This window comes from Lissotriton helveticus, chromosome 1_1, assembly GCF_964261635.1.
Source record: "Lissotriton helveticus chromosome 1_1, aLisHel1.1, whole genome shotgun sequence".
NCBI classification, from domain to species: Eukaryota; Metazoa; Chordata; class Amphibia; order Caudata; family Salamandridae; genus Lissotriton; species Lissotriton helveticus.
Window position 1 is genome coordinate 1,314,140,218 of NC_136057.1, and position 288,358 is coordinate 1,314,428,575.

General features: G+C 45.6%; 1 protein-coding gene and 1 non-coding gene across 2 annotated transcripts; both read right to left on the reverse strand.

Moving 5' to 3' along the window:
- Positions 1–14,851: 14,851 nt before the first annotated feature.
- NOTCH3 (notch receptor 3) lies at positions 14,852–224,163 on the reverse strand. Its single transcript, XM_078681656.1, has 34 exons — positions 223,951–224,163; positions 185,634–185,715; positions 126,701–126,843; positions 123,308–123,643; positions 117,146–117,268; positions 116,195–116,428; positions 115,907–116,062; positions 113,245–113,430; positions 103,607–103,720; positions 97,777–97,890; positions 89,057–89,290; positions 88,564–88,674; positions 87,382–87,574; positions 83,129–83,274; positions 81,621–81,734; positions 70,186–70,305; positions 68,237–68,389; positions 67,584–67,812; positions 63,701–63,902; positions 62,379–62,532; positions 61,632–61,816; positions 56,837–56,969; positions 52,481–52,726; positions 50,454–50,566; positions 39,519–40,075; positions 38,121–38,444; positions 36,905–37,053; positions 36,505–36,721; positions 34,355–34,439; positions 33,454–33,619; positions 32,263–32,567; positions 24,550–24,697; positions 23,920–24,017; positions 14,852–21,238 (listed from the first exon to the last, which is right to left on the reverse strand). Exons 1-34 carry the CDS (start codon positions 224,018–224,020, stop codon positions 19,823–19,825), a joined length of 7,356 nt encoding a protein of 2,451 aa, XP_078537782.1. The 5' UTR covers positions 224,021–224,163; the 3' UTR covers positions 14,852–19,822.
- LOC144781069 (small Cajal body-specific RNA 14) lies at positions 159,004–159,141 on the reverse strand. The gene has a single exon (XR_013600867.1).
- Positions 224,164–288,358: the final 64,195 nt, after the last annotated feature.

The window sequence follows — 288,358 nt, forward strand, 5'->3', positions numbered from 1 at the left end:
GACACTGCGACGGTTCAGCAGCAGCTGACCGAGCTCCCACATGGTGCAGTGCAGCCAGTGTGTGTGGCCCCTCTGTGACACTGAAGTCTGAAACAAGAGTTCCTGAAGCGACAAAGTCAGACGGGCTGCTTTATAGTACCCTGCTGCAACTTTCAGTTCTCTTCCCAAGAAAGGCAAACAATGCAATAAGGTAGTAATCTGCAGAGGGCACGCTATTGGCCTCTGAAAGTGAATGTGGATGTTCCGCAGACACCGCCCCCCTGAACTTGCTTCCTTTCAGATTTGCATGTATTTTCACGAGTGTAGACCGTTGCGTGTTTCCATAAGAATGCAACAGGCATGTGACATTTGGCTGCTTCTGTCAAATATTTACAAACAGGGGTGCACTTTGCTTCCATCACGGCAGACTTACTTATAATTCCCCCGAGAGCCAACGTGAGAGAGGGGACTGAGATCTGAAAGGGTCTGCTGGGTTAAAGAATGCACTGCACAGACCTCACATTTTTTTGTGAAATGAATTTAACTGTGGGTGATGAGACATTCTTATTTGTTTTTAGGAATGTGGCCATGCAGGGTGTTAAGAAAGGGGCACTCTGCTGCTACTGCCACAACAGAGGGCGACTTCACCCCCAATAAGTGCCGTTTTGTTAAGTTGTTTTTGCATAGCGCATTGGTCGCCATGCCCTTGGCCGTGGGCACTGGGGCTGGAACACGTTAGCCTGGGAACGCCCTGTCTCCCACTTTGTGCTGGCTTGAAACGTTGACAACACGTTTTGGATTCAATACCCTATGTTATAAATTGGAACTTTTTGAGAAAAATGCTGTTGTTGAATTACACAAGAGGACGTACTTACAATATCAACCATATGCAAATATCGCTTCCTATCACCATTTGTTTGATTTGATAACAGTCATCAAAAAGTGCTTTCATGTGTTCTCAATTTTTTTTATATCGAAGGAAACTCAGGAGCATTTAAGTTTCTGCAAAGCAGGCTCTCTCCCTCTCAGACAGAAATAAGTGCTCTTCAAGTACTTTGCTGTCGGAGGAGTGGGATCTGACTGTCTCGGGGACTTCACAGAGAGGGACAGAGCGAGGGGACGACTTGGCCTGAAGTGAGTGAGTGAATGGGAGAGGGAAGGAGTTTTGTCTATGAGTAAACCTATGATTAGGGAAGGGGAGGTCCAGCCCATATTCTGACAGGCTGCTTTCAGTATGCACACTTTTCCTAAAACACATCTATCATATCATTATTTTTACTGTCCTCACACAGACTCATTCTCTCTCACCCCACCCCTTCCCGCGTCCCTTTTAACCCCTCGCTCCTTCCCTCCTAATAATTTACTAAGCACTTTGTTTCTAGCTCATACTCACTGGCGCCTTGTCTGTCTGCTTGCCCTGTGCGTGTGCTCACTAATTCTACTTTAGCAACCGATTAAAACAATTATTCACGTTACATCTCTGTACAAGGGACGCTTCTGCACTTAGAGTTGCATACTGCTATCAGTTTATTTTTATTCTTAAATTATAATGAAACCTCTCCACTTTTACTTATACACGTTCTGTTTTTTTTCCTTTCTCTTTTGCATCACTTTACATGTCTTTCTCCCCATTCCCTCTCTCTTTGGTTTCTCATTCCTCCTCCCGTTCACCCTTTTTATGCCTTTTTTTTGCTGACACATTCTCCCTTACTCTCTCCATCTCTTTTTCACTTCATCTCACTGACTTCCTTTACCCCATCGCCTCCCTACCCCCATCCTATCCACTCCAACTAGTTTCTGTGCCCTTCCCTCTGTCTTCCACTCTCCTTTAGTCTCGCTCTGTTTAACTTTTTCTCTTCCTCTTCTTTTATTACTCTCTATTTTCTCTAGACCTTTCACTTACTCCTTTGCTCAAAATTCCCTCTAGTTCCTTTGCCTCTCCACGATGCTCTCCCCTTCTCCCTTTCCCTCTGCCAACTGTCTGCACATCTCTATAAGCGTTCCTCTCTCTCTCAGCCCACACCTCCCTCTGTATTTTACACTCTCCTTTTCCTTCTTTTGGTCTCTTTCTTTCGAACCTAAATCCACCTGAGAAAAGTCCTTCTTTCGCCTCCACCATCTCTCTCCCATCCCAATATTATTCATGATCTTGTGAACTCTCATCTCTCAGTCCTTCTCCATGTATTCCTTCCTCCCTTAGTCCCCACTTCTTCTACTCCCTCCTCCTCCACTCTTTACCCGTTTCTCATTCCCTTTGCTTTCTTTCACTCTTTTTCTTCCACTCACCTCCAGGTTTCCTATTTCTATATCCCTCCCCACTGATCTTTTTCTCCTACTACTTCCATATCTCCTTATTCCTCCCTAGCGGAAACCTCTCTCCAAGCTCTACATTCCTACCACATACTTTTCTCTTACTTCCCTCATTTGATCTCTCCCCTTCTACCTCTCCCACCTCACTATCCCTTCCTCTCTATCCAACTCCCTATTTTTATCTGTCTTCTCCACTATCGCTTTGGTTCACTTTCTTGCACTCTTGGTCTCTCTCACAGCATTATCTCGTCAATATTTTCCCACCTCTGCCTTACATTGTTTCATCTCGCTGTTCCTCCCCTCCATCTTTCTCTCTTTACCCCGCTGTTTTCCTTTCTCTCCCTCCTTCTCTCCTAATTCCCAAATTCCATCTTTATATTTTTGTTTGTCATTCATTCTGTATCGCTCCCTCGGTCTTTCTCTCCCGCTCACTAATTTGCTTACTCCCAATTTCTGTCTCTCTCATTTCAATATTTATTGGGATACTTTCCACACAAACTCTTAAACCGGAATCAGTAGTGTCATTTGGTGCACATACTCTATGCTGTCTAACTTGAACTGCCCTGGTTGCCCCCATACAATGCAGGCTTTCCTTGGGTTTCAGAAGTTTATGTTCTGTTTCGGCATAGAATGAATAGCCATACGTGTGATGAGTGTATAGTGGGGGGTTTAGCTTCCCTTGGCATAGCCAATAGATCTCGCCTTTGGGACCTTATAAGTGTTTTGTTATCCAGCACAATATCCTTGGTGCAACAACATCAATTGTTGCATGGCTAAACACTGATAAGATCCCAAAGGAGAGATGTTTTGGCTATGCCACTGCTTGTTCTATTTCCTGTTGGTTGATCTCCCTTTCGTGGGATGCTGACGTCTGCTTCCACATTGTCCTTCCCTGGGAGATGTATTGCAAGTAGGTCTATTCTTAGTGGAATGGCCCATGTCCATATTTCCTGTGCTAGCCCTGATAGTGCTACTGATTGTGTTCCTCCTTGTTTGTTGATGTAGAACATGGTGGTTGTGTTGTCCTTTTGGATCAACACCCTGTTTCCGTACAGCTTCTTCTGAGAGGCTTTTAAGGCTAGGAACACAGTTTCTAGTTCTAGGTAGTTGATTTGTTTGACTGCATCTTGCTGCAACCATAACCCCCTCACCTGGACTTTGTTCATGTGCGCGCCCCAACCCAGCTGGGAGGCGTCTGTTGTGATGGTCTTTGTTGGAATTGGCTGTGTGAATGGTTTCCCCTGTGATATGTTTTCCTTGTCCCACCACGCTATTTCCTGATGCACTGCATGTGTGACAACCACAAGATCTTCCCAGCTTCATGTAGCCTGTGACCATTACTGCTGAATCCATTCCTGGAATGGTCTCATGTGGAGTCGAATATTTGGGACCAGGTGGATGCATGACGCCATCATTCCCATTAGTTTGCACACCGTCCTCACAGTCAGAACTTGCCCCTTGCGGTAAAGAGAGGTTTCCTTCAGTATTGCCAAAGTTCTCTTTGTCCTGGGGAACACCTTGCCTTGTATGGTGTTGATCTCTGCCCCTAAGAATATCTTCACCTGTTCCGGCTCTATTGATGACTTTTCCCAATGGATTGAGAAACCCAACTGGATTAGCGTTTGCATGACCTGCTTGATGTGTTGTTTTCATTGGCTGTAAGAGCTTGCCTTTATCAGCCAGTCATCGAAGTAGGGGTATACGTGTATCTCTTGCCTTCCTAGGTGCGCTGCAACCGCTGCAAGGCATTTTGTAAACACCCTTGGTGCGGATTCGAGTCCGAATGCCAGTACTGTGATCTAGTAGTGAGTTTGGTTGATAACAAACCTTAGTAGGCGTTTGTGTTTTTTGTTGATGGGGATGTGCAAGTGCGCGTCCTTTAAGTCTATAGTTGCCATGTAATCCACTTGTATTTGTGGTATTACTTCTTGTAGAGATGTCATTTTGAATCTGTGTCCTTATGAACTTCTTTAAGAACCTTAGATCTAGAATAGGTCTTAGCGTTTCATCTACTTTTGGTACAAGGAAGTATGTGGAATAAACCCCCTTGTTCCTCTTCTTGTACGGCACTATCTCTATTGCCTCCTTGCTGAGCAGTTCCTGTACTTCTAGTAGCAAGAGCAAAAGTTCCTTCGCTGAGTGCACCTTGTTGTTTGGTCTCTTGTTTGGAGGTTGTTTTTCTAGCTCTATACAGTAGCCGTATTGTATGATGTTTAGTATCCATTTGTCTGTTGTGACCTTCTTCCACTCCTGGAGGAAGTCCCTTATTCTGCCTCCTATTGGTGTTGTGTGCGAGGAACTGTTTGTTTTGTAAAATCAGGTTTTGGTTTTGTCTTCGGTCTTGATGCCCCCCTAGAGGTGTTGAAAGCGTGGACTTTTGCCTTACAGCAAAGTCACTTGGAGGTGGGTTGTTGCCCTCCTCTCCATGCCTGTCCTCGTCCGTTTGAGCGCCCTCAAAAGGAATGGCCTCATGTCTGGTACTGCCAGTTCTGTTGCTGCTGTCCCTGCTGCACCTGGCTGTTTCCTTGATAACCTTGTTGGAAGGTTTGGTGTGATGTACTAGGTAGGTTGACTCCTCTACCATTTGGCCCTCAAGGGTGTACCCCTTCTAATCCCTCTGAAATGCAGTGCTCCCATGAACCTTGCTGTCTCGTAGTCCTTTTTGAGCTGAGTTGACTTGTCCTCAACTGGCATTCCAAAAAGTTGCTCTCTGTTGAAGAGTGTGTTCAGTATGTTGTTCTGTACCTCAGACTTGAAGCCTGAAATCCTAAGCCATGCATGTCTTCTGTCACCCCAATCATCATTTGCCTGCTTGACGTCTCCGTACCATCCAAGGAAGACTTCGAACATGCGTTATCCATGTTTTTCCCCTTCCTCTACCAGGTGGACTGCCCTTTGCTAGTACTGTTCTGGTAGATGTTTTAGGAGTTGCCCCACTTCCTCCCAGTGCTGGTATGCGTGCCTGTTGATTAGGGCGTTTGATTTGGCGATGCGCCATTGAATCGCTGCACTACGATCTACTTTCCTCCCCATGGGGGTCCATCCTTCTACTCTTTGTCTGGAGGTGGTCCGGCATTTGTGGGTACATTGGCCCTTTTCCTAGCCGTCGCTGTTATGATTGAATCAGCTGGTACTGATCCCTGAATGTATGCAGGGTCCTTTGAGTGCTTGTACTTCTTTTCTGTCCTCTGGGTCATTGATTTACATACAGCTGGCTCCCTGAAAGCCTCCCTGCCCTGGTCCAGCACACTAGGGAGCACTGGCAGGACCGGACTCCTTGTTTGTTAAGGTAACAGAGTTTCCAGGAGAAAACATGCCTTGGGATTGTCCTCCTCCAATTTCACTCCATATGTCTCTGCAGCCTTTTTACACCACCATATTAAAGACCCTTATATCGTCTGGCGGTGAAGGCCTCTAAGGGTATGCGTCTACTCCTTCTGGTAATTTGGCATCGAGGTCATTTCACTCCAAGTCTTGCGCCTCCGAGGACGTAGAGTCTTGGTAGGTTTGCTGATCCTCCTCGCCCTCGAAGTAATACAGAGCCTCTTCCTCCTGTTCCTCGACCGGTTGAGGAGTTTTCGGCAGCTCAGGGTCTTAGTCGCCCCTTTCGACTTCGAGCGTCAGCGGGATGGTGTACTGGCTCATCTTTTCGTTGAAGTCCTTTTTTCGCTGCAGAATGCTCGCCATTTCGGCCTCGAGCCTCCTTTTCTTCCTCTCCATATCGGCAGCTTGTTCGGCGTCAAGAGTTTGAACGCTTCACTTCGAGGTCGTCAACGTCTAAGTCATTGTTGACCCTTATTTTCTCTGCGTCGAGGTGTCCTTTTCGAGGGCATCCTTCGACGACCTAGATTTTTCGTGGGTTTTCGCTGTCTGGGAGTCCTTTTCGAAGGATCCGCTGGGCTGCTTCTCCTTGGGTGCTGTTGCTTTCGCAGAGTGTTTCGACGGTAATGTTCCCTTCGAGGATTTTGCTTCACTCTTATGAGTGTCGCTCAAGTGTCTGGGGGTCGGCGACTCTTACCTCCTTCGACGTTTTCTTTTGGTCTTCGATGACAGTGCAGTCCTCCAGCGAGGTTGTCCTCCTCTCCACTGGAGAGTCCCAAGTCATGGAGCGATCGAGGTGGTGTCAGGAAACACATGATTGCCTCAGTCCTGCAACCGCAGTTACGCACTTCTCAGAATAGAAATCGTGTGATTATCAAACCTAGTTTGGTGAATCTTTGGTATGACATTATATAGACAATCGCCCATTACAAGATGGCCACTGCATTTGATGTAATTATTCACTCCTTAAAAAATGCCCGTGCAGTCTAGTTGTGAAAGGAAGTGCGCGCGATTCTAGCTGCACACTTCAACTGAGTTCTGCCACCATTAGCATCTAGAAACCGTTTCTCCGTGTTTAGTGAAGAACGAGAGTAACGGTTACATTCATAGAGTTTCAGTAGTGGAGGAGTTTATCTTCCGCTTATACAAACCTCAATTCTGAGTTTTTAGAGGTTTCGAGGAGAATTGTTTTGAGAGGATTCTCACATTGTCACTCGACTGAGCTTCAGCAAACGTAAGGTAGTTATCGAGGGATACATCAGAGAGGTTAGCGCCAGCTCGCAGCTTCAGCAGACTTGGGGCCATCTTCGAGGGAATCCTCAGAGCTGTAGCGCTAGCCTGCAGACTTTCTTCAGACCAGAGTATCAGTGCAACAAACTTAGAAACTGCGACTAAACCAAAGTAAGACTATTCCAGAATACTACAACCATCTTTCATGCCAGTATAAGCTTTGCAGTTCGGTAACGAATAGTTTTCTTACCTGTCGGTGTAGTTTTGCAGCTTGAAGATCTTTCTGGATTCACTATGCTGTGCATTATTCCGCGGTCTTGTGGTTGGGTCCGGATTCGTAGTCTTTTCTTTGTTTTTTTTTTTTTTTTTCTCTTTGCCCAGGTGGGCGTCGGCGTCACACCCCCTTTGGGTGTATTTCCGGTGACGTCGGCATGCTTCCTGCGGAAGCTCCCACTCTTGGGCGCCATCTTCGGGTTCTTTTTTTCCGTGTTTCTTTCGTTTCCGAAGTAATGGCAATGTTCTTCTTAGTTTGTATTTACCGCTTTGTATTTTCAAAGTCTATTCTTTAGTTAACCACCTCTTCTCTCTCCAGCCTCATCTTTCTGGCGGAGGTGGGTGGGTTCGCTAGTGAATCCAGAAAGATCTTCAAGCTGCAAAACTACACCGACAGGTAAGAAAACTATTCGTTTTGCAGCGTGAATCTTTCTGGATTCACTATGCTGTGCATAGATTTTGTAGCGGTTTCTCATCTCTGTGGCGGCTGGGTGGAAGATGAGCGTTGGGTGTTGAATATGTGCTGTAGCACCTTCTGTCCCACTTGAGCTTCCTTGTTCATTTGTATGTCCACACAGTAGTGCTTCGTGAACGTGTGCACCGAAGCCCATGTTGCCGCCAGGCATATGTCCTCTATGGGTGTGTTAGCCAGGAAGGCTATTGTAGCGCCCTTCTTCCTGGTGGAGTGGGCACGTGTCCCCTCGGCCAGTTCCTGTCCTGCCCGTTTGTGGCAGAGTTGGATTGTTTGTGCGATCCATCGTGCAATGGTCCTTTTGGTTACTGCTTTGCCCATGAAGCTGTTTGCGAAGGACACAAAAAACTGTTTCGTTTTCCTGTGCCCCTTTGTCCTTTCAATGTAGTGCATGACTGCCCTTCTGGCGTCCAGGGTGTGCAGAGCTCTCTCTGCGCTGGTTGTGGGTTTTTGGAAAAAACTCGGTATCTGTATAGACTGGTTCATGTGAAAATTGGATACCACCTTCGGCATGAAGTGTGGGTCAGTCCTCATCACAACTCTATCGTTGTGTATTTGTATGTATGGTTCTTGTAGCGTCAGCGCTTGAAGCTCGCTTACTCTGCGTAAGGACGTTATCGCAACCAGGAAGGCTGTTTTCATAGTTAGCATCTTTAGGGAGGCCTTGTGAAGTGGTTCAAAGGGCTCTTTCATGAGTTCCGTTAGGACTGTGTTCAAGTTCCATGCAGGTGGCGGCACCCGCTTGGGTGGTGCGATCCTTTTCGCTCCTTCTAGGAATCTCTTCACCACCTGTGATGTGAAGAAGCTCCTGCACGTTTCTCCCCTTGTGTAGGCTACTATCGCTGCCAAGTGAACTCTTAACGAGGATGAGCTAAGGTTCTTCTCCAGTAAGTGCGTCAGGTACCTTAGCACTGTGGAGTCCCTCTTCATCTTATTGTGGAGTCTTTCCTGTCTGCACCATATTGTGAATCTTTTCCATTTCGCAACGTAGCACTTTCGAGTGCTGGGCCTTCGTGCCTCCCGAAGTACCCTCAGGGTGCTTTCTGGTAGTCTCAAATGTGCGAACTCTATGTCCTCAGGAGCCACGCTACTAGGCTCATGCTCTCTGGCTCTGGATGCAGTACCTCTCCGTTCTGCATGGACAGTAGATCTTTCCTCCTGCTGAATCTGTGGGGTGCACACTGTGTCATCTCCATGATCTGCGAGTACCAGGTCTGCCTCGCCCACTGCGGTGCGACCAGTATCAGTGTCATGTTGCTCGCTCTGCACTTGCTCAGTACTCTGTGCATCAGTGGTATCGGGGGAAAGGCGTAGGCAAATGTCCTTGACCAATCTATCCATAGGGCATTCCCCAGTGTCCCCTCCTCGGGCTGCCTGGATGCGAAGTTTTGGCATTTTGCATTCTGGCGTGTGGCAAACAGGTCCACCGATGGTGTCCCCCACCTGTCGAACAGGTATCTTGTCTCCTGAGCATTGAGCTCCCACTCGTGGGATGCCGATGTCTGCCTGCTGAGCCAATCGGCTTGTATGTTGTCCTTCCCTGGTAGGTGTATGGCTAGCAGGTCTATCTTGAGAGGGATGGCCCATCTCCATATCTCCTGCGCCAGCGTTGAAAGCGGTGCGGACTGTGTGCCCCCCTGCTTGTTGATGTAGAACATCGCAGTGGTGTTGTCTGTTTGTATCAATACCCTGTGCTTGTACAGTCTTGTTTGAAAGGCCTTCAGTGCAAGGAAGATTGTCTTCAATTCTAAGTAATTGATGTGCTTTGTGGCATCCGTCGGTGTCCACAGTCCCCTCACCTTGAGCTCCTCCATGTGAGCGCCCCATCCCTTCAGGGATGCGTCTGTGGTGATGGTCACTGTTGGCGTTGGGGGCGTTAGAGGCTTTCCCCTTGCTATGTTCTCCATGGTCCACCATGTCATCTCCTTCTGCACTGCGTGCGTTACAACCACTAGATCCTCCCAACTGCCTGTAGCTTGTGACCATTGCTCCTGTAGCCATTCTTGAATGGGTCTCATGTGGAGTCGTACATTCGGTACCAGGTGGATGCATGATGCCATCATCCCCATGATCTTGCTCGCCGTCCTCACTGTCCGAGCTTGTCCCTTCCGGTAGAGGCGAGTTTCCTTCACCAGCGCCCTCGCCCTCTTCTCGCTGGGGAACACCTTGCCCTGTAAGGTGTTGATCTGTGCTCCCAGGAAGATCTTCACTTGTTCCGGCTCCATTGATGATTTCTTCCAATGGATGGAGAACCCCAGGTTTATGAGCGTGCTGGTCACTGTATGTGCGTGCAGCTTGCATTTCTGGTATGAGTTTGCTTTCACCAGCCAGTCGTCCAGGTAAGGGTATACATGTATTCCCTGCCTTCTTAGGTGCGCTGCGACTGCTGCGAGGCACTTTGTGAAAACTCTTGGTGCCGATTTTAGACCGAAGGCCAGTGTCGTGAACTGGTAGTGGCTTTCTCCGACGGTGAACCTGAGCATGTGCTTGTGCTTCCTGTTCATTGGGATGTGCAGGTATGCGTCTTTGAGGTCTATAGTGACCATGAAGTCCCCGGTCTGCAACTGTGGGAGCACCTCTTGCAGGGAGGTCATTTTGAATTTTTGCGTTCTTATGAATTTGTTCACGAACCGTAAATCGAGAATGGGCCTCATTGTCTCGTCTACTTTTGGTACCAGGAAGTATGTTGAGTATACTCCTGTGTTTCTTTCCTTGAAGGGTACCCTTTCTATGGCCTGCTTCTGCAGGAGTTCTTTTGCTTCTTCCTGAAGGCACTGCAGCTGCTTGCTTGCTAGCGGCTTTCTTCTTGGTTTTCTGTTTGTTGGCCTCGCCTCCAACTCTATGCAGTATCCGAATTGGATAATGTTGAGGATCCATTTGTCTGATGTGATTCCTCTCCACTCCTGGAGGTGGAATCTTAATCTTCCTCCCACTGGTGTCCTGTGGTCGTAGGTGTCTAGTTTGTCTTGACCCATCTGTACGTGCTGCCCCCTGGGATCTTTTTTGTGGGTGGGCACACGGATTTTTTTGAAGTCACTTGGAGGTGGGCTGCTGGCCCCCTCTTCTATTTTGTCCCCGTCCATTTCTCCCTCGAAAGGACTGGCCTCTTTGTTGGTACTGCCAGGGCTGTTTCTGATGGCCCTGCTGACCCTGCGAGTCTGCCTGGTGCGTTTGCTGGAAAGCCTGGTGTGATGTACCTGGCTGGTTTCCGCCTCTTCCGCCGGGCCTCCGTGACGGGGTGCCCCTCTTGTTCCCTCTGAACTGCAATGCTCCCATGGATCTTGCTGTTTCGTTATCCTTCTTAAGTTGGCTGAGTTGCTCATCAACTGTTTGTCCGAAAAGCGTACTGCCGTTGAATGGTGTGTTCAGGATGCTGTGTTGCACCTCCGGTTTGAAACCGGATATCCTGAGCCAGGCGTGTCTCCTTTCCGTGACGCCCATCATCATGAGCCTGCTGGCGGTGTCTGCCCCATCCAGGGCCGTCTTAAGGCAAGAATTTGCAGCATTCTTCCCCTCTTCAATTAGCTTTTCGGCTTTCTGCTTGGCATCCTGGGGCAAGTCCTTCACCAACTGCCCCAGTCCCTCCATGATTTGGTACATGTGTCTGTTTACCAGGGCGTTGGAATTAGCCATGCGCCAGTGGGTCGCGGCATTCCGTTCGATCCTTCTGCCCACCAGATCCATCCTTTTGCTCTCTTTATCCGGTGGCGGGCCCGAGGTAGTGGGTACGTTAGCCCTCCTCCTTGCTGTGGCCGTGATAATGGAGTCTGCGGAGACCGTGCCCTGAATGTAGGCCGGGTCCTTTGCGGCATGCTTGTACTTCTTCTCAGTTCTGGGAGTTACTGCCTTGCATGTTGCGGGCTCCCTGAAAGCTTCCTTCCCCTGAGCCAAGACGCTCTCGAGCATCGGGAGGAACTGGCTCCTCGTTTGTGTTGGGAGCAATGTTTCCAGAAGGAAGTCTGCTTTCTGCTTCTCTTCGTCGAGCTTGAGCTTGAAAGCTGCTGCGGCAGATTGTATCACCGCGTTGTAGGCCCCGATGTCGTCCGGCGGCGAGGGCCTCGAGGGGTAGGTGTCGACCACCTCCTCCGGGCTGTCGGTGTCGACATCGATGTAATCTACCTCCTGAAGGTCATAGGGCGCCGACTCTGTGTCTGTCCTGCCCTCATCTTCCTCCCCATAGCTGTAGCTCTCGTGGGGATTCTCGTACTCCTCCTGGTCGTCGAACACCTCGACGTCCTGGTCTTGCTCGGTGACTTCGGCGACCTCTTCTTCTTCCTCCTCGACCGCCTCCAGCACTGGTGGCTTGGTCTTGTGAGGGATCGTGAAGGCCTTCATCCTTGCGTCGAAATCTTTTTTCCGCTGCATGAAGTTCTCCATTTCTGCCTCGAGGCGCCTTCTTTTCTTTTCCATCTCGGCCGCGTGTTCCGCGTCGGATGGTTCCGCCGCTCTCTTCGACGGATGGCTCGTCGCCGTGCCTCTCGGAGTCGAAGTTTTCGACGTCGAACCGGATATCGGGTCTCTGGTCGTCGTCGACAGTTTCGGGTCTTTCTCCCTCGTCGATCGATCCTTTTCGGGGACGATTTTCGACGTCTTCTGCTGATCAGCAGCTCTCGGCGCCGGGGACTCCTTCTCTGAGGATCCGCTGGGCCTGGGAGTAGTCGCGGACGCCGCCTTTTTTGGCGTCGGCGCTTTCGGGGTCTTGCCCTCGATTTTTCGAGACTCAGAGTCTCTCGGGTTCTTGGGGGCCGAAGAGTCTCCTACCTTGTCAGAAGTCTTCGTGTAATCGGTCTCTACGACCGTGTAGCTGTCGTCTTCGGCGGCAGCGTTGTCTTCTTCCTCGGAGGACATCCCCAGCTCGTAGAGCGACGGGGTCGGGGCCTTCCCCTGCAGGGCGGCGTGTGCTACCCTCTGCCTCTCTCTCACACGAAGGGTCTTCGGGGTGAAGGCGGAACAGGCGTTGCAGTCTCCGCTTTCGTGGTCCACCGGTAGGCAAAGGTTGCATACCGGGTGCTGGTCCTTCTGCGCGTACTTGTGGTGGCAGTTACGGCAGAACTTGAACGGCGTGTTGTCCATCCTCGAGCGTCCAGGGCCTCTCTGGTCGCGTGTTCGTCGACGGTCGTCGAAGATCTGGATGGAAAACGCCTTATCTTTGCTTGTCTTTCGTCGGTGAAGTCCCCTGGAGTCTTCAGATGACTTCTCCTCGTCTTTTCTGTATTTTTCTTTCTTCTTTCTCCAAAAATGTCTGGAGCCCAAACGGGAACGATCCAGACCCGACCGCGGAAAAAAAGAATCTGAAGATGGCGCCCAAGAGTGGGAGCTTCCGCAGGAAGCATGCCGACGTCACCGGAAATACACCCAAAGGGGGTGTGACGCCGACGCCCACCTGGGCAAAGAGAAAAAAAAAAAAAAAAACAAAGAAAAGACTACGAATCCGGACCCAACCACAAGACCGCGGAATAATGCACAGCATAGTGAATCCAGAAAGATTCACGCTGCAAAATTGCAATTTCCCTCTTAGCGCTTTACCTGTTCCTTTCCTTCCCTTCTATTCCTTGCCTGTCCCTTTTTGCGCGCATCAGTAAGAGGACTTAAAGCTGGCAAGAGACTAACTCATCGTTGAAAAGACTAACTCATGTTCAGAGAACGAATTGAAGGATTAGATTCAATGTGGTATTAATGGAGAAGAAGGTACACATAGGGCAGTCACACACTAAATCGAGAGTAGTTAAAATCCCCTTCTAACCTTGTTGTTTCATTTGCAGATAGAAAATCTACTCCAAACACGATACCAGCATACTCACACACAATAGAAGAGAGGCTAAAAATGTTTTGACTACTGGTAGGAAGAAAACCAATTGTAGAGTTAAAAGGTATTCAAACTGCATAGTAGGCTGTTGTGTTTATGTGTTTCCCATTTGTGCCTTAGGCACCCACTGCGCAACCAGGAGCGATAATACAGAAGAATCCTGCAGAACAGTGAGGGGGGTAGCTGTTGAAGGAGTCTCTTCTTTCTCTCCCATTCCCCTTTTCCCCCCTATTGGTGACGTTGCTTAATTCAGTAGAGCAGCGGTACCGGTGGGCGGGCATAGGAAACCTCATCTATTCTGCTTCTGCAAAGACTGAAGGGTTCCTGACAGGTGGCCCCTGCCCCTGCATGGTGTAGTTCGCCCTTCTCTGCCTCTTCCTTACCTTACTCTGAGGGTCTTGGGTGTGAACCCAGAGTACATGTTGCAGTGTTGTGGTTGAGCGGCAGGCAGAGGTTGCAGACTGGATGCTGGTCCTTCTGGGCGTATTTGTGGTGGCAATTGGGGCAAAACTTGAAAGGTGTTTTGTCCATCCCTGGGCTCAGGGAGCCCCCTGTGCGCGCATTTTCCGTTGAACGTCGAGATCTCGGGTGAAAACCCTCTCTTTTGTCGTCGCGGTTACCTGACTTGTAGTCGGGTGTGTCGATATCTGTGAATTTCGTTTATTTTCTGCTATTTCTGTTGATTCGCTCTCCGAATCTCTGGAACTCTTCAGTAACGATTCAGACTCAAATGGCGGAAAAAAAAAAAATCGGAAGATGGCGACCAAAGGTGGGAGCTTCCAGAGGAAGCGAGCCGACATCACGAAGGACACCAAATGGTGGTATGTCGACGCCCACCTGGGCCCCGAAAAAAAAACCAAAAAAAAAACCTACAATTCCGGACCAAACCACTAGATGGCAGAATAATACACAGCATAGTGAATCCAGAAAGATTCACTCTGCAAAACCTGGGGAGTGTAATTGAGGGGCTATTGAGTCAAAGTAGGATTCTGGGCCTACAAAAGGGCAGAAGAGGACTGCAAGGCATGGGTGCCTTGGAGCATTACTGGTGACTACAGCATAAAACATGATAGGGGCAGGGAGATTGCTGTAACCTGGTGTTATGTGTGTGAATCATGAGTGACAGTGAGTGTTGATGGGTGACCAACCATGAGTAACTGAGGGGGATTAGTATGGATGGTTCTCATATTCTTTTCCATACTAGTGGATAAGGAGAAAGACTGAATATGGTGCAAGCTGAACATTTCCCTCTTTAGATAGTTTTAGGGTTTGATTCTGAAGTGGTACTTATCCTGCTCAACAGGTACAGACCAACAGGAGACCTATGCTTTTCTGCCTTGTTGGGAAATTAACAGTAAAAACTCAAAATTGAAAAATCAACTAAAGGGATATAACTAGAAACTCAACAAAAGCAAGGAACAGACAACTTCAGAAATGAACATGCAAACAAGGTCTTAAAATCTTTGTTAACTAAAACTTTATTTAGTGGCAACATAGTTACATTTTATATGTTGCATTAAGAAAAGACTTGGAGAACTTTCTGTACAAAATTTAAAGCTACATGTATTAAACTTGTATTAAAAAAATAAACTATTAAAAAAGTAAAGAAGCATCTACATTGTCTATTAAGAACAGCCGACGCAAAGGCAGGTCTCATCTCATGTGAGTAAAAAAACACAAATAACAGAAATAAAACAGGATAGAAGGAGTAAAATTTCAAAAGGAGCTGCCAGCTGGGCAAATGGTTGTCTGCAGCGTAGCTATGTAGAAAGCTAGACAGAACATCAGGAGGATTGCAGGGATATAATCAGAGAACAGTCAATGGCACTAAAAATACTTCTGGGTTTTGGCAGTTCTGTTCTTAACCTAAAAAAAACTACAGGAAGGTTGTTTTGGATGATTTAAATGTAGTTTACTTTTCATGGTGGTCAGTGGATGATGTGACCTCCATTTAAAAGACACCCACCCCTACCATGCCGGTTGCTGTAAGTTCCATGGCTAATGGGCGTCTGATGGGAGATCTGTTTGCTATACAAGAAGTTGCCTCAACATGCTTAGAATATCTCAGCTATGGAACAAAACACTTTAAAAATGTAATTCTCCAGTATGATGTCTTTTCAAACAGTCAATGCTAACAGATTCCCTAGTACCCATTCCATGGAAATCAACATGGGCTCCTTCTTGAATGCCAGGACGCTTTCATAGCTACTTCAGACATTAATTTATGGGGTGGGGGTGCAAAAAAGGATCGAGTGAGGGGTTTGGAGGCTAGGTGTAGTAAGAACTGAGTGCAGGGTGACCAGAATGTGGAACTACAGTGAATTCACATTCAGAACTACTGCTGTATTGGAACACTTTTTTCTCTAGCACACGATTTATATAGATTCATAGCCAGGAAGTAGCTACAAATTTCCAAAGAGAGACAACTACAATCGGATGATATATATTTAAACATGTTCAACCACATTGGGCATCGTTCTAAGGGACTGAATTATACAAGCAGCTATAATACTAAATTCGGACCATCATTTATGAAGTTAATGTGTGCTTTGGCAAGAAAAAAATATAATAATTGAGTTGCACTAATTGCAGTAGATCGGAGTTCTCTCTAGTACAAAAACAGTGCAAGAGACTTTAGCAAACTGATGTTCAATTTCCAGTGTAAACATGGAAATGAGTTTCCTTTACTCTTTCAGTGCGTCCTCTTGAAATGGCGATTTGGCACTTCATAAGAATTCAGGTGTTTAGAATATTTTGCATCCGAGATGTATGGCAGAGGGATGGATTTTAAACACATAGGTGGGTTACGAATATTAAAGAGTTTTTGAGGTTTCTCCTCATGGGCTGAGATATTCATAGCATGTTTGTTGGTAGATTTCTTGCTGGTGAAGCAGTCTGTGGAATACTGCCCAATGCAAAATAAAGACATACCTTTTAAGAAAAGTACCAAGTGTTGTTTCTGTTTCAGCCATAAAACCTAGAACTAAAGCACTCTCTCTCTCTCCCCCAAGCTAGCCTGTTCCATCCTGTGTGCTAGGAATGGAGGGCGTGGGAAGTATTGCACACATCCTGCCTCAAATCGTCTGGCAAGGTCTTAATGTAATGACCAAGTAGGCCAAGTCCATTAAAATGTAGGGGCTAAGGTAGCGACAAATTGTATAGAATATATTGCTTTGTATACATTAAGGCACAGAAACAGCTACTAAACTTTTTTACAGATGGCAACATAAGGCAATAAGATTCTATTCCAGGGGCTCTTAGGAGTTCCATGGGTGCAGCCTCATTAACACAATGGGAGTATTTTGCTCCTCTAGAGATAGTTCGAGGGCACCGCTCAAAGACGCCCTCAGTCAAAGTACCATCTGGATGCATTATCAAGCTGGCTGGTTAAGACTAAAACATGGGGTGTCAAACATAGGTCCAGATGGGCTGAACCCTGGATGGCTACAAAACTGTGTAACTTAATGCCATTTAAATTCATTGTGGACACATTTATTGTATAGTTACCCTACAAATCTGATTCTTGTGGACCTACATTGGACAGCCAAACCCAGCAACCCAAATTAAACCTTCCCTGAAACCCATTGTCAGGTTAGTGAGACCCTTTATTACAAAGAAAATGGAATGTGCTAACATAATTCCTGACATCATCGTAAAAAATATCATAAAATTACAAAACAAATTGACACCACCGGCAGACATCCATGTTTGTTCCTGAACACCATACTTTCACATAAGCAACCTCTGGTCAGAGCAGCGAGCGGCAGTGCTTGTAAAGGTAGGACTATACCAATCATGTACCCAGGGGGAAAAGACACAAAGTAGTGTAATTTAAAAAGTGTTCAAGAGAATAAGTTAACCTGGAATGCAGTGAAGTGCCAAGAGATGAGGGTGGGCTCGGCCTTTATATCATATATTTTTTAATATTCTTAAGAAATAGATATATTTTCTTTTATAAAAACGGGTATCATAATTCTGGCTACAAGTACCACAATTCTACAATTTATAAAGCAGTTTATTAAAGATAAAAAATGTCAAAATAACAAAAATATAGTATTAGATGATAAAAAGGCAATAACCGTGTCCTGCTCACTTTTTCAATGTGGGAAATGCAGGAATGTTCCAAAGCCAATCCTGTAACCAGCAACTGAGTGCTATTTTACTCAGTGGGACCTCTGCAGTGTTGCACCATGGCACCACCTAACCACCAGAGTCTCCGCAGAAAGATTTTGATTGTCCACAGTTTCAGATGCATGACATGTGGCCAGCCACGCTCATCCTCTGGCTACAACGGTACTCCAAAAGGTGATGCGCCGTCTACCACAAAGCAAACAGCATCAGTGACACTACAAGCCTTAACAAGAACGTATACCTAGTACACAATTATAAACAAGGGCGATAGCCACTTAGACATTTCCAATCTTCACCAACATGGTTTGACCAATCAAATCCCATGAAACCAAGGGGTTAGCAGGAACAACTGCGCTTAGTTATCGTTCTACACAGAAATACATTTAAAACGAAGAAAGTTTCGACTGTACAGGTCACACTCACAAATACATACACTCTCACAGGCATTCATTAACATCTGTAAGCCTCACTTAAACAGGGCTGGAGCAGAGAGCACGGGAAAGTGCCATTTGCTACTTTGAAAGAGCGGCTGGGGATGCCCTGAAATTGAGGGAACCAACTTACGGTGCAGTTTGTTACCACTTCCCAAGACATTCAGTGAAGCATCCTTCCATATTATTATTGCAAAGGAAAACAGCACAGAATCCTCACAATAACCTTTTGGAAAAAATCCAAATTGGAATAAAACTGTCCCAGGGAAGTTGGGAGACCTTTGGTCCCTTCACTCAAAGTGCTCGGGCGTCTAGAAACAGGACTAGTTAAATCTGATTTTATCAGAAGGTCTGCTGTTGTGATACCATTTACTGGCAAACACTGTTTTTTGTTTTTGGCAGCCTCAAAGGATTGGTCATGGGATGCACTCCACAGGCATATTGTGGAACATGGCAGTCAGGGCTGAAATACTCATGGATTTTGGCAGTGATTTATCAAAAATGCACACTATCTTCAAATGGCATGTATACTGCTGTATGCTGGTGGCAGGTACGACTCTTAAAGATAATATTTAGAAGCTCATCAAGTACTGTAGACCTCTGAGCAGGCCGCGGTAGCTACTTGGATGCTTTGAGTAACTAGGCATCTGCTCTATCCTCTTCTCTTTTACTGGTAGCTGTGCCCTGCACCCTTCAACACAGACAAAACCAAAAATAACCATAAGACCCACAGAGTCCAAGAATGCTCGATCGCTGATCGAATAATACTTAATATTGGTTGTGGTTGTTCAGAAGGCAGCATGAACGTTTAGCAGTGACATAACTGCAAAGCTTTTCCCCCGCCTTTTCCAGAGGTCTGGTAAAACTGTTTAATACAGTTACAGGTGGGCGAGCTTCACTGGCGCACAACATGGCGCCTATGGCTGCTCGGCTATTGGGCTGGCTAACCAGCTTTCAGATTTACTTTAAACCATTCAAAGATTGAACCTAGTCAAATTCTACATACCAGTAATGGCGGTAACTGTCGATCCATTCATGAAAAACTTCTAGAAACTGATCCTGAAACTGACCAGAATTGAGTCTACCCTCACCTTTCATTGGTAAGGAACTCAGCCACTCACATTGGAGTGTAATCTTTGACTCCCTCCCCCAAGGGACAGCATCAGAAGGTGGTAATCGGTTTACTGCAACACTGCACTAAACTGTCTAAGGAGTTCTTGTTCAGTGCTTCCTACATTATTCAGGGCGACAGAAAAATGCTTCATTCTGAAATAATCTCCCTCTCTGGACTTTGCCACAGAAATAACTATTTCAACCCTGTTTACGTGAGGCTTCACATGGAACATACTTTTTTCTTTTTAATATTTGTTAAAAAAAGTTCAAAGGAATTCTGTACGTACTATACAAAAAGGATTAAAAATGCAAAGGACTCCTTTGCTTTGATGTAGGTGCAAGTACAGTCTTGTCGCCACGTCAAATAGACACTTGCAGTGTTTTGTCCTGCTAGAAGGCACAAGTTCGTGCTGGTCACTCGGGCAGTGATAAAAGCAAGAAAGTGGCTAGCTTGGGCAATTTTCTCCAGCTTACACCTCATTTTTTTTTCAGTCTTTCTATCCATTTCGAAACTTTTGCGCACAAAGGATAAAAGAGAAAAAAGTGTCCGTCTTCGGAAGACGAAAGACTTCATTTTCAGAGCTGGCTACGATATCAAAGATCCTTAGGATTCTGGTTTACTTCATCAAACACCTTCCTGGAGGCAACGCGGAGGGTTTCACAGGAAACCTTTCCAACTGACAAGGCCCCAAAGAGTCATCTTCACTCCCTTGAAAACAAGGGAGGAAAAAACAGGGGTAATTCTTCACTGGGTCTTCATGCAAACACCTGTATTTTTGTGGCCTGTTCAGGCAGGTGGGAGATTTGAGTCTGAGAGGGCCCAACAATAGCTGGGCTAGGGGTAGAATCTGACCAGTCTGACATAGAGTGAGGAGAGGGGCTGGACCACTGCTCCGGCGACTCTGGTGATGGGGTTAGATACGGATGCTCGCTGGGCATGTGCAGGTAGTGTTTGGGGCTTGCCTCCTGCCCAGGGTTGTAGCTGTGCTGTGAAGGAGGAGTGGGGTAATCCTCCATGGTCTGACCACTGTTGGTGTTGCTCTGCTGTTTGAAATACTGTGGCCGGTTCCCTTGTGGCTCCTTTGGTGAGATGGGCTGGTTCAGCCTCTCTTGCATGTGCACCATGCTTTGCTGCATAGGGTGACCATTACTGTTAGCTTGCAGCTGCGGAGGATGCATCTGCTGGCCTGGGCCAGCTTGGGCCAGGGGCGAAGGCTGCCGCTGTTCAGCTGTTGGCTGCATTTTCACTGGACTCTGCTGAGCAAGGACTTGAGAAGCATGGACCATTGATAGGTGGTTCTGGAGCATCAGGCTCTGCTGGAAGCCTTGGCTATGTTGGTGAAGGTTAGGGTGGGAGCCTGCTGGGTGCACCACGTTGATGACCTGGCTGCACTGGGACGAGGGGATCCTGTTGTGCCAGTCAAATGGTACACTGACTGGACTCACCATGCCCAGGCTGAGCCCAAGACCATTGGCATTCACAATGCAGTTGGGCTGACGGGCCATGGATTGCATGTTTACCCGATTTTGCATGTTGTTCATAGAGAGCATGGCAGCATTCTGCGCAGAGGTCACTTCCCCGATGTCGCTTAACCTGGCCAGCGAGACTGCAAATGGAGCATCCATCATGCCATGGACTATTGGTGTGGATGGCATGGACATCGAAGCGGATGCCGGGTGGAAGACACCTGGCGATGGCATGATCGGGGATGTGGGGTTGGCAACATAGGTACGTGGAGAATCCAGTGAGTCAACAGGCGATAAGGTAACTGAGCTCTCCATGAGTGATCCTTGGCAGTCGAGGGTCAGCTTCTTGTTCCTACTCTTGTTTTCTTTGCCATCGCGGGCCAAGTTGGCATTGCTGCCTGCGGCGTTCTTTGCACTGGGCCTCCTGGTTTTCTTTCCCTGTGGGGTTTGCTTCAGACTAGACATGTAACCATTGGGAGGGCACATTAGTGGCGACATGGTGTGGTTGCCCATAGATCCGGGACTACGCACAGTGTTGTACTCATCTAGCAATTGCACAATGTCATGGTGCATGCGCTCTTGCGCAATGTCACGAGGGAGCCGGTCCATGTGGTCTGTGATCTCACGGTTGGCAAAATGATCCAGGAGGATTTTGGCAGCTTCATAACTTCCTTCGCGAGCAGCTAGGAAAAGTGGAGTCTCCTCCTAAAATCAAACAACAAAAATATGTCAGACACTCAATTTTATCCTCCTATTTCAAATTCACTCACATTTACAGACTGTTTTAAAATGTTCAATTTTACTTCTTTATTTCTCTAACCTTTATTAATCTGCTACGATCATCTTATTTTATAAGCACTCGCTGACCCCCAAAGTAGGCTTTGCAGACCACCAAGGTTCCCCAGATCCGCAGGTTAAGAACCAATGCCTGACATCCTTCCCCACTATCCCGTTCAGTGGTGTTTTCGGGCATGGAGAATCCCATTGGCACAGTTCCATTTGGATTCATTAAATGTCTCAGAACATTGGCGCAGACTGAAAAAATAGCGCCTTTGATACCAGAATATTCAACTCTGTGATTCAGTGCTTATGGAATTATAGTCATCTAAGAAAATCAGTCATCCAACAGAAGACGCTTGATGACTGAGGATACTTAGACAGTTGAACCATTGGCTTCTTACCTGCCAACTCAATGGGAGATCCTTTTAAGAGTTGGAATGGAGAGAATTTAAAATGAACTCCATATGATATTCCTTTTTCTATTGCAGAATCTACACCAGATAATGGTAAACTATCATTTGTAGATCCAATGAGTGACAGTCAACGAGTTGGACATTCTAGTTCAACAGGCCAAGCAAATAAAAGGTTTCTTTTTATGAGATTTGAACTACATTATGGTCCAATAAAGTCAATACGACCTACACAGGCTGCATCAAGGGAAAACTGAGGTCTTGACACAACCACCCAGAACAAGCATTGGCAAAGCCAACAGGTTTTGCCTACACACAATCTATTGGCGTTGTCAATGTTTTTGACATGCTGTGCAACATTGCTTGGCTTAAAGAAAAAAAAATAAAGCACTAGAATGTGGTCAGTACGAACCTCATCTTAGCGATTTTTTCTACTTTAAGCCATGTTACACAGCAGCCTGTGCTGCAGTGCAAAATGGTTTTTTTTTTTTTTAAACAGTGCGGCGGTTGGGACACAATGTAGAGGAGTGGGAAACGCAATAGAGAGCAGGAGAGGGGAGGTGGGAAAAACCAGGGGTGGGTTAGAAATAGCAGCAAAGCGGGTCGGGGCAGGTAGGTTTAGAAACAAAGGAAAGCAGGAGGATGCCAAATGGAAAGGGCTTTAACATCAACTTTGCAGTGTCTGCGTTATATAAACCTTTATAATAGATATTAAATAAAAAGCAAATGCCTTATATCAGTGTTAACAACGGTTTGTCCTCCCAGTTGGCTTCATTCACCGTCTACACAAAAAGATTACAGTGTGTCTTATCAGTGGTAGTTTTCATAGTAACTATCTGTATTCTGGTATCTTCCCCATTGAGGGGACGTTTTTATATCTTCGTTTAGTTCCTACTGAAAGAGGTAGACATTTACTGCCCCGTACCTATAGAATCTCCCATCATGCTTCCATGCAACAAACACTTGTAAAGTAGCTTAACAACCTGCCTCCTTACACTGTCCAATATGTATATTTGGCTCCCTCGAAACACTAAAAGAGGCATTGTGTCCTACTACCATGACTTACTATTACACTATTAACGTAACCGGCAAAGGATCTGCATTTTGCATCTCACACATCCTCATTACAAGCACCTGTCTGACTGGATGAGAGAAGATTCCGAAGATACTCTACTTGGAAAGGGCAGGTCTTTCATGCAGCACTAGCTATAGTCATCATTTAACTACAATTGCATACCAGACACCTACTCAAATAATTTTTGAAGATCCTTGTCCACAATTTTCTCAAATAATTGAAGAATGCTTGTGACCAATTCAGGCCTCTCTCTTTCATGAGAACTGACACCTTTAAAAGTGAAGCACTGCTGTGAAGTCTCTTCAAAGTTATTAATATGTCAGCGGACTACCCTTTGCTGGAGAAGTTAATTACCTTTAAAAATGATGCTACTGCAGGGGTATTCTACCCTGCTTCATGAACACCTCCTCGTTGGATGTTGGCAGCACATGTAGCAATGGTAAAAACAGATATTAAAATGGCTTCCAGATAAAGTAAACTCCACTCACCTTTCAAATAACATTTAAAGAGTCCGTTTTATTTTCCAGTTTTAAAAAGTGGTTTTCAGAGGTGTAACTGAAAAAATTATTTCTAGAAATGGTGGAATTTTAATCCCAAGAATGTATTCCAAAATTAAGAACCCATGGCAGAAAGCTGCATAATCACTCTCATGAAGTTATGACTCAAGATAGACAACTAAGTTACAGGTATGTGACTCCTCTTTACTATTGTCCTAGCATTGGTTGTAAAAGGACCTTGTTGTGCCACATTGTGCCGTGTGGAAGTTTGTGGATTCCAATACTACAGTGGTCACTCGGTGACTTTCCTTGCCACACAGACCAAATACTCCAAGTCTGCTTTGAGTGCCTGAGGCAAAGGAATCTCTGCCACAAAGCCTCTATAGATTTTTGCTTTCTTACTTTTATTCGCTCAAGTGCCTGCACCAACTACTTGGCCAAACTACTGTGTGTCAAATTAAAAGGTTCCCATCACGGTTTTGGTATCTTTCTCAAACCGACAGCCTTTGAACATTTTCAACAGGAGAATAAATACTTTGAAACATGTGAATCTATGAAAGATCACACACTCGAAACTGGTAATACATATAAACAGACACAATATAGCACATTTGAGTCACCCACCTTGAGATCCTGCATGTCTTTATTCGCACCATTCTTCAGAAGAGCCAGAGCAGCCTCCAAGTTGTTCACTGCTGCTGCCCAGTGAAGGGCAGATTTGCCTGCAAGAAAAAGGCAGATAATGTCAGTGGTAGAGTCTCCCTCAAGAAAAAGCCAAGCAGTTTGAGGCATGTCACTGCAAGAGGATTAAATCAGACAAGACAAAAAGCAAAATATGCTTTAGGAAGAAGTACACTACTGTAAAGCAACAATTAATACACAGTGCTCAACATTTCTGACAAATGCATAACCATGTCAGAACAAACATTCTGGCAGATAGCGCTTGATAAAACAAAGGATTGTCAAGAAAGGCTGTAGGTCATCAGAAGTGTACACATTTATATCTCTCTTAGAGAAAAAACCCAGCAATGTTGTCAGAGGATTAAAGGAGATTTTAGTAGCAAAGCACTGTGATACACTAAGAAGAGGCACGGCTCTGTGAGGCAGATGTGTCATTTAGCCTAAAAAGAGCGAGAATTTGTAGATGTTTTCCAGAATTCCAGAAGGCGAAGCTTGCTGAATCAATCATGCAGTTACCATGCTGGACCTCAACCCCATCGTGTTGTAAAGTGAAGTCCAGGGCCTCTAACTTACCCAGCTCATCCACAGCATTCACATCCGCATGGCAGGCAATGAGTTCTTCCACCATCCCCTCCACTGCAAGCCGGGCAGCCAGTATCAGAGCTGTTGAGCCATCTACCATCCTAGAGTCCAGGTCTGTGGAGCGGTTCCGGATCAGGATCTGAAAGTAGGAAACAAATGGAGGCTATGTCACTGTAGGGATACACTATACGTCTTTCTAGAGCCAAGCAAACATTTCTATAGAAGGACCTCATGCAGTCATTCATCATTCTCAATCTGCAGTTACCATACTATCCACTTCAACGAAACGGTGACGGGGGTTAGAGAGGTTGGGTTGTCAAAGACCAACTGTCCTCCCACCTTCAGCTGGTGTTAACACTTGACTTTACAGAGTTAAAAGAAATTACTATGTTGATGGCGCCACCGTTTACCTTTGCAAGCTAAACAAACTAGGGTGATCAAAACAATGACCCTGCAATTTAGCAATAAATATCTAGTGTAAAGTGTAAACCTGTAGCACGAGTTCGATCATCAGAAGGTATGCCGAGCTCAGTTGCAAGACATTACCAAGCAGTGCTAAAATCCTTGGTTAAGAGTGAGGAACAGAAAGTGGGTGACGTATGAAATATGACATGAAGTCTTGTATTGCTAACACATACAGACCACTTGTTAGGTCTTCCCATTTCAAGGGCTTAGTGGGTCGGTGGATGCACAATGAAACCTGATACAGATAGTTTTTGAATGTTTGATCTTGTGGTTTTAGGAGTAACCGGATATCAATAGCACTAACACTCACGACAGCACAAGGTTGGATATCCTACTTGGGAAATCGAATGGCACTGGCAGCCAGTGGCATCCTGGACACCTTTCGCTGGACCATCACAGTGGCAGAGAGCCCCTACTGACATTATTAGAATTATCTCATGCTTTCATTAATTGGAGTTGCTTTGTAACAGCATTTATAGAGTGCTTTAAACACCTGAAAACAGATCAAAGCACAATGGTGGCTGCTACACTGTGGGCCAAAGTCAGGAAGGAAGAGCGCTGCATTACTGTGTGGCCTATGTGGTAGCATTTTGATGTGTGCTTGACTGATGAGTGTTACACTCAGCCTGGCTTAGGTCACTGCGCCTATGGAACAAGTTACTTACCTTCGGTAACGATATATCTGTAAGAAACAGTAGTTAGTATTAGATTCCTTACCTTAGAATATCCCCAGGCGTCAGTCTGGATCCGGAAACTTTTGCGTAGCAGTACCCCTGCGCGTCGGTAGGCGTCGTCTGCAGGCGTCCCCTGCGGCTCCGCGTCGTCGGCGTCGTGCGCCGTGATGACGTCGCTGGAGTATATAGACGCCGCCTCCGCGCGCTGACGTCAGTTCTTTGCACACAGCTTTTCCGCGCCAGAACACGCAGAGCCATGTGAGAACCAACACTGGTGCCATTTGAAAACTAGGGCCCTGAAAGGGATGTCCTTAACCCTAGGTATCAGTTCGCAGAACGGGGAGGATGGGAGGGGCGGTAAGGAATCTAATACTAACTACTGTTTCTTACAGATATATCGTTACCGAAGGTAAGTAACTTGTTCATCTGAAAGAAACAGGTTAGTATTAGATTCCTTACCTTAGAATAGATACCCCAGCAATACCAACCCCGGTGGTGGGTCTGCGAACCAATACAACCTACACCAGAAAGTCCTGGAGGACCGAACGGCCAAAGAAGCCATCCCTCCGGACTTGACTGTCCAGGCAGTAGTGCCTCGCAAAGGTGTGCAGCGAGGCCCACGTGGCCGCCTGGCAAATGTCCTGCAAAGGGACTCCCCGGCCCAGGGCAGTAGTAGCCGCCGTGGCCCGAGTGGAATGGGCCCTCAGCCCAACAGGAGGCTCCTTCCGAGCCAAAGAGTAGCATGCTTTGATGCACAGGACGACCCACCGAGAGATGGTCCGTTTCTGTACCGCCCTTCCCTTCTTCTCACCCACGTAGCCAACAAACAGTTGGTCATCCACCCGGAACTGGCGTGTGCGATCCATATAGAACGAAAGCGCACGTTTTGGGTCCAGACGATGGAGCCGCTCTTCATCCTTTGAAGGATGCGGAGGCGGGAAGAAGGAGGGCAAGGTGATGGACTGCCCAATGTGAAAAGCAGAGACTACCTTGGGCAGGAAAGAAGGCCTAGTCCGAAGAACCACCTTATCAGGATGAACAGACAAGAAAGGAGGTTGAATAGAAAGAGCCTGGAGCTCACTCACTCTCCTGGCAGAGGTGATGGCTACCAGGAAGGCCGTCTTTAAGGTGAGAAGACGGAGAGGACAGGAATGAAGGGGCTCAAAAGGAGCGCACATCAGGAAAGTCAAAACCAGGTTCAAGTCCCACTGAGGCATCACGAACGGAGTTGGAGGATACATGTGCGTGATGCCCTTCAAGAATCTTAACACAATAGGGGACTTGAACAAAGATGGCTGATCAGGTAGCCTCAAGAAGGCGGAAAGGGCAGAAAGATAGCCCTTGATAGTGCCCAGAGCAGAGCCCTGCTGGGCAAGGGAAAGGAGGAAGAGGAGAACCTCAGACAGAGGGGCAGAAAGGGGATCCACAGCCTTTGCTGTGCACCATGCCACAAATCTGTTCCACCGGCAGGCGTATACCGACTTTGTGGAGGGACGCCTGGCTGCCAGAATGACATCACAGACTTCAGGAGGCAAGTCAAATGGCCTCAACTGTCGCCGCTCAATCTCCACGCATGGAGGTGGAGACTGGACAGGTTCGGGTGGAGGACCGTCCCCTGCTGCTGCGACAGAAGGTCCTCCTGAAGGGGCAGGCGGATCGAGGGACCGACTGTCATGCTGAGTAGCTCGGGATACCAGTACCTTCGAGCCCAGTCCGGTGCCATAAGGATAACTTGGGCCCGGTCGCGCCTGATCTTCTTCAGCACTCTGGGCAGAAGTGGTATAGGCGGAAAGGCGTACAACAGACCGCAACTCCACTCGCGCCGAAAGGCGTCGCCGAGCGAGTGCCGTCTTGGAAACTCCAACGCGCAGAACTGATGACATTGCGCGTTCTCTTCTGTGGCAAATAGATCTAACCAAGGCTCTCCCCATTGCTGAAAGAGGCCTCTCGCCACATCCGAGTTCAGACGCCATTCGTGATCCACCGAGCACCGACGGCTGAGTTCGTCCGCCCTGGCGTTCAGAGAACCTGCCAGGTGTTGAACCGTCAGAGTCACGCCCTGACGTTCCAGCCATTGCCAGAGGCGCAGAGCCTCCTGGCAAAGGGTCCACGACCCCACACCGCCCTGTTTGTTGCAGTACCACATGGCGGTGGTGTTGTCCGTGAACACCTGCACCACACTCCCGTTGACAAAGGGGAGGAATGCCTTCAGTGCTAGGCGAATCGCCCGCAGCTCCAACATGTTGATATGGAGCCGGGATTCCGCCGGAGACCAGAGGCCTCTGATCTCCGCCTCTCCCAAGTGGCCACCCCAGCCTTGGAGGGACGCGTCCGTCACAACCACGTGCTCCGGTTGGGGAAGGGAGAGGGATCTGCCCCTGACCCAATCGCGGTCCGTAAGCCACCACTGCAACTGTCTCGCAGTGCCCTCCGAGATCAGGACATGGTCGGATAGGTTGCCCTGATGCTGGGCCCACTGAAACTTCAGGTCCCACTGCAGAGCCCGCATCCGCCACCTGGCGTGATGCACCAGAAGGATGCAGGAGGCCATCAGCCCCAGAAGCCGCAGCGTCAACCTGACCGAAACCCGGGATAACGGCTGAAAGATGGGAATCAGAGCCTGAATATCCCGGACCCGCCGTTCCGGAGGATAAACCCGAAACTGCGCCGAGTCGAGAACCGCTCCGATGAAAAGGAGCTTTTGAGAGGGACACAGGTGTGATTTCGGCACATTGATGGAAAACCCCAGCTCGTGCAGGAGGTCTGCCGTCATCTGAAGGTGGTGGACGACTGTCTGGGGCGAGCCCGCCTTCAACAGCCAGTCGTCGAGGTAGGGGAAGACTGAAACCCCTAACCGGCGCAGATGAGCTGCGACCACCGCCATCACTTTCGTGAACACCCGTGGGGCTCTGGTAAGGCCGAATGGGAGCACGATAAACTGAAAGTGCTCGTGGCCTACCGTGAACCGCAGGTAACGCCGGTGGGCCGGCAGGACGGGGATGTGAAAATACGCATCCTGCAAGTCCAACGCTACCATCCAGTCTTGTGGGTCTAGAGCAGCCAAGACCTGAGCCAAAGTCAACATCTTGAACTTCTCCTTCCGGAGGAAGCCGTTGACGTTCCGTAGATCCAAGATAGGACGCAGGCCTCCCTTGTCCTTCTTGGGCACCAGAAAGTAGTGGGAGTAGCAACCACACCCTACTTCCGGCCCAGGAACGCGCTCGATGGCCCCCTTGGCCAAGAGGGCCGTAACTTCCTCCTGCAGAAGCGTCAAGTGGTCCCCCGACACACGGTGGTTCTGCGGTGGCATGGCTGGAGGAGTGGACTCGAAGGGGAGGGCATAGCCCCTTCGGACAAGCTGCAGCACCCACCTGTCCGATGTTATCGCGCGCCAGCGGGAGTGGTGATGGCGAACCCTGCCACCCACTGGCGTCACGTGAGCCCGAAAGCTCGGACTAGGAAGGCTTGGATGCAGCAGCGGAGGGAGGCGTGGACTGACCACGCCGCTGGCCTCTACCGCCACCACGGCGGAAACCACGGCCGCCACCGCGCTGGGGAGCGTTCTGCGTCGCGTGGCTGGCAGCACGTGTGGGACCACCCCTCCCTTGGCCACGAAAGGGCCGAAACGAACCCGTCTGCTGGCGCTGGGTCGAAAGACCCAAGGACTTGGCCGTGACCCTGGAGTCCTTGAAGCGCTCCAGCGCGTGGTCCGCTTTGTCACCAAACAGGCGACTGCCATCAAATGGCATGTCCATGAGTGAATTTTGGACGTCTGGCGAGAAGTTGGCAGATCTCAGCCAAGCATGGCGACGAATCGCCACCATTGTGGACATCGCCCGTCCCAGCGAGTCGGTCGTGTCGAGACCACAACGGATCGAGTACCGCGCCGCATCCCGGCCTTCAACTAAGGCCCGTGTGAGCTTGTCCCGCACCTCCTGGGGACATTGCGGCAGACACTCCTCGACCGTATCCCACAGGGAGTGGGTGTAGCGGCCCAAGAGGCACGCGGTATTACAAGACCGCAGTCCAGCGCTCAAAGAGGAAAAGACCTTTTTACCAAACTGGTCATACCGTTTTGATTCCCTATCGGGCGGAGCCGACGGAAATGCGGACTGCGAAGTGGAGGCCTGGATCACCAGACTCTCCGGGGAGGGATGGGTGGATAAAAAGGCAGGGTCGTCCGAGCATGGACGGTGACGCCTCGCGACATTCCGGTCAACCGGCGCACCAGAAGCGGGCCTGGACCAGGTGCCCAAAAGGACATCCGACAGGGCCTCATTAAACGGCAGCAGAGGCTCCTGGGGGCATGACTGCGGTTTAAACACTTCGGTCAGAATGTTCGGCTTGACCTTCGCGACGGGGAGCTCAAGGTGCAAGGCCTTGGCAGCCCTCATCAGGACCACCGAATAGGCAGCACCTGCCTCAGACGCCACAGGGGACGGAGAGACAAACCCAGGGTTGGGCGACTCGTCCAGGCCACTGGCATCACCCAGATCACCTACCCAGTCCACATCATACTGGCAGGCACGGGATAGAGGGTCCTCAGACCCCTCCCAACCCTCTCCATACTCATCGTCATCATACCCATATTCTGGGTCAACGATATAGACGTCGGGGTCAACGGGCCCCATCGGCGTCGAATCCGGCGTCGGCCGACGCCGGTCCGACTCCGCGTCCGGAGTCGGGGAGGAAAGGGGGGTGGCGCCGCGCGGCGTCGGTGCCCCGACGCCGGCCGGAGCCGACGGCGGAGTCGCTGCACCACGCGGGGGCGGTACCACGGGTTGGCCCACAGTAACCGACGCCGGAGAGGCCGGGAGACCAGCCGGCGACGAACCAGAGGGAGCCAGCGGCGCCGGGGCCGGAGCCGCCGGCGGCGCCGGAGCAGGAGCACCCGAACCGCTCGGGCCCCCAGACGGGACCGACGGGCCCGCAGGCGCCGAAGGCCCCGCCGGAGAAGACCTCGCCCTCATAGCAATGAGGAAGGCCTCGATCTCCTCACGCGACGCGCCTTCCCCAGGGACCGACGGGTATGGGGTAGACGGCGTCGGCGACCCACGCGGGGCCGCGGGGGTGGGGTCACCCGAGCCCCCGGCCGCATTACGCGGGCGTCGGGGGGAGTCGGGGGTGCGATGGCGACGCCCCGACTTCTTGTGCTTACCTGACGAGCCGGAGGAATGGTGGCGACTCCCGGAGCGCCCATGGCGGCTCCGCGATCGTTCCCTCGACCGCTCCCTCGACCTCCGACCGGACCGGGACCGCTCTCGACGCGGGGCCGACACCCGGAGCTCGAGAAGCTTGCGGGACCGCTCCCGCCTAGCTTTTCCAGTCAAGGCCCGACAGTCGACGCAGGACTCCACGTCGTGGTCCGCGCCCAGACACCGGAGGCAGAGTCGATGGTGGTCGGTGACCGACATCATGCGGTCGCACTCGTCGCAGCTCTTAAACCCAGGCATCCTACCGGCACCGTAGAAAGATTAAATTTTACAAACACTTGGTCAAAAGACCGGAGTACTGCTCTTCGGATCTGCGCTAACTGGCGCGGAAAAAAGAAGAACTGACGTCAGCGCGCGGAGGCGGCGTCTATATACTCCAGCGACGTCATCACGGCGCACGACGCCGAGGAGCCGCAGGGGACGCCTGCAGACGACGCCTACCGACGCGCAGGGGTACTGCTATGCAAAAGTTTCCGGATCCAGACTGACGCCTGGGGATATTCTAAGGTAAGGAATCGAATACTAACCTGTTTCTTTCAGATAGTGTAGTTACATGAAGAGGGCTATAACATGTACCTTATATTAATTTATAGCTGAGTTAGGTTAGGTTGAAATGGTGTGGAATGCGAGTGTGGCCTAAGCAGGATCACAGCAGCCACCACAAGCAATGGTAGTAACCGCAAGGGGTCAATGATGGTTGGGCTCTCATCACCTGATTGGGAGTAGGGAGAGGGGGGATGATCACAATGTTACAGTTAAAAGTCAAAAGAAATGCAGTCAGTTAAGTCTGTCCTTCAAAGCAATGATTTGAAAACAAACACTGAAAAAAACATTATCAAAAGACACTGCACATTATGTGTCAAATTCATCTTCACACAAGCGCATCCCATATACTCAGTTTAACAGTCTGCCCACTCAGTGTACATTTAGTTATTGTAGGAGACCAGATGATGAGGCTTGCACATATTTTGCAGAAGGCAGTAGAGAAGAAATTCTAAGAATGGAAGGCAGAACACATCAAACTAACAGTAAAGCGGGGATTGCAGTGACCCTTATCAGTGAATTTGCATAACGCACACAGTGTTTTCATTGTAACCTAACACAAACTCCATTTTTGATAGGTACATGGTTTGTTTCTCTGCTCCTAGCGACAGGTCAAGCTTGGTAGGAATATTTTATTTGTGGTAAGCCCTCAGGTCACTGTACATTCAGACAAATTAAAACATATCGGTAGATAGACTGGCTCCTGCAACTGCAGTGAGGAAGAAAGCCTCCTTACAGAGTGGACCATCAGATGGGTCAGTTTCAGACCACTTTTCAGGCGACTCAAATTTGGTTTCTTTAATGCTCACCTGAAACACTCCTTGTGCGTCTGCTGCCACAGCAGCATGAAGTGGACTGCGGCCAGTGTTGTCTTGGGCATTAGTATCTGCACCGGCATCTAGTAGACGTTTGGCTGCATCCGCACGGGCATAGCGGGCTGCAAGGTGGAGAGCACTTTCCCCTGTGCGATCGGTCTGCGCTCCAAGATTGGCACCTTGACAGATGAGATCCGAGATGATGTTGGCGGATGAATCCTCTGCTTCTTCTTCCTCATTGACATCCACCTCCATCCCACCACCACAGAAAGAGGCGAGCATCAGTGGTGTGAACCCATCTGCACACAAAGATCAGTGTGAGTAAAAACAACATACCTTATGAACACACTAGTCACTAGCCCATGGGACAACCTTAAATTTACTAAAGCAAAACTCACATTAGGTAATGCTGCCCCTTGAATTATCTCCTCTCCTCCAATGCCCAGGAATATGAAGCAGTTATACATCCAAACCAAGATGGTTGCAGATAACATGCTCTACCTTGAGATCAATTAACTGTGCCTTTTATTGTACACAAAGTCTCCAGATAGCCTCCATGCTTTACCTAGCCTAGGAAGGGACTTGACTGGAATTAAAGTACAGTCGCAGTGTGATAGTGAGGGCAGAGTCAAGTGAACTGCAGCACTGTGAGGTGGACTGGGTCAAGGCCATTCAAAAATTGCAATTTGAGGGCAAATCTGAACATTCCAAATCAATGTGCATCAGCTTACAGACATAAAAATACCACCTCTGCATCTGAAACATGTATAATAGATAGCCTTTGCCACATCTGGTAAGAGCAGTGGCATTTTTGATCAGTCACTGGGGAATCAGCCTTGTCTGAACCCAGTTATCCCACTGGATAAGCAGCTCTGGTGAATGCCATCCCCATAGGGATCCAGAAATGTCATCAATGCACCACAAAACTGTTCAGCAAAAGTAGATCAATGTGCACAATGGCTTTTTTTAAACAATAATGGGGGAGGGCGGGGTTATGGCAAATTTTATGCTTGAGAAGGGGGTTATCCTAAATGAACATTCCTAGGACTAGATAGGTAGATTGGAGTAGACTTGAACAGCTCTGACATTACATATATAAAGGAATCTAAAATAAGTACGATGGAATGATTGCTACTGAAAAAAATAGATTAAATCAAGACTCTGAAATTAAATAAGTCCACTCACCGGGACCTCGGACATTCACATCCATGCAACCTGAATCAAATTCACCCTGAGGTGGGGTCAGGGCCATGGATGGTGTCATCCGGATGTCAGCTGCAGCCAGATGATGCGGTGTCCACTGCCGGCAATCCACAGGATCCTCTGCTTCGGACAAAAGAGCATCCTCAATCTGGAATCAGAAGCCAGAAACCCATCAGTTAGCGGCCTGAGATGACATCAGTTTCGATGCCTTTAGCAGTACATGGTGAAGCATAGCACATGCTCCAAGATAGCTACATCATGGATTTTAATATCTACTTTTCCAGCATAAGTAATGGTAGATTTTTCTTCGACCATCTAGAGATTGGAGGACGGTGGAAGTTGTGGATAGAGAGAGCTCTCAACAGACTAGTGACAAGGCACAACTCAGAGGGGCTTCTATTACATAACCAGTAAAAAGTAATTAAGCATCTTTGTTTAGTAGAATGCTTCAGAAGAGTAATAAGAACAAGGAAAATATTTGTACAATCCAGTCCAATTACAAATAGAGTTATACAAATAAGCGCGTCATGAAGCGGAAGTTACGAAGGAATTTATTTCGAAAAGGTCTGGCCTGTGGAACAGTGTGGAACTGTTCAGTTTCCTGGTATAATATAAATAGGTTACTGAGTGATGAGAGAGCCCACTGGTACTTCTGCTCTGGGATGGGAGTACTGAAAAACAGGCAGTACTTGCACACTAAATTGCAACAATGTGTTGCAGTGAAAAAGGTAAAGTGACAAAGTAGAGAGGGGGAATGCAGACTTAGGGGCAAGTATGACTGGATAAAAAGTTAGCAGCATGCAGTCAAATTGAGGCAAAGGAAAGTAGTGTAAGGAAAGCAGTATTCAAATGACCATAGGTTGACAATATGTTTACATCATACCTTGAGTCTCTTTGCTTCAGGGCAATCTGTGTCGAGCCATTCATCTGAGTGATCACCAATCAGGCTCTCGCCCTTGCAGAGGTCGCTAAAAAGACATTGGGGTTGAAAGTCAGAAATAATCCTGTATCAATTGCACTGTTTTCCTATTCAAGATGAGCAAGATAGTAGCAAGTGCTATCAGATAGCAACCTTGTTACCTTCCAATGTTTTTATAAGGTAACATTAGTAAAATATTCTAGTTATGTGTAATTCTTATTCCTTGAAGGATCAACCACAGAATGAACCAGGTAACAGTCCGTTATGCAGCAGTAGTAGATTACTATAAAAAATTATTTTATTAAGCTGCACATTTTTAAAAGATATATACAGGCTACTGTTCTTTTCCATCACAGGAGTTCCTCTGATGTTCATAAAATGTCTCCATCGGAGTTTGGGATCCCAAAGAGATTAAATAGTTAAAATTTCACTTTTGGAAATAAATCAAAAACATACTGAAAGAAAGCAACATGTTTACACAAAGACTATGAGAATTAAACTCAGCCACAATTAAATAGATTAGACAGAACACAGTTCAACTTCGTATTTTCTATGGTGATAAAGAATCCCTCCATGCAATCTGCCCGTTTAAGTGCATTTCTCGCTAAAACAAAAAAATAATTTCTCTAGGCCTTCTTTGCCTTTTCTTTTCCCATTTTTTGAAACCAAAAAGACCATTTCCCATCCCTCCAACTGCTACGCCAGCTCTTTTCGATCAATGTCCATCTTATTGTGGAAATAATTATTGGGGCACACACTTTGTGTTGTCCGTCTCACAGATTCTCACATCCTTGAGGAGCGTTAGAGCTCATGAGCTGACCCATTGTGGATGAAAGCCAGTAGGAGTTTCTCAGGGCTATGTAGGGCCTTTTGGGGAAGAGAAAGATGCAGACTTAATTTGGCTTCAACTCTATATAATTGGAAAACAAGAGAATATTTCTCTATTTCAGCACTCAGTTCGGACTCCTGTCCTCCCTCCCTCCCAATAATGGTGCTATGCCTTTATGCGTATTGCTATGAATGCCCTGACCAATTTCAAGTGTAACATTTGTCATAAAAAGGCAGTTTGATATTGTATGATGTGGCAGACTGTCACAACTTCAAAGTCCGCAATGTTGAAATCCACAGAGAGAGAAAAAGAGGTAGGGGAATGCCCCTGTCTAGTGTTCAGGATGGGCCTTCCACAAAGGATGTCCAGCCTCTGCTTCCTAAAGAGGATGATTTTGTTATGATCTCAACACCCTCAGCCCCTGCCACACCACAACTGCATCCAGCATACAACCACCTGGTTGTGGAATATCCTCAACATTTCTCCAGGGAGAAAGATCCTATAGGAAGGTCTCTCTTAAATGCAGGTCCACACAATGGAACATTACATCACATCAAAGAGGAGGAGAAGATACAGTTATTGCAACCAGGATAGAAAAGGAATCTATATAATAAATAAACTACCCTCTTTCTCAAGAGTACATCCCATCAAGGATATCACCAGCGGATCTTATAATGACATCCCATAATGACCTACTGGAATATGAATACAGACACTTCACTTGCAGCAATGTATTAATTGGTTTCCATTAGATCTTTCAGCCAATTTACCACACAGGACCAATAGTTCATCTTGTTCCGCAGCCATTTGGAACTTACAACATGGATTTTTTCTAATGTAGTCCTATCTAAGGGTTACCAAAGTGTGTTGCCATAAAAACAAATATTCTGATCAGAACGATCTTAAGGAGATAAAGCAGCACTACAATGGATGTTTGGGCCATAAAGCAACCTGACCCAAACATAGAAAGACTTGATCCGATTCTTCCACACCAGCAACTACTGTCTTCTTGTCGTACGCATATTAGGAAAATACTAAATCACAATGTAATGCTTCCTGAACTTAAGGTTACCTTGCAGCACTCTGAGGTGGACCAGACCTCTGGAACTTTAACTTACATGAAGTTCTTGTAAGTTATATTCTCTTGTGTAGAGGGGGAGAATCTATCAGAGAAAGTTTCACTTTTTTCTAGTGAGACAGAGCATTTTGAATAGGATATACTGAGTGTCTTAAAATTAATTGCTATCTTCCCTGTATAAAAGGAGGACTGCAAAGTTGTTCTTACTTCAAGCCAAGGGCGTCTTGTCCCACAGGTTCACGTCTGTTTTTGTTGCTACTTTCCTTCTTCGGGATGAAGCCTTCTGGAAACCAGAGTGTGCTGTGCTCGCGTTTCCGACGTGCCACCAGCACTCCGAGCAGCAGGATCAGCAGCAGAATCACAGCAGCCACCACAAGCAATGGTAGTAACCGCAAGGGGTCAACGATGGTTGGGCTCTCATCACCTGTTGGGAGAGGGGGAATGATCACAATGTTACCGTAAAAAAGTCAAAAGAAATGTAGTCAGTTAAGTCAGTCCTTCAAAGCAATGATTTGAAAACAAACACACTGAATAGTACACAATATCAAAAGACACTGCACATCATGTGTCCAATTCATCTTCACACAAGTGCATCCCATATACTCACCCCAGACAGCCTTGATGGGGTAGGGGACATTCAGCCTCTCAACCGCTGACAGGGCTGCTAGGTAATCAGCAGCACTCTTCGCATCAGGGAAGCATTTATCAGATTCTTGGAAGCACAGGCGATTGTCAATCTCCAGACTCACTTTGGACCTATGAGGAGAAAAAAAAAAAAAAGAGTACATGATAAATCAGTAAAATCAGAGCTCCAAAACAACGGTAACAAGCAGGTATAACCAACTAGGCATGGAGAGCCAGGAGAGTTAATGACTTGCAAATATCAGTCGTGGATTCAGTGTACTGTGGATCAGTGTCTAAGAACAGATAGCAGTAGTGCTAATTTACCTCCAAGGTGTGTGGCCAATCATTGTTGTTTTGAGGCTCAAACCACCTAATACTATTTGCAATCTAGACTAATCTTGCATCTGGCACATCCTCCAGCACTCAGTTCTAGGTTATCCCATCATAACAAGTCCTATAAAGGGCCCGAACACCCTTTAAGGTCGGGAAACATTAATAAATCTGACAAGTCCAAATACCATTTTTTTTTTATAATTGCAAAAATAGAGGTCCATAGAACATTTCAATGCCCAGATCACTTCTTGTGGAACATAAACATGACCCAAGTTTTCTGCACCAATTACTGGTCATTTGTAAGGTTCATATATTTTGCCACCAGTTTGTTACTGGGCTACAATGAGTCACCCTCCACATTAGCTCTGTTATCATTACAGAAACTCTTTCTTGTAACAAGTCCCACTGATAATAGGGATGAAAAATGTAACCGAACCACCAAGTGTGCCATAAGCCAACATATAAACATACTGCCCAGGTTTGGTCTTCTACAATGCGCTTGGTTTTTGGAGAGTTCTTTTCTGGAATATTCTATCATGTGGATTCTAATCACATCTGCTTGTGTAGGGTGCCAACAGCACAGTTCTAGATCACTCATGATCACCAAAAATTGACTTTTTGGTGCTTGGAAACTTCAACAAAACAAATAACAAGCATATCTAAGGCTGAGACTTTGTGGCAGGTGTAGCATAGAAATGGTCATTTATCGGATTTTTAATCATAAACACTTCTTTCATCAAATCAATCAATTAGCCATCAAGAGGAGTCTAAAGCCAAGCTATTTAACAGATCAACTATGTATTGAGAGGACTATTTAAGGATGCCAATAGAGAGACCTGAGAGGAGACTCAGAACCGCACACTTACCCTATGACTTCTTTTTCCAGCTCCCTCTTTTGAAGACGGGAATCACTGCGATAGTAAGGATAGATCATGTAATCGCCATTCTTGTCAACGCGAAAACGGAGAGAGGTGTGCAAGACAGCGCCGAGCTTCTGCAAAAAGGCATTGCTGGTACGTAGAATCTCCTCTGGTGGAAGCAACACAACAATAACTAGGATACCATCGGCCAGACGCTCTGGGACCTTTGCAGCACAGTCCAGCCCATCCCAGCCACACTCCTCAGTGTTACAGCCCTGGTCGCAGTGTCCATCTTTGAAGTGGTTGATGCAGTATTGTTCATATATGGGGCTATCAAAAGGAAAACGGAGAGAGCAGTAAATAAAAGGTACGCAAAAAAAGGTAGTGTGAAAAATCAGGGGACAACAAAGAACAGGTTTGTCAAAGATGCTGACAAGAGGAGCACGGACAATAGACAGTCTAGCATACTGGGAAAACATTTCATAATTATTTTTTTTTTTAAAAAGTCTTCTAGCTCTAATCGAAGTCTGTTTTCAAAGCCTGTGCAAGAGACTGGCCTATGTTTTACTTTATATGTAACACACTGCTTGTGTTACACCATACTTAATTAGATCACAAGCTACACAATTTAAGTACATGTGCATTAATTCAGTGCTTATAAATGGTATCCCACCTCTGCAATGTCTACCCACAATTTGCTAATGAGCTAATTACATGTAGAATGTGGTACACTTATAAGCAATATATATTTAGGGACTGGTGTAAACCAGAAGATTTAACGTTGCCCTCACTTCTCCATTAACTGCTATAGTTATTATGTTTAGACTTTTATATGAAGACCCTGCCCTCTAACTTTACCACCACCTGTTTTACAATGCTCCATGTGAGATGCCCTCCACTTGTTGGAGACCGGAGAGCTACTACATGGCAACTACGGCTGTACCTATTGCTAAATCATCCTGAAGGTACCATATGCCCACTACTGCCAATGTTACTGGCGTAGCCTGGTGGTGCTTATTTGTTACTTCAACCAGAAGCACATTCAGCTCTACAACATTGCCAGCATCACTGTGGAAATTGGAGACCCATGCTGAAAGTTTCCACGTGCCAACTAAGACTACCCAGCTCAGGCATCCTAAGGGTTGCCCATGCTCATTACTGCCTATCTAGTGACCACATTTCTGACTGTGGCACCAAGATACTATTTCGGGTGTCTGCATCTGATCAAGGTGATGCAAGTTGCCATTATAAAACCCAAGTACACTTAAGCTTAGCATGTCACATACACAATGACCACTGTGGTGCCACATGCTCACTACCCCACCTGTCTCTAAGGCAGCAGCCTATTGTGCTGCTGGACTGAGACACATGTTATTGTGTGATGGTGTACAGGTTGAGCCTTACGTGCAACTCTTCTCTTGGCTCCTGCAGTCGAAGTTGTCATACAAACATTCCGGAGTGTTGCACAGCTCGTCACACTGGCTATTGTTAAACAAGCGCCAACACTGACGAGCCTCACAATTCTTCCATGGGTCATCCACAGATAGGGAACAGTCACCACCATCCCACTGGCAGGACTGCACGTTGCACTCTTTGTCACAATAAGAGTCTCCAGCCTTGGCCCGACAGTCCTCTCGTGGACACCGCTGCTCATGGACTGGTGGCTCAGTTTGTCTTGGGATGGATACACGTGTTCTCTTTTCGCACCTCATGCCTGTGAAGTCCTGTAGGCACAAGCAGTGGAAATATGGGAAGCGAGGCATCTCCTTACAGGTGCCACCATTGTGACAGGGTACACTGGCACAACTGCTGTTGCCACGGATGTGGCAGCTAGAGCCGGTGAATCCAGGCGGGCAACTGCACCGGGCACCCAGGGAGGTCTGCAAACAAGTGCCTCCATTGAAGCAAGTAAGTTCATGGCAGCTCAGTAGATTTCTCTCACAGTTGGGTCCGGAATAGTTCTGAAAAGGAAAAACAGGATTTAAAATGATTGAAAAAGGCTAAAAGCTTGTTAATAACTATTGGCAAATTAGATAAGCATGCATACTGGAAAAAGCTCTACTATCAAAGTCAAACATCATGCCTCTAAGGCAACCCCACATGAGGGACCCCACCCTTCCCCAGTGTCAGTGATGTGCACCAAAAAGGATAATGTTATTTACCCAGTAAGCATCTGTTCTTGGCATGTGGAGCTGTAGATTCACATGCTTTTCATACTCCTGCCATCTAGTGTTGGGTCCGGATGTTTGCACTTTCTTTTTCTTTGAAGAAGTATTTTCCAGTCATGAGGTAGGGGACTCCTTTTGGTGATAGTGCGCATGGGCATTGACTCCATTTAGGCTGTTTTCCCATAGACGGTGAGAATGGAGCGGTGGTAAAGAATAGAGATGTCCATGCGTATGCATGTAAACTGAAGCGAGAACTGCAGCAGCTACAGGTACCCGGGGAGGGGGAGGTGGGTGTGTGCATGTGAATCTACAGTTCTACATGCCAAGAACAGATGCTTACTGGGTAAGTAACATTTTCCGTCCGAGTCATGTGAGCTTTAGATCACATGCTTTGCATAGACTACATAGCAGTATCCTCCCAAAGCGGTGGCTATCCTGTATGTGTTGGAGTGGCCTGAAACAGTGTTTTAAGCACTGCTTGACCACATTGGCTTGTAGTCTCGCTAACACAGCTACACAATAGTATTAGGTGAGTATGTGCAGTGTAGACCGTGTTGCAGCAAATGTTAATTATGGGGTGAGAAAGCCCCTAGCTTGCGAGTAGAATGCACTCTAGAGGGTACAGTTGGAGTCCTCTTTGCTTTTGCATAGCAAGTTTGAATGCACTTAACAATCCACCTTGCAATACCAGATTTGGAGATAGGATCACCCTTGTGTGGTGGTGCAAAAGTAACAAAGAGTTGTTTAGTTTTACAAAATTATTTTGTTCTTCTGATGTAGTACAAGAGTGCTCTTCCGACATCGAAGGTGTGTAGAGCTCGTTCTGCAACAGAATCAGGTTGAGGAAGGAATACAGGTAATTCTAACGACTGATTTATGTGAAATGCAGATACTATCTTAGGTAAAAATTTGGGGTTGGTACGAAGAACCACTTTGTCTCTGTGTAGTTGGAAAAAAGGTTCTTCTATGGTTAGTGCCTGTAGTTCTCCGACTCTCCTCTATGAAGTGATTGCAATGAGGAAAAACGGATTTCCAAGAGAGGAACTGTGGTTCGCATTTGTGCATGGGTTCAAAAGGTGGGCCTATTACTCTTGTGAGGACTATGTTAAGATTCCACACTGGGGCAGGTGAGTCTCTTGGTGGTATGACTCTTTAGTCCTTCCATGAAAGCTTTTATTACTGGTACTCTGCAGAACGACAGATGCTGCCTATTTTCTAGATACGCAGATACTGCAGCGAGGTATTGTCTGATGGAGGTGTAAGCCAATGCGGACTGCTGCAAGTGTAACAGATAGCAGATGATGTTTTATATGGAAGCATCAAGAGGGTTGATGGAATATGCTACTTACCAGTATGCATCTGTTCTTGGCATAGAGGGCTCCAGAGTGGTACATTTATGAATAGATCGCCATCTGGTGTTGGGCTCGGATGATTGCACTTGTTTTTCTCTTGGAGAAGTCTTTTGTCGTCACAAGATCGATGACTCCTCCTTTGGGTGCTAGTGCGCATGGGCATCGGCTCCATCCTTAGATTGTTTTGCCATAGTAGGGTTAGATGGAATAGTATAATAGAATACAGAAAGATGCCCATGTAAGTGTATCTAAATAAGATGGTGTTGGAACAGACACAGGTTTCCGGGGAGGCAGGGAGGGCATGTACCACTCTGCAGCCCTCTATGCCAAGAACAGATGCATACTGGTAAGTAGCATATTCCGTTCGAGGCATATGGGCTGCAGATGGTACATTTATGAATAGATTATACAGCAGTTACCTCCCTAGCGGTGGTCACCAGTGTCTGTAGCAACAGTTTGAAATAAAGTTTTTAATACAGCTTGGCCCACCCTGGCTTGTTGTGTTGCCTGCACATCAACACAGTAGTGTTTTGTGAAGGTATGTGGTGTAGACCAAGTTGCTGCTTTGCATATGTCATCTAGGGGAATGTTTCCTAAGAATGCCATAGATGCCCCTAGTTTACGTGTAGAATGAGCTCTAGGAGGAACAGTTAATGTTCTCTTTGCTTTTATGTAACATATTTGTATACATTTTACAATCCACCTGGCAATGCCTGCTTTAGAGATAGGATTGCCCTTATGTGTTGGGGAAAACGCTACAAATAGTTGTTTGGTTTTCCTGAATGTTTGTGTTCTTTCTATGTAATACAATATTGCCCTTTTGACATCTAATGTATGTAGGGCCCTCTCTGCTACCGTCTGTGGTTTTGGGAAAAAGACTGGTAGTTCCACTGGCTGATTGATGTGGAATGCTGAAATTACTTTAGGCAAGAATTTTGGGTTTGTTCTAAGAACCACCTTATTCTGGTGTAACTGTAGGAATGGTTCTTGTATTGTCAATGCCTGTAACTCACTCACTCACTCACTCTCCTGAGTGAGGTAATGGCTATAAGGAAGGCCACCTTCCATGTAAGGAATTGTATTTCACACCTATGCATAGGTTCGAAAGGTGGTCCCATTAGTCTGGTGAGTACTATGTTGAGATTCCAGACCGGGGAAGGTGGTAATCTTAGTGGAATGACTCTTTTGAGGCCTTCCATGAAGGCTTTAATTGCTGGCACTCTAAATAGGGATAGATGTTGCCTGTTTTGCAGGTATGCTGCTATAGCTGCAAGATGTACTCTAACGGAGGTGTAAGCAAGGTTACATTGCTGTAAGTGTAGTAAGTAGCAAATAATATTTTTTGTTGATGCGTCCAGAGGGTTGATGTTGTTACTGTTACAGTATACAGCAAACCTTTTCCACTTTGCCGCATAGCATGCTCTGGTGGTGAGACGTCTCGCTTGCTTAATGATTTCCATGCAGTTTGGAGGTAAATCTAAGTATCCAAATTCTAGGACCTCAGGAGCCAGATCGCCAGGTTCAGTTGTTTGGGATCTGGGTGCATTATTTCTCCATGGTTCTGTGTAAGGTGCATGGGTAAAATTCTTAATTTTTGATGTGGCACCTGTGAGAGTTGCAGGAGCGTGGTGAACCACAGCTGTCGTGCCCACGTGGGTGCTACTAGTATCATGGTCATTGAAAGTTGTTGCAGTTTTCGAACCACTAATGGAATTAGTGGGAGAGGGGGAAAAGCGTATGCAAATTTGTTGGACCAATTTATCCATAATGCATTGCCCTGCGACAGGTGGTGTGGGTACCTGGATGCGAAGCTTTGGCATTTTGCGTTCTGATGAGTGGCAAAGAGATCTATCTCTGGTTGTCCCCATCTTTGGAAGAATAGCTGCAGTATTTGTTCGTGCAGTTCCCATTCGTGTATTTGTTCTGCTATCTGATTTTGAACTCCTGGTAGGTGTTCGGCTAACAGATAGATGTTTTGAGGAATGGCCATCTCCAAATTTCCTGCGCTTGTCTGGATAGTTGGAGAGAGTGCGTCCCCCCTGTTTTTGAATATAATACATTGCTGTCATGTTGTCTGTTCTGGTCAGGACTGCTTTGTTGAGAATGGGCATTTGAAAGGCTTTTAATGCTAGAAACACTGCTAGTAGTTCTAGATGATTGATGTGCAGTTTTTTCTCCTGCACACTCCATCTTCCCTGTACTGTATATTTCTCCATATGCGCTCCCCATCCGGTGAGCGATGCATCCGCTATTAGTATCACTTGTGGAATTGGTTCTAGGAACGACCGCCCCTTGGAAATGTTTGTTGTGTTCCACCACTTCAGAGAGCGGTGTGTGCGGTCGTCTACCAACACCAGATCTGTAATCTGACCTTGAGCCTGATTCCACTGTGTTGCTAAACATTCTTGCAGCGGACGCATTTGTAGTCTGGCATATGGTATTAGCAGTATGCAAGATGACATCATCCCTAATAGTTGCATGAACTCTCGTGCTGTTAGTGAGTGTTGTGGTTGAAATCTTTGAATCAATGAGATCATTGTTTGAATCCTGACTGGATTGGGGTATACTTTGGCTTTGTTTGTGTCTATAGTAGCCCCTAGATATTGTTGAACCTTGTTTGGTTGCAGGTGGGATTTTGTGTAGTTCACCGTAAACCCTAGCTGGTGCAGCAACTGAATTGTCTTTTGTGTGTTTTGAAGACACATTCTTCTTGTGACTTGGCCTTTATTAGCCAGTCGTCCAAGTAAGGGAAGACATGTATTTGTTGTCTTCTTAGGTGAGCTGCAACCACTGCTAGGCATTTTGTGAACACCCTTGGTGCTGTTGTTACCCCAAACGGAAGGACTTTGAATTGATAATGTTGTCCTTCTACAACAAACCTGAGGTATTTCCTGTGGGCTTTGTGAATTGGGATATGAAAGTAAGAGTCTTTTAGATCCAGTGTAGAAAGAAAGTCCCCTTTCTTCAGTAAAGGAAGTACTTGTTGGAGCGTGACCATGTGGAAATGTTCCGAATTTATGTATGCATTGAGAGGTCTGAGGTCTAGTATTGGCCTTAGAGACCCGTCTTTTTTGGGAATTAGGAAGTATAGAGAGTATACCCCTGTTCCCTGTTGATGTTGTGGAACCCTCTCTATGGCATGCTTTTTTAGTAGTGATAGTACTTCCTGTTTTAACAGTGTTAGATGATCTTGACTCATTGGACGCTGTTTGGGGGGGGATGTTTGGTGGGGTAGCTGTGAGTTCTAGGCAATAACCATGTTGGATAATTTGTCTCACCCACCTGTCTGATGTGATGTTTTCCCAGACAAGTAGGAACTGTGATAGGCGTCCCCCGACCGGTGTTATATGGTCTGGGGGGAGCTGTATGAAGTCACTGTTTTGGGGTAGGAGAGTTGCGGTTGTTATTTCCGCGGCCTCTACCTTTGTTGTTGATACCTCTGTAACTGCCTCTAGAATTACCTTTGGGTGATGTTGGTGTAAAAGAGGTTGATTGCTGGCTGTATTCTTTGATCCGCCTCTATAGGTGGACCTACGAAAGGAACCCCTTTGAGTTGGCTGTTGCAATGCTCCCATTGACTTAGCCGTTTCTGTATCTTTCTTCATCTTTTCTAACGCCTCATCTGTGCCGGAGTCGAAAAGTGTTTTCCCATCAAAAGGCTGGTTCAATAAGGATGTTTGTACCTCTTGTTTGAACCCTGAGACTGAGCCATGCATGTCTTCTTAACATGATACTGGTGTTTATGGATCTTGCTGCAGTGTCTGCTGCGTCTAAGGCGCACTAAATGGAAGTGTTAGTTATTATCTTCCCTTCTTGTATGAGTTGATCTGCCTTTTTTTGATGTTCTTTAGGGAGATGTGTCATGAGTTTTTCTAACTCATCATAATGAGCTCTATCATAATGTGCAAGTAGCGCTTGTGTATTAGCTATGTGCCAGCTGTTTGCCGCTTGGGATGCTACTCTTTTGCCAGAGGCATCTATTAACTTTGACTCCTTGTCAGGAGGAGGAGCTTCTCCTGTAGTGAACTAGTTTGCTCTTTTACGAGCGTTTGTGACTACTAGCGAGTCTAGAGGCATTTGTCCCTTGATAAATATTGGGTCCTTTGGGGCTGCCTTATATTTTTTATCAATTCTTGGGTTTAGTACTCTAGCCCTCACAGGGTCTTTGAATATCTCTGATGTGTGATTGAGGAGACCCTTAAGCATTGGTAGTGACCTGATGTTCTTTGTGCAGCAGGTAGTGTTTCCAAAAGGAAATCCTCTATTTGAGGTTCCGCATGTAAATCTACATTGTGATATTTTGCTGCCCTATTAATTAACTGTGCAAAACCTGTATTATCATCATCAGGTGGTGAAGGTTTTGAGGGATACAGTTCAGGGTCGTTGTCATTATCTGACACTACATTATAATCTTCCCATGGGTCTGCGTCTTCAGGGACAGTGTCGTCATCATCCCTAGGAAGTTCCCCTTCCCCTGTGTCACTTTCTACATCTGTTTGAGGTTTAGATGGGCGTGATGTAAAAGGAATAGCTGGCAGAGTGTGAGGAAGAGGAGAAAATGATGTATCTCTAGGTTGTGGAGAGAGGGGAGGAGTTGTATTCGTCCCCATTGTTCTCTTCTTAGGAGGAGGAGCTTTGTCTTCCAACTGTTCATTCTTCCTCTTCTTAGGTAGTTTTGTCACCACCTTGCCAGTTTGCGGATCAATAAACAAAGTCTTTTGTTTTGGATCTGTTTGATGCTCCTGTGTCGGTACCGAAGTGTTTGGTTCCGAAAGGTGCTTTTGCTTCTGACTGTCAATTTGTGTTTTCGGCACCGAAAGTTTGTTAGAGTCTGATATTTTCGGTGTCGAAGGAGTCTTCGACGTCGAAGCCTGTTTCGGTTTCGACATGGAATGCTTCGACTTCGAGCTTTCCTTGGTATGGAGCTTCGGTGTCGATGTCGAGGTGGACCGCTTCTCGGATCCAACATGGTGGGAGGCAGAGTGTTTCGGTTTTGTTGCCGAGCCCGAAGGCGGGGCGTCGGAAACTTTTTTCAGTTGTCTGACCGGGCTCGAAGGCGGGGTCGACACCAAGCGGGGTCGGTTTTTTGGTAAAGGGACGTCGTCACTCACGGTTTGATGAACGTCGATTTCTTCGACGTCAGACTCGTCCGCTTCGATCCGTCCTCCTCTTCTTCCTCTTCGGGGTGCTGGGCCTCGAACAGCTCCGGGATTGCCTCTGACTGCATCCTCGACGCCTCGTGTCTTCGGGCTCGACGGTTTCTAATCGTCGACTTGGAGGAGAATGCCACGCAGGCTTCACAGTCCCTGGATTCATGTTCAGGTGATAAACAGAGGTTGCACACCTCGTGTAGGTCCTTGTGTGGGAATTTAGCACCACACGTTGGAAATTTTTTGAATGGAGTCCTTTCCATGGACTCAGGGCTGGACTACGTCGAGATAGGCCTCCAGGTCTCGTCGACGTAGAAGTTGGAAATTTTGTTGTTGACGTCGAAGCGCGTCGAAATGGAAATGTACTCGCGCTCGATAACAATACCGTCGAATTGGAAAGGGAATACGCGCCGAAATATAACTCTTTTCTCGAAGTCGATCCGGAGCGCTTCGATCCTCATCCGAACCCGATGGCGGAAAAAAAACAATCTAAGGATGGAGCCGATGCCCATGCGCACTAGCACCCAAAGGAGGAGTCATCGGTCTCGTGACGACAAAAGACTTCTCCAAGAGAAAAACAAGTGCAATCATCCGAGCCCAACACCACATGGCGATCTATTCATAAATGTACCATCTGCAGCCCATATGCCTCGAACATGATTGTTATTGGAATAAACAACAAAACATTCCACTTAGCTGCGTAACAGGCCCTTGTGGTAGGTCTTCTGGCCTCCCTAATGATAGTCATACAGTCTGGTGGAAGGTTTAAATAACCAAACTCTGACTTCAGGAGCCAGATCGGGAGGTTCAGTTGCTTGGGATCTGGGTGTCAGATTTCTCTATGGCTCTGTGTGAGGAGACTGGAGGTTAAATGCAGCTTTGGATGAGGGACCAGAGACCGCTCCAACAGGGTTGTGAACAAACGTTGACATGCCAATGTGGGAGCTACTAGGATTAGTGTGAGAAGTGTTTGCCTGAGCTTCTGAACCACTAATGGAATGAGTGGGAGAAGTGGAAAAGCATAGGCAAATATCCCTGACCAGTTCATCCATAGTGCATTGCCTTTGGATTGCGGATGTGGATACCTGGAGGCGAAGCTTTGCCATTTTGGTGTGGGGCAAACAGATCAATATGAGGCACTCCCCAAGCATGGAAGTATGCGACGAGAACTTGAGAGTGAAGCTCCCATTTATGTTTGCCTCTGCCTGCTGAGGAGGTCTGCAATCTGGTTGTTCACTCCTGGGAGATGTTCCGCTAGGAGATAAAGTTTGCGGTGAAAGGCCCACCTCCAGATGTCTAGGGCTAGGGCTAGGTGGGACAGTTGGAGAGAGTGTGCCCCCCTTGTTTTTGTATGTAATACATAGCTGTCAAGTTGTCGGTACGAACCAAGACAGCTTTGCCCTCCAGGTGAGTCTAAAACGCCTTGAGAGTTAGAAAGATTGCAAGCAATTCTAAATGATTGATGTGAAGCAACTTTTGCTGTTGGCTCCACAGGCCTTGCACTGTGTGTTGAAGATGAGCTCCCCAGCTAGTGAGGGACGCGTCCGCTGTTAGTACTGTCTGTGGAACCGGGTCAATGAAGGGCCGTCCTTTTGATACATTTTGTGTGTTCCACCACTTCAGAGAGCGACGAGTATGGCTGCTTACCAACACTAGATTGGTTAATAGACCCTGTGACTGGTTCCACTGACTGGCTAAGCATTCTTGAAGTGGACGCATGTGAAGCCTGGCATGGGGTAGGTGTCAGCGCCGGTGTCTTAGGCGTTGGGTTCGGCGTTGGGTTCTTCGGGATCCGAAGTGTGGGTCGGTGCTGAATGGTGTGGGTCAGAGCCGGACTTGTATCCATGAGAGGTTTTAGATTACCGATGCATAGCATTTCTAACCCATTGTGGGATCATTCATAAATTTTATTCACAAGCAATCCATACATTAATACATTCATCTGTAACCAAGGTAGGGGAAAACTTGTCTTAGTCAAGGCAGTAGAGCCCTCTTAAAGTATGGACAAACCTTGAGATGACTGGTCTGTGAACCTTTAAAAAAAAAATTTAAGATTACCTGGAACTGCCTTCAGTGTGCGGGAATGTTGTGAAAATAGTATGCAAGTCTTCATATCTGGCAGAAATTTAAATGCATGGCACTCTCATAACTGTTTAAAAGCCAAATTCTATGCAATATCTTCATAGTTTACAAAGATGATGAAACTGCGTGGCCGGTGCCGGTCATGTGGGAGTCATTTTGTGTAATGTGTTTGTAGGTGCGTGCATCAGGTGTATTGGCTGTTGTGTGCGCGGTGTAGTGAATGCATAGGTGGGAATCGAGTTGCCGTGTGTGTGTGTGTATGTGTGAGTGGCTAGTGCACTAAGATGCGACAGGAAAGTCTGGTATTTGACCTGTAAATATTGTTCGTGGTACGTGAAATGTTGTCTGATGTCCTCTTGCCTTTAAGATGTAACTGTTTATGTGTGGGACTGTCTGTGCTATGTTTGGTGTATTTGAGATGCTCTTGTGTCTGGTGAAGGTGTGTTGCGTCTATAAGAAGCAAGTACTGTAGGAATAACTGGGCTACCAAACAGCATGGCGTATGTGCTGTGCTGAATATACTTGTGTGTAAACTTTGCATTACTAAGATGAGATTATAAGAAGCATGGAGGGACACCTGTTAACACCTTATCAGATTTCTCAAATGTGGAAAGGGTAGATGAAACAAGAACCGAGGAGCAAACGCCCAAGGACACACAATGGCTGCAACTGTACTGAAGCACAGCATGCCCATGGCATCAGTTCAGAGATTTCGGTCCTCAAGACAAATGCTTGATGGTGACGGATTCTTCAGTACCAAATGGGCTTAAAATCAGCCCCTACTTTCACATTTAGCTCAGTTACTCCAGCGCAGGGGGCATTTTAGCAGTGTACTTGATACTGGACTATTACTTCCTGGTGCTATTCCAGGATGTAACCCTGGAGCCTCAAGATACTTAGACCATCTCTTTGTTTGCTAGCCACTCAAGGTATTTTTTGAAAGCTACGTTCTCATCCACTGTCTGACTGCAATGCAGGCAAATTATGCAAAGTGGTCGCTTTGTCTGGGCCGGTGTACTTATCAGAGTGCTGCCATGCTGACTAGGAAAACAGCAGAGAAAAAGCAATTGTGGGAAAGAAGTTAAAAGCAATTTCGCTTTTCAAAAAGGTCAAAAAATGTGAGGAAGCTATATGCTCCAAAAACGGATGCTTAATACTGAAACAGATAAGAAAGCAAGGCATACGGTTCAGATAATCTTCACAGACTGGAAAAACTAACAGGGGCAATCGGAGATGGAATTACAGTTGGACTCTGGGGCAGCTTGGCTTCCTTAAAGTGTCAATCTAATGCCTCAATAACGTGGACAAACAACAATGGATAAACCATGGATAACTAAACGATCAAGACTTTTAGTTTCCAGCATTTTCTTTGTTGTTTCCTTTTAAAGTGGGTTCATTGCAACAAAATAAAACTAAAAAAAGGAGTTGTGCTTGCAAGTTGTATTTTTGTTGAAATGGGCTATTTAAAAAAAAAAAAAGCGTGTATGATACAGAGGTGCGCAAACACCCAACCAGTGTTATGGATAAAGCACTTTTCAGTGGAAGCACCCTTGTATGCCATTGCCCCATTCACAATATTTCACGTACCGGTGGGCATCGACAGGTGTAACCTAGTGGCATGTTCACCGTCACTTGGCAGATGCCTCCATTCTGGCAGGGTTGAGATTCACACGTGTTCACAGCACTCTGGCATCGCCGACCTGTAGAACGGGAAACAAGAACAGATGGACTTCAGTATCTAGAAAGCAGGTTATTCCTACTGTTTCATGGTTTTCCCTCTGGACAAGTCCTTTAAGGGGCTCCCTTATAAAATCTTCACCATTTCTTTTGCTCCTGCCTCACCCACTCCAAAAGTTTCCTTTATTAATAGGACACTGCAAGCAGGGAAGCTGTGCTGAGACTAGGTTTGGTGTAGGTATGGGACCTTTGACGAAAGTGCGACTACAAGGCCTCCCTCTCATGCCCCCTTGGGAGCTGGTGCCCCCTTTGAAATTAGGTAATTCCCGAATAATGCTGAGGCTAATTTTCTGACATGCAAATTGCATGCCACGTCAATCACGTCTTCGGGGGAGTGACTTTTTCGCTACCCACCCTGACGAAAGCCCAGGACCTTGCACAGGGAGATAGGACAGGGCTGAAACATGTTGGTGATTTAGGGTCATAAGAACATTACATCATTTTAGCCCTTTATACATTTTTAAACTTCCCTCCCACCCCACTACTAAAGGAAACTTTTGGAGTGGGTGAGGAATTTTATCTTTAAAGCTACGCCCCATAAACCCAATCTTCATAAGTGCTCCCTGGATTATGGTTAAGCCCACCCGACCTTTAGGAGTTGGTGTGACCTTGATGAAGCATTAGAGCGAGTGAGGGTTGTATACAGAAAAGGGTTTCTTTCCCTTCCCACCCACATTTTGGGTGTGCTGCCATCTTGCGACAGACGATTCCCCATCTTTCGCTGTTCCAAAGGAGCCATATTGGTTCCAGAGGGGATACTTTTGTGTCTTTGAAGTAGAAGAATCTGCATAAGAACTTAAGAGGAAAAAAAACATAGGCCTGGGAACTAAGGTTACTGGCATCTATGCCCCACGATTGTATTATTGGGAGGGGGCAGGATGAGTTCAGAGTCATTAAAAAGGATTATGTAAAGCATGTGAATCTATAACAGATTCATTCTTATCATTAATACCAGTGCCTTATAGTTGTATGGTAGAACATCCCAGCCATTAAATGCCACCAGACAAGGGCTTTTAAAAGAAAGCAGCTTTACAAAATATGAACAAGTGTGTCTTTGAAGTGGGTGTGTGTTGGGGGGGGGGGGGGTGAATGAGAAGATATCCGCAGGAAAGTTCCTAACATTTAAAGGAATAAAGGTTTTGGTTAATTAAGTGCTTGAATAAATTCTGGAGCACTTGGAAATAAAAGTGTATGTTCGGTTTACCGTAACAAAATCTCTATAAAGTGTAGGTGCCCCCATTCTGATCTGTTCTTAGGAGTCCCCCTGCACGTTGCCACAGCAAAAGAGTGAAACCTGAATAACTAGATGTTCATTATCATCAGGCAGAGAAAGATACACAGGAGGAAGGCACGGCTACCTATGGGTTTGGATTTCTGCTATAGTTGTGGCAAAGTCTTTCTGGCTGTTCTCCTGAGGGCAAGAATGTTGCAAGGGCATAAAAGCATCTGGGGCTTTAACACGATTCGCCTAAACACACGTAGGAGCAAGGGTGCGAGAGCATTTAGGCAGTTAATCCCAAACTGAAACAGGTTAACCTTTTGTCCTTCTCTCATCAAAGGAACACCCACACTTTTCAACTATCTGTATGTTCCTAAACTCTCAATTCCTACGCCTGTAAGCCCTCTACATCTTTGCATCAACTTGTGTACCTTCCATATAGATGTCCAAAACCATCAACATGAATTCAAACACCATAATCAGCTTTTCAATTTCACAACACAAACTCCCTTCCCTCTCCATAAAGAGATCCTTGTGTCTCAATGCACAACTGTCATTCAGAAATCACTTCACCACAGAAGTATCAGCTTCAAAATCTGCCCCTTTTGACCTTGCACATAAGACACTGGAAACCCGGATGTAGTTTTGTGTTGCTCACCTGCATATCCCTGCTTGCAAACACACTGATAGTCATTGGAGAGTTGAATGCAATCCAACATATTCTGGGGATGGCAGGGGTTTGACAGACACTCGTTGATGTCCCCTTCGCACCGCTCGCCAGTGTATCCGGGTGGACAATTGCAACGGTAACCACCAACCTTGTCCACACAGGTGCCATTGTTGAGGCATTTTGGGGTGCGGCTGGTGGGGGCGCAGTCATCTTCATTGATTTCACAGAGGACTCCTGCAGCAAGATAGAAAAACATTTTAGGCACAAGTGGGTGTTCTGAACTCTCTTTGAGGTGCCTGCATATTACGTGCACAGCTGAAAGTGAATGGTGAATGTTTTTTTTATTAACAGCAGCTGCAGCAATCACATCAGAATACAAACCATGGTGAATCACAAGCAAACAAGTCCGAGTATGTTCATAGTCTCAATACCCTGAAGAGGCCTTCCATTGCCACTTGCAAAAGTGAAACTCCAAATCAAATTTATTTCGGGCTCTGGCCTCATTATATAATCGTACAAAAAAATACATCTTATACTTACAAGCACAATGTTCACATACCACTTGAAGGAGGAGTGGTGCAAGAAGAAATTCATACTGCCAAATACATTCTTAGATAATAGTCCAAACCAACACATTTATTTCATCGCAATACCTTTTTAAAAGTGCATGATACCCTTGCTCGAAATACAGAAGACATATCACACAGCTACTTGCTCCAGTTTTCAATTACTCATGTACTGTTCCCTAAAAGTAGCTTTTCAAAAACGTCCTTCATAAACTTATGAGGAGTGAAGATGATCAGTCACCACTTCCAAAACACTTTTGTGAAAGCCCTTGGAGTGGCGGTGATTCCAACACAATGCAAATGCTGTCCACTTACCACAAATCAAAGGTATTTGTGAGGAGCAGGGTTGAAGGAGGTGTGGGAGTAAGATTCAATGAGATGAATTCCCCCCTGTCAAATAAATGGGAGGACATACTGTAGAGACTTCTTATTGAAACAGAATGTATTAATCAATTGGTCTCAAATCTAGTATTGGGCGAAGCGAGTCCTTCTCTGGAATGAAGAGGTTTAGTTAGAAGACTCCTTCTCCTTGCTTATGTATGGGTACTGGTTGCACAGCTGCGACCTCTAATTGCAAGAGGGGTTAGATGGTATGATGGAGGTAGTGGCATCAAGGTAGTATGCTGGGTGAGATGGTATGAAACTCAAGGCAGTACCTCTTCTGGGCAGCACCGATCTGATGTGGTTTCCATCCAGCGGTGGTGGAAATTAAATTTCAACCCACATATAGGTGTCACATGATCTGGGAGAGTCAGAATTTGGGGGCAAGGGCTCTTTTGACGGAGCCACCTCTTCCTCTGTCTTTACCATTGTTCCCCCTATATCCTCTCCTTGAGTAACCCTGGTTTGTATGTAGGAATGTGGAAAGCCTGCTCCTGTCATTAGAACAAATATGCCAGGGCTGGTGGTGCTGACTGAATGCCCCCTCTTGCCTGGTGCCTACAAAAGCATCCCTTTGAAGCAGACCATGTGCTCATGGTCTTAGCAATCTTGGTGTCTTTTGAACTTCTCTAATAGCTCATCCCATCAAGGGGACGTCAAGAAGATGTTGCTGCACCGTTGATGTAAAACCTGAAATGTGAAGCCACGCAAACCAGTGCAGGAGGACAATAGCTTTGACACTACGGAATGCAGTCTAAGGTGCAACCAGAGTGCACCTGATGGTTGCAATAGAGATAGTTTTCCCCTCTGCAACCAGTTCTTCACCGCTCTTTCTATAGGCCTCTGGAAGGTGCTGTATGAAGGCCTCAATTTATTCTTAGTTATACCAGTCATAGTTTGATAGCAAGTCTATGGAGTGGGCTATTCACCACCGAGTAGTTGCCCCTACCACAACCCTCTTCTCCGCAGCACCAAAACTCTTACTTTGATCATCCAGAAAGGCTAGGGCGCTCGACCTCGGAATCTGGGTTCGAGTCTCGGTAATGACGCCAAAAATCTCCTGTGATTCTGGGCAAATCACTTAATCTCCCCGTGCCTAAAATGAAAGTGTGTCCTCATGTAATGTAACTGGAAATATGTAAAGCGCTCTGATACCTGATTCGGGTCTAGTTCGCGCTATATAAAACTCTGCAAAAAAAAAAACAAGAAAAAAAAAAACATTCCCAGTTGCCTGGGTGGAAGCCCACTTCCTAATGTACAGAGAGGGGCAATGGGAGACAACTTGAATTTCCTCTCTACCGTAGATGTAACTACTTTTGCCCTAACTGGGTCCTTTAAATTGTCAGGAACTGTTTTGAACATCCATTTGAGCACTGGTAGAAACTGGACTTTGGTCTCAATCTGAAAGGATTTCCACTACGAAGTCACCCTTTTGTTGTATAGTGTACATTTCCACCTTATGGCGACAAGCAGCCCCCTGCATCACTGCAGGATACGTTGTGATTTCATCATGGGGTGGTGGGGACGGGAGTGTGCGTAAGGGCTTGATGGGCTAAGGATCAAGGTCTTGAACATCTGGTTACCGGACAGTCTTTCCATGGGTCATCACCCTCCACTCCTGCCACCACAGGATTGTCGTATAGGTCTCCCTCCTCATTATGGCTGCAGGTATCAGAATAAGAGTGAAATTATCTTTCTAGCGTTGTAAAGGATGTTGTGGAGGGGAGTGCCTAGGTGAAGGTAGCAATTTCTTCCCCGAAAAGGAGGATTCAGTTTTTGGGTATCAGCAGCAATGTGCTGGAGATTTCCCCTGAGGGTTTGTGAAAATCTTCCTAATGTCACGACTTATGAAAATTATCTCTGGTATTACATCCAGTTCCTCCAATAGCCTTTTGAGAATGGGTGCCTTGGAAAGTCTGATCTCTGCATCAAAGGTCTAGTCATTGGCCTCTACTTTTTTTGGCAACAACTTCGGCCCGAGTACGGATCCTAACTGCTTTCATAGGTGAGGAGGCATGGTGGTGGTTCTCTCTCTTCCTCTGTGGTCTGCTCGGCTCCGAGGCTGGTGTTATCCAGAGCCAGAGGGCAACGGTGCACCATACGTGGAGGGTTTGGACCAGTTAGGGCTGAATGCCAGACTCCCTTCGGAGCAGTGCTCTGCCTTAGCACTAAAGCGTTTTGGTGTGGTACTTCAGGAACGCGCAGAGTGCCGGGGTAGTGCTGACTGCCGCCCTGGGAGTGGGCTTCGTTTACAACTCCATCAGCATCTACAGCAAAGGCACTCCTATCTCCTCCCCTTTGGGGGCACTGGAAGACATCTACAGCAAAGGCACTCCTATCTCCTCCCCTTTGGGGGCACTGGAAGACATTTTGTGGCCTTGGTGTCAGGAATCCCAAGGACCCTCCATCCTTTGCCTCGGTGTCGAGGGAGTATTGTTCTATGAATACATCTGAAGAGGACTCACACACGGTAGGAGAAGTAAAGGTTGCATATGTCATAAAGATCAGTCCAAGGATAGTGTTGCACTGTGGGCAAAAATAGAATGGCATGCGATCCATGAAGCTGTATTCGCCCACATTTTTAAAGTTGTGACGTCCGAAGGAAGGACGACTTGGAGGCATCGATTCAGAGATTCTTCTCTGGTAGATTTCAATCATTCTCTGTTTATGACAAGACTAGAAAGATTATCCTCCTACCTCGGGTGTAGAGGATTGCGTCCAGGTATGCCTGAGAAAGGCCCTGAGAAACATTACAGAACACTTCTGAAACAGGTGGAAAAAAAGCAATCCAAGGGTGGAGTCGGTGTCCATGCACATTGTAAAAGTAAGGGAGGAGTCACAATCTCATGACTTGAAGCTTTTTCGAAGAAAAGCAACTAAAACTAGGTGGCAGGACTATGCAAAGCATGCTAGTTTACAGCCATACATGCTATGAGCAAAAAGGTTCTGAGAGCCACAAAGATATTGGAGGCAAGCTTAATCTATAAGAGGCGGTTATGCCTGATAATTTTATTGGTGAAAACAGTTTCACATCAATCTCCCATCTCACTTAGGTAAACCTCCCTTCTTCCAGTTCAAACGATATAGAATGCCATGCTCACCGAGTAAAATGTGAGAACACATCATGTATATACTTGCTACTTCATTTCACCATTCATGCAAATAGGCTCTTTGCCATTTTTTCAGTATAGTTAGCCACCCAGTTTGAAATGTAAATTCATTCTTAGGAGCAAGTGGCTTGTTCCACTTACAAAAAAAGACAGTGGCCACGCTGGGCACAAGAATGAGCTGCAGACTTGCAAATCACGACAATAAAACATGGTAAAAGAAAAGGCATATGTATTTTGTCATGTGGCTTTAACAAAACATTATTGCTGTCAGAGAAGCGTAATCTTACCCAGAGTTCCTGGTGGGCAGGAACACATATAACGCCCAATCAAGTCAACACAGGTGCCTCCATTCTGGCAAGGATGGGACTGGCATTCATCAATGTCATATTCACAGTTCTTGCCCTCAAACCCTGGTGGGCACTGGTAAAACAAGGAAGTATATGTGAACATTTTAGTCTGAAGAAGAAAAAATAGTCCCAACCTCAGTCAACACCCACACCAAATCTAGAAATAAGGACAATGCCAAGCCATCTAGTTCAGCCAAGGACCCAGGCAGTAACAATTCAATTAAGGACACCAGCATAATCCTAATTCCCAAAATGGCAGAGATTCTTATAGAACAACTTACCAAAGTCTACTTACTATATGTTAAATAAACAAAATAAAGTTACCTTGTTGCCGACCAGTTTATAAACACAGAGAAAACGAATCTACATGTAGCAGTGACTGGAGTTGGCTCCCACAATTAAAGTTGCAAGCTCTGAATGTCTACAATAGTGATGTATCCTGTTGCCAATGGTCCACTAATCAATCAATCAGCATTGTAAAGCACAGCACTTTCACCTTTGGGGGTATCTGGGTGCGGGGTCTCAGTTGAAAAGCCTGGTCTTGAGGAAATGGCGGGAAAAGGGACAAAGCGAGCAGCAAAGGCACAACAGAGGACAGAAAAATGAGCAGAAAAGGCGAAGAAGAACAGGAGGGGGCAAAACAGAGCAGGAAAACAAGCAGAAAAAGCAAAACAGAGCAAGAAATGAGCAGAGGAGGCACAAAGAGAGGGCAGCAGGTAGACATGCGCTACCAAAGGGGATGATGGACGGATGAGCGTTTGAGCAAATCAAACACTCACCCCCAGTCATCATTCTTTAGCTCACTCCACCACCCCAGTTCAGACATGGTCATATGAAAATCAGTCTGACCTGGACCTGGACCCTGGACCGGAAACAAGCATCCTGGGACCGGTTTCGGTCCAGGGAAGACATGGCGTGGCAGTTTGGGCTGGACTGTTCCCATGAGGCACAGCGTCAGACTGATTTGCATACGGCTATATCTGAACTTGGGTGGTGGAGTGAGCTAAAGAATGATGATGGACTAAACCCAGATCAGTTGACTGGGGGTGAGTGTTTGATTTGCTGAAACGCTCCATCCATCACCCCCTTTGGTATGGCTTTGTTTGCCCTAAGTTGGCAGGGTATGCCCAAATGTGGGTCCCTTGCTCACTGGATTCAAGGTAGCCTGGCTGATGACGGCTGATTAGCCAGAAACCGGTCCCAGGATGCTTCTTTCCGGTCCAGGGAAGACATGGCTTGGCAGTTCGAGCTGGACTGTTCCCAGGAGGCACGGGGTTAGACTGATTTGCATATGGCTATGTCTGAACTTGGGTGGTGGGGTGAGCTAAAGAATGATGATGGACTAACCCATATCAGTTGACTGGGGGTGAGTGTTTTGATTTGCTCAAATGCTCCATCCATCATCCCCTTTGGTACAGCAGGTAGACATGCAGCAGAGGTTAGCAGACTGTGGGCAAGCTGGACCGGAGAACTGTTGCAGGGGGAGCCGGAATGAGGACCTGCTTAATGGGGTGTACTGCGGCCACCATTAAGTAGGTCTTGTGGGAGGGTGGGGCACTGGGTGGTGGGAGGAGGAAAACAGTAGGAGGAAGGAAACGGCAGGAAGGGGGAAGAAACAAGTAGAAAAAGCCAAAACAGAGGGCAGAAAAACCAGCGAAAAAGGCAAAACAGGACAAAACATTAGAGGAAAAAGGCAGAGCAGACAAGCATTGGCGTAGCCAATCGGTCTCACTTTTGGGACCTTATAAGTATTTAGTTATGCAGCACAATATCATTTGTGTAACAATATCAACCGTTGCATGGCCAAAAACACTTATAAGGTCCCAAAGGCGAGACCTATTGGCAATGCCAATGCTTGTTCCATTTAAAGCACTGCAGACCAGGAATCTTTTGCCTCCATCTTATGGAGTACAAGTAAAGTTTTCCTTGACACAGTTATATTCCAAGAATTCTGGAGGCAAGCCCTGATTAAACAAATACTGAAAAAGCCCACAAAGAATACTACAGTCCTGAACAGACTCCTAACAAAAAGCGAGAAAAAAAGCTATGCCAATGCTGGTTTTTCTCTGGCGATTGGCGAATCTCTTATATGTGGATTTGTGATGTAGCACATGTCACGATCCAGCAGGTGATGCTGTCGCGCTGCAGGTCAGCTATCTAGTCAGATCAGAGAAGATTTGACGCTCACGTGAACCTAAAGTACAGCTAAGCATTACGTTCCGCGTGGTGAAGTAAAGATGGAACGCGTCACAGCTTTGTGCGTCCTCCCACACTGACTGCATCTTTAACCCTATTTACATTTACCCCTTTGTTTAACCTATAGTAGACACATTTTGCCTCATCTGTGGTTACTGCGGCGTCAGAACATATCCATGAGCAAGAGAAAGGCACCTGAGCAGAGTCCCCAAAGATTTCATCACAGACTTTGACTGTTGAGATGATTTGGAGCAACTAAAAAGGGGGTAGGACGAATCTCCGAGAGTACATCTCAAATCATTACGACTCCTAATGTTTCACTGAGGACATCATGGCATTGCGCACCATTAAGGGAACAAATGGGGAAAAGTGATAGTAAAAATGCACTGGTGGCGGCGAAGGGATTGAAACCAACAAGGTGGGCAGAAGCAGATGCGGCGTAACACGCTTTGTGGTGGGGGAGGGGCTGAGCGAGGCGCTTGCCAGATGGCGCCTGATTGGGTGCTGAAAGCTGGTGGCTGCGTGTGTGCACGCGCGCGTAACCGCAAGCGCTAGGCTAGCAAAAATGTGTGGTAGCACTTTTGAAAGCCACTTACTAAATGTCTCGCAGAGCAGCACATGCGCTGGCTCAGGCGAGGCCTAACAAAGAGCAGAATTGGCAAAACTGAGTGCAGAAAAAGGAGTAGAAAAAGGAGTAGAAAAAGGCAAAATAGAGGGAAAACAAGCAGAAAATGGAAAAACTGAGCAAGAAACTAGCAGAGGAGGCACAGATGGCAGCAGGTAGACAGGAAGAAGAGGGTGGTGGACTGCAGGCAAGCTGGACAGGAGAACTGTCGCAGAGGGAGCTCACACGAGGACCTGCTGTACATCAGAACACAATGAAGCCTAGTGCCTTCAATGTGCTTACATCTTGATGGGTTCCTTGATTTTAAGCATGGAGGGTGAAGAGGGTAACAGTTGATAACATGGTGTATGTAACAGAAATAGTTGTGGCGCATTCAGCTGATACCTTTCACTGATTCTTTATGTACGGTACAATGGTGTCTTCAGTTTTCAGAAGCGGCAGATGAGTATTTATCTTTTTGATTAGAAAAAGCAATAATGATTTAAATAATCAGCCAGACTATTGTATGGAAGGATGACCAATTATATTATGAAAATGATTGCCCCTGCATGTGACAGTACAGGGCGTCCTCGTATTAATGCAGTGCACCATTATACATTGAGTATTCAGAGATAGTTTTATGCAGGGTATAGCATCACTCTTCAGCCCTGAGAAACCACTCAAAGAGCTGGAGAAAAATAAATAGCCTCTGAAGATGTCCCATTATTGGACCTCTGTTGCACAATGTGAAAATTAAAGGAAATTGTAAGGTGAAATAAAAAAGCAGCTATTATTTTTCACAAAATCAGCCATCAGGTAAAATAACCCCTAAAAGATCAGCATACTGCTGTTCAAAGAACCAGTGAAAAACCACGCAGTCTAATAAATTAAATTGCAGCTAGAAATGAAGTGGCAGTAAAAAAAAGTGAAGGGAAAAGGTAATATGGCAGTCAGGCTTGCACTGAGTTTTGCCTGAGGGGATAATTAAAGTTTCAAGGAGCAGGCATTTCACAAAAAACACTGCAGAAAGGTTAAACTAGTTTAACTCAAACTGCAGGTGTACAGAAAAGGCGGTCTTCAGCCAAAAATTGACAATGTGATTGATGGTGCCAGAGTTGGGACTCAATAGCCCAGAATCACAGCACACACCTGAAGAAAAATAGGAGACAGGCCAAAGCTTTACAAATACACTACTAAATACAGATGTCTTTTTGGATTGAAATCCTATTTGTTAAACAGTAATTATGTAATAATGCATGGCATGTAAAATCTTACATTTTGAACCCCCCAGCAGTCAGACAGGAGTTCTTGAGTGAACCCAAGATCATGAATACTAAGAATAAACATGCACAGGTCAACAAAAAGTGTATAGTATCCGAACCCAGCTGCTGTACTGCATTCTGGGATGCCCCCTCTGGGAAGAGAGCACATCATTTTAAATATGCCGCTGTCCTCTTTCTAAAGGAGGGTAAGTTTAAAAAAAAAAAGTTCATCCGGCCTATAGAAAAGTGTTCATCTGTGGGGTAGGAAAAGAATTCAAGGAACAAGAAGCATAAAATGCTCTCTGCTGGAACAAGTCTGGCCTTTTTGGTAGCCACACAAGAGAGCTTGGAAAGCAGTACATTAAGGCAAAAGAATAAAAAGCACACCCTTGTACTAAGGAGCCAAAGCTGGGTTTAAAATATAACATTTTGTTGCAAATGTAGAAAAGTTCCAGATGTGATTGGAGTTATAATAATTGCATGTCGTCTGTTTAACATTGATACTTCCTTTCATTTAGGGGATGTCAGTGTGTGTTCTAGCTCCATCAAAGGAACTGGTTTCTAAATCAACTCGAACAGCACTCTATAAATGTAAACAAAGCATGCTTTTTCTGTGTGTGTTAGCAATTTACAATGATCTGAGTTAGCTCTTGGACTAGACTGTCCATCTCACCTCACATACGTAGCCTCCTACATAGCTGTGACATTTGGCTCCATTATGACACTGATTCGGCTGGCACTGGTCCACCTCGGTCTCGCAGTAGCTGCCCGTGTAACCTCCCATGCAGATGCACTGGTGCGTGCTCCCAGCATTGATGCACGAGCCTCCGTGTTCACACAGATTGTCCATGCTCACCCCTACAGCACAGGGAGAAGGATATTAGGAGCAACAATCAAAGTACTGAGCACCAAACAATCACACTAACTTCTGAGACGGCTTCTCCACCATCCAAACCAAAACCAAAATTACACAGGAGCCATCAGGACTTTTGAAACTAACCACAGCACTCATCATTAGACTTGGTGCTTCAAAAGAGTCAGTATTTTAAATGAAAACATGTCAACTATCGGAGGACAAAACAAGCAATAAACCCTCATGCTGTGTGGTCTGCGGAATTCCAGTTAATATGAATTATGTATTTTCCATTAATGGCCAATAACCAACTGTGAGCTAGGTTTCAATCAGAGTAGACATACCAGGTCCTTCGCTCTAATCCAGCGACAATGTCTCTGAGAGACCCCTCCACCTTATTCAATTCCTTTAGAAGTGTTCTTCTCCAGCTCCCCCCATCCACACAACACCCTCTCATTATTCCTTCTGTAAACAGTTGTGGTTCAAAGTTCTTGTTATTTAGTGCTATTTCATTCAGTTTATTTCACGTGTGCAAATGCACAGGTCAAGCCACTTTTAATCCCTCACCTCTCCTGCTAGCTGCCACCATGCAGGAAACACTGGGAATGTCGCAGTATGGACCGGTCCATCCCCCAGGACATTCACACTTGAAGGAAGCCCCAGTTTGCCTGCAGCGACCCCCGTTTTGACAGGGAGATCTGCTGCACCAGTCCAAGTAGTTCTGGAAGTAGGAGGAGAAAATAGGTTACATGTAATCAGGAGCATCTGCTCAGAACCAGCAATATTTACCAAAGACTCACAAAATCAATGTGATCTATTCCACTGCAATGCCACCCACATACTATGCACACAAGCAAAAATGATACTCTACGCTCAAGAGCAATCCGCATTCTTTTCTGACCATGTAGGTATTAACGTGGTGAGGAAGATCTGAAGATACTACAGTATGGCAGTATGGCAGCAATGAGGGACAATCAGAATTGATTGGTTTATCAGATGTCTACACATCACCTTATTCCATTTCAGTCTTTGCTTCTGCAAACCATTGTAATCTGTATATGGAGTCCAATTGAGTCAACCAAGGTGAATGGAAGCAGCATATTCAGAATGCACTGAATGGTTAATGAGTTCAGGACTGCAAAACGGGGTCCCTAATTGCATACAACCACTTGTTCAGCTCGGAAGGCTGAGGTAAAACAATGTGGTCTCACGACTCTTAGTCGTGACAAACAATTGTCAAGAAGGGAACGCCTTGCATCACGTGGTACAGATGTAAAGTCGAGGCATAATGGGGGGCAATGGGGTGTGGAGGTGTTGATGCTAAGGCTGGAACAGAAATTGACCTGGAGAGAGAGACCTGGAATAGAAGTGATCTCAGCTTGGAGGTTTAATAGAGCAGGTAGTAACAGCACCTTTCAGGTCGAAGGTGGGGTAGAAAGTTGGAGCGAGAGTGAATGCAAGGCCTCCCAACTTAAGGGTTGCAGGAACGGATAGGAAAGCATTGCCCTATCTGAAGGCAGGGTAGTAGAAGTGAAATTGGAGGTTAAGATGTGCCCCGCAGCAGGGAGGTAGAATAGAAGAGAAGGTCTTAATTCCTGGCAGGGTCATAGAATAGGAAAGATAACCTCATATCTCAACAGTCTAATCAAAGCGGAATGATGAGTGATGCTGTGCCTCTCAAAAGGGGGCGTGGGGGCAGTATATGAAGTGATGTCTTTCCTGCCAGCATGATGCTATAAATCAATGGGACATGCCATATTTAAAGCAGGTTTTCCTGTACCTTCCAAACAACTTTTCTGATGTGATCCACTTACCCATCAAAACAGAACCGGTTTCTTTAACAAGTTAAATGGCGCCTTTAAAAGAAAGCGGTTTAAGTGGTGCAATACCTGGCACTGGCTGCCTGTATAACCCTCTTGGCAGGTACAACGGAATGACTCCACTCCGTCTATGCACACCCCTCCGTGCAGACAAGGCTGTGACTCGCACTCGTCAATCTCGTGCTGACAGTTTAAGCCTGTGAAGCCTGGGCGGCAGGTGCAGATGTAGGCGTTGACGCTGTCTGTGCAAGTTCCACCATTGAAGCACGAGCTGCAGGGCGGAAATAGAAGTGTTGGAACAAGCATGCTACAGTCTTTCCCTTTCTGTTTGCAATCACAAGGCTAAGGAGCACCTCATCCCCATTATGCCCATTTTCTCATTCCATCTCGGATGTGCAGGGCCATAACGTTGGTTGACACCAGAGAAACAAAGTCAGTAACCAGAAAGAAAGCAAGCAAACAATGAAGTTGATGCCCATGCGCATTACCACCAAGAGGAGGAGTCACCTTACCTCGTGACTCAAAAGACTTCTTCGAAGAAAAACAACTTGCACATATCTGGACCCAACACTAGATGGCAGGAGTATGCAAAGCATGTGCATCTACAGCCACACATGCCTTGAACCAATGGTTATCTACAAGTAGTAGCTTCAACAGGAAGGCCTCCCGGTCTGAGTTACTTAGTAGCTTCACAAGATAACCCGGACAGGAAACCGTGAATTAACAGTACCAATACTTCTGAAGCTTCCAAGATTTTAATTTCTTAAGTGGTCCAAAATCTGCTATCTAGTAGTTAAACATGTTTCAGGTTAATGGAGTCAACCCAGGAGTGGCTGAACAGCCTATAAAATATCAACACCACCACATCTATCTTTAGATCTTGTTTTCACCTGTAATTGTTGCGAGTAGAAGGCCAGGTTGACCATCTCCCTCCATATGATGGGCACTGTTTCATTTCATTTTCATTTTGGGCATTTGTAAAGCGCCTGGAAGTACGCCCACCGGCGTGTCCCCGCGCTGTGATAAGTGAGAGCTGTGTGTTCAGTTCTGGTCTTTTAACCTATAAATCATTGCCATGAGCTGTGCAAGTCAAACTAGTTCACTGGAGGCTTGGACAGCAACAGCCAGAGTGCATTAGGCTGCCACATGAAAAGCAAGGACTGGAAAACAGTGCTTATGAGTGAGGTGACCAACATACGTTTGATGTGAGGGTGGGAACCGGGATAAGGCCTGCTTGCCTTACTTGTTAACGTCTCCTCATGTCAGCACTTACAAAGTGGTGCTTACTGAGTTTATGGGTAGAATTTCAAATTGGCATGATAAACATGCTGAAGGGAAACTTACCTCTTGAGAGCTTTAGTTGCTCATCAAGCAGTTATAGAACCTGTTTTCTTGTCATTAATGCTTTCCCTGCTTATGAGCAAAATGAATGTATGCAATGAAGAATATGATTTCCTTTCTAAAATATCTGTCTTCTACAATTAGTACATTAGTGCTTAAACTCCTCTCCAAATTAGTCTGCAGACTAAGTAAATCTTCAGGTCTTTGATTTACAAAGAAAGGTAAATGTTTCCTACCTGTAACAATCTGTTTGCATCCGGACACTGGGACATTCATACCCACCAAGAAGCCCAAGTCTGGCAAACTGCCCTTAAAAACTCTGTTCCTAGCGTTTCCACTGCAGCACAAAGGCCACACCTCTTTAGGCAGAAGGAAACTGCTCTTTAGTCTATGCGAAGTATGTGATCTAGAGGAGCACAACTGCAAACAGAAAACATTACTTACCTACAACAATCAGTTTGCAGTTTGGAGTGCTGTAAAATCATACCTAACCTTGCCGGATGCAAATAGGAGCTATGACATTTCAACGTAAATTACCTTTTAAATATAGTTTTATGTTATTCTAGTATGCACAGTATATACTGACTGCCCTGTTTCTGATTACTGCACTTAACTTACTCCCACTTGTATGGGAAAACACAAATGTGAGATTGAGTCGGTTGTGGTGCATTGTGGGTTTCGGGGAAGGGAGCACAAGTCCCCATGAAACGGAGGCATCTACTTCAAAGAAAACCACTGTGTAACATCCGCTCCCAACAGTACCTGGCAGGGGAGTGCAAAGCATGTGAATGTACAGCACTACAAGCTGCAAACTGACATGCAATATTTTCCTTCGCCTATGTTCATATCAGCACACTTATTGTTGATTATTTCCCACTGTCCGCATGATTCTCAATACATGCAAATCTATAAAAAGGTTTGAATGCGGGAGATGTAAAGTTACAGATAATTAACTTGGTTGCGTATATCAACTATTGGCCAAAGAACCCTTCACGTCTTGAATATATCCATTTGGTTAGGTCTAGGTGGAATTCTTGGTACGGTAACAGAGTTGGACTGGCCTGTAGGGCAATCAGGCAGTGCCCGATTGGCTGGTCTGATGGGTCAGTATGAGGGCCGGTCTTTTAGTAGTTGTGGGCCTGTTTTTTCGCCAGGTGGACCGGTATTTACTGTTGAGTTCACTGATATTAGCGAAAGTATGGCCAGCAGCAAGCACAAATGCATGCAGTCTCCCATACCGTGCAAAATACACATACAGAGTGTCTTTAAAAGTTTAAAACTAGGCTGATTTGCAAACTTGGGACACTTTTTGGGCTATCTAGTTTGCCAATTGGCCACTTTTAGTTTGGTTATCCAGGGCAATTTTGTTTCCCACAGTCCAACCCTGTATGGTGAAGACACTGAGCTAGGGAAAAAAGATTTTGGGGAGGGGAGGTTGCGGGGGCATAGACTTCGAGAACCTTTAGTGCAGGCATGTCCAGCGTTGGTCATTTAAGCCCACTCCATCCACACAAAAAAGTAGTGTAGAGACTTAATTTAAATTGAACTCAGCAACTGATATTGATTCAAAGAATTAAACTTGATATCCCTGCTAAATAATGTAGTGCGGGGAAAGTCAAGGGCCAGAAACACAAACAAGTGTTTATGGATCATACTTGTGAAGAGTATAAAAAGGACCAGTATCTGCCTTTAAAGGAAGCTATTTTGGAGCACCAGGTGCTGAGAAGTCCCCAGTACTGTCAGAATGAGGGAACCCAAACAAAGTGATAGAATGATATCCCTAAGCGAGGGACTCTGGGGAACCCTTAGTGTGGCACTTCATTCTATTATTTTTAGGTGTTTTGCATCTCTCCAAACAAGTTAACACCACTGACAGTATGAAAATGAGCCATACCATAAAAGAAGCATGCGGACAGGCCTCCAGCGTTTTGCTCACAAAGTACTGTTCAACACAAAAGAAACCTGAAAGGCATGGTTTACAGCACTAGCACCCCAGTGCCAAAAATGGAGTTGTGCTCATGTGTACAGAGTGTGCTTATGAGTCTTATAAGACGTAAAATAGTATATGTACTGGCAAACCAAGTTCTTCTTCCCCTTCCCCCAAGACTTAGCCTGGTCAGCTCTTATAATTAGGAACAAGAGGATATAGAAAGTCCTGGACAGACTGGGCGAGTATGAAGCACAATATCTGCAAACCCGGGTTTTGCAGATCCCTTTCAGCTAAAACCAGTGCAGAATTTGCAAAAGCTTATGCATCCTTGGGGCTGATTATGGCCATGCTTACACTTGTTTCTGCAATTCAATACTGAACGGACACTGGTGTACAGATCTGGTAAATCAGAGGGTTAACACAATCCTTGGGTGACATTGGAGAATATGTGAATAGTCTATTTTAACAGAGCATATCCATATTTACTCAAACTGCTTCACTACAATGATCCCATGAGAAAATACACGAGTTTGGCAAGTCTGTTCATGAGCTCTTTCAAAATAGGGGGAGGGGATCGAGCCAGCTGTTAATTCACCTGGTAATCACATCTATATAGCAAGCAATTAATCACCCACTTAAGGTTCTTCTTAAACTGCGTGCCAGCCCAAAATTCCACCTCACCTGGCTGTGCAGTCCTGGATGTTCTTTTCACAGTGAATGCCGGCATAGCCTGGCAGGCACGTGCAGGTGTAGCTGTTGACATAGTCCGTGCAGGAGCCTCCGTTGCGGCATGGGCTGCTCAGGCACTCGTTGATCTCTGTGGCACAGCGCGGGCCGGTGAAGCCAGGCATGCAGGTGCAAGAGAAGGTACTAATGCTGTCTTGGCATGTTCCCCCATTCAAACACGGATCTGTAGAAGGAGAAAAAGAAAATTAACAGAGCACCAAGAAGTACACTGAAGCATGGTGAGCAGCAATGAAAAATAAGTCATCAGTTAGTCGAGGAGTGCTCCAAATCTGCAAGGGTGAGCCTGTGACTTATAGGTCATTTATTCAACAATGTATCTGCCACCTCCACAGATTGCAATTGTATTTATATCACACTTACTACGCCTCACGAGTAGTTGAAACACGCTACTCCTGAACCGGAGGTTAGTGGCTAATCAAGTTGCTTTTGTTGGTACTAGCAATTAGTCATGTGCTCTCAAGAAAAGAAGACAAAAACGATGCAGATATATGGAGCTTTTTAAGGACTGGTGAGCACTATATACACACATCTCAAATGAAATAAAGGCTTAAGCAGCACAGATGTGCCTTTCACACCACAGTACTCACTAGGTGCACAATCATTGATGTCAGTCTCGCAGTCAGTGCCACTAAAGCCCGGGCGGCATGCACAGGTGTAGCTTCCACGAAGATTGGTGCATGTACCCCTGTTCTTGCACGGGCTCCTGTCACATTCATTAATATCCACGTTGCACTTCTGACCTGAGAAAATAAATTGAAAAATGAAAGGTTGGGTCCTGAAACCATAAAACATGAATAAAATGTCCTTAACATCAGCATGTGTATATTTATATATAGATCATAGTAAAAACAAATGTATGCACTCAGTCTTGGTTATAACCACTTCACTTGCTTGAAAATGGACCCACCAGCTGCTAAACATCATTATTACATCCTCTGGCAGGACTCTACCCTTCTCCATGGGCTACATCATCTCCAAAGTCGCATTCAAATTGCCCTAGTGCCAAGGACTGGCTGCAGAGGTCTGCGCACCGCCTCAACATTTGTCTGAGCGCCTGCATATTCTACATGGAAGAGTACATGGTTATATTCAGGGACATTGGAATTATGAGATTCTTTGGACATGGCTTTCTACTTAGAATTATGGATTTGCCACATAATCCATCATCTGCTGCATAATATGCAGATTTCAACAATTTAAAAATCAGTTTCTACCTCGAGTAGACCAAAAGATACTAAAAACGTGGCAACGTGTGTCAGTGTAAAGTAGAAGGCTCTTCGCAAAGGTTGAATGATCGCCATTCAGTTGCTTATTTCTGTATTTAGTTGTTAAACTGGTATTTTTTAGGTGAAATATTTGGCAAGACAATATTACCATGTGAAAAATTAAATAATAAATTAATACTACCAAACAATGTGCTGCATTGTGCAGCATCATGTTGCTTTTCGTGCTATATAATTTAGTCAACCCTGCTGCATAATTTTGTGCTCCGCTGCTACATAATACATGTGGCCACCGATATATTCCACCACCACCAGTATTAAATTGAGCAGATAAGAGCTCTTGAGCAGATTGCAGACTGAAAGAAATGTGGCGGTCAAACTAGGATTCTAACTGGTCCAACTTGCCTGGCTAAAATGGAACACTGAATGGAAGATTTCAAAACTACCTTCCTTAATAGAAGCAAGGATTGCTTCAATTATAAACCCAAAAGAAATGCTACATTTGTCAATGGACAAACGGCACGGTCTCTTAAAACAGATCGCTTCGGAAGATGGAGCCTCCAATATAGCTCAGTGACCTTCATGCCATCTTGAAGGTCACACATTCAAGTATGTTCGGTCTACAAGTCAGTAAAATCCTACAGGGCGGTTAAATCATTTGAGAACACCTGATCTGAGCATCGATTTGGGATTCAGTGTGTGCTACCTAACTTATCACTATTAGAGTTGTTTTTTTAATTCATATTTACCTCTTGTATCATGGCTAATCATTTAATGGAACTGGAGGTAAATTTAATTTGTGACATTTTCATAACTATGGTAATTATTCCCTAGACGCTAATACATCTGCACTACTTTTGAGGGAATACTTGTAGCCAGTTATGGACAAAAGTAATTCTGCTTTGTGTAATATTAACATTTTCGTACAGCACCAAGCCTATTAAAGAAGGCTTACCAGCACTTCATAACGGACAGCCTTCCACCCTACCTCCCCCTCCCCATCTCAGGTGCAGGGTCCTCAACAGACAAACTGCATTCAAAGTATTATACCCAGTCAGAACTAAAAAGTAAGATTTGTCAAAGCTTCTTCCAAAATGACTTTCATTCATAAATTTCAGGCCACTGCACAACCCCTTTACTCTAGGGCCCAATGGAAGGACCCCTAGCAAAATCCACGCCATACACGGATCCACTGGAACTGGGAGTTCAACAATTATATTAATCTCTCTGAACACCTCATCCAAACTGAAAAGCCTGAAACCAAATAGTTAGCATTAGTAATAGGTCTGCATGCAAGGCCCAAGGACCCTTACCTTGCCAGCCAGGGGCACAGCTGCATAAGAATCCTTCGTAGTCTGGTGTGTGGTCACAGACACCGCCATTTTCACAAGGGTTGGAGGAGCAAGGAGCTAGGACATTCTCGCAGTTACGCCCTGTCAAGAAGAAATTGTAATAAACTGGTATGGTCATCAGATTTTATTATTACAGTACCAGAAAAGTACATCCGCTCAGACATGGACGCTCCTGACATACAATAAATTAAATAAGCCAGAGTTTCGCTCCACCCTTCTATGACCATGCACAATAAATGGTGAAGCTACCTGCTCGACCCCTAGGAAGCACACTAGCGCCTCGACAAGTGGTAGAAAAGTGCTACAGAAATGCTACAATCAATTAGTGGTTTTGAGGGCTTAAAGTGTTGATTCTACAAAGACTCTGGATACTAAGTACCACAAACCAGCTCCAAACACCATCAGAAAGCTGCAGTGGACATATGTATGGAAGAGTTGCAGAAGGCATGGGCCTCTCAAAAATGCTCCTAGAAGATGGGGAGGCTTAGCAGAGCACTACGGAGTGCGGAGGGTTCTTGGTGTTACCTTGGAATCCATCACAAACTTCAAGTAGTGACTCGCCAGCTAAAGGCAAGAGCCCTGAATCCAGCAAGCAATCAGCAGGGGATGCCAATATTAAACCTCCCCGACTTTGCTTCACCAATGGGACAGTAAACTATTCCAATTGCAATTTACTCCATTCGGAATCATGAACGCAGAGATAAGCAAGAACTACTCAAGCCAAGAGAGGAGTCAGAGCACAGAACGGAAACCTGCATGCAAGGTAGAGGTCCGATGTTATAAGGCTGGTGATCACACGGTAGCTTTGGAAGTTTCAGGCATAGCAAGCTCTCTCAAAAAGAAAAAGAGCAAACGTTACCGCTTTTCTAGGCATTGAACCTGGATGAATCAGTGAGACTTATGTCTGTTTACAGGCCAATACTCTGCACAACTCGACAATGCTGCACAGTGCCAGTCTGTACAATGCCACATCATCTAAACGGAAACAACCTTAAAGGATGAACTTGGGGGGGGGACAGGCGCTGAAATACTCCATCCTTACATTAAGTGATAAATGTAGAGTTGCAATGACAGATGGAAATGTGCAATCACCTATTTCATGAAGATCTCTGCCACACGCCGGGGAATAAATCGAATATGTTGCGAATATGGTCTGTGTGACAAGAAAGCACTGGCGAGGAAATTAGGGATGCATGAGGTGCTGCAGCACCCCCACGAAACTTGAGAGTTTAGAAGGAGAGTGCACAATAGTCACAATCCAAATGTTTTTTCTTGTGACCACTTTTGTTGCATTTTCAAAACAGACTCTCACATTCACTACACTTTTAGTGAGGTGAGCTTATTGGCAAGCGTCCCAACTATAAAAAAAATTAGACCAGCACCGCGGCCTCAGATAAAATAAAGGTGAATACAGAAATGTGACCCTGCAGTTGAATAACTTAAAGCTAGCTATCTCAATTTAAAATGGAAAACTTGCCTCCAGTAAAATCGGAAGCCCCATCTGTACAAAAGAAATGGCTTTCCATTCCAAGTGTATGCCTGTAATACACCCATGATGGCTCAGGGTGGTGCTGTTACTCCATACATTCAAGATCCTAGAAATGGTTTAGGTTACAAGAAAGCCACAACAAGTAAACGGCAAGTAACCACGTAACCGCCAATGGCATGTCGTTTTCCTACAGAGATGACATTAGAACTCGGCAACACGTCGATAAAGGCAAAGCGGCCTGATGTCACACGCTAAAACCCTGTAGTTGAAGACAGACGACAGTGATTCAAAGAGTTGGTGGCAGAATGGAATATGCTACTTACCAGTATGCATCTGTTCTTGGCATAGAGGGCTGCAGAGTGGTACATTTATGAATAGATCGCCATCTGGTGTTGGGCTCGGATGATTGCACTTTGTTTTTCTTCTGGAGAAGTCTTTGTCGTCATAGGTGACTCCTCCTCTCGGTGTTAGTGCGCATGGGCATCGGCTCCATCCTTAGATTGTTTTGCCATAGTAGGGTTAGATGGAGTAGTGTAGTGTAGTACATAAAGATATGCCCATGTAAATGTATCTAAATAAGATAATGTTGGGACAGACACAGGTTTCCGGGGAGGCAGGGAGGGCATGTACCACTCTGCAGCCCTCTATGCCAAGAACAGATGCATACTGGTAAGTAGCATATTCCGTTCGAGGCATATGGGCTGCAGATGGTACATTTATGAATAGATTGTACAGCAGTTACCTCCCTAGCGGTGGTCACCAGTGTCTGTCGCAACTGTCTGAAATAGAGTTTTTAATACAGCTTGGCCCACTCTGGCTTGTTGTGCAGCCTGTACATCAACACAGTAGTGCTTTGTGAATGTATGTGGTGTAGACCAAGTTGCTGCTCTACATATGTCATCTAGGGGAATGTTCCCTAAGAATGCCATAGATGCTCCTAGTTTTCTTGTGGAATGAGCTCTAGGAGGAACAGTTAATGTTCTCTTTGCTTTAATGTAACATATTTGTATACATCTTACAATCCATCTTGCGATGCCTGCTTTAGAGATAGGATTGCCCTTATGTGTTGGGGAAAATGCTACAAATAGTTGTTTAGTTTTCCTGAAGTCTTGTGTTCTTTCTATGTAGTACAAAATGGCTCTTTTAACATCTAGTGTATGTAGAGCCCTTTCTGCCACCGTCTGTGGCTTTGGAAAGAAGACTGGTAATTCCACTGGCTGATTGATGTGGAATGCTGAAATTACTTTAGGCAAGAACTTTGGGTTTGTTCTAAGAACCACTTTATTCTGGTGTATCTGTAGGAATGGTTCTTGTATTGTTAATGCCTGTAACTCGCTTACTCTTCTGAGTGAGGTAATGGCTATAAGGAATGCCACCTTCCATGTAAGGAATTGTATTTCGCACCTATGCATAGGTTCGAAGGGTGGTCCCATTAGTCTGGTGAGTACTACGTTGAGGTTCCAGACTGGGGAAGGTGGTAATCTTGGTGGAATGACTCTTTTAAGACCTTCCATGAATGCTTTTATCGCTGGTACTCTGAACAGTGATATGCGCTGCCTGTTTTGTAGGTATGCTGCTATAGCTGCTAGATGTACTCTGATAGATGTGTACGCTAGATTACATTGCTGTAAGTGTAACAAGTAGCAAATAATCTCCCTTGTTGATACGTCTAGAGGGTTGATATTGTTATTAGTACAGTGTATAGCAAACCTCTTCCACTTAGCTGCATAGCATGCTCTGGTGGTTGGACGTCTCGCTTGTTTAATTATTTCCATGCAATTTGGGGGGAGATCTAAGTACCCAAATTCTAGGATTTCAGGAGCCAGATCGCTAAGTTCAATTGAGTTGGATCTGGGTGCATTATTTCTCCATGGTTCTGTGTAAGGTGCATGGGTAGAATTCGTAGCTTTTGATGTGGCACTTGTGAGAGTTGCAGGAGCGTGGTGAACCACGGCTGTCTTGCCCACGTGGGTGCTACTAGTATCATGGTCATTGAATGTTGTTGCAGTTTCCTGACCACTAATGGGATTAGTGGGAGAGGGGGAAAAGCGTATGCAAATTTGTTGGACCAATTTATCCATAACGCATTGCCCTGCGACAGGTGATGTGGGTACCTGGACGCGAAGCTTTGGCATTTTGCGTTCTGATGAGTGGCAAATAGGTCTATCTCTGGTTGTCCCCATCTTTGGAAGAATGGCTACAGTATTTGTTGGTGCAGTTCCCATTCGTGTATTTGTTCCGACTGTCTGCTTAAGATGTCTGCTATCTGGTTTTGAACTCCTGGTAGGTGTTCGGCTAACAGATAGATGTTTTGAGGAATGGCCCATCTCCAAATTTCCTGTGCTAGTCTGGATAATTGGAGAGAGTGCGTCCCCCCCTGTTTTTGAATATAATACATTGCTGTCATGTTGTCTGTTCTGATCAGGACTGCTTTGTGGATAACATGTATCTGGAAGGCTTTCAATGCTAGAAACACTGCCAGTAGTTCTAGATAGTTGATGTGCAGTGTTCTTTCCTGCACACTCCACCTTCCTTGTACTGTGTATTTGTCCATATGTGCTCCCCATCCGGTGAGCGATGCGTCTGCTGTTATTGTCACCTGTGGAATTGGCTCTAGGAACGACCGCCCCTTGGTAATGTTTGTTCTGTTCCACCACTTCAGAGAGCGGTGTGTGCGGTCGTCTACCAACACCAGATCCGTAATCTGTCCTTGAGCCTGATTCCACTGTGTCGCTAAGCATTCTTGTAGCGGACGCATTTGTAGTTTTGCATATGGTATTAGCAGTATGCAGGATGACATCATGCCTAATAGCTGCATGAACACTCTTGCTGTTAGTGAGTGTTGTGGCTGAAATCTCTGAATGATTGTAAGCATTGCTTGGACTCTGATTGGGTTGGGGTACACTTTGGCTTTTTCTGTGTCTATGGTAGCCCCCAGATATTGTTGAACTTGGTTTGGTTGTAGGTGTGACTTTGTGTAGTTCACCGTGAACCCTAGCTGGTGTAGTAGCTGAATTGTCTTTTGTGTGTGTTGCAGACACTCCTCTTGCGACCTGGCTTTTATTAGCCAGTCGTCCAAGTATGGGAAGACATGAATTTGTTGTCTTCTTAGGTGAGCTGCTACCACTGCCAGGCATTTTGTGAACACCCTTGGTGCCGTCGTGACACCAAATGGGAGGACTTTGAACTGATAATGTTGTCCTTCTACCACAAACCTGAGGTATTTCCTGTGGGCTTTGTGAATAGGGATATGAAAGTAAGCGTCTTTTAGATCCAGTGTAGAAAGAAAGTCCCCTTTCTTCAGTAAAGGAAGTACTTGTTGGAGCGTGACCATGTGGAAATGTTCCGAATTTATGTATGCGTTGAGAGGTCTTAGGTCCAGTATTGGCCTTAGAGACCCGTCCTTTTTGGGGATTAGGAAGTATAGGGAGTATACTCCTGTTCCCTGTTGGTGCTGTGGAACCTTCTCTATGGCATGCTTTTCTAGCAGTGATATTACTTCCTGTTTTAACAGTGTCAGGTGATCTTGTTTCATTGGACGCTGTTTGGGGGGGATGTTTGGTGGGGTAGCTGTGAGTTCTAGGCAATAACCATGTTGGATAATTTGTCTTACCCACTTGTCTGATGTGATGTTTTCCCAGACAGGTAGGAACTGTGATAGGCGTCCCCCTACCGGTGTTATATGGTCTGGGGGAAGCTCTATGAAGTCACTGTTTTGGGGTTGGAGAGTTGCGGTTGTTGTTGTTTCCGCGACCTCTACCCTTGTTGTTGTTACCCCTGTATCCACCTCTAGAATTACCTCTGGGTGATGTAGGTGTAAAAGAGGTTTGCTGTTGGTTTGTACCTGTACTTTTGGATCCTCCTCTATAGGTGGATCTACGAAAGGAACCTCTTTGTGTCGGCTGTTGCAATGCTCCCATTGATTTAGCCGTTTCGGTATCCTTTTTCATTTTTTCTAGGGCCTCATCTGTCCCTGTGCCAAAAAGTGTTTTCCCATCAAAAGGTTGGTTAAGTAACGAGGTTTGTACCTCTTGTTTGAATCCTGACACTCTGAGCCATGCATGTCTCCTTAACATGATGCTTGTATTTGTCGACCTTGCCGCAGTTTCTGCCGCGTCTAGGGCGCACTTTATTGAAGTGTTAGTAATTAACTTCCCTTCTTGTATAAGTTGATCAGCTCTCTTTTGATGTTCTTTAGGGAGATGTTTGATGAGTGTTTCTAACTCATCATAATGCGCTCTGTCATACCTTGCAAGTAGTGCTTGCGTATTAGCTATGCGCCAACTGTTTGCCGCTTGAGATGCTACTCTCTTGCCAGAGGCATCTATTAGTTTAGACTCTTTGTCAGGAGGTGGCGCTTCTCCTGTAGATAAAGAGTTTGCTCTCTTGCGAGCGTTTGTGACCACTAGTGAGTCTAGAGGAATTTGTCCCTTAATGTATATTGGGTCTTTTGGAGCTGCCCTATATTTTTTATCAATTCTTGGGTTCAATACCCTAGCCCTCACTGGGTCTTTGAATATCTCTGATGTATGACTGAGAAGGCCTTTTAGCATTGGTAGTGTTCCTGATGTTTTTTGTGCAGTAGGTAGTGTCTCTAATAAGAAGTCCTGTACTAGAGGTTCTGTATGTAGGTCTACCTTATGAAATGTTGCTGCTCTAGTAATGAGTTGTGCAAACCCAGTATTGTCATCAGGAGGTGAAGGTTTTGAGGGATATGACTCAAGGTCGGTATCATTACCTGATCCCACATTATACTCCTCCCATGGGTCTGCCTCCTCTGGGATTGTGTCCTCATCATCCCCAGGGTGTCCCCCCTCCCCTGTGTCACTCTCTCCATCTGTTGTAGGTGTAGATGGACGTGTGGGAGGAATATCTGGCCTATTGTGAGGAAGAGGCGAAGATGGTGTGTGAGGTTTGGGAGAAGGGGGAGGAGTTGTATTCGTCCCCATTGTTCTCTTCTTTGGATGAGCCTTGTCGTCCAAATATTCATGTTTCCTCTTTTTAGGTAGTTCTGTGACTACCTTGCCAGTCTTTGGGTCAATAAACAAAGTCTTTTGTTTAGGATCCGTTCCGTGTTCCTGTGTCGGTACCGCAGTTTTCGGTTCCGAAAGGTGTTTTTTCTTTGAAATGTCCATTTGTATTTTCGGTGCCGAAGTTTTGTTCGGATCCGACTTCTTCGGTATCGAAGATGTCCCCGGTGTCGAGGGTGTTTTCGGCGCCGAAGCGTGCTTCGGTGTCGACATGGACTGCTTCGACTTCGAGCTTTCCTTGACCTGGTGCTTCGGTGTCGATGTGGTCGGTTTATCGGAACCGGAACCACTATGATGGGGGACCGAGTGTTTCGGTTTCTGTTTCGTTGCCGGGCTCGAAGGCGGGGCGTTGGAAACTTTTTTCGGTTGTCTGACCGGGCTCGAGGGCGGGGTCGACACCGTGCGGGGTCTGTTTTTCGGTAAAGGGACGTCGTCACTCACGGTTTGTTGGACGTCGATTTCCTCGACGTCGGACTCGTCCGCTTCTGACCCCGCCTCGTCGGCCTCTTCTTCCTCCTCTTCTGGGTGCTGGTCCTCGAACAGCTCTGGGATTGCTTGTGACTGCATTCTCGATACCTCGTGTCTTCGGGCTCGACGGTTTCTAATCGTCGACTTTGACGAGAACGCTGCACAGGCCTCACAGTCCCTGGATTCGTGTTCAGGGGACAAGCAGAGGTTGCACACTTCGTGTAGGTCCTTGTGTGGGAACTTAGCACCACACGTTGGACATTTTTTGAATGGAGTCCTTTCCATGGACCCCGGGCTGGACTACGTCGAGTTTCTCGTAGTCGTCGTCCTTCGAATCGCGTCGGTATGGAGTGAAGTCGCGTTCGATAACGATACCGTCGATTTGGAAAGGAATACGCGCCGGTTATAACCTTCTTTGTTGAAGTCGGTCCGGAGCGCTTCGATCCTCATCCGAACCCGATGGCGGAAAAAAACAATCTAAGGATGGAGCCGATGCCCATGCGCACTAACACCGAGAGGAGGAGTCACCTATGACGACAAAGACTTCTCCAGAAGAAAAACAAAGTGCAATCATCCGAGCCCAACACCAGATCTATTCATAAATGTACCATCTGCAGCCCATATGCCTCGAACCCATGGTTACAGTTTAGATTTGTTTTGTTAAGAAGGAAGAAACACACCCCTATGGATTAATGCAAGTCCTGCAAACTGGTTCGACTTCAAATACATTTTTAAGTCTATAAAACCTCAAAGGGGTCAATACAGGGTGGATCTGTAATCAAAATCTTCGGGAGGAGCAATGGACTCCAAGAATCCCCTCCTGGTATAAGGTGTATCGTTTCGCTGCACGGTAAAACGCCTTTGACAAGGAAGGTAAGGTTGAAAAAAAAAAAACGTTTTAAAAAACACGCCAATGTGGGGCCCGTCTGGATATTTTTTTTTTTTTGCAGTCTATCTGGAGAAGCACAGCGGACTTTTTTTTCTCCCGAAGAGGTAAAATTAGTCAAAGATAGAAACCTAAAGAGCAGATAAATCAGGCTTGCCTGCCCATTCTGAAGCCTGTGAGAGATCACCCAGGTTCAAAGGGGTCCCGCGGCGCATTCTCCAGCGCGGAGATAGGACGAGCTGACGGCCAGCGGGGCAGGCCCTCTGTGCAACCCCGGCCTCAACGGGGGCCGGGCGGTGTGCACCGGAGCCAGGGGGGACGGAACCCCTCCCTGTTCCGACCAGACAATCGCAGGACTAAAGCACTTTAGGGTGGAACTGATGTAAAGGCTGATAAGGTATGGGAAGTGTTCTGATGTGCTTAGATGTAGTTTCCATTCATTCTCACCCCCTCCGGGCACTAACAATTACTCAGACAGATCTCCAATAAGGGCCCCGTCCACCAAGCAATTCATCTGCTGTTAGTAACAGCACAGGTGTGAAGATTTCAGTGCTCAGACTCCAGTGGTTGTCTAACTCAGTGGTTCGTAAACTATCTTGTCTGCGACCAGAAAAAAAAGGTACATTTTCAACGAAACATTTATTTTATTCAAAGTTTTGTATAGCGCGAACAAGATCCTTACAGATATCAGAGCGCTTCACAGAGACAGGGGTAGGGGCAGCAGGAAAGAACAGGAATAATGGGAGCAGTATACTAGTCACTAACATAGTAGGATAATAATAACGTACAAAGAACATATCAATATACAATCAGGTAGACAAGTAATATAAGACGGCACAAGTCATTAATCTCACTACAGAAGTGTTCAGGTAAACCCTGGATGTGTGGGTGGCTTATACCAAATTCTTAGGCTAGAGAGAACACTGAATGGGGCATCGGGAGGGTGATTCAGTGAACCAAAGTGTATCATATATAGGTCGGTAGTAAGAGGGTAGCGTAGTAGTGTCACCATCAAGTATAAGTATAGTGCCAATGGACAAGGTGAACAGTGATACAAAGCGATGCAGAGTCTCTGATCCAGTACCTATAAAGTTCAGGAGATCTTGGCCAGAAGGATGGTTTTCACCTCTTTCTTGAAGAGTGCAGTGGAGGAGATAAGCCTGGTTTCAGGAGGGAGCGCATTCCAGATCCTGGGTGCCATTCCTGAGAAGGAGCGCTTGTATGTTTTCTCTTTCCGAAATCTACGAGGTTTCAGGAGTAGATTTTTTGTACTTCTATTGGATCTCGAACCTCCTGATATAGACAACTTTTGAGCGAGGTAGTTGGGTGCATTGTGGTGCACGGCCGCGTGTGTCATAACTGCAATTTTTAGCTGTATTCTGGCTTCAAAAGGCAGCCATTTTAGAGACTTTAAGTCTGGGGATATATGCGAGTGTTTTCTTGAGCCAGTAATGAGTCTCGCGGCAGCGTTCAGGGAGGCTCTTAGGGGTGCCGTTGTGGATAGCGGGAGTCCGCTGAGGGCCACAATTCCGTAGTCTATTCGAGGGATGACTAAAGCTTGTACAGCAGTTTGGAAGTCTTCGGCAGGGAGGAAGGGTTTAATTTTCCTCAGTGTGTTGATTTGGAAGTTAGCTCCTTTTGTGGTTTTGCTAACGTGCTGCTGCATGTTGAGCTTGGCGTCGAGTGTGATGCCTAGGGATTTCGCCGAATCCACGATGGTAGGTTGGACATTGAGTGCTGTTAGGTTATTGAGCCAGGTTTGGGTGGTGGAAATTTTCGCCGGGGGTGAGATGAGTAGGAACTCAGTTTTCAGAGCATTTAGTTTGAGGTGATTATCGGCCAGCCAAGATTGAGTGTTAATAAGTGTGGAATTCAGATGTTTGATATCTTCCGGGGATTGTAGCTTTAGGTAAAGTTGTGTGTCGTCGGCGTACATATGGAATTGGACATTGGAAGCTTGGAGCAAGGTGGCGAGCGGTTCCATGACGAGGTTGAACAGTGTGGGGGCGAGGGAGGATCCTTGTGGAACACCTAGATCTGCAGGCACAGATTTTTCCTTATGTTTCTTCTGTAACTCGTATCACGGTTGTGTACAATAAAGGTTTACGTTTTTCCCCGAACTGTCTTCATGTCCCAATTTTAAACTTCCTCAATTTCGCATAAAGCACAGCTAAGAAACAGGAAACCGAGTTTGTGCCTCACTAGTTTTGAACGCGGGTCTCTGCATAATAAATGTGCCCTTTTGGAAATGTCTCTGGCTCTATTGAGCCCCCTACTTGGTATCGATCAACTGGTTATTCCATTGTTGGTGGTCACTAATCTACTGTGGATCGTTTTTTTACGTTTGAACATCTTTGGGGCTCTCAGTAAGAGTAGGACTGGGCGAAATGCACGTAATTTCCTTTACAGAAGTTATGCGAAGTGCTCAAAAAGTTGTGAGAAATTGTACATTATTATGTAAAACACTGGCTTCGTATTTTGCGCTATTCTTCAGCACAAAATGTGCCTTTGCATCCATTTTTGGTGTGAAGGTGCATTTCACACACAGAAAAAGCACTGAATTGCGCAAGGCATGAGCATCAGCTGCTTATGTTTGGTTCATTCATGTTTTTTCACAAAGGATTTTTGCTTAAAGTCTCAACTATGTAATGTGGCATCATATCATGCATTTTGTGAAACAATCGTAATGCACAATGCTGAATATCATGCAAGTTTACACTTCCGTAAATTGCATTTCGCCCTGGCACAGACTGGCCCCTAACTGTCCCCTGTGGTCTTCAGGGGGGGGGGGGGTTTGGAGAGAGAAAACACTATCAATCCATGCCACAGAGGGCATCCCCACCCTCTTTGCCAATTACCACCTCCTTAATGCAGCATAAAAGGATTTGATTATAGGGCCTGAAAGGAGGCATTTCATCGGAAAGGACCCGGCATTTCTTTCTCTGCGTGTTATTTGTGGGTGAACTAACCGAAAAAGTTACTTACCTGTAACATTCATTTGCAGCTTGTAGTTTAGAGCTTCAATTTCAGATACTTTGCACACTGTGGCCATCTAGTGCTGGGCGTAGAAAGGTGCAAGTTGTTTTTGTTCGAAGCTGAGTTTTTGGTTTCGAAGTGACTCGATACTTCCACTCCCTCCGACCACTAGAGGGCAGGCCTGTGCAAAGTAGGGTATCTACAGCAGAACATGCTGCAGGCTAGGGAGTTTTCAGCTCCCTGGTATCCATGGACCAGATAAAGAACAACTCGTAATAAGTTCCAAGATGTGCTAACTCGGAGTTCTTCATACACCGTGTATTGTGTATTATGACACCATCCTCTCCGCTGGTAAGTCACCGTCGGCGCTTGTGCAGTACGGGTTTCACGCCACTGCTGGCCCTGCCCTGAAGGCGGCAATCTGAATGTGTTATGAAACAGAAATGCCGACTGTGGAAGCAGCGCGGTTTTTCCCATGTCATTGTTTTAGGCTCATCTCAGCCCATGGTTTCCACATCACTCACCCAAGGCAGTTGCCAGGACGTACCTGTATAGGGAAGGTCACAGAGACAGCTGTAGCTTGCAATCCCATCCACACAGGTCCCCCGGTTCAGGCACGGGCTGGACGCACAGTCGTTCACGTTGGTTTGACAGTAGGTACCTGTGGGACGAAGAAACACTTGTGATGCACGGTCCAAGCTGCAACAAGAGGCATGAGAAATGCACCACGGGGCATTCTGAAGAGATGCTTGGTTTAAACTCCAAAGTTTGATGAATCATTGTGACAAGAAGCATGCGACAGAGCAGCCTAAAACAATTTGTAGAACAAGTAGTAAGTCTAGCCCTCTACCTGCCTTTTAACCAAATTCTAAAGAAACCCAAACGATAGGCTGCTTTTCTTAGTTTAGCATCAATCTCCTCAGGCACAGCAGCTGCCAAGTTCTAGACTCTTAGCAAAGCATTCACTCGCCACAAACCACAACTCCCAAGCAATGCTGCTCATCCCGAGGCAAGATGGCTCCACTTCTAGACTGAGTGACCTCACAGGACAGCCAATTTACCAGCCCAGTCCTCATTCAGGTCTGTACGACTGACGGCTGGGAGTAACTGAAACACTGAAAGCTGTTATAGCTCAGTGACTGGCTGAGCACAGCAGTGTGGCAACTTTACGTGCGAGTTGACCACGTTGACCATTGCTCACCGCATATAAAGCAAGTTAGACCCATCCCGAGTAACCAAGGGGAAGTGCCCTCTACAATACACCTGGAATACCTACACAACACTCACCGCAGCCACCGAGGAGACAAGCTAGTCCAAACTATACCTGCACAAGACCTTGGACTTCACAGAATTCAGAAGTGAGCACTGGACCGTACGCCGCTTAGGTGTCCACTTTTACAATGAACCAGATAGCTTTGGCAGTAAACACTGGATGCAGCTAAAGCATAGATGACAGCATCTACTCAACAAAGACTAGTAAGCAGCGCTCATTAGAAAGCAATTTAATTAACAAGGATGCTAATGGGTTAGGAATTTGCATTTAATTACCTGACCCTCAGTGCCTCTCAGTGTGTGTTTTCTATGTCGGTGAACACTGGCAATTAAGTCATTGTGTATCCTTCGACTGAAGCAAAATGGTAGTCCTACGTTCTGGTTATGACTTTTCAACATCTGGCCTCCCTATCTTAGAATCATTAATCTACCTTCCTCAAAAAAGTCCAAACCAAGCATGCACGTCAGACAACGATTGCATAGAACACAATAGCGCAGACCTTGGATCGCTGCACTGACTCCCTCAGCACTCATTAAGATAGTCAACAAGACCCACCAAGTGTTGCATGAGAAGTTTCGGCATTGAGTGCCACCTAAAAACTTGTGATCAGCCTCTGTTTTACTGAGAAAAATGCAGAAGGTGTAGTAAGCAGGGAGCAGTGGTTAATCCTGCAGTGCCCTTGCCCCCAAGCTGTGGTGTCAGGACATACTAAAGCTAGCACCAGCCAGTCCACAGCCAGGGAAGTCCAATACAAAGAAGTCAAGAAGAGCGGATTAACACACCTTGGAAGCCCTCCTTGCACTTGCATCGATAGCCGTTCACGTAGTCCGTGCAGGTGCCTCCATTCTGGCACGGGTTGGAATCGCACTCGTTTTTGTTGAGGTCACAGTTGGTCCCCGCCCAGCCTGGCTCACACTCACATTTATACCTGTGAAAAAAGAAAAGCTTAGTCTATGAATGGCTCTTTCCACACCGCCCACCACATCCTACAGGAGGTCAGACCACACCAAGGGGGCAGGAGCACCTGGAGCCACACGTCTCATCACCCTCAGAATGTGTGGTCTCCAGGTTAAGGGATGAGGCAGGATAATGGAAAGCAGATGGCATGCTGGAAAGGCTGCTTCAGAAGTGGTGGGTAACTTGCTTGGCATGGCAGGCATTGCGGCTCGTGAGATGGTCCATAGATAAAGTGCACACAATGTTGTTGGCAACCAGTCTCAGGAGAGTGCCAAGGTTTGAGAGGTCGGCTCCTGGCAGGCTGCAAATCCTGGCTGGAGAGGTAGAGCTCAGGCAGAGTGGGAGTCCAGCTGCTAAAGGGAGGCAGGAACCCATGTGGGAGGCAGGAACGGAGAGGTATGGTAACTTTAGAGAGTGAATTTACCGAAGCTTCTTGGCGTTAGCTATCAAGTGGTAGTGTACTGCATAAGAAGTCAGTGTGTGCTAAACAGATGAGATTTTACCGGTTTTGTAACTTGAAGCAAGTCTGCTTGAGAGCATAGATAGGAAATGAATTTCAGGTCTTTACTGTGGGGGGGACACTCTGTAAATAACACTGGAGTTTTGGGGCATTTAGCAAACAAAAATAGAGCAAATAGCTCAGGCAAGAGTGTACCAAGCACATTTCAAACCCTATAAATCAAGCAAATTACTGTGTATGGCCTTGTCGACGATCACCATCGCTTTACACGTCACTCGGCTTTTCACCAGCAGTCAGTGAGGCTGTTTTAACCCTTTTGAAATTTGTGCATGTTTGAGTTGTTCGCAATCAGCCTGGCCACTGCATTTTAGACCAGTTTTAGCTGACCTAACGAAGAATGGGGAGTAGCAAGATAGATCACATTGCTGTAGAAAGGTTCAAGAAATGCAGACGCAATTGTATCATTTAAGGTGCCAGAAACATGTGTCACCTTTACTTTTTCAGTCTCAAGAGAGAAATCCGAGTCAATAAAACATTTCCAGAATGGAATAGCAGGGGAGGGGCGGGGGACCATAATATTGAGTCACCCAAGGATTTAGTGGACAGGATATCAAGGGAGGTAAGCAAAAGCTGGGTCTTAAAAGGATTAAGGTTTTATTAAACACCCACTAATTGATGATGATGAGACAGTCTGATATGGGCTCGTTCCTGATGAAGTAATACAGCCAATGGAAGCATATAGATGTTAAACAGGAGGGGCGACAAGATGTAGCCCTTAAGGACACCAGGAATTAACATTTTAGGCCCAGACCGAAATGGAGGAAGAGCACACAGGGATGATGAGCCCTTTACGAACAGCATCCTAGATACTTGCATCGATTAGCCTAGAGATCAAAGTGTGCTGGTCGCTTGGGATGAAGTCCACGGGCAGATCGAGAAGGATAAGGGCCCCGATAGTACAGTCATCAGGTATTCTGCAGAGATTGTCAAGTACAGAACCAACAATAACATCCGCGTTTCTGAATGTGATCTGGCATGCCATAAGCTTAGCCAAACTCATGAATTTGATTGAAAAAATTGTTTTGGGAATTTCACCCCGAAACTGGTTCAAGGAAATGAGTCTAAAATTGCTCAGGTCATGGGGGTCTGAAGAAGGATTTTTTTAAATGGGTTTGACTACTGCTGATTTCCACAGAAATGTCACTAGGCCTGTATTAACTGTGAATTACAGATTGTAAAAAATATATGATGGGTGGCAAAGAGGAGCTTTTATCCATGTATCAGGTTTGGGATCCCCTAGAGATGCCAAAGGATGCACGGAATCAATTCATAAAAAAAGCTGCTGTTACTAAATTTGATTAAAAGGAAGCAGGAGTGGTGGGGACATTATATAGCTGCACAGGTGCAGGTTTTGAAATGGGTTTGCATGCCATCTCTACCCATATTTTTACAATTTTGCCTCAAAACAGCATAGAAAGATCCGATCAAAATTTAGGGGAAAGAATGATACAAGATCCTTCCAAGTGAGGTTTAAGCTCATAATTCTGAAGAGTTTTTAGGAGCATTCACAAATCGATCTAAAAATAAGCTATTTTAGCCACCTTGATCGTCAATGTACATCCTATGCTTTGTGTACAGAATTTCTAATGCAGGATCTTATGACCATCAACACCTGCATTCCAGTGGGCATAAGAGGACTTTTAACTTACTTCGCTCCGCAGTGAAGCAGTAATTAGGTCTGGTACAGGCTATGGCCGTAGAGGTTACCCTAGGAATATTATTATCCAGGGTTTGATTCAGCATTCATTAAAACAATTATGGCCTCAGAATCGGGGCTGGGCATCTTTCCATAACTGGCACTAGAAGAGGCCATCTCAGAAGACACTCCTTCAAGGGTGCAAGCCTTGCATCTTCTGCCAGTACGAACTGGACTTGATGTTGTATAATTCTACTCAATCCGGAAGGTAAAGGGACATGGAACTTAACAGAAAAGTCTATTGGGCAGCAGACGGACTCACTGCGACTCAAAGTGTTAGAGACACTGGGTCAATGAGATTATCCGCTGTGAGTTGGGTGGGAAGTCTGGTAATGAGAGGTGAGGGGGGGGGACGATGACGACGAATTCATCAAACAAGGGGTTGTGTTGCTTTGAAAGCCATCAGTGCGTCATAGAAAATGTGACAGCTCGCGTTGATGAAAAGTCTGAAATCTGATGGTAATAGGGCATTGTAGACTTCACATTACACAGCATGAGTTTTATTTGAGGCCGAAAGTTTTCTTATGTGTTCAGGGACCAAAGCCAGTGTATTCACATGGACATGGTTACGCACTGAAAGTAAAAGGCAAGGGAATTTCTCTATCAAATTATGATAATTTTTTTTCCTTTTTTTAAAATTTTTTTTTTTTAGAGTATTCGTAATGGTTCTAGTAGGCTTCTAGTCTGTGGGCAAAAAAAAACCAAGCAAGACATGATACGAGTAAGTTATAGTGTAAACACATAGGACATGCCAAGGGGGTCCATTGGAGCAGTGACTGTGGCCGCAAGATGCAGCCAGGCTTACCTTTGGGAGGGGCCCACAAGTTGGCCTACTGTAAATAGCACTCTGTCAGTAGGGACTTGAAAGACTGGGCCACTGATAGGGGCTTAAACCCTAAATGTCCACCAAAAATTAAAAGAAAAAAACACAGACTATAGGAAGGCCAGAGGAGCACATAAAACGAATTCGACATCGGAGTATAAACCAAAATGAGATTGCAATCAAAGTTTCTCAAACAATTAATACTTAGTTTAGAACACTACTTTAAAGATACGCAAAGAGATAAAAACTATAACACACTGGTAAGTGGAATTGTGCAAAGCATGGGCATCTAGAAGAGATTATTTCATACTGTAAAACAGTGCACATGGTGAATTACAAACGTGATGGGCTACACTACAAAATCCTCACACACAGAGGTTACTAGCAGCTTAAAATGTCAGAGTCGCGGTAAGCTGCACAGGCGCATGTTGGCCTGCTTTAGTCAGTACGTACATGAATGACTAAACCGCTGACAGTGAAATAAACCCAAAAGGCTTTGGTAGTGTGGGAGGCAGATAATGGGAGGGGCAGCCCAACAAGCAAAATGGTGGACACAAAGTTTGGTGACTTAACTTGGAAAAGAAACGGGGCATGGATGTTTTGGCTGGCACCCTTGCATACATCCTTGCATACACAATCAAGTGTTAATTAAAGCGTTGACAACATGCTTTCATACAAGATGGTGGGACCATAAACACATTTTAGTATCTTTCAGAATGCAGGCCAAGGGCCAACCTCCACTACTGCCGTACAGACACAGGTATAGATCTATCACGTGATAATTATCATATCATGAGGCAAGTCAACAAAGCTTGCCGTAGACCGCGCCCTCAACTTCGTGGCGCATACTCTTGCTCACGTCAGCCAGAAACGCAGTCCCGGTGTCTGACGCCTGTCTCTGGGGTACACCAATTAAGCTCCAACACATGAGCTTCGAAAGACCCAGCACTCATGAAACTTCGATGCAATGCCCAGGATTCCCTAGAAATGGATCTGGCCAACCCTGCTACTGCCCAACAACCAAGCTGAGGGCCCTTACCCATTGATGTCGTCTTTGCAGGTACCGTGGGCGCATGGGCTGCTGCTGCATTCATCCACCTCCGAGTAACAGTGGGGGTCGTGGAAGCCTTGTGGGCACAGGCAGCTGAAGCCGTTCTCTCCGTCCACACACGTCCCCCCATTCTTGCAGGGGTTTGAGGCGCACTCGTTGATCTCCACATTGCAGAGGGGCCCTGGATCAGAGGAGAGAGGCCAACAGGTTACAGGACATGCGGTGTGCTCTTCAGGTGCGTACCACAGGCCGCGGGCCAGCTGGCATCGTAGTGCATGAAGAGACGCCGCTCTAGCTTCAATGCTGCCTAAGAGACTCCTATCTAGCTTCAATGCCGCTTAAAGGCCCTGGACTAAAAGTGCAGGTCACCTGCTGTCCTCAAAGACTAGCCATTAAGCCGCAGAGGAAAATCAGCAATAAACATAGTATAAGGGGCCAAAAGCAATGAGCACTGAAGGAGGTACGTCAGATGTTTACTGCCCACAACAGAAAGCAATGCATGCTTCAGAATGACAACAGATGCTCATGGTAATCCGGGATACAGCAGACAGCATGCATTCAGTGGAAGCAAAGCCAGCAAACTTGTATGTGAAAATGCACTGGCTAATCTTTGACAGCCAGCAGCACAGCCTGCTGTACTGCCCACTCACCAGACGGAAGCAGAGAACCCTCCGATAACACCGCAGGCAGCACCACAAACTACATCTTGGTCACCTTGCCCGCTCAGAGTCTAGCTGTAAATGCTCCTCTCTCTGCAGCAGCTAAAGTCAGACCAGGCCATCTCCTGCAGCAAATGGCGCCACTGCTATCCCTGAAGCAGCCATCAGGACATGCATCTCCCCAGAAGCACCTGAGGACTGGGATTTCAATGCAACAACACGCAGCGACACCCTTGCAGCACGTAAAGGGGTGGGAATCCCTACACAGCCTGCAGTACAAGGCCCCTCAGACTGCAGACACTGCCCCTTTTCTTGCAGCGACCGAGAACACTAGTTGCCCCTACAGCGCTTGCTGAAAAAGTCTTGTCCTGCATCAGGAACTGGCTGCAAAGACCACAGCAAAAATGCAGAGTCCCCTAGACTCCATCTCCATCTGCCCCAGTTACCCCCACCTGGGAGAATCAATCAACACAGGCAACTAACTGCCAATACCACAGCTGGCAGCACTCACCTGTGAAACCGGGCTTACAGATGCAGTCATAGCGGTTGATGCCATCCCGACAGACTCCGTAATCGCAGGGGTTGCTGGCACAGTCGTCGTAGTTTATCTCACAGTTGGGGCCTGTACGGAGCGACAGCAAGCAGGGTGAGCATTGCACCATTTCAAGATGCTCACGACAACTCGAAAAAGAAGCCGGTGGAAGAGGCAGCATAGACGTGAGGAAACCCAAAGACAGAGAAAAGGCAAAGGTCTTGGATGTAAGAGAAGAGAGAAATCAGACAGTGAGTGAAGAGTAGCCGAGAGGGAGGGAGCACAAAAACAAGAGCAGTGAGGCACCACAAAGGTAGGACGATAGCACACAGAAGAGTCAAGAAAAAGAATAAAGTGGGAAACGAGAAGCTAAAAATGTCCAGCCAAACAGAACTATTCACAGCAAGCTAATATCTTATATGTGGTCTCGACGCACTTATATGTATGCGCAGGCACCGGAAGTCAACTTTACCTGAAGTGCCAGACTGGCAGTTGCAAATGTATTTGTTGACCAGGTCAATGCACTTTCCCCCATGTTGGCACGGGTTGCTTTGGCATTCATTGATGGGGTTCTCACAGCGGTACCCCGTATACCCAGATAGGCATGAGCAGGAGAAGCTGGCAATGCCATCCACACATGTGCCATGGTGGCACGGGTCCGGAGAGCACTCATCAATGTTCTTGTCACAAAGAACACCCTCAAAACCTAGAAGACAAAAGATTTTATGAGTTTGCTATAAAAAAAAAACAAAAAGTGCATGTTTGGGTTTGTTATAACAGATTTTGAACAAGCAGCCAGCTTCCAGACCTTGAAACTCATCCACCCAAAGCAGGGTTAGAGGCAGCGAAGCCAACATCTATTCTTACTACTGGGCAGATGAATAATTAGCATTTGCTCTCAAAAATACATTTAGTCGTACAACTTGGAGCATATGCTGCTACACAACTGATATCAGGCGGACAGCTTTCACTGAGTCACTATGGTCCTTGTGTTTCATTGGCTCCTTTCTGAAGCCGATGCGTGATAAAAGCGGTCATCCTCACTCATGGTCTGCAGTTTACCAATATTTGGCTATCACCACCCTCTTTAAAAGAGAAAAATGTACAGAGCAAACACACTTAGCTTGGACATCTCTCTTCAAGAAGCAGCACTCTTGGTCATTCTCTGAAAAAGCCTGGCGACTATGGCATTTCTTTGCAACTGCACTGTGCTTCTTCCCTCCTACAGGAAAGAGCGGATTTGGCTTCTTTCAGGTGTTTAAAGGAGACACTTGAACACCTTTCTTCCCAAACCCACCTAGGAAGTTGACACAGAATCTGGACACTTGTTCTCTTCTGCAATTGATATAGACCAGGAACTCTTCATAGATCATATCCTAGGAAAAATCCATGGAGTAGGAATACCTAAATTCCTTCTATTTAGTCATTTACATCTTTACATTTTAATGCGAAATCTGTGCCATTCATCCAGCTCAGCGGCTGCTATTTGTCCCACCCATACAAAACATCCCCTCCTTGCCTTAAATGCCCCTTTCCTGAACCTCTGTCTAGTTTACTGTGGAGGCTCTTTGCAAGCTAGGTGCTCTTCCGTAACCTCCGCCATGCCCGACACTCCGCATTAACCACCGCTTGAGCTTCCACCAACCCTCCAGACACCTGTGTTCTGCCTCCCTCTCGCACACCCCATGCACCCGCCGAAGCAACAGTGGAGGACGCTCCTTCGTCTACCTCGCTGCAAAGTCCTGAAGCTGCATGGTCCTGAAGCTGCATGGTCCTCCCACCAGAAGCTGTAAGGATCTCAGCGCCTGGATGCCTGCCTTGGGCACCAGCAGTGCTTTATAAATCCTGACTGATTGAGGGTTCTGCCCGACTCACTTCACTTCTGTTGCGCCTTCTTTGCTACTTTCCTAGCTACTCGACCTTGCAGACTAAGACTCCCTCCCTACCTTTAGGTGCTTTTTATTGCCTTTTGCTATCTGTGGACAGATAGCTGGGATTCTTCGGATATTCAAGTACTCCACGGTGGTTTGTTCAAGTATTTTGTTTTCTTGCTCTCTAGCCAAACATTTGTTGGGTTTCTTGTTTTTGAGATACCAGAATGTTAGTGCAGTCCTTGTCAAGGTTTATTGACAAATGTTCTTGGTCTGTTCTTCTAAATCAATGTATGGAGTTCTGGCACTGCTGGGTTCTAGTTCAGGATTTTTAATACTACAATAATAAATAATTAAGACAAAGAAGGCTGGACAGACTCGAAGGTTAAGCGTCTAAAAAGGAGTTACAAATAAAATAAAAAACACCATAGAACCATAGAACCACAAATAATTAAAAAAATAAACTCGGCTCCAATGCTCATTAAAGTGACATCTTACTCCCATCGGAATATTCTCCCGCAGCTGCCACTCCTTCACCCCTCACCAATCCCCTAAGAAAACTGCACAAAGTTCCCACATTCTGCCTGAAAGCCCCTTTGACGTGGACTGGGGCCTCCGCTCCGAGTGGGAGGGGGGCCGGGAACAAGGGCCATTCACAGGCCTCCTTTGTTCAGGGGTGAACACTGGCTCTGGGGCAGACACAATAGTGGTCATACCTCAAAAGGCTCTCCTGCAGTCCCTGCTTGTAGCCTCCTGAATGCTAAGCAGCCTGCCCTGCACAATGGCAGGCTCTGAGAGGAGGGGGGGGGGGCAGCAAGGACCCTCCAGGCCTTATTGTGAGAATCCATCAGGGATGGGCACGAGTGCTCTCTGTCCCGCCTGTCTCTGAGGGGCACAACTCCACAGGCGGTAACAACGTTTAACTTTCCAATCCTTTTAAAGTAGATTGTCTAGACCGCTCCATTTACAAAAGTTGTAACTCATGCCTAAGGAGAACGCGAGAGACCTAAAGCCCTGCGGAGTGAGGTAAGAGGGTACGACACTTAGGATAAGGCTGGGTATCACCTCTTCCTGTATGAAGATGAAATCATGTCTCACCCTCCCCCCTTGAATCATGTCTCACCCTCCCCCCTTGAATCATGTCTCACCCTCCCCCCTTGAATCATGTCTCACCCCCCACCTTGAATCATGTCTCACCCCCCACCTTGAATCATGTCTCACCCCCCACCTTGAATCATGTCTCACCCCCCCTTGAATCATGTCTCACCCCCCATGAATCAGGTCTCACTCTCCCCCCTTGAATCATGACTCAGCCCTCCCCTTTGAATCACGTCTCACCCCCCACCCACCTTGAATCATGTCTCACCCCCCTTGAATCATCTCTTACCCTCGCCCCTTGAATCATGTCTCACCCTCCCCCCTTGAATCATGTCTCACCCTCCCTCCTTGAATCATGTCTCACCCTCCCCCCTAGAATCATGTCTCACCCCCCATGAATGAGGTCTCACCCTCCCCCCTTGAATCATGACTCAGCCCTCCCCTTTGAATCACATCTCACCCCCCACCCACCTTGAATCATGTCTCACCCCCCTTGAATCATCTCTTACCCTCGCCCCTTGAATCATGTCTCACCCTCCCTCCTTGAATCATGTCTCACCCTCCCCCCTTGAATCATGTCTCACCCCCCATGAATGAGGTCTCACCCTCCCCCCTTGAATCATGACTCAGCCCTCCCCTTTGAATCACGTCTCACCCCCCACCCACATTGAATCATGTCTCACCCCCTTGAATCATCTCTTACCCTCGCCCCTTGAATCATGTCTCACCCTCCCCCCTTGAATCATGTTTTACCCTCCCTCCTTGAATCATGTCTCACCCTCCCCCCTTGAATCATGTCTCACCCCCCATGAATGAGGTCTCACCCTCCCCCCTTGAATCATGACTCAGCCCTCCCCTTTGAATCACGTCTCACCCCCCACCCACCTTGAATCATGTCTCACCCCCCTTGAATCATCTCTTACCCTCGCCCCTTGAATCATGTCTCAACCCCCCATGAATCATGTCTCACCCCCCACCTTGAATCATGTCTCACCCCCCCTTGAATCATGTCTCACCCCCCATGAATCAGGTCTCACCCTCCCCCCTTGAATCATGACTCAGCCCTCCCCTTTGAATCACGTCTCACCCCCCACCCACCTTGAATCATGTCTCAACCCCCTTGAATCATCTCTTACCCTCGCCCCTTGAATCATGTCTCAACCCTCCTTGAATCATGTCTCACCCCCCTTGAATCATGTCTCACCCTCCCCCCTTGAATCATGTCTCACCCTCCCCCCCCCTTGAATCATGTCTCACCCCCCATGAAGGGGGGGAGGAGTGTGGCTCAATGGTTAGAGCGGCAGACCCTGATGCAGAGTTCTGGCCAGGGACCAGGGTTCGATTCCCGCCTCAGCGGGGTCTCTGGCTCAATTTCCTCGGACCTGTTAATTCTCGCCTCGGTGCCTATTCTAATCACGGGCCCCACGCTGCAACTCTGGGCAATAGCTTGCTTAGCCTCCATACCGGCCCCAACAGCGCTAAGGACGCCTGGTTTCACCTTGGGGGTGCCCAGGAGTGGACACTTCACAGGGAAAGCCAGGAGGGGTTCCACAGCGGTATGAGTTTCAGCGCCAGGAAACCGCATAGGCGACACCGCAAGGTGACCGTCTGGTGACAGTGCGCTCTATAAGTACCATGACATTTACATGAATCATGTCTCACCCCCCACCTTGAATCATGTCTCACCCCCCTTGAATCATGTCTCACCCCCCATGAATCACGTCTCACCCCCCACCCACCTTGAATCATGTCTCACCCTCCCCCCTTGAATCATCTCCCACCCTCCCCCCTTGAATCATGTCTCACCCTCCCCCCCTTGAATCATGTCTCACCCTCCCCCTTGAATCATCTTACCCTCCCCCCTTGAATCATGTCTCACCCTCCCCCCCCTTAATCATGTCTCACCCTCCCCCCTTGAATCATGTCTCACCCTCCCCCCTTGAATCATGTCTCACCCCCCTTGAATCACGTCTCATCCCACCCAATCCCCCTTGAATCCTGACTCACCACCCTTGAATGATAACTCACTTACTCCCTGACTAATATCATGGAATGGCTCCTCAATCAATGCCCCTCACTTGTCCCCAAATAAAGACGGGAGTCTCACAAATGAGCCATCACAGATCCATACACTGTGTTAGATGCTTACTTGTGCTGATTCATACAAGGTGGGGATTGAGCAGTTTGTAGCACAGAGAGTCCTCTGCCAGGACCCAGGTGCACACAGTGCCTTGATGTAGACGGAAGCGACCCTGCAGGAGGGTGAATCTAGCGCTCATATTTCCAAGCAGATTTCAGTGAGCACAACAATTCTGTTTTCGAGCATAAGTGACATGGGGTTCCCTATATACTCGTGCCCCCCAACCAAGCTCAATAACAAAATACAGAAAACTGACAAAAATCTGTCTGAATGTGCAGAACTTCAAGTTATTTTCTAACAAATGAATAGGAAGTCAGTATAACTTTGGCAGTAAATGCACACCCCAATATAAACTGCATTATCGGTTTTGCTCTATGATTCTGCTAGTGTACATCTTGCTATCTTGCTACCGACATCAGCAAATTGGCCAATCCTTGAAGAGCAGGCATAGTCTTTGCACAGAGGTTTAAGGACAATACCTTGTAAATGTGTCACTCATCTATCGTTTTACACTGCAGGTTAATAATTAGCCTCCAATTTTCTAGAGAGAAAACAGACACTCGCACCAGTGTCCCCAAGACAGTCAACAGAAGGTCCAAGAGAGTAATCAATGTATGAGAGAAACGAATCTGCAGTCTCAGGTCGCCTACCCATCCCCCATTCAAGTTGTCTGAAGGACTTTGAGGGACCCCAGCATCAAAGTGAATACATCAGCAGCACATAACCAGACTCTGACAATGCAATATGTGGAGACTTTGACAGATGACCAAGTATTGTACCAGGGCTAGGCTTCATACTACTTTCAAATGTAGTGCTTGACCTCTTACTCAAGACCTGCAAAATGAGAAAAAACACGGTCTGCTGTGTCCAATGGGCCAGTCGTGGCCAACCCTAAAACTGTTCAGTATAAGTTGGCATCCAGATCTTTATCAGTTGTGGGGAGTCCTCAGAACTACAATGAAACAGCTAAAACTCTAGACTAATGCTATCTTACACAGACCTGGGTGAAGATCATCAAGGTGGCAAGAGACCCAATTTTGCGGTCCAGTTTAGGCACCTGAAAAAACCCAAGCTGGTATTAGACCAGAGGCAACACATTCTCTCAAGATTAGCATCTTCCTACTCCTGCTCCAGTGAGTTTCTCAAAAAAGACTAAGAAATCTCTGGTCATAAGCACCCTTTCAGAATGCTTAGGAGGGGCACATGAGGAACTGAGGGGCGTTGGGTCATCTGCAGGACCAGAATCAAAAATACAGTGCATTTCTGAAAACCACGCACATGGTGCATGCACTGAAACTGCCCAAGCTCATCAATGGAAAAAAGAGAAACATGGGTTCTGGAAGTTGTGTGTTCTGCAGAGGGCACAGTGACTGAAAGAGGAAACCAATTAGCATTACAGCTGCTTCAGGGTGCTTGTTGGAGAGTGCAACCACAACAAGGTCCCACATGGGAACCAAAATAGAGGGACTGCATTTCAGAACGGATTACAGCTGCGGGCAATATTTTGGGTTGATGGGAGCATCAAAAGAACCAGGGACACCATTTAAATCTACAGACTCAAGTAGAAACCTCTGGGAGCTGGTATTTATGGTTTGTGAATAAGCACTACCGTAAATATTAATATACCTGGAACAGCTAGAGCTAAGAAGATCAAAGCAACAGTTTCAGAATCTGGTAATCAGACCGCAAACTGGACACGCCAATACTTGGTGTAGAAAAAAAAAACAGTTCCTCATGGGATGAATATGGGCTTATATAAGAGTTTCTGGAGTATCTGGGAAAGTGTGAACAGTGCAGACATGACACCCTTACACTTTGGTAATGTGCTGCACCAGCTCCTAGATCCAGTGGTTGAAGTCATACCCTCGGTAATTCCAGCCAAACTGTATCAATCCCTTGAAACATCTGCCACCAGGATTCAGTCAGCTGGGCCTCAATTTATGTCCTCTTGACTAAAAGTGTGCTTCTCTTCCATTACTGAGCAGTTCAGGTTTCTGTTCTTCCAAATCAGGTTCTGCGCCATTGGTCTCTTCCGAGTCTAGGCCTCGTCCTGGCACAGCAAATGAAGGAATGGATGGGCATTTATAAAGCGCTCTGTTACTCCAAGTAGTGTCCTGGTGCTTTCCACCTCGGACCACAAACTTTCTGCAGGTGTACGCAGTCTCTTCAAGACTAGGCTTATAGTTTGGAGGAGGCAAGCCGAATGCCAGGCCAGCCAAAATATAAGCTTATTTTCATATCGAAACGCTCCCTCCGATCAGGATTGCTTTTGCAATCTTTCCCAAACTTAGGCTGGAAAAAGAAGGCCCTATCTGTACTGGTCTAGGTGGTTTGTAAATTGTTCGCAGATATTCTTGTCTAAGTTTTCCTGGTTGATGTGCGATGCAAAGTACAGTACAACAGTACAAGAAAGGGGAGAGGGTGGGTTACAGACAGAGTGGAGGAAAAGTGGGTTTCAACAAGAATAGATACATTTTTTCTAAGCGCATCAGGCAGCCACAAGTTTCAGCCGAGGAAAATACGAGCAGGTAAGCTCCCTTGTCCACAATGCCGCAAGTAGAAAATCCATTATTGTGTGCAAGCTTAGACAGCGAGCTCTCCTCCGACCACGAGCCCCCCTTAGACATTGAGCCCTCCGTAGACAACATTCAACCTGCACATGGCCTCCTGCAGTCCAAGTAGTAAAGGACAAACCCCCTTCTAAGTGTTATGTTGAGTCTGAAACACGGTCTCAAACCTGCTCTCATGATTAAAAACCAACAGGGCTTACCATACTTCTTGCGTGACTAGCCACAGCATCACTAACCCTGGTAAGGTATACAAGTCTTGCTGCCAAGAAACCTTTGTTCATTTATTGAGGACAAGAGATACTTAAGCACCAACAGTTGTTTTGCAGCTTGTACGTTGTTATAGAGTAGCATGCTACACATAACTGTCATGTACTGATTGGTTGTTTGAGTCAGAAACAACATTCTTTAATGAAAAACCTAGGCTTTGACAATAAGCATGCGAAGAATGACTCAATATGGCAGAGCTGAAGCCCACAAATCCACACACTTGGACCCCTTCTTCAGCTTATACTCTCCCATTGCAATAGGCCATGTATGAAGCAGACCAAAGAACATGTTACCGTGAATCTTTCACTCTATTGTTCACATTTGAAAAGCACCCATGTCCCTGATAAATATATATGTATTTTTTTTTATCTCTGCTGTAACACCTATGTGTAAGCAAAGCAACCCAACCCCGCGTTTAAACACTTTGAAACCCTTAAATCTGAAATGTACACAAACTTTGCTTCTGTTTCATCACGCATCCTTGCAAGATTACAGGCTGTGTGCAGGTATATCCACACACACAGCTGAATAACACTAACGGCAAAACAGAAGTCATTCTTTTCATGGCAAGATTTGGACACCTGCGAAAAGGGCTTGAAAATGAGCAATACAAAAATGCGAGTTTTCTGTGTGAGCTGCTTCACAAGCAGACAAACATCCTTCGGCACCATTTCTGGAGCTCAAACGCTCCATGGTGATTGTCCTTCTCCAGGCACAACTCCTGCTTCACAATCGTAGAATGGAAGAATTAAGAAATCCAGAAGAGGCCCATTGTAGGCTTTACGTCAATACTCTAGTGATTTATTTGTGACGAGATGCAATTCCGAGCCTAACCACTATATAGCTACATTATGCACAGCGAGCTACTCCATAAATAAAATGTATGCAGAAAAAGGAGATTTAATATATGGGGTGCTGTCACAATGTTGTAATTTCCTACTGTTATCAATAATGATATCCCTATCAACCAATTGATTGTGAATGTGGCAACATCAGAAGGATTGCCTACATCATGTTGGAATAAGCATATATGATCCGTAAATCACACACCAATGTCTGCAGGGAATGGTTAACTTTCAACCTAATTTCACTAGCGTGAAGCAAATCGAAAGAGCTTGGCTTCTTGCCACCATGCCCATCGCACACTTTGTTCCCATCACTTAACATTCTGAAGATCCAACCACCTCAGTAGCATTTAGGCCCTACACAGGCAGGCACACAAGCACACATACACAAATCTACTCACCTTCAGCACATCTACATTCATATCCGTTGGGGCGGTCCACACACTTGGCTCCATTCTGGCATGGAGTGCTGGCACATTCGTCTATATCTATCTGGCACATGGAGCCAGTGAACCCTGTGGAAGGAGAAGAGGTAAAATGTGGGGTCAATAGTCAGCCCTTGGGTCCAGAACAAATCACCACTTCCAAAATCAGCTAACAGTACCAAGTGACAGGACAGCAGAGGAAATAAAGGCTGCTTAAAATAGTATTCACATAGGACTATTGGCCCTACTTGTTCTACACTGTCTTCCTTCCCACTCGTGGAAAAGCTTTGTGAGGTGCTCGTAAGCCATACACTTGGTAATAGATGTTTTTTGCTTCTCATTCTTCAGATGTCTCTAAAGCGTGCGAGACAGCATCAACTGTGTTTATGTTTGTGATGTAGGAGACAATGGTTTGTTCGATGAAAAACAGGACACATGAAAAATCCTCCAGTCAAAATGTTGGATCCCTTCCTAGTTTGACCTCAAGCTTAATACAGCTGCTTACTGCCTCACCAATGGACAGCCAGTGCCTGACATTCATAGAAGGCATGGCAAGCCTGAAACTTATCTCGCACAAAGTATGTACAGCCTGAAGGGGAACTGTTCTTAGGCCAGGGCTCAGTATGCAAGATGGAGGGCACAAAGCCTTGCATGTAGACCCAGACATTGAAGAGTTTCACATTAGGATGATGCTATTTTCTGGGTATGGGTTCAGTCTATGTTGAATCCACCTGGACGTGAACTATGAAGTCTGAACCTTGGTACAGCCAGGCTGCAGAACTAGCTGGAAAAAAATGAAAGAGTCAAACATGAAGGAGAACGTCTCACTCAAACTCTTTTTGATGACAACAATGTCAATCAAATAAGTCAGACTGGTAAATTTAAATGCTGGCAGAATGTAAAACAGGGATAGATTTAAAAACATCTCCACCAGTAACATAACTCGTGTAGGAACAGCTTTTAAGCTTATGAACAGCTCAGTGCACCAAAATAAAAGCTTATGTAGTTAAAGTTTTTAAAATGCGAACTTCGTTAGCTTGTGAACACCAGTATTTTGATAGTCTAATTTCTACTGAAAGGGAAACCGTATCTGGAAAGAGCTTGGGAACTCTATGTACAGTGTTGAAGGGACCTGCTCAAAGCAGTCTTGGTTTGGACAGATCAATTTAAGAACCAGTGTTTAAAAGTCCTCCTCCAATGAGGAGATGGGAATAACTGCTTGCATCCCTATACAGAATCTAAAGTGGGAGAAACCATGCCCTTCCTCCTGGGAAGTCTGCTTTGCATAGCTGTTCCAGAAGAAGGACAGCATGCAGACACTGTACCATTCAGAGCAGAAGCCGGCCTTATTTAGAAGTGGACAGAAGAGTTGGCAGGGAGCAGATAGATTTCCTGCCACTCCAATGGGGAATTCAGCATATTGCCTTATTAATGGAACAGAAGAACCAGAAACTAAAAAATAGATAACTTTATAACACAACATAGATTTGCAACGTGTATGGTACTGCGATCTGATTTGAACAGTCAATAATAAACAACATTTAAGCACCCAATCAAAATACTCTGTGCAAGAAGGGGCTTTTTCATAAGAAAAGAGGTGGGAGTTCAAGTCGCAACCTCTGCACTACAACAGTATATTTGGTGATATTTCACCACTATGCAATGGACAGTATTTCAAAACAAACAAAAATGTTCTCCTCCAGAGTCAATAGATTTATCCTAGCCAAGCATGTGTGTTCAGACTATAAAATGCCCCTCCCCTATACACCTCGTGTTAATCTTGGCACAGGGACCAGGTGAATCTTGCAGCCCTTAGTAGGGAAACACACAGTTTCTGCCAGGCTGAGTACACATTGTTGTTCACTTCCAACTAGGCCTCAGGTGTACCAACACCAATTCACACTCCGCCTACACAGTGGCATGTGCTTTGACAGCCACACTGCGGATTCTTTTTACCAAGTAGCATGAAATAAGTTGCTCTTGCATTTTTCAATTTCTTTACGCAGAAAACTGTTTGTAGCATTATAAAAGTGTTCTTAATTCTATTGTAGCAGGTCACAACAAATGTAGGCCTTGGTGAGGACTTTCAGACCCCGGAGCACTCGTATTCATTATTTCTAATGAATCTCAAAAGAATGGTTGGACTATCTGTGGACTTTGATCAAAGAGAGTTTGAGTGGTGGATTTGGAGTAGAAGCTTTACTTTCAAGAAACAAGGGCAGAGATGGCAGTGATGCCACCTCTTTAAGGGACTCTGTGCACATACAGGACACACGTGTCTATTAGAACATCCTTACCATTAGTATATATTGACAGCGCACGTCCGACATTGCTGAATTGATTTCTTTTTAAAAGGCACATATTCAGGCTTTGGGGATGAGAGGCCACCTCATGCAGACTGTTTAGTAACCACAGAAATTGCACAAATACAAACTAAGGCTTCAGTGTAACCAAATAAAATGTCCGGGAGATCTGTGACCAAGCAGACTTTTGTTTGATATTCAGAGGTACCGAGAACAGCTAGCCGAATAGAAGCACATGTAGTTCAAGAGTGGTTTTGTCAATGTCATAAATGCGAGACTGAGTAAAAGGTAAATTGTAGGCCAATGGCAGTTGTTTTGAGGTCAGTCTGGTCAAGCAGAGTAGAAGATCAGCATTGAGGTCTAAAGATATATTACTGGACTGCTAACCATATACTATCATATGTGAGAAAAAGAAAAGCATCTTCCATTATTTTTCAGTCTCCCTGAATCTCTTCTGCCATTCTTTACTGGGGTGTGAAAAGGCAGTCTCTTGAAAAATACTACCAAGCTTTGGTTAGAACCGACAAAGGATTGTCTAGCTTGTTGCAGTATATGCTTCGAGTAAACTCAATAGCCTCTTGGACAAGGCAGAGGCAACTTTTTTTATTTTACCTATTTAGGGATTTGTTTAGCACCGACCTCGGAACAAGGACATCTTATAAATATAGTCTCATCTTTGAAACTATGCTAATGTGCTCCTTTTTGATCATCAGAACCTGCTTGAACACAATAAGCCGTAGGAGGGGTAACCCCCATTCTCTTAATTCTCTCACTTTAATCAGAAAAAAGCAGGAAACATAAGGCCATAGGCATGAAGATGCCCCTTGCATCCAACACTAGTCGGCTGCCACAACATCCAAACATGGTATGTACCAGCAGCTTAAACCAGGTCATTTATACCATTATTTCAATATACATTGCTTCAGTTTACTTTCCCAAAAAGCATTGGCAAGCAGGAAGGAGTGGTTTTAATGTGCTAAGACTGCAGGGACACACTTGAAAGTCAGCCAGCAGGAATAATCAGAGCTGTAGTTGTGTAGTAGTCCCTCATGCAGCTCAATACAAGCACTCGAGTGGAGGCGGAAAGATACACTCAAACAACCAAAACCAGTAGATGAGAAGGGACTACTCCACTGGGCTGAGTCAAGACTTCAATTGATGCACGAGGGCTGTTCATACATGCGAAAGACACTGCGGTTTACGGCACGTACAATCTTTGCTTAATGCTGGGGCTTTTAGCTGTACACAGATTGAACACCAGTAATTAATGAGGAGTGGGCACTCCCTCATTCACCTGGGGAAAAAACTGTTTATTGAGAATTAAATGGCAAAAAAGTACTTTCCTCCCAGAAAATCTTACTATGGTGGGGGATGGTGCAGGAAGAAGACTGCTATAGATAACAAGGCTGTGTAGAGCTGGGTTTGCGAGTGATGCAGCAGAATCTTATGAAGACAAAGCATTTTCATTGGAAGGCAACCAGACTGAGGTGGTTTCAGAAAAGCTGCAAAGTAACCACCCACAAAGGAGTTCGTACACCATGTAATCAAGGATCAGATTACGGAGATTTAGTGGATTACGTAGAAAGCATTGAGAGGGCACAACAAAAGAATTGCACACCCCTTTAGAAGGCCTCAACTCATCCTTCAGCATCAGGTTGTAACTGGAAACAAGATCAACAGCAAAACCAAATCTGCAGGTCTGAGTGCGCCCGGAGTTTTTCTAGGGCTGGGAAATAGTTTTTGCCACACCATAAACACAGCGTTACATGACTGGAGCGAAGGACCTGGGAATGACACCCAAAATGCACCAAGGCCTTTATACTATGACTGACGCAACTGTACAGTGATTTGCCACATGTTATAAAATCCCCCCCAAATTACAATAAATACATTCTGCTCATTTTTGGATAATTAGTCAGAGTGAGTGATGAAGGGTTAAAATCAAGAATGATGTTCTCCCCGATTAAAACAATGTTGGTGTTTTCTGACAGGAGCCTCCCAAGAGTGGGAGGGATGCCCGCCCGCTAAAGGGAACGAAGAAGACATTGTACCACCCCCAGGGATCCTGTCAATCAGATGTTTCACCACTCCAGAGAGAGGGGCGGGGCATCCTCACAAACAATGGACAGAAAACGGGAAACCTGACCACGGTCAGCTACCCTACAGGAAAGGTGGGACAGGTACCGGAACGTTAGAATGGGGTTTGTGAGTAGGGAAATTAGAGGCACATGGTAAAGGCAACAACAACAGTTAGCATTTATGGAGGTAGATTCCCCCAAAATTCAAGGGCACACCCACTGCTTTGTGTGGGCTCAAGAAACTGGGGGAGGAGGGGCTCTCAAAGGTGCGTGGCCGATGTAATTAAGGGCGTGGCTTAAAAACTCGAAAGCAAAAAATCCGTGCTTAGCATGGTGTGCCACAGGACTGGTATTTTGTTGTTTCTGTCATTGCCTCCAGATATAGAAAAAGTAACATCTTACCTACAACAAGTCAGGACTATTGGCTTTGTCAATGGTTGTTAGTTGCACAAGGTAAATAAGCAACATCTATGGCTTCATGGTATAGAATATTGAAAATTCTTCTGTTCTGAAATGATGAGACTGAAATAACTATAACGAGTCTCTTGGAAAATACATCAAAGGCAGTGAAGTGTGGTGCTGATGCAGAGGTAAGATTTTTTTTCACCCTGAGGGTGAGGGCAAATAAAGACAGCCTGACAGGGACCCGTCCCAGCACCTGCTTTTTAGAACTGACTTTTTTTATAGCTCCAATGCACTCTGTTTACTCGAAGCATATACTGCAACAAGCTAGACAATCTGTTGATATTGTATTTGGTTGGGCTTCGTACTGCTTATATGCAAGTCGAACAGGAAAGGGGTTGCAAGACCGGAGTAGACTAATGCACTGTTTAGAGATGAACTCTTAAATATATAGGCTGGCTAGGTTCAGTCAGACTTGCGTGGAGCGTAATGAGCGTGAATGAATGTGTCAGATGGCAATTACCATTTGTTTCATTCAGTTGGGGGGCAGAGTGGCCATTTGTCAACTTTGGGTGGTTGCTACGTTTCAAGGTGTCTTTCCGCATTATAATGCTATTCTTCATGTACACATGTGTGAATACATGTGAATGGATGCTTGGAGCCATGTTTAGTGAAGGACTGCGCTAAACGTTGTGCCTTATGTGTGTTGGCTAGGGTGTGCATATTTGTGTTAAAACTTTTTTTTTTTTTTTAAACAAGTAGGGCACGCAGCAGTGACAATACTTGGTGGCTCTCTGGATGCCTTGGCATAAATCATTTTTGTTAAATGCAGGCCAGGTTGGGGATCACTGGGCTGTACAAGAAAGAGCCTAATTACAATCTAGGTTATTATTTGTATATTCCTACAACTCCAGTAACAGAATATCTCCACCTATGGGCATGGTGAAACAGGAAATCCCACCAATATATGGATATAGTCAATTCAGTGAAAGGAGAGTCAAATGGTCACTCGCTTGTACTTACCGGAGGGGCAGGTGCAGGTAAAGCCATTTACAATATCCTTGCAAACGCCGCCATTTACACATGGGTTACTGTCACACTCATTCATGTTGATCTCGCAATACGTGCCGGTGAAGCCTGCAAAGAAAGAAAATAAGTTAATCACTGGGGCAAGCGGATAAACTCTGTGTACACTAGTGCTCAATCGAACTTTACACACACCCCATGAGGTTACATGCCTAGACATAATCAACAAATCAAAGAGGCCAATAAATAAATGCACTGATGAGGACAGAACGCCCTAATGTCACGCAGTTTTTGCATGTGGAGTTTCTAGAGCTATTTGTGTACTGCTCAGCAGATCAGTGCATAAGAATGTCTTTTGTGCATCCAACAGCAGAGGAGATTACATCCCAGATGCAGAGGTTACCTAATGCACAAAGTAGGGCCAGAGGACCAGGAGTCAGCAAATGTCAAAGTCTGCAAACAGAGTATTTTCATAAGGCAAGAACTATGTGCCAATCAGACGTGCAAATGACATTCCTTGTTAATTTGTTAAACACCTTGGTCTCCCTGCTTCACAGCCAGTTTTACCTGAATGCAAATTGTATTGAGTCACTCATAAGGAAAAGCTAAGCATGCGCTTGTATAAAAAATACTCACGAGTTACCAGTGCAGCATTGTTTTAGGATACTTGTAAGACAACACTACACAAGAAATACACTGGGATGCAAGTTGTTAGTGAGTTACCAATGCCAACTAACACTTGTGAGAGACAACTATAAAAGTGGATGAAAACAGTAAAGAAGGAAACGCTGCAAGTTACCAGTAAGCCACAACTGTGCACTCATGTAATAAAAACGTCATACAAGACTTGCCCTGATCCTGCTCACCAATCACCAACCATGTCCGCACTGTTTCAAGATGCATATTTGAAGCCAATCATCCCTAGAAAGGTGCTGCAAAGGAGAAAGGGCAGTAGCTAAGGCTACCAGAAGTTCAACAAGAATATCTTTTCTTACTCTGCTACATTTTTTCCTCTCACCTTAACTGGTCGTAATTTAATTCCTCAACTTAAAAACACTTGAGGGGAGAAGACCGCATGGGCCCAACAAACCTTCAAGAAGAAAAATGTGCCAAAAATTCCAGCACAAAACTGTGTTCTTTTTGGATTTAGTGTCCAGTGAGTAACGCTGGCATGAAGCATGTGGCATTTCCCATGTTGCTGCCTTGCAAAGGTCAGTGGATACATGTTTTTGGGGAGGCCACAACTGCTGCCTTTGCATTGACGGCAAGCATGAGGTCCCTCAGGAAACCAAACTGTTGTAATATAGTAATATTTTGATATACAAAAGACTACCCACTTAGCAACAATCGTCAGGGGAAATGCCACCAAAAGTAAGAACAGATGTTAAACTCTGAACAGGGCCATCCAATCCAAGTAGGATTTCAGACCACTTGAAACTTCAAGTTTGGATAGTATGTCCTCCATGGAACAAACACAAAGGCTTGGCTGGTAAACCAGAACATGCCTTTCTTGATTTAAGTGAAACCGAGTAAGGGTTGAAGAGGGCCTATTCTTACAGTAGAGATAATTACTACCAATAAGGCAGCCTTCTAGGTCAGTAAATACAGGTCACACAGTCTCCGTCTCAAAAGAATTGTACATCAAAGGGGCGAAGACCAGATGCATCGCCCACTGAGAAGCTGCACACTTATTTCCAGGTTACAGATGTAAGTGCGCATCTAAGCGCAAATTTTATCAGATGAAGAGAAGTCACTGGGAGCATTCGGATAAGCCCAACACGCGAATTAACACTGTTCGCAAAAATCGGTCAAGATCCATGTCCACAGCCAAATAAGCGGCACAGGGAGTGCTTTAAATTGTAGCGATGGTCAGGCTTTAAGTACTTGCAATTACATAATTTACTAGGGAGAGTACCAGCACTTCCTAGAAGGCATCCGTTGCTGGTAGAGCACCTACACTTTTCAGTAAGAAACAGTGGACAAGAAGACGTTATTCAAAGCACCTCAGAGAGTGAGCGTCTCTCAGAGGCCTGACCGAGAACCTAAGCCACTGATTCTGCTTTTCCGTTAATTTATCTTTAACAGGGTCATCATTATGCATACGTTCTACAAATTCAGAAACCAGGCTCATAAATACATACACTGACGTTGAGTCAAACCCCTGGCATCCTACCCTCCCACCCCCAACACTCCTAGCAAGCAAGGAGATCTGGATCATCAAAGCATGGCTGCACGAGGATGCAGAGTTCCAGAAACCGGCATTGGCAAGGAGAAAAGGGGCAAATACTAGGTCCTTGGGGTTTGAGGAGTTCATCCATTTTTTAACAGATGCGCATATGAAGGGAAGCTGATGAAAGTCAAAGAAACCCTTCAGACCAGTCCATCAAGAGTGCATCTCCCATAGACATTTTCTGTGCTCCTCTCTGGCATGCAAACCTTGGTCACAGTTGCTTTACATTGCAAAAAGTCACATTTATTTAGGAGGGCAAAAAAGAGAATTGTAACTAATCTCTAATTTGGTTAGAGCCGACCAGTTTTGCTAAATATATCTACTGCTACATTCTTCTTCTTCGGATGAGGCACTTGACGGCAACAGAATTGAAAGATGGCAGAGCGAAAGGCAAGAATCCCTCCTTGCTTGTATAAGTAAAATATGAAGTGAAGTCATACCTTGAGCAACATTCTGTCTGAGTAAAGATTCAGCCATCAAAAATACACCCCTGAGCTCGAGGTAGTGAACAAGGTGGTCTTTCTCCAGGGCTTGCTCCTGTGGTACTTTGCTATAGTTTGTACGCGTCTGTCATTGTTTAATGGCCAACGGGCCAGCTTAACACACGTACAAAATTCAATGCATATCTTATTTTTCACAATTAAAAGCAGAACTTAAAACCAGGCCACCAGTCTAAACAGCGATTCTATTTGCAGTCACCTGCTAATAACCTTGTAATAATATAGGAAAGCTGCATCGAGATTTTACACCTTTTGCCCCATTTCCTTAAGTGTGCAGATGGAACCCAAGCCTCAAATACTTCTAATTTGACAATTCGTTCTAAAATGTTCCTCCTTGCAAAGTGCAGTGTGTTGAAGACAATGGACTCACAAAACAATACCTCGGCTCACTGAAAAAGGTAGAGCACATTATAGCTCATAGTCTGTTTGCATGAATATTTTCCATCTTCTTGCTTATGTGTTCACATAAATCAATTAACTCGTTGGTTCAGGCCCCGTTAGTACTCGTTGCTGGTTCAAAGCCCTATTTTAATCTAAACTGTTTCTCAAGTGTGTTTCGGGGTGCCAGAAAAATCGTGAATTAAACACTCTTTTTTATATTTTCTAAACGTTTACAGAGATTTTATATTGCCATTGCTGACTTGTGAGATATGAACAGATGTTCAGTGTGTAATATACCATTTATTACAAGTGTTGTATGTGAGATGGGGCTATGATCCACAAGACGCAAAGTCTGGGGCTCCTGACACATTACGCTAAAGGACTACATACATGTTTAATGCCATGCTCTTATTTCACGAGTATGGATTAAGAAAGCATGAGTCAAGTAGACTCCGAGCACGATCCTATTGGCTAGGCCCATACAATGTAGCAGAGAAGTTCAAGAGTATGATTATCTTGATCAGGATTCTTTTTGCCTCGATTATGAATAGGGCTCCCGGTTTTATTATAATATTTTTTTGACATTTCCGTCTGTATTTATCCATATTTAAAATTTGCTAATTTTATCTGTATTTTTCCATATTTATTTTTGTTCTTGTGAAAAAATTAAGCTCAAACTAGTGTATTTCCACATTTGCCTATCCAATAAATGTACACTCTTACTTGAATTCTTGGCAGGTTTCAATAATATAAACACCGACAGATGACAAATCACAGCACTTACATGAAAATATGCACATTTTATTGTCAACCTTATGCCCATCTACGGCTTTTTGAGCCTCATTACTAAGATGTCTTTTTTTTTAATCCTCACTTGTCAATCAACACAGTTATTGGGCTAGCAGTCCTGACTGACCGCATTTAGAATCACTCAAAAAGCAATCTAACTTATGTTTTTATCCACATTTAAAAATAAATGCAGACACTAAACCAAATGGTTTTCTGACTGTATTTATCTGTAAAAATCAGTAAAAACGGAAAACAGGAAGCCTTAATAATGATATCACGAAAAGTGATCTTTGCACGTACAATAATAAACGCATGAATCTGCATTCATTACCACGCTTGAGCCAAATAGCAGGTTTCACTGGGCCACAGATTTCCACTAGCATGGCACAATAGGAGTTTATACAAGAGTATAGTGTCTGCTTGTTATGTTAAAAGTTTAATTCACTGCTCCAATACCTATACAGGTGTCATGGTGCAGAAGTGAAATCAAACTGAATTTAACATAGCAGGAGCGAACTATAGCCAGTACAGAAAGTTCTTCAAGGCAATCCTAAAATACAGTAGTTCATGCGTCTTGTGCAGTATTACCGGGAGAGTTTTCAATAATGTGGCACCTCTATGGGGAAAGACCTACCCCAGAGTGAGCCTGGTTAAATCGAACTATTGCTTATAAGTATGTATCAGTAGAGTGAAGGGTGCAAATGGGGACATATGGAGAAGGGGAAGATGAAGACGAAGAGGGAGAGATAGAGGAAATATACAGCCACCATCTGATGAATATTCAAGAAAATTTCTTAAAAGGTCTTTTCCACTTCAGCTCCTTCCAGGAAAGCTTCTAGGGTATCAGTGAAGAGAGGGCTGAGAAAATGAGGGTCCAAAATGCACTTTCCCCATGCTATTTTCAATACGAAAACTGAACAGCGGTATTGCAAAAATGGCTGATCGAAATTATACCAAATTTGGCAGAAAGCTAAATCTTGGTCCAGAAAGCGTGCTTTGGTGATTCGGTGTCAATCTGATTAGTCGTTTTTTAAAAAATTAAGGCTCAAAATATATTTGTATATTTCACGCCTCAGAAGATCTGTTGATCCTGCCGAACTAACAGTGGTTGACTCCAGTGGATTCCACCCCTGCGCCCAACTCCAACCCCTGCGGCCAGGCCCTGTGCCCAACCAGACACTGCGCACGGTTTTAGACATCTTACTTTACATATTAACAAAGAATAGAAATTCAGTGAAACCACCAAAAGGTTATGGTGACGTTATAGTTAGGTGAAAATATCAGTTAAAACTTAACGTTTTGAACAAAGACACTGAAATTCACCAGTTATAGTTATCTCTATCTCAAGTAGATTTATATTTGTGGTCTTTTCACTGACTTAATGGCATTTTGCTGCATTTTTTACTTTATCTTGCTCCATTTTTCACTTTTAATCACGAAACTCTGGTGAGCCCCCCCCCCACATAGGTTTTTCTCAAATCTATTTTTCAGTGCTCCTCAGAGTTTGCACCTGTACAATTTTGTGCCCTACAAAACAATATACTTGAAAAGGTTTGAAGAATGTAGACAAGATGGGAATAGATCTGGCATAGTTTATCTCATCGCAGTGGCACACCATATTGGGGCACGCAACATGAATGAAGGTTCAAGATGGTGTAGGCCAGGTTCTATGCAAGGGATACAAGCATTACACAAAAACAGATGCACTTGATGAGTTTTCACAGGTAAAAGGACACAGAGCGCCGGTCCAGGTTTCTATGCGCGCTAACTAAACGATAAATGAGCATCTGATGACAATTCTAACACTCATTTTTAGGGATATCTTGCAAAGAGCATTTCTGCATTTCTCAATGCAGACATAATCCCCAGATCTGCCCTGAACACCCTTGAGTAGAAGCAGCTCGGATCTCTTAAACAGGAGTGTGGATGAGAGAGATTGAAGTTGCTACATTTCAAACCCAAGATATTCACAGGAGAGTTACGTAGGAGAAAAACTGAAGTGCCCATAACCTGCTATCCAATGCACGTCTTGCCTAAGTCAGAGGCAGCTCAAACTAGGCCACACTGAACAGGCAGAAAGAAGTCCCTGGTCTGCACTGCAGTCATGTCGCAAGGGCCGGCTCCATGAGCACCAGTTGCGTCTGAACACAGCAGCACACGGAAAGGGACCGTTCGTTGGGAACAGATTGAGTGTCCCGAAGCTCATTGTGTCTAGAGTCCTAATCCATGAGGGTCTTTGAGCTTCCACGGTCCTCACAATGGAACGCAAGGGTATTCGCTTTACCCCCCCCCCCCCCCCCCACTACCCCCTGCTCAGGATTGGGAGGGGCAAAGGGTGATCCCTCTGAAGTTCAGTTCAACAGCTCAAAGAACACATTTAAATGAGGTAGGGTCTGCAGCACAATATGCGGTGGCGGGGAACAAAAAGGAGCTGTTGTGCTTCCCACAGACCGCTGTAAGCCGCCATATTAATATTCAGAGCAGAGCTCTGGATGTCTAGCGTCCCTAGGAAGACTGTGAAGGGATCTCTCAGTGCACACAGGGCTGAAGCCTTGAGTGAGGATAGGAAAGGAAACTCTGGCTGCACTGAGAAAGATGATTGTCAGGCCTGGGGGCGGGTGAAGGGAGACCTGAGTCTTCCGAAGAAGATGTACTACTAGAGGCTGGTGGACGGGATTTTGGCTGCCCTATAAGAACTTATGGGAGACCTATAAGGTTTTGAAGGAAGTCTACGCTGCCCCGAGGAAAGAGGTCTGGCTCGGTTAGTGTGGCAAACAGGGCTATAGCCATCCTCAGACAAGGTGTGAAGTGAAGTGGGCTATGGAAGCCACAGGAAAGCTGCCTACCAGAGTCAGGAAAGGAACACTAGACAGCAGGTGATTCATCTATAGTGCTAAAAAGCTAAAGTCCTGTAAGTATAAAAATGCCCAGAGTTAAATGCTAATCTTTCAAGACAAACTGGACAAAAATAATCCCCTCACACCAGGATTGATGGCTATTTTAACTGAATTGACCCATTTATTACAGGTTCTTGCCCACAGGGAATCCACATCTATGGGCAAAAGTGTTGGGCCCGGACAGGTCTCAACATCTGACACATGCTGCAAAATGTGAATTGTATTTCATCAAGGGCCTTGGGCGGGAGACAGGGAAACGACTGAACTGTAATTAACAAGAGTCTGCAGAACGCCAATCACCACAGCACATGCAAGGCTTGGCTATTCAGTTTGCGGTTGTATAAGATATTGGATCCGAGAGAGAAGGAGGGTAACCTTCAGTTAGTTTAGCAGAATGTGAATTAATTGTGATAGTAGGTCATTTGGCCTACGTTAATATTTTGAGTACACGTGCATAGGGTTCTTATAGAACGTCATACGAATGAATTGATTTCCTTTTTTTTTATCATTATTTGATATTCAAGTGAAACCGTGAAAGAAAGCAGTAGTGAAGTAATGTTTGTGGCTTAGTGTAATTTTGTATTTTCAGCAACAAAATATATGTAAATATCAGAATAAACCTTTTCAAACAAGGCTTTAAAACTTGGATATTAAGTCGCAGCAGTGTATCTACCGAGTGTGGACCCTATAAAGCCAGCATCTTTAATGATATTGGTGTCAGAATCACACAGTTAAGATGTGCGGAACTAGGTGCTTACAGATGTTTATGATCAACGGGACACCTCTAAAAGGATCTCTTCATCACAAAACACAATATGTGGCCAAAAGAAAGATACCCATTTTACAACTGGTTAGACATTTTCTGTATTCTCCCTTACTTCTCGGCCAATCTCCCTCTCTAAATGTATCCTCTGCAGAGAGCCGTTCTCAAGCAGAAAGATTCCAGAATTAAGAGAATTGGACGCTCGTGGTTGTGTTCGAACATGGTCCTGTCAACAAAGCGAATTGGGATCTCCTGCCCAAGATGGAGTGCCACATCCTCCATCATGGACTTGTATCACTGAAAAACAGCTCAGAATCTAAATAGATCAAGAACATTCACCTGAACCTTTCTTTGATCTGTGAGCTCATTCTCAAACTTTCCACGTGTATTGACATGGTCTTTCCATGCCTTCAAAGGGAAAAGGTTCTGGATATCATTTCTGGACCGGATCATCAAGTCAAGAATATACCAGGGAGATACTGTACATTCCTACCTCCTTTAACTGGCTAAGACTGGCCTACACATTTCCATTCTTTTAACAGGCTGCTATTAGGAATTACAGGAAAAAGCTGACCACTTCAGTAGTTAAGGATATTTTCAAGACTTTAGAAAAGTGAATTACCCTGTGAAAAGTCACTTCTCTCTTGAAAGGTAATCCTAATTATTAAACTGATGGAACATTCCATTTAAGCCAAGACATACACCTGACCTACAGCATAATTCATGTAAAATAGCTTTATTAGTAGCCAAACATTGGCAAAAGGTGGTATTGAATCACAAGCTCTCCTGTGTTGTATTCCGTTAGAATAAAGTGTCATGCCAAGTCATGCTTCCTTCACTTTTTATAGGATATACTGAATCTTCATGTGAACCAGAGGGTTTCCCTTCCACAATTTTCCCTCATCCATCTTCTGCAGCAGTTTCTTCTATTCACACTTGAGAGGTAAAGTATGTTACTCAGTACAGTCCTGAAATGGCCAAAGTGACTGAGGAACAATTTTTTGGTTAACTGTGGGGATGCTTACACAGGCGAAGCCATATCTAAACATCTCATATATGTATAACCACAGGCTATCAGATGACCCCGTGATATACTTGGGATAGGCTGACAAGTGAGACAATATTCTCCGGGAACCTCTTCCCCCGACACTTTAGCTCTATGCCTCAGCGAGTGTTGCTCACAGTACATGGTTTGGAATACTACTGCGTTACCAACAATGGCCTCTGTCCAGAAAGAGCTTTACATCTCAGCACCGGGTTGGGTTTTACCTCCTAACTACCAGTGGCTGTGTCCAGACTATATGGTAGCTCTACAGGAGAACCCCACTGATATTTTGCGGGCTCACTGTTGAAGAAACTGTGAAGGTGAACCAAAACCCTTGGCATCGCTCAAAAGAGTCCAGAATCCAGACAAAGAAACAAAAGAGTCAGCAACGGAGCAGGCTAACACCAGAACACTGTAAAGGTACACAACAGAAAATGAAAAAATATCACTTCATGGCCATGTTGTGTACTTGGTAGTAAAGTACAAGAAAGGGGACAGTGCCTTATCATTCCTATTTCAGTGGTCACTGTACCAATACCCTGATTAGAAATTGCACGCACAGTTGAGCCTCCCCCTCTGGGTTTGTGTGTTGGTTTTTAAGCTGGCTCTGTATTAAATCCCACTTAACAATAAGCTTTGAAATGAGCGGCAGTGCAATGCGTTCTGGATAAATTCGAGTATATCGTATTGCTATTGAACAAAGTCAAATCTTCGCCACCATTCAGAATTTAATTTCTCAAAAAAGACTATCCGTGGCCACTGCAGCAGATAGCAGGAGGGTATAGATAAACTTTAAAAAGAAAAAAGGTGCTGGATATTCAAGATAGGTTTCCATAAATGCAATACTGTTATAAAAGCATCAATACCTATTAAATACAGATGGGAAAAGATTTTCTAAAGCGCATGCTTTTAAGTTGACAGCCTCGTGGCACCATCAATGCAGTCAGGTATGCTTGCACTCTAGAGACTGTCAGAGAGGAGCAGTAGTGTTTTGTGATATTAGCAGTCCCTTGCAGGCATTACATCCTACCTGACATGCAGATGCAGGTGAACTCTCCAATGCGGTCCAAGCAGGTGGCGTCATTCTGGCAGGGCATGGACAGGCATTCGTTAATGTCGGTCTCACAGCGGGGACCAGTGTACCCCTTTCCACACTGGCACTGGAATGAGCCCTGTGTGTTCACACACTTTCCAAAGTGCTCACATGGATTGGCACCTGCAAACAAGGAGAAAAGATAATCTGCTGAATGAAGGCAGTGACTTTCATCACTACAACCGAAACAATTACGCACTCCAGGGAATGGCAGTCTGCCTTCGAAAACTAACATCGGAACACTTACCTGGACATGGCAGGATGACTCTGGGGGGCTTTCATTGATTAATTAGCTGCCACTGACCCATATACCAGATTCACAATGGCTGGGGAACTCGAAGAACCAGAAGCAACAGACACTGTTCTCTAGCTTCTGTGGCAAGTGGACTCCAAGCGGAGTCCAGTCCGTGAATGAATGAATGATTGTGTTGCAGATCTGGTCCCTAGTCTTCCCTTTACAATTTTTTTTAGATGTCTTTATTGTTCAGTTCATAGCATATAGCAATTATGAATCAATCATTTAAATCATTACTGTAGGAATATTTAACGGTTACACATAATAGCACCAAAAAAAAGGCTATGATAATTAAAAACATCCAAATTTCAAATCGGCATCTCCATATGTTGTAGCATAGGCTACCAGATTTTGATCCCAAGTTACTTCTTCCTCAAAGATTTTATGCGATACAAACTAAATTCAAGATTAAACACATTATAAAACTTTGCACGCCACATTTCATATGATGGCGCCTCTGGTTGCAGCCACATAGAGGCGACACATAATCGGGCAACAGCCATAGCCATAAATATAAAATATAGAAAAGGATAACAAATCTGTGTGGGTTCAATATCCTCACCCACACCTACTAGCATAATCTCTCTAGAAATACAAACATCAACCCCGTAGTTTGCAATAGAAATTCTGAGATGCTACCTAAAAATAGTTTTAAAACTATACAATCAAAAAATATATGTACAATATCAGCTTTCTCCGCCTGACACCTAAAGCATTTCCCGTCATAAGGCCCACCCCACTTCATCATTTTGACAGGTGTATGATATAAGTTAAACAAGGTTTTATAGTGTTGGGTGCGTATATTTTCCATAAGTATGACTTTACTTGCCATGTCTATGGATAGTTCTCACATATGAGACATTTTTCCAAATCTATCCCTCCACTTTGCTTCATGCATCTCAATAGCATCCCGCTGAGTCGCCAACAATATATAATACAGTGCCCCAATCTTGGCTCTTTTAATCCAGGCCTCTAGTAACCCATTGGTTGTTATGGACGAGTGCCTGCAATGTTTATAAATAAAGTCACAAACTTGCAAGTATTTCAAAAAATAATTCTTAGATATTTTATATCGTTCAACTAAATCTAAAAAAGAAACAATTGTCCCAGCACTATAGATATCCCCTAGGCGTCGAATCCCCCTGTCCCTCCAAGTAGCCATCTTTGTATCCCAAAATACCAAAGGAAATATTTCTGTGGAATTAAAAGGCATATAATAGCCAACCGGTTTATAGATACAGTTTTGTGTATCAGCTTCCATGCCTTGTTGTAAATTATATGCAGCAGAAGCAGTTTTAAATCGCGTTCTTTTAAAGTAACTTGGTTCATAGAACTTGAGCAAAACCTCATTCGCCTGGGTCCCCAACAACATATGATATACTTAGGAGCTTCAAATGGCCTTGCTTCAGCCCCAGTCACCAAGTACTGCATATTCTGCAAAAGACAAGCTAGATAGTATAAACCAAAATTCTTCCATTTACAATCATTGATAAGGCGCTTACCTTCAGCCTCAAGTCTAAAACTGATGCTACTTAACAATATACGCAAGATACGCTGAGGTCCTCCCATTCTGCCTCACTCTAATGCCATTCTCTGGCACAACACTATGAAGGAGAGCCAGATTCTGGGAATCCAAACCTACCCAATGATACAAAAGTGTGGGTATGGTACACTGGAGGATGTCTCCAGAGATCTGCAGCGCTCTTGCAATACAATGGGCAGGGCTTCACTTCTGCAATATTGTCTCTCCAGTGCAGATAAAATACAGTATGGTGGGCAATAGACCTGCAGGAGCTACCAAAGCTCCCAACAAAACTGCACTGTCCTAGGATGAGATTGAACAGCTAAACGTACTTTAGTCCGTCACGGAGCTACCAACCTTCCAAAATTAATAAACATCCACCTTCATTATCCAAGAGTATTTTCTCACTAATGGCTGCAGCTACATAAAGTTAGGAAGAATTTGGTGGGTGCAAAAGCAAGCATGAATGGGCGAGGGTGTTCCTTCTGCACTTTTTGGGTCAGCAAGGCCAAGAAGGAGACTATGCTTTTGGTTTACTGTGCAACTCAAAGCCTTCAAAACAAGCAGATCAATTCCTCCAACTGTCCACTTCACAGCCATGGCAAGAACTCAAGAAATCCATGCACTATGGGTTTTATTTGTTAACAAAATGCCTTTAACACCTCAGACAGTGCAAAGAGCAATTAAACCCCATACTACTCATAGGAACGGTCTTTTTTGCATGGTTTTACCCACAACAAGCGCAGGAGTGCTGCTCAGTGTGTGACCCCCCCTTAACTTACCTATGGAGCATTCGTCAACATCCTGGTCGCAAGCACCACCAGTAAAGCCAGGAGGACAGGTGCAGATGGCACGACCGTTCACTGGGTTGGTGTCACACATTGCATCTTCATGGCATGGGTTACTGACGCAAGCATCGTCCAGGTGGCAAAGCAGACCTAGAAGGTTGAAATAATAAAGAAAACTCATTACTAAAGCAGAACAAAACTCCATCATAGCTCTAAAGGCCTGCCACAATTCCATTGAGGGACATGTATACGAGTACCTTAGCCCTAAGAGCCACTACTCACCAGTCTTCCCCATTGGACACTCGCAGTAGAAGGAAGCCACTCTGTCATGGCAGGTGGCCCCGTTGAAACAGACGGCAGTGGCACAATCATCAATGTTCTCACTGCAACTCTCTCCAGTCCAACCATTCACACAGACACAGGTGTGTCCTCCGTTGGTATTGAAACAGGTTCCTCCGTTGTGGCAAGCATTGGGTTGCAGCTGGCATTCGTCCACATCTTCTGTGCAGAACTGACCTAATAGTTAGGAAAATGTAAGAAAGAAGAATACAGAAAAACATAACTAATTATCCTCTATAAGTGAAAATCTATTTCCGACCGACAAATTGTGAATCTACCCATTAGCTAAGAGGTGGCTCAGCGCTCCCATAGAGTACAACCTTTATGACTTGTTACATACGCCTTGCACTGTAGTGAAGGTAAAATCCATAGCACCTGAATGCTTATGCAGGGCTTTGGGGTTCCTCACAGTAAGATGAGGAAACAAACCTCCCTAACAGCCTCAATATTGAGGTGTCGTTATTCTTTAAGCTCCCGAAGAATTGGAATGACATTCGCTTTCTGTAAAACAGACTCCATCGTATTGTGTCAGTTTGGTCTGCATCTCTCATTTGGTGTACCACCTATCTTATGTTGCAGCCCCTTGAATGGGAAACGGGTCCCAAAACTTTTTCACTGCAGCTTTCTTGGAAAGTGTATCTATTTCATATCACATTGCTCCTGAAAAGCGCTATGGGAAGATTTGCATAACATAAAAAAGCGAGCAGCAATTCAGTCACCATGAATTGGGGAAAGAAGAAGGGGGTGCGGTCAAGGCCTTTCAAAAGAAGGACAAGTCATCAGCGGTTTCCGAAAGAGCATGTGCTGGTGGGCCACCTCCTGGGTCCTTAACTAATGCAGGTCTAGTGCGGGGCAAAGGCTAACCAACAAGGACTCCTTTCGAACCCTTCTTACCTGTCCACTCCGGAGCACACTGGCAGTTGTAGGTGTTGACCCCGTCCACACAAGTTCCTCCGTTCATGCACTTATGGCCTGGACAGTCATCAACGTTGATCTCACAGTTCTGACCATCGAATCCTGAGCAGCACAAAAGGGAACAGCGTATTATAAGGTGGAAATAAAGTCCAAACTACAAGCATCATGAGCAGAACACGTTGCCTTTACACCTTATGAGCCATGGTGTAAAATCAATCAGTAAGATAGTTTCTTCAACCGTGTGTAGGGCATCTCTTTTCAACTGTCACCTTTACTTCACAATTGTTACAATACGCTATCCACATTGCAAACCCAAATTTCGTCCAAGCACAGAAGACCCCATCTTACCAGAGAGGCGAGATGGACAGAGGAGCTCAAGTCTAAAATATAGTCTAATTTCAGATGATTAACATTTTACTTAATTTAAAGAACCTTGTGGAATTTGTAAACTGCAACTCTACCAGTTGCTGGGTAGCAGCACTTAAGTAAAGAACTTACTGGAATGTTTACCACCCCTCATGGGTTCACTCAGTGTGCAGCTACCCACCCCTCATTCCACCACTTTTGCCTCCTGAGTAGGTTTTAAAGGGCAAAAGCACCACCAGGCTCAAAGGGTGTTAGGGAAGTCGTGCTCCTTTGCTCAGTAGTTACAGGGCTGTATCTCTCTCACCAAGTTCACCCTACAGGATCTGAAAGCCCAGATTCGTGGTATTCCTTCGCATGAGGCCCTCAAGTTAGTAAACTCCGCAGCACTGCTCTCGTGTAAGGAATGTCGCAGATGCTAACAAAAACTTGCAGCAGAGAATGAATACACTGAAGTCCATACAGCCGTCTTGCAAAGAGCAACAATGTGACAGACAAAAGTGGTACTACTTGCTGTACTTGTAGTGAGACGTTAAGATTCAGCCAGGAGGCTGCCATTTGCCTCGTCACCCTAAAGGAAAATGAATCATAACACATTCCTGAGTGTCAGCGCAACCAGAAGAATTTAGACCAAAGGCCACATATGGGTGTCTCAGCTGTCTAGGCAGAAAGGTGCTTCCTATACAGCATTCCTCTCCTCCAGGGTAGAGAGTATTCCAACACCAAAAGCAGCCTCCGGTCAACGCAGGCTATAGTAAGAAGGCTGGAGACCTAATGCTCATTGAGATGGAAAACAAAGAGCACCTAGAAAAGGTTTTTTGCCCAAAGCTCTCGCTGGTCCTCATAACCTTAAAAGAAAGCTTGTGCTCCCAACTCAAAAAGGAAGATTAAATACCCTTTAGGAGACCAACTTCAAAATCCAAGAGTTCAGAAAGGTTGTTTTGATAGAGTCAACGTTACACCTCAAGTGACAAGCGTCTGCTATAGTCGTCGCAGTTGTAGCGGATGGAAACATTGCAGTTGCTAAAAGGATACGTGTCAATGCTACATAAAACCCGTGGATGAATGCTGCAATCCTGAGATAAAACAGTTTGCATCTAATATGCTAGCATATGGACTTTTTTATTTTAGTAATCTTTTGATTATTCCATACAAAGAAAATTTCCCTTTGTCCATGCTTGTGCAAAAATTCTGAGGTACCTAATGTTTTTGAGTATCATGATGGAAACATGCCTACAGCTCACTAGAGAGGCATTCTAATCCTGCCAACACTATAAAAAAATCCATCCAAAACAACTGAAGTTAAGTGCCAGGTAGGCATCTAGTTTATAGAATGCTGCTCAGGGAGCAGTCTTTGGACGAGCACAGTGTTTTGTGCCCACAGTTTCTTCGCCAACAGTCATCGTCGTACTCGCCCCTGCCAAGCGAGGGAGGAGCCCGTAGACGGGCAGATACTCCAAACAGAACACGCCTGTCATATGTTCCCTAAAAGGGTGTGGGTGTAGCGTCTACTCCCAGAATCCTTTGGCTACACGCGTCACAATGAGGGGCGGTCTGTCCTGACCCGATTAGCGAGTACAACAATCCTGAGTCACAGCAGGAGGGCGGGATGACAACATCCAAGGAGTGAGGCACTGGGTGGAGACAAGAACAGGCAGTACAAGCTCTGCCAGAGAGAAAGGGATTCAACAACCATGATGATATCAGAAGATAAACGACAAAACCCAGCCAAATCCACAGAAAAAGAAGACGGATCGTATTTTAGATACGCACTATGTAGAATCCCAGACATGTATTACCCATATTCCATCAGCCCTGCCAACATTTTCATTTAACCCACCGAGTAAATGTGGCTGACTGGAGCTGTGATAGGAGTTCATGGTTGTAAAGAAGACGGTAATTATCTAGTCTGTTTGAAGGAGATCTGCTCCCTAACTCCGCAGTACACACCGCTGATTGTGATACGGGGATGGCACTCGGAGCCAGCCAGAGACAACCTGCTCAAAACACACTGCTTTTATCACTCAGACATGGAAGTACAAGGTGGTTAAATGTCTTCTTGGGTTCATTTAAAAAGCTGTACGACAAAGACCCATCGTACAAGGAGGCACATCACTGCCACAGGCAGACGCTTCTTGAAGACGTGGATCCCAGGAAGTGAATCAACCGTGTGGGCAGGGAGTAGCCCGAGGTGTTAGGGAGATGCCTGCTCCACACTTCTTGTACACTGGCTGCACAGACATCTGCTCGCTGTGTTACAGGCAATCTTCTGAATTATTTCCTTCCCATCCATGAAGCGTTTCCGTCTTCTGTTTTACCCACTTCACGCCCTACCCTCTAACTCACTCAAGCTTCCTATGAGCTTCCTGCCGGGACAATGGTTCACTTTGGGACTCCCAGCGATGAAAAACAAGCAAATTAAGTGCCTGGTGCAGAAAGAAAAATATGGGATTTGGAGACGTGGGTTGATCAACAAGACGCCACTACCAGTACATGGCTGAGATCCATAGCCATTTGCAAATGAGCCAAAACTGGGAGGTTCCATTAACACGAGTACTAAAAGCTTGGGCATATAGTGAACGAGACCCCTTCTCTGTGCACAGCCGAGGCACTGTTCAAGTCACCAACAGGAAAAAATGTGGGGTTCATGCATTCACAATCTAAGAATGAGAAGATTGGGCTCATTGTGATCAAGTCTGGGACTATCAGCTCTTTACAGCAATCCATACTTGGTCACAAACTAGATGAATGTAGGCCCTTTCGAAGATGAAAATAAAGTCTTGGCAGCAGGGCTTTAAGTGGGATAAAAAAACTGGGGGGGGGTCTCTCAAAGAGGAGAGATCGGTGTAATCCAGGGCGTGGATTAAAGCACGTACTCTAAAAATCTGTGCTTAGCATAGTGTGCCACCCGACTGGTATTTTGCTGCTTTGGTCATTGCTCCAGATATATAATACAGCAAGTAACATTACACCTACAACAAGCCAGGACTGTTGGCTTTACCAACGGTTGTTAGCTGCATAAGATAAATAAGCAACAACTACGGCTTCGAGGTATATATTATTGAAAATACTTCATGATGAGACTGTGAAAGAACTATAACGAGTCTCCATGGAGTTACATCAAAGGCAGAGAAGGGTGGTACTGCTGCAGAGGTAAGATGCCATTTTTTTTACCCTGGAGGGGAGGGCAAAAATGGAGAGCCCAACAGGTATCCGTCTCAGTCCCTATTTCCACTATGGGAATGATGCTGCAGCAGTGTAATGGGACCACTGATACAGAAGCAATGCACATAATACTTCGCTGGTGGGCACACAGCAGCTTCCACGACTTTTAACACTTATTTTTGTGGTTACACTCGGTTTCCCTTAAACAAAGCACTAAGAAGCTGATGAGATTAAGTCCGCTGGTGTAGCCCTTGCTTCTGTGCGCCTCATAAAATGGAAAAAAAAAATGTAGGATATTCATTCCTCAATTTTATCACATGTGAAAGATTCATTCAGAAAATATTCTTTCCTACGATGCACCGCATGCCATGGGGACGAGGTAGTCACACCCGGCGTAAATCCCTCCTCATAAATCTGGTTCAGCCACTTGTAAACTGTTAGCCATTGTCTGGCGAACTCCATCTCCACCCTCTGGCCTTTTGACTCCCAGACCTCTGTAAAGTGAATAATTTGTGGGTTTTTCCAAACTTTTATCCTTGCAGATAGCACTGCAGGCTTACAACAGCTGCTGGAAGTAGCACTTCTAATATTCATCTATTCTAGCCAAACCCAGCCTCGGTTCCTAATCATAAAAAACAACTACAAAGACATGTCGACCTAAAGCACATGTGCATACTGTCTGGAACATGTATTGAGGTAGAGTCAGAGCTGCACATTCCCAGCACTGAAAGGTCTGCATCTACATCAAGGGAGGACCTGGCCTGGCAGTTCGGGCTGGACTGTTCCCATTGGGCGCAGAGTCAAGACAGATTTGCATATGGCTGGGTCCAAACTGGAATGGCATGGTGAGCAGCATGGTGAGCAAAAAAATGATGGATTTAGGCCCAGATCTTTGTACTGGGATGAATGTATGACATTGTTCTGCATTCTGTCCATCAATTGTTCTTTTTGCATTTGTCACCCCGAGTGGGATGGGTACGCCCAGACGTGGGTCCTGTGCTCTCCATGCCACTGGAGTCAAGCTATCCTGGCGATGAGGGCTGAAAGCCCGAAACCAGTCCTAGGATGCTTGTTTCCAGTCGAGGGAGGACATGGCCTTGCCGTTCGGGCTGGACTGTTCCCATTGGGTGCAGGATCAAGACTGATTGCATGTGGCTGGGTCCAAACTGGAATGGCATGGTGAGCAAAAAAAACAAAGGGTTTTAGCCCATATCTCTGTACCTGGGGGAATGTATGACACTGTTCTGCATTCTGTCAATTGTTCTTTTTTGCATCTACATCAAGCTCAGCACATATGTTGCACACACAGTTGCCCGCACACAGTGTGTAAAATCTGGTCTAGCCTAGAGGCTTCCACTGAGCTCCACACCAACCAGCAGAACTCCTTGCCATCCTGGCAAGCACAGGGCCACACAAATTGGTTGATGAGCCTCAAAGCCTTCTGTGCTTCCAAGTAGCCGAATATCAGTTGTGTAGAGTCAGGAGGTCGCCCTCCCTCATGACCTGGCAGGTATTCTAGAATTCCAGAGCAGCGACCAATGATCCACCTCTTCAAGCCACTCCATCTTGAAGAGTAGCAGCACCCAAAGCAGCAAAGGTCGGATAACTAACCAAATTTGGACTGGTGCATTCATCCACATTCTCTTGCAGCAGCCAACACTGCGCTGCCCTGTTAGTTGCAAGTGTGCTACAATCACCAACCCACTGATCTTGCAGCGTCCAACGCGGCATATCCCTGATAAGTAGAATGATCCGCAAGCATGCCGCCAATGCGTTTTACCTGGACCAGAAGTCTGCGTTCTTTCATCACTTTCACAGCAGCTAGAGCTGCAAATATTACCGTAGTCCTTCCCTTGTTCTCACAACACCCAATGCTCTACATCTGTGATAATGAAAAGTCAGCTACACCTGTGATCCCATTGCTCACCTAACGCTGTGCACCCCTAATGAATAGCATATTAGGTGTGTTCCCCTTTAGCCTCTCAGCACCTAACGCTGCACGCATCTGAATTCACCGCAATCATGCTGCCACTGTTAGGCCGCTCTCATGAGAGCGATACTGTACTCTCCGAACAACTGTAGTTTGAGCACAACATTTAAACAATTTCCAACACTGAAAGTGTTGAATTAAGCCCTGGAAATTCAAAGATAAAGATGCAACGTTGAAAGCCCTTGACATCATGGTATCTTCTTTGGTTACAATTACAGCTAAGAGGTCAACACAAACAATGAACATACATAGTTGTGGTACTTGAACTTATCAATAGTATTCTCAATGTATTTGTTTCTTGGAACTAAAAGCTTTTAATTGACAAATGCTTAGATTCCGCTCTCACTGGACACAAGCACTATACACATAAGAAACCATTACCACATTCTGACTACTTGTGTGTATAAGAGGAGACAATGTCTGGAAACCAGACATCCCGCTCACTGGAGGCCATTTTCTCCACCACTACCCCAATTTCGATTCCCATTTTGCTAACCTTCAGCAGTGGCCTCAGGTAGTCCGAAGAGCCGATGCCTTCACTGTACTGTCACAAAGCATAAACACAGACCCTCAGTATGCAATGCCATCCTTTCCACTCTCCAGAAGAACAATGGGGAACTTACCAGGTAAGCAGGCACATTCATAGGTAAGGTCGCCCGTTGGCCGGCAGGTGCCTCCGTTCATGCACTGTGATGGTGAACATGGCACGTAAATGTTCTCGCACAGCTGCCCAGTGTACCCAGTCTCACACTGGCATTTGAAGGAGCCGGGGGTATTAATGCAAGAACCACCATTTTGGCAGATGTTGCGTGGACGGCACTCATCCACATCATTGCGGCAATTCTTTCCCATGTAACCTGGGGAACAGGTGCAGTTGTAGCGGCCATTCCAGTTTATACAGTGAGCACCATTTGCACATGGGTTGGTAGCACAAGCATCAACCAGGGAGCAGTCTTGTCCTGGAAAGGGGATAAAGGACATAAAATCAGTCTCCAAGGACACCATAAATGGAAGTAAAGGCAACTGACGAAATAATAGGCAGCAATGCAACACATTCATAAAAAGTACAGCTGTAGCAACTACTAAGACAATTTAAAATGCTCAGATGTAAGCTGGAAAATCACGATCTGCAAAGTTACTTAGCCTCATCCCATGCAAACAGCTCCTCCACACATCTCATCATGGTGGATTGTCAACCCCTCTTCATTCTGACACCACCACATCCCTCCCACGTCCCTCTGTGGCATTCTCATTTATTTGTTACAGAAGGCAGCCTCAACCTAGTTCCTCAACTAACAAAGGAGCGACCAGAGCTTATTTTAGAAACTGTGGAGAAGTTAGATATCTGTTTGGATCACAAGGTAAAATATTTCTGGGTTTGCATTGGCCTCCTAGCTTTGTGGCATGCCTGCAGGGTGCCCTCATCCATGCATGTGGGTTTTCCAGGAGACAGGAGCATGATTTGAGGAGTGGAGTCTCCCATCCCACACCACATCTTCGCAGACCTGGCACCATTGAGCAATGCTTAGATCAGGCATCAAGACAAGAGATTCACTCCCAGTTCTAGGAGCACTAACTAGCGCCACAAGAAAATGTTGTACTATTTCGAGGAGCAGAAAATATTCCTCCTCTTTTCTTTGAGAATTCATGTGACGTTTGGGAGGTCTGTAAATCCGAGTGGGGAGAGAGTGTTCCAGGCATTAAGAAAGACAGTCTGAAATATACTGTTCTCACTCTCAGAATGGAAATGATTGGATAATCCAGGGAAGAGCAAACCCTCCTCAGTGGAATGTGGTCTCGATCTGACCGATCACAAAAAAAACATTACGGATTACCTAAAACTAGGACCGTGAAAGACGCTGGTCTTGACTTGCAAATGAAAGGATTTACGCAGAATGATCAACCTTAATATTGGATTTGGCCTATCCCGACTAACTCCTAAGCATTCAGAATCGGAACTGTAAATCTTTTAAAGGAAATGCACATTAATTCCTTCACACAGCACCAAGCAGCGCACAATGTAGGGATTTTGCAGTATGGCTCAGAGCCCCGTGTATACACACTATGAACACCTCATGCATGGCTGGTCTAGCAGAGGAAACATCCTTCAAGGTAAACAGCCAGGTTCACGGTTGAGTCCCTTCAGAGGCCACACCACAAGAGCCATGGTAGGCCAGGTGGCACAGGGAGCGAGCGTGAGCAAACACGGCTACGTAAATCGGGCTGACAAGAGCCCCACGTGTTTGTTTTGCAGGATTGGCCACAAGACATTTAGGAAGCCCGCTGGCAGTCAAACGGTTATTGTTGGAGGTAGAAGCCGTAACTGTTCCCACGCGAGGCCTGCCAACTAACGTAGCTCCTGGCGGGCATAACAACCCCTCTCCGCATGGCAGAAAGCATCACGTGAATGGGCCCCTCCCCTAGTATCTACGGTTTCTCTACATAAACTTTTTTTTTTTTTTTTTTTGCAGAGTTTTATATAGCGCGAACTAGACCCGAACCGAATCAGGTATCAGAGCGGTTTACATAGCACCAGTTACGTTACATGAGGACGGACACACATTCAGTTTAGGCACGGGTTGCAGCCAAAGGAAGTGAAGTAAAAAAAACAACAAAAAAAACATACCCTACCTGCCACTTGTTAAATGCACTCTTGGCAGGCCTGGGTGATACGGACAGCCTCTCTCAAAATTTAATTAGGAAATTGTATCTTTTTTTCCAATTTGGAGTTTGTATCCTCATCATAACAAGCAAACCAATACAGTAATACTCCCAAACATTGCGCCATTACAGTTATCCAAGATGCAGAGCCTATTACAGTTTTATATTGACAGCGACATCCCTTTCCACTCTCTTTAGTTCCTGTGTACCAGCTGAATAAACAACCTTCCACTGGTTCTCGGATTTATCCAACACACTTATTTCGATGCGCTGATACCCTAGGGATGCAAAACAAGGCTGACATCAAGTTGGTCACATAGAAGGATGCTCGACTTAGGTGGCACTATGGCAAGGTCCACAAGTACTCTAGTCAACAACGGGGGATCCAAGCCTCCGGGGTCCTTTTAGAAGATTACTTGGACAAGCCCAGCACATGCCAGTCCTTTGCCAAGAAGGTGTGCTCTCCTGGGGCCCAGTGGGGATCATCAAGGTATCCATGACCTGTTCGTGGCTGGCTGCAATACTTTGTTACTCGTGCTCAGGATTCATTCATGGGGTCACGTCTACGAAACTTAATCAGCGAGAGATACCCAGCTACTAATACGGTGCAACATGCAGGCAAGAAGAAGAACTCCTCACTTTGTAGCTGGCTTCTGCTGAAAGAAATTGGACCACACCATGACAGCCCCTCCTGTATGCCCCGATCAGGGCATTTGGTACTGGCATCAGTTCACACCTTTTTAGGGGATCAAATGTGATTTTGCACTTAATTTGTTCCAATATATAGTTCTTCAATCTGGAGCAGCAATTTATTTACAGTGATTCAACCACCATTTCGCTTTCATCCACAGTAGCACTTTGCAGAAAGGGCCCTCGTATGGAATCACGCGCCCTCGAGAAATTCACAGCCCTGCTGCAGAATACTGCCATTTTCTGAGCAGTGAGATTGGTCTGCGTCGGTGGTTTGATTTTGATAGATAATGGTTTAGCAATTTTCCATAATTATAAATTCAAGGTCATGGCCTGCTTTTTCTAGATTAAGTTTCTTAGAATCCCAAAGCTGCGGGAGACCCTGGCAGGGGTGAAGAAAGCTCACTGCTGATCTTTTGCCCCAACAGGATCTGAGGTCATCTGCCCTGGCACAGATCAAACTAACAAGATTTTTGCACACTAGCTTTTGGCAGCCTAGTGCAGCGCTTTCTCGCCGTTCCACGTGGCAGTAGTCATGGAAGGGATTTCAGCACACAGCAATCGGGTTTTCAGAGTACAAAAAACGTTAGAAGAACTTTATACACCCACTTCAGCCAACAAACCAGGGCCACATCTTGCTGCAAGAATTCTGGTGCACCACTTACCTCTGAATCCCTTTGGACAGTCGCACATGAACTGCACAGTGCCGTCGATCACAGAGTTCGTACAGATCCCTCCGTTGCGGCAGGGTCCTAGGTGGCAGGGGTCTTGGAACTGGCATCGGTCACCGATCAGCCCTGGGCGGCACCTGGCAGGAAAACACAGGTGTTTAGATGATACTGCTTTCCTATTTTAACCTCTTCCCGCCCCTCAGAGGGACCAATAACTAGAAAGGAGCAACTCCAAACATGCTTTCTGGGTGTTGCCCATGAATTCCCACTTTTAATAGCTTGCTTACTTTAGTTTATTTCCAGAAACAAGCATTGTTGTCTGCCAAGACTTCACAGGATGCAGCAAATTCAAAGAGACAGATGGGATAATACAAGTACATTATCCCTTCTGATGAACTGCGCTCCACAGAACAGGGAAGACTCGCTTCTTATTAGGAAGGTGTTCCTAGTGATGCTTTGGAACTAACATGGCCTTTTAATTCACATTCGCCACACCACATAATCAAAACATCTTCCAGAAGCCTCCTCTCCTCCGACTGATGGATAAATAGAGTAGGGATTCATAAGAGAACCACCAAGGGAGGAAGACTAAGGCACCTGGCACATCTAAAGACCAAGATCAATCTCTCACAACATTTGGAACATTAATCTGCTCATTTCATCCCAAGCTGACCGTAATACTGAAATCGATCAAGTGATCACTGCCTCTACGCAGGAAGCAAGAGAGAACCACCACCCTTGGATGGAGCCAGTTATTAGTTCCCCTGGCCTGTAAGCCACTACAGAGAACACAGTCCACTAAGTTGTCCAACAGGGCGCACAGTAGATGCGAAATATAATTTTCCATACAAGACAAGTGAGAAAACTTGTCACAGCACCTAAGTGGGATCAGTATGGGACACATAGTTTACAGTCTCCACAATCAAATTGCACTTTCTGGAGAATAATTGTTCACTTTGAGGTGTCGAAACCGATGCATTTTCGAAAGGAGTCGCACGCTGTTTGCCCTACCCTCGTTTCTGGTACATCAGTTCCAGATACCTCCCTGGGTGATGGTGCTCCCAGGAAAGAGGTTAAAGTCCCCAATTCAACTTCCCCCCCACAATGAACAACCCTAACAAGAGGAGGATCACTTCCACATATAAAATCAGCCCCAGCAAGAAGTCTAGGATGTCCGTCTAAGTTATTGGCTTGAATTCATAGATGGAAGAATATCTCCATCCACAAGCAAGATCCAGAACACATTTTTGCATGGATTAAGTTTTCAGTTTTACCAAGGTTATTCAAGAAATCATAAAAAGAGGCAATATTTTTTTATAGAAATAGTGCCAACAACTTCGTATTACAGTTTAGCACAATGAAATACATGCTTCTGAGGCGCGTACCTTAACGCCTCAAAAAAAATGTATAAAAAGGAAATGTGCAAATAGGCAAGAGTCTCTACATTGGAGAGTTTTAAACTACTCGTCGTTTAAGTAACCAGGTAGCTCTGCTGACCAAGAATGATGCCATTCCTGAAACTGGGTTACAGGGTCCTCCTGGCAATGCTCACACCACTTCAGTGAAACCACCAACAAACGGCACAAACCGGACTTGCCCCCGTGCATATCAACGCATAAATGGGAGAGAAGGAGAATGTATTTCTTAGCCCAATTTACCTGCAATAGCAGGCTGCGCTCAGCCGTGGAGAGCAACAAACTCTGCATATTTCACACACACACCATACTGAAGCCCTTTTAAATCCTCATTGAGACCTCTCTGCTTCCTCAATCCAGTTGGCATATATTTCTCTGGACTCAGCCCACTCCAAGCAAAAAGGTACATGAGTATAATTAATACAAATCCAACATCCTAACTTACCTAATGCTCACCGAATGCCCCCAACTTTAAGTACCCAAGGAGAATTGGTACGGTCATGGAAAGATTCAAAACCAATGCCCTCATTCAAACCCTGAAAGTCTAGCTGTTGATGCCTGATACTTCCTTATAAGAGGAAACAAGTACCGCTCTTCTGTTCCACACTGCAGGCATGGGCGCCCATCCTTAAATTGTCAGGCTCTACCGCCACCCCAAGTATATTGGCAACAGGACCCAACTTTTTTTCTTCTTTTTTTAAAATCAAAGAAGCCAAGCACCTGTGTCCATACATGAAGGCTTTGGGGAACTACTTCGACACAGTAAAAAGCATCAACTGTGGACGGGAAAGATGGCGGGAGGATAAACAGGGAGGAAAAGCAGACAAAACGTATCATAGTTGAAAATCTTTGGAAGGTGACAGTGGTGCCCATCACACACAGCACTTCGAATTGTACAGTATTTTAATCACAGTGGATAACATGGAGGTCTTCCGGTCAAATGGGAATGCATCACACGACGCAAACCCTGTTGCGTCAGGTGTTCAAACAAAACATCAATTGTACACCCTTATTCAAGGTGGTATTCTAAGAGTCTGACAGCTGCAATCTATCCATTTATTTCCCTTCGAACTGTGCCGTTGTTTTCGAACTACAACATATACGTTTTACCCCAAAGACCACTGATTTTTTTGATTTTAAGTTTTTGTAAAGGCTTGTACGTATGTGATGCATGATAAGTATTTTTTTAATGTCTATTTAAATCTTGTGGTTGATAAATGAACATTCAAGTTCAGGCCTCCAAGTACATCTCCAGTGTACATGAATGTGAATGGTCAATGTCTCCCGCCACTCCGCGTGTAGTAACTGCAGAATATTTTACATTGTAATCCCGACAGCGGTCCTTCAAAATGAAAGCTCACGTGCTCCATATGTGCTATTCTAAAATACATTAAATGTATATCACCATTCAAGGAGATTAGCACATAGCAAATAAATACATAAAATTGCTGTTAAGTCTACGTTGTTGCATATACTTCATGCACACTGGTTATTCGCATACCAACACCTATTCAAGTAGCTCTCCAGTCAGTGCTTTCAATTAACAGGTACCGTCAGGAACAGAGTACCTGCACTTTTTTTTTTTTTTTAAAGGGAGAGCACCAGCATTTCTCAATAGACATGCAACGCTTTTAATGGGAGTATACGGTCGCTCCTTAGAAGCAAAAAGGGTACTTCAGGATAGTGAGTGCTAGTCCTTCTGGTATTCCTAGTTTTTTGCCATGAGCTGCGCCCTCAGGGCAGCACTTTATGCTGTTAAAAATTACTACTTTTCAACCATTCCTAAAAATACTTGGGGATTTTATAACTTTCAGACTATTGTGACAACTTTACCTATATGGCACCACCCTACATTGTGAAATTATAAACCATAAATAATCTGTTTTCCCCATATTTTGAGTATTTTTTGGTTCTTATACAAGTGAAGACTATGTCCTTAAGGTGAGGTGACCACTACCTCCTGGAAATTGAAATGATGTCTCTAATAGCTCCCTGGTCTGAAAGTGCCACCTTGCATCTCTTCCACTGCTGGTGATCCCACTGTATCTTCAAACAGTCTGCAGAAGCTGAGGCCCTATCTTGAGCTGTCCATCAAGCTGCAACAGTCATTAGCTGAACTTATTCTCCTCACCCCCAAAAATATCATTGGTTCTGGATAGTGGGATTAACCATAGCGGGTGTTAACCATTAGACCAAACGATGAATCAGACCCAACCCAAGTACTAGCTAGCCTTCACATGCATCTCTCTGATCCACAAGACGCGCCCCCCCATCCTTGAGGCGAAGCCCAAGTACAGCACTCTGCTCTTCTTAAGTTACAATGTGGTCAGCTAGGTGCATTACTAGGGAACCAGCTGGAGAACGCCCAGAACTAGACATAGAAACCCAATAGTACAAACTGGTCTCAAAAATCTGTGCTATTCAACTCGTTTCATCCCACAGCGGGCAGGGAGTGTGGCATTTGCTACCACCCAAGTAAAGAACTGATTGAGTGAGTAAAGAAACATTTCCACCCTCATACTTTACAAATTACTTGAGTTGCCATGTTACAAACTTGAACACAGCTGAGTACACGGTTTTTGTACAACACAGCGGGTAACAGGTTAGAAGTTGATCAGATGTGTGTAGAGGATTTTCAACTATTAAATTCAGAGCAGCCAATGAATGAAAATGTCTAGTTTGCTCAGTCATCACAAGCACACCAAACACGTCCTATCTTCAAGAAGGAAAGTTCGAGAAAATACATACAACAATGCCTATGCGTTCTGCTTATGCTCAAAAACAAATCAAAATGACACATACAAGAAGGAGCCGAGTGTGCACACAGAACAAGGGTATCCAAAGTATCAAGTTATAATGTTTCATCAAGCGGCATTTCAGTTATCAGGCTTGACAGTCTGTTTATTCAGCAGTCTTTTGTTTCTTTGCTGTGCTTGTTATCTGATTTTTCTATGTATTTAAAAATGTCAATACCTATTTTCTGACGCCTTATGAGGCCTCAAAGATTTTCAAGTGGTCAAGTAATTACCATGTGTGCACACTATATTTCTATGATTGGCTTTCAGCAATATAGTAATCTGAATGTTTGCACACAACTAACGTGTCCCCTGCCTCACTGAACGAGCATTCCATTTGCTCATCAGAAGATGGGGTGTCTGAGACTCCAAAATCCTACCCACGGCACCACAGACGCATTTTATTTCCACTTAGTTGAATTAAAGTGATTAAAAGCTACAATGGTTTAATGTTTGCAGGGGAGTAACCTCGCATTCAACATTTCTTTACAGTCAATCTTATCGAGCACCCCTCCTTCCATTTACCAGCTCAGTTGATAAATAGAAGTGCACTTTGGTGAGCACAGTAAATACTCTAAGCAAAAGGGCGCAGATAGTCAAAGTAAAAAAAAATGAGAATGAAACAATCTTTGCTTTTATGCTGGAACTGGGAGGTAAAGAATATGCGCAGGTGAAAAATTGAGTCAGACATGTTACTAAGTCCTATGTACCGACAGTGAAGGAGGCGTCAATATAGTCACTAGGTAGATGTGACCCAACCCCAGGGCTTGCTTGACACACCTGCGACGCGCCAGGACACCCGCATGGGTGAGTGACAGTGCGCTATATAAATACATCAAACACGCCAGGGTCAGTCCTTCGCCTGTGAGGCTCCGCACTGAGGCCCACTCTTCCTGTCGGTACCATGAAGCCACCAGACCATCCCCATCGGAGCCCTGAGAGGGGGGCGCTCTGGGAATGGCGCAGAGGGCGCGAGATAGCACCATAGACTCGTTCACCTGCTCCGAAAGAGCACCCTTGGGGAGTGCACACGGCACGTGGCTTCTGAGCTCAAAGTGAGGCTGTACACGGCCTCGAGGCACGAGGACCAGCCTGGCGAGGTCTTCTGCTGCCTCCTGAAACATACAGCCTGGCTGTGCAACCTCTCCCGCCACAGCCAGCGGCCGCAGGCCCTGGCGCGAGCGCTGCCGGCCCCGAGCAGCTGGCCGGGATGCAGTCGCGCGCCTCCTCGCGCCGCCGCCGCCGCGCGCGCTTGCACTGTGCACGACAGCGATGCTTGGAATGGGGCGCGTTTCCTCGCAGCGAAGCGGCAACAGCTGAAACAATCCGAGGATTAATGTTAAGTCGGTGACACCGAGAGTGACAGGTGCAGCCGCCGGAGGTGAAGACGCGGGCTAATTATCAATGGCAGGGAGGGGGCCTACATGCCACTTCAAACCCCCTCACCAGCCAAGAGGTCTGTGGGCCGGGGTTGCGGCGGGTTCGGGAGAGCTTGCACAGTCTGGTAGACCCTAGGAATCTGGGGGCAGCAGTGCGTGCCTGCAACAAAAAAAAAGTCAGGGGGGGCAATAGGATAAAGAGGGTGAAGAGGGGTGTGGAAGAATCACCCCATTCAACCATAACATTAAAATGATTAGAAGCATAAAGCAGCCACGAGAACCCGCCAGATATGTGACGGGCACAGCGGTCGATGGCGTGCACTGCACCATCAGCCGTACAGAGGGAGGGGAGGGTCCAGCGGGCCTTGTTGTGGTAGTGTTTGTGCAGGCCTGGCAGGGCGGGGGCGAAAGTGCGGGCTCCCTGCACACTGCAGATGGGATCAGTTAAAGCAACTCCATTTAAGCCGCACAGCTTGTTCACATCAAGCGTGGAGAGCAGCGCGTAGCTCCAATTTCACTCTCCGAGGACAATGCAGCATGGTTTTCCCACACTGCAGACCCTCCTCCCAAAGATGCCGCCAAAACTAAACCAACATTCCCACAGGCTGCCGCTGGGAGCACCTGACCAAATCCATCTCCTACTCTGAATGGAGCGCACCAGTGTTCACCAGATTGGACACTGGGGGGGGGGGGGGGGGGGGGGGGGGGGGCGGCAAGGCCCAAGAAGGCCAGAAGACGTGTGTGCCAAGCAAGGCTGGCTAGACACAGAAGAACTGGAGACTGAAGGGACAAGTAAAGCCAACCAGAAAGCGGGTGGGCCGACCAAGACCAGCTGGAAAAATGGTTGGAGGGAGTAAGGTGAGCTGGAAAAAAGGGTGGGCCGAGCAAGACCAGCCAGGAAAAAAGAGTGGGCCAAGCAAGGCCAGACGGAAAAATGGGTGGGCCAAGCAAGGTCAGAAGGAAAAATGGGTGGGCCAAGCAAGGCCAGACGGAAAAATGGGTGGGCAGAAGAAGGCCAGACGGAAAAATGGGTGGGCAGAAGAAGGCCAGACGGAAAAATGGATGGGCAGAAGAAGGCCAGACGGAAAAATGGGTGGGCCAAGCAAGGCCAGACGGAAAAATGGGTGGGCCAAGCAAGGCCAGACGGAAAAATGGGTGGGCCAAGCAAGGCCAGACGGAAAAATGGGTGGGCAGAAGAAGGCCAGATGGAAAAATGGGTGGGCAGAAGAAGATCAGCCGGAAAAATGGGTGGGCAGAAGAAGGGGGGGAATTTAGGGCATACTGTCCAAATACCGAATTGGTATGATAGGTATTACTGTCTTGCGACTGGATTCTGGTCGCAAAACCGAAATGCTTACCCACCAGTTTAAAACTGATGGTAACACATTCTCAAAGGGAAGGGGTCCCATGGGGACACCTTCCCTTTGAGAATGTCAATATTTTCCCAGGAGCAGGCCGTGTTCCCACGGACAACTGCCTACTCTTTAAAAACAAACTCCAAGGTCTAATTTTTTTCTTTTAAAAAGCTCTCTGTATTCCTTTAAGGAAAACGTGCTGCATTTAGTGGGGAAAAAAAGATTGCTTTATTAAAAAGCAATTACAGACATGGTGGTCTGCGGACCTCAGCAGACCACCACCCCTGTGACGGCTGTGAATCCTAACGGATTGCAAAGAGTGATCTACATCATTAATATTCATGAAGTAGGTCGATTTGCGACCTACAAGGAATCCCTAAATGAAACGGAGTTTCATACATTAGGAATACAGATTTTCTTATTGCGATTCAGAGAACAATCGTAATTAGGAAATCAGTATTCCTAATGTTTGTACATCTGGCCCTACGATCTGGCAGGTTAAAGTAGGGATATTTGCAGTACACAGAAAGGTAGGTAAGCCTGGTTCAGACGTCAAGGCAGGAACGGATGCATCAAAGTAGAGTGAGGGCGGGGGGCTAGGTAATCCAGGTGGCAGGAAAAGGACATACCAAGCAAAGTGACTAAAGGCAATGTGCCGAAAGGCAAAGTGGTGGGCCTTACTGGCCAAGCAAACCATGCCTTCCTCTTTCCCAACCTTGAACACTAGTTTTCCTGCAGCACCAGTGTAATGTTGAAGCTGGCTCTCGGTTGGGCCCTATTAGTTTTAGAAACCTCAAATCTTTAGCAGAATGTTTCAGTGGGACGAGCCACCCCAATCCAATCATTAAGGCACAAACGACCTGTTCAGTAGTGTGTGACTAGCTTAGGAGAGGTCATTCGGATAACTACCACCCACACTACCTGCTGCTTCTCTGCTGTCCTCAAAGGTGGTGTTTTCTAGCAGAAGATAAAGCCTGGGTGAGATCAACCTCTGTAACCCTCTCTACCGCCTATCGTGAACACACCCACACACAACTTTATTCCACACATTGCGAGACCATGAAATGGATAATGTCCAATGTGTGCACCACACACTGTAGCCCATGCCTACAGCTATAATCTTAAAAGCCCTGTAGAAACCTGTGCATCTTTTTCGGTCTGAAAAGAAAATTAGATAACCTTGTTGTCTGTGCGGTATTACCAAACTTTAAAACACTAACATAGGAACTTTAGAGCTTTCGCCTCCAAATCCATACAAGCTATACTACGGAGTCACACTTTAGAAACACTGGGACAGGCTTCTAAGTACTTCTAAGTAGAAATCTTCAACTTTTCAGATTTAACTCACATTGGCATTTTTCTGAAACATGTCTATTAAGCCAACACAGGTTGATTAGAACCTCTCGACCCTTAAGTAAAAGGATTTATTCTAATGGATCAACAGTAAGAGCAAGAAGGAAGGGTGTAGATGGCACTCCATCGACGTCCTCTTCCAAAATAAAATGTATACACGATTTCCAAATCTTTTACTTTAAGCAGGAGCTGTATAAGCAATTGGTCCAGACTTTTCTCTCTAACTTTCACAATAATTTGTCACTAATGCAACCATTTCCACATTAGGGAAATACAAATCGATTGAGAATCCAAAAATGCTCCTCTTCAAGAGTGTGTTTCTCCTCACGAGTGACTGCTAAAGAGGGACATGCACCCCAAAAGTCGCCTTGGAGACACTCGGAGGCATGGGAGTAGACAGCAACTTAAAATACCCCCTACTTCAATCCATACCTAGAACGCCATTAGGTGAGCGGAGCGATTAAGCCCTACCCACTCTAGATGAGGTCCCTTATTAACGCCTTCCATTAATCTTTAAGCCTTTCCTGTATCCTGTATACATCCGTCTCCATCTTTTCACAGGGGGGAACGGGGGGGGGGGGTCACTAGGCAAGTGTTCGGAGGATTGTTTTTTTAGAGAACCTCAATTCCACCCCACAACATTCCTAAAAAGGCCAAGTTAAGTGTGTTCCGCCCTCATTAAGATTCATTAATATCTGCTTGTCGTCCAGACACATTTTGGACTTTCTTCTAGAGGAGCACGCATCTCCCATTACTGGAGAAATGTTCTGGGATGAAGTCTTGCAAAACATTCACAAGTGATTCGATATCCAAATCTTAAACCTGCAAACTAATTCCAACAATGAAGGATCTTTTACACACTGAAGCAATCAGCGCAAATCCCTTCAATAGGTTTGTGTTTTCATCCATAAGTGTCGTTGCCTATGACGTCCCAAGTACACCTGAAAGAGGAGCCATACTAGGAGGCACACCGACCCCGCAGTCACTGGGGATAATTTAATACAGCACAACAGAAGCTGTAAAACCAGTAGGAAATGGAAGCAGAGACCCCCACACAACTGCGTGGTTGGGTTAGTTCAGGGAATGGTACGGTGTGGGCGCCCATTTAGGGTATGATTCGGTCACTATGTCAATTTGTGTTCCTTTCACCAGTTGACGACTTGCTCAAAAGATTCATTTTCCCAAGTTTTCAAGTGTTTTGTGGAGAGCAAGTGGTTTGGGATGTGTTCTTCAGGATTGGTTGTGAGTCTGCCAAAGTCTGTAGTTCTGAATTCAAACCGACTTGCCCCGATGTATTTTCTGCTTGACCGTTTACTCAGGACGTCTTATGCATGGTGTGTCCCTGCAATGCTACACAGGGAAATTGGAGATGCAGGACTGGGCTAGCCCTGAACTCGGCACTCTCCATCCCAAGAAGCTGGTTTAAAGGCAGCAGTCAATCCCTCTGGTGAGCAGTCACTCACCAAGTGCTGCCAGACTTCCATGAGCCCCTAGAAGCAATCTACGTAGCTGTTCTTCTAGGTTCATACATGTGCCAAGCTGACCCCAAACTGAGCTTTTTCAAGGGGGTTCCACTGGACAAGACAACTCAGTGGAAACAAAAAAAAATCTCTTTGAAGCTGGAGCTTGGAACAATCAATACAAGCCAACTCAAAGCCATTGAGTAATGCACGCGAGGCACTCAGTAACTGAACTCCTAGTAGCAGTGGGAATTTGGTAAACAAATTTGATGCGTCAAGAACCACACTGAGATTTTTCTGGCCTTCACATAGAGCCTCTAGATGCCTAATTATAAGAAATATTTACCACCATAGGGCATCAGAAAATACCAAAGTGAGAACTATAAACTGCACCGCACAATACTCAACAAAACTTTGACTAGTAAGGCACACCTCCAACACCACATTCACTTGCCCTCCCCCAAAGCCCCTAATCCTTAAGCAGTTCTACCTCGGCCGGAGCGGTCAGAACAATTAATGTACTTTGAAAAATAAAAACCCATGGCACTGGGCAAGGACTGGTTTTCTTGTGTTTTGGGCACAGAATTGCATCCATGCCCCTGGATAAAAAGCTCATTCACAAACAAGGAGCTCCCGTCAAGCACCAGCTGTGGAGTCCGGAGGATGCCCAGGAATAGGGCCTTGGAGCAGTCTGTCCTCACTCCACACCTCCTACCTCCCACCTTCAGCGCAGGTCCCTGGTGCAGAGTTCACAAGAGCAACATGCTTTTTTTTTTTAACCATGCCTCAGTTTGGCCATTTCTCAGTGCGATCAATAACAGGGGTTATTACTATACCTAATATACTTAAACGCATCAACCGCAGAAGGGTAAAATGCCAAATCAATCCGTATCAAGCGGAGACATCGCCAGGGAACACTTCACTCACTGTGCTATCTTGCCAGATTTTTGTATGGTTTAATTGGAAGCGTCAGCTGTCCACCTGGCATGAGATATCCAGCGCTTATTAGCTGGCCAATGCGTTAATTTTCGCGAATGCAAACAGTGTCTGATGCTTCTTTTCTGGTTTCCGATTCTGGATTTCAACCTCTGCACACATGTACCACAACAAACCTACTTCCGTCCTCTGGACTCAAAGGCTTATTCAACAGATGACTTCCTAAAACCGGAGTCTTCAATTACTCTGAAAAACCCAAAACCAGGTCCTGTATGGTGATGGTGGAAGAGTATGGCTATGTGCGATTCCTAAGGGGACAAACCTCTTATGAGTCCAGTTCTCTGTACAGCAAATTGTTATTTATACTGAAACCTAGAAAAGCATTCTTGTTCCTCCTACGTTCAGCTAGAGCTGCCCATTGTTATGTGAAGACTATGGCTGTTCAGTTCAAACAGAGAAAAATAGAATTCCAAAGGGCGGTTCCTTTTTAGAAGTTACTCCATCCCGGTCCAATTTTCTTACTCCCATAGCATTTTCTATTGTATTTTTTTTAGGTGCTCGTTTTTAACAAAACTGAAACCGTCACACTGAGCAGAGCCGATACTCAGGACACAAGTCGGAAGTTGTACGGCATCCTGCCACTATTTTTAGAAATGGTACTCCTTGGCCCTTAGTCCTGAACTGAGAGGTGCTGCAGCTCTGCAGCTTCTTGGATGTGTAAACACCACCACCCCACTTGCTGCATCCCCTTTATTTGATGGAATGGCCAGTAAAAGGAGGAGGGGTTGTTTAATGGTTTAATCTCTTATCTTTAAGAATAAAGAACTTGACACCATTAACCTTTCTATTGTTTTACGAATTGCACATTTAAAGCAGGAAGTCAATGTGCATTAACAGCATGTTTAAGGTTTAAAAAAATATAGACACCGCATTTTGTTTACTCACTAAAAGCAGTTTAAAAATGGAATTTACAAGCTTCACATGGTTGCTTAAAACGTATAATAATTTTCAGCCAATTCCGAGCTCAAGATCACCTTTGATATGTGGGAAAAAATACCAGTGGCTTATAAAATGTGCGTTAAAAAAAAAATTACTTTCTTATTTCTTTACGTTTATGCTAATTTGTTGTGTCTTTAAAATAGGCCCTTGGTCTTTTAGAGAAGGATTATGAGGGCATGGTATCACTTGTGGTGTCACTCTCTGCATTACCATTTGTGATTTGCACACGATAACTAGTGCCCAACTATTCTCCTTTTGGACTTTGGTCCTGCTTATACTGGTTAATGATTTAAACTAGCCGCTGCATCTTAGCCAACCATTGTCAATGTTTAAGGAACGACTGGAGAAAGTCACCAGAGAATGGAGTCTCATAGCTAGGCCACCCCAATCCTCATCAGTTGTCAATATTCATCACCGAACCCACATACCCCCATAACTGCAATAGGCCAGGACTTAAAATGTCCAATTACAAGTAGGTGCATATATAGCCACCAACTGCTCTGAGACCAAGGAGAGCGAGAAAGTCGCAGAACAGGGCATGTGTAGGCAGTTTCACAGTGACTTATTCATCCGCCGCTGAGTCAAGAGTGAAGTCCACAAATGTGTAATTGTGTAACATGCATCTTCAGTCATGCTCTGGTCTGTAAAACATACAATACCCACAAATAGCCCATCAACAAGTATGATTTTTCCAAAACAGGTCGACAATTAAAGAACTGACCAGTTGTTGTTCATTTGGATGCAGCTGAACTGTGATGTTATGTTGGGTGTTCTTGTAAAGCACACAATTACCACAGATTTATTGATGCTGTACCATGTTGAACAGAGGAGTAATCTAAAGCACAGCAAATGTAAGGAGCAGGGTAAAAACCAATGGTCTTCTAAACACACACACACAATAGCACTGTTTTTAATATTTGTTGCTCATCTTCACCTCCCGCTAACATCTCAAATGTACAAAGCCATTCACCAATATACGAAGGAGGAGAGTTCCATTCCTTAAGGCAACCAATGCCAAGGACTAGAGAACATCTCCAAGATGCAAGTTACAACATCTGGCAAAGAAAGAGGAACTTACTGCAGCCTCTCATTCTTAATGTTGTAGAGTGGACTCTTTCGCCTTGCCTTAAAGAAAGTGCGACCAAGGATTTTAAGCAAACACCACCTCACCATGGTAACCTCAAAAATTCTGCAGGGACTCCAAAAGCCCACCCAATCAAAGCTTAAACAACATTAGTCAGTATGCCACCAAAAACCAGGGATTTACAAATCAGAGTAGAATTATACAACTAAAAGAATAAAATCCAATTGTATCAAGCGAAAGTTCAGACCACAGATCAGAGCCAGCGGAAACATACAGGAATGACTGCAAAGACAAGCCCTTAGCAAAAAAAAAAATACAAAAAAAAATAATGGTTTCATTGCAAGTTGTGTCAAAGCAGCTTACTGAGCACCAGCCAAGCAGATGTGACCAAACCTGAAAAGGCTATGGGACTTCCAGAGGAGGACGACATACTAGACTCCAGAAGTTCAATTTGGAGAGATCAGCTTCATATGAACAGCGCTTATGTGCTCCCACACTGCCGGCACCAAAGCATTATCACTACCAGGACCCTGATCTTGACTCTGTTCTCTTTGTGTTGTCACTCTAAGGACTTCTATTTTTTGAAGTTCTATTCATGTCTTCAACGTTGAGTGCACTTTTACTTGTTTTGCTAAGTGTGTCAGGAAATATTTTACGCCTTAGTAGAAATGGCTCTAATGTGGCCCAGTACCAGGTCCCTAATATTGACTATGTATTCTGTGTGATTTCACTTTATTGACTTCATTTGTATGAAGTTTATGCATGCTTTCGCCGTATGTGTACAGCGCTCTGATACCCGCAAGGGTCATGTTCGCACTTTATAAAACTTTCTAAATAAATAATTATCAGAGTATTCCAGTCAATGCCATAAGGAGGTGTGGACAAAGAGGAGCAAAGCAAGGACAAAATAACTAGCATGATGCTAGTCACATGATATGAAGCCGCGTGAAGTATAAAGAGAGCAGGACATGCAGTGCCAAAAAACAAGCTATTTACCTTCTGTGATGCTAATTCTGGTGGATACTCCAGCTACAGATTCCCCACCCTGTGAATATCCTTAGGCACCAAACTGGATCCGCAGTGCTCCAGTAGGAGTGATCGTGCTACTCCTCGTTGACGCCGTTTTGTTGCATAAGTGACGAGTGGAGCCACATATAAGCACCCTGCCATCACACACGCACATTGAATTCAGTTTCTTCCATGACTCACCCATGCCCCCCAGATGTGCAGCCCTCCAGCGATTTCTAAGAAGCAGTGAGAAGATTCCTAAAATAGGACCTTTTATATGGAAGGGATACTATGACACAGAATGCAGAGGTGGTGAGGAATCTGCACTTCGATAACAGTATCCACCAGCAGGAGTGTTACCAACGGCAAGAAACTTGTTCTTCTGGTGGATACTCCTAACCGCAGATTCCTCACCTTGTGAATAGACACCAAATCAGGACCTCCCAAGGTGGTGGGTCTGTGGAATGGCTCAAACTAAAAAGTCCTACAGGACAAAACAAGCAAAGTGCTCCTCCTGAATCGAAGCAGTAGTGCATCATGAACTTGTGGAATGACGCTCATGCCGTATTCTCACAGATGTCCAGAACAGGCCCTTTGCACGCTAACGCAGTGGTAACAGCCATGGCTCTGGAGGAACGAGTCCTCAGACTTTCTAGAGGCTGCTTCTTAGCCAATGCAAGGCAGATCTTAAAACTATCTATCGAGGAACCTACGCTTAGAGGTATTCATCATAAATACTCATGCTGCAAATCCTATCTCAAACAATAACTTTTAGAAGCTTAAGATTTGACAGTTTGGATTTGGAAGCCTTTTAGAATCCAGATGTAGAGCCGGAGAACAAACAGGAACAATGAGCCTTGCTGCCCAAACCTGCCACAACTATTCAAATAGCAAGAAGAGGGTGGCAGGCATGTCACTGACACATTCTGTTGGTGTAGACTCGATGGGACTCTTAGCCTCAGGAGTTTACATAGTACATCATAGAGACATCTTATTTAGCAGAGGACACAAAAACCAAACTGCCACCAAGAATGTTGTACATGTGTTAAGCAGCAGTGTCGGATGCTTTGGGCATATAGAGCGTTCAACCAATCACAATTCCAACCCAACATGTTCAACCGAGCCACAGACTCGGCTTGGTATATGGGCGACAAGCGCACACTCCCATCAACCAAGCTTAACATTGAAGAATGGGAACTGGGATTTAATCAAGGGTGGGGTTGGGTGGAGGAGACTTCATAAACTTTCAATTAACATCAGACTCAACGTTTAAAGAATTCAGCACACTAATCATCTCTGCAGACAGCAGCACCGATGCTGTGGTTTTGCTGTACGTTAACTTATCACAAACATGAAAAACACATAAAGGAAAACTCAATTATACCACCAAAGTCTACTTACATTAAATTGTCCATTAAATACTCAATCTTTCTACTCAGTTAATGTCCCCGCCAAGTCAGTCTAGGGGAAATATGACAATCAGTTTAAAATCCAACGTGACCAATTGAATCATCGAACATGCTTGGCCATCGGCAATCAATATCTGGATGCACAGCAAAGAAACCACAAAACTGTTGCAGTTAGGGCTTGTAATAAGCTTTTGTATAATTTGTGTCAGTTGTGCCTATACAAAGGTAGCCCCATTAGATACCATTGTCAATATGTCAATATAGAGTGCGTAGGGGGGCAGCGACACTGTATGAGGGGGGGCAGCGACACTGTATGAGGGGGGGCAACTTTCTGCAGGCTGCTCTCTCTTTGGCTTTGATAAGTTGGTAAGACAGTCGGTGGTTAATTTGTATATAAATGAGTGCAGGAGCCCTTGTCCGGAGGCCACTGCAGCTTACACCACACATTGCCCCTGCCAGTGACCACATCAACACAACTACTGGCCATAACACTCCTACAAGTGTGACAATTCAGACTATTCCAGGCCCCCAAAGCTATAAGAATAGCTTGGGTGGCAAGCATTAGTCCTAAATATCTGTTGCTGTGCTCATCTCTAAACTAGACAAATAGCGCCACCATCTGATATACTGTCTTATTGCCAGTGTTGACAATTAATTGCTGGTGCCAAGCGCGGGAAACCACCAGCTCAAATTAAGCACTGCAGCACACCCCTCCCTGCTCCTAGACGTGCTAAATTCCAGTATAGGTCTGTTGTTGATGTTGCCTTTCGAAGTGTGTGCCTCACCCCTCTGCCCTACAGCTTTACTGTCCGAAGCACTTGCTGCTGCTCTGGCTGAAGCAGCTGACCTCCACAGGCAATAAGAAGGAAGCAGAGATGGCTGGCTGGTGGACACCAGAATGATGTGGGAAAGTGTTGTGCGAGCAACAAGTTATGAACTGAAAAGGCCTTTTCTACTCATTATAGAAGGGGGTAAAACTCAAAACCCGTGGCTGTGTTTGACAGCTCTGCTTCACAACCACCTTGGAGGAGGCTGTTAAACTTCCTTCTAGAAGGAATGAAGTTGGGCAATTGTCCCATTCAGTTTTTAAATGAGATTATCACAAATTTACTCTGCATTGTAAATGCTAGTTGTATTGCTGTCCCATTTTATACCGATAGAGAGAGTTAAAACAGCCATAATGTATGTGTCATCTTTAGAAGATTTTCCCTGTGGCTATCCTATCCATCCAGCTTCCTTTACTCATGTGCGTAGATACACAAATGTATATATTTTTGACACTTTGAATCGGAAAATTTCAAACTATTTGATTCCCCCTGCTAGACCATCTATGCATGTGTTTGTAACCCATTGGTTAGTAGTGATACGGATAAGAATAGCGCAGAGACTAAAGAAGTGGAACCTTTCAAACTTTGCCAAGACACATTATTGCAGAAAATGTCATAAAATCTTTGCCAGCATCCTTACAACTGGAGTGAAGGAAATACTTGTTGATAGATCAAAAAAACAGCCACAAAGGTTTTTAGGTTAGCGGACCACTTTTCAACATCACAGCCCCAAATCCAGGGACCAGCTATGGTAGCAGTATCTGAAATGACCACTTTACCACTTCTGGTTGTCCAAGATATTGGCATAACTCGGATCTAAAAATCACAAACTTAGAGCTTCGGAGTGAGTAGTAAACACCATCAACCCTTTCCCCATTTGACCAAGTTAAATTGTATCCAAGACGCATCACCAGCCACACACACAGCAAAATCTGAGGACTGGTGGAGAGAGAGTACACAAACAACATTCCTTGTCTCGACGAGTAGGTGTTCAAGATATCAAGCTGTGATAAACAAAGAGGTCAATGGTCCTAAATCCTTAAAACTAAACTCAAAGCATTAATTCTTGGTGCGACAGAGCGAAATGTGTAAGTTACCAATCTAATTGGGTGGGGGAGGGGGGGGGGGGGGCGAGCTTAAAGCCAGACTCTAGTTATGGCCTTACAGGCAAAATCGGCTAAAATTGTCCTGGAGTTCAGCCAGATATTAGCTCTGAACACACAGACTTGCAAAATTTCAGCAATTTCTTGTGCCATTTTTTCCTTAAGGGGACTTTATGTTCCCGGCTGTTCTGGTTTCCAATTTAGATTCATTTATTTGTTTATATAGCTCTAGAATCGACCCACTGAGGGGTATCTCTGCGCTTAAGAAGACTATGAGGAGAGGCAGAGGTTCCTGGCAGGCTTAGCAATGGAGTGCTGCCTAGGATTCACACAGACCCTTCCTAGTACAGAAGTGCTACAGTGCTACAGGTAGTAGTATTACTGTAGGTCAGGTACAGATGACCACATCACACAAACCCTGCAGAGTCCGCACCAGCTCCTGCTGGAGAGCACACTGAAGCTTAGCATAGCCCAATAGGTCTATGCAATGGTACATCGGTGGATTCCATAACTAGCAGATGAATGATATGCATCTCAGGGAGCTCGTAACACAATGAAAAGTAATTCTGCGCGTCTGTAGAACGTTCCATGGGCACCCTAATGCCCGATCCCTCCACACACACCCACTCATATACCCAGACACTGCAAGCACCATCCACCGGACACGTTTACCCACCCAGTTCCGAGAATTCAAGCATGAGGTGACATTCACTGACAGACCAACAGAAGACTGAAGTATGTCCCCATGTCAAAGTGCAGAAGAGTCCTTTCTTTATTTTTTCAAATATTTTCAAATATTGTTTAGGGAGTGGCTGTTTTAAATAGCTTTTAGACAGTCTCTGCTTTCTTCTTTGCCATTATGCTATTGTGCGTTTGTGGAAGAAGATTGCTATATTTTGAAACTCTGTCCTTAATTGCTCAATTTTGTTTTAACCGAATTAGCTATTGTTTTGGGGGCGATTGTCTTTCGTCATTTTACATGCGCATTTCCGTTGCATTTTTTTTAGCTCTTTGCGCAATATCTGGTCTTTCACTGCGTTTGCATTCAAGAAAATCAGTAAGAAAAAAACACAGTGACCTCCCCTTTGCACAGAGAGGCTCTTTTCGCCAAAGACAAGGCTGAGAAGCAGGCATGGCGGCCCGAAGAGAGTGTAAAAGGGCAGTGCTTCGCTCGGCGGCCCCTCCCCTCGGGAGCCAGCAGTACCCCCGACTTCATCACATACAGACTGTTGGCACGCAAGGGTTGTTTGAACTGGCATCCCGTCCCGGAGCGCTGCCAGGGCCTGAAACGAGCTGCAGAGTAATTGCCTTTGGAACAAAAGGGCTCCTCTCCCGGAGCCAAGATTAATCCCGCGACGCTCACAAGATACCGGACTGGAGTTACTCACTCAGGAAGCAGCTAACAAGCTGGCGAGGCGATGGGGGCGTCTGCGAGGAGCTGGGGTGGTGGGGACACAGGCACGGCAAAGAAAGGTGGGGGGGGAGAAAGGAACCGGGCGCAGTGGCATGGGGGGTAGGGCTGGAGGCAGCCAAGAAACTGAAAACGGCAGCCTTCATGAGGAGGCGGTCGGTCAAAAGTCTCGGGTGGCGGGAAAACGATGATGGGAGGAGGACTCAGTGAAGGAAAATGAACAATAAAAAAAGCAAAGGTGGTGGCGAAAAATAGAGTAAGGGGCAGAAGCAACAAGCGGGTAGTTGGAGGGAGTCTTTAAGAAGCCTGGTGTTGGTGAAGACTGGCAAGAAAAGAAAGCAGAAATGTATTGGGGATTGGTTGAGCAGGCATAATCAACAAAAAAAAAAGCAGCGGTAGAAAAATGACAAACTGAAAGGAAAGTGGTGACAAGTGTATCTAGGCGGCAAATGGGGAAAGAGTGTGGAAGGAGCTGCTAAAGGGACATAGCAGTGATGGGAGCAAGGGACAAGGCAGCAGAAGTGCTGGGGGACAATAAAGACAAAAGGGGGTGATGGGACCTAGGAGGGAGCCCAGCGAGATCGGGCGGAATAATTTAAGGAAGGTTCAGGGGCTCTACGCAGGATGGACCATGTTCAAGAACACAAGCGGTGAGACTTGGGTGAATAAAACAGAAGAAGCATGAGATAACTGGTAACATAACAGCCATGGCCTCACTGTGTATCCTATGGTACAGAGAACCAGGAAAACTATTGGGTGAGATTTGGAGGGAAGATGAAATAAAGAACACGATGAAGAAATAGTTTGCAGAATGTTATGCAGATCGGAGAGTGACAAGCTGGGAGAGAAACTAACGCTTCAAAAAATGGAGGCTGAGACCAAGCAGTGGCACAGGGATTAAAAAAGGGGTGGGCAGACAGACCCCTGTCATATTGCATTCACCAAAACCATGATAAAATAACATACAAAAGTATCACCCTACGTGGCAGACAACTCACCTTCTCAAAATGCCTACAACACTGGAAAGTACAACAGAAATAGTCTTGAAGTCAAGAGGCACAGAAAGCTAAAGTCCAGAAGTCAGGATTTCCCAAACTAACCCAAGGACCAGTAACAACCCCCTGCCATACGAAGTATCCGGCCTTCTCCCGCGACTTCCTTCCCACTGAAGGTGGCCTCGCCCAGAGACTCCCATCCCCAGCAGGTAGCATCATTCTGAGACTATCAGAGGCCGTTTCATCCTATGGAAAAGCGCGGACTATAAGGCAGCGTGCCATTAGGATACGGGCCCCCGGGATCCCGGTCATGCCCCCATGGCTCCTGGAAGGGTGATTGGTCACTACGATCGACAAGAAGAACTTCCAGGTCAACAGCGACGTGACTTCCGGACGGGGCCAGTAATGGGGGAGGGGGGAGCGGGGGGTGCAGCGGGCCTATTTAGGGCGCATTGCCCTGCCCCTCGCCCTCTCTTAATTACTGCGCTGGCCTTGTGTGCTATGGGCTGCGCAAATCTCCCACCCATCCCTGTAGGTAGAGTTTGGGAAGGTGTTGGAAGTGGAATGAGGCGTGGCAGTAATGAGGCCACATAAATTGCCTTACATTGTTAAGGGGACTCCGCCTGCATACACCCTAGGCCAGCACTGAGGGGGGAGATACGGTAAGCTCACTCCCGAGAGTATGGAGACACCAGCTGGGGCAAGGGGGCCAGTTTAAAATCTAGGGCATGGGGCATCCGCCCCTGGTTATTCCCTAGGAGCCCAGATGGGCAGCCTGGTGGTGGGAGGGTTGGGCCCCTCAGGTGGCGGACAAGGAGCAGAGGGCAGGGGATCACCTCTCAAGGATGCAGGTGGGTTGCGCCTTGCGTGGCTCTCAGTTGGGGGGATGCGAGCCAGAAGGCCCCTTAGTGCTGGAGCGATAGAACATTCTTTGTCGATAAAATTAAGACCTGTCATTTCTAAGAAAAATTGTGAAGTTATGATCAGCATAAATATGAAATGTCATACAGTGATCAAAGATGATAAATCTATGTCGTATGAAATTTGAATCTTAATTGATGATTCATATTGTCATGTTTATATGTGATGGTTTATAATAAACATGGCCTTTTTAACCCACAGCTCTGGTGGTCAAAGTCTTGATTTGTGGGTTTGATGGACCCCCACAATCTGGGGGGGTCCGTGTCCTAGGTCTTCCCTTTCAGCAAAGGCAGTTTCATCTGGCGACTCATTCCACGGCAGAGAGCCCAATTTTTTTTACTTTTGTCTACCAGAAAGTGCAATATGCCTGTTTGCCAAAGATCCATTGTGAGCTTACATTGGAGTTTAAAACTGGCCCATTTCTTCGCATTAGCTGGCTTCATTGCTACTTATTTGCTTGCTTTTTATTTAATGGCTTGCTTCCTCTTCTAGTGTTTGCTCCTCCCTGCAGCATAGTCTTTTGCCATCCTTTTGAATATGTGCCGTGTCCTTCCACTGCTGAGAGAGAACTATTTTTCTTTTCCATCCTGCACTCCATGAACATAGTGATAGGTTTTAGCTCTCTCCCTCGTACGCTGCTCCCTCCCCTCAAATACCTATTCCTCACACTATGCTGCACCCACTCCTCCCTTCCGTCTGTAAAAGCAGTACAATGGGGATATTTATGCAGGAGTAAGGCTGAAAAGCAGATTTTAAGGGTTGTTTTTGTTTTATCTCCCACATTTAGCATGAAAGCATAAGCTTTGGTGCACACTGGATTTTATGGCCATGGGGGGGGCGTATCTGTTGCATTCACTCAGCTGGCGTTTGAGGCATAAGATGTACTTAGCAGGACACCTCCAATAGGCCTACAAATCTGATCCCTTGGCTACTGCAGAGAACCAAATGGCTGAATCCTGTGAACAGTAAATGAGGCCTTGACAAGTGTTTCCCTTTTTCCTTCTGACTCTTCCTTCTTGTTAAAGAAGGGTCAGAGTTTTCAGAGTAAAACATTTGGTGTATCAGTACTGGCATTTGAAAGATTGAAAACATTGAATGTAATGTACTGCATTGAGATCTCATAAATAGGTCTTTGCCTTTCCTCCAGCATTTTGAATTTGTGTTTACTTTCTTTCCTTTATAAACAATACTTTGAAGCAAACACGGACAAAAAATGCATTATGAAAAGGAGAAGCCTGTTGGTTTTGCCAGTGCTTGTTTTGCTCCAATATCCACAGTGCATCATGGTCTTAAGTAACTTTATACCAAGTTAAAAAGATAACAGCCATATCCAATGATGCTTTGTGGTCCAAATTAAAACCAAGACCGCAATTGTGAGCACACTAGCATTTGAAGAAAAAACACAAAAAGAATGAAAAACAAGCATTTAGCAGGGTAGTATTTATGCACAGCCTTTATAGAATTTATGAGTGCTGCGTTCACCAGAGAAGCAAGGAGGTGGAGTGGGAGGCGAGTGTGGAATCCGGGGAAGGCAGCTCGAATGGAGTAAATGATACACTTATCTGAGCCGACACTCCACAAAGTCTCCTACACTACAGCTGTGCTCTTCCCAAGGTTAGGGCTTTGTACATCTAGTGCAAGCCGCCATCTAATAGGGTGCGACAGGGAGGCCGTGGCTAGGCCCATGACAGGTGTCTGACACATTGTAGCTGTGCTACTCCTCAGCGACACATTGTAGCTGTGCTACTCCTCAGCGACACATTGTAGCTGTGCTACTCCTCAGCGACACATTGTAGCTGTGCTACTCCTCAGCGACACATTGTAGCTGTGCTAATCCTCAGGGACACATTGTAGCGGTGGTAATCCTCAGGGACACATCGTAGCGGTGGTAATCCTCAGGGACACATCGTAGCGGTGGTAATCCTCAGGGACACATCGTAGCGGTGGTAATCCTCAGGGACACCTCGTAGCGGTGGTAATCCTCAGGGACACATTGTAGCGGTGGTAATCCTCAGGGACACATTGTAGCGGTGGTAATCCTCAGGGACACATTGTAGCGGTGCTACTCCTCAGCGACACATTGTAGCTGTGCTAATCCTAAGTGCCAGATTGTAGCTGTGCTAATCCTCAGCGCCACATTGTAGCTGTGCTAATCCTCAGCGCCACATTGTAGCTGTGCTAATCCTCAGCACCACATTGTAGCTGTGCTAATCCTCAGCACCACATTGTAGCTGTGCTAATCCTCAGCGCCACATTGTAGCTGTGCTAATCCTCAGCACCACATTGTAGCTGTGCTAATCCTCAGCGCCACATTGTAGCTGTGCTAATCTTCAGCGCCACATTGTAGCTGTGCTAATCCTCAGCGCCACATTGTAGCAGTGGTAATCTTCAGGGACACATTGTAGCTGTGCTAATCCTCAGCGCCATATTGTAGCTGTGCTAATCCTCAGGGACACATTGTAGCTGTGCTAATCTTCAGCGCCACATTGTAGCAGTGGTAATCTTCAGGGACACATTGTAGCTGTGCTAATCCTCCAGACACATTGTAGCTGTGGTAATCCTCAGGGACACATTGTAGCTGTGGTAATCCTCAGGGACACATTGTAGCTGTGGTAATCCTCAGGGACACATTGTAGCTGTGCTCATGATCCTCAGGGACACATTGTAGCTGTGGTAATCCTCAGGGACACATTGTAGCTGTGCTAATCCTCGGACACATTGAACCTATTTCCTCCTGAGGCAAAACAGCCGGGAGCTTTGTTTGTCTAATTTTTAAAACTGTGTCACAAATACCTGTATTTTTAAAAGCACGCCGCTCTTGGCAGTCAGGAATCCATTGTGAGAACAAGCGCTGCACAGCTGATTGAGCGCTGTCGCTGCATTTCGCTTTCCCTGTTCACTCTCGCCGCCATCAACCGCGAGGCGCGAGGCCACGCCCACTCAAGGCCACGCCCCCTTCCTTGCACTTAAAAGCGCTGAAACACAAGCGCTAGAGGCAGAACCTATTTCCTCCTGAGGCAAAACAGCCGGGAGCTTTGTTTGTCTAATTTTTAAAACTGTGTCACAAATACCTGTATTTTTAAAAGCACGCCGCTCTTGGCAGTCAGGAATCCATTGGGAGAACAAGCGCTGCACAGCTGATTGAGCGCTGTCGCTGCATTTCGCTTTCCCTGTTCACTCTCGCCGCCATCAACCGCGAGGCGCGAGGCCACGCCCACTCAAGGCCACGCCCCCTAATCTCCGATCCCCTTGATAAACATGTGCTTGCACCGGACGCGCAGCGGACGGGCGCAGCGGGCGCGCCGTCAGCGCGCCGAAGGCGCGCCAAAGGCAAGCCCGTCCGGGCCCGTCCGGGCCCAGACGGCCTTAGGCCTAGACACTCTGCCCAACTCACATATTCGCACCACTTACACCCGAGATACACTGCTCGCCCGGAACCCTATGAAACATCCCCAGTGCAAATACATCCTCAAGGAAGACACTCCCTATGTAGGTTGTAGCCTCTGTTACACACCCGTGGTAACGGATGAACACCAAGGACTCCGCCTTGGCCTCCTAAATTGCAGATCCTTAGTGAAACATGCCCACGAAACTAACATTCTCGTCCAGGACTTGATGCTAGACGTCCTGTTTCTGACTGAAACATGGCTGACCCCACACAGTGACTTTGACATGGTCAATGCAACACCCCCCGGTTACCAAATTTGCAGCCTTAACAGACCGAGCGGGAGAGGTGGTGGTCTAGCCATACTCCACAAAGACCATCTCAAGTGCAGAATGGAATGTGGAACTATCAAAGACTGTGAAAATTGTAATTTCACTATTCAGATCTCTCCATCAATCTCTCTTTCGGGAGTTTTGGTGTACCGCCCGCCTGGCTCACTGGGAGAATTCACCAGCACCCTGATGGATTACATCTCACTAAAAACTATTTCAGTCTCTAACCTCCTCCTTCTAGGGGACTTCAACCTGCACTTTCTGGACCCGGCGGACAATGCCGCAGCCAATTTACTTGCTGATCTCACCACAGCCGATCTCCATCTCCAAAATACTAAAGCCACCCATGAGAAAGGTCAACTCTTGGATCCAATTTTCACCAACATTAAGAACCTGAATACCCAGGATCCAACCCCTTTGCCCTGGACAGACCATATGCTGATCCCTATGCACTGGTCACTCAAAACCACCACTGCTCTTAAACAGAAAACAAGGATACGCACCAGACGGTGGTATAAACTAGTACCGGAGGAATGGGAAGCTAAATTACGCGACACCACTGGCCCTCTGTCCACGGACCCCAACTCCGCCGACAGAGAGTTTAATGACTGGCTAGCCCACCCCCTAGACAGTCTTATTCCTCTTACCAGCACTTTAAAACACGTTAAAAGAATTAATCCCGCTCCCTGGTACACACCCGCCCTCAATGCCCTTAAGAAGGAGTGCAAAAAGTCAGAACGCTCTTGGAGGAAAAACAAGTCGACATCAGAAAAAAATGCGTACCAATCCTCCATGAAAGCATACAAACGAGCCCTCCACGTTGCAAAAGGTGCCTTTTACGAGGAAAAAATAAAAAGTTCCTCCTGTTCAGCCAAAGAGACCTTCTCCATCCTCAAAGAGCTCCTCCAAGTCCCTGATCCCCCACAGAAACCCATGGACCTCAAAGCAGCGGAGGAAAAATGCGTCAATCTGGCCACCTTCTTTGACGACAAAATCAAAAAAATCCTCATCTCCCTTCCTGCCGCTAATCCTGACATCAGAATGAGAGCTAAAGAGTCGTCATCCCCACTCAATGAGCCACATCTTGCCTCATTCGGCCCAGTTACAGAAGAGGAAGTGATGGCCACACTCAGTTCCACTAAGAGCGGAGCCCCCAGCGACCCAGTTCCCATACGGTTCGTCAAAACCATCTCGCAGACCATAGTCCCTCAATTGACGGCCCTCATTAACACATCGTTGGCACTAGGAGAAGTCCCTTCAAACTGGAAGGAGGCCGTCGTCAAAGGGCTTCTCAAAAAACCATCGCTAGATCCTGCAGACCTATCCAACTACAGACCTATCTCACTCCTCCCCTGGATAGGCAAGGTCGCGGAGAAACTAGCAAATAAAAAATTGTCACACTTTCTGGAGTCAAACCATCTCCTCAATGACTCACAGACGGGCTTTAGACCAGGTCAGGGTACAGACACCGCCCTCCTAGCAGCCGTAGAGAAGACCAGGGAAATTATCGACACAGGAGGATCAGTGGCAGTGGTCCTCCTGGACCTGAGTGCGGCCTTCGACACGGTCAGTCACCAGGTCCTAATCCATCGTCTTGATAACATCGGGGTAAAGGACAAGGCGCTAAAATGGCTCTCGTCCTTTCTCTCCCGACGTTCCTACCAAGTATGGGAAGGCGAAAGCCGCTCCCCCTCCATTCCCCTCCAGTGTGGTGTGCCACAGGGCTCATCCCTGAGCCCCACGTTGTTCAACGTGTACATGGCCCCACTGGAGGAACTGGTGTCACCCTTTGGAATCTCTATAGTTAGCTATGCCGACGACACACAGCTGGTGGTAACGCTCTCCCACCCCAAGCTAGAGCCCTCCAACCTCCACGATTGCCTATCCAATGTACATCAGTGGATGAGTGACTCTGCCTTGAAATTAAACGGCTCTAAAACGGAGATCCTTCTACTAGGACATAACGCCACGAATCTTCCCCCTAACATCTGGCCCGCCTGCATGGGTGAACCCCCCACCCCTAAGACAGAGGTCAAGAGTCTTGGAGTATGGCTGGAGACTGATCTCACCTTTAGGACACAGGCAAGAAAGACTGCCGGCATTTGCTACGGACTACTGAGATCTTGCAGGAAGGTACTCCCTCTACTGCCTTTTCAATCGCGTCTCCTGCTGATCCAAGGCCTAATTTTATCCAGGCTGGATTACAGCAACGCCATTTACCTAGGGTCTCCAGAATCCACTCTCCAAACTCTTCAAAAAGCCCAAAATGCCGCAGCCCGACTCCTAACGAACACCCCGGCCAGATCATCAGCCAAGCCCGCACTGAGGACGCTGCATTGGCTCCCCATTAGGGAAAGAGTAACGTTCAAGGCCCTCTGCCTGGCCCACAAGGTGCTGCACAAGACTGGCCCCCCAATCCTTGGGAATTGGATTGCACCTTACAGACCCACGAGAGCGCTCCGCTCCGAACATGGAAACTTCATCGCGATCCCCAAGGTGAAGAAAGCCCGGATAGGTGGCCGTCGTTTTTCGGTCAATACGGGAAAAAAATGGAACGCACTCCCCCTGAACCTCAGAACAGAACCAAACCTCCTACGGTTCAGGAAGTCCCTCAAAACCCTACTCTTCCCCTGAGTCATCTCTCGCTCTCGACTATCTACCCGTGGTGAGTAATAGGTTCAGCGCTGGGATACCCTTTGGGTGACTACGCGCTTTAGAAATCCTTTAAATAAATAAATAAAGCTGTGGTAATCCTCAGGGACACACTGTAGCTGTGGTAATCCTCAGGGACACATTGTAGCTGTGGTAATCCTCAGGGACACATTGTAGCTGTGCTCATGATCCTCATACCAATGCACTGTAACTAAGCTAGCCACCGCCAATACGTTGTAGCTGTGCTCACTGTCTCATACGATACACTCCAGCAGTGCGCTTGCCCGTCACAGTGATACAAGGTATAGCACGGCTCATTTACTCACCCAGGCACTGTAGATCTCCGCGCCTGTGTATACTGAAGCTGAGCATGCTTACATTAATGTCACAGTATAGCCCTGTTCAGGAACGGCTCTAGAGCTGGCGATGCCCGGTGCGACTATCTGTTTTTGGAACCCTCCTCCCTATATAACCTCCTCCTCAGATTCCCTCACCACTACCCTGCAAAAGTATCCCTCATCTCTCCAAGTCCATCTCTCACATACATTTCAGCGCTGGTAAAGACTGGCTTTACTAATCCACTCAGTTATGCACGTAAAATACAGACCTGCTTTATGCAGCAGGCATAGTAACCCTCTGTGCTACTTTATGCGGAGGCAAAACTGACTAGACAAAACACTGATCTCTCTCTCCAGCAGGAACATTAATCACAAGAGTTATGGTGACATTTTTATTGCTGCCTGAAAGCTGGAACAGGGAACTCTGCAGCAGGCGCTTCAACAAGCCGGCCCTGGATGTGTTTGCTCTCACACAGTCACGTTTGTGGAGTAGGCTCTTCAGTGGCATCTGGACAGGGCGGCTTCAGTGCAGGTACCAGCACCAGAGTTCACAACAGCCACCTGCCGTCACACACTTGACTCTCGCGACAGTATAGTCTTGGTTCCACCTCATTCCTCTTTAATCCACTACCAGACACTCCCTCTTTATCTCACTCTCGCTGGTTCTTTTTCATCCTTGCTTCCTCCCACTGCCATTGTGTTTCTGGCCTTATCTTCCTCTTTCCTTCCCCTTTTGTGCTTCTCTCTCTTGCTCTGGATCAAAGTCTGTTGAGGGAATAGAAGTGCCGGTCCGCACCTGCAACCACTGCCTCAAAGTAAGCACTAAACATTGCTCTGCTGTAGTTTAGCTAAAAGAAGAGGAGATGCTACCACATACAAACACGTTTTGGTCAATGTTGGAAGGAGACGTCTAGCCCAAACTGCTACTCCATCTCCCCCCACCCCTCCAAGAAGTAAGCAACCAACAGCAGCTGATCTCAGCCTCACTGGCAAGTTACAGTGACTGGCATTGCAGCATTGCAATCAATTGTTTATAGCCCACCATGCCACAAACAACCAAGCAGCACATCCACAATCAGGCACAATAAGGATAGAACATCTTTGGGAGGACTTGAGTCCCCAAGCAGAAAATGTAGCCTTGGGGTCCAGGTCGGACTGCCTCTTGAGGCAGAGGGAGCCAAGAGTTACATCGAAAAAAAACTAACTGCAGATTTCTGCCCATCAAAATATCCCATTGCTAGATCTGAAGTTCAGGTTTCCAACAGGCAGCTTAGTACAAGCAGCACATTCTTTTAAATAAAATGTACATTTCACCCTGTTCTGGACATCACTTAGAAAAGGCAGCTGCACAAAACAAAGCAGTAAAACCACCACAACTAAAAAACTTAAAAATAAGGAAAAACTTATGGGGGAAGTTCGCCCTCCAACTATAACAACAAGCATTTACAATGCAATAGGTCTCGCAGCATTAAAGTTTGAGTTATTGACATTGTGTATGACAATGCCAATATTTTTTAACTTTTGCAAATGTGACACCTATAGCATTTCTATTGCAATTTGTGTTGTATTTACGTGACTTAGATATATTTCTACATGACCAACAGGATGTATCAATACATCTTCAAAGGCACTGGCAGTAACATCTCTAAAACTAGAATAATGAAGAGTCAACTATCAGCCAGGTTACCCAGCCAATAAGGTAAATAAATGATATCCAGTTGTATTTGTATTTCTGACATTTTTGTAAAGTGAGTTAAGGTCTCAGATAAGATAGGTGTGGTATTTAAACAAGGTATGAGTATTTATAATCAAGTAATACTTTTGAAGTCGAAAAAGTATCCAACCTGAATGCTGGTTATTGTTCTGCTACACTGAGTCCATAAAGTGCTCCACTGATGCAGATAGCTACCTGTCATTGGGCCGGATCTAACAGCATTGTGGCAGGAGTTTCTGAAAATACAGCAACATCCTCTCAGTGCAGTTGTAGATAGTACGTCAGATTATGGCTCTGGCTTATTGAGTTCTGCAGTTCCTTTTCCTGTCCTAAAATGTAATTCTGCATGGCTGAATTACATGCAAGAAGAACTTGAAAGCAAGGATTCCGAAATCTTCTGTGGACTGTCAGGAGCATTTAAATAGGTCACTCGTGAGTGCCCAGAAGCCAATGTGTAGCAAGATGGAGATGACACTTCCGTGTTGCAGTGTTTGGGTTAACTCGTTTCATGCTTTCACTAGGCAGAAGGAAGAATGAGCAGCTGATGTCAAGGACATGACCTGCAGGTTTATGAAGAGATCCAAGGTTATTCTGTAACCGAGAACCTCCTGCTCAGGTACGCACGGCAGCATGTTGATGTCTGTTGCTCATGGGAAAAATGATAGATCAAGCTGTGGTGTTTTTTTTCACGGTGGCGCCGCACTAAATAACAAAACCATCACAGTTGGAGATGCCGGTGGAGTCAGTGATGCAGGTCTTCCACAGGTTGGACCAGAAGGTGGCCGTGGTGATGACCGTGCCGTCGATGCTCGACACCTTCTAGTAGTCGGTGGGCAGCGAGGAGCAGACCAGCACCCAGCCCGACAGGGCCAGCAGGAAGGCCACGATCTCCCCCGCCATGGTCACCGGCGAGGGTCACAGGGCACAGGTGTCAGAGCTGAGGGCACGGGTGAGGGCAGAGGGCTGAGGGCAGAGGGGTGAGAGCTGAGGGCAGAGGGGTGAGAGCTGAGGGCAGAGGGGTGAGAGCTGAGGTCACAGGTAAGTGCTGAGGGCACAGGTAAGTGCTGAGGGCACAGGTAAGTGCTGAGGGCACAGGTAAGTGCTGAGGGCACAGGTAAGTGCTGAGGGCACAGGAGTCCGAAGCGAGGGCCTAGGAAGAGCTGAGGGCACAGGGCAGGGTAAGAGCTGAGGGCACAGGGCAGGGTAAGAGCTGAGGGCACAGGGCAGGGTAAGAGCTGAGGGCACAGGGCAGGGTAAGAGCTGAGGGCACAGGGCAGGGTAAGAGCTGAGGGCACAGGGCAGGGTAAGAGCTGAGGGCACAGGGCAGGGTAAGAGCTGAGGGCACAGGGCAGGGTAAGAGCTGAGGGCACAGGGCAGGGTAAGAGCTGAGGGCGCAGGGCAAGAGCTGAGGGCACGGGTAAGAGCTGCGGGCACGGGTAAGAGCTGCGGGCACGGGTAAGAGCTGCGGGCACGGGTAAGAGCTGCGGGCACGGGTAAGAGCTGCGGGCACGGGTAAGAGCTGCGGGCATAGGTAACGGCTGAGGGCACAGGGGTAGGAGTTGCGGGCACAAGGGTAAGTGCTGAGGGCACAGGGGTAAGAGCTGAGGGCACAGGGGTCAGTGAGGGGACAGGTGAGGGCAGAGGGCAGCGTGGTGAGGGCTGGAGGCCTGGGTTGAGGTCAGAGGGCACAGGTGCCAGAAGTGAGGGCCTAGGAAGAGCTGAGGGCAGAGGGGTAAGAGCTGAGGGCAGCGGGGTAAGAGCTGAGGGCAGCGGGGTAAGAGCTGAGGGCAGAGGGGTAAGAGCTGAGAGTACAGGGGTAAGAAGTGAGTGAGGGCCCGGGGTGAGATCAGATGGCAGAGGATTCAGAGCTGAGGGCACCTGCGAGGGCAGAGAGCAACGCGGCAAGGGACGAATGCCCTGCTTGAGGTCAGAGGGCGGTACGGGGCAAGAGTTGATGACCAAGGGGTAAGAGCCGCTATGTCGGACCCGGGTACCGGTCAGAGCTGAGGGCACAAGAGGGGTTGGAGCAGATGGACGCGGGGCTCAGAATAGAGCTCTTCTGGCAAACGCGCAGGTTAAACTTGGGAAACAGCAAGTGGAAATGCGCGGGTGCTGGGGTGAGAGCAGTGGTACTGAGGGTGGGCGTCACTGTGGTTTCTTCTTGCTCCAAGTTCTTGCCCCGTGGTTGGTGTGTGTGCTCTCCAGACCATAGCTTCTCTCCCGCAGTGCTTCTACCGCACCCTCACACACCTGCCCACCAGCGGACTCCTCCCACCACCCTCCCCCTAGCCCCACCTAACACAGCAACCGGGTCACAAGCAGGGAATAGCACGCACAACGAGGGAAGGGGGGCAGAAAAGCATGCACGTTCTGTGTAACCTAAGCATGACAATGTATTTGACGATGTGTACGGAATTAACATACGTGAGAAAGCAATTTTTACAGTCCAGCTTTCCCGTATTTGTAAATAGCTTTCTTATTTAATGGCCCACCCTCTACACGCACACCCTCTGGTGTACGCAAGATACACATACAATACGCCTGGAATTCGCCGTAATATGTTAGTGACTACCTACGGACTTACGACTGTACTCCTGCGCATAGAATTTCCGTGACCACTACCCTGAAGCTCTCTATTGTCTCAATTTACTGCACTGGGAGTGCTGCAGGCATACTGTGTCGTACTTTTGCCTTGGGGAAAACATTTGCCGTAATTTGTGGTTTTTTCAACTGGGACAATTACCCCAAGATTGAGAACGCGTGTACTCGCTTTTACGTTACATTAAGTGCGCTATTGGCAAATGTCACATGGTGCTGCGGTAACCTGCTGCCGTTGATCGATCCGTTCAACCAGCATTCAGAACGAGGCACCCTGGCCGCTGCGCCACACCCTTTTCACATTAAACTGTTTCCCCCCAGCAAATTCCTTCAGCTTATAACTAAGAACCAACTTTTAGTAGCAAAACCAGGGGTCGGCTTGCGCAGGGGAGATAATAAGCCATGGCACGTATTTGTGCACTTATTTCCTTTCTTCGTTTACACACAGGGTAACCGGAAACCATTTATTGCTTAATTCCACTAATTTATCTCCTGCGCGCGTATGCCAGCCCAAAGTAACCCCCACGGAAACACAGGGTGTTTGAGCCGTTGCCAGGACTCGAACCCCGTAGCCCGGCTTCATAACCATCTGCTTCAACCTTGATGGTAGTTATTACAGAACCTAGAGCCTTTACGTCAAAGTTTGTTTTGCATGCTTTTAAAATGGCCTGCCCATCCCCACTTCGCACTTATTTACACACGCGCGCGCGCGCACTAAAACCTACGCACTGCTCCAGTCTGTACAAATTTCGGTGGAAACGTTTGGTTTGTTTCCTGCACCATATCTCGGTGCAGGTTCGCGCGGCGTCCTCGCGCCGCCTTTAAAATGCTGTAGGGAGCCGTAGCACAGACACCTGGGGGTCTCCGCGGGTCCTGTCGGCAGTGGGCCCCCTCTCGTTGCTGTACGTGGCTGCTTGGGGTCACATGGTATTACTGACGCATGCAACCGTCAGAGAAGACACCCACGTGTGAGGAGGAGCGGCTGGGGATCGAACCGCGGGCGCACGCGCCCAGGAGAGAAGCCGCGCCTACGGAGAGAAGCAGTGCTGGTGACGCGGGGCTCCCATGCCCTAGAGAGAGCCCTGCGGTGGCAGCTGAAGACCAGAGTGGCGGTAAGTGGGCGGTGGGCGCTTAGTGCGCGTGCGTGTGTGTGTGTGTATGCGACAGCGGGGGTGAGTTCTCTATGTGTGGGTGCATGCGTGCTCGTGCGTGTGGGTCTCTGTGTATGCGCATGCGTGTAGGGTGTTGGAGCTTCCCAGGAGACAGCAGCTGAGCGCGTTCGTACGCGTGTGGCCTGCGCCGATCGCCTTTGCCCGCGGCCAGGTGCTGTCTCCTGGGAAGCACAGTCAGCAACAAAAGATCTCCTGGCGGACACCAGCGCTGACGCGCTGGTTACGCCACGAGAACTAAAAAGGCTGATGTGTAACTGAAGACTGCCTTGGTGGGTTGTTGTACACAGTAAAGAACAGCACTGAAAACATTTACACACAAAACAAAAACCTGCGCACCATTACACTCTCTTGAACTTCAGACCCTTTAAGCAATAAGCCCTTGCTCTCTGCACTTACACTGCTAGCCCACATATTGTAAGACCGGGTTCTCATGACTCGGGTACAACTTGTTCCCACACATTAAGTACTCTGTCTTGACTTATGGAGTTATGCAATTCTACAGCACTTTCCACATAGCTATGGATTTGATGCATTTTCCACATAAAACATTGTTGCATAATCTGCAGCTTTAACAATAAAACGTTCCTCGATGAATGATCTAAAGTTACTAAAATCATGGCGACCCTTGTTGCTGGTAGTGAGGGTGCAATGCAAAGGTTGACTGGACTTTTTCAGTTGCTTATTGCTGTATTTTGATATTAAGCTAGTACTGATGAAGTGAGCCATTTGCCCAGACACAAGTTACATGAAAAAAATACTAAAATATTAGAAATAGCCATTACAAGCTGGGCATGGCCTGGCTGCCGACCAAGCTAGCCATGCACAACTGAAACTCCGGCGACCTGTCTTGGGGAAAATGAAGAAATGGGCCTGAAATTTCATCCTGCACGATCCACTCCCGACAGTAACCATCAAGACGCCCTGATGCTATGCCGGAGGCCGTTGGGAGTGGAATAGACAGCTCACTACGACGGGGCGCAGTGAGGGAGTACTTTCCTGGCCATAGTTTGGAGGCCCCACGGTGACAGTGGCTGTGGGCAAGCCGGAACTTCCAGGCTGGAGTTGCAGCGGGCACCGGGCATTTCCCAGATGAGCTGCCAGGGAGGGGGTCAGTTTTGGACCACGGGGAGGCCATTTTCGTTACCGTGGGCCGCTTTTGCAAGATCAGCCCACTGTTACACAAACTGCAGTGGTGAGACAGGAATGCTCTATTACTTACCGGTAATCTTCATTACTCCGGGTCCCGTTGTCCTCGTCCCATTCATAACAAAGGGGCGTATGAATGGGACGAGGACATAAGGGACCTGGGGGTAATGCTCTATTACTTACCTTTAATCTTCATTACTCCGGGTCCCGTTGTCCTCGTCCCATTCATACGCCCCTTTGTTATGAATGGGACGAGGACATAAGGGACCTGGGGGTAATGCTCTATTACTTACCGGTAATCTTCATTACTCCTTGTCCCGTTGTCCTCGTCCCATTCATACGCCCCTTTGTTATAATTGGGACGAGGACATAAGGGACTTGAGGGTAATGGTGCTTCCAACTAGCGTCGTTCGCGGGGCTGGCTGAGCTGTTTGCCAGGGCCAGTTTCTGTTCCCAGTCCCCGCCGATTGCCATTTCTCTCCCGTACCCCTAAATGCCCATTCAATGGCAACTGGCGGTCTACCGCCCTGCCCTGACCTCCGTCCGGACTCGACCCATAGTGCTGGGCCGCGATACTCAGCACACCACTGTTCCCGTAGTGTGCATTCTAAATAGTGCGAGTCATGTGCGTGCGCGGATAATAAATGGGAGGGCCTAAAAGACATTGGAACCGTGCATACTTGTGACCAATTTGTCAGTTACTCAACTTGAGAAAACAGCTGTATTAAACATAAACATGATCTCAAATTGCCCCCCCCTCCTCCCACCACCCATATCAGGCAATGTGAAGCCCAGAGTCCCACACAACTAAAAAGAGGAACCAATCATTACTGTGTGTACCACTGGGGGCTGGCAACGCCACAGCGGTGGCTTGGGAAAGGTTTACGGATCAAAGGTTAACATGGTGTATAATGGGTCGGTAAGGTAACAACTAATGACTCTGGAATCATTTGGTCATGCCATGCAAGGTGAACCAAGCATGGCACAGGCGGGTAGAAGGCAAAGGGCCTGGCAGAGCAGCCTGAAAGGAAAAGGTCCACTCTGGCATTGTACTGGGTGTCTGGAGGTGACCTTTTTGGGAGTAGAGCGTCTCATTGGTGTGTGATCTTTAGAGTACTGCTTGCAAAAGTCCTGGGCGGCTGCCAGTGTCTCCAAGAATCTGGGCTTCCGGTCCACGTCCACCCTGAGCAGGATAAAGAATGACGTACTGGAGGCCCAGGTTCCGAAGCAAGATTTTGACATTGGTTACCTTGCGGCAGGGATACTGCACCACCTGGGTCAAGTCGGGAAACAAGGAGATCTCAGAGCCCTGTCACAGCAACAATCTGTTTTCATGTGCAAGTCTGAGGTCCACATCGCAACGCAAAAATTGAGCGATCTGGCGATGATTGGCCTAGGAGTAAGGCCCAGACTGGAATGCGGCCCAGGAATCGGTGTGTTCGCACCACCACAAAGGTGGTCGTGAAGTGTTGTCTGTCCAGGAGGTTCGACAGTATCCGCTCCACAAGCCGATCCATGCACCCTATGTCTGCGACCTCCGCAACCCTCTCACCCCCAAAGATATCTAGGTTATTTTGGCATCCCCGGTCTCCAGATCCTCGTTCTTAATGGCCATAGCTTTAAACAGTTTCTCTACGCACCTTGTAGTTTGCGCCTCCACACCAGGCAGGGGGTATGGCCCACAAAGGTGAACACGGGCCGCCAGGAGGTGCTGGCTCATCATGTGGGGTGAGGCAAGCACACAGTGCACTGCACCCTGCAGAGGTTCACTAGGCCTCAGCCCTATGTGGAACACCAGCTTAAGTGGGGGATAGGGCAGATGATGAAGGCTGGCCAAGGGGTGGCCCAGCCCTCAGAGTGCAAAACTGCCGCCACTACAAGGGGAGGGCGCGATTCCTCAACGGCATCAAGGCAGGAGGTCCTCCCCCGCTGCATATTGGAGGGATAAGGAGTGTTCAATGTGCTAATCAAGCCCACCCGCACAGCTTGCCGCAATGATCCGGGAGTGAGGAGGTAGGTCCTCGATGTAGCAGGCCGGGGGGCAGTAGTAAGAGAACGGCACCCAGAGAGCTCCATGCCCCAGCCGCCGCTACAATACACTCCAGGGATCAGGCTCTCCCCAGCACTCCCACCAGCACCGCACAGTCTGATATGGGCGTGGCATGGAGGCTCATTAGGCCGAAGGAGAGGAAGGTGGTGGGACACTCATAGTGCCCCTCCGAGCAGCAGTCGCCTGTCATGCAAGAAGTGTGAGGGCCGGGATCCATGTACCACGGACCCTGCTCTGTGCCAGCCACCATTGGGAAGGAGATGGCCCCCGGCCGCAGAGGCCCACCCGTGATCATGGAATATTAGCGGTCATAACAACCCCTGCAAGGGCAAGCAAGTTTTGCGGTACCTTACACGACATGTCACCCAAATTGCCTTCTTACAGGAGACCTACCACCCGGTAGGTCTCACACCTTCGCCTATCACTGGGGGTCTTATCAATATTTCTCAGGTTACAGTACCTATTCTAAAGGGGTCTGCATTTTGATCCATAAAAGTGTCCCATTCTTCCCGGAGAGGACTTTGCTTGATGTATATGGACGGAACTACTTAGTGACCAGAAGGCTGGCAGGCAAATTGGCATTATTGGCCAATATATACATGCCAAACTGATTCCCATGACTTTTTCCAGATGCTCCATACACACAACTAGCCAAACTGGGCTTGGACCACCTCATAATAGGGGGCGACTTTAATCACCTCATGGATGTATCCCGCGACAACAGCTAGCTCTACAACTGGCAAGCCGCGCTCCCTCGGCATCCTAAATGATATCTGTGATACTTTCACACTCCAGGATACCTGGAGTCTGAAGGGCTTCTCCTCCATGGCATTCACCCACTACTCTGCCCCTCACAATACATGGATCCGCATTGACTATTGCCTTATTTCTGCCTCACTGGGCCCCGGGCTGAAATCAGTCCACCATCTACCTTGCACCCTCCTTGACCATGCCCTGGTCCTTTCCACTTTTCATTTCCCCTTCGGAGGGTAATCGCAACTGACCATGGCAATTCCCCACACGGACTCTACAAGATGCACTATTTTGCTCCAACTTTCAAGGTTCGGCACAATACTTTTTCAGACTTAACGTGGGCTCTGTGACCACCCATGCCACGCTCTGGGAGGCATTTAAAGCCTATCACAGAGGCTTTTGCATCACACAACAATCTGGAGTACTGCAGGAGCTCCATAGGCAAAATGCATGTGTGGAGAAGGCTCTTGCCAAGCTCGACTTGGATAATCAACTGCACCCCGACACTGCGTACTCACTTAAATGCACATCATTCGTTACAGAGTAATGCAAACAGGTGGACCACAAGGCTTTTATTCCTTGAGATGTAGATCAGGGGACACAGATATGGGGAGGGTGAACGTCCCAGGTGAACATTAGGTAGACTGCTTTGCCATGGAGGGCCACTTCCTATGCGCCCGAGTTGCACACAGACTCTGGATCAAGGGTAACCTCCAATGATGATGTGCTAGACACTCTTCTCCAGTATTACACGCTGTAGACTCGCCAGCGACTTTTCCCAGGCCGCCCACCTCGGTGTAGCTATGGTGGGGTCACAACAATTGCTCAGCAAGCCCCTCACCAGTGAAGTCATTCAGGCAATGGACTCCCCGGATGGCTTCAAAGCACCAGGTCTGGACAGTTTCACCAGGGACTTCTATACAAATTTCAAACACATCCTAGCGCTACGGCTGACGGCCATGTACACGGAATCCATCAACACAGGGGTACCCCCCCCCCCTCCCACCCAAACTACGGGAAAAGGTCATAACCCTACTCCTCAAACCAGGCAAAGACCCTAGATGCAGTGGTTCTTGCTGTCCACCGTCACTTTTAAGCTTCGATAATAACATTCTTAGCAAGGTGCTTTCTAATCGCCTCGTACTACTGATGGACCAAATATTATCCCCTGCACAATCTGGGTTTGTTCCACATCGCTCTATCTCCTTAAACCTATGCACCGTATTCTCAGTCCTCAACAGGATTTCCCTGAAGGTGGCGGCTGCTGTAGCCTCCTTGATGCAGAGTAGGCTTTCAGCTCATTAGTATGGTCGTCCCTACATGCCACCTTGCATAAACCAGGTTTCCCTCAAGGATTCTCCTCCTTGATCAGTCTGCTGTGCTATGCAAACACAGGATGTCTCGTAATTAAATACTCCGTAACCAGACCACTCCCTATTACCCAGGGAACAGGATGGCAGGGTTGCCCTTTATCCCCCTTACAAGTCATCATAGCAATGGGACCTCTTCACCTGCAACAGGAAGATATGCACCTACAGTTCCGCCCAGGACCAGTGCTTGCCTCTCTGTATGCAGATAGCATCCTGCTGTTCATCCGCCAGCCAGAAGAGAACTTGGCCCTATCCTTCTTGCGGTGGTGGCCTTTGGGAGAAACTCTGGGCCTCAGATCAACTGGTCAAAGTCTGAGCTCTTCCCACTGACTGACACTACCTCCCCATTTCGATGCGACTTCTCCCTAACTTGCTGTGATGGCTCGGTAAAGTACCTACACGTTCATTTACACTGCAATATGGAACAGGTAATCCTATTGAACTACAGTCCCGCAATCGATACACTGACCCCACGCTGGATCCATAGCCGGACATATTACAAGTATCAATATGGTGGTCCTTCCCCATTTTTAATATTTCTTTCAAGACATCCCCTTCCCCCAACCAATTCTTTCTCTCTCACATTACCAGGGTTATTACTGAAACTCGTCTGGCCCGGTAAGCGTCCCCGCTATAACTGGGACACACTAGTCCTCCCACATGAGAGGGGAGGGTTCAGGGTACCACATTTCCACCAGTACCATCAGGCAACACAGTGCCAATACGCTCATCATTAGTTACATAGGGATGCCAAGCTCCCATACACTAGACTGGAGACTGACCAGACCACACCAGTGCCATTAGCTTCTATCCTTCCAAAGGGTCTCACCTTAGAAACTAAGGATAGACAACTCTTACCCGCCAAATGCTGGGCTTGGCGCAAACTCTTTGCTTAAAGCCACATCATTCTACTCCCCCTGCCTGATCATTGCCGACAACCTGTGGCTCCCTATCATCTGTGAGACCTTGGTCAAACATACCCTAGCACACTACGGTACCCACACATTTGGCAATCTTTTCCTTGATTGACATGCACCCCCGCTCTAAAGACACCCACTTTGCCACTGCAATGTTCAAGGACCATTTTGTGTTGCAACACTCCCTGTGCACAGCTCTTATCTTACTTGTTAGCACCAGAGGAGTTCACACCACTCACACTCCTGATAGACGACAGGGGCACTAGTTTATTGTCCAAGCTATATCACTCATGCTTGGCCTTACTGCCCACCTTCGATCCAAAACTCTGCAAACATTGGGAAAGTGACCTAGGCTGTCACTTGACGGACAAAATACGGTCCGCTTGCTGGTTACGGACACGTTCTATCTCTCCTACCCATCACCATAAACGTATAAATTTAAAATGTTATGTTACTCCAGTCGACCTTTACAGATTTGATCACACGGATGTCCAGAGTGCCCCAAATGGCATGCCATGGAAGCAAATTTCTCCCACATGCATTGGACTTGTAAGTATATTGCGCACTACTCGATGCCAGGCTCAAATGGTGGAGACAGACATCAAACCGGCTCCCCTTATGGACCTGCTGTGTTATGTACAGGGCCTTCCGAAAGGTTTCCACCGACACGGCAATGGCCTACTTGCTAGTCAGGTGGGAGTTTGTCCTTCATTTGGGTGAGATACCCTCACACCATTAAAGAGAGGCGTGAGAGCCTGGCCCACTTTGACACCACCAGCGAACTATACGCCACAATCCAGATCTAAGGATATTTGGCAGCCACTCTGAAATTTTTCGTTATTAGCGACATATGCTACTGTAACTCATGACATCTCCACTCAGCTCATCTCTGCGGAACTGCTAGTTTCCTCACAGCATGATCCTTTATCCCCCCCCCCACCCTGCAGTGCCATAATTGGTAAGGCGTAGTTAGATGATACAGCGTATGGTTATTGAAGTTGATTTTTTACTAAAAATCTAACACGGCATCTGAGGTTTCCTTAAGAGCATGCATTATTTCCTGAATTGCCTTTTATATGTCTTCCTTAAACCACCAGAGCTGGCAGACTCATTTTTAGGTCGAGCATGGGCAGAGCATGCGCTGCTCTGCGAGGCATGCTGTACTGAGGTAGAGATTTGAAGCAGCGCCCACATTTTTTCATTGGCTTGTCTCATTGTGCACTGTAAACTGTGGCTGTTCATTGGTCGAAAGGCTTAGTAGTCCCTCCTTAGTGAGGCCTTGTCTCCATTTGTAACCTCCCATGGCGACACCCTGTTATGTGTGTTGTTGCTCAGTAGGCCCTAATTAAAGACTCAGAGCACTATTTTCTCAAATAGGGCTGTCCTGTCTGCTGTTGCACGCTCTAACGCTTTTTTGTATTTTTAATAGGACTCATTTGAAATGCAATAGGTCTCGCATTTGCAAGAGTTTAATCTATTGGCATTTTAATGACAACGCCTTTCAAAAACAACGCATAAATAAAAGGCAGTCATTTAGAAAGCCAATAGATCGAACTCTCATCAATGCAAAACCTATTGCATTGCAAATGCTGGTTTCCTATGATATGGATCGAACTGCTATATTTGATATTGTACTGCTACTGTTCTGGAAGACTGGATCGACCAAATACCATCCTTAATAGACAGTTATTATGTTACACTGTCTCACACTCATTTTAATTTTGACACCATGATTTTCCCTAATAAAGTTTTCCTTAAATCATGGTAGCCAATTTTACATCTCACTTTTTGATTCTTTTTGCACACATTTTTTCTCACTGCAATTTAACATTCCACAACATTCCAAACTGATTTGACTTTTGGTATGATCCATCACTGGTGGTTCCTTGGGTTTGGAGAAGCACATAATTCCAACAGGTGTGTGGCTCCCTAACCGGACCATCTTTGGCTCTATCCCAGATGATGAATCTCTGCCATATGGGTGGGCTGATGGGATTCATTTCCTTTTTGTTGTACACACATTACAGGTAGACACAGAGTCCGTCACATTTTCCTTTGCCCGTATTAGTTGTACAGACCATTGACAGTCCTTTTGTATTGTTATTCTGTGAATAAGGGGTTTGTCTGTCCTTTGGTCTTTAAATAATTGTCCCCTTAGACCCTCCACCAACCTTGTTTTTGACATGATGTACTTTGCACCATAATTTTTATTTTTTTAAAAATCACAAGTTGTGCTGCATTATGTACAATAATTTGCACTGCCAACCCTGCCACATAATTAAGCACTCCCTTGCCACATAATTCACGAGGACCTCCTTAAGTGGCACTCACTGCCTGTTTACACACAATTAGGCCTCCATCTTTTGCTCACAGCCCAATGCCTCTCTCGCTTGGGTGACAGGGTACCGTTTGCGCTCTCTCACCCTCAAACACACTAAGGCTTCACTTGGTTCAGGGGGCCCCAGGGCTGTACTTTCAGAACGCCTCCCCCCTCCCCTCGGCTCCCTCCTGCAACGCGCCAGGTTTCTATAGCAATGCAAAAGGCCGGGTTTCTTCCTAAGATCCTGAAGAGCGAGCCATGGCGGGGCTCTGTGCTCAAACAATCCAGTGGCTGCAGTGCTGGGGTGGGGGATGGGCGGCTGGGGTCTCCCCGGCCCCGGCTTGGGAGGCTGAAGGCGCACGAGGAAGCGAGAGCCGGCCTGAGAACACATAACGAGCCAGAATCAATCACGCTTTATGACCAACGCGGTTCCTGCGTCCGCCCGCTGTACAAGAACGTGCACCGTTCCCCCTCTCAGAGGGAGCCGGGCCTCGAACCAGGTCTCATGAGCAAGGCCTCAAAATGCAGCATTACCCTGAAGCCATGGGGCACCGCTAGTGATTAGAGGTTGACAACAAGCATTGGCGATGCCAATAGGTCTGGCTTCCATTTGGGGTTTGGACAATTTTTTATTGTTATTTTGCACACACAAAAAACGTAATTGCCTCAAGCAATCAATAGATGGCAGAAGGATACACCAAACAGCCAATGACATGAGGTAAGCTAGTTCACTCCCCTGGGAAGAGCCAATACCAATGTATATTCTAAATTGGCAACAACAGGTCCTGCAGAGAGCTTGGCTGTCAAGTCTGCTGTGAAAAGGTGGGTTTACTAGGAAGCCACACACAAGAATGGGAGGGCTCTACAGTCTACAGTCAGTTATATCCATTCGAGCCGCTATCCAAGCAGCTTATCAGGAATCATCTTGGGTAGGTGGAGTGGGTAGAAGGTTTCTAAAGAAGGTACATTTTGACTGGGCTTCAAAGTCAAAGTTTAGTTACAGTGTACAGTTATTCTCCGATCATCTAAGCAAAAGATACTCAAAGGAGGGTTTGTGGCCCTCCTAACCTTTACATGCATCCCCTGGTGAACAGCAGCACTGGACTGCGGTTTTCTTCACTGCACACGAACACTCAGAAAGGTGTTCAACAGCCAAACATTTATTTACACCTTAACTCAAAGGAAAAGCAGCAAAGGTGTTCTGCACCCCTTATCTTTGGGAACTCCTTCATTCAAAGCCCTCATTCAACAAACATGTAAAAATATGATAAAGTTGCTTCAAAATTCAAAAAAGTCCATTCTATTAACATGTAGAAGCTTTCCACTTTACTACATCAGATTATGTCATTCATTAAAAGTGATTGTTTTCAAATATGAACTTTGAACCGGCCACCCCTTATCCCGATGGCAAAGCCATTTGTGAACGAAGATAAGCGTCCTTAGTCATGTGCAACCTCTGGGTGGCCTAGGATATTACACATGGAACATTATAGTCTATTTAATCAAACATATGAAAAGGGTTACTAAGTGCACATCCTGAACTCATGTATTTCAAGGTGCTTCATATATTAGGGGAAAAGAAGGCGGCAACGTGAAACAACCCATAGGCTAAGATCGCACAGTTTGGTCAAGTTGGGAAGCAAGGATTGATTCAAGTTGTTCTGGTTTTATATTGTGCAAATCATATTGGTATCCCTTTCCCTCTCCTTTGACAGCCAAGATAATGCTTGGTCTTTCATTCTTGGCGCATAGGGTTACAGCCTGGTGGCAGACAGAAGCCAGAATAAGGCTTGGCTCAGTTTGGGCTTTAGGATCCAAGAGAACCCCGACCTGACCCAGAACACCGGTCTCAGTCTCCGACTTGAGGCATCAGTGACTCACCCATCTCCATCACATAATGGCAATTAAAGGGACAAAGGCATAGGAAGGGCACGATTTGACTACCCTCTAACAAATTGGTGAAGCAGGGATACCAACACCAGTGCAAGACTTCTTGTTTCAACATTCATAACTTTCTCACTACACCATATTTTAGCAAGCGGACTATGATACTGGCTGTTCTGTCCCCCATAGGTACGATCAAATGATTGTTGGGTTACAGTCAGAGCCACTGGAATTGTGCAGTAGGGGAGGGATGCATTATGCAGCAGGATTGAGTAAATTATGCGTCATGAAAGGAAAAATTATGCGGCATAATGCAGCAAATTTTGTGATAGTATTGCTACAATATGTTGCCATTTTTATATATGTTAACGCTATTTGGGCATTAGTTGCACCTAATTAGTACCAGTTTAACAATCAAATATAGTAGTAAGCCACAGAAAGGTGAACAGTTAATATTGGCAAAGAGCCTTCTACTGCGCGGCAACACACGCTGCTGCGTTCCGAGTAACTTTTTAACTCTTTGTGCAAGGAACATTTTTTTGTTAAAATCTGCAGATTATGCAGTAGATGACTGATTATGTGGCAAAGGAGGCAAATCTATAATCATGAAAAAAACACTGTGGCCACACAATTACATAATTCCAGCGGCTCTGGTCACAGTCCTGTTTGTCACATACTTCCTACCAGTGTTTAGTTTGATTTAATTTTTTTCCATCTCCATCTTTAAAAAATAGAATTGGGAGCAGAGATACATATTTAGAAAGTGAGCACACAAGTTGTCAGATGGGGAGGATTCATTTTAAAAAAATGACTTCTAGTTCCATAGTTTCCATCTTGCTCATTACACATAAACTGGGGTAGGAGTGGTTGCGATATTGAGACTTGGGGACTACTCCCACGGAAGAAATGCCACTGTGCGGAGTAAACATCACTGTCCCATGTCTACAGATGGAGGTTTGTGTCTTCCAACCTCGGTGAATTACACACCTTGTAAGGGGGGATCTTTGTGAAAAACTTTTTATAGCATTGTTACCTTAACTGAGCCGGTTTCTAAGCACTACTAATGTTCATAGATGAGACTAAATACATAAGTACACTGAGAGACCTAAAATTCGAATCCAGCACAATTCAATCATCATGTCACTTCCTGTGTACAGTTGACGCCGCAAACGTATTGACCACAAGCAGGGAAGGCCTACCACGGTGTCAGAGGGATAGCATCTGAGATACAGCATAACACAGTATTGTCGAATCTGACTCTTCTAGAGAGTACAGGACCAATTTAGAGGGCTGGATGGATCAAAATCATGAAAATAACTGCACAACTCACTGTCTGCACCATGTACATGGGCTCCCCCTAAACCAACCAACCAATCAGCCCTCCCCATCCGACCACCCTGCCATGCTGGCATCATCGAGGCCCTAGGTCATAACAGAACACACGTTTTGCCCCCCCCCTCCCCCCCGAACATGTTTTTGAGTACCCACGATCTAAGCGCAGGTCATGGCAAAAACTGCAAAACACAGGTCTCCAGCAGATTGAGGAGTCGGATAAGGCGGGCAGGTCTGGGTAAACTCAGACTACCAAAAAAACTATTAGATTTAAAAAGGGAAAACGAAGTGCAGGGGAATTGGTGAGAACAGAGCCGTTTACTCTATATATTTATGAATAGATCAAAATTAATGGTCTGATGGGCGGTAGAAATCTTTCCTGCCTGTCATAACATCTGGAGAGGATGTGGGCCACTTCCGCTCACATAAAGAAACCAGAACCACCATTTTCTAAGTTTGGAGATCACACCGCGCTGGAAGAGCATATGTCGTGATGCAGAACACAGCTACAGCTGGACCTCCCTAAAGTGACCCCAACCCACATAAGGTGATCTCAAAGAACAGCAGTCGAAACGCCTCGTGTACGAGTAAGACGACAAAATCCATCATTACTATGAGAGCATTAAGACGGTTTCAATTATTCCTCCATGGGGGACACCGGTATCTTGTCAAACTATTTTTCCAATAAGCAGTATTTCTTCAAAAAAAAAAAAAAGTAAATTAAAACAAGGGTGTGCTGTTCAAGATCCAATGGCACCAAGTGCCAGAATCAGCAGGAGTCAAAGCCCCAATCAAAGAGCTTTACAGAAGGCTGCAGCCAATCAACTGCATCCTGATTCTGAAGAGGCGACTGTGCAATAAGAATTTATTGGGTTTGGAAATTGGCATGATTCTAGTTTGGTGCCCACTGCCTTCTGGGATCAGTAGCTCAATACCACCAAGAGAACAGTATCTGGGCACAGGCAAAAATATTAAAGCGGGATTCAGTTTCTAATAGAGTGCCAACATAAAGTACCCTTCAAGGGTCAGAACAATTTATTTTGGAGCTTTATGGTGTGTACATGCAAGGTTTCAGTTACTTCATTGGACCTGACGGCAGATTATAACATCTGCATAAAACCGCCGCAGGACCTGGATGGGTTTACACAAACTCCAAATAAACAGCTCAACATGAAAATAAACCTCTTTAAGTAGGTTATGTAGGCCTGAATCTTGGCGCAGAAACTATTAACCGCTAAGTGACTTGTTCCTGATCCGAATCTGCCCGGTCCTTCCCCGCTGTGCTTGGCCAACTGTGGCTTCTTGCTAGCAGCAGCCAATGTGCCAGGGATGAAGGAACATGGCACCGCCACAAGAAGAGCTAGGATGGGTGCTTGGGTGGATAGGTTTATGTAGGACTAAAAACAGTAAAATGTAGACAGGTAGAGCTAAGATCACCCCTTCTAGAGAACCAATGCTACACAGTGGCGTAGCTAAGGGGGGAAGGGGGGGTCCGTCCTCTGTTGGGGGCGGCAGAAGTGAGCAAGCTGTCTCATCTGCCATTATTCCCCCCCCCCCAGCACCATCCGCCCCACCCCCCTGCTCTTACCCTGCATCGGGTGGCAAGCTTAGGGGCTACTCCGGGTGGCAGTAGGTCTAGCTACACCACTGACGCTACAGGCAACATGCAATCTTTCGGGAGGATGACAGTCTGTCTCACCGTGAACAAGAACTGACTTTAATAGAACCCTCTCCTTTAGATATATAATCCGGCAAGTCAACACAGACCTGTAGAGCAGCCATTCAGTGAAATAAAGTGAAAATGGAAGTCTGCATGAAAGAGAAAATGGAGACGTACAATGGGGTTACTCTAAGCTCCCAGTCATCAGTCCTGTACCCACTGGTGGTTAAAGCCAAAATACTGCACCCTACACTTCTGTACAGAAGCTTGTATTTTTGTCCCACTGCCTATATGAACTCCAATATCCACAATCCTTAGAACATCTGAACCATACCACTGCCACCTCCTAAAGCAATTAAATAGCCCCTGCATTCAACACAGCACCATGCTGAAGTCTTCAAAACGGTCTTTCTAATCTAGCTCTCCGGTTTTATAGCCCAGGCCAGTCACCGTCAATGACGCCGGGCTAACCCTAGATAGGTGTGCATCATATTAGACTGAAAAATGTGGTTACATCAGACAAGTGAGGCAGGGTTATGGAAATCCTATAGCCCAACTCCCAGGACATACTGTATGGGGTCAGGAACAATAAGTTTTCATGTTTATTTTGTCCTTGGGACAGGTAGGCCCAACCCCTTGCAGCACAAACCCTTTGGCTGCCAGTTTACAGTACCACATTATGGATCAGGGAAGGGCACTGTCTGCAGATAAAGTAATATTTGTGTCCATCTGTTACTGTTACTGTTGTGTAAACTTGTATTCATGGTTCATGAATGCAAACCTGTTATTAGGGTGAGAGGTCTAAGGAAATGTAAACTTGTACCACACTACTGACAGTGGTTCCAGTGTAAAAATGTGTACAGGCATTGGCAAAGTTTAATATGAAGCTATATTTAATGCTCTCATAATGCACTCTAATCGGATGTAAACATCAGCAGTAGCTTGAAAGCAAACGTGATGATCCTTTGCTTTCAAAATAAAATGTTCTCAAAAACTAGGGGAAAAAAAGTTTTGCTAAAATAATTGTAGATAGCATTCCTTTGAAGCACCATATAGTGAAATGGGATGAAGCATGCTAGTATTTCTAAAAAAAGATTCATAATAGAAATTCAGGGCAACCAGTTTCAACAAGATAATAGGAAACATGAACAACATTGTCAAAGCCAATAGGTCTGATATTGGTGGTCAGCCTTTTGGCTTTATCAATGCAGGTCTGTTTTGATATGTTTTTTGTAAAACTTTATGGGATCTGCCAGGTCCTCACCATTATAACAAACATTGGCAAAAAGCAATAATATTTTTGGTCTCAAAAAGCACACATTGTCACAGTAGTCCCTGGTACAGAGCACAACTGTTTTATGTGCCAATATGTTCCTTGTGAAAGCGCGGAAGCCAGTTGGAAAGCCAGAGAGAATTTTAATAAAAACAAAAAGGTCTTGGTTAATTCCGGGCCTAGTTAGGGGCCCAATTCTTAAAGAAAGTCACAAAACTGCACCCATGGCATATTTCCTTGCATTAGTGCGGATGTGCAGCTCTCATGAATTCACAAGAATTTACATAAGTAGGCCAGGAAATCGTACTTCTAGAAAATATTTGTTAACTACTTTTCAGCACAAGAAAATATTCAAGTATAGATTTGTTCATACGAAGATCTGTTGAGCATTTACAAGTTCACTTTCCCTACAACCACTTTTTTTTCCCAACCCTGAAAGAAGTTCAGCCATTGTTGGGAGTAAATTTCCACCACTTCTCAGTACGGGAAAATATCAGAAGAGCTGGAGGAAACCCCTAAACAAGCAATTGAGCTTGTTTGCACCGGCTCAAAAAGGCATTCCAACCCTGGAACTATTTCTTAACGCTACCTCCAGCCTCAGTATTCAATCTGCAAAAAGAAGTAAAAATAAGGAAATTGCTAGAGTTCAAACCCTACTACAGTTATGAGCCCTAGCATAATCAGAAATACTAGTATCAGAGCTTTCATATAATGAGATTGCTGCCAAAATGTATTGCTGCATTACATGGCACCAAAGGGATAAGTGGATTTTTTAAACGGGCAAGTAGATTTATTTAGCAACCTGTCCCATGGACAAGTAGATCTTGTATTAAATTCCACACCCCTGCAGGAGAAGAAATACAAGTTTTTACTGGAGTGTATCGCAGGTGCAGCTCCTCTGTAATGACTGAGGAGTGTCGCCCCAATGGTCAGAATTAGTCAGCGAAAAATAAAATGATAAACCAATATTATTTATTTTATGTTCTGCTGATTGACTGAGCCAGGGAGTCTTAGGTGGGGCGGGGCCCATGGCAGGGAGGAATAGTGATGGGCACTGTAAATTGTGCATATTGATTTGGCCAGCCAAACAGACATGCAAACTCAGGTTTCTCCAACCAAACTGTGTTGACAGGCAGGTTAGGTTAGAGAAAAGCTGCAGGATCCTTGTACCCAACCAGCCTACTCCGGCCAATCCCCCACGCTGCTCTGATGCTTGGCATTGCATTAGAGCAGCGTCCGGATTGGGTGGGGAGCCTGTGCTTTGTGTCCCAGTAACTGCCGGGAGGAGAGAAGCACAGAGGCAAATGGCAGCAGCAGTTCAGGTACTTTTTTAAAATTGATTAATATTGCCCCCCTCCCCAACCATTTTAGTTCTGAGGCGGCTGCACTGGTGTATCATTCTCAGGACAGTATAAACGTATAAAATCTATGATGGTTAAGAGCAGGACAAGAATTGGCCCAAGATCTTAATGGGTGCAAAGGAGAAGAGAGCCCGCAAAGAAAAGCAACTACCACCAAGCTTACAAGTAGATGGTCCACTATGGAACATCCTCCGTCAAGTGGGACCTTTTTATTTCTGGTTCACACCGCCTGCATTAAATAATGGCTTGTCATTGGTGGGCTGCTAGTACTGTTTCACATCTCGGTGCATACGAAAACCTTTTTTCTTACCCTTTCACCCACAATTCAAGATAACATTGACAGCAGATGTGCAAGCACAATATGTTGTTTTCAATGAGGTCAGATCTCATCAGCGGGAGCCCCCACACTATCTAGGTGTTCCTTCTCACCACAAAGTCTTCCTAACCAAGACGTTGAGTGACGTTGGTGGCGTACAGCCTCAACCGGAGGGAGCGCCTCTGTGGCCGAAATCTTTAATTTTGCACCAGGTAAGCACCGGATCTCCGAACAAAGGTTACAGTGGCTTAACACCCAGGGTTCCCTTCACTGGTACAGCAGTTTCACTCACATCTGAACGCCAAGCCTGGTGCCCTCAAGAGGCAGTAATCTGAATCAAATGTACTTTTTACAGGTGACTTATGACAAATTTAGTCGCCTGTAATAAAGAAATGATGTATCCATTCAACTGTAATCACTTATTACAGTTGAGTTCCGACATCATGATGCATGTTGCCAGAGACAGCAGCCAAGGGGAAAAACAGAAAACAGCATAATTAAAGCTGCAGCGAAAACGAGACCTGGCTTTTCCTGTTCTACTATCTTTTTCTAGATGAACAATGATCAGCAGAAAAGAGAAATTTATGCAACCTATTTATTTTTGCACGCTTTAAACTCTGCTTGCTTTTACACTTTGGGACACAGTATTTTACTTTTTTTTAAATCTGACACAATAAACTGATCATGTATTTTGCATTAAATATTGTTTTTTTGTATGTGTTTAATTTTGTACTACAGATTTTACTTCTATTCTTCATGTTTGCAAACATTCTATCTCTTTCATATTATATATGTACACATCAAGGATTCAAGTGGTTTGTCGGAAGGGTGATGGTGTGACCACGTATTATAATGAACAAAGTACCCCCTGCAGTACAGCAACAGGATATTGCAAGTCACCTTGGAGTTCCATGACCCTATAATAAAAAAAACCTGGCCTTGGCCTTGTTTATATTATCCCAAGAACTCCTTAGTGACTTGAAATATCCTTAAAATGTACAACAGGGGGTACTTTATCCCATATTAATTACACTGCATTTCTTTTTGTGTTTAAAAGCTTTTAATGGTTGCTTTCTTGAACATGGGAATATAGCGTCACACAAAGGAAATAAATACAAGGCAGTACTACAAAGTGTGCTAAATCAAGAGAAAGGAGATCAAACGAAAGAACATAAAACAAATACCAACAATCAGCATCTACTTGTATACTGCAGTGACAAAGTACAGGTGATTACACAGAGGGTACATTAGGCCGAGAACCGGTACCAAACAAGCTTGAGCAGGCTGAAGATTTACATCATTGTAAGAATACATTTCATGGCGGCTTGTGTGATTCAAGTATATGTGAAGACTATCCCACATATGTCTGTGGGAGGGAGGGGGGGGGGGGTCCAAGGTGAGTCTTGGAGGGCAATTGTGTCAGCTCCTCGGAGGCGAGTTGCCCAATTTAACCAGCATTTAAACGAAGCTTTCTTCGCATCTTTCCAATTGTTTAATATAACTTTAACTGCCGCTATCAAGAGAAGGTCTAAAAGGGCCCTATCATTGTCATTTAGTGACGTGGCCAATACCACTACCTTTACATTGCAAGGTGGCAGCTGGAAGCACATTTATGTAGAGGATATCTGTGAAAGCAATATAGAGCCCACCCCCATGGGCGGTGAATGTCCCAGGCCTGTGGTTTGATTGGTCCGCCTGCTTGAGCGTGGCCTCCTGGCACCACAGCCAGGAAGGCCTCCCTGGTGGTAACTGGGTGCTCAGAGTCCCCCTGCGCGCGCTCTGCACGCAGCGGGCCGTGCACGAGCCTCCTGGGATTGCGCAACGCTCTTCCCATGGGAGCGGCTCGCGCTCCGGCACTTTGGGTGATTCACCTGCTGCGGGGCGGGGCTCCCCCGGGCACATCCACCTGTTGCCGCACGGGAGCCACGAGGAGAGGAGAGGTGCAACCTGCTGTAATCTGGCCGCACCTGACTGAGTGCCAGCCTCCGATGCTTCCCCTCCGCTGGAGCTGAAAGCGCCAACAGGACAAACGGGGCCCGCCCTGCCCCGAGGCGCTGCGCCGCCGCCGCGCGTGGGAGAGGCCCAGGGCTTCCACGGGATGGCGTGCGTGGGAGCAGCACGCTCCGCAGCCTGCACCCCGGCTAGGACGCCACAGAGGCTGCGGGGGTCCTGCTGGAGGTCAGGGGTCGCCCAGCAGGGGTACATTTATGGAGTGCGTCACGGGGTCTTAGATGCGACGCGGCAGGGACCGGCGAGCCAGGGCAGGATGGCAGCAGTGACGTAACACAAAATGGCGGGGCCCCACTGCAGAATGGATTGAGGCCCCCGAGTCCCCTCATCTCAAAGATATCCATTGGCTAAAAGGGGTCCTAGGTGAAGGGGGGTGCGGGGGGGGGGGGGGGTACAGCCCTCATCGCTACCCCCAAGTGGTTTGCATTACACCCCAGAACAGTCCTATCGCGCCATAGGAGGGGTTCTGTATTACGAAGGGAGTATATGTATCAGGTGCAACCAATTAATTTTGTGAGGAGGGGCGTTGAAAGCTTGCCGCCCTCCTTGTGCCCCCGCATGGCCGTGCCGCTCGCCTGTGTTCCTGCGGCCGCCCCCACGCGGCGCGGCGCCTCTTGGCGCCTCGTCTCCGTCCCAGTCGCAGGGTCATGGAAGAGCGGCGCAGGCCCGGGCAGCACACGCCCGGGGACAGGCCTCCCGTTCCCACATTACTCACCGAATACATGACACACCGGGCCCGAGCGAGGGAGCCGCGTCCGACTGCGCCCCTCCTGGAGGGGGCGGGAGCTGCGGCCCGGCAAAGGACGGGGCACAAGCTGGGCTACCACACTCCAGGAGGTGACCGAGGCCGGCTGGGAGTCACTACCGTGGGCTACCAGCTGAGCACTTTACAGGGGGCTTTCACACGACAAAACCACGAGCTCGACAGCAACAGTGTGCGCACTAATACACCAGTGGTGCGTGGCAGCAGCAAATCGGGCTCTCTCGTCAGGCACACTAGAGGCATAGTTACCACTGCCGCCTGTGTCAGCGTGCTAGAGGAGGGACAGTACTGGAGGGTTCTTGTGTGATGGAGCACCACCATTATTCGAGATCAGAGCGCCCTCATGCAAGCACAATGGAAGTATATCACTAAGCAGTGCTTGGTATAAAGAGCGCTTAATACTAGGATGCTAGATGTACTCCATTCCTACAGAAAACGGGCACTAGCAAGAAATAGACTTGAGTAGCATGCTCTCGTTCTAGCACCCTAGAGAAATATCATCAGGGATGGGCCAGGCTATACGTGCTCCAGGAGTACATATAGGCTTTCACCCGAATGCATGCTCAGAGGTATCACCTCATCAGTATGCTCACATTAGCATGCTAGACATATGCGGTTACTACAGGAGGAATGTTAGCATGCAATCTACAGGACCCTGTTCTAGACTCGTCTGAGACTAGTGTGCTACTAGAGTCATGACATTACAGAGGGCCTGTGCTAGAAGGCCAGCGGTGTCATGCCATGCAAGTTTTACTCCAACGCTAGAGAATGCTACTGTGGCATCATCCTTCCTTTCAGATCTTCTGCACACTCTTGCTCGGATTGGAAAATCGGACACAGGTGTTAAACCTTCTAGAAACTTCTAGGACACTCTAAAGATGCGTTTTCTGTAGGAAAATGTATGCCACTCATTGGCTTGTCCCATCCAACAAACGTAGTAGAAGAAATGAGTCCACAAGCCTAATGTGTCCGTAGAGCCAGGGACAAGGAGAGGTAGGAAAGACCTTTGTGTAGACACCACTGGACGTTATAGAGGTGCAATATCTCTTCGGTGTGCAGATGAACCACATGGGCTATGATGGGCAATTATTTTGCGATGCAAATGGAACCACCCAGGAAAAAAATAAATAACAGAGCTGGCCAAAACTCAACGCACCAGGAAGTTCTTCCAACAAATCCTTATTCAAACCAAATTAACTCCGAAAGCAACACCCCGGATGCCGCTATGAGACTTCCTGAGCCAAACTAGGGTAGAACTATCACACAAACATTGTGCGGCCGTAGACTAAGACTTAATAGACATTAAGCACTAAGAATAAGATTAACAAAACCAAACGCGGTCTTAAATCCACAGAAGAGGGGTAGGGAGCAAAGAAACACCTTGACAGGAGACACTCACGGGCCCAAGGGATCCTAGAGGTGTGGTCTCTCATTAGCAAGGAGTGCAACAAGTGGGTGAAGTGAACGGGATCCGAGGGGCACGATGTGCACATACTTTAATTTTAGAAAAACAGTTGGTCTACTATTTTTTTGAAAATTGAAAATACAACCATCCCGGGATGGTAAATTCTCAGAGTTGAAATGCTTTTGCTGAAGTGTAAGACAGGGAGTCTCCTGTGCTGGGACACAGAGGGAGGGGCAGACAGCTAAACAAGCCTTCTTGCCAGGGTGACTGGTTCCCTGAAAAGATGTAAATGTACACAACTGGTTAATCTGCAAATGTAAAGGGTGCCTGAAAGCCAGTAGTGGCCTTAATTGATGGAATCACTTGAAGCTTCAGTATGACAGATGTAATCTTTTTAGGAGGTATTGTAAGGGAGCTACCAGCTAACCTGTGAGTTGCGTGCCTTTAAAAGACAGTTCTACAAAAAAATGCAATGGGAAGCACCTTATCTTAAACTCGTTTACATATTTTGTAGCAGCATATTTTATACTGTGTGTAACGGAAGTTTAAAATCAGTGCTTTCTATCACAGACTAGGGCCTTGTACCACTAAACATACACAAGTCCCTATTCCCCACTGCACCAACCAGGATTCAGTTCTGAGGATCTCAGGATAGGGCTTTCGTAATGCACAATGGTGCATTTCCCACTGATTAACTTACTTGCATTTGATTTTTATTTAAGTGGTGTTATTTATATCTAGTTACCTGAAGGTGAAAGATCGAAAAAAGTTATAGAATATTTTTTTTAGCCACACCTTTAACCACGCCCCAAAACTCACTCACCCCGCCCCACTGCATGCAGAATCACAGTTCCCATAAAGCAGCCACTTCTTGAGACGCCTTGTACCAAATTCCGGTTCTATGACTTCTTCTGTATCATGACTTTAGGAGGAGAGAAAAAAATGGAAGAAAACCAGCCGGAGGAGGAAGGAGAGGTTCAGAATGGCAGTTTAAAGAGGCTAGGCTTTGAAAAGTGGCCAGGCACGGCAGAGCACACCGCCACCATATCATAGACATTTTATAAACTGCGCCCGAGAGCACAGACAGGAAACAGCTGCAGCGAGGTCAGCTATTGTGGAGAGAGGGAAAGTCCTGCTGAGGTCACCGGAAGTAGGCCACAGAGAAAGATGTTATGCAGACTTCCGGAGCCTGCAGAGAATGTTTTCATTTCAGAATAATAAGACACGACCCCCCCTTCACAGATATCCAGACATTACACAGAACCCCCGCTGACAACGCCCTTGAGGGAGGCTGCGTGGAAGTGAGCGCCAACTCCTGCAAAACCCCGACTCACGGGGCAAGCTACATGGGAGGGCACCGGGCACAGCACTGGGGTGTACTCAGGGCTTTAAGTGGGCCGGGTCTCAACGGTGCTGAGCAAAGGCCGTTTTTTAAAGGGAGGGGGCTCGAAACTGGTCTCTATCGGGCTCGGTTTTGTGCCCTGGCACAGAAAGTCTGTTTTTTCCCCCCAGACTGCAGTCACAGCAGGCACATCGATGTGTGCGTGTGCACACTGCTCACTTCTCAGTAGTGGAGAAGTTAGGCACGAAGGCATGCCAGGTAAGCGTTGTAAAAGGGGGGGGGGTGTAGAGAAGACTTTAAAAGAGCCATTTTCTCTCTGGATTTCCCTTCTATGTTTGAAACTCAGGAACAGCAACATTGTCGTGGTGCCACCAGGGCTTTAAGTGGAAGCTTTTTCAATATTATATAAAAGCCATAGTTGCTGCTTATTTATCTTATTCAACTAACAATCATTGACAAAGCCAATAGTCCTGACTTGTAGGTAAGATGCTACTTGTTGTATCATATATATGGATGCAATGACAGAAACAGCAAAATACAAGTTGGGTGGCACAGATTATAAGCGTACCTATTTTTAAACCAGGCCCTTAATTACATTTGCCACGCCCATTTGAGAACTCTGCCCCCCTCCTTTCCCGTTTTTTCATCCCACTTAAAGCCCTGGGTGTACTGAAAATAAATACAGTACACATGCACCCTTAAAGTAGCCCACGGAGACACGCCACAGCCCACATGTACCAGCTCTTACCAGAAAGGTGCCCCCACACAGAAATAGCCCCTCATACATTGGGCCCCTCAGAACCAGCGTAGCTCCTCATAGCTGTAATCTGCTCCAGGGCCAACCCCTTGGATGAGAACGCTGCCACCTGATTTCACAGCAGTTTACGGGTTGCATGGTGATTTCTGTCTTTGTATGTTACTTGAACCCCACTCTTAGGGCGTGGGCCAAGCATGGACAACAATGGCCAGAGAAGGCTTATCAAATATGAGCCCCGGGGGTAGGGGACCACCACGAACAAGACCAGACGGTGGGCACTGTACAGAATCACCAGGGTGGGACACTAAATAAAAAAAAAACTGGCCACATTTGCGAATCCGATAACTAAAAAAGTGGCTCACATTTGCAAACCTGGGCAGTTATAAACTTGTAAAGACACATTGTATAAGTGTTTTGCAACATATGGGTGAGTATGCATTTGGGCTTGCTGAAGGCAATGATTGTGGAAACAGCAAATACAGCAACAGAAAAAACTGGTCAACCAGACCGTAAAAACGGCCCACAAACAGCCAAAAAAACAAACCATGTCCAGATCTATCAGACCAGACCTTCGGGCACTGCCCGAATGCCCTCTAGATAAGGCGACTCTCAGAATCACACAGGTGAAACACCCCCCCTTTAGGCAAGTCCGACTCTCAGAATCACAAAGGTGAGCCCTTAAAAATCACAAATGCCATCTCAAAATAAAAAGCTTGAAACAAAATATACACCATAACAGATATGCAGAACCCATATCACAGTGAGCAATTGATACATTTAGACACTCAAACACTGGTAGGTGCTAGATATAGCCAAACCAGCCCAGGGCAAATGCAAAAAATTGTAATGTCAGCTTTTTAATGAAAACCAAAATTGCCAAGGGTAGTAATGTTGACACAAGCAGGTTTGCCGCTTGAAATCAACAGCCGCTAGAGTCAAACGCAATCCAGAGTGTGCCTTGACTACCAGAAGTGCAGCAATCTGAAAATGAATCGGGTTGGCAACTTGAATTGGTCCCAAGCTCCACTCAGCCATGCCCCCCACGAAATGTGGGTGCTCAAGGTCAGGCTGGGTAGTGCAGAGCAGGCAACCTCCACTGCTCCTCTTGCCTCATGGCAGCCATCTTTACATCCACCTGGGCAGACATGGGGCAAGTGGGTAAACCGGGCTAGGCGGCTGCCATAGCGGACGTGTCCCTCAACACTCAGTACCTACTTCAAGTTCCAGGTGACTCTCCTGGGTGTGTTAACTGAAAAGCACACTTGGCCCCAAGTCTTAAAGTGGCCATCCAATGTAGAGAAAAAAAAACAGTTGTTTACCCAGTTCTGCATCTCTTTCACCCACAATAAGCGATCTAGAATGTCGCTGTTTGATGACGTCAGTGGAGGTTGACATGCATTGTGCTATCATTCAGCAGATGACATGCATTGTGCTATCATTCAGCAGATGGCCCCTCAAAGCCATAGTAAGTGACCAGGGGGCTGTGGTCTAAGTACAGGTGTTGGTTCTGAGGCGGTCAAAGGTGAAAAGAATTCAGCGGTAGAGTGTAAGCAGTTCTTCGGCGACCTAGGCTTGAACCACTACCAGGATGCCACCAAAACAAATTCATGCGCCAAAACAAAGCTTTTACCCCGGGCCCCTTATCCCCACACACACTTGTCTAGTATTAAAATAAACATAAGAGGGCTGTGGGGCAAATAGGTGCCCAGACACAGGGGGATGGACAGGCACCCGTGTGTGGTACCATCATACACAAGTAGCAATGCAAGGCGTTATCTTCGGGACTCTAGGGGTGACCTAAAACATACTTGGGACTGCCAGATTACCCATATAAACTCGGAGGGGTGTATCCCCTTAATACACAGTTATCAGGCTCTGGTGAAACTTATTGGTGTATGTGGGTACGACAACGACTTCACCTCCACTGCACGGATTATGAAGTGAAATGCCATGACCGAAAACAATATTTTGGCACCTACGGAGTATTTTACCATTTTTGACCACTGCAGATGGAACAAACCAAACATGTGACAACGTAAGCTGTGGTCAGTCCTCAGATATGTGTGTTAGGCTCGGATTACTTTTTTCAGCAGACAGGAAAGTACCAATGGAATAAATATTTATGCTGAAACGCCAGAAAGCGAAGTCTTCTCGAATCACTTTGAAATAACAAAACAAAAAAAACACACGAGGGCTTATTCGTGAGGCAAGTCAGGCAAAGCATCAATAAACACAGGATATTACAGCAAATGCCAGTTTCCAAAATGTTTTATTCCAAGGCAGAGCTTCCTTTTCATCATATGACACATTAGAACAGCACAATAGCTCAACAGGACACTTGCATGCCTCTCGAGTCTACCATCACAAAGCCCACGATTTCAAAGCCAAGTCCCTTGTTATATTTACAAAAGATTGACATAAAACCCTCAAGTAACATTGAGCCAAACATACAAAGGATTATTGTGCCCCTGTTTTAAAGAAAATATTCATACAACAATCCTTTAACCCAACAATGGTGTATGAGAAAAAGATAACCTGCATTTAAAGGCCACAGAAATGCACATATTAGCAACTGGCTAACAAAGCAGTGACGCCAATAACCTGCCCCATTCGCTGGCAGCGCACGCCACAGCCCCCACGCAAGGCTTGTTCAGAGACATGGGCCTGCCACATCTTAAGCACACTTTGTCTCTTCCTTACAGGTTGGACCCCTCTTGAGAAACCCGAAGCCCGCATGGACACCCTCCCCCCGAACATCTTCCATGACATTATCATTTCAATCAGTGAAGAGGCTTGGAGGCCCTCATGCCGGCACGACTATATCTTATGGGAAGGACCACAAAAAAAATAAAATACACATTATTTAGCCACCAAAAAGCACAATTCTAGTACGAAGCCCAATAATAATGCAGCAGCTTAACCCATAATCAGTCAGAGGTCACTTAACGTGTGACATCTGTCGCCATCAAGGTTTCTAGCAGCTCCTCAAACTAGTGCCAAGAAGCAACATGGTGCATGCAGCACTATAAACCATAACATATGCAGCACAGCCTTATGAGGGCAGGACTTCCATAAGAATAGGATACCTTAGTTCAAAAACGAGTGGCCCCATCTGCACCTTCCAAAAACACTACGAGTGGGCGGTCATCACATGAAGCACCTTGGTGGTTTAAGAGCCCAAGGACAGAAGGCCATGCTGCACAATGCCATCCTTGGCCACCCAAAGACCGATGCAGGGCACATCTCCAGTCTTGGCACACCTAATCTCTTTGCCAGTGCCCTGGAGAGCAGCAGAATGCAAGTATTCCATCCACAAGCAAACGTCCTCTTTGTTCCCCTTTCATGCTCCACAGCAGCCCCAAGGCTGGACCACAAAACTCCTGTTCCATCTTAGAGCTTCCATGCAGCCCTTGGGTGGTGCAAGTTATAAGCATCACACTACTGGCCACACCCGATGAATCAAGAGCCTTAAGTAGCCCATGTGCTGCAAGCACTTACCACACTCCTGGTGGGACACACCAGAGCCACATTTTACAAGGTGGGCAGGGGGACCTTTCCCAGGTAGAGCATTCGTAAGCGTGGAAACAGCAGATACAAGAAACACAAAATGTCTGAAGTTTCACTTACACGCAGGACGCAGATCCGTTGGAGTACATGGTACACTTGCCGCCATTCTCGCAGGGCCGGTTACTGTCCAAGCATTGCAGACCTGGAGAGGTAAAGGAAGCAGGTGAGCAGGGAGTACATCACAGGCTCTAGCGCCTTTTTTAGCATTTTCCCCATTACAAATCACGTTACTTTGCCTCGTGCACGAGGCCTGGAAAGACCACCCCCTGCACATCAGAGCCGCCTCGTCAGTTCTTAAGTTCCACAAGAATCTAAAAACCCCGCCCTTTACCTAGACCTCAGACTCAGCCAGAACAGCCTCCTCCTTAGCTAGCGCCTGGATACCCTCGCCGCATGCTCTATAGTTATAACACAACAAGCACATGTCAAAATCCATATAGCTACTGAGAACAGGCCTTTCCTTACCCCCAAAACCAGTCCAGCCACTCCAGCAATGTGTGTGAAGGCCTCAACGTCTCGAGGTTCTGCTTTACTGCCTCTTTAGTTTACTTCTGGGGACACTAGGCGTAGGTTGATGCTATACACAAGGTCTACACCACCTTGTGCACCTACAACTCAACACAACATAACAATGCACACACACTTTCTAGGTTATCATTACCATGGGGTGACCTCATCCGGGTTGGGACAAAGTAGACCTAGGCATCAAAATAAAAATGTACCCCAGAAGTGAATTAGGCAGCTAAAAATGTGGCCTACGTTAGCAAATAGGGGCAGTTTTGAACTGGGATGGCTACATGGATTTAAGCTCGATACTGGCAATGTGTGTTTTAACATCAGAAAAATCAACAGTTAAAACCAGCCCAAAAGACAATAAAACAGGCCCATAAACAGCAAAAAGAACAGCCTATATACTGACCAGTCAGACCAGCCCTCCAGGCACTGCCCGATTGTCCTATAGGCCAGTCAGACCATGACCAAAACTGTGCTCAGCCCACCCAGTGGCGTAACGAAACTTGAGCCCCCCCCCCCCCCCCCCCCGCAAAGTACATGGAGGAAGGCCCCCTCCCCCCTGGACCCAGTCAGGAAGTCCCAGGCCAGGGGCCCGCAGCCCACGCAGAGTGCCAGAGCACCGAGCCCACCTCTACAAACGGCCAAAAGCTTTTCTCAGTGGGATGAATGTTTAAAAGAATTCACAGACAAAATATGACGGTAGAAGTGACCTTATAGTTTGGTATGGTAATAATAGGTTACCTTACATAAAAAAACAAAACGTGAAATTCGAAAAACAAAGGTCAAAATGACATTCTAGTTAGGTGTTTGAAATGTCGTAACTTAGGTCTTCAAGAATATCCTTTAACATGTCAAGTGTGATGTAACATGCGAGGTTATAATCAGTGCATGGCGGGTCGTTAGTTATAGTTAGCTCAGGAAGGATTTTTTGTTTTTTGTGTCATTTCAACATCTCCCTATAACGTCACTTAAATATGTACACATATACTTTATTTATTTATTTATTAATTAAAGTTTTGTATAGCGCTAGCTGGACCCGAAGGTATCAGAGCGCTTCACAACATGTACAAAAAGGCATTAGAGGTGCAGTGAGGAAGGAGAACAGAGCAGGGAGCACATGGGTGTAGAGAAAGACTTTACAATATAAACAGGAGCGCAAAAACAGGATAGAGTCAAAAGCGAGACATCCGGCTCTTGGACCGCAGCAAAAATGGACTTTCAAAGTCAGACGTGGAGATCTTACTACAGTCCAGAGCGCTCAAGGAAGAGGGCTTTGAGTAACATCTTGAATTTCGGGAAGGAGGCGGTCGTTCTGATATGTGGGGGCATGGCGTTCCAGATCTTGGGAGCATTGCCCGCAAAGGATTTGCTGGATGTTTTGTGTTTCTGGGATTTCAGAGGAATGAGTAGGAGCGTGTTGGAGCTTCTGAGGTTCCTAGATTGACCGGCTTTTTTGAGCTTGTTGGCCAGATATTCAGGTTTTCCTGTGTGCAGGGCTTTGTGAGTGAGGCAAGCTGTGCGGAAACTGGCTCGTTGGACAATAGGGAGCCACTTCAGGTCCTTAAGAGCCGGGGAGATGTGTTCGTATTTCCTGGTTCCTGTGACCATTCTTGCTGCGGCGTTGAGGGTAGAGGTCAGAGGACCCAGGTGAGATTTGGCTGAACCAGTCAGCGTAGCGATGCCATAGTCAATTCTGGAGAGTACCAGAGCCTGAGTGGCCTGTTTCAGGTCTTTCGAGGGGAGGAAGGGTTTCAGTTTGTAGAGGAGTTTCAGGTTCAGGAAAGCACTTTTGGCAGTTTTTGAGATGTGTTCTTTCATGTCCAGTTTAGGGTCCAGGGTGATCCCTAGGGATTTTACGGAGTTAGTAGGAACAAGTGGAACATTCAGGGCGTTTAAGGCTTTGAGCCATTCTAGGATTTGGGGGTTTTCATCTGTGTTCGAGATGAGGAGCACTTCGGTTTTTCCTTCATTGAGTTTTAGGTTGTTGGATGCGAGCCAATGTTGGACTTCAATGAGTGTGCAGTTCGGTCTGTGGATGTCTGCGATCGAAGTGGTTTCCAGGTAGAGTTGTGTGTCATCCGCGTAGAGGTGGAAGGGGATGTTGGACTTCCTTAGAATTGACGTGAGGGGCTCCATGTATATGTTGAAGAGTTGAGGTGAGAGTACGGACCCTTGAGATACACCTCTAGTGATGGGGAGAGGGCCCGATTCGCAGCTTTTGATTTTGATTCTTTGAGTGCGGTTGAAGAGAAAGGAGGAGAACCATTTCATATACATACATATATAGCTATAAACATTATATATATATATATATACACACATTATATATATATTATATATACACACACACATATATATACCCACACACATATACGCACATACATGAATGAGCAGCATAACGCCACCACTTTCTTTGCGGGGTTACATTAGGCAGGGGTTTTCCATGCACAAACTGCACTGCAGAATTCAGTATACCTTTCTAGAACCACTTTGAGCATAAGAGGATATATGGAACAAATTGTCACAAAAGTCCCGAGTTTCACGCGGACATTTTGGCGTGTAACACTTTGCAAACTATATAAAGTTGCAAAAGTTCCAGAAAGACTTTCACAATGGTGAGAAGAGAAAAAAATCTTCAACTTTGTCTAAAAGGTGTACCACGCAGATCTTGTCGAGAAGACACGGGGAGGTGACTGGACGCAGGGAAGGCTACACAGGAGCACCGTGCTCAGGGTCGCTCTGGAGCCGGATGCTGCAGGGATACTGAAGTGCGCCGAGGCTGCTGCCTGGGCGTGAGCTGGCCCCAGCACCGCAGGCCGGACGGAGGCTTTGAGATGCCCTCGGCGGATGGCTTCGGAGGACACGTGGCTGGAGCCGCAGTGGGAGATGCCGGCGTCGTCTCAGACCAGCCGCGTGCCGCCCCCGGGGCCCTGTGGGCGTGCACCACTGCTGAGCGGGTCCGACTGCTAGTGCACGGCCCGGGTGCACTGGATACCCCAGACACTGCAGAGTGCACTGTGTGGGCTGTGCACCAGGGGTGTGACATGTGCCCCTTCAGGGTAGGGCGGCCCCAACCCTTCAAGGGCTCCCAGCCCGCCTGGGGCCCCCCTGCAGACCGAGGCTGATGTACATCTGTCAGGGGCCCCTCATCTAGTTCTGCGGGGTGGGGGCATCATTTTGCCTTTCAACACTTCTGTGCACCGCGCTACCACCCTACAGGCCATGCACATTAATAGTACAGTCAGGGAGTGGCCTACACCCTGTACCGCCCTCTAGTGCCCCAGGGCGGTACTGCTGCGATGCCGGGTACTTCGGCTCACCGTATAGCAGAGGGCCTCCTGTGCATAAGGACAGGATAGTCGATGCGTGATCTCTTCCCCCCCCCCCCTCCTCCTCCACGGACTGCATGGTCTGTGCACAGGGACAGCACGGCCAGTACATACGACCGGCGCAGGACAAACCCTTCGTGAGTAGCCTTGGGTGACTTTTGAACCTTTCCTCAGACGGTCTGTCAACTTCTAGCAAAGTTTCCGACAGAAGCCGCAGTTGTTGCCGGGGGCAGGTGAGTGGAGGAGGGAGCATCGGGTAAGGACGGGGAGGGGGCGGCGCCGGGGGAGCTTATCAGGCAAAACCACTTAAAGAGTAACCAGGGTTATCAGCAAAGCCGTTCCTTCAAGGACAAGCAACGCCAGAGGAGGATGAAGAGGGCGTGCAGTGCTGCGAGGCGGAGAGTATGAGAGGCGCTACAAGGGGGCACAACAGAGGTGGGCAGAGTCATGTGGCCGATCCCGAGACGGAGGGGCGCCTCGGAACTTCTACCGACCCCCGCAGAGACAGACTACCGGGGTCACAAGGATCTTACACAAACACAGAGCTCCTTAAAGATGGGACGGAATGAATACTCATGGGAGGGAACTCACCGACCCCGGGGCAAAACAGAATGGGCGCAGTAAAAACACAAGCAAAAAAAACACCAGAACACCAGCAATTCGCCGACTCCAGAAGTTATTGACACACAAACGACAGAGAAACCTCTCCCGCCGATCACTTGAGAGGGGCGCACTAGCACATGGTTTTGGGGGCGGTGAATGGGAGTTTTTTTTAATTTTATTTTTAAAAGCACCAAACCCGGTGCTTTGCTTTCAGATCGGGTGTTCAGCGCACGCCCATCGCGCACAAAACAAGCCACGCAAATTCCTCTGCTCACCTAACACCCGGAAACTAGCCGCCTGGCACCAGCACCCCATTGACATCACTGCATGGATTCAGTTTCTTGTAGCGCTTTGTGCGTTTGTTTTCGCTGCATTGTGAATTCAGATTGAGCGCGGATGAAAGGCACAGGATTGACAGGCACGGAAACTGAAGCCTTCGCGTTTATCCGAAGAACAGGTGCAGCACAGACTGTAGCAGGGGAGAGCCCTGCCCACCGCGCAGCACACCACAGGAGCCGTGCTAGGTTACCTGTGCGGGGCAGGTGCGGCGTAAACCTACTTGTGCACAAGACATACAGCATGGGTATGCTCTGTGAGCGTGATTGTGCAAGAGTACCAATGTGCAGCACTACCTTACTTGTGCAATGCACATGCAGAAGAAGCTACAGGTGCAGCGTAAGCTTACTTGTGTAAAACATGTGCTGCATACACTTGCTTGCGCACAACCCGTGCAGGTTATGGGGGTGTGGTGTAAACGTACTTGTGCAAAGGCAGGTGTAGCGTAAACGTGCTTGTGCAAATCAGCTGCAGCATAAATGTACGTGTGCAAAACAGCTGCAGCATACACTGGCGCGCGCAGAACCGGTGCAATGTGTGGGGGGGTATGTGCAGTATAAGGGTACTTGTGCACAAGAGATACAGCAAAGGCAGGTGCAGCATAAGGTTGCTTTCTCGTGCACAGCAACTGCAACAGGGACAGTGTAACCTCACTTGCACTCAAGTGCCGAACTAGGAGAGGGTGTAAACCGCCTTTCCTTGAACAGGGGAGGCAAAGGTCCAGACGGTGTAAACTTTCACACACTCGACATTCTAATTAGGAGTAATGTACCCTTGGAATTATGCGATTCTGCGGAGGTCGCTTTTTTTGCATAGTTATGGATTTGCCACATAATCCATCACCTGCTGCAGAATCTTCAGATTTTGACACAAACTTGCGTTTAGCTGAAACGGATCAATAGTTACTAAAAACATGACATGTATGATTGCCCAGTAAAAGGTTAATTTGTCATGTTTCAGTTTTTTTGTTTCTGCATCTGGCTATTCATCTAGTACTAATTCAGCAACATCTTTGGCCAGACAGTATTACTATGTGTTAAAAATCGATATACATAATGAAGTAATACTATTTGAAAAAAGTGCTGCACTGGGCCGCATAATTTGCCTTTTCTTGCCACATAACTCATTCGACCCAGTCGCATAATTTGATGCTCCTCTGCAACATAATTCCAGTGGATCTGGTAAAGTAAATTCTGTAGCACACTGGATGGATACACGAATCAGGAGCCAATCAATGTTCCGAAAAAGGCAGCGGACCGGAGAGCAAACAGGCCGTTTCTGGAAGCTGCCCCGGGGCCACTCACAGGTCAAGGTGTGAACTTTCAGCACCTCCACCACGCATGTGCTCAGCCTTCCTGCATCCCTGCCAGGGCCCATGGAGGGGGCGTGCCGCAGAACAATGAAAACACCAAGGTCCGAGCCCTTAAACACCGAATTACGACACACAAAGGGCGAAAGAGGGTGGGAAGAGCAGTCTAAAGTTCTCCAACTTTTGTCATGAGGGCTTAAAGCATTGGCAAGAAGCCAGGGCTCCGACCCTGCCGTGAATGATGGCGCGCTCGGTCACTGCTGAGGAGGGGTGAGCCGCTAATTACCACCGAAAGCTTACACCGCGGAATGCGTCATTTCTAAAAGCAACACACAAAGGAGAGATTGTTGACGGTCTCTTCAGCTTGACAAAATGCATATGTGCAAGAGCGCAGCGCCAGCTGTTCCACTGCATTATGGTACATGCAGTACATCTTATTTTTTTTAATTACTCACGAATACAAAAGCGTTTGCCACCACTAAGGAAGGTACAGTCCGTTATTACGAGTACACTCCTATCTGCGCTGGGGGCAAACGCCCTCCAAGTTGCAATTCAAAAGCATTGAGAACTGACTCTGCCAGAATGCGAGGGGCGAACTGGAGCCGACATCCTGGCAGTCAATTCGCCCCTTAGCTTTTATCAATTCATTTACGCAGTTTCTAGAGTGTAAACGTTGGCAAAGGGAATGTAAACGTTGCACATTAGAATTAGATTACGAGGCAATACTTGAAAAATACAAGTTGACACATTCACATTGACAGTGCAAGCACAATGGGTAGCTGTGTTTTGAAGCGTACAACCATCAACAGTTAAGTAAACACCAGAACGAAGAAAAAAAAATGGAGCACCCTGCCTGGCTTAGCACAATTCTGCTCATCTGTTCTTCTCACTGCTCATCATGGTGGCATCTCAAAGCTCATGTGACTTGGAAGGTGCCTGACCATCACGTGTGATTGCCTTCCTGTTACCCCCCCTTTCAGCGTCACTCTGCCTTTCCTCCTCTGTGCCTAGAAGGTAAAAGTCCTCAGTCTCCTCTCACGCCTCTTCCTGGCTCGCCATCCTTCCTCCGACCTGCCTCCCCACCTATAAAATCCGTACAGAAGTCCCGGCTCCTCACTGGCTCGCAATGCCTCCCCTAGCCTCAGCTACCTCTAGTGTGCAGCTTTTCATCCTCCCACCGGGGACACAAGGCCCATCCTTACCTCCCAGTTTTTTCAACGCCCGGAGGGTAGCGCATTGAATTGGCTTTCCTGGTGGTGCTGTAACAAGAATGGAACCTACCAAACCCGTTCCATGCCTGACCAGTGCTTGTTTATTGCAGAGTATCTCCCTATCAAGGCCATCCTGTGAACTATCCACCCTACCAAAGCTCCTGTTAACACTGCAGGATTTTCCCTACATGTTGGCTGACATTTTACACTTTATCACATATGTCCTCCAACCAGAACCTACGTACGGCTTCCTCACTTTAAGAGCAAGGACTAGGGCTTCATGCCGGCACTATATTTAGAGCCCTGTAGACAATGTGGGATGGTGAGTCTGTAGCCAACAAGAAAGGAGGTAGAATGGACAGTCAATCTCCGCTTCCAATGTACAATTAGTGCTTCGATAAACGTTCTCCGTTCATCTACTGCTCCCGATCTGAATACGAGGCATGAGCTTTTCAGGACTCTAACTCCAAGCTCTTGGGCCAATGCTCTTAGAAGTATAGTCATCGTTCCACCATCTCACCTCACTCCACCCATCAGTTTACCTTCATGAGTGGGTATGAAAAGTGAGGGGTAAAAAGGTCCCAATCCCCTAGTCGCTGTGTATTGAGCAAAAAATTCCTTTTCTTTGGGCTGCTTGTCCTTGACAGGGGGAAACCCCTAACCCCCCTAATGTAGATAGGTTTGAGAAAAGGTTTGTCCTGGAAAACCTTTTCTCATACCATCACGAGTGGCCGCTTTGAACTTGGCCACCGAGTAGTCTTTTGGATTTCTATTGGCCAACATGTCCTCCAGAACAATCCTGACATATCCCAGGTCAGTCACACATGCATCAAACCTGCTGGTCAGTGTCAAATGACTACACTCTGGGAACCCATAGTGGTCAACCAGCTGGACTTCATAAAGCAAGAGAACCCACAGGATACCGGTTAACTGGTGCAACGGGGAGAAGAGTGGTGCCTCAACACTACTCTTGAATGTCAAACTCTGTAGAGCAGAAGATGCCTTCTATTCGCATTAGTATTTCTTGGTCTAGCTTGTGTCAAATGATCTAAGAAAAGATAGACAGGGCTGTAGTCCCCACAGGTCAGTCCAATCCGTACATGATTAAAACAGTACTCGGGGAGCTAGAGACAGCTTCAGGAGATTGATGTTCCTGGGTTATACCCGAGCCTCACCGCTTCGAACCCACTGAGGTGGCCTCGGCCCATCCTAGTTTCGAGATGAATCAACTTTAGAGCATAACCTGCCCAAACACTGAGGAGGCAGTACAGAAGGATTGACAAATACATCTTGAGTAAGAGAAGCTTAAGCCTAAGGAACTGGAAGCCTAACAGCTCAACGCTAGCCATCCGCCGCTGTAACCATCATACAAATAACTGATCCAGCCTCATCAGTGGTACCTTGTTCCGTCTGAGACACCACTGAAATCATCACAGTAGGAGCTGCAAGAAGTTCGACACCCACAAACGCCCAAAACAGTCTGCATGAGGTCCTAATAATGCACCCTCAGCTGGAAGCGGTTGTGTGCAGAGGTGGATAGATACAGGAGGCCCTGGGTACGGCTTGATGCAAAAATCAGGGCAAGACACCATATGCTTTACCAGTACAGTAGGACTCACCCACACGTCCCAAAACTTTGCAACTATTTTTCTCAAAACTATTTGATTGCATCAGTATTCCTGTATCAACTGCTTGTGGAGAAACATGAAAGCAGTTACTCTGGATAAAGGCCCAGATCTCTACACATCCCTGGTGATAATAGGAGGCGTGTTATCGAGGCCCACTTGAAAATGCAACAATCTTGACCTGATAACAGAAATAGTAGCACCACTAATATCCCAACACATTTAATACAGAGAATGTGACCATCCAAACAGCCATGTTTAGTTCTTTACACTGCAGCGTGCTGTTTAAGGGCGCACGCGCCATACTGAGATTTTGGTACGTTAGTATTACACTTCAAGATTATGATGAAATACAAAAAGACACAACAGCAGATATACAAGTAGAATACACTTTGCAACCAAACAGCAGAATCTCAGTCTTGGTGAAACAAACTACAGGCACAGAAAGATCAAATAACCCTGTCCCTGCAGTCCCTTTTATCTTGGACTGTGACAGGTGCATGGAAGCAACAGTTAGTTCCACGGGAACAAAAACACTTTCAGCAAAAGTAGTGTGGGAAAGAAAATCTGAAGTAGCTTCTAGGACAGGAGAGTATGTGCCCGTCAAACACACCAGGGAAGCAACATTGGCCCATATACTCAGCAGAAGCCTCAATCAAATCAAACAGGATTTGTAAAGAGCTGATAATCCCCCATGAGGGTTTCCAGGCTCAATAATTTCTAGAAAAACCAGTACTAAGGCAAAGTGGCCATGGAGGTAGGCATGGTACATCCTCCAAGCTCCTGCAGTCATCACCAGAGCAGTACAGGGGTGTCTGCCAAGGACCGAAGACGTATTGGTCTTTGTAGCAAATTTGCAACTCAATCGCTTTTAGAAGTCTTACTTGTGTTTTCTGAATTGTAGACCAGAACAGGGTACAAATCGCAGACAGGAGCTTGCAATTTTGGGGTTCTACAGTAGATTACAAACTATGGCCGACATGGATACACACGCTGGTTCTTTTCCATCGCACCATACATAGGTTCAAGATCTGGCGGATTATCCTAAGCCTCACTGAGGAATGTCTAGAAAATGAATAGCTAGCGTTATAGTTCAGCTTCCCAGCCCAGCCGGGCAGGGAATATTTAATTTTCAAATTTTTAGAATCAAATTTTGACCAGGAGGGGGTCATGTACAGGGAATTAGATAGGGCACAATCCTGTACCTAACCTGAAAGATAGAAAAACCATTAGAATAGAAAAGGAAGTAGAATGAAAGGAGTTTTAACAGGCAAGAAGGGTTTTGGAGCCAATTATCGTTTGCGAAATAATAAACAATCAAAGCAAGTCACGACATACAGTGTATGCAGAATAATACACAATTGAATTTCAACAACACTGTTTTAAGCGTCAACGTTTCGATCCCTTGGCTCCTAATGAACCGGGATCATCATCAGGACTATATTAATCAACGCCTGTTTCCAATATGAACGCCTGTGGAAGTGAAGAGGGAGAAAAATAAAAGAAAAACATCAGGCATCCGCCTGAATAGGTAAAAATAAGACAACAATTTTAAGTAGCGAGGTCAATCTGTGGCTGTCCAGCCATTATTAATCAAGGCCAGTATTCAGTCTGTGATTCATGCCTTAAGTGTGATTGAGGTGCATGCAATATTGTCATGCAATTGCAGGTCTGCTCTGGGTCCAGTAAAAGTTACATCATATAAAATTTATACATCAGGTGAGTGACTGTGGTGAATGAGCAATTGGATAAAAAAACGGCGCAGTGAAAATAGTGAATGAGCAGATGAATAACAAAAGATGAGTTTGAAACGGCGCAGTAATCTAATGGAAGACTACAATGGAGGATGCATCAGTACAAAATAGAGCTAATTGATCGCAAATTGTGAATCCGAAGAGTGACAAAAGTGCAAGCTGGTGGACCGGAATCGGCGCAGTAAGTTGGTGAAGAATCGTGTGATTGAACGGCCGGTTTTTTACATGCCGGATTCCAGTGGGTGGTCCCCGGTGAAGTGTCAAGGGATTCACTAACCTGACAATTTGCAAGGGTTAGCTTGGTCGGGCGCGGTTCGCCGTAAAAATTACTGTCAGGAACCCAGGGTTGGAGGGACCTGAAAACGGGAATTCAATTAAGGTCAACCGGGCTTGGTCGGGTATGGAAATTACTGGGCACTGATGTATTTACAATTACCTTGGCAAGACGGGTCAGACCGTGAATTTCGAGTCTTTCCGTGAGTGTTTCTCGCTGCTCCCTAGATTAATGAGGTCGCTTGAATCGGCAACCACGAGTGCTACATAAAAGGAAAATTACATTAGAGCCGGATTATGGCACAGCAAGGATCAATCCTAACAATAAGGGGGAGGGGGTCCTGATCGGCGCTTACCTTGTTTCACCTTAGCATCAGTAGGTGGTGGGAGGTATGGCCGTGAATACGCAAGTCTTTTGAATGTGGGGGCTTGCAACCCTTGGATTGTGACGCCGCTTGAATCGGCGGTCTCTATGGTAAAAGGGAGGACTCGTGTTAGGAACAGGGATATCAAAAGGGGAGGCATTAGCCTAATGTTATGGGGGAGGCCAGGTCGGTGCTTACCCTGATCCACGGTGGGATCTGAGGTGGGTAGGAAGTAGAGACACGATGGTCTAACTGCGAGGCTCCAGCAGCGTAGATCCGCTGTTCCCGGGTCGTTCGAATCTGGCAGGCTGTGATTGTTAAGTTGCCGGCATGGAAGACGGACTGTGCGTGCAGGCCGCAACTACAGCGGCCATGATGGAGTGGTTTGGAACCCGGTTAAATTGGGCAGGCATGAGTGGGTTCAGGGTTAGGGATTGGTGATTAGGTACTAGGTGGGATATCGTGGGTGTGAATAAAAGTGCATAAACCGGTGATTAGGTATCAAGTGCTATACCTTTAGTAAAATTACAGAGTAGAAATGCATGCTCTACCGAAGTGACTAGCCTGTCGTGCCCGACATTTATACACATTAGACTATATACAAAGGAATTTCTGTATGACAATGGTCGCAACAATACATTCTGTGCATTGAATTCAATCAGAATATATACTTGAAAAGAACATTTTCTATTCCATGCACTAATAACAGTTGTCCGATATAACCATACGTCGACAATTCATTTGAGTGTTAATAAAAGCTCCAAAAAGCAAGAGTTCTTCTTGGGAGGGATTTTTGGCTTGATGTGCAGAGACTAGTGCGTAAATTAGAGGAGGGAGGTCCAATCCTCTGTCCGGTTTAGTCCATTCCGGATTGAGTCCAGCATTATTATGCACTTCAATTCCTCATTGTTTGGTAGACTAGTCATACTGCCTCCTCTTTGGGGTAGTTTCAGTGCCTTTAAAACAGTCCAGCGGATATCATCTTCGTCATGATTTGCTTCCATGAAGTGTTCTACCAGTGGGGCATTTGGTGTCCTGCACCTGATGCGGCTCCTATGCTGGCAGATGCAGGTTTTGATTTTTTGTGATGTTTGGCCCACATAGATTTTTTTACACGGGCATTGGATGAGATAAATAACATTACTTGTATTGCAGTTTGTGAGTGTGTTACATTTAAATGTGATATTGTTAAACACAAGTATTTTACCTTCAATAGTAAAATTGCAAACCGTACAACAACCGCATTTGACATGTCCAACAATGGGGGACAGACCCCATGCCGCTTCAAGAGTAGAGGAGTGGTTTGGGCTGGGAAGCGCAGCTCGGACCAGATGGTCCTTTAAGTTCTTGTTTTTAAAGCAAATAAGGGGCGCTCAATTTCTAGGGTACCTGCATTAATCACTGGCCAGTGTTTTAAGACCATTTTTCTCAGTTGATTAGAGATGGGAGAGAAAGTTGTTATGCATGCTATCCTGTCCATATTTGTCTTTGGGTTAGGGACAAGCAGTGTTTCTCGTGGGCGATACCATGCCCTTTTCAAGGCGTTTTTAACGATTTTTCTAGGGTAGCCCCTGTCTTAATTTATTGGCCAGGATAGCACCTTCTCTAAAGTAGTCCTCCTTGTGTGAACAGTTTCTCCTAATCCTTAGGACTCAATCCGGAATGGACTAAACCGGACAGAGGATTGGACCTCCCTCCTCTAATTTACGCACTAGTCTCTGCACATCAAGCCAAAAATCCCTCCCAAGAAGAACTCTTGCTTTTTGGAGCTTTTATTAACACTCAAATGAATTGTCGACGTATGGTTATATCGGACAACTGTTATTAGTGCATGGAATAGAAAATGTTCTTTTCAAGTATATATTCTGATTGAATTCAATTGAATTGAATTGAATTGAATTGATGATTTGTAAAGCGCGTTGGCTACCCAGGGGCGTCCCAGCGCTATAGAAAAGAGTGAGTTGGGCTGGAGAGGCTGGAGTAAGAGAAGCTGAGTGAAAAGTTAGATTGGAATTTTGCTGAAGAGCCAAGTTTTTAATAGTTTACGGAAGGTGAGAAGGTTAGGTTCTGATCTGATAGGGAGGGGAAGGGAGTTCCAGATCCTAGCCAGGTTGTAAGAAAGCGAGCGGCCTCCACATCTGGCCTTCCTAATGCGTGGTACTGAGGCGAGGTGGGAGGTTGTAGACCTGAGTGGGCGGGAGGGTAGATAGGCTTTCATCAGGGGGGAGTTAATAGAGGGGCCTGTACCCCAGTAGGATCGGTGTGCGATGCACATGCTCTTAAATTCAATTCTGGATCTCACCGGGAGCCAGTGAAGATCCTTCAGTCTGGCTCTGACTGAAGTTCGGCGGGGGATATCCAGGAGGATTCTTGCCGCACAGTTTTGAATGACCTGGAGTCTGTTAAGTGTAGATTGTGGGGCCCCCAGATATAGGGCGTTTCCACAATCGAGACGGGAGAGGATCAGGCCTTGAACCATAATCCGTCTTGAATGGAACGGAAGGAGGGGGAGGATTTTGCGGAGAAGTCTCATCAGCCCGAAGCAGGTGGCAGCAAGCTTGGTGGCTTGGTAGTTGAAGGTTAGAGTGTGGTCGAGCCAGATGCCTAAGCTCTTGATTTGCTCCTTGGGTTGCGGGGGGCTTCCTAAGCAGAGAGGCCAGATGGGATTGATGGATTTCGAGATGTTATTTCCAAGGAGCATTATCTCTGTTTTGTCCCCGTTAAGTTTGAGACAAGAGCTAGACATCCAAGCAGCGACGGCTTCAAGGCAGATATGTAATCTGTGATGAGAGTTCAGGGGGGGGTCCAGTGCTACCACTAGCTGCGTGTCGTCCGCGTAGGTGACAATTTTCACCCCGAATGGGCGGACGACATCAGCTAGGGGGCGTAGGTAGACATTAAAAAGGGTAGGGCTCAGGGAGGAGCCCTGAGGCACTCCACAAGTGAGGGGTTTACTGGCTGAGGTGAAGTCCCTTTCAAAGACCTGGAAGGATCTATCCGTAAGGAAAGACCTCAGCCAAATGAGTGCTGTGCCTGACACTCCTATTTTGTTAAGCTGGTGAAGTAGGATGTTATGATTGACAGTGTCGAAGGCGGCACTTAGGTCGAGTAGGACGATGGCTGTGGACCCGCCATCGTCCAAGATCCTCCGTGCCTCCTCCGTCACTGCAATAAGTGCAGTCTCCGTACCATGACGGGGCCTGAAGCCGGTCTGAGAGAGGTCTAGTATGTTGTTGGCTTCCAGGAAGTCAGTGAGAATGATGTTTCAATGCACAGAATGTATTGTTGCGACCATTGTCATACAGAAATTCCTTTGTATATAGTCTAATGTGTATACATGTCGGGCACGACAGGCTAGTCACTTCGGTAGAGCATGCATTTCTACTCGGTAATTTTACTAAAGGTATAGCACCTAATACCTAATCACTGGTTTATGCACTTTTATTCACACCCACGATATCCCACCTAGTACCTAATCACCAATCCCTAACCCTGAACCCACTCATGCCTGCCCAATTCAACCGGGTTCCAAACCACTCCATCATGGCCGCTGTAGTTGCGGCCTGCACGCACAGTCCGTCTTCCATGCCGGCAACTTAACAATCACAGCCTGCCAGATTCGAACGACCCGGGAACAGCAGATCTATGCTGCTGGAGCCTCGCAGTTAGACCATCGTGTCTCTACTTCCTACCCACCGCAGATCCCACCGTGGATCAGGGTAAGCACCGACCTGGCCTCCCCCATAACATTAGGCTAATGCCTCCCCTTTTGATATCCCTGTTCCTAACACGAGTCCTCCCTTTTACCATAGAGACCGCCGATTCAAGCGGCATCACAATCCAAGGGTTGCAAGCCCCCACATTCAAAAGACATCCGTATTCACGGCCATACCTCCCACCACCTACTGATGCTAAGGTGAAACAAGGTAAGTGCCGATCGGGACCCCCTCCCCCTTATTGTTAGGACTGATCCTTGCTGTGCCATAATCCGGCTCTAATGTAATTTTCCTTTTATTTAGCATTCGTGGTTGCCGATTCAAGCGACCTCATTAATCTAGGGAGCAGCGAGAAACACTCACGGAAAGACTCGAAATTCACGGTCTGACCCGTCTTGCCAAGGTAATTGTAAATACCTCAGTGCCCAGTAATTTCCATACCCGACCAAGCCCGGTTGACCTTAATTGAATTCCCGTTTTCAGGTCCCTCCAACCCTGGGTTCCTGACAGTAATTTTTACGGCGAACCGCGCCCGACCAAGCTAACCCTTGCAAATTGTCAGGTTAGTGAATCCCTTGACACTTCACCGGGGTCCACCCACTGGAATCCGGCATGTAAAAAACCGGCCGTTCAATCACACGATTCTTCACCAACTTACTGCGCCGATTCCGGTCCACCAGCTTGCACTTTTGTCACTCTTCGGATTCACAATTTGCGATCAATTAGCTCTATTTTGTATAGATGCATCCTCCATTGTAGTCTTCCATTAGATTACTGCGCCGTTTCAAACTCATCTTTTGTTATTCATCTGCTCATTCACTATTTTCACTGCGCCGTTTTTTTTATCCAATTGCTCATTCACCACAGTCACTCACCTGATGTATAAATTTTATATGATGTAACTTTTACTGGACCCCGAGCAGACCTGCAATTGCATGACAATATTGCATGCACCTCAATCACACTTCAGGCATGAATCACAGACTGAATACTGGCCTTGATTAATAATGGCTGGACAGCCACAGATTGACCTCGCTGCTTAAAATGGTTGTCTTATTTTTACCTATTCAGGCGGATGCCTGATGTTTTTCTTTTATTTTTCTCCCTCTTCACTTCCACAGGCGTTCATATTGGAAACAGGCGTTGATTAATATAGTCCTGATGATGATCCCGGTTCATTAGGAGCCAAGGGATCGAAACGTTGACGCTTAAAACAGTGTTGTTGAAATTCAATTGTGTATTATTCTGCATACACTGTATGTCGTGACTTGCTTTGATTGTTTATTATTTCGCAAACGATAATTGGCTCCAAAACCCTTCTTGCCTGTTAAAACTCCTTTCATTCTACTTCCTTTTCTATTCTAATGGTTTTTCTATCTTTCAGGTTAGGTACAGGATTGTGCCCTATCTAATTCCCTGTACATGACCCCCTCCTGGTCAAAATTTGATTCTAAAAATTTGAAAATTAAATATTCCCTGCCCGGCTGGGCTGGGAAGCTGAACTATAGCACTTATCGTGGTCTATATATTTTTTTGTACCCTTATTGCATTTCCTGAGGACCCTTGTTCTCTCTAATAAGTAATTTACCCATGGTCCAAAGGTATTTTTCTGGGTTCCCTTGTTTATGCTAAAAAAAAAAATAAAAAAAAAATAGAAAATGAATAGCAGCAGCACTAGGGTAGCGTATGATGTCCCTTTCACAAGACCTGCACTTTACTTTTTAAAGTGCGCAAAACCACTACCACCACCCCAACAGATTGGTGCCCATTTGGGTAGATGCCAGAAGCATAAAGGGTGGAGTGTCCCTTCTTGGATTCAAACCTACGACTTGACGGGGGCGTCCAGGTCAATAAAGCTGGCGCGTTCTCGCTCCCCAGAGGTAGGTTTTGGGTTATATGGTAGACAGACAGAAAAAGGTGTCACAGGTTTGTTTGCAGACAGAGTGAAATGTGGATTCTAGACGCGTGCCTCTTGTGGAAGTTACCCACATCAGGTCCTCGCCCACCCCGCGAGCTCCTACTCACGGTATAATGTGGAAAACCCAGGAAGTGCCGGCAGCTGCAGCTCACCACATCCTGCTGGCAGAACACAAGAGTGTTCAAGTTTCCAGCCTTCGCAATCCATCATATCTCTCACTCATTTACACTCTATGTGTGATTGTAATGGTATACCTCAGGTTCACCAACGAACAGCTCGGGTGTTGCTAGAAGCTCTTCAGCTGCTTGTGAGTAGCTTCCTAGTGTGTAGCCCAACCTAGTAAATAAACAGCTTTTGTTTGGATGAATTGGGTAGGTTTCCAAAAATGGAAAATAAGGTGTTTAAATGTAAAATGTATGTATTTTTCAGAATAAGCTGATTTAATGCGGATATTAAAATAGTAACTTATGTGGCGTGCCTGCAGCTCAGGTCTGTAACTGGGGGTTCAGGGACTTTAACAACCAGTTAAGCCCTAGCAGTGGCCTATAAGGCTATAACAACGGCTACCTGCCAAAGGACAACCACTGAAACACATCACAGCACAAAAGGCGCGTGCATTGATATCAGACCTCTGATGGCTCCCATGCAGGAGGCATCGACAGTTGACCAGTGCTTGGAAAGGGTGCACGAGTCTCCACTCCAATGACCCTACCAAGTATTAAACAGGCCGAGGTGCGTGCAACAATGGAGGCGTGCACACAGAAGGAAGAAAAGTACAATCAATGGCGGACTACTGGATCTGGGTGCGGAAGGGCTGTACCAGCCAAAAGCATGTGTAAACTGCACCTGAAGATAACTTAAGAACTCCGCGAGACTTCCATCAAGAGCGCAACATTCACGTCAAGTGTACAAACAAAGCGTAATAAACGGGTAACGTTTCTTTAACCATCGCAATGTAGGTATCACATGCACGACGTAGACGGCAGCCATCTTTGGATGGGATACGAGGTCTGGTTCCTGGATTAGTGCACGTGCACTGTAGCTAGTTAGCAGTGCCACAGCCCGCTCACGCATGTAGTCACGTCCTGAACAAAGACGGTCATTTTCCTGGAGTAATGAGATTAAAATGCCGCCTACCATGAGGACAAGTGTGCAAGACACAAGGGTGCAGTTTCTGCCAGGGCAGTGGCCACTTCTGAAAGGACGAGGTAAAGAAGAGCCTGGCTACACTAGAGAACTGTTTGTAGACCTAGAAGCCCCAAGGATCTGAGCAAAGAGGCGTGATGCCACGGGCAAGCAACAAAGCAGAGAAGCCTACCAATGTCTGTGCAGTAATCCGAAGAAGTTACTACCCTTCACTAGTACCGCACCAACCCAAGAGGCACAACTAATAACCCTACTCAAAGAATGGGAAAGTACACTTGCAACGGAACACCTGCCCTTCTAAAACGTAAAAAAGGCACACACAGACTCGAGTTATTTCAGTTTAAAACGTGCATGAACAGATTTCTTTAGATATAGGCCACCCAAAGTATTCGTACTGAAGCAGGATCATGGCTGACGTGCTGGTGGCCGGTTTGTCTGACCTGGAATACTGGGAAAAAACAATGGACTTTAATACAGTCCCAAGTGATTGCCAGTGGCTGGGACTTTTGTAAGCATTCCACCCACAACCTTTGTGACAGGCATGCCCTTATACCTCACTGTCGAGGTATAAGTAAGCCAAACAGGCCGTGGCTGCAATGATCCCATTCAGAAGGGGCCTGGCCTGACAGTTCAGGCTGGACTGCTCCTAGAAGAGCAGAAGGAGGCCAATTGAATGTTCCTGGCCTCTATCCGAATTGGCACTGTGGGTGCAAAACAATGGAGCGGAATGCAGCCGAGTGACTGCTAGTGGCTGTTACTTTTGTAAGCAATCCAACTTTCATCTTTGCGTTTTCCACACAAACTACAAACAAGCTCCTGTGTGTTAATTCAGTCCCCAGCTCCATCAACTGGGTTTACTCCGAGACTCCACTGTAAAACACTATTTTCCTGTAGAAACCAGGGCCCCTATCCAAAACTGTAGTACAGATTGCCCTTGGAATGACCCAGAAACATGTACTGGTGGGCACAGAGCACTAATTTGAAATTTAAAGGACGTTGTGCCCTGACGGGATAGGATTCTGTCAACCAAGCCACCCATGTCTAGTTATGAGCAGAAAGCCTTCCATGTCCCATAAAGGCTGCAAGAATTAACTTATTCAGGACAAGCGACCACACCCGTGCAACCCTAGAGCACAAGCTGCCCACACTGCCGAGCTGTTCTAAGAAGCGGATCAAAAAACCGCAGTCATCAAGGGCCACGAGGTGGTGGTTTGAGGGCGGGGGTCCAAAATGAGGCTGGTCACATTGATGAGGCCTTCATGCTACGTAAACAGCAAGTCCAAGGCGTGACCTCAACCACCCCTCACTCTTGCGCTGCCAGAGGAGCACACGCTACCATCACATGGTGGATAAGACGGTGACCAATGGTGCGTGAGCTTCTCACCGCGTGCACCAGTCACATGCCACGCTTAAGCGCACTTCTGAAAAACGTCCAAGACTATCAACACGTCTTTAATTGCATGGGCTGTGGTGCCCAAGCTCAGGGCTGAAGTACTTCCTTCCAAACACTCTTTAAGTACCGCCACGCAGGATCTTTATTCACACACGTTTTTTAGAAGCCAAACCACGCACAGTCACATACTAAGGTTGGAACAATTAGGAGACGGTTGTCCAAATGCTCCACTACAAGGGATATAGAGGTGCGATGATGCAAATGCCTACAGACCCAGGTGGGAAGGGTATAAGATCCGCTAATATGGATTCCACTGTAGAGTAAAATCTTGGCCAGGTCTCCGGCTATGCCACGTACCTGGTAGTTTCCTCAATAAAAGTTGAGAACGAGTCTAACAAAAATGAGTAAACATACTCTGTGTTCCTGCATGTGTGCCCACAGTGCTTGAAGTTTCAATATTGCACATTTGTGGGCACCTAATGCTGGAGCATTGCCAAAAGGTTTGATGCTCCTGGAGATACAGCCACCAAATCAGGGCACAGTCGTGCAGGTGAGGCCTCACAAAGGCCGTGCAGCGAAGTAACACAACACTCTTCCAGCCCGTTTATGCCAGTCCCTCTTCAGTAGGGCACTCATGTTGTTCTTGTAGTTCTTTCATGCTCCTTATCTGCTGTACATCTATCAAAATGCATACCCCCTAGTGCCACCTTACACTGTAGGTCTTCCAAGCGCTCTCTCCGAAGCTGTACCTCGCCTGCATTTGTGGGTCGCAGGTGCAAGGCTTGGATGGATGAACCCCGTGGTGCGCCTTTCTTTACACCGTCTCAGGTATAAATCTTCTACAAGAAACTTGCCTGATCCACAAACATACCAGCTCTTCTGCAACAACACTTGAACGGTTTTGAACAGGTAGAAGAATTCATCATTTGAACTCTGTGTCGTCAAACCGACTGTTCCTCTGAACAATCACCAACATATCACTCTAGGAGTCTCAAGCCCAGTTTTTAATTAAGGACCCCTTCCTTAGATGACTGTTCGACCAAGTCTGGTGTTAGGCAGGCCTTCAGACTTTGCACATCCACTGCACTACGAAGACTTCACCGATCCCAAAGACAAAGGACTTCAGTAGAAGCACCTGGCATGATGCGAACCTAGAAGCCACTCTTTACAAGGTGCTAGGCAATTCTTAATCTTAGCATAACTGCTCCACACCAATGAGGCGAGTTGTTCTCCGATCACCTGAACGCCTCCTTTGCCCACTGGGCCACATTCCTGGTCGGATCACCGCTGCTCTAATCCAGGTAGACACACCTAATATGGATCCAGGAAGCCCGATGAAGGAACACTCAAATAAGTGGCCACTTATTGTTGCTAGGTTTATGGACACTACTTTCCAGCTTTTTCTTGGCCATCTCAGAGTCCAGCTCTTGTGCAGATACTTCAGACTGATGTAACCAGAAAGTGCTCCTTTAAGTTCTTGAATAGAGGTCTGCGGTTTACCTAGCAGATTCTCTGCTCCTTGCTTCGCACTGTTTCCCACGGAAGACACTCTTTCCATAGGACTTCTTCCTGACTCCTTCACCGGGCTGATGTTTTCGCCCTCTCTTTTACTTCTTTCGGATTAAATTTGCTTCACCCAAACCATTTTTAAATACCACTGCTCTTCTTCCACCTGGCCATCCCTGAGAAAGCGTGCCACCCTGGCATAAATACCTTTCTTTAAGTGCAAGGTCCCTTCATGCATACAATTCATTAAGAATACAGAGTGAGCATAGCACTACATCAAATAGATTTCCTCCAGTTCAGAAGCAGCTAAAATGAATGGCAGTCGCCCACCCTTCATCTAGCTTCACAAGGATCCATCAAGGTATCTGGCCAGACACATGCATGCCGCCTGCCTGCTCCCATGCAACCTGAATGCACCTCAGTGTCCAGAGTTGGAAGCCCAAAAGAACAATCGTACATTCTATTTTATTCTAAAGTACTGATACGGTTGATCCGATCTTTCACACTAACAACATTATAACAGTCACCATAACCTCTCAGCCTTCCCTCATGCGCACCTAGAAGGCGAGAAGGCTCCACACCGCCCTGTACAGATCAAGGGGCCAATCACAGTGCTCGCCAGAAAAGAAATCCAGTGGGATACCAGGAGGTATTTAGTGTCAGACGCCCTATGAAGCAACTTAAGTCTAGATATATGTTGTTATTTTGCACTTGCCATCCATGTGGATCCAGACTCAATGGGAACGCCTTCATCACTCCCCCTCCACACGCACAATCACCCTCCCAAAATAAAGTTTATTTGCCTTAAGGCAATTCAAAAAGCAGCATCCCACCTTTTCCTGGTTGCTCGAAAATGTGATCCTGCCCCCGCCTCTAGTCTTAAAGGCTCTCCCGACACTGACCTGGGCAGGGTGGACTGCCCTATGAAGCAATCAGGCAGTGCCCCACAAGCAGGTCAGTGTGCAGGCATTGTTTGGATGTCCACCCCTGGACCTGGGTACCTTCCAAAACCTTGAGTTTCATTCACCGCTCTGCCTATGGCACAGCTGCAAGCTTTTGAAAAAACACAAAAATCAGGAAATATTTTCATATTTGTACCCACTGCCCCGCCAGCCTTCAGCTGCAGAAGCCTCACTTCTCAGATCAGGCCTGGCCAGTCTTGGCACAATCTCCCCCAGCATCTGCAAGATGCTTCCAACCATCTTCAACTCGGAAGGATGTCACAGACCTCGCTCTGCCACCTACCCTCCATGTCCAGTGCCTTCCTCCGAGCAGCCTGCACCAAAGACCCTTCCGGGTGAGAGCGCAAACTTGAACGTGGCATATAGTGCACAGCCTGAACTGGTCACGTGATGCTGGAACTGGCGAAGAACACAGAAGGAGGCCTCGCTGCGAGCGAAACCAACTTCTATTTCACCGAAAACTCTTCTCGACAGACACTCCTCCACAGTGGAGAGCCGCACTAAAGAACTTTTTCTTGGCACTCCATGTATGCAAAATTACTTTGCATGTAATTAACGGTGCCCTTTATACAGGTAGAGGACGTTTGCCTGGATTCCGGCTCTTAAGTGCACATCCTTTGGGGGAGGGGGTGGCATGGCTCAGGGAGGGAGGGGGTGCATAGCTGGGCTCATCCACTGCCTTCTGCCAAGTTTCAGACCCGAGGGCTCTGCCGTCACAGTCACGGCCCCCAGAGGGCCTGTCCCCTTCAGCGCGGTCTAACCCCAATTCTTCTGGGCTCCGCCCCCAGTCGCCTCTGCTCTGACCTCCTGCCCTAGGGGAGCCATCGCTGCCTCGCCCGGGCTCTGGGCGCAGATCACCCCTCGCTCTCCCCAAGACAGACAAAGCGCCTCGCAGCTGCTCTCGCACCGCTTTTGTTAACGCCGGGAGCTCTGTCAAGGAACGGAAGAAAAGAGTCCCTGGCTGAATGGCTGCCATGTCTGGCGGCCCGGCCTGGCATCTGCGGGGCTGGTGACAGCTGCCGCCCTCCGAGGGCTCCGCTCAACACTGTGGGAAGACAGAAAGCAGATTTAGGGGCGGTGGGCGCCGTGCCTGCTCATAGGGATGGGACCAGGGAGCCTGGGCACGAACCCGTTCTCCACAAGGGGCGATGTGTGTGATCTCGGAAAATCACTACGGGGATTCGTTCAGTTGTCAGAATATTCATTCATACATACATTCGGAGAATTCTTGTTCCGAGTGCACAGATGGTAGTATGGTGAGCAATCCGGGTGGACGTGCTGGGAACTGAAGAGCACCCGCATGGACAGCCCTGTGCACCCATGGGTGCCCTCTCCAGGGGCTGGGGTGTACAGGGCGCCACCCCTGGCGCGAGCAGTGCTCTCTGCGGGTGGACAGAACCAGGCCGGGCCGGTTATTCCAGTCACAAAGCACACACAATCTTATAAAACGGGCCATCAAAGCCACAAACATTTCACACAATCGTAAAATGTTGCAATAAACATTTGTGCACGTGGGAGTGTAATATTTAAACAGGTGTGATTTTATCTTCACGTGCCAATGCCTCCTCTTGCTCAGAAGAACACTCAGAACTGCAACGCCCAAGGTCTGGGCCGTGAGCTTGGGGTGGACACGGTCAACGAGGGGAGGGCACGCGCCCCTGGGCCACAATCCTCAATGCTGCCGCCACCACCACCGCCACCCGTGAGACCAGGGAGAGATGGCAACACTGCCATGACCAGATCTCTCAATGTTACCTCTGCCGCCACCACTTAGGCCCTGGCACACCACTCCGCAGTGAGCATTATGGGATGCATCCATGTATCTACCCGAACTACACATCCAGGCCAGGTGCCTCTGCCCCCCCGCCCCCCTCCCTCCCCAAGGCTCTGCCGCCTGGTATTTCAGCAGTGTGTTTGCTGGATGGACACTGCCATGTGCATAAACCTAACTTCCGCAGCTGCTTCAATGAGTGGTAGCAGGTCACACCTTGGTAAGCAGGTCTCGATCTTGTTTCCTTATCCAATTAAGAAAGTTGAATCTAACCTTCTCTGCATTCCTTCACCTCAAGAAGAAGCTAGGCCAGGTGAGATGGGATACTTGGTACAATAATAAACTCTTACAATTCCTAGAGTTAGAACATGGTTGTTTGAGATGAATTTAGTTCAGTAGGTGATGCACGCTCAAAAGTTAGTTTCGGTTTTTTTTCTCCTGTTATGATGACTCTTTCCTATTACATTTTGATTGGTTGGTTTCTTGCTTTTAGGGATGTTTAGGGCACTACTTTATTATACAATTTTCTGATGAACACCATCCTCCAGAAAGGGCCAAAACCCTAGGATGGTCATCTGGAACCAAGGCTGTTCGATAAAATAGTAATTTCTAGTGTAGATCCCATTTTACTTGACCGGGTCGTCTAATACTGCAAATTAGCTCCAATTGTGTGGTTTTAATTATGTTACTTCCATGCCGTTCCCAAAAATCTAAATTTGTTAAATATCCGCTATTCCTAGCAAACATAGCTGATGCGAGCAGAATTTTTTGATCTATGGATGAGAATTATTCCCAGACTAGTTGCTCATAGAGTACCTAAAGCTGTTACCAGAGATTCAACTGATCTAGCGCGACTGTCTGGGCCCCTTCACCCATCTTCCTACACACACAGATACTAATAGCGCAAAGCTGCAATAGTCACAGGTGGAAGAAGGTCTTTTCACAATAGGACTTCCAAGAGCGTCTCAAGAGCTGACAAATCAGCACCTAGCTGCCAGGGATTGGTCAGAAAATAAGAATTGTTCTTCTAAAGATGCTATCCACACACCACCTCTCGAACATGAGCCTCCATGCAGTCATCTCTTTCAGCTCTTCAGTGGAATGTAGCTGGATCCTTTCCCACCCCATATCAGCCATCAAACCCTCTTATATGCCTAGCTTTTATAGAACATAACCTTTAAAACTGACACTTTTCCACATAGCGGAGTTGGAAGTCAAGCATAGTTCAAGACCCCGTCCGCTCTGGTTTTAAGGCGAACCCTGAGATATCCACCAGTCTCGGCTCATAGCAGAAGGCTTCAATACCCGAGCACCACCCCGTTGAAGAGTACCCATTTTGTCACAGGGTACTCTCAAATTTTGGAGGTGTGACCGGTTGGAGGCTACAGAAACGACGGACCATATCTCTCCAATGCATGGCCTGCTCTATAAAACAATCAAACAACAAGAGAAGGGAATCGGAGCATAGGTGCCTGCACTAGTTCCAAAGTTGCTTCTATAGTGGCAAGAGAAAAGGTGCAACAAGGGGCTGAGGCACAATTCCCTACACCCCCAAAAATTGGGAAGCAGGTGAAGACCGGCTTCTACAAAACCAAATATACAAAGTAGCCCAGCACACTTGTATACATAAATATTTTTTGAGCTGAATATTTTGAGCGGTGTTTATTCCTCAGTAGTGTTAGTTAAAGTGAAGAATTTCAGATATCAAAAAGGAACGTGGTTTCTCCATTAGTTTTAAAAAAAAAAATTCAAGTGTGATTCCACAAGGCTTTTCATTAAAGGCAAAGTATCCTGGTTCCGGAGTATGTGTCCATACAAGCTCGTAAACTAATGGAGAAACAACGTTCCTTTTTGATATATGAAATTATTCACTTTAACACTACTGACGAATAAACACAGCTCAAAATGTGTCCGTCCATATACCATCAGCCCTGAAGAAGTCCCTGGACGGGACGAAACGCGTTGGCGGTTTCAAAAGTTTTTAAAAAGAACTGAATAAAGTATTAAAATTGAATACAGCATTGACTCATCTTTGGAACAATCTCTGCTTAGTGTTTATTATATCATCGTTATATTTATGTATAAAAGTGTGCTGGGCTACTTTGTATATTCTATAAAACATTCAGCCTCTTTCGAAGGGCGGGAAGCCCAGTAGTGCACGCAAGAGCCCCGTAGAGGCAGGTAACCCAACCACAGGTCAAGCCCTCATTACGCGAAGGAAGGACCCTTCCGGGGACAGTAGGCCTTAGGGGCTCTACGCCGCAGTGTGCTCACTGCACGGTACACCCCACAGGAAACCCGCCTTTACATGCAAAGGATCCCCTCAACCTTCAAACACTTTAATTGCATGTCGTCGTCCAAGCTTTCTGGCACGGCGTAGCCCTCTGGCCTAGAAGCACCACGGACTCTGCCTTAAATGTGCAATACGAATTTGTTTTCATTAAGCAGGTGCCAGTCTCTGCCAGAGTGAACACAGGACTTCTGCCCGAAGAACACCAGGCAAGAGAAACAGCAAAGAGTTGGCACGCTCCTGGCTTTCCCAGGGTCTGAAAGCCCCTCCCTCAATCACAGGTATTTGGAAACAATAATGTGGGAAAACTGCACTGAACACAGCCCGGTGCGAGCTAGTGCACACCACTGACAAGATTACACGGAAGTGAAAAGGCACTTTTCAAAAACAAAATGTTGCTCTTTACTATTAACATGAATCAAATTCAGCTAGCTTTCTTAATCGAAAGCTCAACCGTTCTTATTTTTTAACTTTCTTGCGAGCAATTTTCTAACCTAATAAAACACTCCACTTTTGAGAAATGCCACTCAATCCCGAATCTTATGTGGCAACAAAGGAGGGAAGTGCAGTGGCCAGATTTAAGACACCTCTCTTGGAATTTCAAGGATGGCTTTTATTTTTGGAGGCGAATTAAGTGCGACATTTACATTGATTTTTTTTGGCACCTTTACCAGGGAGATCAGTTTGTGGACTGCACTTGCTGTTCTCCGATTGCACTTCCTGTTCCAGGGAGGGCAGAAGGATGGCAAAACGTATGCTAACAAAGGGTAATAAAAAACAAAAAAACCCAGAAATGTTGGAAAGTTTGTGAGAGGGGAAGTGGTCAAAGAGAAAAGACATGCGTGTGGGACCAGGAATAGATCAGCTCTTCATCGGTTTCTTTGACAGACACATGCGGGAGCCGGGCTCCGACTGGAGAACACAAAAGAACCCAGGACTGAAAAGGAGGCCGCCGAAGGAGGCACCGAGGCCCGTACTCGCCCATATCCGAGCGCGACGCCGGCACTGTAAGGCGCAGGCAGGAATCTCACCCGACTGGAAGAACCAGCCAGGGCGCCCGATGAAACCCAGCGCGTCACCCGGAGCAGCGCCCGGCTCGGTGCTCCCCGGCCGTGCCACCGTGCCAGACCAAACACCGCGGCTACAGACGGGGCCCTGAAACCAGAGGCCAGGCAGCGGCGGGGCCGGCTGCTTCTGCACACTTCTCCGGCAATTTGTAAAGTCTTTAGCACTTAGGCATCAAAGAAACCTCCAGCCACACAACAGCCAGGCTCAGGAGTGTAATAGGCAGCTTGGGCATCAGAGCCAGGCGCCAAGGTGCAACACTGTGCCAGCCACCTGCACCTTGCAGTTGCACCCAAGATTTGCAATGCCACGTCCTGGCATCAAGGCAGCCAGGTCATGCGATTTTGTTTATTTTTTTTTAAACACAATTTGTATTATTTTATCCTAGGCAACCCAGTCGTGGGCCCTACAGAGCTTGAACAATCGTGTCCATATGCACAGTACATAAACCATGGAAAGGTACCAAGTATAACACTTCAGGACGTTAATTCAATGTACATAAGGCCGCGTCCAATACAGCTAGAGAGGAGCATACCAACCACCCTATCTCCCCGGACCCACCGCCTCTGTCAGGCTGGCCCATAGGAGAACCATCACTGGGAACACAGTGTTTGTTTAGTCCCTCAAAATAGTCAAAGTTTCACATGTACTGTACTGTCCCGGGGACCAAGGATCTTAGGAGGGCTCCCCATCTAAGGGATCCACCCAGGGTGTCCAGCTCGGGATCTCAGAGACAATCCAGCAGATACCCCCAAGCACACGGGCTTGATCAATCCAACCACGCCACTCATCACTTCTCGAAGCAACACTGCACTTTCAAATCCTGCCCATTTAACAAGTTCTTACCTCCATTTCACAAGTCGTGCACCCCTAGTGCCTTCCAATGCACTGTAATCTCCCAGTTTGCATGTCAGAGCCAGGTCTGCAAATCTAGTAGTAATTTTACATTGACTTAAATGTGGGAAATCCCCCCAGTAAACAGGCCAGGGGAGTACAGGGTCTGAAGGGTAATGTCATTGATACAGTCTGTCAGCTCCCCCAAAATCCAGCCAGCGACGGGCAGGCCCACACCATAAGAAACATGTCCGCTCCAGGCTCGCCACATCTGGGTCAGGCCACCACAGCCAGAGGGGAAAACCACATTGATTTTGCCAGGAGAGATATAAGCTCTGTGCAAAAAGTAGAAATGTATCAACTTAAATCTGGCATTAGGAGTAACCGCAGAGATGTTTTCAAGGATGTTTGCCCATAGCCAGGTCACACAATTGCTGTGGAATAATCTACTTTGAGGTGATGCCTGGCTCACTAGGAATGATAAGAGGGCTACTCTGAAACAGGTGAAGCCACCCCCACCCTTGTGGTAACCTGGATCACTCCAATACCAGCCCTTCAAGGCCCCATGCATTAAGGCCCATCCATTATTTTTCTTGGAAACAGTTATCAAAATATTTTTGAAAACCCGAAAAACTCCCAGCTCCACACCACACTAGAAGCCCAGTCTTTCCGTGTACTCTCTCTCACGGGAAACAGCCATTACATCGCAGCTGTTACCCCGCATGCCATTACAACGCAAGTGTTACTGCGCACTGACCAGAACTCTTTCAATACTCTTGTCCCAGAAGAGGTAGTGTTTACTTCCTTCACAACACATCCATAATGTGTCCCATTTGGGAAAAATGTAAAAATAACAATTGATGGACAGAATGTTGAAAACTGTCAAACATTCACCGGAGTACAGAGATCTGGGCCTAAATCCACCGTGTTTTATTCCCGTGTCATTCAAGTTTAAACCTAGACATATGAAAATCAGTCTTGACTCTGCTCCCTACGAGAACAGTCCAGCCCAGGTCCTCCCTGGACAGGAAACAAGCATCTTGGGACAATTTACAGGGTTTCACCCCTCATCAGCCAGGATAGCTTGACTCCAGTGGCATGGAGTGCACGGGACCCACGTGTAGGCATACCCATCCCACTTGGGGTGACAAATGCAAAAAGAACAATTGATGGACAGAATGCAGAACAATGTCATACATTCACCCCCAGTACAAAGATCTAGACCTAAATCCATATTTGTTTGTAGACAATGCCATTCCAGTTTAAACCCAGCCATATGCAACTGTCTTGACCCTGCTCCCCATGGGAACAGTCCAACCCGAACTGCCAGGCTAGGTCCTCCCTGGACCACAAACAAGCAACCTGTGCCACTGGAGTCAAGCTAGCCTGGCTGAAGAAGGGTGACATACCCTGAAACCGGTCCCAGGATGCTTGTTTTTGGTCCAGGGAGGACCAGGCTTGGCAGTTCGGTCTGGACTGTTTCCATGATGAGCAGGGGCAAGACTGATTTGCATATGGCTGGGTCCAAACTGGCGTGGCGTAGTGAGTAAAAGAACAATGGATTTAACTCAGATCTCTTGACGGGAGGGGGGGGTGGTTTGATTAATTCAGAATTCCGTCCATCATCTGTTGCCAGAGCACAATCTTGGGAAAAGAAACATATGCAAAGGAGGGCAAAGCCCAGGACAGCAGAGACGATGAAAGAACTGATTTAAACATATATACTGAATATTCTGTGTGGCTTTAAAGCCAATTCGATAGAAGTTATTTTTATTTGGTTGAAAATATTCCGTAGCTCAGGTCATCACATCAGATCAACAGAGGGCAATAGTAAAAATAACAATTCAATAAAGTCTTTAATTCGATTATTCAGCATAAAAGACAAGTTCATCCAAATGTAAAACTAGTACTCAAAATACATCATGTAATTAGGAAATGTTATACAAAATTCTTACTTCAAATATCATATATTATTAGATGAGTATATATACATGCATCTTAAAATGTGAATTAAATAGTTTAAAACCTTTGTGCAGACATATTTTCAATAACAGGTACTTAAAAAGTGAATAAATTATCTGCCTTAAGTAACAGAACAGATCATAGCTCAGACTCATATGAAGTGGGGCCCAACTAAACTTTTTGTACTACTTTACCCCCTTTTTATTACGAATGGCCCATACCCAACTCAGAAACTTAGTCACGCCGATCACGATAAGGGCAGTGGCAGTGGTGTCTGATTTTAGGATTCTGCTCGCAACCAATGCTGACCTAGTGTTCATAGACGTGCATACTGGCTTAAGCCATTTTAACCTAGGCAGGTGGTACGCAGGACAGACGAATAGAAAGTGATCTATGTTCTCAATATGATCCTGACAAAATATACACTTATCACACCTGGTAGGGTTCCATTTACTTGTGAAGCATCTTAATGGCAGCGTGCCTATTCTGAACTGGTGGTAGAGATTCCGATCATATGGCTTGGTAATAAGATTCCAATAGTCTTCCATAGCGGCCTCATCCTTAATTTCGAGGAAATTCCTTGACAATGACTGCCTTGTGTGGGAAGAGTATCTCTTGGTTTTGACCATTTCCCAATATGCTGCTCTATAGATCTTTTTAGATGGAAATTTCGTATCCTCCGGATGGTCCCATAGATTACTCATCCCCATTTCAGCCAGTAGGGACCTGATGTTATTCTGCCATGGAATCATATGTGATTGGTTCAAACTCATCACTTCCAGTAATGCCTTGGTATACAAGGAGAGTTACGGAGTGGTCCAGAGACGCCTTCAGAATGCCACGGGTCTATAGCGTGCTGCATCTTCAATGGTGTGGCAACCCAAATCAAGAAAAAGCAGTAACAGGGGTGAAGATTGCGGGAGGCCGACTATCGCTCTCACAAACTTGTTTTGGGCTACAGTTAGTGGGGATGAATTGCCGAAACCCCATAGTTCGGCTCCACACAATATTGCTGGACTCATTTTGATGGTATAAATTGGTAGTGGGGGGGGGGGGGGGGGGGGGGGGAGGGGGGAATAGGCTTGGTTTGGGAAAGCCTGTGTTCCTTAAGGAGGGCACCATCTAGCTGCACATGTTTTAGTGCCAGCAACTCGATTTGGGGCTTCCAGCTTAATTTGCTACTAAATGTGACACCCAGGTATGAAAACATGGTCTGGCATGAATGGTTTTAGTTTTATGGAGCACCATAAACTTGGTTTTTCCTATGTTAACCACTAGCTCATGTTCACAGCAAAACACCTCAAAACGAGACAGCGCCGCCTGCAGCCCCTGTCTCGTCTTGGATATATGCAGGATGTCGTCCGCGAACATGAGCAATGGTACTTTCATACCAGCTAACATTGGTGCATCAGTAGGGTGGTTTGAAAAGTACTGAACTACCTCATTTATAAATAAGGAAAACAAGGTAGGAGCCAGTATGTACCCTTGTCGAACCCCATTGGACACATTAAATCTCTCTGTGGTCTCCCCCGGTTTGCCCCAACAAACCTGAGCGTAAGTCAATTTGTGAAATTTAACCAAGATTGCCACCAATCCTGGCGGCATCCCCATTTTCAACAGTGCCTTCCACAGTTTCACCCAGGGAACAAGATCAAAAGCAGATTTTAAATCGACAAATGCCGCAAAAAGCATACCCCCGCCCATAACCACCTCCTTCCAATAGATTAGGACAAACCTAAAGGCCTGGTCGAGGGTGCTTGTGTGAGACCGAAACCCTGCCTTGAGTGGAGTTAAGATGTCAGAATCAGCCAACCAACCCTGTATTCTCTCAAGCACTAGTCTTGCTACGATCTTCTGTACAAAAAACAACAAGTGATGGACTGAATGTGGATCAATGTCACAGACTCCCCCAGACGATCTCCTGTTGACATTTTTTGCTTGGCTTAATCAAGCTGATGTTTGCTCGGATGCTTGATTCCGGTCTGGGAAAGATATGGCTGTTGTAGTTCGGACTGGACTGTTCCCATGGGGCAACAGGGTCAGAGCTGATTTGCATAAAGCCATTATCTGACCCAGGGTGGTGTGGAGTGCAAAAAAACGATGGATTTGGGCCCAGATCTTTTGACTGGGGGAGTGTGTGACATTGATCCACATTCAGTCCATCACTTGTTGTTTTTTACGATCTTCTGTACAGCGTCTATAAGACTAATGGGTCTATAATTTGCTGGTTCAGAACGATCCCCCTTCTTGTAAATCTGCAATATTTCAGCGCCAGACCAGGTTTCAGGAAGCGGGGCACCATTTGATATAGCATTTGCTAGAAACTTTAAATATGGAACCCATAGGTCTGCGGACAGGCCCCGGGGCCCTACCACTCGGGGCTATATTTAACACAGACTCAACCTCCATACTAGTAAAGTTTAATGGTTTGTTACTTTAAGTGATCTGGGGGAGCTCCTCACTGCTATCTGTAGGCCTGAACTGAGCCTCAAATTACGTCACCCACTTTGCTGGGTCAACGTGGTTAATTGGTATCTAAGACTGCATACTATTGCCCCATTTTACCAGGTTTCAAAATGTGGTCATGTTCCTCCCATTACAAGCCAATAACAGGTTCTGCCATCTTTCTTCGTCCCACTCTCTCTTTGCCTGTTTCTGTGCTACTTTATATTTTGCATGTGCCTCTTTAATGTTACCCGGTTCCCTTGATCTAATCGCCTTAGCCAGGGCGTTGTAAGCCTTCCTACATACATTATTATACCAGGTGCTTGACTTCAAAGGTCTATCCTTTCTACAAGAGCTTTTTTTTTTTTAATGAAGAACTTTTTCAGGCTCTTAAACAGTTCATGAACACCCGGTAGAGTATCTTTTAGCACCTCCTGAGACTTACAGTAGGAGAGTTTGGACAGTGACCCCGAAACCATGTCCCTCATCTGCGCTAGTTCATCCTTATTATTGGCAATTCTTGCCCACCGGACTCTTCTTAGGTCATTGGTAACAGTGACTGCATCAATAACGGAACCACCTTCCCTCTGGGTTGGGCAGCAAAAGCTTCTATCATTTATTTTTAAAACCAACGGATTGTGGTCGCTTTCCGGCCTCCTCCGAACCTCCATATCTAAAACAGTAGGCCAAAATTCAACATTAATAAGAATGTAGTCTATACGACTACTATTTCTACCATTATCAAAAGGTATTTGCCCCATCCTGTCAGACTGAAGCCTCCAGTTAATAAACAGAAACTGGTGAGTGGGTCCAAGGTACAGGTGCTGGACGGACACACACACAGGAAGCAGTTACCAAGATACGGATGGCTGTATTTTTTCCTGACACAGGTCTTAATGCCCGATAATTGTGACCGGAAATGTCCAATGCTGGCACACAAGGAGAGTCACCTCAGGCTTTTCACTCATTCCGAGGATGGGGGACTGTGACTCAACATCGGTCCCGTTCAGTAACAGTGGTATGAGCTAAAAACAGGTAATGGAATGCGAAACTGACACTCCCAGGCTTTGACATGCGAAGTTCCATCGATAGCGCGTGTGATGGGCCTATGATCAGGCATAAAAGTCCAGTCACTCTCTCCGGAAGGAAGAATGTTTAGCAACATTACCCAGAGGCATAACCCTCGCCCTCCCCACACACACACACTTCCAAGTCCGCACATGCTCCGGGTACACCACACTCACTAAGGTGCCGCACATTCACCCGTGTGCAAGAGGCCTGTTCTCAAATGTCCCAAACACCACTTTAATGTAGCTGCCTTCTTCGCCCCCCACCTCACCAGTCTACTTAGCGCCCCCGATTTTACTTCAGCCTTTGGTCCCAGTGGATTACATTACTTTTTAGGTTAGGCCAGAGGCAGGCTTTGCTGTACCGCCATCCTCATGTTTTCAAAAACATGTATAACAAATGCACACAGAGAAGGACTTTGTCCGCCCTCTTCGCCCATTGGTCTATTCAAATGTCAAACACATTTTGTTTCCACCCCCAGAGCACAAAGCACGGGCCGAGCCGCTCCACACTGGCTCTCTTCACCGTCAGTGAATGTGTCTTCCTCGTACGAAGCCGCCCGAAAAGTAGCCTCATTCAGTAACACTCGCTGTGTAGTCTCCGTTACATTTATATGTTACTTTCATGCACAATTGTTAAGCGGCAACAGTTTTACTTCCTAATACGTTGAAACTCTGTTACACATATTTGCAATATATAAAATGACCCCAGTCGGGCAGGACGAACTGACTTTCCCTTTTCCTACAAAGCCACCCTGGAAGCACCTCCCAGCGGAGGAGGACGCGGTTCTGGGTGAAGAGGCTGCCAGGGACTGACCACAAAGGCGATTGATGAGCTGGTGGCCTGTTGGTTTGACCCCGGATAGAGTGTCTCCCTACAACAACGACGCCACCTAGTAATGAGGGGGTGGGACGGCGCTTCCTCGCGGGCCCTTGATGGCCCCTTGGTTGGGGGAGGGGTTATAGGCGTCCCAAGCAGACAGTTGGTGTTAGTGTACCTCCGTGGTGACCGGCAGGTCAGCGTCAACTGTCCATCCAGTAAGGCAGACGCATCTTGTAAGTGCTGCTCACCAGGCACCGAGCTAGAAAGACGAGGTACCCACAGACGTCAGCAGCCTGACACATTGTAGCAGAGGCCAAAGAATCCACCATGAGGGCCGAGGAGGGGGTGTGTGTTCACCCGAGCACATCCTTCCAGGCTCCTACACCAGACCGTGCGGAATGCACCGCGCATCCGAATATAGGCCACTGGCCGCTCTCCAAAGTTTACTCTGATGGCGCACCTTGTCACAGCTCGGCCTAGCATCTCTGGCTGCTTCCTGGCACTTTTCAGGACAGAGCTACACACTGAAAGGTTTCAAAGTTAAACTAGAATACGTAGCAATGCTAAGTGCTATATGTCTGATGCGAGTCTGTGGGCACTCTTAGCGCTATAAGCCTGATGCGAGCCTTTGGGCGCTCGTAGAACTTACATCTAACTCATGAGCGGGGGGGCTTTGGGTGCTCTACTTAGTCTCAGCCCAACAGTAACACACTCTCTCTCCATATTTTGGAGAGGCAGCTGAGGTGCACACATGCGAGCCGGAGGAGCAGCCACAAGCCTTCCTCCAAGCCCCCAAGAAGCCGGACCCAAGCACGCCGAGGCCACTGCGAGGGAGGCAGACATGGACGCTGCGCTCTCAAGAGCAGGAAGATCATTCGAGGGAGCACAAGCCGAGCCCTGGCTAGACAATAATTCACCACGGCCAGCTTGGACTGCAACCAAATGGACGGGAGGGACGTTTGCTGTGTCTAGGGGCCGACAACAAGTAGCTGAGGGTGAAGGAAGGAGCCACAAACATGTTAAGAACCGTGGTGCCAACACTGGACATACAGAAGGCAGAATCCAGCCCCATGGGATACAGCAAAGCGCCTAGAGGCTTTGCTTCTGGCACCTCAGTTTAGGAGCCCCGTGACTGCAAAGTGACCTTTTAGAGGGATTGAAATTCAGGGGCGCTAGGAGCGTTCTAGGTCCTGCCATGAATATTAAAGTGCCTGGTAACGTCCTGCGCGCATGTCCGCAGCAAGCGCTGGGAACCTCACAAAGGTGCATTCAAACACGCACACGTTTCGCACTTTAGTTTCTAAAACTGTAAAAAAGCGTGCAACAACTGAAGTAGTCCTTAAGAAAATTTGAAATATGTTGCTGTTTGATTGCCAGTACCCCAGCGGGAGGTGACACTCCGCCAAGCTAGAATCAGTCTGTCCCAAGTGTGTACTGTGAAGAGCTGACATGAATATGTATCGTGGTATTATTAATTACGGTGAATTGGCTTTGGGAATGAATTATGCAGCAGAACACACCTACTTATTCAATTAGACTTTTTACAGAGCACAGCGAGTCACGTACATATAAAGTTAGAGGTAAATTTGAAGAAATGGGAGAAAAGTGTGTGTGGGGGGGGGGGGGGGGGGGAGGGTGTCCACCAGAACGTGAGAAAACTGAAGTGAATGAGATGGGGCCTGTGCGGTCTCCACCACACAGTGGACATTAGTTATAGAAGAGTCTTGCAGCTTTGACATGAAGTAAAACTATAATTAGGCCTGGGTATTTAAATGACACCAGTGTAATGTTATGAAATTCTCGTTACGCTTGTAACGAGAAATTACGCCACGAAATGTAACATCACTACCTTTCACAGTCAAATCACAGCACATAAGCAGCCGTTTGTGTATTTATTTTTTGCGTGGAATTTATCAGTGTGTCAAAAGCTGCTAAATGGTCAATCAGGGAAGTTCTTGGTCATTAACAAACATGCCCAAAACTTGGGAGCCAGCTGTAGCTTTACTCTCCCCACCAATATTTGAGGCCTTGGTACAGCCCACAGATGAAGTCTCGAGTCTGCACCAGGGATCCCACCACCTGCCTGCGCCAGCCACTGTACCTACTCTAGGGTGGCCGTGCCAACAGGAGACGAGTAGGACCCTCAGGACAGAGGTGCTGGGAGGAGGGCACCATGCAGAAGGCATCTCTAAGGTTACACCCATTAGCATACAAAGGAAAACTCCACACCTAAAACACATGCTCCGGGTAAGCAACCTTGGCACCACAGCAAGAGCCATAAACAACCTTTGGGCGATTCAGTGCCAGTTTATTAGCCACCATAAATCCTTTATCCTACAGTCCAATCTCAACATATATTTATTTCTCCCCTGAACCTGGAAGCAAGTACTGCGGTTAGGGAACACTTTCAAAAATGTTTCTTATCACTTGAATAGAGCGCCATTTTGATTGGAAAATAAACACTACACACAGCGACACTTCAGGGCTATTGTTACAAGGACCTGGTTGTTTATGATAAAAACACAGAAATTGCCGAAAGCAAGCTGTAAAGCAGACACACAGACTCCACATGTCCCAGGAGGCCTCGATCTGTAACCACTCTGCCCCGTGCCGAAAGCTCCCCGAGATAGCGCTGCGGGCAGCGCCGAACTCCCCCGGGGGAGGCCGGGCCGGGTTATTAAAGCCCCTTCAGAGTTATCAGCTGAGATGTTACAGCTTCTTAGGACTGAAGAGCTTCTCAAGAGGGTGTGGGGCCATCTCCAGGTCCCCCCCCTTGGCAGAAAAGGCAACAGTTGCTTTTTCTCGATCCCGTCTCAGTACTTTCAAAGTTCAGAAACATACGCGAGCAACAATGGTTTATAGGAGTAAAAAAAAAAGTCAAAATAGAAGACAAAAGGCTGTGCCTTGGAGGAAATGTGACAAAAACGCAGACTGATGCCCCGGCATCTGTCCAGCAGGGCTTCTTTGTGGGTTGGCGCCCCCGCCCCCACTGTTCAGCGCCTCGAGCATAGCCCAAGAGGCAGCCCCTCAAATTCAAAGCCACCGCGAGCAGAAACCCCCAAAACTGGGACACGCGAAAACTCGGGATTTTCAAGAACCACAAACTTTGTTTCATTTTTCCCCCAAAAAGTGGAACTGGCCGCAGGAATGCGCAGGATCCCAGAGGGGGCGGTCGCCCCTCCCTCTCCCCCTTTGCGATGGAATCTGAGGGAAGGAGGGAGAGGTTCCCAGGGAGGGGGATGGGCTGCACAGGGGGGAGGGTGCAGGGGCTGGAAGGGGGCTTCACAGGCCGGGCTGCGCATGAGATCTCGCAGAAAGACGAGCGCTTGGAGACCCGTTTTTCTGCTGCCAACAATACATGAGTCTCCATAACTGAGGGGCTGGCATTCTGTGCCCCCCGGGGCTCAGATGAGCACCGCCCCTCACCCCCCTCTGCAGCCCCCACAATTAGGACACCTTAGCACTGATGAGGACATTTAACGTGTATTTATCGAAAAACATTCTTGTAAACCAACAAACACAAGCCGAAGATTACACACATTTCGCACAGACTGCACAACACCGAGCTCTGGGAGGAGCCACCCTCTCCAGACCCCAAGGAAACTCTTGGACAGGGTGGCAGACGCTGGGCAGAGTCCTTAAGATGGAGTAATGATATAACAATTCCGGGGAAGCAAGAAAGACCAGGAAACAAAGATATGAAAGAGTAAAATGGAGGAGGGAATTAGCAGAGCCAAAGAAACCAGCGCGGCGAACAATAACAAGCGCAATAAATCACAGCAGCCAGAGGTGTACTCCGACCCGAGGAATTGTGCAATTGACTCCCAGCGGCGCCCGGCTCTGCCTGCAGCTCGCTTTGTCCCAGCCACACTCTCCGCGCCGTCCCATCCCCAGAGCCCCTCACTCTGGCGCTCTGTCCCTAAAGTTAAGTTAATACAATAAAAGTTTTAAAACTCTGTCCCTTCTCCAGTTCTCGCTCAGTACTGGGAGCTCGCTCTGCCCCATCCACAAAGTTAAGTTCGCTCTTTGTCCATCCCTGGAGTGTAAATCTCTCTGTGATCTCCGAGGTTCATAGATCTGTTTTGAAGTTCGGAGATCTGCCCGATCCCCGGATCTCGCGCCCCCTTGTGCCCCTGTCCCGAGGGTCGGCGCCCCCCTTACCGTGCCCGAGGTCCACCCGCAGCAGCAGGGCGCAGAGCAGCAGGCTCCAGGCCGCCCGGCGCGGCCCCATGTCGCGGTGGTCAGTGCAGGTGTCCCAGCCTCTCACACATCCATCGGGCTGCACCCCTCCGCGCGCTCTGAGCCTCTGCCCGGCCCGGGACGGCTCCGCCGCGCGCACTCCTTCCGCTGGCACGAGTCCCGGCCGCGCTCTGCAGGAATGTGTGGGAACCGGCCTGCGCGCCGCGTATCCCTCCGCCGGGCCGAGGGGCGGACCCCTCCGCGGGCCGGGCCCCGCCTCAAAAGCAGGGAGAGGGGGCGCAGGAGCTGGAGGGCGAAGGAGGGAGGTCACTGCGACGCTATCCTCTCTTTAATGACACTTTGTATGCCACTGTGCAACGACAACACCGAGGGAGCTTGGTGCGGGCAGAGTACCAGGCTAGAAGTGTCCCTGGAACTTATTGTCACTTTTGCCTCATGTAACTTAACGTTTGCTTTTGTAATTTGTTCTCATGTAATTTTCTCCTCTTGTAATGTTACTGTTCCTATTGTGAAGTGCTCTGACACCTTCGGGTAAAGTCCGCGCTATATAAAAACGCATAAAATAAAAATAAATAAATAAATAAATTAACCCCGTGCATCCCCTCCAAAGAACAACACCACAGCAGGGGCTAATCACCCTGGAGCCGTCTGCATCGCGCTGCCACCCCCTGCCCACCTGGAAACCTCGTTGTAACCCTGGTGGCCTCTATGCAGCACCCGCACTCTGTGTGTAGTCAACCTCTGGGACACACCGAGACGCGACAGTCATCCGCAAAGAACATTTTTGGGTGTGAGACAAAAGAAACTTTAGACTATGAGATGAAATTACAACACTTTAGGCTTTAGACCAGAACTGACTGGGAACTCAAAGCAATCTTGGCAATTTTTGCCAGACTAGCCCCCTACGAGATCTAGCGAGTGAGCCTGTCCACTGCAAATGACAGAACATTTAGGGTAAATTTGTGCATTCTGCAACACACTTGTTATTACATATTTAATTGCATTCGTTTTCAAGCATACTACATGATGAGCTTGCTGTGCACCAGGATGCAGCAATCTTTACTGGGACTCTTCAATGATTCCCTCACTATAACCCTCCAACGGTACCTCTCATCTATCCATAGTTCCTATCTCACATGTATTTTATTTGGGTCATAGCACCTTTCATACCAGTGTAGGGTGTCGGAGCACTTTACATCACACTCACATACAGAGACAATGAATCATACGTGTGTAAATCGGTGTATAGAAAATGTTACATAAGGCAAAGGGGACTACAAGGTGTAGGATTCACGTCACTGAAACTGGTAGACATTTTTTAAGTGTGCTTGGTCTGGAAATGCACAAACTCAGGGTTCAGAACATAACACAGTGGTTAGGGTTAACTTTAATTATAGGAATTTATTTCTTTTTTACCTAAATCATGATAATAAAAGAATTGGCAAAAAACATAACTTTCTAACCTGTACCATCTAGTTTACATGCAGCTCTTTGATGGCAGTTAATAGCTAACTTTGCTAGATTACTGTTCCTATGTCCGCATACTGTAACTACCTTTGCGGCCTAACGACTTTCTTTGTATTTATTTATGCATGTACTTCACTCATAAGATATTGCATTATATGTAAAGCGCTCTGATACCGTCTGGTCTAGCTAGCACTATAAAAAACGTGTAAATAAATATGATTGTAACTCATGAACTGTACAGTAATAAAAGAATCTCTGTGACCAAAGCAGTAACCCACTGAGCTGTGCACATCAAAATACTGTCCTTTAATATGCATGGTACAAGTTATTTGCAGCAGGCATATTAACCCTCTGCGCTACCTTAGATGGGTCACAACTGCAACTGGACAAAACTCCCATCTCTCTTCAGAAGGTATATTAATCACCAGAGTTATCTTAACACCTTCCCCAAAACTGCTGGATATACAAGAAATTTGCAGTGCTTTTAAAACTTCTGCACTGCTACAAAACCAGCCCGCAATAACAAAACCGTCCCCCATCCTTTCAGTGAAACGCCGAATGCCCGTACGGCCTGTCCAGCCTTGTTTTTGACTTCAAATAGTAACAATGATATGACAATATTTCAGCTGCTGAGCAAGTCTTCATTTTCTCTCCTCGCCTGTCAAAAGGTTGGCACAGCTCAACGTCAGAGACAGAGTCTTCACGTGGACCTGGTTAGCATGAGCAAGAGAATAGTACCACTGAAGCACGTTATGGTTATACTAATAACATTATTTAATTGCTACAGTGAACTCGAAATCACAGTTTCTCTTAAAAATGTCCTGGTCACAATATTAGATTTGTAATGCCATATGTCTTAAGCGAACAATCGTTTCTCTTTTTGTTTTTTTGCAAATTAACCACACCTCATTTCAAGGATCACAACCTTTCTTTGAAGGTATGACCCTGCAACCTAATAATACCCAATCTCATTTTGCTGCTCTGGTAATCCCAGCAGCCATTGGCATGAACTCACATGTGCCCCCGGCTTATGAGCAAACCCAGCCCCAATTAATTCAATCCATCACAAGGAAACTGGAGTAAATGCATGGAATGCTTTGAGAGCACAAGACTAAACCCAATACCCAACAATACACATTGTACTAACTACTAATCTTCAGCTTCAGAGAAGTTTCTGCCCAGCGTAATGCGCTTCAACACCCCATATTGGGTAGTAAGCAATATATAAATGCAAATACAATCTTTGTTTACAGTACATGAGTCTAAATAAAAAGTGTTTTGCCTATTCATAATTTTGCGACCCCCCCCCCTCTTCCCTTAACAGTGGCCAGGATTAGATCACTTTTGGAAAATAATAACTTGTACACAAAGGACACTGGTTTTAGAGACCAATTACTTGGCCTACCCATGGCCTTCAACAAAGTTGAAGAAAGGCCTTTACTGTCCACCTACTTTCACTGGAAGGAGCTGGAGGCAATCTTTATTTTTGCCATCCAGAGATTGTGGCTGAGCCAGGGACGTCCTGTTCAAATTTTAAGTCATTGAGTGCCTATTCCCTTGATCCTATCCTCAATTGCTACAAATGTGAACTTCCAGCATATTTCAGCAACACTGAGTTGTATTTGTTGCAGCAGGTGTGGTGGGACAATCACTGAACTAGGCAACCTCGCCTTCTGGCCAAGCACGGTACAGCTAAGATCGTGATTGGTACACTAGGAGCCAGTTTAGCTCTTATACGCCTGATAGGGAGGATACAATGTCCCATATGTGTTTGTTATTCTCTGAAGCGCCGGGATGCCCCTTGGCTGGGGCAGCTGTGCGCTATAAAAGTGCTTTTAACATAACCTAACATAACATATTTTGGGGAACTAGATTAATCTCCCATAAAAAGCAACTTCCTGGGCTATATACTGGATAAGCACCTCAACCTTACCCCTCAGGTTAATTATGGATGCTGACTTTGTTTGCTGTACACTATCTGGCTGTAGTGAAAGGTGCACTGCGAATCTCTTTGCATGATTACTACAACACACGGAATGGTTGCTGCTGAGGAACAAGAGACTGAAATTGAAACATGTGTATGTTATTGGTTTACAGATACCCAATCGAAGAATCAATCAATCAATTAATCCCCATTTATAAAGCACACTCTGTCCTCCGTAGTGTTATCTGGGCACTGCCTATGTTTATCGTGTGTAAGTCCCTTAATACTACATTTTGGCTGCAGGCTTAAGAACCCAAAGGAGCAAGTCAGTGAATGTAGGATTTCCTTTATCAGCTTGCTTTGATTGGTTGTTGAGTGGCCCCGGGAGGTGACCCTTGCTTGTTGCCAAAGGTAATGTTCCAGTGGTGCAACCAATAAAAGCGTTGTACCCATATCTACTGATAAAGGACACCCTCTGTTCCTGCACGAGCCCTGTAAGAAGATGCTCATAAAAATATGTTTTCATAAGCAGCATTGTGCGTAAAATGATACAACCAAAACAAGTAAGTCCTGAACAGCAAGAAGTTTCTTTTTTTTTTGCAGTTTTATATAGCGCAAACTCAACACGAAGGTATCAGAGCACTTTACCTGAGCACCAGTTGCATTACAGATGGACACATTCATTTTTTTAGGCCGGGAAGATTACGTGATTTGCCCAGAATCAGAGGATTTTTGAGCTTCCCGCTAGGCTCGAAGCTGGTTCCCCAGCTTCAAAGTAGGCCGCCCTAGCCATTAAGCCACACCCTCTTGTTAGCATGTTAAAGAGTATTCAACATTGTGGTTCTGCTGTAAAAATTAAATAAGCAGCTGAGGTCGACCTTAGACTCCTGTAATTCTCGCTGTGAGATTAGGAGCCTCTTTTATGGGTTGGAGGAAAAGTTGCCTTGCTGCAAATTATGGAGTTATTGAGATCAAAACTTTAGTTTACCTGACTCAATTAGAAGTGGAGGGACCACCTCAGATGGCTCTGCCAGCACACAGTCATTTCTGGCAGCATGTTTGCCACAAGGCGACCTTGGGAGGACCGCCATAAATAATGGCCAGCATCATGATGCATGAAAACTAAGAACATCTTCCTATCCCTCATCATTGGTTGTCTCCATGGCTTCCACCCACCAGTTGGGAAGCACCAGAGTTTTGGGAAAGTAATTCCCTTAACATGGTGGCATAGACTCAGACTTCTTGGCAAAGGTCAACGATATGACGCCCTAAGAATTACAAAATGTAGGCCTGCAATTCCCATAATTTAGTTCAATAAAAGGTTTCATTATCTGCTGCGGCTCATTTTAATAAGTGTTTTGATCAAACTAGCAGCTTTGGCACATTGTGAGACCTCCAGGAGATAGCTGTCATTCTTTTGGACAAACACACAAACGTCAGATTGGCAAATAAGCTCAAATTCACCCTTATGGGCAGTGAGCCCCTTATGCAGGATTTTGGTCTGCCAGTAATGGCCTTCCCAGAAAGTTCAACAACAACAAAGACAGAGGTTGAAGTGGGTGGGATTTATTAGGAATGGCGTGCCCAAGCCTTTCCAGTACTTTTTGTTAAGAAACAACGGTTTCAGAACAGTTAATGCCACAGTGCTACATTTGAGCTGCCTCAGGTTATAGGGAAGCGAAGGCCGACCTGTACTGGCAAGATGAGAGAAGGTATTGTTAGCTAAAGAAGAATTAGCCTTCTTTCTGGGGTACCTACTACCTGAAAACATGTAAATATGTGCCTTTTACTTAATATGCAAATCTAAAGGCTGATTGGGAGCCAATATGGTCTTTAATTGATAAAATCATTTGAAGCTTTGTGGTGACAAAGTGCTATTCTTTTTGACGGGTACTGTAAGAGTGTTACCAATTATGTAATTAATTTTTTTAAGGGACACCTATAAAAAAGTTTGTACTAAGTACAGTCTGATTGTGTATTATTAAAAACATAACTTTTGACATCCTGAGTATATCTACACGTGTAAGTGTACCCTTAGTCTTTGTAGCAAATGTACTACCTTCGGCTATTCACCATTTGCAAGTGTAAATTTGCTACAAAGTGTAGACTTACAGGCCCCCACCAACAAGAAGTGTTGGAGCCCAGTTTACAAGTGTGAAATTACTGCTTGTTACATTTCACATTGTTGGACTGAGAATGCGTCTAGCCGGCTCCTACTAGCATTATGCGAGTTAAGTTAGCATTTGCGGCACTATTTTGTATTTAGCCACCATTTAGTGCCACGATCAATATGCTCCTGCCTCAAAATATTTGCCTCAGCAGAAAAAGCAGCTTTGATTGTTCTCTTTAGTATTATCCAAGGTTGAGTTCCACTGCCTTCATGAATAAATCGTTCTGTCTTTTGCATACCTTTCCTCTTGAATAAGCCCCGCTGAGATCTCTGCCACCAGAGCAGAGAGCTCACTATCGTAACATATAGGGAAAAGCAAAAAAAATTCGAACAAATCTGCAGTAATATAACATTAATTATATATATATATTAAATGTGTTTAACTATATTAATATAAAATATTTTTATGGTATATTCAAAAAAGAAGGAAATATTATTACATGTATTTATTATGTAGTAAAAATTATTACAAGTTATCTGTAGAATTAATTTAAGTTAAATTACTTTAAACAACATTTGATTTACATTTATTTTTAAATTAAAAAGGAATTAAAATATTTTAAAATAAAATAATAGTAATTTGTAGGTATGTACAATGTTTTAACACCGGTTTGCATTGACATATATTTTAAAAAGGTGAATTAAGATGAGGAGAGTGTGGAGGAAGAATGAAGTGGAAAGAAATGTTAGAACCACGAAGGGAATGGGCTACGAAAGAAAAACGTATTTTGTAGATGAGTTGCCTGTAACAATGAGGTCCGAATGTATAATGAAGTTCGATACTGTACATCTGAGAATTTCCAAATTGCTGTACTGTGATTTCCTTGTTGAAAATTCAATAAACATAAATTCATTAAAAAAAGGTGAATTCATTTAGTTTTACATCATTTCCAGGGAGGGGAATTTTAAGTCCCTACCTTCGTTATTTTGTTTGGGAGGGTGTTGCAGTACCAGTGGTTGGTCATGTGTGCTTCTACACTTACTTCAGGTCTGAGCTGAAGTGCATTTACCAGCCACTTCCCCATCCCGCCCACATATACTACTAAATGTAGGCGTACGTGTGCAGAGAGCTCAGCAATCGAGATGGACAGCTCCCACATAAAGTATAGGAGGGGCAGAGATCTCCACAAGTATGTAGGTGAATAGCATTATGTAGTACACGAGTAGTGCTATTAAATGTGCTACAAGATGCAGTTTATGATTAGCCCCATGAATCTTTTTGCTCATTTTGCAGTGGGCTTTCTTCCATTGTGTGCGGCCTATCATATACTGTGTGTAATCGTTTTTTACACTAATGGCTTGCATACTGGCGGTGGTTTCTGTCACAGGTTGAGACCACATAGCACTACAAATACTCTAAATACTCTAACAACACTATAAACACTCATGTCACTGTTCCCATATGCACCAACCAAGCTTCAAATCAGTGGCCCCGTGGTTATGCACACAGACATCTGAACTAATCAGCTTAAAGAACTGAGCTTTCCTACCAGGACAATACATTTCCATCAGATTAGTTTAACATGCATTTATTTTTCATATAAGGTGTGCACCTTCTTTTTTATGTGCAGTAACCTGGAGGTGACAGCCCAATCAAATAGTTGCACACTATTTTGTTATTTTTAGCAGTGTCTCTGTCCCATGCCCCACTCATTGACCCCACACCCATTGTACTCTGGATCACATTTCCCACACTTGCTTTAACCAGTTTGACTGCTCCACAGGGAAACTGCTTTCCAAATATGCCCTGATGTATGAGTAGTCCAAAACCATGTGAATGAAGTTGGCTGCACCAACCATACTTCTGGGACACCTATCTTCCGGTTTAGGGTATGTTTTATTCATTCGTCTGGGAGTTGATTAAGACTAGGGCTCCCGGTTTTATAGTATTTATTTTTTTAACATTTCCGTCTGTATTTATCCATGTTCTTTTTTTGGCCCTCTTATTGGTATTTATCCATATTTATTTTGTGTTTTTAGGATAAATGGAGTCGTAAGATGGTATATTTCCACATTTATTTAACTCTTAGACGTGCACTCATACGTGGAAGCCTGTCGCGTTTTAGCAAATTAAACAACCACATATAACATAAAATTGCACCAATAGGTGCAGAGTAGGTTTATAATACAAATATATGTTAACATATGCCTGTATTTAAGGAAATCTGATCCTGTTTTGTAACTCCCTATCTGTCTATCTAATCAGTTTTTGCCTGAAATTCATGAAAGTCAGCAAGGAGAGTCTTTCACAAAAAGCACAGTTTTCTGTATTTTTCCGTTTTAAAAAATAAATACAGACAGGAAACACATTGTTTTCTGTCTTTATTTATCTGTAAAAATCAGTAAAAACCGAAAACTGGGAGCCTTAATTCAAACATGTGTAGGAAGCTAAACTGTTTTACTTTAAATTGAACATTTTTGAGATTCTCCCTTGTATTCCTAAGCAGAAGCCCAGCCTGCATTGGTCAGTTACACGCCCTTGTGGGAATTCTATTTAATTCTATCTTTGGTAAGATCTGCCCCTGATAGGGTAAGAAGTGACCCGTAAAGTATGCATACCACCCTTGAGTCGTCTCCATGAGTCAGGAGTAAATGATTGTGTGTTAGTGGTTTAACCAGTTAACACTCCAACATTCTGTGGCCAGCTGTAGTCACTGCAACAAATGTCAAAAACTGCTCTACTGAGATACTCCATATGAGTCTTAGGTTCTTAAATGTATGTAAAGTACCGTTTTTAGGTAAAAACCTACCAGACAGTGCAGCTGTCTGTTTTGCTAGACATCTTAGGGACATTCAGACAGCTTTCCAGGGAATGCATACCGCCCATTGTTTTCCATTGGCCTTGTGGTTTGTAACTCACATTTGCTTGCTTTCTGTTTCCTGGCTCTATTTGTTTTCGATTTCAAAGTATTTTATAAAGTTTTACATACAGGTATATTCACTTTACTGTTACAGGGTACTAGTCAAACTTGGCTGATTTTGTCATGTTTACAGGTAGGTGATATACACGCTAGGCTGTACCCCTTTCCAATGACTTGTTAGAAGGTTAAGGACAGCTAAAAGAAAAGGAGAGAATAGAGAATGGAGAGAGAAAAGATTGCCACAAGGAGTCTACTTTCGTAGCGGCCAATTCTGGTCCTGTTCTGTACTTGTCATGTGTTGTTTTGCGGACAGTCGACCCCCCCAAGTGATCTCATGGGGGTTCATAGAGGTACAGATACTCGTCCAAGCGTTTCCACCCCCCCCCTAGTAGCTGGGCTCCAGGGTGAGTTTTGCAGTGCTATGCTGTCAGCGCCCCTGAGGTGTATCACCCAAGTGAGCCAGACCTTGAAAGATGTCTTTGCTGTGTCCTTCCAATTTGCCAAGACCAATTTCACAGCTGAGGTTAAAAGGAGGTCTAGCAGATCTCTGCCATGTTGTGAGTCAAGTGCTGTGGTCATAAATGCAGTGGTAAGGGTAGCGAACTCTGGTTGAAGTGTGCACCTCAATGCTTTTTTTTATGAAAACAAAGATTTTTCCCCAGAAGATTTTAATTTCGTTTTAAGCTGTCAAGCTCGAGCTTGTCCCTTCCCCTGCCCAAACCCAATTTACTGCATTCATCTACCAGTGCTAGATTTCTGTAAACAGGAGTTAAAATCTTGTTCTTATCTTGTTACATATACTGTGCATTCATTGACAGAGGTCACATGTCAGGCTCTCTCTTCAAGGGAGCTTGGTGTTCACGTTTCTTTCTCTGACTTCAAAGTGAGAGGACTTATGTGACAATCATGACGGCTCCGGTGAATGCTTGAGGAAGGTTGTTCAATGTTATTTTCTTTCTAGCATACAACAAAATGTAAATGTCTCTAAACTAACTGTGCAGATATTTCAGAATTAGAAAAGCCCAAATTAAGCACATTTTTTGGTAATTCTGAAGTGTGATGGAAACAAATATTTTAAAAGGATCAAAACAAATCAATACCCTAGGTGATGACATTTCCACACATTATCATTTGTACACTGTATATTTTTATCAGGGAAACTGTATGCCTGTAAAAATGTAATGGTGATTTCAATTGAAGATATGCTGTCTGTAATGGAAGTGTGCTACCACACCATGCATATTCCACCCTACGACACTTCACTCTACTCTGCACCACTCAACACCACTGCACTACTCTGCACCACACCTCTTTACACCGTGCCAGTGCACTCTGCACCTCTGTACTCTACTCTACTCTACACTACTCCATTCTATGCCACTGCACTCCACGCCACTTCACTATACTCCTCTCTACTCTGCACTATTCTACTCTGTGCCAATGCACCCCATTCTACTCTACTCTACACCACTGCACTCTTTGCCACTGCACCTTTGCCACTGTAATCTACGCTACTCCTATCTAGGCCACTCCACTCTACTCTGCACAATTCCATTCTGTGTCACTCCTCTCTATGCCACTCTGCAACACTTCAGTCTATGCCACTGCACTCTTTGTCAATGCACTCTACTTCAATGCACTCTCTGCTAAAACATTCTACTCTTTACCATTTCACTCTACGCCCCTATAATCTACTTTGTTCAACTGCATTCTATGCCACTGCACTCTAAACCACTTTACCCCGTAACTCTACGTCACTCTATTTTATGCCACCTCACTCTACCCGGCACCACTCCACTCTATGCCACCTTACTCTACTCTGAAACAATCTATTCTACGCCACTGCACTCTGTGCCACTCTATGCCACTCAACTCCATGCCACTGCAGTCTACACCACTATACTCTTCTCTGTACCATAGTGGCATAGAGTGCAGTGGTGCAGAGTAGAGGGCATAGAGTACTGTACTTTCTTCAACTGTCTCGCTATGTGGGGCCACTTTGTGACAGCCACTCAACTCTTCGCCATTGCACTCTACATCAATGCACTCTATGCCACTCTACATCACTGCACTCTGACACCCTACTCTGCAGCACTGCACTCTAAGCTACTGAAATCTCAGGAACTCTACTCTGCACTACTGCATTCTTTGCCAAATGCACTCTACACCACTGCATTCTACCATGCTGCATTGCACACACTGAATTCTATACCCCAGCGAATTTCTTCTTCTTAGCGGAGTATGATCTTCCTCTAGAACCTCTACTGCTGTTATCCTTGGATGCTGCTGCATTACTTAAAGTATATCTTTCACATCTCTTAAATAACTCACCTTTTTTTCACGCTGGTGACAACCTCCTTCTAGTTAGAATCACTGTGCACCTATAACCTCTCTAGGTCACTGGAATCGTTGTTGTGCATAACTATGTGATCTCAGGTGAATTTGTTGAACAAGTTACCAAATTTGCAGGAAATTACTAGTTTTTTAAGTGCTGCTACATATTCATCAACAGGCTCATTACCAGCTTGTTTGCTTTGAAATAAATGGAACCAATCAATGGCAACACAATGATTGTCAAGATCTTCTAAGGCATTCTTGAACTTGTTTGCCTCATTCGCTGTTCTTAACTTCTTTTCCATTGTATTGAAAATTTGCGGTCCTTCTAGGCCAAATGAATCTAGCAAAATGTTTTTTTCCTAACAGGAGTGAATTCGTCCATGAAATAATCATCTACTGTAGAGATTTCATTTCAAAGCTTTTCTTTCCACCCTGACCACTCATGGGTATCTCCCCAGGAGTTGGAAGAAAAGCCTGAGGAGAGGTCAGGGTGAAGGTTTTTGCAGCACATATTTTGTGTTATAAAGGAACACTAAGAAGAGGGAAGTGTAAGCAAATTGTATGCAGATTGTAGTCAATTTATAAAGGTCAAGAAGATATTGAGTTTTGGCTGAGCCATACAAGCACAAAATCAGAAATTAAGTCAGTGAGCCCTGAGCAGTCACAATAAGATAAAAAAAGAATTAGGATTTTATAGTTAGTGGTTTGTTATCACAATCTTTTTAGACACTGACACTCCTGTTTCATTCAGTTTGTAGAGAAAAGTCATAATCATACACTCACAGCTGGCCACACTCCAAATCAGTTCCTCCTAAATCTGGAAGCTATTTAGTGGCACCTCTGACTCCACAAATGGGTGCCATGTCAGGGTAACTTAGCAAGACCTGCGCAATGCTGTCAACGATTGGGTTAGCGTGTTCACCTTTTGTTTGAAGAATCACACAGTAACACATCATGACGTTCTCCCTGTGTGGTTGCAGACACCGCGTGGACCCACCAAGCAGCTCACGCTGGATTCTCGTTGCCCCTTGCCTTGTAACTATCATCAGCTGGATGCCCTAGTAGCTCGTGCTCAGTGCAATTGGGCATTTAATGTCATTAGGCGTAATCCAGCAGCTGACATTACACAGCCATCTCGAATCCCTGTTGACTTCTCCAGTGGCGGCTGCTACGGAACGGGGTGGTGAGGCGCAGGAGGATATTTTTTTTAAAAACACTTACCTGATTACAGCCGCACCTTGTCCTCTGTCCTCTTCTCTTCCTGGTTTCATGGCAGCATACAGGGTCCCCATAGCCAATCACTGAGCTGCTGTCACCAGCATGACAGCAGCGTTGTGATTAGTCTGAGTGGCCTGTTTGGCCAGTCTGACAGTGCCTGGGAGCCTTGGAACTGTTCTCCACCCGGTTGTGAAACACGACAATGCTAGGTGCGCATGACTGTTTGGCCGGCCCAAGACGGCCAGCCAAATTGTCATGCGCACTTATGGTGCCTATACCACTCCTCCTTCCTGTGACCCAAGTCCTACCTTAACATATCCCTGTAGCTAGTACAAAAATTAAAATGATAATGACGTTATTATCATTTTATTTTTCCTCTTTCCAGTGCTCTGAGTGCAGTCTGGCGACGCTAATCCGCCTTAGCGGAGGAGCCACCACTGGACCTCCTTATCCCAGTAAAACAAGTCTAGAGGAGTCATGCATGGCCACACACTGACACCCGTGGTAGTAACTGCTGTTTTAGGCGCTCCATGACACCAGGAGGGTGGCGTGGGTCCTCCTGGAGCTGTCCTCACCGCCTAAAGTGTAAGCAAGCCCTCCACTGTGAGGTACGTTCAATACTTTATTCAGCAACTCCAGATAGCAGTTGATAGGACGAGCATCAGGCAGAAACTGTCACACATGGAATACCCAAAGCCCCAACTTAGCACACTATGACATCACTATGACATCACAATAGAGTAAGAGCTTGACAAGGAAAGCAGACATGACAGTTGAAAGCCCCCGGTCATGGTTCCCATTTTAACTTACGTGGTGGGCTACCATACCACTAAAAGAGTGTGCCAATGCTTCTAATGTCAGTTGTCTTTGTGCACACAGCTGGAAAATGCCATCTAAGGTCTCTGTACTATATGTAAATTCATATTTTGGATGGATTTCCCTACTAATGTTTTTCAATTCCCTTTGCAGCTGGAAGATTGTTGAAGATGACTGCTAAGGTATCTAAATGTTTTGTAAACTATTCACATCTTTCCCCACCCTCTGGGATGTCACTAACGCTCCACTACTGCTCCATTAAGTTGGGCATATTGTTTTTTTCCTGTAAGGAATTGGTCTTAACAGATTCTGGTAGGGTTTTCTTTATGTATATGGTGCTTGTCTTCTTTTGAACACTCTTGTGTGCAATCAGGCTGTCTACGTTTTTTGCCTTCTTTTAAATTCTCTATTGTTCGGAATCAGGCTGTCTGAGTTTTTTGCCTTCTTTTAACCCGTTGGCTGCGCTGCCCGGTTTGTGGAAGTGCGGCACTTCCGCAAAACGGGTGGAGCCGCGTCGGCCATTGGCCGACGGCAGCACCAGCGAGGTAGTGCTGCCGTCGGCCAATGGCCGACGGCAGCATGGATAGGGTTAAATTCTCTCTTGTTTGGAATCAATCTGTCTATAAGCTTTTTAACTTCTTTTAAATTCTCCATAGTTTGGAAGCAGGCTGTCTGAGTTTTTTGCCTTCTTTTAACCCCTTGCATGCTCATGACGGTCCGGGCCGTCATGCGTCACGGGTTAGCGTGTGCGGAGGACGGCCGGGGGCCGTCCAAATCCCGCCCAATTTGAAAAACGCCCGCACATCGCGAAAATTCACCGCGCATGGAAGGGGTTAAATTCTCTATTGTTTGGAATCAGGCTGTCTATAAGTTTTTTAAACCTTCTTTAAAATTATCTATTGTTAGGAATCAGCCTGTCTAAGTTTTTTGCCTTCTTTTAAATTCTCTCTTGTTTGGAATCAGACTGATTTTTTTGCTTTCTATTAACTTCTCTCGTTTGGAATCAGACTGATTTTTTTGCCTTCTTTTAAATTCCCTGTTGTTTGGAATCAGGCAGTCTATACGTTTTTTGCCTTCTTTTAAATTCTCTATTGTTTGGAATCAGGCTGTCTAAGTTTTTTGCCTTCTTTTAAATTCTCTCTTATTTGAAATAAGGCTGTATGAACATTGATTATTTTATTGTTTCTTTACTGCGGTCGCTCTACTGCTCATTGATGTTTCTGGTAGTCACCTTCATAGGCTGAGTACGGCCCTTGTCCTAGAAGGTCCTAGACAGTGAGAAAGAGAACTTTTCATGGTTCCCACTATCTGCTGGTGTCACACATCCACCTTTTGGAATATTCAAGAAGGATCTCTAACTCTCCAGTGTACTTCCTACCAACACACACATGTTTTCTCTCCCCCTCTTTCCCCTCTCTTTCACACTCTACTTCACTCAAAGTTAGCTTGTCATAGGGGCAGATTTATAAGGCCCCTGCGCCACCAGTACGTCACTTTTTTCGTGACGTACTGGTGGCGCAGGGGGCTCCTCCATATTTACAAGGAGAGGAAAAGCCACCCTGCGTGACTTTTCCTCTCCTCGTAAATATGGCTCCTTCACACGCAGCACTGTGCGTGGAAGGGGCGTTCCATGGGTGTTCCCACGCAGCACCTATGGAACTAGACACATCTCCAGATTTACGAGAAATCATAAATCTGGAGATGCGTGTGAATGCTATGCCACCCTAGAGGTGCCGTAGCGAGATTCAACGAGGAGAAATGTTTTCATTTCTCCTCGTTTTTTCCTCTTTCAATGCATGCTACATTCTACAGCACGCATTGAAAGAGGAAAAAGCCTCTTGTGATTGTTTTTGTGCAGGAAGGTGCCCCTTCCTGCACAAAAACAATCTCCCCACGACACAGGCATCCTTGCACCATGTGCGTGAGCCGGCGCATGGCTGCAGTTTGTGCGCCAGCGCACAGGAAGCACAGAGATGCGACATATTCTTGTAAATATGTCACATCTCTGTGCTTTCCAAACTAACGCAGCACGGCGCAGCAAAATGACTTGCTGCACCGTGCTGCGTTACTTTGATGTAAATCTGCCCCATACACTTTAGTTACTCACCCTCACTCAAACATACTCCCTCGCATTCTTTCTCCAGCATTCCCCCTCAGTTGCACATAGTGTCTCCTTCTCCTGATTTACACTCCCGACACATATTTTCTTCCTTCTCATTCTCTTCCCTTTCACTGCTTCTCTCTTCCCTTTGGTCCTCACAACAGGGCAGGCATGCGGTGCCTCTTTGTTAAGTCCCCCCTGCCACCTTCCAATCCAACTACAACTTCTTCGGATTCCCACAAGCGTTTTGTTTTTTGCTCTCTTTCTTCCTTTTTTGATCGCCCTGCCCCTTTCTTCCCCTCCCTTCTTGCATCAAAGGTGCCTGCTATTTTCGGCCCTTCCCAGAAGTCGCCAGTGTTTTCTTCCCTCTTTCTGTGACAGTCATAAACTCTGGAAAGAATGCGAAGATGCCGGGGGAAGGCTTCAGAGGCCTGGGAATCCGAGCGCCGAGGCTGGAGCAGTGGGAGCCTGGGAACCAGGGCCTTCCCACCCAGGGGACATCACTAGGCCTGTTTGTGCCTTCTTGTGCAGGAGCCCAGCAGTGGAAGGCTGCACACCCGGCCCGCAGGCGCACTCAAGCAGCTTGTGCATTTGTGTATCTAAATATCGACTTGGCACTTCTCACTAGGGACAGGGTTCTGTTAATAAAACAAACCCCACCAAGCTTCACGGTGGTATACCAAATTACACAGAGTTGTTGTCTAATGGCTTCCCTGCATCCTATATATATTTGTGTGTGAGTCTGTGAGTGTCTGTGTGTGCGTGTGTGTATACACAAACACACATATGTGTATGTGTGTGTATATATATATATATATATGGCAGGTTGTGGGAGCACAAAAGCAGAAAATAAAAACAAATGAATCACGTTAATTGGAGTTCGGTTTCTCTCCATCGCTGTTTGGAGGTTGGGGAGTTCTTGGATCTCGTGATATATATATATATATATATATATATATATATATATATATATATATATATATATATATATATATCTCTCCAAGGAACCTGCCTCCTTCAAGGCCCCTTCCAGCGGGGGAAAAGTAGGCACGGACCACAGAGTGAGTGCAAATTTTCCTTCTTTATTTTCAGTCGGCCATAAAGCGTTTCAGTCCAAAGACCTTGATCACATGACAACGCTCAGCCATTTTGACACCCCTTTTAAAGTGACAAGTGCGCTAGATACTGCGTGAATCAGCATGTAGACATAGAGAAAATACATTGTACAGTACTTCTTCATTTGATCAAGTTCGTATGTTGGCAAAAAGGATTAAAAAATGTTAAAACATGTAATCATGTTAACAATAGCTGCCTTGAATACATTAACAAATAAACGTTATAAATAGATGATCAATCCATGTACAAAGCATAAACATGATAATATTTGTTAAAAACCAGTGTCAGTGAATCTCATTTATAAATAAATAAATAAATAAGACACTTGCTGGTTCCTAAATATTGAATAAATAAATATATAAATATATAAACATCAATATAAATATTTAAAAATGTAAACATTCAATTTTAGAATTCTGAACATATTTGTGTATATATTGTCCAAAATTCCTTTCCGTAGGCCTGTAGACTAATGGTGTAAAAAACATAATAATGTATATATATACGGCCATGGGAACCTGCTTCGCCCCCAGCTATGCGAATTTATTCATGGGCTGGTGGGAGGAGCGGGTTGTCATGGAGATGGCAGAATTCAACAATGTGTCCCTGTGGCTGCGGTACATTGACGATATTTTTTTCATTTGGAGTGGTGATGAGGACTCGGTTAAACAGTTTATCAATAAACTGAACATCAATAACCTGAATCTGATTCTTACTGAACATATCAGCAAATCTAGAATGGAATTTCTAGATGTTGAAATTGAGGTGGTTGACAATAATCTGACCACAAAACTGTTCAGAAAAAATACATCAGGGAACAGTCTCCTACGAGCTTCGAGTTGCCATCCTAAGAATCTTGTGTACAGCATCCCCTATGGGGAATTACTGCGTGCCAGGCGCAATTGCAGCACGCAGGAAGGATACAAGAAGGAAGAAATGGTAATGTGCCAGAGATTTAGACAGAGAGGTTACGGGAACAAGGTCATTGCAAAGGCGGTAGAACGTAGCAACAGTAAAACAAGAGATGAATTACTAGCTCCAAAATTGACCCAGCCAGAGTCTGAAACAATCAGATTTATAACCACGTTTTCAGGCCAGTCACAGGATGTAAGAAAGGTATTCAAGAAACATTGGCATGTGCTAAACACTGACGAACATCTTTCTAAATATCTGGGAGATAATCCACAGATTACGTTTAGGAAAGGTAGATCCCTACGAGATGAGTTGAGCAATAACTATGTAACTGACGTAGGTCGATCGAAACATGCTATCAATGCTGGGTTTGCTTGCTGTAGGAAATGCAAGGCATGCAAACACAGCAGAGATTGCAAGACTCTGTTGATACCTGGCACATCCAGAGAATTTATCATCAAAAAACGATTAACGTGTAATACCCCATACAGTGTGTATGCTTTAATTTGTCCGTGCAACAAACTATATGTGGGTAGCACAAAACATGAGGCCAAAAAGAGAGTGTTGGAACACCTAAGAGCGATACGGAATCACAACAAACAATATCCGGTCGCGAGACACTTCTTTGATTTTCACATGCAAGATGAGACCAAACTTCGCATGGTGGTTATTGATTGTGTCGATCTGGGAATACGGGGGGGAAACTATGAACTCTCCATGAGAAAACTTGAGTCCAAGTACATAATTGACTTTCAATGTCTGACACCTATGGGGCTGAACACTAGCGAGGAATTATCAGTACATCTGTATGAAGAATAATGAAACTGATAAATTGAATTGAACATATGCCGTCTGTATTTTAATTGCAATTTTAACAGAACTATATCACATTTGTGTGTTTTTTCAGGAATTGTGTGGTACTACTGGAGGTATTGGAATGTGGGAACCAGAACATATACTGTATGGGACACTTTTTGTCTCAAATTTAACCTGATGCGGTGAGGAGATATATATGCCCACTTGGGCAGAATCGCATCACACTGATTGGAATAGATCAGAATTAATACCAGCATGAAGAGTTGAAGTCCACGCGATAGCCCACATGGGCAGATACATGACTTTCTGGTTTGATGGACATTTGGTTGGGTATAATTTGTGTTTACATCTCGATTGATGTCCGCATGATAGCCCACATGGGCAGTTGAAAGACTTTTTGGTTTTGTTGACTCTCGGTTGTTTATATTAATTTCAACAACTTTATTGACACCAAGAAGCACATGGAGGTGAGTGTGCATCCCGTGGTAACGCGAACCAATCAGACTGAATCTAGCAAAAAATGGCTGAACTCATCAACCAATGTCCATCGATGTTACATATTGAAACATATTCATGGTTAACTTTGATTTAAAGAGAATGCGTGCAATCATACAGTATTTCCAAATGCGATTGAATTGTATATAATAACATTGAAATTTCTTGTTAATTGAGACAAGTATGCAATTAGAGTATAATGCGTACTCGAATTTTTGAATTACCACATTTGCTTTTGCATAATTATGTCCCATTAATATGGTTTCCACATACATGACTGTATAATGAATTTCGACATTATTTTATGGTGTTTGTTGAACACAATAATGTTATCAGTATATGTACAAAATGGCCGCGACGAATACCTGATGAAACACATGATTCACTGGGGGTGTGTGTAGAGCACTTTAAAAATGGTTGTTACTATTTTTCTGACGAGCGTGAGCAAGCCTTATCGGCGAAACGCGTCACACTTTTTCACCTGCTAATAAATCTGCAAACGAATTCTGTGTGTCCTGGTCTGCTTCGGAAATCATCGAGGTATTTGGAGGGAAATATATATATATATATATATATATATATATATATATATATATATATATATATATATATATATATATTGTCAGGGTATGTAGCTGAAGAGTTAAGACTAGTAAATCTATATTTACCCATATGTATTTAACTTGATTATGGAGCCGCAATCAATATTCTGGATTTGATATTTTTGTAGGTCGATGTGAAAAATTCGATATTTTCACATACTAAATTTGTCTGTTTTCTGTTGTGAGACTCAGAAGCAAAATTGCTTGTTCAAAGCTTTCATGCTACCAATAATCTCTTAGAATGTGACTAACTGCTCTCTTTACACCGCCTGTACATGGCTGATTTATGTTTCAGTGACTTTGTACCAAAGCTTTCTAAAATGTTTGATTCAATATAAAATATTTTCTTGAAAAAAGCGGGGGAAGCCCGAATAACCCTATGCGACCCAGGGCATGAAATCCATACACATTCTAAGGTGTATCTCTTTAGGAAATTTTAGGGAACACGGAGCGCCTTTTATAGCTGAGGCACAGCACTGGGACGAGCCACATCAAATGAGTGGTTCGGATGGATTTCTTTGTATGGGTGAATTAGTGAGCTTTGATCACCTTCCCATTTTGTTTGCCTTTTCCGTGCCTTTGAAGATGGCTCCCCCACTGTCTCCGCTCCACCCTGGTTTGAAGTAGACATGTCCTAAATCCTTGTTGGTATGTCCTGAGGAAGCCTAAAGAAAGGGCCATAACGTGTTGACTATTTATGTCTTTGGCTTTCTTCCACTTTCTAAAGAGAGTTTTACATATGGACATCACCATCCCCCCCTTGGGAGCTAGCTAGATTATGTTCTTGGATGGGTTGAGATTGAGAGGTTGGAAGAAATATCAATAAGGAAGACTCTTTCCCATTAACAAATTAGGAGACACCTTAATAAATCATTAACAAGGACTCTTTTGGAAGATATTCAAAATGCATGTATGTTGAGTTATGTATTTGTATATTCATGTAATTTCAGAAAGGTGGTGTACAAAATAAGTAGAAATGGCGTGATACTGTTACCAATTGAATAAATGCAAAGGAAGTTGCGTCCATGAATTAATTGTCATTCCATTAGTGAATAATTTGACTATTATTGAATCCCGACAGAGGCACTTATAGTAGTTTCCAATAGAAATACCCATTAGAATTTGTATCTAAATACAATAGGTGCACTTTTTTAGTCCAAATAAGCTTGCATTCATTTGTGCCACTGAAGGCTCAGCCCAGTTTGATGTGAATGAATGAATGAAAGAAGAAACTCTGAACTGGGCGGAAGGCAGCATGTTCGCTCAATTTAAAACTGAGCAAATAAATTAATACGTGCATAGAAGAGCTCTACAAATTGAATAATCCACAGAGGCTAATTGGTTAGCGAAAGGCACATACGTTTAAGAAATAGCTTGAAGTTTTTCTGAAAATAGGGTGGTTGGCCACAGTACAGAAGCAGAAGGTGCTAAGGAGACCTTTTAACCACCATACCTGGGCTGTGAAGAGACCGCCAACTCTCGATCTGTAGCAAGATGGCGGTATCTGGAGTAGCTGCTGACGAGATTAACATAGAGTGTTTCACAAATAGGGCTGTATTTTGCTACTAAGAAGTTTCAGGGCATTCCGAGGGTGCTTTCTGACTGCAGCAGGGGTCTTAAACATGGCTCAAGTGTTGAAAAAAGTCATTACCTGGGCTTCTTGCCAGGTATTTTTTAGGATAGAGTCCTCTGGACTGTAAGGACGCTGCTGTATATCTGCATATGTGCAGTGAGTTAGCAAGTTGTGTAGACAATATAAAAGCCACAAAGTAATGTAATGATGCATGTATAACACATCTGTCAGAATATCTTTGAGGACTACCTTATGCCCTTTCTTTATAGAATTGCTCCAGTAAACTAGCCTTTATCTGACATTTTATTTATTGTATTGTGTTGCATAAACTATGGCTTTAGTTTAGCTCTACAAGGTTTGACAAGGTTACAAGGTTTTTAACCCACAGATGGACGAACTTGGTTGAGCTGTTTGAGTGTGAAAATACAAGTTGTTGTAGCTCCACTCAACCCAACTCAATACATAGTCGATATGATGTCTGTGTTTTCTCGGTTACTGACTGACCCTTGAAAGGGAGTCAGGTATGCAGTGGTAATTCAATCAAATTTTGTTCTTTAGAATACCACACACACATTATGCACTAAGAGAAAATACACCTTATATATAAAAGTGTTTCATTTGAACAGTCACATCCTGTTGCTTAGTACAAGTAAAATAACCACACAGAATATTATTAAAAAACATTGATTCACGACAAGAATTATATGAATGTTTCTAACATAGTTGAAATGTCATTTGGCAATCTAACACAATAAAGACTACGTCTATGTACTATACTATCAAAGCATTGAGTAGCATGACTCTATGGCTTCTAAGGATTTAGCACACTGCAAGCCTATTTACAGCAAGACGCTGTAATTATCAGTACCTGGGAGAGAGTGTTCCCTCAAAAGAAAACCACCCTAAGCTGGGCTCAGCTTCTCTCCTCTCAGACTTGGCTTGGTATCAGCTCTCAGCATAGGACTGAATGCCGTGGCAGTACTGCAATCAGGTGGTCTCTGTCAGGACCTTGTGCAATACCTTGGCAAAGGACCTATCTTCCTAAGTGGTCACTTTATGAACTTATTATACTTTTCACCACCAATCTTATATTGGATGGGGAAATTTTGGGGAATTTCTGACATAACCTCTATGCATCAATATGCTAGTCTTAAGATGCACCAATATAAACAAGGGCAGTAAAAATATATCAACTTAGACTACAATGTTTAGGTTATTTTAACTATTCGACTTTGAAATACATATATTTATTTATTTATTTGCAGAGTTTTGTATAGCGCTAGCTAGACCCGGAGGTATCAGAGCGCTTTACATGAGGATCAGCGAGTTACAGGTTACAAAAATTATATCAGTTACAGGAGCCAAATATAGGCATAGGAGGAAAACATGAGATTACACAATAATATAAATTGCTAGCAAGTAGCATAGCCAAGACACACGTCTATATGGGGAATGGAAGGTAGAGGGGGAAAGGTAAACAGGGGAAAGGAATGGGAGGGGGAAAAGAACTTCAAGGGGAACAAATCGGACAAAGCAGTCAAAGTGAAGGACAGATAAAACCGTGAAAAACCGTGCAAACCAATGTCCAATGTCCGGCTGGGTAGGTGACGGCAGAGGGGTGAACCAGAGCCAAACTCCTCTATAGCTGCTTAGGACCGCTCCACCGGGCATCGGCCATGGGTGCTCAGGCTCCGCAGTAAGTAGAAACCGTTATAGTTTCAGCCCGTGGGGCATTATCATAGTTCCATCGAAGGCATCAGTCCCAGTGTTACTGGGAAGCGCTGTCCGCCTCATCCTCCAGCTCGCACCCAGGTCAGATATAGATGACAGGGCACTTGTCCTAGACTGAAGTTGCACTGGGTGTCTTATCGATGTCATTGTCTGGATGATTAGAAACGTTAAAACACAAGAAAGTGGCCTGGTCAGAATTATTGTAGGTATGCCATGCTGAGTCAAAAAACCATTAACAACACTGTGGTGATAGCACTGGGCTAGGAAAAGTTCCCATCAGCCCACCCATCTGGTGGAGTATCGTCACGTGGGAGATGTATCATAAATCCAATGCTTGATCAAGGCACCTAAAAATGATGCAAAGATGGATTTTGTTGATGTAATCTTAGACCACAGTGCTTCACTGGTGATGCCAATGGAGTGCAGTGCGCGTGAGAGGTGAACGTGAAACTAAAATTGACTCTAAGGACCAAAAATAAGTTTAATAGGTATGGTACAAAGGTCAAATCTAAAAACACAGGCCAGTAGTTTTGAAAGAATAACTAAATCAAGGCACGGTGTGATGTGGTCGACATGTTTCAGCTAGATGGACATAATGGTCCTAGCTTTCTTCAGGACCTAGTGAATACTGCGACTGCAAATTGAATAGATTTACAAAAAACGGTGAATTTGTGCACTGTAAATAATGGATAAATCCTACCAGTTACTCTGAGCCCAGATGTATACTGGTGATGATCCAATCATACCGTGTTTCCTAAAACAAGGAGAAAAGTGTACAATTCATAGCATGTATAATGAAAAAAACAACAACAACAGGCATACAAACAATGCGGTGGAGAAGGTCTCCCCGTGACACAGCAATTGTTAATAGTATTACTGGATTAGTGTATGTATATCACCCCAAAAAAAATTTTTTTTACTTTCAACACTTACCCAACATTATGTGGGAGTGTGCCTCACCTCACCCGGTCACCCACTCGGGAATAGGGAGGCCCCGCTCTGTCAGAATGGAAACAATTTTGAAAGACCTCAGAAAAAAATCAGGGGTAATGTAGTCCAATTGGTTACATGTTTCCAAGTTAGCACTGACAAAACCTAGTTATAAAAAAGGAGATTCAACCTCAACTGAACAAATGGAGCTGGCCATACAGGATAAGCCATGATGGAAGAGTAGGTTTTAAGCTTAAATTATGTGGCAATGCAATGTACAAGAATATCAGAAAAATGGTAAGTATAAGAATTCTCAAAATCAAAAGGAAAATTAGCGCGCTCACTGGGGCAAGAATGGGGCGTCCTACCTGTCCGTCGGTACCTCTACACCAACATCCGAGAGGGAGTGGAGGTAACTGACAGGGCGGCGCGCCTGTCTTTTTATACCCAAGTAGATTGATTAACGAGCTTCAGCTGTGCATAAGTGGGCGTGTGATGCCAAAGATCGCGCTGTAAGAAAGGAGCGCATTCGCGTCATATAGAGACGCTACATACTTGACTCATGCGTGGTAGTAATCAGGGTGTGATCATGATAGAAGACGCGCTGCTGTTTAAGTGCGCATGCGTCCGCCAAAGACGTAGGCACTATGCACATGTGCCCTGGACTTCACTTGTCTCAGAGCTCATTCGACACAAATGAAAAAAATGTTCATGGCGCGCTTCTGCGCAGTGTGTTTATTACGCGCATGCGCCTTGGAAATGGAGCATCTAGTGTTTGTGGACACTAATGTATGTAGTGTTCGCAGTGCGCTTCAACTCATTATTTTAAGATGTGTGACGCTTCATATGATATATTGTGTCGGGTGACATTTAAACGACACAAAATCATATTCGATCAGATGTGTTAAGGTAACAAGGCACAAGTGTCAAATGTTATTAGAAGGCATGGTGCAAATTTATGTATTTTGTGCAAAATTACCGCCTGAAGAAATTGCATATCTTTTTGGAGAAAACATCTGGCAAGTGGGCACATTAATTATGTTTTTGTAGAAAAGGAGAGAAAACAAAATAAAATAAATGTGCAGACAAAATTGTCTGTATAGACACACTGGTCATGTAGAGTAATGCCCCCAAGGTACTAGCTAGGGAAGTAGATGGATACTGTAATATTGTCAGAGTTTCTCCTAAAATGGACGCATAGTTTACTTATAATGATGTCCAGGGTATGTCATCATTAAGCCCCTTGATATGGCTTTCCAAATGGAAAATCCATTTCTGTTCTTTCTTAAACAGGAACTTAGATGTGTCACTGATGTGAGGAGGGATGTAGGGCTGCTCAAGAATAAGCCACTTCATTTTATCAGCTGAGTGTCTAGCATCAAGAAAATGATTGGTAAGTTTGGTGGCCTGTTTACGACACCTGATGGTACTCTTGTGTTCCCCAATTCTTAATTTAATTTTTCGGGTGGTGTAGCCGATATATCTTAGGGAGCATGGACAGGTAATCAAATAAATAACGTTGTCAGTGTTACAATTTGTGTGTTTCTTAAGGACCCACGTTCTACCTGATCCTATGTCGACTGTCTTGGTTTTAACCGTCTGGGGGCAAGCACTACATGATCCACACGGATAGTGGCCAGAAACCGGTGGAAGATCCCATAAGTTTCCAGAGTTGTCAGTGTTACAAATCCGAGGCCTGGTGTGGACAAGGGTGTCTCGTAGGCTTGGTGCTCTTTTGAATGCAAACAGAGGTAAGGGGATGTTAGCGTTGGTGGTATTGAGAATCCCCCAATGTTTGCGAACTGTTTTTTGGATGGTATTTGACAATGCATTGAACGTGCTGACAAACGTGAGTCGTTCCACAGGTGGTTTGGCTGGCCGTCTTTCAATCAGTGCCTCACGGTTGTTATTCGAAGCACGTTTCCATGCTCTTTTTACAAGGTTTTTTGGATATTGACGATCCTGAAGTTGGGTGGCTAGTACAGTAGCATGCTTGTTGAACAGATCTCTTGATGAACAGTTCCTCCTGACACGGAGGAACTGGCCTACCGGGAGATTTTCCCTAAGGGAACGTGGGTGATGGCTATTGAAAAGCAGAAGTGAGTTCCTCGCCATTGGCTTTGTAAAAAGCTCACTTTGAAGCCCACCAGCTTCTGGAAAGATAGATAAGTCCAGGAAGGCGAGTCTCTCATGACTGTACTCTAGCGTGAAGTTTAGATGTTGAATGCACGAATTGAGCCAGAGATGGAAAGCTTGGATTTCAGGGACGGAGCCCCGCCATACCACCAGAACATCATCTATATACCTCTTCCACAGCACCAGATGATCAAAGAATGGGTTGCTGTGGTTGAGGACATGATTTTGTTCGAATTGGTGCATATAGAGGTTGGCGAGGCTGGGGCCGAAAACACTCCCCATAGAGGTCCCGGAGATTTGAAGGAACAGTTGATCTTCAAACTTGAAGAAGTTTTTTGTCATAGCCAGTTCTGCACAGGATAAGATAAAATTGACAGGAGTGATACTGTCAAGATCCTCCGCCGACAACAGACTTCTGATGGTGTCTAGTGTATCTTGCTGAGGTATACAGGTGTAGAGCGACTCTACGTCAAAACTGACCAACAGATCATTCTCTACATTATACTCTACAGTTGGTAAAAGTCTCAAGACATCTGCTGTATCCTCTAAGTATGTCGGCATCTTCTTGACCAGTGGTCTCAGAAAGAAATCCACAAAAGTTGACAGGGGTTCCAGAAGAGAGCCGATCCCTGAAATTATGGGACGTCCTGGTGGTGGTCTTGTGGCTTTGTGAATTTTGGGTAGACAGTAAAAGCCCGGAATGGTTGGTTTCTCTGTGACTAGAAACCTAGCTTCCTGAGGTGTAATCCAACCCTCAATGTTACCTTCATCTACTAGAGTTTTGATTTCAATGTGTAGATGTGGAGTGGGGTCCTCAGTCAGGCGTTGATAAAATTTATCATTATTTAATTGTCTCAAGCATTCCTGTCGGTATTGGATCAGATCCATGATTACCGTGGCTCCCCCTTTGTCCGCAGATTTAATAATGATGGACGGGTCTTGCGAGAGACACTTGAGGGCCTGTTGTTCTAATTTGGAAAAATTATGGAAGATCCGACGGTCACTGTCTTGCAATTGAGAGACATCATGTCTGACTGCCTGTTCAAAGGTGGTGACATGAGATGGAACCTGATGACTCAAGGGAGTGAAGGTGGAAATTGGACGTAATCCTGTATTTATAGGTATTGTATCACCAAGTTGAGAGTTATCAGTTTTATCTTTAAAAAAGAAAAAAAGCCGTATCTTACGAAAAAACTTCTCAAGTTCAGTTCTCATGAGAAAAGGATCTCCATGATTAGTAGGCACAAAGCCCAAGCCCTTTTCGAGGACTGTATGTTCTACAGTTGTCAGTGCTCGGGAACTCAGATTGACTATTAAGTTCCGCTCGTCTCTGAGCTGGTGCTCTGTTGAGCTGCTTTCCTGCTCCGGGTGTTGGGGAATGTCTGGTCGGCCTCCCACTGTACAGTCTGAGGTCCTCTTCTTCTGCCTCGGTTTTGGGCCTGGCCACGCCCTAAAAAAGACTGATCCGGGAAAAACTGAGGATACTGATAAGGATTCAGCTGTTGTGTAAACGGTGGTGGTGGTTGGAAGCCCCAAGGGCCGGGTGGCCACCACGGACCGGGATTGTGATAGTTGCCTGGATGTTGATTATACATGCCACCTCTCTGGCGGCCTCCTTTTTTGAATGGTCGTTGTTGTTGACCAGCCCCTCTGGGATAGGTACCAGTATGGCTAGGTGTCCCTGAATCACTTGAGTTAGAATCGGAGCCAGAGGATGAATAGTTAGAGCCATACTGTCTTCCCTTACTGTTGAAACTTGGAGCTACATAGTCATCACTGGTGTATGGATAAACCTTGACTAAAGAAAATCGTTCAAGGTCTTTCTTGAATTTATCCATTTTGCCAGTCAAGATGTTATCCTTGTAGTCTTTATTAGCTTTGTTGGTTTCGTCTATATGTTTCTTGAATAAAGTACTACACGTGGCCTTAATCTGCCCTTCAAGTATCTGGATGTCAATAAGGATAGCATCAGCTACCCTTTTGGCCGTACTGATAATCAATATCAGCCAGTCCCGTGTGCATCGCCACGCTATAAGGGACCAATCACGCAGAAAAACTTTATCGGTTAAGAAGTGCCTAGGTGTATTAGTAACTATAAGGCCTGTCGGGGCACATTTTCCTCTAAGATATTGTGCCATGATGGTTCCATGGATAGAGGTACGTGTGTGTGATTTTTTTAGGTTGAGCAGCGTGAGCCAGTCATCCTTAGCTATGTTGGGAGTCTCAGGCAATGAACCCAATAGACAAGGGTTTTCATCTAAAATAATTTTAAGCATGTCATCATCAAATGCTAGTCCAGCAAAGTCAGCCATAGTTCAAGAGGGAATCTCCAAAAGCAATAAACTAGGTGAGCAAAAGGGATATACCCTATCAGAAGATATTGTTTAATATAGGAAGACCCGCAACAAAAAGTTGCTCTAAATACTGAAAAAATTAAGGTGGTGGAGGGTCAGAAGGGCAATTTAAACGACCAAGGCGACTTAGGCCCCTATAGCTACTATCAAAACACAAGAAAGTGGCCTGGTCAGAATTATTGTAGGTATTCCATGCTGAGTCAAAAAACCATTAACAACACTGTGGTGATAGCACTGGGCTAGGAAAAGTTCCCATCAGCCCACCCATCTGGTGGAGTATCGTCACGTGGGAGATGTATCATAAATCCAATGCTTGATCAAGGCACCTAAAAATGATGCAAAGATGGATTTTGTTGATGTAATCTTAGACCACAGTGCTTCACTGGTGATGCCAATGGAGTGCAGTGCGCGTGAGAGGTGAACGTGAAACTAAAATTGACTCTAAGGACCAAAAATAAGTTTAATAGGTATGGTACAAAGGTCAAATCTAAAAACACAGCCCAGTAGTTTTGAAAGAATAACTAAATCAAGGCACGGTGTGATGTGGTCGACATGTTTCAGCTAGATGGACATAATGGTCCTAGCTTTCTTCAGGACCTAGTGAATACTGCGACTGCAAATTGAATAGATTTACAAAAAACGGTGAATTTGTGCACTGTAAATAATGGATAAATCCTACCAGTTACTCTGAGCCCAGATGTATACTGGTGATGATCCAATCATACCGTGTTTCCTAAAACAAGGAGAAAAGTGTACAATTCATAGCATGTATAATGAAAAAAACAACAACAACAGGCATACAAACAATGCGGTGGAGAAGGTCTCCCCGTGACACAGCAATTGTTAATAGTATTACTGGATTAGTGTATGTATATCACCCCAAAAAAAATTTTTTTTACTTTCAACACTTACCCAACATTATGTGGGAGTGTGCCTCACCTCACCCGGTCACCCACTCGGGAATAGGGAGGCCCCGCTCTGTCAGAATGGAAACAATTTTGAAAGACCTCAGAAAAAAATCAGGGGTAATGTAGTCCAATTGGTTACATGTTTCCAAGTTAGCACTGACAAAACCTAGTTATAAAAAAGGAGATTCAACCTCACCTGAACAAATGGAGCTGGCCATACAGGATAAGCCATGATGGAAGAGTAGGTTTTAAGCTTAAATTATGTGGCAATGCAATGTACAAGAATATCAGAAAAATGGTAAGTATAAGAATTCTCAAAATCAAAAGGAAAATTAGCGAGCTCACTGGGGCAAGAATGGGGCGTCCTACCTGTCCGTCGGTACCTCTACACCAACATCCGAGAGGGAGTGGAGGTAACTGACAGGGCGGCGCGCCTGTCTTTTTATACCCAAGTAGATTGATTAACGAGCTTCAGCTGTGCATAAGTGGGCGTGTGATGCCAAAGATCGCGCTGTAAGAAAGGAGCGCATTCGCGTCATATAGAGACGCTACATACTTGACTCATGCGTGGTAGTAATCAGGGTGGGATCATGATAGAAGACGCGCTGTTGTTTAAGTGCGCATGCGTCCGCCAAAGACGTAGGCACTATGCACATGTGCCCTGGACTTCACTTGTCTCAGAGCTCATTCGACACAAATGAAAAAAATTTTCATGGCGCGCTTCTGCGCAGTGTGTTTATTACGCGCATGCGCCTTGACCACAGTATTTCAGAACCAGGCTAATGTTGGACATTAGGCATTTAGTACATTTGCAAATAGGAAAACGTTTATCAAATGAGGTTAGGTGTCTGTTCCCTGAGTCCTTATTCATGGAGTGCCCAATAATGTAACTGCATATATCTCAGTCTTTTCTCTTCTCTTACCTAAAACCTTTCTTACATACCTTTAATGCGTTCATTTTGTGAGAACCAATCCCCCAGTATTCTATAGTCCCCTTGTTACCATTGCGCAAATCAAATACCTTGGGCTGTCGGTGCAAACTCGGAAACCTAGCCTTTTTTTTGCCAGAGAAAAGATGAAAAGTTGCTTTAAAAATATGTCTCTTCATAAATGCAACTAAAACCCCTGGACCCCTCCTCATGAAAATTGCTAATGAAATCTAAACCTTTCTCGACGATCAAAATGGGCTTTAAATCGAGCATTTAGCCAAGTGTTAGGAAGATTATCTCTACACAATAGAAGCTTGTTGTAGCGTGTGGCTGGTTGTGTAGCGCGTGGCCTGTTGTCACGTGAAGGTCATGTGAGGGGATTCCAGTTCTGGAATCTAATCTCCACCAAGTGGATGGTTGGAGGTCAGATCTCGTTGCTGGTGGACGTGCATTGGTGGGCTCCACGTTTATACTCAATAAAAGAAGATTTAAAGGTCAAGAAAGCCTTGCAGTGGGCTCATTACACCGGGACAAAGCTGCAGAGTCAAGCACGATTGGCCAGCCTCTTCTGCAGTGCCAACTTCCATCTCTATCTCGCAATCACAACAACTCTTACCATTGACTGGAGAAACTGGACTAAATCAAGTGCAGTTGACATTACTGCTTGTTGACCCACTTTTGTCAACAATTACTCCATACGGGGCTGGGCGATTTGTGTATGAGAGACATTAGAACCATGTGCCATGCAGTCAGCATAGCTCTCAAATGGCACAAGGACATGACGGAGGCTCCATCAGTTTTCTACTCTACTTAGACAAAATACTTAACTTCACCACAAGCACACTTTTCATCCTCTCCAAACATACTCCTGAACCACTCCACCAACACCAAGTAGCTGGCTATTGACCAACCACTGGAACAACAAAAACCTGTCGCTCTGGAGTTAAATCAGTAAACAACGCGTCATCCTCACGCTCTCAAATGCTGATATGCTATGTCCCATCCTATGCACTTCGTTCAGATAGAACCAACCCTCACAACGTTCTCAAACTACCCTTCGGAACAACGCCCCCCCCCACCCAAGTGTAGGCCAGAGCAAATGTGTGGACCTTTCCTGGTAAATGCCCTTATCAATCACCCTTTGGCTGCCTCATTCCTTACTGCACTGAAGCCTGGCCTGAAACCCACCTCTTAATACTTGAATATTTATCCATCGCCATGCCAGACCAATGACCGCCTTTATCTGCCCCTACAGGTACCCTACTGCAAATTGCTATATAATATTCTGTGCATGTCATGTCTTCATCCCATTACTTATTGACCACTTTTCATTGCCATGCGAGCATGTAATCTCTTCTCTGCCTTGTCCTGCTGTCATTTTGGTACAACCAGTGCTTCTGCTTCAAGTGCTTCTGTTGTTTTAACTTACGTTGTTATTGACATTTCACAATACTTTACACCCAAGGAAATCAATAGGGGAAAAGAAGAAAGTGACCAAATATGATCCATTTTACCAATTTATACAATCATTTCAACCCTTCCCTTCTTCTGGCCGGGACCTCCCATCTCTCTAATCCACATTGTAGTTCTCACATCCATTGGACGGTTGCTGGGTCTTCAACTATCTTTTTTCTGTGCCGGGGCAAGTAGTGGTCGTTTCTAAACATACCTTATCCAGTGCCTAGCTGGAGCCCTAATTAGTGCACAAATGACAACATAGGGGTAGTGTGGAGGACCAGGGTTGGTGTAGAACTGAAGAGGGAGAAACTCATCGAGTCTATCTCCGTTGGTGTCATTGCTTTTCGTGTGCATGCGGTAGGTCCTCATGTTGATGGACAGCAATAACATCTTTGTGACTCTCGATGCTCTTAAAATATGTGCCTCTTATCATCATTCTCAGTCGATAGTTTAGTGGGGAAATATATTCTCTTTGAGATTCCCTTAGTTACAAAGTCTTTTCTTATTGGAACTAAGGCATAGATGCATCAAGGTAAAATCCGCTCGCAAAGGGGCAGATTCTCAGAATCTGCCCCTTTGCGACCGGTATTTTTGCATTTGGGATGCATCATCCCAAATGCAAAAATCTCAAATTAAGAAATCGCAAAATTGCGATTACTTGCATTTAAGGAATCTCAAATTGAGATTCCTTAAATGCAATGCATTAAAGTTTAAATAATAGCGATTTCGCTAATAGGGCTCCCAAAATACCATGAAGTTGAACTTCATGGTAATTTGCAAAAACTTTTGAAAAATGCACTAAAGTGCATTTTTCAAAGTTTCATGTTGCGCACACACATGCCCTAAGGGCATGTGTGTGCGCAACATATGTGCACAGATCAATTTCAGGGGTGCAACAGGGTGTCCTTTGGAGATCCCTGCACCCTTGAAATCGCATTCTCAATTTGCGATTCGCTAATTGCGATTCGCAAATTGAGAATGTCTTCCCCCTCATTCCTATGGGCCTCTAGGCCCAAAGGAATGAATGGGGAGGTATTCCTTAATTGCGACTCGTAATTTGCGAGTCGCAATTAAGGAATTTTAAGAAATCGCAATTTTTTTTAGTGATTTCTTCATGCATTGCATTTTGCTATTCCTTGATAGCGAATCGTTATTTTTCGCTATTAAGGAATAGCAAAATGGGTTCTTGATGCATCTCGGGGTAACTCTTTTGTACAATTTCGGTAATGTCTTTTGGAGGGCATCACATTTCACATTCACGATCGAGGTGTTGTTAGCATTGCACTGTGACGTTTCCAACATACCCAGTTTTAGTAGGGAGTAGTCGCTGAAAAAAATGAATGTGGGGTTTGTTTTTGTGTCTATTGTTTGGCCTACAATTTGTGAGCAAAAAGTACATTTTCTATTTGTTTTTTGTGTGCATTTTATTGGCGTTATAGGTACCAATGAAATTGCCATTCCTTTGCAGCTAATCGTGTGTCGCAGTGGTGGCTGCTGCGGAACGGGGGTGGTGGGGATGAAATAGAAAAATAAAGCTCACTTACCTGTTTCACGCCGCACGCTTCTTGTAATCCTCTGCTCTACCTCGCTCCCAAAGCAGGAAGCACCCAGGCTACCCTAAGCCAATCACGACGCTGCTGCTTAGGAAGCTTGATTCCGGTCCAGGGAAGGCATGGCTTGGCAGTTCAGGCTGGACTGTTCCCTTGAGGCACAGGGTTAGACTGATTTGCATGTGGCCATGTCTGAACTGGGGTGGCAGAGTGGGCTAAAGAACGGTGATGGATTCAACCCAGATCTTTTGACTGGGTGTGAGTGTTTGATTGGTTCGGATGCTCTGTCCATCACCACCCCCTTTTGTACCGTCACCATGACAGCAGCTTCGTGATTGGTCTGAGCGCCCTTGTTCGGCGCTCAGGTGGGGACTGAGAGCCTGTGCATGATCTTCACCCAGGCTGTGCATTACAGCCCGGTGGAGAACATGCTGAGTGTGCATGACTGTTTGGCCTGCCCAAGACGGCCGGCCAAACCGTCATGCGCACTTAAGAAGCAAATACCACTCCTTCTCCAGCACTGTGACAGAAGCTTGGCCCCATCCCGCCCAACCTGGCTCTGTAGAGAAAAATAAAATGATAATAACACCCAGTATTATCATTTTATTTTTCCTTGGTTGCACTGCTCAGAAGCAGTGGGGCGACGCCACTCCGCCTTAGAGGAGGAGCCGCCGCTGATCGTGTGAGAAATCTATGTCCTCAGTGTTCTGTGCCCTTTTAAGATAGCACCTTTGTTGTTTTCCTGAGTAAATTCTTACATTCATCTGCTGGTCAAACAGTCTAAGATGGTGGCCGTCCCCTTTCCCTTCTTCTCCTATCCATCTCAAGTGCGTGAACACAAATATGCCCATTGGATTTCTCTTGCCACCATATCATCTTCTACTTAGAGATTCAGCGTCTGTGGCCTTTTTCCAAGATTTGGGTCGACTTTTGCATTTCAGTTCTTACTGTGGGACTCTTTTACCACTCTGGGATTTTCACCCATAATGCATTTCTAGCAGAACCATTTTTTCTTCTTAAATTATTTTTGCCTACTGATCACTGGGTCAGCACAGGGTGCTCCTCTTGAGTCAGAGCTCTGCAGGTTTTTGGGCCTCAATGTCACCATACAGGTCATGTCCTTCTTACATACGCTGCATAAATGCTTGTTACCTCAATAACCACCAAAACAAATGCAAATATAAAAGTTGCCCCTAAGAGCTCTGATGATTACCCTAGAATGGAAGAAAAACATTTATGTGGAATGTTACAAAGAAGTGCAGAAACAAGGAGTGTGTCAAAATAACTTTGCTTACTTTTTAATCTTCTTGCTCTGATTTTGTCGCTGGCTTCTGAAATTCATTTATTGGTGTTATCTTCAGTACAAAGGCATTGATTTTGCTTTGTGCACTCACTACCCTTTCTGTGGATTGAAGATGTACTAGTGATGCCTTTTGTCAGGTCTTGAATTCAGGGGAACAGAGTCTCAACAAAGATTACCCCATTTTCAAACTGAAGTAGCATCTCTACTGTGGCTGGGGCAATTCTCTGGTGGTCGGACACAGAACTCTATTGTGGTGGGGACCCTGAAACAAGAGAAAACACAAAATTGCTAGCACGTGGCTGAAGAGATTTTCTGGTAGGGAGCAAAGCACTACTAGTAGTCTGCAAAGCTCTTCAGAGTAGCTAAGGATGTAATGTCATAAATTATCTAGAACCAACGAAACCCAGGAAGGTCTTTCTCTGTTCCACCTATTTGTTTAAGTTAGGAACCAATTCAGTAAGCAGGTTCAAAGGATAGCTGAAGTGAATGTCCCAGCAGGAGGGAGCCATGAAGCTATTTTAGGTACACCCTGTGAAGCATCACCTCAGTGGGGGACCTACATGCAAAATAGCAAAGCAGGAGAGGGCCTTATCTTTATTGGAAGAGAAAGACATTGAGGGCCAGATGTAGGTCGGTCGGTAACGGCTGAAAATCGGTATTTTCGGCCGTTACCGACCGGTATTACAGAAATGGGATGTAGGGGCATGTGTAACTGATTCGGTAAATTTACCGATCGGTATTTCTACCGAATCGGTAAATTTGAGATGTAGGTGGGACTCTTCTGAGTCCCACAAGCCTTACAGAATCGGTATTTTACCATCAAATCAATTTGATAGTAAAATACCGATTCCGGTGTGCATGCACATGTGTGCATGCACACCTATGCCATATGACAGGCAGACCTGCTCTTAGGGCAGGTATGCCTGCCACATGGCACCCGAGCCTCTTTTGGGGGTGCCAGAGGGTGTCAAAGTGACACCCCCTGCACCCTTGTGTAATTTGGTATTTACCGATTCGGTAAATACCGAATCGGTAATGCCCATTCATTCCTATGGGCTTCAAAGCCCATATGAATGAATGGGCATTACCGGTCAGTATTTACCGAATCGGTAAATACAGATTTTTACCGATTCGGTAAATGAAACATCTGGATGCTCCTACATGTCCCCCCTTCTTATTTACCGATTCTTAATTACCGAATCGGTAAAATTCGGTAATTAAGAATCGGTAAATAAGTCCTACCTACATCTGGCCCTGAAGGCCTAATTATAAGTTTGGTGGTCAGAGGACCGCCAAACAAATCGTGGCGCAGTGGTGTCAGTCCGACCACCACTGCACCGGCGGGCCGAACGCCAGATTACAACTTGGGGAGTTGGACCGCAATTGCACTGCTGCAACCGCCCAGAATCGAAGTTCTCTGATGGTGGCGTGGCAGTGTGAGAGCCGCAATATACTTGGTGGTGCCCTGTGGCACCGCAAAGCATATTACAACTTTCCTCACTGCAAATGGTCTCATGGAGGTTCTCCATGAAACTGCTGGTGGTGAGGAAAGAAAGGGTGGCCTACAGCACCCCCTCTTGGCCCTGTGCATGGGGGTGCATGCAGGGGGGCACACGCTGTGCCCCCTTGTGTGCATGCACCCCAGTTCCTGCACCAGTCCATGCCATGCAGGAACTGCCTTTGGCATTCCCATTGAGGTGCCCATTTTCAGAGGGACTGCCATGGGACCGCCAAAGAAATGCCCGCTAGACACGAGAAAACTCGTAATCTGGTGGGTGGTGCTCACACGGCTTTGGTGGTGGGGGTGCGGGTGGAGGCATGGCAGACCCCTTCCCACACCGCCAAAGCTGGCATCGGGTCCTAAATAACCTCCCGTTATATATGTCCTCAAATCCAGACTGGATAAAAGGCAAGAGGTCTTTACCCCCACACTGAGCACAAGCCACTGACATCACCTGAGCTTGCACACATGTAGGTAAACACAACTGAGGTTTTACTGGGTACCACAATTCTGGCTCACACGCCCTTTTCGTTCACTGAGCTCACCACAAATGCATGGGGATTACAATCCATTGTGTGCCTTACAACAGCAACAGGCAAGTATCTAACTCCTACCCAGGTATGTTTCTGCATGTGTGGCTGCATCTATTCCTACACTCTCCACAACATGCCAGGCCGAGGTGCAGTTGGGTTGATGCTCCATCGTTATATCACACCTTCAAACCGTATACACTGATCCAATGTCTTCCCACATAGGTTAAAGCACTGACAGCACATTTTTAAAAGTGCACACAAAGGGCACCAAAGGCCCAAAGGTACCTATGTAATTTGCAGGGCTTCACACCTCGTAGAGAGTGTGAAGCAACATGTAAAGGAAACTAACTGTCTAGAAACTCATCAGACAATCAAGAATAGCTAGGCAGGCCTTGCTGTGGGTTGCACAGTGCTGTACAAACACCAGCACAATACACCATCTCACTTACCCTCCAATTCCCTTCTAGAAGAGCACATCCTCCATGCACAATATTATTACTCACCATGAAGGCCGGAGGAGCCCGGCGTTGGTCTACTTTATGAAAGATTTACATTTAGATTCAATGTATGTAAAGCTTATCTCAGAATGTGTCACTGGACTAGCATTAGTAGATCCTTTTTGGACAGCTCTGATTTAGATAGTGTACACAGAGAATGAAAGTGTCTCTTTGTGCACCTTGGAAGGCAGTAAGGCAGAGTCAGCCCTGCCACAATAAGGAACTCTTACTGGCTAGTTCCATTCAGGTGTATACAGAAAACCTGTGCACACACATATGAATCAAACATCTAATATGGCAATTTGTGAAACTGGAAGAAAAAGCAGTTGACTCCTGTTGATCTCGTTCTTTTAATTGTTTGTTGCAGAAAATACCAGCCGACACGTGTTTCGTCAGAATACAGTACACTCTGACTCTTCAGGGCTAGGTCCTAATAGATACGAAAGAATTAATCCCCCACAACCGGTGATAATTCCAACCCAGGTAGGGTATCTGTAGATTGTTGGGCGGGTGAAGCAAAAGAATCAATGGCTCCGCTATTGCGGTGAACACCAAATGATGGCCGATTGCAGGGTCTGGACAGACGTGTTCAGGTGCTGAATATATGAACATTTCTTCACTGTGTAGCTTCAAGAATTAAAGGCTCCTCGGTAATTGCCTGGTGGTCTGCCAGACCCCGGATACGGCGTCTTCCTCGTGGACAATGGAGGGCATCAGTCTTTCAGGTGTATGTACTGAGCTATCCTCTCTGATTTTATTCTCTACAATAATTAGAATTCCTCTGATATCAGTCAATACCTCCAGAGGTCCAACTTAAACATGTTAAAAGAAGAATGCTATGCTGCTAGTCACAGATAATGCTGGCCTCATCAAGGTGTGTGGTATCAAAGACCATACATAAAAGCCCTGGTTTGCCTTCTAGAAGTGAGCAGGGTACTACAGATTTGCCTCCAGAGCTGGATATGGCCAGAGTACAGGACCCAATGCTCCAGACTGCACACAGTACTACTCCAGGTGAGGCGTCCTTCACTGAACACAATAAACCAGGCGATGCCTCCACGACCGCACGCAATAATCAAGATTAGGGTCCCAGAACTGCACGCAATACTCCAGACGAGGCCTCAGAACTGCACACAGTCCTATAGTCTTTGTAAACTGCACAACATGCTCCCAACAAAACCACCAGAATGTCCCACAGCACTGAACATGAGACCTCCTGAACTGTGTAAAATACTCCAGACGAGGCCTTCAGAACTGCATCCAACGCACCAGATGAAGCCTCAGAACAGACATAATACTCCAAATGAGACAGCCAGATGTACATACTCCAGCTGTGGTCTCCAGAACTGCACACAGAGCAGCAGTTGACATGGACAGCTGGCCACATTACATCAGATGTGGCCCCAAAATGTATAAGGTGGAAACTTAAACTGAAAAAGCACAAAGTCAAAAATACGGACTTCCCCCATAAAAAATAGACAAAGTAGTAGCATCTCCCTTCAAAAATGGTGACATACATCTAATCCCACTACGAAGCTTATTCCTCCAAATATATTAGGCCTGGAATTTAATGAAACCAGTCCTATAGGTTTTGAATTGAGTTATGCTCGACTTAAGAATTTTAAATGGGTTAAACATTTTGTAGGGGGGGTATTTTTTAAGGGTAGATATTTTGTACGTCTATTTTTGTGAGTCCAAGGTCTTCCTTTAGTGTTTAGAGTGGACTAAAAATCCTCCAACTGCTACATGAAACTTTAAATATGGAGCAGAATCCAAGACTGAATTTCCTACACATTACAAACCTTTTGATGGAAGAAATTCAGCCGGTGGATTGTACTTTGAAATTGAGATTTTTAGATCCCTCCAATTTTTAAATAAGTACCCACGTTTTTTTCAGTCTGTTTCACATAGCGCCATCAAAAACTGCAAAACTGCAGATAGGATTACATATCAGCCCTTACAAGTAACGTGGGCTGTAACTACACTACTTAATTCCACTTTACTGTGCAGTCACACACCCTTTTGCTCCTCCTCCTTCCGACATAGTTTTACCCCTCGGGACAGGGTTTACAGGTTCCTGCACTGTGTCAAACAGGAGAAGATTCAAAACTATAGTTTCTGCAGGGGTTGTGTGTTATGTTTTGTTTTTTGAAGGACTAAAATGTGCTTTAAATTTATGTTTCTAGCAGATAAGGTGGTGTCATTTAAACAATATACATTTTCCATAGTATCCTATAAAGGCACGTGGCCTTACATACATAAAGCATTTGGTAATATTGCTTGCTGTATTCCCTGTCACTGTGCAGTGTCAAATTGAGACACAAATGTACTGCCAACGTTGCTACAAAGTGAGCAAACAACGCACAATCAACCAATGAGAATTGTCCTCCTTCTTTGTGACTATGCTGGCCGGCGAGGCGCGTCATAGCCTGGAGTGAAGCTGCTGTCTTGTTGTGTTCTTCTTGCACGTGCTCTGTCTTTTGGCAGGACCACCATTCAGCTAATGCGGCCAAACACGGATTAATATTGTAGAACTCTGTGGTATTCATTGTTTGGAAGACCTCATGTGTGCATCCAGTGTGAAAATGCACTCAGAACCCACTAGTGTGACCTCCACACTCAGAATCTCCATGGCACACAGATATCAGAGCCACTTGGTTGGCCATCTCCTCTAGACGTGAGCCGTGCGGTCTATAAGGGTTGCCATTTGTGCCCACCAAGACACCGTGATGGGATACAGAGTCCACAGTGATCGTTTCTAACCTATCAGGGGTTTAGCGATCTCTCCCTCTAGCTAGGAGTGCATTCCATAATGGCTGAACATGAAGCCTACTTTCTAGCCAACAATGCAATGTTCATTTTAAATTGTTGGATTGTCCCCTCGTCGTGCACCGCTACTTTTCTCTGTTTGGCCCCAGAAATCAGTTTCAGTGTAAATTTATCCATGAGCGCTGCTGATCTAGCTCATTGGTTAAGGGGGATCAGTGCAATTTGTGATAAATGAATTAAACTAGTATCAGCTACTCATATATTCAGAATCGGAGGGGTATGTTTCTATAGCTTGCATGCTTAAGTAATTGCTAATGTGGAACCATACATTTTCTTGTTGCGTCATTTAGTGGCTCACATTTTTATATTCCTGTGCAAGCTCCTAAACTGCTACTTTTCCATCAGTAACAAGTTGTAGGGACTAAATTAGTCCCGGAAGAACCCAGTGCGGGTCCTACCTCCCTCCAACTCAACCAAATCATTGCTAGATCTCAGACTCTGATTGACTGTGGCCACACACTAGCCATGTTTGTTGCACAAGATAACCATAACAGAAATGGAGCATTATGTCGGCGTAAAAACACATTTGCAAATATCACATTACAATGTTGCAGCCCAACTCTGCACACTTGTCTAACACTTGGCAACAGACTATGCACAAAAACACACTGTATGTACATTTATTTACATTTTATGTTCCCTGAAAGATGACAGAGCACTCACGCTGAAATTCCTTTAATTCTACATTGACCATACATGTGAAACCACCAGCTACCTTGGTGGGTGATGCAGCATCGCTGTACCACTGGGTACCTGCTCTGACCCGCTCCTCTAACACCAGGCCACACAAAGAGGGCCACATGATGCCTTGAAACCAGGGGTGGGGGCCTCCTGCCCTACACTAATGGACTATGCGCTCATACCCTCAATCCTATATATATGTCCCTACAGAATGAAGATTGTGAACTACCAACTACCTTCTGTTCCATCCAGAAATTGACAGAGAGTGTATCTGTCCTTGAGAATGATTTTTGGATTTGTGCTGCAAAGCCACCACCACGGCGACATGGACAACAAGGTCCCTCACCCTCTCCACCAGCCACCAAAAAGCTGTGAATGCTAAAATGTTGCCTATAAAAAGGCAAGTCAATAGATCAGACAAATGCACTCTATCCCTGTGGAACATCTGGTGCCCTCTTATTAACCTGTAGGGAATGTGACTCAAGTGACCGGGCTCCGGACAAAGCTTGGCCATTTCAACGTTAAGGCACCTGACTGAAATGCCAAATAATATACTGGACCAGGCTATGTGAACCTCTAGAATTGCCCGACACAACCATGCAAATTCCACCAACCCACATGTTCTTAGGTCTCTGGGCCCATTTATACCAGGTTGTTGTCTCCCAGGGAAGTCACAATGAGGTCTGGGTAATGGAGTCCCTCACGGCTGAACAAATCTTCCAAACATCTAGTGCATTTGCGCGATCCTCAGGGCTCTCACTCCACACCATCTGAAGAACACATTCCTCAATTTTACCAGCTTTGGTTTATGGAGCTGTTGCAACCGGACGCCGTCCACCGCACAAAGGTATGTTTGATAACCCATACAACTTTGAAGGGCATTGCTACTACAAGAAATCAAAGAAAGTGTGACTTGCAGGCAAAGAAACTGTTACAAATGTTCTAGGCATACATAGCCTTGCAGCAAGAAGAAGACCGGAACCCTATGCGCTTCTCTTTATCTTGAGCAATCCCTGCTTCCATTGGCACCGTGGCTGTGCTTATTCGAAAGGAATGGAATGAGAAATTTGATGGGTTCAAACCGCTTACCTTCAGGACTGCGGCAAAAACTGCTGAGAACTGGTAACACAAAAGAGATCCCCCGTCTCAGTAAATTAACAGAAAGGAACACCCCAAATACAGGTGTATAACTAAATTGCCTCCTGTGTGTGCTAACAGGCAGATTGGGGCTGCTGGGGCCGCATAAAGTTCAATGAATGCTCCCTTTGTTAACTGGTCCATTTTTAATCTGCTTAGGTTGATGACCAACTTATCTTAGGAAGCAAGCACACCCTTATCACTAAAGTGATCCTGCTTAGACCTTCCCACGACCTTGCCAATTTCTAATGAGGCCATGTAATGCAACAAAGAAAGCAGCAGTGAGTAATTTCACCTCGTCTGGTGAGCTGCAAACCTTTCGGAGTTGTGCTAAAATTCAAGCCATTTTTTTTGTCCCTAGTGGTCTCCATAGATCCAACCTAGGTTCCAGTCAAGATTTCCAAACCTGCTAATGCTTTCTTAACTAGAAAGCTGATTTCTATATCCCTAATCCCTGTCAATGTTGCAAAGAAGCCTACGGCTGATGCATGTGCCCTGGTTTATGAAATCATCCTGCCCTGTTCGTGCGGTGCACCTAGGAAAAGAAGAACGTTCTGTAATTTAGTTGCGCCTCCGTCCTGTCCAGGACTGCCGTGCCGGAGTTCGGTCCTGCCATCACGATGGCCACCACGGAAGGGGAGAGCAGAGAGGCCCTGCCTTTGCAACAGCAGGAGAAGGTGCAACACTACATTTGCAGACACCACTTCTGGTCACCCGTCCTGTAAGAAGTCTTGAGAGGCAGGAGCCTGGAGGTCCACCCGCCTGCGGCATCCACAACTCCCTCCCCTGCCTTGGACAAAGAGTGCAAGAGCAGGAAAGGGGCCAGGACCCATGGGTGCCCCTGGACTAATAGCACATACTCATTATGAGGGGGGGGGCTATTCTCATTCTTGCAAAGGTAATACACATATCTTAAATTCTCCCTACTAATGATCTGTCTAAGATTATCGATTACCTGCAGCTCTGCTCATTGACACTCATAGTCATACCAGCTGATTGTGTGCATTTCTATTGTTCTGCGTGGTTGGTTGTTATACAACATAGCATTTTTGGTTGACTGATTGATTTATTAAGGACATTTGTTACAGAGACCCTAAAGTAAGCTTTTCTGGCCATGGTTTGATTTAAGGTAAGTCTAGGCACCAACTAACAGTATGTTACTCCAATAATGTCCTTCTGTCAGCCGGGCCACAACTTCAGGAGTCTTTTGCCCCTTTAACATACATGTAGAATCTCGTGGGTTCTATGGCATTAACGCACCCAGTTCCTTGCAGCTTTTTATGAACACTACCCAGGTAGATAGTGATTCTGAAATACAAGTTTGCCAAATTGTTGTGCAGTTGTTGAAGTTAAAAATGCAGTATATAACTTTTGCTTAATGACAAGTAAGTATTTCTCAATTTTATCACAACGTGTTGTGTATTTGATCTCCCCAACTTTGTCGTAGAGTAGCAAACATACATTCCTCAGGTACACCATCAAGTGTTTGTTTCTATATTTTCAAATAGTTCAGGGACACTTAAAAGAATCATCACTGCTAGATGGAATATTCTACAGAACGAACCGGACTTTAGAGAGATTTTTAAACAAAAACCATATGTGCATACAGAAGATCGAAAAACCTCAAGGAGCTTTTGCTGACATTCATTAAAGCCAAAACAGCACAACCACAAGGGACAAGGAGATGTCAAAACTGCATACACTGTAATAATGTCATCACCAGGACACATATCATTCACCCCAGGCCGGTTGAAAGTATTCAATTAACACACAATGCTGATTGCAATCCAAAAAACTTGATTTGCAGCATTAAGTGTCCATGTGGACTCCTATATATCGGAAAGACAGAGAGAAAGATAAAAACATGAATATCAGAACACAAGAGTACCATTCGAACCCTGAACAAAACATCCAGTTTGGCAGAACATTGGTCCACTGCTAAACATACTATCTCACAGTTACGTTTCGAAATAGTTGAAATCTTAACACTGACACCTGGTAAGGACCTTACCAGATCCTTACTACCCAGGGAAATTTATTGGATCAAAAGATTAGACACACAATTTCCGAGAGGTTTAAATGAAAAAGTAGACCTGAGTTCCTTTTTTATAAATATTTGGATTATGAGGGTTAAATGGTTCACTGAATAAGTTCTTTAACATCACAGACTTGAACCGTGAAAATGTACTGACATACACACCTCATGATTTTACTTGGGAAAACCCTTTCATACATTATATTGTCACACTGCATGTGCACTTGGACACTGTGAACAGATCACTCTACGATTTGACATTTTTGAATCCTCAGCCAGTCTGGTGCGTGTTCTAACATTCTGGCATTATACCAAAGACATTAGTATAACCACAGTAGATCTCATTGAGTTTGTTCACCGAGTAACCGATCATGGTGTTTCGTTTACTGTTCTAGGACCAGCATTATCCTCTTGTGATTCGTATTGTAGAATAAGTATCCAGGTTACGTGATAGTCCGCTCTCTAGGTATACTTCCGTTTCAATACTTTAAACTAGTGCGATTTTTCAGGTTACGGAATAGATACCATCGTCTGCAGTTCTGTTGGATCGACATTAAGTTTAACTTCAGGTGACATCGGGACGAGCACAGAGTTTTCTAAGTGTAAGGACTAGTTAAACGACCATGTGTGTATTTATTGACAATTCGGTATTATTTCAGTTTTGCAGTGAACGGCGTCTTTCGCATTTTCCATTTTACGGTGTCTATGAAGAACTGTTGACAAGGTTAGTTGTTGTCAGACGCAAGAGTTATTCACAGAAAAAGGTTTAGAATTGGGTTTTAATTAGGCATTGTATTTTGATTTAGAGTCATCTGAGAACGCCACCTCGCGGAGTTTGGCTTGAGAGAAGGTGACATTGAGTAAGTTTAATTTCCAATCAGTATTCTATCATGAGTGATATGGTTCAGTCAAAATAAGATGGTAGGATCTATTAATATCGGTCACGCTACCAGTAAATAAGTCGCACACGTGGTGGGGTTTGCATGAAGTTTTTCGTAGACCATAATACTTCTGTTTAAGCACGGTCACTATCACCTACTTGATAAAGCATGACGGTTTCCACTTTTTGTCACTACAACAATACAGTTTCAGTTCAACAATAAGGATAATAATGCTACCCTGTACATTGCTATTGTGTATTGATACAGATTTGCCCCTGACGAAGGGTTACAGGCCCTGAAATGCATTGGGCGGACATGAAGAATACACATTTTTGTACATCGCAAGCAAGCATTCCTACATGCTAAACCTGAAATGTGAAGAAATATAATGTGTATTGTGTAATATTCATATGCGAGTTAATATGGATGCATTTTGATACACTGTATTGTATAAATCATTGTTATGAATACATATGAATTCAAAGAATCTGAGAAAATCAAACTTACATTTGTCGTCTGTGAATTGTGCACCTTGGTCCAAGTACAAGTACTTGTGTTCAAGAGTTCAGATTACCCAGAAGCATATTAGACAGTATGCCTCCCAGTATAGCACACTAGGTTGATCGGAATGTTATGTAAATTGAGGTACATAGAACGTGTGCACTACACAACGTTTTTAGAGTCCACACTTAAGTCACCCATATTCAGCAAGGAGAGCTGCAGAAAGAGGGTACATACCTTGAGTAGTGATGAGGATGTTTATGATTCTCTGGGTAAGGGTCCTGTATACATGATACGGTTTAACTCATAAAAGGATAAAAGAAATTTGACTACATCACAACCACTATACAGAGCAAACACTGTCTGCCTCAGTCCCTTGTCATCTACAAAACCGTGAACAAGGTTGTTACGACCAATAGCAGACATGCTTGCTGCCTTCGAGGGGCCTGTGCAACACTAGAAGCCAAAACATGGATCAGTTTGAACTTAAAACTTACTATATTCAGAAAACATTCAACAAGGAGTTCCCATTTAAGCTTCCACCCAATGGAAATAACTCTATCATGTTGTACATCAATCTCACCCCGCCCCTCCAGCCTTTCAGTAAAGAACTGAAACATCATCTCTTCAAGGAGCGCCTCGTCCATCACCATTAGCAACTCAACTCCCAAGACCCCCAGGGGAAGAGAAGCTCCCCATCACCCAACTGTCCTGTATAAAAGCCTCCTATGGAGGAGACCCAAACACGGCTACTTTCTTTATATAACATTCTAGTATTCCATCTGTGTGCACGCCTTACAGGTACCAATACATATATACGTGTATTATATTATATTAATTTAAGTGAAAGGAGCGTCTTCTCAGTATCACAAACTGTATCAAACCATAATTCATAAATGTTCAAAGAACATAATAGACAATAGACAGGCCAGGTTCCAGTTGTAAGGCAACATTTTTCACTTTAATTCCAGTAATTTCAAAAAGACATTTTCATGTTTAATATACAACGATCTCGACAGCCTACGTGTTTCGTCCTGTGCTGGACATCATCAGGGCTAAATTTAAGTTCTGCACTTGTTCGTTCCTTAAAATTATGAGATCTTTTACTCTAATAGTTCTTAACTCATGAATTTCCCGCTTATCGGACCGGCTGTTCGTGGACACTAGTGCGTGGTGGCAGTTGCGGATTTATAATTTCAAGAATAACAAGGATTGGGATTGATGATTGTGAAAATCAGATATTCAGGATGAATAAATTTATTTGTAGAAGTATATTTTTATAAGAAGATTATCATGTTGTGTGTGGAAAAATATATACTGCCACGTTGGACTCTAACACTGAAGAATAGAGCTGAACTGAGTAATAGAAAATACAACTAAAACGGACAAAACAATGAATTAGAAATTAGAAATTCATGAGTTAAGAACTATTAGAGGAAAAGATCTCATAATTTTAAGGAGCGAACAAGTGCAGAATTTAAACTTAGCCCTGAATTGACGCTCTTTTCACTTAAATTATTATTTGTCTGTGAAATAGTGGCCTGGAGCAGTGGACCGCTGAGACTCTCAGCGGTCCACTGCTCCAGGCCACTATGAGAGTAGAGCGTCAACACCAAACCATTAGAATAATGTATATTGTGACTAGTGCACACGTGCTAAGCCCTCATCGCTGATTTTGTGTTATGTAATAGTGTATTATATTATGACTGCCACTGGGCTTAAGTTGTCTCTTTTTTTTATTCGTTTTACCAAGTGTTTCAGCCATGGGTTTAGAAAAAGAAGTTCACCTCTATAAAGACAGAGAGTTGCAGCTGACAAACAATGCTCATTGCCTCTTGAAAACATAAAACGACAAACATGCTTCATGAAGTCCTCCCAAAGTTAGCCCCAATCCCTTTCCAAGATGGCCACTGTGTTTTCGGCTGAGGGCTCGTGACGCAGATTGTGCTCACCCTAGCTGGACTCTCCTCTCAATTCACGCATTGAGTTTTGGATGCAGGCAGTCACCCGAGGGGGGAAGGGCAGAGGCCCCTGGGAGGCACAGCTCCAGAGAGGGCCTGTGACAGGTGAAACATTTACAGGAGCTATGGCTGGCTGTAAAGTTAATGCTCCCCTGGGGCTGGTGATAACATCACAATCACGGCTTACTCCACAACACGGCTTCCTCTACGGTGATTTATTCCCGGGCCATGGAAAGGCAGTAATTGAATCCCCATTGCTTGGGTGCAGAGGAAAGGACGTGCCCCAGGGCATGGGTGCCAGTGCAGCAGTCTCTGTAGCCAAGGCTGGACTGGGACAAAAATCGTCCCGGGTACTCAAATAAAAGTAGCCTCTTTTAGTGAACCACAAAGCTAAACAAGCATTTGCAATGCAATAGGTCTCGCATTTGCGAGAGTTTGAGCTGTTTGCATTGTAAATGACAATCCCTTTTATTTACGTGTTGGTTTTTAAAACATAAATAAAAGGCATTGGCATTTACAATGCCAATAGGTTAAACTCTCGCAAATGCGAGACCTCTTGCATTGCAAATGTTTGTTGCAGTCCAAAATATTAAAACTCTTGCCCCAGTGGGTTGGTAACTGTCTGCGTATTCTTGCTTTGCCAATACACTCCTTACTTATTCCAACAACAACTTTGCCCACTCGGAAAAAGCCTCACGATGGTCAACTAATCTTTATTGCATGTGCAACTTGAAGAAGATCAAACAGCAGCAAACCTGGTATTTGTGGTGCAGACAGTTACCAACCCACTGGGGCAAGAGTTTTAATATTTTGGCACTCATCAGGAAGACCCACTTGGGCAAGACAACACAGCACTACAAATACCATGATGCCGAGTGCGCCGTGAGGGGGCGGGGCATCACTTTGAACTAAATAAGTGATTGTGTAACAGAGACTGATTGATTTGCCTGTCTGAGCCTGTGACCAAGGGCACCTCACGCCCGAAACGAGTTAGGCTATACTGAAGGTTTGCTGCTGCTGGTTCTTCAAGTTGCACCTGCAATAAAGATTAGTTGACGATCTGTGAGGCTTTTTCCGAGTGGGCAAAGTTGTTGTTGGAATATATATATATATATATATATATATATATATATATATATATATATATATATATATATATATACACACACGCAAGAGTGGCGTGCTTAAGCCACTTCAGCGGCGGGCTCTCGACGGGGTTCGCCAGCCCCTCAATTTGCACACACTCCTGGCCTCAATCCATTCACGGAAAAACCAGAATCGGAGCCCAATTGTAGTACGGTGCTTGTCAGTGTTTAATCAGCAGAAAAAAACACCCAACGCATTTCGAGATCAACCGATCTCTTGCTCACGGGGGGCAAGAGATCGGCTGAATGGATTGAGGCCAGGAATGTGTGCGCATATATATATATATTACTGCTCCAACTCCTCCGTCTGAAGACAAAGAATTCTCCGCACTCCGGGGTAAATTTTCCAACGGTTGCTTTATTTAGACAATGACAGACGCCCTCGCGTTTCGGCAATTAGCCTTTCTCAATGTCAATGACCCTCTTACAACATCCTGTTTTTAACAATTAATGAGGTAGAGGAAGGACTACAGGCCGACTGGTGATAACCAGCGCCATCTTAGAGTGGGACATATTTACATATTTACAAATAAACTTGTATTACAAGCGTGTTTCTTCGTTCTGTTTTTCTCAAAACATGTCCGTCCACCCTTAACATAAGTCTTTCAGATAGGTGATATGTACAAAATTTATGACAACATCACAAACACTTTCATAGTGCTTACTATCGAATTGACCCATGTCACAAACGCAAAAAATTAAGCCGTGTATCGGCAATTCTCCTTCCCTTACCAGTATTCAAAATTGCTTAACCAAATCCATAACAAATCAACCATATGTTCTTTGCCAAACCTATAAACATTTCTTTACATACATCGTATTCAAATTCAGTTTTCATCGTTACTATTTACATAAAAAACACTTGAAATCAAATTCATCCATTGTTCATATTCCTCTAGGAGGAAACCAAGGTTACTCAAGGCTACCATAGATTATTTACAGTTCCATTACATCTAAATCCAAAAGATGAAGCCCTATATACATGTATATTTACATATAAACAAATAAATGTGCATACTCAGTTTCAGGAAATTTGTCACTGGTCGGATTGCCATATACATATATTCAGATTTAAGTTTCTATCCGAAGCCCTCCACCTCACCGGTTATATGTCAAGTTTCACACACATTATGATTTTATCATATACCTATGTGTACCATCATGTCTTCGCCACTATTCAGACCCCAAGGCGTTTTCGTGTGGAGATCAATGATGTATCTTGACTCCAACCTGCGGAGTTTTCTAAGCCTGTCCCCCCCTCTGATGTTATCAGGGACTAAGTCCAGACCATAGCACTGCAGCTGATTACGATCACCCTTGTGTTTATCTGCGAAGTGCCTTGCCACGGGATATGCTTGATCCACTTTGTCAATGGCCCTCATGTGCTCCAGTATCCTGATTTTAAACGGATGTACGGTACTTCCAATATACTGGAGCCCACAGGGGCACACTAAACAGTACACGACGTATGGTGTACTGCAGGTAATGAACTTGCTGATTTTTTTCACCCTACCAGTATCTTGGATGGTATATCTAAGGGTCCTTTTGCTGTTGCTGCAAGGTTTGCACTTATGACATGGAAAGAAACCTCTCATGTTCTTTATGGTGTTAGTTTTTTGAGGTATTTTTTCAAGATGGCTATGTACCAATTTGTCACGGATAGATCTAGATTTTCTGAATGTGACTAGGGGAAAGTTAGGGACATCCTCACCTATGACACTATCTGCTTTTAAAATGTGCCAATTTTTTCTAAGCATAGATTTCAAATGATTTGCTTCTGATGAATAGGGGGTGATTAGTCTAAATTTGCCGGTTACAGATTTTTTATTTTCTTTTTCACACAGCAAACTCTCCCTGGTCATGGTTTTCACTTTACACAGTGTTTTGTTCAATGATGTGGGATTATATCCACGGATGGCAAACCTAGCCATACATTCCGAGGCAGCCTGATCAAAGTCACAATCGCGCGTGCAGTTTCTTTTTAATCTTAATAGTTCCCCATAGGGGATACTTTGCACTAGTTTAGGTGGGTGACTGCTGGTTGCGTGAAGTATCGAATTGCCAGCAGTGTTTTTACGATACAAAGATGTTTCAATCTTACCCCCTATAATTTGCACCTTAAGGTCCAAATAGTCCACAGTACATGGACTGATGGTTCCCGTAAAGTGCAGATTTAAATTGTTATTATTTAAACTAGCGATGTACTTCAGGGCAGTCTCTTCAGTTCCCTGCCAAACGATAAATAAATCATCGATATATCGATGCCATCTAATCACTCTACCGTTTGACAGATCGTCACTGTAGGTTCTGGGCACCTGCTCCTCCCACCAGCCAACGAACAAGTTCGCATAGCTGGGGGCGAAGCAGGTACCCATCGCCGTACCAGACACTTGTTTGTAATAGGTGGTTTCAAAGAGAAAAATGTTATTGTTCAAACAGAATTGTAGAAATTCTAATAACATGCAGTTGTGCTGAGCATATCTAAGTTGTCTTTTTTGCAGATACTCCTTAACTGCTTCAATTCCCTTTGAATGTTCAATACAAGTGTAGAGACTTGTTATGTCTAGGACGACAAGTAGATAGTCAGGTTGCCATTGCACATTTTGGATTTTTGTTAAGAAGTCCTTGGTGTCTTTCACATAGGAGGTTAACTTTTTAACAAGACTCGCCAGGAAAAAATCAAGAAACTTGGAAACATGTTCCGTCAGTCCTTGCATTGAAGAAACGATAGGTCTTCCCGGGGGGTGTACATTGTCTTTGTGCAACTTGGGGATATGGTAAAAGGTCGGGCAGGTTGGGTTAGAGCTACGGAGGTATAGATGTTCTTCATCTCCAAGCATTCCTTTTTTGTACCACTTACTTATCAGTTCGTCATATGCTTGAATGCTCTGTTGGTATGCTTTAAAAGTGGTTAATTCGTAGCTTTTTCCATCTGATAGCTGTCTTATCGCCTCTTTATGGTATTCATCCCTTGTTTGCACCACGACATTTCCCCCTTTGTCAGAGGGCTTTATGATGATTGAATGATCATTAGCCAAATTCATTAACGCCAGTTTTTCTTCCTGGGAAAGATTTAACCCACAATTTTCCATTTTTTGGTTTTTACGAAAATGTTGCAGATCTTTAATCATTGCATCCGAAAATGTATCCAGGGCATCAAATGGCATTTGTGGATTGAAAGTGGAGGATGGTTTGTACGGGCTTTCTTCTCTATCCTGTTCAATCCCAACCTCCATAGCTCGTTCCACTATTTCTTGGCTACTTGATGTATTTGCCATCGTTTCGTTTCTAAGGTCTTCAAGTGCTTCTATTCCTGTAAGATCCTTCACAGTCAGTCTATCTGTTGCTGTTAGCCTCGCTGTTTGTTTCTTGCTTTTTGTCAAATGAGTCCTGATTTTAAAGTACTTATGAAGTTTCAATTTCCTCATGAAACTGAACAGATCAATCCTGGTTTGAGTATATTCCAGGTGTGCATCCGGGCAGAAGGTCAGGCCAAGACTTAGTACTTTTTGTTCCGCAGCAGTTAGTGGTTTCTGTGTTAAATTCACCACTGTGAGATTATTAGTTCCGATTACCTCCTGTTGTTCCTTCTGCGGTTGGTCCAAGTCGCACTTTTTGGCTTTTCTGCCACCGCCGGATCTCCTTGTCTTCCTACGCTTGTGTTTGGTTCTGGGGGCTTGTTCTTCCCTCCCCTTAGCCATGACTGTCGAATGACTTGGAATTCTGACTGAAAAGGGGTTTGCTTGCCTCCAACACTTGCTCCCAGTGTGGCTTGGTCATCACTTGATTCATTCCCCGTCAGATCAGATTCTGATGTTTCAATCATCGTCGTTGGCATTGTTTTGGAACTCAATTCTTTCCTCGGAACGTCAAATTTTTTTGCGTAGGTTAATACTCTGCCCTGCGTGTAATCTCTTTCGTCCCTTTGGAACTTTTCTTGTTTACGCATCTTGATCTTTTGTTCATATCTCAATAGTCTGGGTTTCATTTGATCCAAGGCTTCAGTGACTTTCTTATCGTCTTCCTCCTTACGTAGATCTTCCTCCATCTGTTTGATTTCTGCCAAGGTTTTATCGCGGTCACTCCACGCATATTTCACAAGCAGTCCCAAAGTTCCTTTGCAGTAATGGGCGGTATGCTCCGCCCAGTCCGTCAGGAGTTGAGGGTCGGGGTTTTCATACGAGGGGACGGTGTAAACACGCAGTCCCCTAGGGACTCTGTCTACCTTGATATAACCCTGAAGACTAGTGGCCTCCCACCACTTCCTGACTTCGCGCTCATACAGGCGCTCCAGTTTAAACATGGACTCGTTGAATTTATTTTTCGGTTGCTTGGGATCTTGCTTGCTTGGTGGAGCCCCGCCTCCATTTGATTTTTTGAACATATCTTTGGCATCCTCATGCCTGGTTGATTCACAAAACATATTGATGTCTGAGGGCTGATGTCTAGGACACACAGGTTCTTAGTATTCGTGCAATAGCACGCAGCTCCTTCCAGGAAAAATACCCCTTACGTCGCGCTGCCACGCATCTCTGTCTCTTGATTCTAAAACAGTAGGACAGGCGTCTCGCTTACCCTGCGCCGATGTTCACGTCTCACCGCACCTCCTCCGAAGCGCCGCTCGTCGCTTTCACCCGCAGCAGGCAATGCTCGACAATCCTCTCCTTGTGGCTCAGCGCGGTGCCCCGCCTTCTGTCCGTTCCGGACCCAGCTACAAAAAACCACAAATAGCGGTGCACTCTTCGACGGGTGCGGATAGCGGATGTGGTCACCGCCAATATTACTGCTCCAACTCCTCCGTCTGAAGACAAAGAATTCTCCGCACTCCGGGGTAAATTTTCCAACGGTTGCTTTATTTAGACAATGACAGACGCCCTCGCGTTTCGGCAATTAGCCTTTCTCAATGTCAATGACCCTCTTACAACATCCTGTTTTTAACAATTAATGAGGTAGAGGAAAGACTACAGGCCGACTGGTGATAACCAGCGCCATCTTAGAGTGGGACATATTTACATATTTACAAATAAACTTGTATTACAAGCGTGTTTCTTCGTTCTGTTTTTCTCAAAACATGTCCGTCCACCCTTAACATAAGTCTTTCAGATAGGTGATATGTACAAAATTTATGACAACATCACAAACACTTTCATAGTGCTTACTATCGAATTGACCCATGTCACAAACGCAAAAAATTATATATATATATGTATATATATATATATATATATTACCTACTGGCGGTCGCCAGTAGGTAGTTATAGTTAGGATTGATTTCCATAGGAAATCCGCAACATTCTATTGGGAATAACTTTGGCGCCGGTGGACGAATCTTCGCAAATTTCCCAAAGAAGATGGCCCGCTCTGCTCTGCTCCTTCCCTGAAAGTTTGGGGGGGATTCGTAAAGCGGGGGCCGAGATAAAAGGGGGGTCCCAAAACGTGTTTTCCCCATGTTAATTTCCATAGGGCGGTTGGACTCACTTTTAGCCCGAACGGCTGAATGGATTTCCACAAAACTTGGCAAAATTGTAGGGACTGGTAGCCCGATGTGCCTTTGCTATGTCTCAAGATATGTGCTCCAGTGGATTTTGAGTAATTTAGGTTAAAAAAATATATATATCTGGGCGGAGCCTAACCACACATCTGATCTGATTGGCGGTCAGCACTTCATCCAAGAAGTGTTGGCAGCCATCTTGGGACCAATATACATGATAGCACCTCATTAAAAAACATTGTAGTTAATAGAGGGTTTTAGGACTTTAGTTACATTATAAATCATTTGTTGATGGTACCATACTCATTTTAGGAATTGTGGTGTGTTCTAAGGTGATTTTACCATGTGAAAAAGCCTTCTGCTGTGATATCATGAATCATGTTTGAAAGAAAACTAATATCTCATGATTTTCCCACAGTGGTTTGGAAGGGGATCTATAAGCTAAACTGAAAGCATATTTTTTGTAAATTCACATTAACTTTCTCAGTCATGTGAGAATGAAGTCTGACATTCTCAGTAAAACATGTACATCCAACAAGGACAGAGACTGTCAGTTGATTCCTTTGTGTTCTACTGCAGCCTCCTAGAGTGTTCTAAAGAACAACTAGAGCGCTAACAGTCCTACTTATTACAAAGGTATAGCACACCTGAAGCCATTGTGATGGGAATAAAGTAATAACTCTTAAAATATTTAATTTAAAAAGGAACAAAATGAGGGGGTATATTATGCCATAGAAAGTATTATTAGTGCTACAAAAAGAAAAATTAGGGCACATTTTGAGTGACTTCTCAAATCCTCTTCTATTTCATTAAAAAATTCTGACATGCAGTCTCCCAAGATGGCCACCAGAGACAAAAGAGCCCAAATGTAGCCCAAATATCACCCAGATGTAGCCCAAGTATAGCCCAATGACAGAATGTCCCAGAGTGTTCTAAAGAACAACTAGAGCGCTAACAGTCCTACTTATTACAAAGGTATGGCACACCTGAAGCCATCTTGATTGGAATAAAGTGGTAACTCTTAAAACATTTAATTTAAAAAGGAACAAAATGAGGGGTATATTTTGCCATAGAAAGTATGATTAGTGCTGCAGAAAGAAAAATTAGGGCACATTTTGAGTGACTTATCAAATCCTCTTCAATTTCATTAAAGAAATTCTGATATGCAGACTGAAACATGCACTTTGAATACCAGCAGCAGACTTCCCTGGTGAGCAGTAGCTTTACTACAGTGATCTAATGAGCAACTAGAGTGCTAACATTCAGAATTTATGGCAAATGTGTGACACATCTGAATGCCTTCTTGATGGAACCAAAGTAAACAAGCATTGAAAATGCAATAGATCTCGCCCTCGTTTAAGTTAAAGCCATTCTGTTTGTAATGAGGTGGCTTTTTAGCTTTGCTTTTATTAGTGTTTTTTAAACTTTCATGTAAATAACATGCATCTGTATGCATATATGTATATGTATGCATGCATTTATATTTGTATTTATATAGATATACAGATTATATGTTTATATATGTATGTATATACATACACATACATATATATAAATGCATATGCATATATATGCATATATATATATGTGTATATGTGTGCGTGTAGAGAGAGGTAGAGAGGTAGAGGTGTAGAGGTAGAGAGGTAGAGGTAGAGAGGTAGCGGTAGAGAGGTAGAGACTAGTAGAGAGAGAAGTAGAGAGAGGTAGAGAGTAGAGAGTGAGTAATAGAGAGTGGAGAGTGAGTAGTAGAGAGTAGTAGAGAGCAGTAGAGAGAGTAGCAGAGAGTGAGTAGTGGAGAGTAGTAGAGTGAATAGTAGAGTGAGTAGTAGAGAGTAGTAGAGAGTGAGTAGTAGAGAGTGAGTAGTAGAGAGTAGTAGAGAGTAAGTAGTAGAGTGAGTAGTAGAGAGCAGTAGAGAGTGAGTAGTAGAGAGTAGTAAAGAGTGAGTAGTAGAGAGTGAGTAGTAGAGAGTAGTAGAGAGTGAGAGAGAGAATAGTAGAGAGTAGTAGAGTGAGTAGTCGAGAGTGAGTAGTAGAGAGAGAGTAGTAGAGAGTGAGTAGTAGAGAGTACTAGTAAGTGAGAAGTAGAGAGTGAGTAGTAGAGAGTAGTAGAGAGTGAGTAGTAAAGAGTGAGTAGTAGAGAGAGAGTAGTAGAGAGTGAGTAGTAGAGAGTAGTAGATAGTGAGTAGTAGGGAGTGAGTAGTAGAGAGTGAGTATTTGAGAGTAGTGGAGTAGGAGAGAGTAAGTAGTAGAGAGTAGTGGAGAATATTCCAAAGTTTGGCACAGCACCACTTGCACAATAAGTCCAATCAAATCATATCACTTAGAGTCCTTATTGAAGCGCTGAATCTTGGTGTATATTCAAATGCTTTTATTTTCCTTAAGTTTATGTACCACAGCCAGCCGAAACGTTTCGTTCTGTACAACAGAACTTCTTCAGGGCGTTCTTATTTCCTTCAAGTTATGTCGGTATCCTGTTGTCATATAACTAGATATTTCTTCCAAATGTTAAACGAGACGTAAGTACATTCCTATTCAAAGTGACTAGGCATCAATTTTACCCACACAATTCGGGCAGACTTGAGTAATTTATAGCATCCTCAAAGTCAGTCTTTCAAAAATTCCAAAGTATAGGACCTAATAATCCAAATCCAAATGTTTCTCAAGAAAAGTCATTTTCAATCGTTCGGAATATCGGTGTTTGGGCAGATATGACTCAGGGACCCCCAGTATGCAAGGGGAATTAGTCCCCCCTCTGCAAACGCGCCAGTGGCCTGCGTTGCAGAGAGGTGTAAAAAGGGGCATAGCCTCATTACACCTCTGTGCAATGCAGCCCCCTGGCGCATACGGGAGGTTCCAGGTGGGCTAGTTGGCCCCCAGGGACCCCTAGTATGCAAGGGGAATTAGTTCCCCCTCTTCAAACATGCACGGGGGCTGCGTTGCAGAGAGGTGTAAAAAAGGGTGTGGCCTCATTACACCTCTCTGCAATGCATTCCCCTGGCGCATACTGGAGGCTCCTGGTGGGCTAGTTGGCCCCCAGGGACCCTCAGTATGCAAGGGGAATTAGTTCCCCCTCTGCAAACGCGGCAGGGGGCTGCGTTGCAGAGAGGTGTAACAAGGGGCATAGCCTCATTACACCTCTGCAATGCAGCCCCCTGGCGCATACTGGAGGTTCCAGGTGGGCTAGTTGGCCCCCAGGGGCCCCCAGTATGCAAGGGGAATTAGTTCCCCCTCTTCAAACATGCACGGGGGCTGCGTTGCAGAGAGGTGTAAAAAAGGGTGTGGCCTCATTACACCTCTCTGCAATGCATTCCCCTGGCGCATACTGGAGGCTCCTGGTGGGCTAGTTGGCCCCCAGGGACCCTCAGTATGCAAGGGGAATTAGTTCCCCCTCTGCAAGCGCATGCAGGGGGCTGCGTTGCAGAGAGGTGTAACAAGGGGAATAGCCTCATTACACCTCTGCAATGCAGCCCCCTGGCGCATTCTGGAGGTTCCAGGTGGGCTAGTTGGCCCCCAGGGGCCCCCAGTATGCAAGGGGAATTAGTTCCCCCTCTTCAAACATGCACGGGGGCTGCGTTGCAGAGAGGTGTAAAAAGGGGCGTGGTTTCATTACACCTCTCTGCAATGCAGTCCCCTGGCGCATACTGGAGATTCCTGGTGGGCTTTCAGGTCTTATATAGTTAGGAATTAGCATTAAAAAAACCTTTGAAATTCACTGAAAAAACATAGGTTTCAGGCCTTATATAGTTAGGAATTAGCATTTAAAAAACCTATGAAATTCACTGAAAAAAACATAGGTTTCACACCAGTTATAGTTAGGAATTAGCATTTAAAAAACCTATTAAATTCACTGAAAAACCCATAGGTTTGACACCAGTTATAGTTAGCTGGAAATTTTACTGACATAAAACCATTGAAATTCCCACGTTATAGTTAGTTGGACTCACTATAACTTGCACGCCTGCAATGCACTGCTGATGACGTCACATATTACATCACTCATGACATGGTCAGTGACATCACTCATGACATCATGACACCATCCTTGTGACAGAGTGACAGACCTCCTTTCAGTGTAATGTAACCCTTGAAACACATATTCAAAAATAGAAACTAAAATTTTCAAAAAAATAGAGATACCCCTTCCAGTTACAACAACCAATTCAGTAATACCACCATCTATATACACATCCACTCATTCACCAACAGTTCTATATAGTCACTCATACATATATTCACTCATCATATGTAGTGAAACACCTATACATCCTGTTACACACCTCATCCAAAAATTACTCACACACATAATCACACATGCAAATAAACTATTGAACATCCATTTATTTGCATATACAGCTATACACACACTACCACCTTACTTCTAAGGAAATTTACACATACTTACTCTCTTAAACAATCACTTATAGAAACACATACTTATTTAAACAAGAACTCTTTCAATCTCTCACTCTCACATATACTCACTTATATACATCAATACTCACATATACTAGATTAAAACATATGTAGTTACTGATAAAGACACTAGTGAGACAGACATTCACTCACTAACACACACATATACACACTCATCCACCCATACAGTCCTGCACATATGCTGTCTTCAAAACACATACAAACAGTGAGTCAGTCATTGATGCATCTATGTGCTAAGTAACACCCCCACCAAACCATACAGACACTCATACTGATACTAAAAAAACCATCTAATAACCCATATACACACACATGTAGCTACTCACCAACCCATGCAGCCACTTATACACAAAGTGAAACACTGATACAAACATTTAAATATTTAAACAATACTCGCTAATATATGTATTCACTAAGATACACTTAATAAGCCAGTTAACCAATCAATTTTTTTTTTAAAAACATCCATTAAGACACTTATTTAAACATTTATTCTTCCATCGACCTTTACATATACATATATAAAACATATTTATTTTTCAGAAAGACACACATTCACTGGATGGTGTCATCAGTGATGTCATGAGTGATGTCACTGACCATGTCATGAGTGATGTAATATGTGACGTCATCAGCAGTGCATTGCAGGCGCGCAAGTTATAGTGAGTCCAACTAACTATAACGTGGGAATTTCAATGGTTTTATGTCAGTAAAATTTCCAGCTAACTATAACTGGTGTCAAACCTATGGTTTTTTCAGTGAATATATATATATATATATATATATATATATACCATATATACATACATGCACACGCATGTATATATAGGCACGCAATTACCAGTCTGCCGTATATATATATATATATATATATATATATAGATATATATATATATATATATATATATATTACCTACTGGCGGTCGCCAGTAGGTAGTTATAGTTAGGACCTAGTTTCCATAGGAAATCCGCAACATTCTATTGGGAATAACTTTGGCGTTGATGGACGGAATTCTCCAAGAAAATGGGCAGCTCCGCTCTGCTCCTTCCCTGAAAGTTTGGGGGGGGATTCGTCAAGTGGGGCCGAGATAAAAGGGGGGTCCCAAAACGTGTTTTCCCCATGTTAATTTCCATAGGGCGGTTGGACTCACTTTTAGCCCGAACGGCTGAATGGATTACCACCAAACTTGGCAAAATTGTAGGGACTGGTAGCCCGATGTGCCTCTGCTATGTCTCAAGATATGTGCTCCAGTGGATTTTGAGTAATTTAGGTTAAAAAAAATATATATATCTATAAGCGCGCCCTGGTACGCGCACCGGAGCGCGAGTTCGCGAGCGGAAAGCTGATTGGCTCTCAGTCCGGAGCGGCCGCCATCTTGTGTCTCGGTAGGAACGAGTCACAAGAGGTGGCAAAAACAAAGGGGGAAATGACCAAAAGGGGGCAGGGTAGACCCCCCCTGACCCCCTAGGTTTTTTTTTCGATTTACGCGGGGGGAGCGCCCGGTACGCGCACCGGGGAGCGTACCGGGGAGCCTACCATGGAGAAAAAAGAATGACAGAGTTTTTAAAAAATGTAGCATTTTTTTTAAAAATTGGAGGTAGTTCTAAAAAGAACTGGTTTTTTATTCTTTTTGTTGTTTTATATTTTTTTATTGTTTTTTTGAACGTTTTTTACTTTTTTTGGCTTTTATGAACAATTTTATTTTTTTGTATTTTTTATGGGACAAACAAAAAACAGGGAATTGTAAACGGCTCAACTGGAGCAAAAAAAAATCTGAAAAAAATTAAGGTTTCTTTCTGCAGTTGTGGTTGTCTCCAGCACGGTTGATGAGTTTGATGCTTTGCTCACCATAGGAAATTGTAGTCCCGCAAAATATACAAATTATTTTGTAATCACCGAACTGGCGTTGTATATTTGGGACCATCTCCCTTGTCTCTGGACCCGATGGAGTGGGTTGATTTGTTTTGGAGGTGCTGGGAGAAGATTGGGGAGGGTTTCTGGTCAGTTCTCTGACCTCTGCCGCAGCATAGTTGTTAGGGTGCCTGCGTTGCATGTGGTGAAGCATTGTATGGTTCCCGAATGAATATTTTTTGGCAGGGTTCCCCCTGGAAAGTACAGTGCCACAGATGAGACATGTCACCTTTGGCGCATTGACTTTCTTTTGGTCTTTTGGGATTTTAAAAAAACTCCCACACAAAGTGCTCCTTAGGTTTATAGGAGGTATTGTCTTCAGGCAGGAACCGCCTCTCCTCCTCCTCCTCCTCCTCCTCCTCCTCTTCTTCTTCACCACCAATGTGGTGTTGTGGTGGTCCTTGTGGTGGTGGTGGTGGTGGTGGTGCAGATGCTCCTGCTGCTGCTGCTACTGTAGCCATTTCTCAATGAATAGAAGCAGGTCTTCTTCACTCAAAGAACAAAGTGAGAATGAGGAAAAAAGGTGGGGGCTTTCATCATTTGGAAAACAAAACTGATCTGAACCAATGAAACGTGTTATTTTCAGGTCACATGACCCGGGCTTTCATCATTTGGAAAACAAAACTGTTCTGAACCAATGAAAAGTGTTATTTTCAGGTCACATGACCCGACACGCTTACGCTACGAGCCCGGGGGCGTGCACCGGGGCGCGCACCGGGGCACGTAGCGTAAGCGCATTGGGGCGCGCCCGGGGGCGCTTACGCCGTGCGTCATAAGACGCATCACGCGGCTACGCGATACATCACGATGATGTTTTCGTTCGCGGAAATAGCGCTAACGGGACGCTCACCGGTACGCGCACCGGGGCGCGCTGCACGACTGCGCTTACCGGTGCGCTCACCGGTACGCGCACCGGGAGCGCTCTAGGGCAAAAAAATAAATAAATAAATAAACATGAACAATATACATAAAAAAATAGTATTACATAAATATACAATATAGGATTCATTTTAAAAAATATTATATTTCATAGCTCTAGAAATTAGCTATTAAAAAACCTATGAAATTCACTGAAAAAACCATAGGTTTCACACCAGTTATAGTTAGGAATTAGCATTTAAAAAACCTATTAAATTCACTGAAAAAACCATAGCTTTGACACCAGTTATAGTTAGCTGGTAATTTTACTGACATAAAACCATTGAAATTCGCATGTTATAGTTAGTTGGACTCACTATAACTCGCGCGCCCGCAATGCACTGCTGATGATGTCACATATTACATCATTCATGACATGGTTAGTGACATCACTGATGACATCACTGATGATATCACTGATGACATCTCAAATGCAATCTGGTCCGTGCATTGTGTTCCTTGTGCGAGCTGTGAAGGGCTGTTTCCGCGCAGGGAAAACTTTGGATTTACAATATATATATATATATATATATATATGAAACAAACACTTTTCAAAGAAAAGATAAGCGGCCACACGGGGAGTTTGGGAACAGGTAGCCGTTTAATTCAAAAGTCCAGGTAACGGCGAATGCATTTCGGCTAACGAGCCTTCCTCAGCGCCTCCCACCTAAACGATCAGTCCCAAATAGTTCCCTTCCGTGATTAAATATCTGCAGGCTCGAGTTCCCTCCCCTTAACGCGTTCTGCGCAGCTTTCGTAGTCCGTGTTGATTGTAGCGGACTCCAAGTCCCAGTATGCTCTGTCTCGGCATACCTGGGTTGCTGGTGTAGGGGAGTGGAGTAAATGTAGTTTGCGCCTGCACAGGAGGGCGGGGTGGTCGATGGTCAATGAACTCCACAGTACCTGTCCCTTGTCCCCGATAACTGCTGCGCCCTTCCTCCCAGGTAAGTGATGGAAACAGTGGCGGTCAAATGCGAGACTGTTTGCCTGTTGAGATGAAATACCTCAGTCTGTTTCCGCTTCTCTGAGGTTCTTGGCGGACTCATGGGAATATCGATACCTCGATTGTTTTTATGCTGCAAGCAGCGTGTTGCCAGTGAATCCCATAGTCACTTGATGCTGCAGGGCCTGCTTTCCTGCGTTTCTGGCTCCGCAGATAAATATGAAACAAACACTTTTCAAAGAAAAGAGAAGCGGCCACACGGGGAGTTTGGGAACAGGTAGCCGTTTAATTCAAAAGTCCAGGTAACGGCGAATGCATTTCGGCTAACGAGCCTTCCTCAGCGCCTCCCACCTAAACGATCAGTCCCAAATAGTTCCCTTCCGTGATTAAATATCTGCAGGCTCGAGTTCCCTCCCCTTAACGCGTTCTGCGCAGCTTTCGTAGTCCGTGTTGATTGTAGCGGACTCCAAGTCCCAGTATGCTCTGTCTCGGCATACCTGGGTTGCTGGTGTAGGGGAGTGGAGTAAATGTAGTTTGCGCCTGCACAGGAGGGCGGGGTGGTCGATGGTCAATGAACTCCACAGTACCTGTCCCTTGTCCCCGATAACTGCTGCGCCCTTCCTCCCAGGTAAGTGATGGAAACAGTGGCGGTCAAATGCGAGACTGTTTGCCTGTTGAGATGAAATACCTCAGTCTGTTTCCGCTTCTCTGAGGTTCTTGGCGTACTCATGGGAATATCGATACCTCGATTGTTTTTATGCTGCAAGCAGCGTGTTGCCAGTGAATCCCATAGTCACTTGATGCTGCAGGGCCTGCTTTCCTGCGTTTCTGGCTCCGCAGATAAATATGAAACAAACACTTTTCAAAGAAAAGAGAAGCGGCCACACGGGGAGTTTGGGAACAGGTAGCCGTTTAATTCAAAAGTCCAGGTAACGGCGAATGCATTTCGGCTAACGAGCCTTCCTCAGCGCCTCCCACCTAAACGATCAGTCCCAAATAGTTCCCTTCCGTGATTAAATATCTGCAGGCTCGAGTTCCCTCCCCTTAACGCGTTCTGCGCAGCTTTCGTAGTCCGTGTTGATTGTAGCGGACTCCAAGTCCCAGTATGCTCTGTCTCGGCATACCTGGGTTGCTGGTGTAGGGGAGTGGAGTAAATGTAGTTTGCGCCTGCACAGGAGGGCGGGGTGGTCGATGGTCAATGAACTCCACAGTACCTGTATATGTATATATATATATATTTATATGTATATACACATACACACACATATATCCAATACTACGTAAAAACAAGAACAGGCCAGCAAGGACACAGCCTCGTGTCCGAAACGCGTCTTGAGGCATGCACCGTTCCTTTTATTTAAAGCTATGAAAAAATAAAATCTGATTTTGGCTTATTACCGAGTCCGTGTTCCTGTTTAAGTGCGTCCAGGCACTGGGAAGCTGTTGAGTATATATATATATATATATATATATTATATATATATATACACATACACACACATATATCCAATACTATGCAAAAACAAGAACAGGCCAGATATAGAAGTAAAGACTAAAAGCTTTAGTCCTACTTTTATGCCTGACCTCTCTCGGTTTTTAGTTCTCAAAATTTGGTCACCCTATACTTAGCCCTCAAGCACCTACCCTACCATGTGAAAATGTTCAAAGGCCATTGTAACTCCAATCCTCTCTTAAACCGACACCTAAGCCTCTCTTTCGGCACAGCAAATACACTCCTAAGCCTCTCTCACACCACAGCAAACACTCCTGGGTCTCTCTCTCATCACAGCAAACACAGGTTGCTATTTAGCAATTGGCAGACAGGCTAATCCATCGTCCGTGGTACCCTGTCCTCCAAACATGCCGGTCGCTCCCCATTATCTACAGTTGGGTGGCCCATCATGTTTCTGCCAGCAGAGACCCTGTTGGCTTTCTCAGAAGATACATTAGACTAACAACCCACATATATCAGCCCGTCAGTCTAAGTACCTCCGACCATCCACCCTATTAACCCCTTTGCTGCGGGGGTAATTCCCCCGCTGTGCTGGGGGGGAGGGGGGCGTGCACAGCGCCCGCATGCTCATGACGAGCTCAGCTCGTCATGAGGCACGGCGCTCCTGTGCTCATGACGAGCTCAGCTCGTCACAGGTGCACCGGCTCCCGTGGAACGCTCAGCACAGCAGGGGAATTCTCCCCACACCTGAGCTTTCCACGGCTCATGACGAGCTGAGCTCGTCATGAGCGAGAGCACCGTGCCTCATGACGAGCTCAGCCGGTCATGAGCATGGTAAAGGTTAAAGGCAGACGTTCTGATGTACTTTTATCCTGTTCCGAATCACCAGGAAAAGCCAAGTGCTCCAGAACAGGAAAAATAATATCATTCCACCTTCTAGGAAGTGGGTCCCTTGAAACGCATGAAGGACTATGTTAAATCAGAAAAATAACTGTCTGTTGTTTATCTCATATATGCATTCTATACAGCAATCAGTCTTTTAGCTTCTTCTTTTCCCAGTACTGGCAAAACCAACAGGTCTAGCTTTAATGAGCTAAACAGCATTTGCCATTGCAACACGTGCAAATGGCATTTGTGCACGTCTGCGATTGCCTGCATTAGAATGTTAAAGGCAGACCTATTGGCATTAACAGTGCTTGTTACCATTGGAAGTATAGATCAAATAATCTCATCAGGTAAATTGCCGATGGCCAAAAGTCCAGGATTGGCTAGTAAGTTTAGGATTTTATCTCAGATTAGTTCTGTGAATCGGCCTCACAGTTTTTATATAGCATACATCTGACAATGGATGGACTCTTACCGTGTTTGGATACAAGTGTGTGTCTTTGCCGTTAGAGGTTTGTGCTCTAAGGATCCTCCAGGAAGGTATCCGAGGACAGATCAATCACGCCAACACACCTACCAACCCCCACCCATGGAGTTCAAACAATCTTGTGTTAGATCTTGGTTTTCCCTGAAATAGTCTATTGTTGGGTTGGTTGCTGATCAAGCATGTGAGGCTGAAGCGTTTAAAGGATGTCTCTGCGCTGTGCATCTGCTGAATGGTCAACTCCGAAGTTTCAGGGTCTTGTTTGACCTTGTAGGGGGTGGGGCATTACTGCAGTTTCCAAGGTGTTTGGAGTCCCTTGTCAACTGTGTATGACGCTGAGTCAATGAAAAATTAAAGCATCCAGAAGGTTCTTGGAGGCAAATGCTCATCTAAGGTGTCTTTAAAGAAGGCACTCGCTGCTCTTTCTCATAGCCTGGGAGA

Excerpts from the sequence above, each read along its gene's own strand:
- NOTCH3 (XM_078681656.1), bottom strand. The coding sequence starts at position 224,020 with ATGGGGCCGCGCCGGGCGGCCTGGAGCCTGCTGCTCTGCGCCCTGCTG. Across the intron at positions 67,813-68,236 it reads CATCAATGATTGTGCACCTA|ATCCGTGTTTGAATGGGGGA; the intron begins GTGAGTACTGTG and ends CTCCTTCTACAG. Across the intron at positions 21,239-23,919 it reads AAGACATGCAGGATCTCAAG|GAGGAGACTCCACTTTTCCT; the intron begins GTGGGTGACTCA and ends GTTTGATTTTAG.